Source organism: Podarcis pityusensis, assembly GCF_964106645.2.
Source record: "Podarcis pityusensis genome assembly, chromosome: 8".
In the NCBI taxonomy this organism is placed as follows: Eukaryota; Metazoa; Chordata; class Lepidosauria; order Squamata; family Lacertidae; genus Podarcis; species Podarcis pityusensis.
In genome coordinates this window covers 57961444-58177759 of record NC_138033.1, presented here as the reverse complement: position 1 = coordinate 58177759, position 216316 = coordinate 57961444, and the positions used below count along the sequence as shown (strand labels likewise).

The 216316-nt window shown below is 44.7% G+C and overlaps 4 protein-coding genes and 2 long non-coding RNA genes across 13 annotated transcripts in view; 3 read left to right on the top strand and 3 right to left on the bottom strand.

Moving 5' to 3' along the window:
• Nucleotides 1-36505: 36505 nt before the first annotated feature.
• On the bottom strand, nucleotides 36506-95557 carry LOC308482531 (ATP-binding cassette sub-family C member 12-like). 5 transcript variants are annotated; one of them, XM_081015678.1, is made up of 30 exons: nucleotides 95366-95557; nucleotides 91710-91883; nucleotides 89564-89719; nucleotides 86882-87029; nucleotides 86445-86678; nucleotides 85344-85517; nucleotides 83349-83496; nucleotides 82359-82507; nucleotides 80979-81086; nucleotides 80306-80578; nucleotides 79049-79120; nucleotides 76377-76501; nucleotides 74233-74305; nucleotides 71216-71419; nucleotides 69710-69844; nucleotides 68531-68618; nucleotides 68385-68450; nucleotides 64743-64832; nucleotides 63655-63758; nucleotides 62315-62452; nucleotides 61580-61806; nucleotides 59614-59751; nucleotides 57656-57842; nucleotides 52201-52290; nucleotides 50737-50926; nucleotides 48659-48818; nucleotides 45856-45949; nucleotides 43319-43432; nucleotides 39534-39698; nucleotides 36506-37660 (listed from the first exon to the last, which is right to left on the bottom strand). In XM_081015678.1, the coding sequence occupies exons 1-30, from the start codon at nucleotides 95383-95385 to the stop codon at nucleotides 37568-37570; spliced, it is 4137 nt and encodes a 1378-aa protein (XP_080871804.1). In that variant the 5' UTR covers nucleotides 95386-95557; the 3' UTR covers nucleotides 36506-37567. The 5 variants fall into 5 exon arrangements, with proteins under 5 accessions (XP_080871804.1, XP_080871805.1, XP_080871806.1 ...); XM_081015679.1 differs by having other exon boundaries at nucleotides 45871-45949; XM_081015680.1 differs by lacking the exon at nucleotides 80979-81086.
• Nucleotides 95558-103689: 8132 nt separating this feature from the next.
• Nucleotides 103690-153013, top strand: LONP2 (lon peptidase 2, peroxisomal). Of its 2 annotated transcripts, none has more exons than XM_081015521.1 (15): nucleotides 103690-103721; nucleotides 109849-110083; nucleotides 111770-111901; nucleotides 112994-113116; nucleotides 113601-113764; nucleotides 114274-114368; nucleotides 114539-114797; nucleotides 121697-121838; nucleotides 132025-132175; nucleotides 132421-132547; nucleotides 133277-133410; nucleotides 143315-143457; nucleotides 146966-147173; nucleotides 149294-149484; nucleotides 151822-153013. In XM_081015521.1, the coding sequence occupies exons 1-15, from the start codon at nucleotides 103705-103707 to the stop codon at nucleotides 152041-152043; spliced, it is 2343 nt and encodes a 780-aa protein (XP_080871647.1). In that variant the 5' UTR covers nucleotides 103690-103704; the 3' UTR covers nucleotides 152044-153013. The 2 variants fall into 2 exon arrangements, with proteins under 2 accessions (XP_080871647.1, XP_080871646.1); XM_081015520.1 differs by lacking the exon at nucleotides 103690-103721 and adding an exon at nucleotides 107865-108134.
• On the top strand, nucleotides 121891-125195 carry LOC308482468. Its single transcript, XR_013989291.1, has 3 exons — nucleotides 121891-122141; nucleotides 122386-124540; nucleotides 124671-125195. It is a non-coding gene; the product is annotated as an uncharacterized lncRNA (long non-coding RNA).
• Nucleotides 153014-162250: 9237 nt separating the features above from the next.
• On the bottom strand, nucleotides 162251-184228 carry SIAH1 (siah E3 ubiquitin protein ligase 1). 3 transcript variants are annotated; one of them, XM_081015556.1, is made up of 2 exons: nucleotides 183918-184228; nucleotides 162251-164306 (listed from the first exon to the last, which is right to left on the bottom strand). In XM_081015556.1, exon 2 carries the CDS (start codon nucleotides 164302-164304, stop codon nucleotides 163456-163458), a length of 849 nt encoding a protein of 282 aa, XP_080871682.1. In that variant the 5' UTR covers nucleotides 164305-164306; nucleotides 183918-184228; the 3' UTR covers nucleotides 162251-163455. The 3 variants fall into 3 exon arrangements, with proteins under 3 accessions (XP_080871682.1, XP_080871680.1, XP_080871681.1); XM_081015554.1 differs by lacking the exon at nucleotides 183918-184228 and adding an exon at nucleotides 171101-171677; XM_081015555.1 differs by lacking the exon at nucleotides 183918-184228 and adding an exon at nucleotides 170577-170923.
• Nucleotides 184229-184398: 170 nt separating this feature from the next.
• LOC308482459 lies at nucleotides 184399-210028 on the top strand. Its single transcript, XR_013989278.1, has 4 exons — nucleotides 184399-184551; nucleotides 191597-191673; nucleotides 205719-205812; nucleotides 209747-210028. It is a non-coding gene; the product is annotated as an uncharacterized lncRNA (long non-coding RNA).
• Nucleotides 210029-212083: 2055 nt separating this feature from the next.
• Nucleotides 212084-216316, bottom strand: part of N4BP1 (NEDD4 binding protein 1) — a 27751-nt gene continuing 23518 nt past the window's right edge. The window contains exons 5-7 of the mRNA XM_081015512.1: nucleotides 215071-215178; nucleotides 213712-213819; nucleotides 212084-212652 (exon numbers count right to left, since the gene is read on the bottom strand). Of these exons, the coding sequence (XP_080871638.1) occupies nucleotides 212319-212652; nucleotides 213712-213819; nucleotides 215071-215178 (550 nt within the window). The 3' untranslated portion in view covers nucleotides 212084-212318. The remainder of the gene's footprint in view (nucleotides 212653-213711; nucleotides 213820-215070; nucleotides 215179-216316) is intronic.

Below are 216316 nucleotides of genomic sequence, written 5' to 3'. Positions count from 1 at the left end.
GAACCAACTCCCCTGGATCCGCTGCTGTGGGTGGAGCCTCCGCAAGTGGAGTGGTCTGAGTCTGTTCTGAAACGGCTTGGTTCGGCTCCACGCTGGCAGCTTGCGAGGGAGGTGTAGGTGGGGCCTCGCCATCTGTACGTGTCTCTTCTGGAGCCGCAAGCGCAGTTGGGGGCACCTCGGTAGTGTCCAAGTCCCCAACCCTGCGCCTAAGCTGGTCTATGTGCCGTCGCCACAAGCGTCCGTCTTTGAGTGCCACCTGGTACGAGCGAGGTCCAGTGACTCCCACTACTGTGGCTGGCACCCAAGGGATGTCCCCCACATAGTTCCGGGCAAAGACCTGGTTTCCTGGGACAAATGACCGTGGTGCGTTGGCACAGCCTGGGGGTTCAGCCACGGCAAAGTCTGGGTGTAGCCGGTGGAGCGGTGACCTGAGGCGGCGGCCCATAAGCAGTTCAGCAGGACTCCTCCCTGTGGCCGCATGAGGGGTGATGTGTTGCACGAACAAGTATTCGGCGACCCGCTCATGCCAGTCTCCCCGGTCCAGGCGCGCCAGTGCCTCTTTTGTCAAGCGCACCATTCTTTCCGCTTGCCCGTTGCTGGATGGATGAAAGGGTGCCGTTAGGGCATGGCGGATGCCCAGTCCCAAAAGATACTGCTCAAACGTGCCTGACGTGAACTGCGGTCCGTTGTCAGAGACAAGGACATCAGGACACCCATGCGTTGCAAACAGGCCTCGCAGCACCCGGATGACAGCTTCGGTAGTGGTGGAGGGCATCAGGGCGACCTCCAGCCATTTGGAATAGGCGTCCACCACTACCATAAAGGTCCGGCCGTGAAAGGGGCCAGCCAGATCGATGTGCACCCTCGACCAGGGTGTCTTTGGCGTCTCCCAGGTGTGTCCCTTAGCTGCCGGTGGTGCAGGCCTCGACTCCTGGCACGCTTGACAGGCGGACACCCAGGCAGTGATGGCATCGTCCATATTAGGCCACCAGACGTAACACCGAGCCAACGCCTTCATTTTGACAATTCCCGGGTGGCCAACGTGCAGAGCCTCCAGGACGTGCTGACGGAGTCCCTGGGGAATCACGACGCGGTCTCCCCACAGCAGGCAGCCGTGATGAGCTGAGAGTTCATGTTGTCTGGTTGCGAAGGGCTGGAACTCCGATGCAACAGGCCCTTGTGGCCACCCCCTCCACACCCAGTTGAGCACCCGGCTGATGGTGCGATCCTGGGCAGATGCGGAGGCCACAGTGGCAGCCGATACAGGCGCTGCCGGAAGATCCTCAATCAGAAGGAGCGATGAAGCTGGAGCCGGGTCTTCCACAAATGCTGGAAGAGGGCAACGGCTGAGGGCGTCGGCATGGCCCATCGATTTCCCCGGGCGATGGATGAGCCGGTAGTGGTAGGCAGCCAGGAAAACAGTCCATCGCAGCATGCGTGGTGAGAGGACCGGTGGAGTTGGACGATCACCGGCGAGGAGGCCCAGGAGTGGCTTGTGGTCAGTGATGAGGTCAAAAGTCCTGCCATAGAGGTATTCATGGAACCTCTTCACTCCAGCCACAAGTGCTAATGCCTCCTTGTCGAGCTGGCTGTAATTCCGTTCCGTCGGAGATAGTGTCCTGGAAAAGTAGGCGAGCGGTGCTTCTCTTCCATCTGGAAAATGGTGACTAAGGACAGCACCGATGCCAAAAGGTGAGGCGTCGCAGGCAAGGACCAGCGGCCTGGATTCACTGTACTGTACCAGCACACTGTCTGAAGAAAGGAGAGCCTTGACCGCGTTGAAGGCCGCCGTCTCCCGATGACCCCAGGCCCAAGGCGTCTTAGTGCTAAGGAGTCGGTGAAGAGGCTCAGCCACTGTGGCTTTGTGGGGCAGGAACATGTTATAAAAGTTCAGCAGCCCCAGGAATGCCTGCAACTCCGTTTTGTTCTTTGGGGTGGGGGCCTGCTGGATAGCGCGGATCTTGGATGTGGTTGGATGAAGACCGGAGGCATCGATAAGATAGCCCAGGAACTCTACCTGTGGAACGGCGATCTGGCACTTGTCCCTCTTTACCTTGAGCCCGGCCTCCTGGAACCTGGTCAGCACGGCACGGAGGCGCTCGAACAGCTGCTGGTGTGAGTCTGCAGACACCAAGACGTCATCAAAATATGGTACCACGCCCGGAAGCCCTTGCAGGAGACGCTCCATAAGGCTTTGGAAGATGCCAGGAGCCACACTCACCCCGAACTGCAACCGGCGGCAACGGAAAGCCCCCCGGTGGGTGACGATCGTCTGGGCTTCAGCAGTGGCATCATCGACTGGCAGTTGTTGATAGGCTTGGGCAAGGTCCAGCTTAGCGAAGACCTTACCCTCACCCAGGGAATGCAGCAGGTGTTGGACAACAGGAACCGGGTAAGCGTGCTGCTGAAGTGCCTTGTTGATCGTGCACTTGTAGTCAGCGCAGATTCTCACCGACCCATCTGGCTTGACAGGCGTGACGATGGGGGTTTCCCACTTTGCGTGGTCAACCGGCTCCAAAACTCCTTGGGCGATCAGTTTGTCCAGTTGTTCGTCCACCTTAGCCTTGAGAGCAAAGGGAACCCGGCGTGGCTTTAGCTTGATGGGGGCGACTTGTGGATCAAGGCTAAAGGAGATGGGCGTACCTGTATATTGGCCCAAGGTGCCGTCAAAAACCTCGGCAAAGTCTTTGACCAGACCCTCAGTCTCTGCGTTAGAGATGCAGTTGATGCCGGTGACTTCCAGGCCGAGGGCATCAAACCAGTCTAGCCCTAGGAGGCTTGGCCGCTGACCTTCGACCACCACCAACCGGAGCAGGCCCGAAAAATCCTTGAAGGCGATCCGGAACCGGCCAACGCCTACCACGGGAATGTCGTTTCCCTGGTAGTCTCTCAGGTGTACGCGGTGAGAGTCGAGTTGCCTTTTGGACACTCTGGGTACCAGTCTTTTGATGGTGCTCCATGACACGATGGACAGGGCAGACCCGGTGTCGATCTCCATGTCACATGGAGCTCCTTCAATGAGCACCGTGACGTTCAGCTTGCGTCGCGTAGGCGAGTCGGTTTGGCCAATCGTGGTTCCAGACGGGCAGCGGCAGTTGGTGAGAGCGAAACAACTTTCCTTGGCAGACTGGAGTGAAGACTTGGACTTGCGAGTCGATGAAGGGGGGGTGTCAGACGGAGCCGATCGGCAGACCTTAGCGATGTGGCCCCTTCTGGAACACTTCCTACAGATGGCGTCTCTGAATCGACACTTGGCACGGGAATGGTTGCCTCCGCAGCCAGCACATTCCGGTTGGCCCTTGGACTTCTGTTGGAACTTCCTGCGCTCCCGCTTTGTCTGGTGCACGTCATCGTCTTCACTGGAGGATGCCTCCTCACTGCTGGCCTCTTCATGATGCACCGGAACTGGCTTCCTAGCAAGACGCGGGCTGCTGGACTTGCGGATCTCCTGGGCGGAGCGTTCAGCAGCTTCTGAGGCCACAGCCTCCTCAATGGCTTTCTGTAGCGTGAGGTCTGGCTTGGCTAGGAGGCGCCGTTGCAGATGGATGTCCCGGACCCCGCAGACGATTCGATCCATCAGGGCATCGTCTAAGTCTCGGAACTCACAGTGCATGGCAGCCTGTCGCAGGGCGGTGGTGTAGTTGTTGATTGACTCCCCCTCTGCCTGGTTCCGGTGGTAGAACACATGGCGGGCAGCAATCTTGGACGGCTTTGGTGCGTAGTGGTTGCGGAGCTTCTCTTGGATCGTGTCCCATGGTGTTGCCTGGACTGCTTCAGGCGCAACCAACGCTCGGGCCGTCTCAAACACCTCAGGCCCACAGAGGCTGAGGAATAGGCCCCGCTTCCGCTCCTGTGATACTTCTGTCAGCTCGTTGGCTTGGAGGTAGCAGTCGAACCGAGCGAGGTAGGAGTCCCATGATTCAGAGGCTGGCGCAAAAAGCGGTAGAGGCACAAGTGAAGCCATGATCCCGATGCCGGCGTGAAGGGCGATGGATGGAACACAGTGCTCTAGCCAGAACAGTCAGCTCTGAATTGGTTCTGCCCAGTGATTTCGCTCAGTGATTTCGCTCTGTGATTCAGCTCAGTGATTCAGCTCAGTTCAGAGGCTGGCCGCATCTGGCTGTGCTCTGATGTCCATCCATCCCATCCTCGTCGCCAGTGTTAGGTCGTGGGTTGACATAGCAGCCGGCACAGCGATTTCTTCAAGTAGCTCTTTATTATGGTAAGCTGGAATAGAACTGACTGCGAACAGCTCAGCCGGCCTGTATTTATAGGCAGCCGGCTGTCAACATTGTAACCACAACAGCCCAGAGTTCCCGCCTAAAATAACAGACGCGGACCTGAGTGAAAACTATCTACAGACCTGAGTGAAAACTATATACAGTATCCCCCTGTTGGCCCAGGGTGAAACTACACTACATAACAGTAGGGAAAATGAGGAGGCTGCAACTGGCGTGCCATTTACGTCAGAGTAACTCCATTTTCTAGAATAAAAATTGTTTTAAAAATCCATGATCCGATTAGTAATTCTCTACTTTTCTTCAGCCAGAATTGAATAAACATATTTAGATCAGGACAAATTCTGAGCCCTCCCAACGTTCACTTCACCATACAAATTTCCCTGGTAATCCTTATTGTTCTCCACAACCAGGTATGCTCCTACTATGCCACGGATGCTCTCTGTATTATGATTTTCACGCTTGCCTCAAAATTCTAGCACTGTAAAAATCACTGCTGCCACTTCATGTTTTGTTGAGGCCATTGGACTAAAAGGGAAAAAAGAAAGAAAGCATGATAGATAAAGGGACATTTATTATTGATTTTCACATGCCACTGTCAGGAAAATCCATTTCATTTCCCCCAAAAGATGAATTCATTTGGTGCAGAAGTTCACTCACCATAGCCCTATTGCCATATAGTGATGGAATTCTATTAAACAGGCAGAGGTTAGGAAATAGCTGCTGGATACTGTTAATACTGGCAAAGCTCTTCAAAACATCCTATGGGAGTTAGAGCTTCTTACTTATATAGACTTACAATGAATGGGCCTTTGTTCCAGAGGCTGGGCATGTATCTGAGTTCTCAGGATGGAGGCCAGGCAGTATATCTCTCTTGCCCCATTCTGTGAACCCAAATTTAGACAAAACTAACCAAAGGAACGTATTTTGTCTTTAAGTCTCTCTGAGCCATGTGACCTAGAAAGCAAGCCGGAGTGATGGAAACAATACTAACCCATAGAAGTATGAGGCCAAGGGGGAAAGAACCACTGCGTCTAACCACACTAAAGCGCTGCAACCTTTCCCATTCTCACCTTTTTGCAATTAAATTGTTGGGAATGGTGCCACACAGTGTGAGAGGAAGGGAACAGAATAGATCTGGGAGTTTTTAATAGCATTTCAACATGAGAGGTGAAGGTCTGGGTCAAAGTGAATCTCAGACATGTGGAAGCACAAATGCATCATGGTGGTGCGATTAGGCTACCAGTTTTTGTGTGTGCACAATATTTGATTTCTCCTCTGTTTTTCCTTCCTTTAGGAAGGGTAGAAAGGAAGACGCTGCTTTCTAATCTGTTTTGGTTGTGGTTTTCTCTTCCCCCCTTCTTTTCCATCTAATGAAGCTGGGTGAAAATGAATAATGTGGATAGGGGTTAGGACCTGGGGGCTAAATGCAGCCCATGTGTTCTCTCTGTATGGCTCTGGGGATACTTCTTAGGTGTCGAGCCTAATGAGCACAGCAACTCATCGCTGGCAGGTCTTGCCCCCATGAAGCAGTTGCTCGGACGGAAAATCCCTCACCTACTATAGCTGCCTAAGTCCCCTCTCCACTGTTTCCCTCAAACAATCTGAGACTGTGCCTGCATGAAGCTAACTTCTCCTCTGCCCTCTTTATGCTGCCCCTGGTTCTGGGAGACCAAGGGGACAGCAGTTTGCCACAGCAGGAGGGACACTGATGCCTCTTCACAAGCGGGACTCATCTCTGCTTCTGGGCCTCCCTCCTTCAGCTTCTACCACTGATGCTGGACTGCTCTCTGTCACAGACTCCCTCCGCTCACTAAGCCCTGTTACCTCTTCAGCTTCTGACACCTCCTCTCAGTCTGCTCCCTCTTCTCCCTCCAACCACTCATCGTTGGCCCACCACCAGTCCCCAGGCCCTGAGCCTTCTTCCCTTGAAGGTTCCCCAGCTGGTTCCTCCCACCACACCTCTGCATCCAGAGAACCCATGACATCAGGTCATTCTTCTGCCCCAAGCAGACCCTTCACTGGTTCTACACATCCTTGAGGGCTTTTGCCTGGCTGGAATGTGCTCTTAAACACATGCCTCTTGCTGGCCTGGATGAAGGATAGAAAGATGGGGAGGTGGAGAAAACTCTGGTGTTTGCATGGCTGGAATGTAGCCTACCACCGGGGGCTGGTCCATGAGGGCAAACGGGGCACTGCCCTACCAACTCCACACAGTCCTCAGCCAGCCCCCACCTGCTTGTCTTCTTGTCTTTTAACCAGTCCAGAGGGTGGCCAGGGCTGTCAGCTTTCTCCTGCAGTCTCAGGTTTGTTCCTTGTAAAAATAAGCAGGAAGGAAGATGGAGACAAAATTAGAATTCCCACTGGCTTTAGCTGTTCTTGCACGGCTCATCCTATGTTTGTAAGTTCTCACATTGCCACCCTTGTTCTTTCTGTTGTCCTTCCCACCACTACCCACAGTCCTGAGATGAAGTCAGGAATGTTTGGTTTTCTCTTTGCCCCCTACCCACTTCCTGAAGCCTTTGATGCTCTCTTCCAGGTCAGGATGACACCCCCCCCCCTCCAAGGGCTATATAGCACACCCCTTTGAAACTTGGGAGTCCATACCAATTCAACTGAGACAGTTGACTTGTAAGCATTTATAAATCCAGCCTGTTACGAACTGGCTGAGCATTTGTGCAGTAAGTTAACATGTGTTTCCAAATTCTAAGCTTGCTCAGCTCCTAAGAAGGAAATTGGAAATGTCACTTTGGCGGAATGACTGCTCTTATAGCTGGGCTCGGGGAGGCTCTTTGTTATAACCTCTTTGCTGTTCCGTCTCCTGATGGAAGGCATTTTTTTCCTTAATCTAAGAAGGTTAGCTAATTTAATTTAATGGAATAAAAGGCATATTTATACAGCCTGAGCTTTTCTCTCAGAGCTTAAGAAGAAGAAAGCCACATTTATATTTATTTGCAATGAATATCTGAGTGAAGAATCCTGCATCGTCCAGCAGCACTGCACAAGCAAGATCTCAATTAAATTACTACATGAATTAAGACTGTAATTTAGCTACAAATTTGACAATAATGCCATAATGCTGTACATCGCTCAGTCATATCTAATTTACAATTGTAGTGATAAATCAATAGTAAGGGCAGCTTCGCTGTCTTCTGCAGAGTTCCCCACCACCCTCTGCATTTAGTTATTTTCTTTTTTTTTACTCTGCCAGCCAACTGTTGAAGCTGAAATAGTATCATTCTGTGAGAAAATGAACGGTGCCCCATCCTATGCAATAAGCCACCCCTGAACAAATGCTGTAAGGATTCAGAGCTCCATTGGGTATTTTATCGGGGCGGGTGCCAAAGCAGATTTGGGAGAGTTCAGGACTACTTTATCTCAGCGATCAAAGATGAGCCCATTGCTACATGCACCAGAGTTCCCCAAGCGGCCTAGGACCCACATACCTACGGGACCGCCTCTCCTGGTATGCCCCACGGAGGACCTTAAGGTCCACAAATAACAACACTTTGGAGGTCCCAAGCTTCAAGGAGGTTAGATTGGTTTCAACTAGGGCCAGGGCCTTTTTAGCACTGGCCCCGAAGTGGTGGAATGCTCTGTCACAAGAGACTAGGGCCCTGCGGGACTTGACATCTTTCCACAGGGCCTGCAAGACAGAACTGTTCCACCTGGCCTTTGGTTTGGACTCGGTCTGACCCTTATGTTTCCCTCCCCGCCCCCTTATGGTCTTGATTTATTGGCTACTTTAAAATGAGGCTGCATTTTAAATTGCATTTTAACCTGTATTTTAAATTGGGGTCCCCCCCTTCTCTTTCCCCCCTATTATGTTTTTACTGTGATTTTATTTGTGTTAGCCACCCTGAGCCCGGCTCTGGCATTTCCAATGCCTAATTCATAGCTCATCCCTTCAGCTTCCCTAATAGCTGCTGAACTTGTTGTGGTAGAACTTCCTTTTCTCCCAACACTGAATCCACACAGAAGAGGACTTCTTCAATACAGTCTGCAACACACTGCATTGCCCTTTGCTTGACAGGGGAAGGGCTGTGGCTCAGTTGCAGAGCACCAGCTTTGCATGCAAAAGGTCCCCGGTTCAATCCCTGGCATAGTCAGATAAATATGAGAAAGACCCCAGACCCTGCAGATCTGCTGCAAGTCAGTGTGGACAGTACTGAACTAGATGGAGTGTCTGTCTGGCTTGGAATAAGGCAGTTCCCTTTGTTTGGTGTTCTTGCGACTGTCTCCTTCAATATCCAAGAGTTTGGGGAGGCCCCTCCTGCTGCATCATGGGGATCTGCTTCCGTAGGCATTTCTCTTGATCCCTGCAGTTCTGCCAGAGACTCCAATGTTCTAGCTGATCTGTATTGGCCACCCACGAGGTAGTCAGCACTTTGCAGCTTTTGATCAATTGTCTCCTTAAAGCCCCGTCGTGTCTCATGGACGCTCAATTTATCAGAATTAGTGTGGGCTCTGAAAGGACGTGTTTGTTGCTCTCTTCGTTATATGGATTGGGAACAGGAAGGAAAGCCAAGCTAACAATAGCTGCTGCCATACAGGGTTGTCCCTCAGTTTCATAAAGCCAATTCATGACGGTTGGCTTTCAGCACAGAAGGCAGACCCTTATGCTGAAGGGTGGATAATAAGCAAAGCAAAATAAATAATAAATAATATAATTGGTAGGACTTGTTGGGGGATGGTGCCCTTTCACAGAATCCTGGAGTTGGAAGGGTCCACTAGAATCATCTAGACCAACTCCTTGTAATTCAAGAATCTTTTGCCCAGCATGGGGCTTGAACCCACGACCCTAATATTAAGAGTCTCATTGTGTACCAACTGAGCTACTCCTCTGGCCCTTTATGCCTGGTGTGCCTATTTTGGGTGAATGCTGGACAGCAGGGCCTGGGCACATGTGCTGGGTTCATATTCAAGGCTCACCTAGCAAGGAGGGAGTCATCCCCACTCCCCCATCCGTTGCTAGGGAACCACAATCTGTGGTTGTTAACACATGCCCCGGGATCTGGAGGGATGCTTCCCTACCAGAGTTAGCAAAAGTCCCCATCTGCTCATACTTTCTGGATTGGCATCTTTTGACTCATTTGGTTTGCAGTTTCTCCAAGTAATATAGAACTGTTTCCCCAGTACTTTGGTCTCATAGGTGGGTGGGGGTGCGGGGGCAAAGTGTGCATATAAAAAAGAGTGTATATACAGGGTGAGTCTTTTAAAAGAGGCCCCGTGGAACATGTGTACTCTGTATACACGGGGCCTCTTTTAAAGGACTCGCCCTGTACAAGAGGCAATTACATATAGAAAGGTAAAATTTGATATTTGCGCTGAAATACTGGTTTTCACATTAGTCCCTAGAACAGCAAACACAGGCGGTTCAGTGCTGACAACTTGGGCACACTATTGGTGCACGTTGTCCTCTCATTTTGTGAGATGCTGCTGCTAATGGGACTTGAAAGGAAAAGGAATGAAATGGGTGAGGAGGAGGAGTATATGGGTGCATTTTGGGAAGGGGTGCCATTAAGAGGCTTCCCCAACCCCACCAAAGAGCTTCTCCCCACAACTCCCATCCCAACAACAAATGGAACTCACCAGAGAGTCCTTGTTCCACCCCGTAGCAATCCTTTGGCACCTACAACCAGCGGCCTGCAACCAGGAGTCTCCCATAGCATCATTCTGTATACTCGGCGCCTAATCTTGGCTGAGGAACTCTGAGCAATGGGGAAAGCAGGATGTAACAGCAGGGGAATTGTTCTCTCGGAGGCTTTGAAAACAAGATTTGTCCCCAAATTGTTTCCCAACGAGAATATATGAGTAATTGTCTACTGTCAGCTATAACAAAGGGAAAACTTATTTGTGTCTTGGGGGTGGGCAGCTCCTCTAAAAAAAGAAAAGGGGGGAAAAGGCCTCCCAGTATGTGACTGAATCTGTTGGTCAAAAGGCTAATGTGTTTGAAGCAAATAAAATAATAACCAGTGCAGTAGATTTGGCTGCTGAGGGGAAAAAAACCATGCGTTTTCAGAGTCGAGAAGCTTTAGGGTTCGTGACAGGATTTTGCCGAGTGGAAAAGCAAGTTTGACAGTACGGACTGTAGCTGGAGAAGCTTAGCGTGTTTCAAAAGTCAATCATTTCCAGCTTTAAACTAGAAAGAAGACAAGAAAGAAGGCTATTTCTTTATTCTTTCAAAAACTTCTTTCTTTCTTTTTCAAAACATACACGCCCAATATTTTCTCTACTATATTTCTATAGCAAATGTGCATGAGGATGTCAGTATCTGAAAGACCCCCTGGTGGTTTCGGTAAGATTCCAGCAGGCTGCAGAGCTTGCGTGATGCTAGTTAATGGCCGCCCAAACAGGACTTGCTAGGAAATGTCATTTCAACATGATGCCATAAGAATTCCTGTGGATATCAAATGTGTAATATGCATACTATATTTTTTTTGTTAGCAGTACGATTATTTATTACACATATTCATTGTTTTCTACAAAAAAATCTCTCAAAGCAATTTACAGATATACAAAACACAAAACAGGTTGTCAATAATTTAAAACCAATTTCATGGTGGGGGGTGGGATTTGTTGTTTATCCAACAATAAAAACATAAATCCTACTCCACCCCGCTAAAAGATGAACACCATGAACAAACCATGGGTAGATCCACACACGGGGGGGGGGGGAGCTATTAAAAAGTCAGAAATAACACATTCAAAACACTGTTTCTTGATTAATGTAGCTGAGTCCCATAATTATGCTGCTGTATAATCTAAAAAGTCACATTCACACAATCCATTTAAAATGTTACAATACCATTTTAAAAAGCCATAGTGTCCTGCAAAATGTTCTGGGAACTGTAGGTTGTTAAGGGTGCTGAGAATTAGTCAGAGACACCAATTCCTCCTCCCAGAGCTACAGTTCCCAAAGTTCCCTACAATGAGGGATTGATTGTTAAACCATTCTGGGAACTGTAGCTGTGGAAGGGAAATATGGGACTCCCAACCGTTCGCAGCACCCGTGACATACTGCAACTCCCAGAATTATTTGTAGAGAGTATTGGCTGCTTAAAGTATTATAATGGCTCTTTAAATGTACGGTGTGAATGTGGCCTAACCTGGGCAAACAAGAATGCCTTTCTTTACCTGGCACCTAAAAGCTGATCATGTTGGCACCAGGTATGTTTCCCTGGAGAGAGCATTTCCTGGTGAAAACTGATTCATCAGAGTCTTGGGTCCACTTGAATTTGTGCCATTGGCTTGTTTTTAAACACAAAATCTACAGTAAAAGCTAAATGATTGTGATGATGTCATCAGCACTGCAAACCCAATTATACATTTACAAACTGGAGGATTAAAAAAAAAACTATCAAAGGGAGGAAATATACATCTGCCACACCAGGTCACTTATCAATCATAAGAAACTTTGGAGAATCCATTATTTAAGCTGCACATAATAAAAAATGGTGCCCATTGCTTGTTAACACACTGAATCAATACATCGGAATCCTGTGTGTTGACCTGACCTGCCAAATATTGATTACTTAGCAAGGCATACACAAATGACAATATTTTCCAAACCGACTCAGCCATGCAATCTTTGAGAATGGTAGTCTTGTTACAAATGTGGAGCAATTGGGAAATATTACTGAGACAGAGAAGTTGATTTTGGACTGCAGTTACTGGTATACAGTATTCATAGAGTCAGAGGACTTCAGGGCTGGAAGGGAATTTGGTCTCCAGTCAATGCAGGATCTAAAATGTCAGGGGTAGTCACGGTGGTACCCTCCAGACAGTATTGGACTACAGTACTCATAATACTTGACCTTTGGCCATGTTGGCTGGGGCTGATGGGAGTTGGAGTCCAACAACATCTGGACAGCATCACGTTGGCCACCACAGAACAACAGCATCCCAGTAGGAGATGCTGAGTTAAGTAACAGAGTGATGGAAGTATGAAAGTATGAAAATTGTTTTGAGTGCATTGACAGGTAGTAAAAATATGCAGTGGTACCTCGGGTTAAGAACTTAATTCGTTCTGGAGGTCTGTTCTTAACCTGATACTGTTCTGAACCTGAGGTACCACTTTAGCTAATGGGGCCCCCTGCTGCTGCTGCGCTATTTCTGTTCTCATCCTGAAGCAAAGTTCTTTACCCGAGGTACTATTTCTGGGTTAGTGGAGTCTGTAATTTGAAGCGTCTGTAACCTGAAGCATCTGTAACCTGAGGTACCACTGTACATTGTAATTATTGGGTACCAAATGCACATCATGTTTGTTGCCGGTAAAGCAAACAGTGGGGAAAGTAAGTGCATGCCTATTACACATGTGCTATTCACAGGCTGTGCCTGAAATGTAAAGACAAATGCATGTCCTTAAAAAGAATAATCTGTGGGCTAGGTGAACAAATAATTAGAATTGGTATAATGTAGCTTCCTATCTTTCACCAAGTGCTAGATGGTGGAGCAGTATGAAAACAAAGTGTCTGAGGTGGGATTTATAGCATGTATATGCATTTGATTATGTGTCTTTAGAGATTCATTGACTGGAAGGGCCTGTTAGGAACTGTACTTTATGGTGCTTCCTGCTGTCACTCTTTCCTCTTGACACAGGACCAAAGAGCTGTTCATGTTCAGCTCCCTCCAGAGCATTAATGGAACAACATTAAGTCCAGCGACTGTTCACTTGGATCCATTTCAAGATGTCAGGACTGCGGTGCTCTCTCACTGATCAAGCCTGCAGAGGCTGATTATGAAAGCAAACTTGGATTGAGTGGTGTGATGGGGAACTGGGAAGGAAGAAACACCTAGGGATGCTTCCAAAAGCCTTGTTTAAAAAATCCTTCCTGGGTTCTGGAATTTTGAATTAGCCAGACTTGTTCCTCAAGTGGAGTCATGTGCTAGGAATGCTCCAGTTTTCCATGTTTTGCTTTCAGAATTTTCCAGTGCTTTTTTTCTGGAGGTACGCATACCCCTAAACATTTTGTGAATCTTTGTACTTTTGTCCATTTACTGTATTTATTTTTCCCCATTTGAACTATAAAATGGTGATTTTCTTGAGTCAAAATGAGAGTACCCCTAAACATTTTTTAAAGAAAGAAAGCACTGGAATTTTCTACCGAGAGCTGTCAGATAGCTTCTTTGTTAAGTCCCTAGGATCCTTAGTCCCAGAGACTGCCTGGTGGGAAACTTAATGCAAGAGCTTGGAAATGCCTTTTTCACCACAGGACCCCTTTTTCTATTTTTATTTCCAAGGTGCAAGACTTTCTTATCTACACTTGTGTCTAATTTTCTATAGCATAGTCATTCCCTCACCTGCCCATGCTATTCTGCAATGTTCCCTTATCAGCTTACTACCACTTTCCCTTTTACTCGCCTTTTGCTTTGGCTTTTTTGGGCTTGTTGCTCTTTTATTCTCTGTTCTTATTCTAAGTGGGTGTGGTGTGGTGTGGCATGCCATTTGGTTGTTTCCTCCGGTGAGTGGTGTATTGTCCTTAGGGACTGTCTTCCCTGATCATCAGTGTTTAGCCAATGTTTTACCCCACTCTTTTTGCAGCCTGCCAATTAATTTATTTATTTGCTTCTTTTTCGGTGTTGTTGTGGATTTTCCTGATCTTTCTCTCATAGGCCATTTGGTTTCTACAAAAAAACTTAAAAGTAAAAAAAATAAAAAACCACTGTTGTGTTTTCCATTGCTCTCCTTGAACAGTTGTGCTGCTTCTTGGAGAAAGGGGCGCATTCAGCGGCTGAGTGGCTCTTCCCCCACAGGATCTGTTGCGAACAGATGACCCACTTCAGGGCCCGCTAGCAGTGAAGGCAGGACAGCAAATGCCTTGGGAAGGAAGCAGAGCTCCCAGAATATCTCAGTCTATGGACTCACCAAGCAGAAAGCATGCAGTAAAGCTAAAATGGTTATGAAGCAAGGACAGGAACAAGAAGCAAACACCTTTCTGTTCTGGCTCGAATTGCTGCCTTTCCAGGTTTCCTCTTACTTTCCCTGTTTTGTCCTTTCCTCCTTCTTCCATCCTCTGTTCGCTTCTGCTCATAAATCTCCTGGGCCTTCTCGCCCAACACTCCTCCATCTTACCTTTTATGCAGCCACTTTTCTTTTGAGTGAGCTGGGAGAGGAACATCACAGAAGGCAGCCCAAGCCGGAGAGCCTGACTCTTTTTGTCCTACCTTTTGCAGCAGCTTCCGTTTCTCAGAGACGGAGAAGAATTGTGATGCAATGACATCAAGATTGAGGAGAGGTGGTGTTTTATCAGTGCTCAGGAGTGCATGTATGCAACAGTTAAAACAGCACATCCAACAAATGTATTTTATTTACTTTATTTAGAAAGGTGCATATACCACTTAATTTTTAATAAAAATATCAGCAGTTGACATAAAATTATATAAAATGTCCATTGAAGTCCCAGAACTGAATTGGGCCAGTTTGAAGGGGCATTGCTTGAACCAGGTCGAGATAGCCCCAGATTGTCGCAGGTTGAGTGGCCCAGAGAGATCTGGGGCTGCCAGGGGGTATCAGAGATGAAAGAGAGGCAGGCATCTGGTGGAGAGAACAAGAAACCACACACACGCACACACACACACACACACAGAGAGAGAGAGAGAGAGAGAGAGCGCAACATACCTCAACAGCTGCATCTTCCAGAAAGAAGGGGAAGTGGATGCCTTTGGATGCAGGGTGCCAACTTTCCCACTGAATCTCTCCCTCCAACTTGGCGCCTCCCTCTTTCTGCCTGATGCCGCACCCCCTGAAGCAGCCCTGCATAGGGGGCAAGCAGGGGATTCCAACCTGTTGGGTACAGGTTGTTGCTCCTTCACAGGGAGCTTCCCTGCAGGGAAGTTAGAACACCCAATGGTCAGGAATGGTGGGAGTTGTGGACCACAACTTCTGGAAGGCTTGATGTGGGTTACGCTTTGCTTTGCAATCTGTAATGTCTCAACCATCTTCAGGGACAGCCGCTTGTGGAAGATGCTGACAAGCTTTCGCTCATGCTACCGTTGTTTAGAACCTCTACCTTCAGTTCCATAGCCTCACATTCTCCTCCTTTCATGTTTATGTTGCTGGAGAGGAGACTTGGCAGCTATCATTCGCAGTGCAGCCCCTGCATCCATCTTTCAGGCACGACTCACTTCCTTTGCTTCGATTATTTAAACCGAGATGCGTGCCCTGAGACAGGCACTGTAATTCTTGCTGTGCTTCCTCTTTTCAGCTGTGGGGGAACTGGGCAGGCTGCTCATTTATTTTCAGAGAACCCAATGGACTTGGCAGCTGGAGACGTTACAGTGGTGTTGAGCAGTCAAGCAGCAGGTGGAAAGTGGCAGCTCCAACTGGTGTCTGGAATGAAGGCGGTACAATAGCTCAGTGGGATCGTAACTCCCTTGCATGCCGAAGGTCCAAGGTTCAATCCCTGGCATCACCAGTTAGTAGGAATGCAGGAAACTGCCGATACCATGTCTGACTATTAGTCCATCTAGCTTGGTGCTGTCTGCACAGAATGGCAGCAGTTCTCCAGGGTCTCAGAGAGGGGACATTCCCAACGCTACTTGGTGTTTGAACCTGGGGCCATCTGCACCTACAGCAGATACTCTGCCCTTTCCCAATGAGGAGGTGGCAGATGATGTCAAAGACCCCTGCCTGAAACCCCAGAGAACTCTTGCCAGTCAGAGGAGACACTACTGGGAGCCAGTGTGGTGTAGTGGTTAAGAGCGGTAGTCTCGTAATCTGGTGAACCAGGTTCGCTTCCCCGCTCCTCCACATGCAGCTGCTGGGTAACCTTGGGCTAGTCACACTTCTTTGAAATCTCTCAGCCCCACTCACCTCACAGAGTGTTTGTTGTGGGGGAGGAAGGGAAAGGAGAATGTTAGCCGCTTTGAGACTCCTTTGGGATATCAAATCCAAACTCTTCTTCTTCTTCTTCAGTATGACCTGGCATCAAATAGCTCCCTATGTTCCTTTGTGAGAACAGTATCCATTCATTTCAGATCTCAGTTAGAACAGAAGGTCTTGGCGATTTTATGAATACAGTTATGGAGAAGCTTAAATGATAAACACACTATAACACACTTGGTCTACTGCAGGGATACCCAGTGTGGTGCCCTACAGATATTGTTTCACTGTAGCATCCATCTTCTCTGACCATTGGCCATGCTGGCTGGGGCTGATGGGAAATGGCGCTCAACAAGATCTGGAGAGCCACTGGTTCCCCCTTGCTGCCATTGGGAGAATGTTTCAGTGGAGTCCACAATTTACATGCTCGGCTATTGGATAATTAAGCAATCATCAAGCAATTAAAGTACATGCCCGTGTGAACCAGCCTAGCTTAGGACTTTGGGAACCAAGAACCTTGAAACTGAGCAGCTACTCCCATCAAAAAGTAAGCATTTGGGTTTCTCCCTTTTCTCCTTAACATTTCTGGGTGTTCTTCTGGCGCTCTAACTAGAGCAGCACACATTGCAGATGAAAAAGAACCCCAAGGCTGAAATGGGCCATTGATCTGCATCCTTGTGTGACGGCTTCTGATCATGCATGGAATCATTCCATAGTGTTTACAGCCAGATCAGCATGGATGAGCAAAGAGCCGCCATCATTTGCATACATATATTCTCCTGAAGTACCTTAATTGCAAACGTTTTGATCAGACATTTATAGCCCTTGACTCTTTTTTTATTTATTTAAAGTATCTCTGTAAGTTTCAGGAGAAATGCTAACTGGAGTTTCTCTTAAGCACTTGAAATTCCACTTAGCCACTATAGAAACTGATAGCTCAGCTGATTAGAGTGCGATGCTTATAACACCAAGGTTACAGGGTCGATCCCTGTATGGATCCGCTGCATAAGGAAGTTGGATAAATGATTCTCAGGATCCCTTTCAACTCTACAATTCTATGAAACAAAACAACTGTACTGAATTCCCCTCTTCCCCCATAGAACAGGGGTGGGGGAGCTTTTTTCCAGCCCAGAGGACACTTTCCCTCATGGGAAAGTGTCCAGCAGCCACATGCCAGCAGTGGGCAGGGTCAAGAGCAGGGGTCGGCAACCTAAGGCCCACGGGCTGGAAGAGGCCCACGAAGGCCATTTAACTGGCCCACAAGCCGCCCCTGAACCGAGCCACCCGCTCAGTGAGTCCCCGCGCACTGTGCTAAATCCGCACAGCATGGCACAGGGACTCTCTTCCGTGGCTCCGGAAATTGCTTCTGCTCATGCCCAGACACTGGAAATCATGTTTGCACATGTCCGTGGTGCCAGAAAACGCTTCTGTGCAAGCCCAGACACCGAAAATCACTTCTGCGCAGGCACAATTTTCAGCATCTGGGCATGCACAGAAGAGATTTCTGGCGCCGCAGACACACAAAGATGCGATTTCTGGTATCATGCTACACTGGTCCGGCCCACAGAGGATCTCTGTGGGAGTGATCCGGCCCATGCCCAGTAAGCCTTGCTGACCCCTGGTCAAGAGCAAAAAAAGTGACCAGTACCAGTGAGCACCATACAAAAAGCACAGGATCTGACTCTCCCTTTGTATAGCAGGCTATGCTGTAGATATGCACAAACCAGAGGTTTCTAGACACACAAACCTTTCCATCCAGACAAGCTAGAGGTATCCTATCACATATCTTAACAAAGGGAAAGCACATGACAGGGGTACAGAGCAGGGTCAGTGAAAGGCATGGCCTGGGGAGAGATCCAAGGGCCAGATGAAGAGGACTGGAGGGCCACATTCATCCTTGCTGTGGAATATCAAAATATTAGACCCCTAAAACCCCTTGTGGGTGGGGTGGGAAAAGGTCCAAACACATCTGCAAGCGATCAGTTCAAACCTGTGTCTCTAGAACCTTTTGGGCAGAGGGGTACAGAAAGAGAAGGAGATGACTGTTGATGGCTAATAGTCATCAGGGCTATGCTCTGCCTCCAAAGTTGGTAAGCAGTAATCCTTCTAGATACCAGTCACTGGAAACCACAGGTGGGAAGAGGGCTCTTGTGCTTGGGTCTTGCTTGCTAGTTTCCCACCATAGACATCTGGTTGACCACTGTGAAAACAGGATGCTGGACTAGATGGGCCACTGGCCCAATCCATCAGCCTCTTCTCATCTTCTTATGTTCTTAAGAAGCAAGTCCATTACATTCATGTAATGAGTCTTTTCTTGGGACTAGAGAATGGTGGTGGACCGGAAGGTGGTGGACCCAACCTTCCATCGTTTCTTTATACAACTGGCTAACTTAATCCAGGGGAAATTCATTTGCATAGCATGCCCATTTCTTCTTTCAGGCATTTCAGTTGATTTCCACCCCCTAAGCGACTTGCATCCCTGGCCCTTTGATTCTACTGGATTTCTATATTATCTTTCTGTTCCGTGCAAAGGGGTAACCTCTTATTTAGCATTCCATTTGATGGGAAATTTACATTTTGAGTAGCGGAACTGTAACTCTTGATCTGCACTTAATTGACATGGAGAAACGTTCCCGTTTATTCAAGGCAAGCTAAAGACTGAGATGTATAATTTTGATGGCAATTAGTCTTCTCAAGTGAGGTTAGCTAATGAAAGGCGGTGTTTAACCGTTGAGACAATTTGGTCAAGGAGATCTTGGTGGGGAGTGGGGGAGAGGAAGAGGGTTGTATGTGGCAACCTGCAGAGCTGAAACTCTTAGATCAGCATTAGTGGGGAAAGCAAGAAAATAAAAAAACAGCAGTTACTGTAAGAATTTAGGGGTAAATAAAAACTCTGCAAATCTTGTGTTAATGGCATTGCTCTATAATGCATAGTTCAAAAGTTACAGTCAGGAATGAAAATACCTCTTCTGTATACACAGGATTATAGTTGTAGGAATGAACGTGAGTCAAGGTTATGTCAAACACAAAAAAGAAGGTTGAAATCTAAAATTATTATAATTATTTTATTTTAGAGATTTACACAAACCATATCTACATAAATAAACATCTTTCATGCCTAATATTTCTCAGATTCGTCTCACAATAATTTGCAAAGTATGACCACCTGTCAAACATTTTTTTATTTTATTTTAGGAACTGTCATTTCTCTTATGGACCAAATCTGTCAACTTGTCTGTTTCTGCTAATTAAAAGGCCCTTCAAAAGCCATTTCCCCAAAGACGGACATGAGAGTATTTTCATTTTCTCACCCATACAGCTCTAGCTGTGATTAACAAGATTTTTTTTTTTTTTGGCAAAAGACATCTGTTTATTATTATTATTTGCAAACATTTTTATAACCATTTCACGGTCTCCCAAGCACAGGGACAGTGGTGGCAAAAATCCCAAATGGCATTGTGATAAACATAGAGAAAGGAACAAAAAGCCTGAGCTTTGTCTTCTCCAGGCTAAACATACCCAGCTCCCTCAACCATTCCTCATAAGGCTTGGTTTCCAGACCCTTTAAAATCTTCGTTATCCACCTCCAGCTTCTCAACATTCTTCCAAAACTGCTGTGTCAAGAATTAGACACAGGACTGCAGGTGGGGTCTGGCCAGGGCAGAATTGTTGTTGTTTAGTCGTGTCCAACTCTTTGTGACCCCATGGGCCAGAGCATGCCAGACTCCTGTCTTCCACTGCCTCCCACAATTTGGTCAAACTCATGTTCGTAGCTTCGAGAACACTGTCCAACCATCTCATCCTCTGTTGTCCTCTTCTCCTTGTGCCCTCCATCTTTCCCAACATCAGGGTCTTTTCCAGGGAGTCTTCTCCTCTCATGAGGTGGCCAAAGTGTTGGAGCCTCAGCTTCAGGATCTGTCCTTCCAGTGAGCACTCAGGGCTGATTTCCTTAAGAATGGATAGGTTTGATCTTCTTGCAGTCCATGGGACTCTCAAGAGTCTCCTCCAGCACCATAATTCAAAAGCATCAATTATTTGGCGATCAGCCTTCTTTATGGTCCAGCTCTCACTTCCATACATCACTACTGGGAAAACCATAGCTTTAACTATACGGACCTTTGTTGGCAAGGTGATATCTCTGCTTTTTAAGATGCTGTCTAGGTTTATCATTGCTTTTCTCCCAAAAAGCAGGCGTCTTTTAATTTCGTGACTTCTATTGATGCAGCCTAGGATTGCAGCAGTTGTTGTTTTTTGCTGCTGCATCACACTGTTGACTCACATCAAGCTTGTTACTTTTCACAAGTTTTGCTGCCAAGCCAGGTACCTCCCCCCCCCCCCGCTTCCTGGTTTGTGCACCTTTGGTTATTTGTTTTTTCCTGCCTAACTGTAGAACCTAAAACAAACCCCTGTGTTGCAATAAGAACCAATCACAACAATACAAACACAATTCGTAGGCTAATAATTAGTAGAAAATATATAGTAGAATAATGATAATCATTAAAATTATAGGAGTAAGCCAATCAAAACAGATGTCTAAGGACAGTCTCACAATAGTATTTCAAAAGTTTCAATGGAAGACGTCTCAAAAGCCTCAAAAGGACAGTGTCTCCGGAATGACACTACTGTTTCGTAATAGTCTTCATCAGCTGAAAATAAGATACAATACATACAACTGATGAATGATAACAAAACTGAGCTACCTGCAAGCACATTGTACCACTCTGTTATATTGTACATATGAACTTTGATTGGCTTACTCCTATAATTTGAATGATATCCTTATTCTACTATATATTTTCTACTAACTATTAGCCTACGTGTTGTGTTTTTATTGTTGTAACTGTAGAACCTGACATTTGTCCCTACTGAAATTCATTCTGTTAGTTTGGGTCCAGTTCTCCAACCTGTTAACAGTGGCGGACTTGGGGCTTTCCAATTTCAGTGGCACCCTGTGCAATGCTAAAATTCTCTCTCTCTCTCTCTCACACACACACACACACATTTTGCGCTCTGTTCCACAGCACTGTTGTGATGCCCCCTTCAGTGTGATGCTCAGTGCAGCCATACTGGTTATACTACCTTAAAACTGCCTCTGCTGTTAAGGTCATCTTGAATCCTGATTCTATCTTCTGAGGTATTTGGAGGGTGTATGTGTACCTGTTCAGAAACTATGAAAACATTGGTTTGTTTTATTTATTTATTCCCTGTAGGATGGCAATGGTGTAACCTAGTATATCTTTGGTATCATCAATAGGTTAAAAAAAAAGTCATCTTGAAAAACTGGCTACATTGGAGGAGACAGCAAAATAAAACAAAATGACTGTGAGAAAGTACTCAGAAGGTTTGCCCAAGAAAGATGGAGTGTGTCTGACAGAGAACAAACACCAAATGCATGTAAGAATTGTGACAGTGAATTCAGTTCTCTCATCCATTTCGCTGATGCCCTCCTTCAATTCATTTTCTCCCCCTTCTCACCTTTTCTATTAACATCTCCCCAACACATTTGTGAATTTAAGACCTGCCAAGTCCCCAGCTCCCCAATCCCCTATTTAACATCTCTCTTTTTATATGGCTTATCTCCAACTAAGCTGTATTCAGAGGAGATCCATTGAAATGAATGGATGTCTGTTACTCAAGTCCATTGATCTCATTGGGTCTATTCTGAGCACGTCTTCTTTATTTACTTGTCAACATTTCTATAAAGTCCATATTGACGGGTGAGGAGAATAGCATGTTAGTGAATGGCGAAAGATCAGCAATAAAATTATATTCATCAAACCACATGCAAAATGCCCTGCGAATTGGTGGCTCAGCTTAATACAGCAACATAGCTCAATCAGGGTGGGGGGGAAACAGGGTGAACAGATGAGATTTTAAACAGGTATCATCTCTTTCTTCCCTTGTTTACCTCCTCAAGGTATCATTGCCTTTTCTATCATTCCTCCTGGTAACCTTCTACTGCTGTCCATATTTTCCCTGTAATCTCCTTGCAGCAGAATCCTATCTCCTTTTGGGGTGCATAAGTTAGTTACAGTGGTACCTCAGGTTAAGTACTTAATTCGTTCCAGAGGTCCGTTGTTAACCTGAAACTGTTCTTAACCTGAAGCACCGCTTTAGCTAATGGGGCCTCCTGCTGCTGCCGTGCCGCCGGAGCACGATTTCTGTTCTCATCCTGAAGCAAAGTTCTTAACCTGAAGCACTATTTCTGGGTTAGCGGAGTCTGTAACCTGAAGCGTATGTAACCTGAGGTACCACTGTAGTTGGGTTTTTTTTAATTTCCATGTACAGTAGTGCTGGGGAATAGGCTTGCCAGGTCAGAAACATCCCAGACTCTGCGATTTCAGACCTTAGACCTAGTGGTGGCACCTGATGATGCCATGGGTGAGTGGGCCCCAGTGATGTCATTAAGCATGGCACATTAAGCACGAACCATTAAGCCAAGAGCATGTCATTCAAATAAAACACATTGTCAGGGGTTCAGGAGCAGAGGCAAGGGCAAGGGAGGAAACAGAGAGCGAGGGAGAGGAGGCAGAAGAAAAGATGAGTGATGACGACGACCCGAGATCTCCGAGTCTTTCCAGTGAATCAGAAGATTCACAGAAAGGAGCACCAGTGGCCAGGGCAAGGGGGGAGCCTAGGGGGACACCCCAGGAAGATAGAGCCAGAGGGGACTCAGAGGGGAGCAGTTGGAAATCAGGACCAGCGTCACCGCCAGAGAGCAGGGAAGAGGAAGGGCGCCAGGGATCAAGCGCTGGCAGCTCACAACAGGGGGGAGGGCACGAGTCAGGAGTGGCCACACCTCCATCGGGGAGCGAAGAAACGGTCAGACGGAAGGTGGAAGGTTGGGCGCGCGTGCCAAGTTCAAATGCACAGGAAGGTGGCGCAGTAGGCAGCCCGGAAAGGGAGCCAGGTCCTAAAGCCCGCCGAAAGGAGGGAGAAGAGTCAGGGGGGTCAGCGTCAGCGTCAGAGGAATCCCGGAAGGAAGAGACCCCGGGGGGCAGAGGGACCCAGAGAAGAACAGTCAGGCGGAAAAGGTGGAGCAAGGCTAGGATATTAAGTTGGTGTACAAGGGGCGGAGACTCAGATGGAGCTTCGCCGATCTAACCATTAGACGTAGGGTTGCACGCAGCAGCTTGAGAATGGAAACTGTAACTCAATAAAGACTTTTATTTAATGATCGCTGGCTAGCGTGATCCTCTGTGAGCTAGGATCTGGAAGCAGCTCTGACAGTAAGCTCCATCTCAGATTGTGGGCATCTACGTCCTCGCGGAGAGGAGAGAAAGCGGGTGCCTACTAGCGAGCTCACGAATGGCAGACAACATGACGGCCGAACAGCAGATAGTGGAACTCAGAGAAGCAGTGACACGACTGAATGCCGAGGCTCTTGCATCCAGGAAGAGAGAGGAGGACGCAGCTGCCGCCTACAGGGATCTCCAGGTCAGGTTGGAAGTGCTTACGAAGCAAGGGCAACTGACACCCAAACCGGAGGGGATTGGGTTGGGGAGACGAACAGGCGGTCTGGTCTCTCACTTCGATGGGAATTTGCAACAGTACCCCAACTTTAGAGCAGATGTAATGTGTGCACTGCAACTGCTGAACAAAGACTTTAGAGATGAGCAAGAGAAGGTGGGATTCATCATGTCCCATTTGCATGGAGATGCTAAAGCATGGCTGCGCAATTTGTGGAGAGATAAGGATCCGGCGCTCCAAAATGCGGATGCCTTTATTAAAGCGATGGATGGGTGCTTTTTATCAAGCATTGACGTGGATCTTGCTCGGCAGGAGATACATGGACTGAAGCAAGGGAGGGCCAGCGTAAGGCAGTACCATGCCCGCTTTTTCGCTTTGGTCAGTGCCCTGGAATGGGACAGAGATTCGGCTCCTGTAAGAGACCTGTTTTGGGAGGGATTGCACGGCTCGGTTAAAGATGAAATTGCGAGGGGGGAGAGACCCCGGACCACGCAGGAGATCGTTCAGAGGGCGCTGGCGGTGGGGGTGCGGCTGGAAGGACGTCCGTGGAGCAGGGACGAAGGGCGTGGAGGGCGCGAACCAGCCAGGGGCTCCTCCTTCCTTCCCAGAGAAGCAGCGCGTGCGCAATCCACGCCTCCGCCAGGAGGAGGAGCGGAACCTATGGAGGTTGGAGGTGCAAGGGCTCAGTCAGCAGCCAGAGCCCTAGCACCGGCAGCAGTGAAAGCGAAGCCTCCTAGAGGGAACAGGAAGTGTTACATCTGCGATGATCCACAGCATATGGCGAAACAGTGTCCCCAGAGGCTCCACAAGCACACTGCAGCCTCAGCAATGGTAACTGCAGCAACGCAGCAAGGACAACCACAGCAGGGAAACGAAGGAGTCTGGTTGGAGGAAGAGGCACTGGGGCCCAGCCAGACGTGTCAGTGAAGCAGTCCCCAGAGATTTTACAGCCCATGGACCCCCTCCCGCCCAAACCGGTAGTGAGGCTCACCGCGTCGCTCCAGCTGCCCAATGGAATCACCATGGACGTGCCAATCACCATTGACTCCGGAAGCAATGCGGACTTTATAGGGCAGGACTTTGTCGACCGGCACGCTATACAGTTGCTGCCTGCCACGCTGCCCCTGCAGGTTGTCACGGTGGATGGCAGGGAGCTGCTAGGGGGGCAAGTGGTGAAGCAGACGCCACCAATGGTGATGCGACTTGGGAATCACAGGGAAATCATCAGCTTCAATGTCACTCAACTATCGGACACGCCCATTGTATTGGGCATGAGTTGGCTGGACAAGCACAGCCCGACGCTGGCTTGGTACCAGAGGCAGCTGACCTTCGGCTCTTCCTTTTGCGCTGAACACTGCATCGTGCCCAGGCAGGAAGGAGGGGAAGAGGAGTCACAGCTGCAGCTAGGCACGCTGCAAGCGGTTCCCCACAAGTACGCAGAATTTTTGGAGGTTTTCTGCGAGAAAGAGGCAGACAGGCTACCCCCCCACAGACCATATGACTGCAAAATTGACCTGCTGCCGGGGGCAGGTTTGCCCAAAGGGAAGCTGTATTCCATGTCTGAGGACGAACTGCAGGAACTCAAAGAGTTCATAGATCATAATTTGGAGCGCGGTTTCATCCGAGAGTCCAAGGCAGCGGGGGGCAGTCCGGTATTCTTTGTTAAGAAGCGGGACACGCCCCAAAAAAGACTTGTAGTGGACTTTCGCATCTTGAACAGTGTGACCAAGCCATCGGACTTCCCCATGCCCCGAATCGACGACCTCCTCGCAAAGGTACGGAAGGGCAGAGTGTTCACCAAGTTGGACCTGCGAGGGGCATACAACCTCATTCGCATGCGGGAGGGAGATGAGTGGAAGACAGCCATGTTCACGCCCCTGGGCACCTACGAATATAGAGTTATGCCTTTTGGATTGCAAAATGGCTCCCACGTTTTTCAAGCTTTCATGCATCACGTGTTGGCGGGGCTCCTCTACAAGACGTGCGTCTGTTTCTTGGATGACATCCTGATCTTTTCGGAATCGCAGCAGGAGCATGACAGACACGTCAAGGAAGTGCTGAGCAGGCTACAGCAACATAGGCTTTACGCCAAGCTGGAGAAGTGCCAATTCGACGTGACCGAGGTGGATTTCCTGGGCTACAAGTTGTCTGATAAAGGGCTCGCCATGGACAGCGCCAAGGTCCGAGCAGTGTTGGATTGGAAAAGCCCACGCAACCGGAAGGAGGTCCAACGGTTTGTCGGCTTCGCGAACTTCTATCGCAAGTTTATCAAAGGCTTTGCGATGCAGACAGCGGCCATCACGGACACGCTCAGCTCCAAGAAAAAGAAGTTCATCTGGACAGAGCAGGCGGAGCAGTCCTTTCAGGCACTCAAGCGTCTCTTCGCGTCGGAAGAGCAGCTGCTTCATGTCAACCCCAGCAGGCCGATGAGGGTGGAGACAGACGCTTCGGACAGAGCCGTGGGAGCAGTCCTGCTGCAGAAAGACCCGCAGGGGGTTTGGAGGCCGGGAGCGTTTTACTCAAGGAAGCTCAGCAAGTCCGAACAGAACTACACCATCTGGGACAGGGAGTTGCTGGCCATTCATGCAGCGTTCAAAGCGTGGAGGCACTTCCTGATCGGCGCCAAGCACACGGTGCAGGTCTGCACGGACCACAAGAATCTAGAGCACTGGCGCACGGCACAGTTCCTGAACCAGAGGCAGATACGTTGGGCTGAGTTCTTTGCGAATTTCGACTTCCGAATAGAGTATGTCCCGGGGGACACCAACATCATGGCGGATGCTCTCTCCCGTAAGCCACAGTATCTGGAGGAGGCAACGCCAGCGGCCGCCATGCACATCTTCGCACCGACAGTGTGGGCGTGCGCGGCGGCGACAGTTGACCTGGATGCGGTGCGACGAGCGTTGCAGGATGACTCCTTCGCGCAAGCAAAGATGGCAGAGGTGCACAGGGGCACGGCAGCGACCGACGAGTTCCAGCTGCGAGATGGTTTGCTCATCCGTAAAGGGGCCATCTACGTGCCGGGAGACGAACTTCGCGCCAAGGTACTGCAGCAGCTGCACGACGCGCCCACTGCCGGGCACTTTGGCAAGGAGAAGACGGTGGAATTAGTAGCCAGAGACTTCTGGTGGCCCGGAATGAGAGGGGAAGTCGCGGACTACGTGGCAAGGTGTGACACCTGCCAGAGGTCCAAACCAGTGCACAGACCGCCGGCCGGACTGCTGGAACCGCTGCAAACTCCGTTCGAGCCATGGGAGAGAGTGGCCCTGGACTTTGTCACGGATCTGCCCAGCTCGAGGGGCAAGACGGCTGTGCTGGTGGTGGTGGATTTGTTCTCCAAGATGGCACATTTCATTCCGTGTGCGAAGGTGGCCACGGCGGAACAAACCGCCAAACTGTTCATAGACCACGTGTTCAAGGTTCACGGTCTGCCGCGGTCTATTCTGTCCGACCGAGGGCGACAGTTCATCTCAAACTTCTGGCAGAGGCTGATGGGCTTCCTGAACGTCAAGATCAACCTGGCTTCAGCTAGACACCCGCAGACCAACGGGCAAGCGGAGCGGGTCAATGCCATCATGCAGCAGTACCTGAGATGTTATGCGAATCAACAGCCTGCGACGTGGGTGGATTACCTGCCTCTCGCCGAGTTCGCCTACAACAACACGAAGCACGTGTCCACGGGGGTCACGCCGTTCTTCGCCAACAACGGGAGGCACCCTAGAACCTTCCCGGGACTGGAAAGAATGGGGGAAGGGGAGCCGCAGACAGCAGATGCGTTCGCGTCGGAGTTGCAGGAGGTCCACGATCAGCTGCGGCGGCACCTGGAGCTGGCTAAACACGCATACAAGGTACAAGCGGACAAACACAGAAGGGTTGGCGAAGAGATCCATGTGGGAGACTGGGTCTGGTTAGCAGCCCACGCAGTGCCGGCCAGGTCGTTGGCGAAGAAGAAACTAGGGCATAAACAACTGGGGCCCTACCAAGTCGACGAACAGGTCAACCCGGTGGCTTTCAGGCTGGCTCTTCCGGAGGGTTCCAGAATGCATCCGGTGTTCCACAGATCGGTGCTCACTCCCTACAAGGCACCTCACAGGTTTCAGGAACCAGGAACGGCACCGGGTCCGCTCCGAGAGAGAACCGGGCAAGGGGGAGTGGCACAGGAGGAGCGCATCAACGAAGTCACGGAGATTTTGGACTCCAGATGGGGGGAAGAGGGGGTAGAATACCTTCTCGCCAAGGAGGGCACCCCGGCCAGTGCCAACAGCTGGGTGCCGGGCTACGCTTTAGACGAACCTCTGCTCAAAGAAGAGTTTCATGCCCTCTTCCCACATAGGCCAATGCCAGCAGACTTTTTCGACGACTGGCTTTTCACGCCCACGCTTTCAGCCAGCACGTTCCGGGGGTTCGACTCGGACGAGGAACCGACACGAGACGCCCGTTCCCCAGAGGGGTCACCCTCGGGATCTGCTTCAGAACCCTCGTATTGGTGGGATGATCGACCAGAGGAGCAGTTCCGCAGAAGGTGGCTGGAGGGTCCAGGACGAGCAACGTCTCCAGAAGGCAACGAGGGAGAGACGGACATGGACGTTTTCGGGGACGACCCGGGTTTCGAGCACGGCGGCACAGAGATGGAAGCGGAGGTGACCGTCGTCAACGAGAGCAGGGAGGAAGAACCGGAAGACTTCGGATGGCGGCCCGCCACGGGAAGCGAACTGTATCCGACATTCGTCCCCCTGACACGGCAGCACCCAGATCCCGCACCGGAAGGAGGGGAGGGGGGAAGAGGGGGCTTCGAGGGGGGGATGGATGTCAGGGGTTCAGGAGCAGAGGCAAGGGCAAGGGAGGAAACAGAGAGCGAGGGAGAGGAGGCAGAAGAAAAGATGAGTGATGGCGACGACCCGAGATCTCCGAGTCTTTCCAGTGAATCAGAAGATTCACAGAAAGGAGCACCAGTGGCCAGGGCAAGGGGGGAGCCTAGGGGGACACCCCAGGAAGATAGAGCCAGAGGGGACTCAGAGGGGAGCAGTTGGAAATCAGGACCAGCGTCACCGCCAGAGAGCAGGGAAGAGGAAGGGCGCCAGGGATCAAGCGCTGGCAGCTCACAACAGGGGGGAGGGCACGAGTCAGGAGTGGCCACACCTCCATCGGGGAGCGAAGAAACGGTCAGACGGAAGGTGGAAGGTTGGGCGCGCGTGCCAAGTTCAAATGCACAGGAAGGTGGCGCAGTAGGCAGCCCGGAAAGGGAGCCAGGTCCTAAAGCCCGCCGAAAGGAGGGAGAAGAGTCAGGGGGGTCAGCGTCAGCGTCAGAGGAATCCCGGAAGGAAGAGACCCCGGGGGGCAGAGGGACCCAGAGAAGAACAGTCAGGCGGAAAAGGTGGAGCAAGGCTAGGATATTAAGTTGGTGTACAAGGGGCGGAGACTCAGATGGAGCTTCGCCGATCTAACCATTAGACGTAGGGTTGCACGCAGCAGCTTGAGAATGGAAACTGTAACTCAATAAAGACTTTTATTTAATGATCGCTGGCTAGCGTGATCCTCTGTGAGCTAGGATCTGGAAGCAGCTCTGACACACATGAAATCTAATGAATGAGCAAATATGTCACTGGTTGGGCATTAAGATAGAAACCTCAGACAAAGAGGTTGTTCCCTGGATAGGGAAGGTACTCTTGCCCACCTAGAGATTCAAGTCCTCCCCATGCCACCTGCCGAGAGGCAGGCAAACCTGGAGACTTCAGGTCAGCCCGGTGGGGTCTGGCAGCTCTATGGTTCATGTATGACACTCTGAGCTCACTGAACCAAGGCTGGGGAACCTGGGGGAACCCAGCTGTTGAGGGATTCCAACCAGAGCCGGCTCACAGGATGAAGCACCTGCCTCAGGAAGTGGAAGTACAAGAGGCGGTGCTCTGCCCAGAGCCGTCTTTCCCATAGGACTTAGTGGTGCGTCTCGCCAGGGCACCGGCCTCTCAGGGGCGCCCCAGCAAGTGGGGGACCTGCACAGCTTTGCCGGCGGCCTCCCCTTTCCCTGCACGCCAGCCAGCTGCACCCCATCAACCATATGGCTGGTGGGGCGTGCAGCTTCCTTCCCAAGTCTCTTCCATAGCAGCATGGGGGAGAGTTGCACCCCCTGATGGCTGGCAATGGGCAGCTCCCCCCCACATCAGTGGTAATTTGGGGGCGCTGGGCGGATATTTGCACCCCAGTGCCGCATCTGCTAAAGATGGCCCTGGCTCTGCCCAGCTGCCCCACCGCTTCCACCACCAAGACGGAGGCATTCCTGCATGCGGCATTGCTGCTCGTCGAGGGTGGAGAAGCCAAGCAAGCGGCAACACCTTGAGGAGCACCCTGGTTCCCACCGAGTTTGGCAGATGCCAGGGTGTTTCTCTGCTCCATTTGCTATTCAGCTCCACCACCACTCCATGGGGAAAGCTGCTTGGCAACACTTCAAGGAACATCCCAGGTCCTGCCGAATTTGGCGAGAATCAGTGGCATGCGGTGCAATTTTTCATGGAGGACGGAGGCAGCAGCTTGTGAGGGTGATGCTGGGGGACGTTGCACACATGAAGCACCACACCCTAAGCTGGGTAGAAGCCTCCCAGGCTTTGGGAATGAGGTGCCAGGTCTCTGATGGGATACTGGATCCCTTCTGCCTCCTTCCGAAAGCTAGGTGGGCTTGGGGAAGGTGGCAGGAGGGCTCTTGGACCCATCGGAGCACCACGGCTCCCTCCCTAAGCCAGGCAGAAGCCTCCCGGGCTTTGGGAAGGAGGCAGCAGGGGGACATTTAGGGGACTAGCCTAGTTCCCCTAGTCTAGTGACTGCACGCCACTGGCTAAAGCTGGGGAGCAGAGGCACCAGAAGTGGGCTGTGGCAGGCCAGGAGGTGGCAATTCTTTCACCTCAGGTGGTGAAATGGGACAGGCTGCAACTGATTCCAGCTCCCATCAGCTCCAGCCAACACGGTCTGTGATCAGGGATGATGGGAGTTGTAGTTCAGCAGCATCAGGGCAGGAGGCGCAGTTCTCCTAGCCTTCATGTAGAGTGATGGTGTGGTGCTAAGATGAACTCTGCTTCCCTGTGTCAGAGCTGTCACTCTGTCTGCCAAACCAGTATGCATTTGCACCCTCACCCAGAAACGCCTCTCACCCCACCCCCATTGCAAATGTGGCACCCATCAGCTGTATGCTGGAGGGGTGGGGGAAGCAGGGATGCTAAATTCACGGCGGCTTGAAATGCCAGGCTTCTTGATGGGCCTTACGGGGAATTTGCTCTCTGCTATACTGCAATTATGGTTGCTGTCACATCAATCTGCCACCTCCCCCACCCCCACCTCCTCCTCCTCCTCCTCTTTGCTGGAGCTGCTAAAACGACCCTGTTTTTCATTCTGATCAAGGACCAGAATTTCTACAGCATCAGGCATCTGCTCCAGGGAAACATCACTGCCTTGCACCCACGCAGTTTAAGAGAAAGTGAAAAAAGAGAATCAGCTGGCAATCCCTGTTTGCACTCACTTTCCTGTTTTCCTTCTCACATATTTTATTTCCTCGTCTATTATCCTTTATCTTCACTTCATATTGCCAGGACTTGGAAATCGCTGCTATACATCACTGTCATCCGATAGCACAGCTCCCCTTGTGTCAATGTCAACCAGGCATCAAGCAACTAACCTGCTGTTATGGGTCCTCATCATCGGCTTTCCCCTTCTCACTGTTGCTTCACCGGTTCGACCCTTGCTTCCTGAGTTTGTAGCATGGGTGATTTCTGGGTTTGGCACCCATTCGCCCTCAGGTAGGGCTTCCTCTTGCCAGTGGCAGGTTGTCTCGCCTACTGATCATCTCACCTTCAAACGCTGAAACAAGGAATTAGTCTGTGGCAATACCAGAAGTCAATGCCTACCTGGAGAATATTTCATTGAGGTACCAATTGAACTGTTTACTTAGTACTGAATAAGGTTGCCAGGTCTGGAACAACCCAGATCCTGAGATTTTAGGGCTCAGACCTGAGTCCTAGGGGCAGTCCTTGGAGATGTCATGGGCAGTGGCGGAGCTTCATGCTCCAGCACCAGGGGCGGACAGCAGGTGGAGGCGGGGCTGGCATGCATCCTGGGGGCATGGTGTGACACCCAGCACAGGGGGCAGCCACGATGGCACCCCACCGGGATTGCACTGTCAGGGGCGGTGCGCTCTCCCCCTCTTCCTCCGCCAGTGGTCATGGGGATGGGTCCTGGAGAGGGAAGTTAATTGGAAAAGGGGAGCAGAGGACAGCCCCCCCCCCAGTGTCTACTCTATAATTTACAGCTGTCTCCTGCCCTATTAGTGAACCTTTGTTTGCTGAGGCTGCATGCACAGCACACATTTAAAGCACATTTAAATCCATGCTGAATCCTAAGCTCTTATCATTACAAGCCCATGTTCGAAGTCTGTCCCAGGCCCAGATGGCTCCGACTGTGTATGCACCATGTCTTCAAAGCGCATTTAAAGCACATGTCCCTCACCCACAAAGAATCCTGAGAACTGAAGTTTGCTAAGGGTGCTGTGAATTGCAGATCTGTAAGCTGTAAACCACAGTTCCAAGATTTATTGATTTATTGTGATGAAGCTAAATGTTGAAAGATTCAGGACAGATGAAAGTAAAGACTTCTTCCCATAGCATGTACATAAACCATGGAACTCGTTCCCATAGGAGGTAGTGATGGCCCCCAACTTGGATGGCTTTAAAAAAGGATTAGAGAAATTCATGGAGGAAACTGATATTGATGGCAACTAGCCGTCAAGGCTATGTTCTGCCTCCACGATCAGAGGCAGCAATGCTTCTGAATGCCAGTTGCTGGAAGCCACAAGAGGTGAGAGGGTTCCTGTGCTTGGACCTCATTTCTTCATAGGCATCCTCCCTGGGGCTGCTTTCCAGTGTTGGGGGTGACTTTTACCTTTGCGCCGAAGGCTATCTGTGCAAAATCCAGAGGTTTCTACATAAGAGGGGCAGGTGTGTGCTGCCTCTTTCTTTGAAACTAGATTGGTCTCACTTGGATAGTAACTAGCTAAATTTCATATTTGGGTAGAAACTGTAATTATCTGCAAGATGTAATTGCTACCATGCTTATATCTCCAGCTTTTACAGATATATATGTTGTGGAAAATCCACGTTGAGAGTTTTTGTTTCTTGAGGTTACAGGTGCAATATTTTGAGCCTCTTCTGCTCAAAATATTGGGAGCCCCAAGCAGTGCTGGAGAACAGCACATGGAGATGGCTCAAAGGTTACAGTCAACAAGAAAGATTGTGTGTATATGCAAAACATGCATATATTTCAAGTGGGCAAGTTTCCACAAACTAGTGCTGACACCAGGTTCTGGGAAGGGCAAGACACTTTCAGTGCCCCCCACTCTCCTTCTCCTGGAACTGTTTGGAAGTGTGTTGCACCAAGTTCCACAGAACTTGTTAGTACGTGTTCCTAGGACTGCATAAATTTATGAAGACATTAAAGGGCTCAGGAATACGTTGTGATCTTGGAGGTGACTGAGACGATCCCAGGCTGGCTTGATGGAGTTCATTTTGCAGCAGCGCAGATTATGTGTGTTTGTCGGGGGGGTTTGCTGGCATTTCAAGGCATGATGAGAGATTAGTCAATGTATTGACAGCCATTGTTCAAGCTGGCAGACGGTTGCCAATAAATGCATTCAGGGGAATCTCTGTTGGTACACTGCACCGAACTGCCGAACAGGAGCTGCGGCAGGAGGTATGAGATGCATGTGGGGGATGGAAGGGAGCGGTGATTGCTTATTATTTCATCTCTGTCGCTGCCAAAGCCTGTTGCTCTGTTTCTCAGGGAAAACTTAGCTGTTAGCTATGCTAGTTAAACTATGGCGCTTGCTCCCACAGGATTAGATTTTTAAAAAGCATTAGATAAATTAATGGAGGAGGGAAACCCAGCCAGATTGGCGGGGTATAAATAAAATATTATTATTATTATTATTATTATTATTATTAGGAAGGAAACCCAGACAGATGGGTGGGGTAATAATAATAATAATAATAATAATAATAATAATGGCTACTAGCCATGATGGCTATGCTCTGCCTCGAGTCATAAGCAGCAGTTCTTCTGAATACCTGTTGCTAGAAATCACAGGAGGGGAGAGAGCTCTTATGCTCACCTCCTGCTTGCTGGTTTCCCACAACATCTGGTTGGCCACTGTGAGAATATGCTGGACTAAATGGGCCACTGGCCTGATGCACCAGACTCTTCTTGTGTTCTTACATTTTTACATGTTTTGCACTTACTTCCATATTATTTAATTCCAGGAAAAAAATCAGTTTGTAGCCCCTTTAACCTGGAAAATTGAGGGAGTTAGAGAGGCAAATTTTGGGGTGGTCAATTGGCATGCAGTTCTTTCTTCAGTGGTTGGGTTCACCTCCTTTTATTCTGACTGACTGCAATCAAGAGAAAGGGTGAGAAGACGTTTTCTCAATGCCGAAAAGTCTTTCATGCCGATTTGGCAGCTCTGGGAAACTGGAGACAGGAGCTCTGCTGCAGAAATAGCAACAGTCCTTTGACCTCTTATGACACCCTTGCTGCTGTTGTATACTAATACCAATTTCACTCTCCAAATGTAGCCAAAACAGCACCATCTGCACTCGAGGGAGGTATGAGTGGGCTTGGAGAAACCCAAGTCCTTTTGCAGAAAAGGGCTGGGGTGGAATGGAGTATCCTGGGAAGAGAGACATGCCTGACTGGCTGGGCACCTGAATTGGTAAACTCCACTCTGTCACGTTTCTGTTGCACATCAGAACTGTCCCCTTCAAAACACTCGGGGTATATCTCCAGCTCTCAGGAGGCCACCCCCTGCCATTTTCTCCCACTGATGGTCCATCTGATGGGCTATTATCCTAACAAACAAATTGTCAGCCAGCATCCCTGGCTGCCTCCTCTGATAAAGCATCATTTTCCCTGGCTGGTGGGCTGCTCTCCTTTGGGAAATTCCATCCCTGTGGATGAGTCATGCAGCCAGTATCAATTTAGCAGAGGAGGGTTTGGTTTCCTCCCTTCAGCTCTTGATGTCGCTGCAGCTTCTGAAGGCATCCAGATGAGACTCTTGTCATTGTAGCAATTGTGCACTATCCCTTAGGCATGCAATGTAGAGCTTCAGTATCCATTAGGAGCATTTTAGATTCACACCCGGAGCGCCGCTTATGGCTGCTCGGAAACAGCTTTTGCTCTTTTTTTCTGTTCTCCTTAGTGCTAGCGAGAAACAAAAGAACGACTTTGTGAAATGATTGGGGGGGAAAGAGAGAGAGAAAAGATACCTGGGGTAACTCAAAGCCAGGAATTAATGTAGAACTTGAGCCAATTTGTGTAATAGAGATACACACAGAGCTGGCAACCTGGGAGCTTTCAAACCATGGAAACAGACAAATATTAACTAAATTAATACACTCAGACTTCCCAACAAGACTGTTTATCCCATGTGAACAGCCATAAGATATGTCAATTTAACTGAGGGTGGGTACGCATTGCAGTGTTGCAGGTCTTTAATAACTCAAGAGCCACTGAGGTTGTCTTTACTGGTGTGGGAATTCACTTACCCCCTAGAGGTAACACTATTAAACAAAATGGAAATTATAAACGTTTAAATTTGTATAAATTTACAAAGCCCTGAGCAATTTAGGCTTAGGGTAAGGTAAAGGTAAAGGGACCCCTGACCATTAGGTCCAGTCGTGACCGACTCTGGGGTTGCGGCGCTCATCTCGCTTTATTGGCCAAGGGAGCCGGCGTACAGCTTCTGGGTCATGTGGCCAGCATGGCTAAGCCCCTTCTGGAGAACCAGAGCAGCACACGGAAACGCCGTTTACCTTCCTGCCGGAGCAGTACCTATTTATCTACTTGCACTTTGACGTGCTTTCGAACTGCCAGGATGGCAGGAGCAGGGACTGAGCAACGGGAGCTCACCCCGCCGCGGGGATTCGAACCGCTGACCTTCTGATCGGCAAGCCTAGGCTTTATGGTTTAACCCACGGCGCCACCCCTGTCCATCTCCCTGAACTCTTATATCCCAGCTCAGTCACTGAGATCATCTGCAGGAGTGGCACTGGTCCCTCCCTAAGTTAGCGAGGCTCATTTGACAACAATGAGAAGTCTTTAGCGCCGTCGTCCTGTGGCTGCCCTGCAGACAGAGTCTCAGCAGCAACCTTCTGTATTAATTTGTAAAAACACCTGCTGAAAACTTTTCTAATCCTTGGGTAGCTGCCCTCAGCCCCAGGACCCTGGCAGCAGCCACCCCGACACCAGCAGTTAAGTCATGCATCAGGATGCGGAACATCTTTCGGCCAGAGGGCCACATTCCCTTCTGGGCAACTTTTTGGAGGCCACATGGCAGTGAGCACCTTCTCTCAGTCCCACCAACATAGGAAGCACAGCTGGTGGCAAGAGAGAGACTTTTCTTCTCCCATATTGTTAGGCTTGCCATATTTCAAGAAGTAAAAATCCCGACACAGTTCAGCTTTTTTTGGCCAACTCCCTCCCAGAATAGGTCCCTCTTTGCTGTCCTTCCACTGGCAGGCTAAGACCTCCCTGTTAAGATGGATCCTTGAAAACTGAGGTGCAGGTGTTGCCTATCGCTGGGCTGCTGTCAGGGGAAACTGTATTAATTGCTGGTTCTAAATGTGTTGGGTTATGAGGTATTTTAACTATTGATTTTTATTAGTTTGTATTATATAATGTTTTTAAATGTCTTAAGCTGCCTTGAATCCCAGCTTGGGAGAAAGGCAGTACAAATTAATATAATATAATATAATATAATATAATATAATATAATATAATATAATGCAATATTAATGCTTTTGCTTGTAGTACTGTGCAGAGAACAAAAGCATATGTTTGCAACAGCGGGCATGTGCCAACATGAAATATGTCTTTGTAAATAAGAAATCGGTAGGTGATAATTCCAAAACCTATAACTGCAAGAAAAATGAATTAACAAGTGACGTTACAGTGGACGGTATTCTTTACTGCATACTTCAATGACAAACTACAAGCGTGCTTCCTCCACTGGAGCCTATGTATCTTTTTCTCTTCTCTTCTTGGAAAACAGATCACATGGTATGCAGAGAAGTGCTGGGCACAATGCAGCCAAAGGTAAGTGTCTGGTGTTCTGTTTTGTTTTTTGACGACTGATTCCAATTGGCGAGATAAGCATATACTTACGTTGTTCCGGTTGAAGTCTATTGGACCATTCAGGTGCTCAACAAGCTGGTTTGCATGGGCTCCTTTTACCCAAAGACGGCAGTGCATTTTCTTTGCAAGCACCAGGTACAAGCTAAAGGCAGAAGCTGTACCCAGCTAGGCTGCTTAAATCCCACTGTAGTCAATGGAATTGAAGAAGCCCATCTGCTTACAGTATGACAGCCAAATAGATGAATTGTTCCTTTAAAAACCAGCCAGAATTTTTCAGCTGCCTAAATGATACGTGGTGGCTCCGATCCAACAGAGACTGGTTGCCACAAGTTCCACTGAAATTCCTGGGACTTGAGTTAGTTGTAACTAACTCATTGCACTGATTTTGGTGGGGCTCAGTCACATCCTACCTTGGCTGAGTTGCAGCCATTGTCACTATGCAGTGATCAGATCTACATCATTTGCCTGTAAAGGTTGTATGGAACGTACAATGTTTAACTGTTGTGGGATGCAAGGGTGAATCCCCTCTGGTAAGTCTGCCGATCATGTTAGCACCCTCTGAAAATGTGCTGATCCAACACATCATGTTAACAGGTTTCCCTGCAGGTGGGCTATATTTTTGAATGAATTCCAAAATCAGCAGTCCAATGCCATGTGTTTTTGCAAAGTCCTTCTTGCTCCCCTTATTTAGTTCTTAGCTTCAGCTGCCCCTGGTTCTATCAAGCTTCAGAGTTTGCCCTTAAATGTGGCCTTCAGTGAAGGTTATCATATTTCTTTGTCGGCAAGACGTTAGATATCAATTCTGTTCTTCCTGTCCATATTAAGCCTTCTTTTCTGAAGTCCACAGAGAAAGCACCATTCAGTATTTTCATGTCTAGGATCCGACGTTGCTTGTAGCGGCTAGGAGTGATGCAAATGCGGAATTGGGTTTTTGAAGGAGCTCATCTGGTTTGCCAAACTCCACTATCTGAAAGTCATTGGGAAAGAAATTGAACAAATGTCAGATGCGTTAGCAAATGTCAAGTATGAAGCAAGAATACAGTGCAGTTGGGGTCGTTTTTTTATGAGTATCCTATCATGTGAAAATTGCCTTGGGGAAGGAGAATAGCAATGGGGGGGATACATAGTAACAGGGAAGAAAGGATTTCCTCAGTTCCGTTCCTTTATTGTGGGTTTGCTTTGCCCTGGTTTCCAGTTCTCTGTAGGAGGATTTCTAAAATTAATTGTGGAGTGTGCCTACAGCTTTCAGTTCCTTTAGATCCTTTAGTTTAATGTCCCCCAGCCTACATTACTGATGAATACGTGTTTGTGTGTGTGTTTTTATACTTTTAAAAAAATATGTTCAGCCTTTTGGTAGCATCACTTACCCCAAAGTAAGCACAAAGACTTGCCATTCCTGAAAATTATCACATTGCCTTAGAAGGCTATTTCTTTGATGTGCTAAACTTGTGTGTTTTCCTGCCATTAGACAAGATGAAGCAACAGGCAGCAAGGTGTTAGAGCACAGAGCTATGCCACCATGTCAGCCTCTGCCCTCAAGTTTGCTGGAGAAAAATATCCTATTGCCAGTACTGAAAGGGGATGGGAGTGAAATTCCATTCAGCCTCTGCACATGGAATGCTGTGGGTGGGGTGGGCACCATCTTACCCTTTGCCTCACGAAGAAAAATGTATTGGGCCATCCCAGCTCCCTCTGTGAGGTTTCAGGTGTCATGCTGATTTCCAAAGCTGGGCTAAAACTATATTTGCTGCCACCAGGAGATTAACAATCTTCCTTGCCTCATCTGCAATTGGTGCCTCCCATTTAAAATAACCCATTATATCAGTCCATGCTGCTTATGTGAAAGATTGTCTCTATTATATCCCACTAATAACATCAATTTTTTATATTAAAAAAATGTCCTTGCCCTCTTTGGACACTCAGGTTTTGCATAATCTGGGCCTGGTGCTTAGTAATAGACTTCCAGGGCAGGGTGGCTGCTCCCCTATGGCCACTGCAGACCTGGAGAGGCAACAAAAGCAATGAAAGGGCAAGGGAGAGGACATGTTATGGGGCAGGGGTGCCTAATCTGTGCCCCCACCCCACCCGATATTGCTGGACTACAATTCCAGTCATCATCCCTGAACATTAGGAGGCCAGCAGTTAGCCACACCTCCCCTGGAGCACCCAACAGCCTTCTCCACCAAGAGATGCAAGAGCAAAGGTCCGCTGATATCGTCTGCCTTAGAAGAGCTATGAGACTCAAAGGAACTGAAATTCTTGCAAAAGCTTTAGAAACTATGTTTAGAAGATAGCTCAATTCCAGGCCAATTTTATTGGTCCTCAGTAGGAGCTATGAAGCTTATTATCATTATCATTCTTATCAGGTGTTGGTGTGGTTGCTCAAGAGCAAACAGGCAAGACTCCAACCTGTCTTTTCCGGGCTTTATTATTAGTACAAACTATTTACAGTGCAGAGCATCATAAGTCCATGTCTGCTCAGTCGCTAGCAGAATCTGGGAGTGGGCGGTCCTTATACCTTCCCCAGCATAACAGTCGTGTGACCCCCCATGCTTCTCCTCCCCTCTCTGCGCCCAAACCTACTGTGCAGAGTGGGCGCAGGCAAAGGGGCCTCCCCTCTGCTTTGCTCAGGCTCAGTGTTGAGGCTCTCCCTAGCATCTTCTGGTCCCTGCACCCCCTCCCCACTGGAGGGGGGCTTCCCTCCTCGCCAGAGGAGGAACTGCTTTGCAAGATCTTCTGAGGCTCCCTGTAACACAACTGCCCTTCCACCTCTCACCTCTGAGCTGATGGCAGTTCCCTGACAATTATCATCATTATTATTTACTTCTATGGCTAAGTACCTTCCCCTTATCCATCACCAACACACGGTCACACTCTTGGATGGTGTTCATACGATGAGCAATGGTCAAGACGGTGCAGTCGGCAAAAGCTTCCCGGATGGTCTGCTGAATCTGCACATCCGTCTCGGAATCGATGGATGCAGTTGCCTCGTCGAGAAGTATTATCTGCAGGAGTAATGATGTTTGCATTAACAATTTTAGAATATAGCCACACATACACCCCAGCAAGCATTGCAGAATGCTGGTAAGTGGGAACCATCACATTTTCGCAGATGAAATGTCACAGGGCTAAATTTGCCATCACTCTTCCCACACCATGGGGCACACCTAGCCATGTGTAAATATTAGTCCGTGAGCCAGATTTTGTCAAATCCCATTCAGATGTTCCAGAGGTCAGCCAGGGCTTTGAAAATCCCCCGATACATTTCATAGCAACAAAGAAAGAGTGACCATTGGGGGCGTGTTTCTAAGACAAATTTACGTAAAACACCTTATAGAAAACCTGCAGTTGATAATAGTCATTCCAGGTTAGCGTTTCCCAAAGTGTGTTGTGCATTCTCCTGGGGGTACACGAAAGGGTTTCAAAGGGCATAAGGCAGAATTTTTATTTTATTTTACTTGACCACAGTTGTTTTTAGCTACACAAAGCAATTAAAAATAGTATTATTAGAAGCACCCCCAAATTACTTTTGCTTGAAAAGGGGCACGGCAGTAAAACTGAACTCTCAAAAAGGGGATATGAAGGGGTTATTGTAAGTTTGGGAAACGCTGCCCTAGGGCAGATAATCAGAAGTTGTTTCATATATGAGAAGAAATGGCAATATATGAAACAGAGGAACATATATTAGATAAAATGTGTGAAGGAATGGAGAAATGTGTATTAGGTGAAAAGTATGGTATTATGCCCTATATAAAAGGGATAGGTATAAAAACAACATGGAAGGGAATGTGGGAAGTCAAATTATAAGAGAAATGTATAACAAATTTGAAGTTGAATAAAATAAAAGGAGTTGTTTCATATACAATAAACATCCAAACACATTTCAGCCCGAAACAGCCTCTCTCAGTGGGTCTGCTAAGGTCTTCGTTCTCATATACCATTAAAAAGAAAATAAAAATTTGATGCCTTTCAGTTCAATTTTCCAGACATAACGTAATGACAGAAAGCCAGTGGTGTCTCTGCTTGGGAAACCAGATACTGCCCTTTAACAATGGTGGGAGTAACAAGCGATACACATCAACATTCCCAAATGGCAGAGAGACACTGCCGTGGACACAGACTTCGCAAGGACTCACAGACACCCGTTGGAAACTGGCAACCAATTACAGCTTCCCAGCACAGAACCACCTGGTGAAATTGATGTGGGTGTGGGTGAATTTCACACACCTTAAGGTGTGCGTCGCTGAAATCTCAACAGGTGCACCTCTCCTCTCCTCTGCATGACACACTTCACCTGCCATTCTCCCTTCTGCATGTTTATTGTGTTATTATAGTTATTTAGGACTCAGCAGGCATAAAAGAGTCCTGACTCTCACGCTCCCTTTGCAGTGTGTGTAAACAGGAACTCTGTGCCAATGGCAGTTACGGCCTTCATTGAGAAGGCAGAGTCAGCTTTCATTTGGTTCTTCCCCTTACAGAAGTGACTCTGCTGGCATCCCATTCTACCTCGTTGCACCAGAGGGACAGATGAGACAGGAAGGCCCTCACATTGGCCAGAATGGAACCATGTGGCTCTCCCCCTCCCAGAATTTCTTCCCTGAACTCAGCCTAGCTACAGCAAAGGAAGAAGCCAGCTGCCATTTGGCTCTGCCCTGAACTGCCTCCACCAACAGCCATCTTGCTCGGTCATTCTGCAACTTCATTTTGTAACAGAATGAAATATGTGCCACCTGTGCTTGGGAAAGAGCCACGCCTTGGTGGTAGAGCATTTGCCCTGCATGCAGAAGGTCCCAGGTTCAATCCCTGGCATCTCCAGGTAGATATGAAACCCTGGAGAGATGCTGCAGTCAGTGTGGACAACACTGGACCAACGTGGTATACAGAAACTTCTGTATTGTTGTTCTGAACTGTGTTAGAGACATCAGGACTGGCACCCAGAAACAAGCCAAGAGGCAGTGCAGCTGGTGAACACCCAGTGCCAGTTAATAATTTGGTTTACAGGTTTCAAACAAATCATGGCTTCCCACTGTTTGAAGGAGGGACGTGGTGAAGTTTTTCAGCATTCAGGAGGATCTGGTACCATAAACTGTGATTGCCATGGAAGAGCCCAAATTCATTATCCCTTAAGGTCCACTTAAACCAATACTGTCCATGGGGTCATGAAGAGTCGGACACGACTAAACGACTAAACAACAACAAACCAATATTGGGATTCATTATTAGCTAGGGCAGACAAAGCCAACATTTTTTCAAGAAGGGGGAAAGGACAAGCGGGTGTGCTGGTCATCTAAAGCAATAGCACCACCTTGCTTTTAGGGTAAGGATGGCTGCTCAGGTAGCAGCACCAATAGAGAAGGAAGCAGGACCCACCCACACCAGACCCTCTGAAACATTTGCAAATATTTGCAGTTGCTTTGACAAGTTCCGTGATAGTGGTGTGTCATCATGATGAACGTGAAATGTGCCCCAAATTTATTATTATAGCTCTTGAACTGTGCTATAATTTCAGCAGTTTGTCATATTAATGAGGCAACATAAATCAGCGCAGCAGCACAAATAAAGCGGGGTGGAAGTATCAACACAGCAGGGGAGGAATGAATTGGAAGAACATTTGAATAAGGTCCAATAACAGAAAGTTATTGAAATCAGCTCAGGGGGCTCTGGTAAGCTCAGGAACGGAATGTGAAAAAGAACACTGGCTGGATCAGGTCTAAGGTTCATCCTGTTTCTTGCAGATGTTTCTGGGAAGGCCACCAGCAGGATTTCAAAAGGAGCAGGTCTCTCTCACTCATCCCTGCAAGCAGCTCTGCTGTCAGAGGCAGTAAATGTCCCTGGGTACCATTTGTTGGTGGGATGAGGGTGGCGCTGTGGGTTCAACCACAGAGCCTAGGACTTGCCGATCAGAAGGTCAGCGGTTCGAATCCCCGCAACGGGGTGAGCTCCCGTTGCTCAGTCTCTGCTCCTGCCAATCTAGCAGTTCGAAAGCACCTCAAAGTGCAAGTAGATAAATAGGTACCGCTCCAGCGGGAAGGTAAATGGCGGTTCAGTTCGTTGCTCTGGTTTGCCAGAAGCAGCTTAGTCCTGCTGGCCACATGACCCAGAAGCTGTATGCCAGCTCCCTTGGCCAATAAAGTGAGATGAGTGCCGCAACCCCAGAGTCAGCCACGACTGGACCTAATGGTCAGGGGTCCCTTTACCTTTACCTTTACCATTTGTTGGGAATCACAAGAGTGCTGTTGTTCTCAGGTCCTGCTAGCAGGCTTCCCACTGAAAGCAAGAGCTCAAGAAGGGCCCTGCTGGATCAGTCCAATGGACCATCTAGTCTAGCATCCTCTTCTCATGGTGGTCAGTGTTCCTGCATTGCAGTATTGTTTACACTGACTTGGCAGGGGCTCTGCAGGGTTTCAGATGGGGAGTCTCTCCCAGCCCTAACTGGAGATGCAATTGGGGATTGAACCTGTGACCTTCTGCATGCCAGGCAGATGCGCTACCATGGAGCTACAGCCCTTCCCTTTAGAAATGAATGCAAAGAAGGAGAAAGGCAGGAAGAAGTGTGCTTTTAGGACCAAAGGTGCCTTATGCATTCTGGAGCAGTTGAGAAACAGCGACTGCTCCGGGAACTCACTTTTGAATTTCGGAGGAGCGCCCTCGCCATACAGAGCAGCTGCCGTTGCCCCACGGAGAAGTTCTCTCCATTTTCAGCCACCCCTGCTTCTAACTTTTCTGGCAGTTTTGAAACCTAGGATACAAGAGAAACGCTGCCATGATTACACAATTTATTATTTGTTGCACACACAACAGCAACAGGGCAGGAAACCATCTTTGACACAACATCACTGATCCCTGTCAAGTATAAGGAGAAGGATGTGCAAGAGGGAAGAGGCAAAAGCCGCTTGAACATTTGATGGCGGCAGGCAAGGGTGAGAGAGCGGGGAAGCAACTGAAGGGCAGGCGGAATGACGAAGGAGTGATGTGAATAAAAGATCTGGCATGGAGACGTTTTGGGATGGCAACCAGATTCTGTCTTGAGCAAACAATCACCGCACAATGGTGATTCCAGCCAGGTTCAAGGTTCTTGTGTTATTTTACAAGGCCCTTAACAAACAAATGTGGTATACAAACTGTTGAAATAAATAAAGGAATTAATGAAAAAATGAGAAATCGTATTTCTTTCGCACACGTGCGCATGTGTGTGTGTAAAACTAACTACCAGCCAATAGATTGACTCTCTCTCTCTCTCTCTCTCTCTCTCTCTCTCTCCCCTGCCCTAACCTCTCTTTCTGGTTTCAACATGATTTGCTTCCCAAAGGATGGAGAACACCTGTGGTTCTCCAGATGCAGTTGAAGTACAACTTGGGGTGAATCTCTCTCTCTCTCTCTGTTTTGCACATTTATACATGAGTTTGCATTTTTTTAAAAAAGTGAAAGTCCTCATGGAAATCCATCAGCATTTAAGTGTGAATTTCTTCTAATATAGACAGTTTGTTTGCAATTTTGTCTAACACACAAATTTTTGTGAAGCACTTTCCTTTAATATAATGCATCTTTGTATGTTATTTCCATGAATATATGTGCATTTATATACAACCTTTACCCCAGTATTTTCATTTTTGTAAAATTTGCCTGGCTAGAAAATGGCATTGCAAAATTCGGAGAAGTGTAGATTTTGAAGGACGGCTGTGTTCTGGTTCTTGTATTGTTTCAGAAAGTGCAAATTAAACCAGTTCATTTCTAAATGTAAACCGAATTGAACTCCTCCTCCATTCCTAACTACACCTCCCATAATTGGTCAAAATTGGCCCTGCTGGCTGGGGCTGATGGGAATTGGAGTCCAACCACATCAGAAGGTTTCCCCATCCCTGACCTGGACCCAGAAGATTATTGGCTGCTGAGTCAATATCCCAGCTTAATCTGTTTGGATTTCCCTCCTCTCACATGGAACACTGGTGGCAAAGCAGAACAACAAATTGAAATCCTGCGGCACCTGGGCAAATGCTCAGAGCAGCTTGTGTAAACATTTATAGTTTTACAATTAAAATGAAGGTGGGGTGGCGGGGGAGCCGATATTATTAGAGCTGCTCTAAGGCTTTGACAGGTGCTACTGCCTCCAAGCAATTCTCTGCTCATCCCATGCTTCTGGTTGGAGGAGAAATTGCAGGTAAGTGCCCATAGTCCTGCTGACCCAGGAACTGATTGACTCTCCTGCCAACCTAGCAGTTCGAAAGCATGTCAAAGTGCAAGTAGATAAATAGGTACCACTCTGGCGGGAAGGTAAACGGGGTTTCCGTGTGCTGCTCTGGTTTGCCAGAAGTGGCTTAGTCATGCTGGCCACATGACCCGGAAGCTGTACGCCGGCTCCCTCGGCCAATAAAGCGAGATGAGTGCCGCAACCTCAGAGTCGGCCACGACTGGACCTAATGGTCAGGGGCCCCTTTACTTTTGCCTTTAGAGGACCTGTTCTATTCCAGTTCTTTCTAAAGCTTCTAAATCTGCTAAATTCCCAATTTTTCTCCCTTTTCTGCTAAGATTCTGTCGGTCTTCTGCCTACTCATTACCTGTCCCGAGCTACCAGATCCCTGGCTTTTGAGCCTGACAGCCTTATGAACACTATGAGGTATACATCTCTTACTATGTACAAGGGAAAAAGTTGTTTTGCTGTAGTTTGTGTGGTCACCAATAGGTGTAAATGGTGGGGGTGGGGCAGCAAGGGAGTTGGGAATAGGCAGAGTTGTCTCTTTGCAACATGGGGGCTGCATTTGTAGAACTGAAGGCACAACACACACACACACACACACACACACACACACACACACACACACACTTATTTGTGCTTTCTGAAACAATACAAGAACCAAAATACAGCCATGCTTCAAAATCTACACTTCTCCGAATTTTGCAATGCCATTCTCCAGCCATCAATTATTTCTGCCTTTAAAAAAAATAAAAAGAGGAAAGGACAATTAAGAATGTAATTAGTGAACATTAATTGTTCAAATCTTAAATGGGACTGAATATTAGCCACATTATTCTCACTACTGTTTTGGTACTGTATCTTGTGATTAATGATGCATGGTTAACAGGGAATCAAAATTTTCCATATGCTGTCATTTTACATCTGGCAATAATAGATTAGATTGGGAAAACAAAGAAATACACACACACATATATATAACATACTGTGTTTTTCATAAACGTTCTGCTCAGAGCTTGCCAAATTTGATCGTCTGTGTGGTCTTTAAATGGATCTAAGTTGTACCTGTAAGGTAGGAATGAGAATGAAAGAAACACATTGCCCCTGCGAAAGAAAACATTGCCTGCTGCTGCAGTTCTTGTGGACTAGACCCTTGGATTCATTATTATTGCACAGGTGAGACTGAGGACAAGAAAGATGGAGGGACATTGTTGCCATGTCCTGTTTGTCAGCTTCTGGAAATATCTGATTGTTTGGAACAGAATGCTGGACTAAATGGGCTTTGGTTTGTTTGAGAAAGGCAGCATCTATGCTCTTAAGAAGTTATCTGTGGGATATATCAGCCTCATATAAACAGCATGCATAGCTTTAGTTAAGGCATGAAGGGATTAAGATCATAAACTGTCCTGCCAGGCTTAGCTAGGTCACACACCCTCACCTTGGGAGGAAGGGTTACCTACCAAAACCTTTGTTCTCTCTCTGTTCCACCATGAAAACAACCAGAAAGGATGTCTGGGCTAGTCGCTCCAAGCCAGACCGTGTGGGTTTAGCAAGCCATCTTTGTGTTTTTATACAAATAATTTAGAAACATTTACCAGTTTTGAAGCTAAGTTAAACTGCCTGTCTTTTGTTGCTGCTGCTTTATGGAAAAGCACATGAATCTGACCTTTGAAGAGTTTGTAAGTAAACCATTTTTAACAGCCTATATTTCCACACTTTACTTTGCTGCATGTTTTGTGATTTTAAATCTTTGCTGGGGCTTTCTCACCCACAAGTACTTGCCCCAAACCAGCATCTGGGCATCCAGGGAATTCTCATTCTACTATTTCAAACCAATTTATTAACCAAAATACAAATATTATTGGTGTTAGCAAGGTCATTTAAATAACACCAATGGAGTCCAGAGAGAAAAGAAATCCTGATAACATTGTACTGCATGACCATTGTATAAGATCTCCTTATTTACCTGGAACACAGACTCTATTTCTCTCATCTTCCTCCATGTGTTTAACCTTTGACCGGCTCAATGAGACATTATACTTTTTACATGCAAATGCATAGAGTTCTGAAACTGAAAAGGGGGCTTCCATTGCCTTACACTACAATCCTATGCATATTGACTCAGAAGTAAGTCCCACCATGTCCAATGGCACTGCAATCTGAAAGCCATTTACTTGGGAATAAGATGTGTGGAGCTCTGTGTGACTTACTTCTGAATAAATGTACTTGGACTTGAACCCCTTTACATACAAACCGTGGCACTGACTATTTTAAGAATGACTGGCTTATGTGTCCTTATGTCTGAGGGGTTGGGTTTTGGGGGGACTGGGTGCTTCTTAGGATATTTGTTTGACGTACAACATTTTGTGTGCATGCATTTTTCTTTCTGGTATACTATAACTTAAAGGAAAGGAAATACAGTGATACCTTGGTTCTCAAATGCCTTGGTACTCAAACGCCTTGGTTCCCAAACACCGAAAACCCGGAAGTAAGTGTTCTGTTTTTCTAGCGTTTTTGGGAAGCCGAACATCTGGTGCGGCTGTCGGCTATCGTTTCCGGGGTGCCTGCACCAATCAGAAGCTGCGCCTTGGTTTTCGAACATTTCAGAAGTCAAACGGACTTCCGGAACAGATTAGGTTTGGCGCTTTTGTTTTTGCTATTTATTTTGTGTTTTCGTTTTTGAGGCTTTTCGGTTAATTTGTTTTTGTGACTGTGTGGAACCCAGTTCAGCTACTGATTAATCATGTGACTGCAGAAATGGATAACCCCCGCAATCAAAACAATGACTATCATCAGTGCAGGTAAGAATTATTATTTTTTAATCATTTACAATACTGTCCTATTTATTTTATAGTACAGTACATTGATTATTGCTTTCATTTTATGGATCAATGGTCTTGTTAGATAGTAAAACTCATGTTTTAGGGGTTGTTTTTAAAAGTCTGGAACGGATTAATCCATTTTGCATTACAGTCTATGAGAAAGTGTGCCTTGGTTTTGGAACGCTTTGGTTTTGGAACGGACTTCCGAAACGGATTACGTTTGCAAACCAAGATACCACTGTAAATAAAACATATATATATCTGCATGTTTTCTGGGAAGCAGAGCTCACCCCATCAGGTCTCCTCTCCCTCAACAGACACCTGGAATCAGCCATTCCATCAGGCTGCCTCACTGGGAGAGATCAGAAGCAGGAGGCTCACTCCATGAGCTCCATCAGGAACCTTCTTCCCTTGAACTGTGCCAGCTGATCATTATACAAATTCAGCCTGAGTTTTTATTTTCCTCTTCCCTCCCTGTACATTTTCCTTTGTGCGTCTTTTCTTAAAAGACTGTAAGCCTGCAGGCAGGGACTGTCTTTTTTAAATTGCCACTCCAGGAGCCTTTTTGGCTAAAAAGTGTGCTACAAATGCTCTAAATAAATAAAATAAATAAAATAATTTCATAAATTGGTTTTCCGTCCTAACTTCCTAACATATACCATAGAGATGCCACGACAGCCACTTGGTGTTCACAGGGTCTGCCTTTCAATTGTTTACCAGAAGTTCAGGTTCTGCATCACTGCACATTCCCCCCCTTTCTCTATGACCCGAGCCAAGAACTTACTGGGTTACTTTATGCAAACTACTCTCTCTCAACCTCCGGTCTGCAGCAGAGGGCAAATCATGTTGATGTTCTTCCCCTTCCCTTACAGAGCGATTTTGAAACCAGCACTAGTTGGTTAGCTTTCACTTTTGCGGCAAAGGTTAATTTGATAATCGTCACAACAGCTACCTTACTGTACCTACAAACAGAACGGGATCTTGAGGAATGACCGACAACTTGGTCCTTAGAGACTCCAAACTAATAGTGAGGATATCAACATTGTCAATGAGGATGGTGCCAGCAGTTGGTTCCACTAGTCTGAACAAGGCGACCCCTAAGGATGATTTTCCTGAAAGAAGAATGCAGCATTTAAAAAACGAAATACGTGGGTTTTCATCCTACTGAAAAAGTTCTAGATCAAGTGTGCAGGATGGTGATTTCTGAGGTTAAACCAGCATTTCCCTCCAGAACCTGAAGATAAGCAAGGGGCTTGGTTGGAGGACCATCGGATGAAGATTGCATTCCATCAGGTAATGAACTGAAATCGCAATGGGATCCAAATGGAGTCTGGTTGTCTTAGATTAAGCCAAGCTATTTCCTGATTCTGGGTGGGAGGGAAATGATTTAATCCAAGGCAATCCAATAGGAGCCCAGCAGGGCTTGCCCAGTGGTGGAGGTAGCCACTCAGGCACCTGGAGCAGCACACATGCTGTGCACCCGGGGAACGGGGCAAGCCACCCAGGGGGGCGATTGGTGCCCATTGGGGGCAACTGGTGCAGCAATTGGTGCACAGGGGGGCAATCAGCGCTGCGATCAGTGCCCATTGTGATTGGCACACAGGGAGGTGATCGGCGCCCATTGGGGGCAATAGGCGTGCCCATTGGCGCCCATTGGGGGCGATTGGTGTGGCGATCAGCGCCTGGGGGGCGTGGCAATCCACCCAGGGGGGATTTTGTCACCCCCCCTCAGGGATGACACACGGGGCGGGCTGTCCCCACCGCCCCCCTTCCTACGCCCTTGGGTTTGCCCATCCTATCAATATTCCACAAATTCACACACACATCATATGATACTTTCAATGCTTTTTCCATTTCTTAAGCCCATTTGTAAGGAGTTATAGGATGATAAGCAGAATATTTATTGATCCAGTCCAATTATTTGTCACTTTTCAGAACTAAGCCCCTACAAAGCAACATAAAAGAGAGAAATTTGGAAAAGTGCAAAGTTCAAAAGGAGAGCTGTGTTTCTGTTTGCATATTGGTCTAGGGGAATGCAAATTGAGTAGGTTCACATTAAAATGTGAACCAAATTAATCCCCCCCCCCCAGTCCATAACAGCACACATAACCATCATATAGGAAATAGCTGTTTGGGTGGTTGATAGATTCCGTTTCATGCCACATCATATATAATGAGCAGTTTCAAAGAGTCTGCCTCTTACTCAAACTCTTAAAAGCCGAATATTCCACCACAGTACAACATCAGACCAAGAAATGGAACATGGGACTGAATTATGTAGATGAAGGGATGGGACAATGCAGATAGGGACAATGACTTGGCTGGATGGTTGGTGGAGTTTCATGTTACATAATATATATTAAGCAGTTTCAAACAGTTTGTCTCTTGTTTAGGGTGTTACCTAATGAGAGTCCAACTCAAAGTAGACTCACTGAAGTCAGTGAACATGGCTCACCGAACTTTATTAATTTCAGTGGGTCTAATCTGAGTAAGACCGTTAGAATCTTAAGAAGCAAATATTCCATCACACTTGTGTCTCCAAGATTCCATCATGGAACACAGCATTGCACCAAGAAACAGAACTCAGCTATGCAGATGAAGGGGTGGGACTATGCAAATAGGGACATGCTTCCTTCTCAGTGACTCCCATTGGATTTGATGGGATGGGATCAAGGGACTGCAGTCTGGCACATGGCTAAAAAGGACGGGAAAACCCCCCTCAACACAGATACTTTATCTGGTAGGGGATGGAAGCAAACAGGGCAGGCTGAGCTCCATCTCAGATGGTGACTCTTAACATACCCATTTACTTGCATAATAAGCACTTTGGGAAAACATTGCTACAGGGGCAATACTTTTGCCCTGTGCTGCTGATATGGTGGGTGGCCTGGCCTAGGTCCGTCAGGACCCAGTGGTCTATCTTGAGCATTTATGCAGAGTCAGGGAAATACAGAAGCCCTCCTTCCACCCACCCTCCCCAGCCACAAAATAAGCAAATAAATCAGCAGGACTGAACTAAAAGTAACACACCAGAGCCCGTCCGGCCAACAATCCCGATTTTTTCCTTGCCGTGAATGTTCATGTTTAGGTCATGAAGCACCAAGGGGCTGTCTTCTCTGTATTTCATCTGGTAGTTCTTGAAGGTAATTTCACCCTGAGAAGGCCAGTTTGGGGGAGGGACAGCAACTGCCTTGCCCTCTGCTGCTTCAGGAACACATTTCTGGAAGAAAGCAGGGCAGGGGGCTGGTGGGATTCATCCGCTATCACGACAACTTGGGTCACGGACTGGGCTTTTTTTAAAGAGGTGCAAACATTTTCCGCAACTGGCTATCAAGGCAAATGCAGTCCCGGTTACTGATGGGGGCCCACAGTGTGTGTGTGTTTGTGTTTGTGTGTGTGTGTGTGTGTGTGTGTGTGTGTGTAGCCCTCTCCAGCTCCCAGAACTCCATTCCACACTGGCCACACACCCCTCTCCTCAAACCACATCCCTTACCAACTGCACTGTACCAGAAGTTCTCTTGCCAGGCAGGAATGAGTCACTGAGCTATGATAAGCTCAGTGAGCCAGTGTGGTGTAGTGGTTAAGAGCGGTAGTCTCGTAATCTGGGGAACCGGGTTTGAGTCTCCGCTCCTCCACATGCAGCTGCCGGGTGACCTTGGGCCAGTCACACTTCTTTGAAGTCTCTCAGCCCCACTCACCTCACAGAGTGTTTGTTGTGGGGGAGGAAGGGAAAGGAGAATGTTAGCCGCTTTGAGACTCCTTAAAGGGAGTGAAAGGCGGGATATCAAATCCAAACTCTTCTTCTAATGAGGGGGGTGCGTTTGGAGGTGCGTTTGTGTTTGCGTGGAAGTCAATACACACTGGAAATAATGGACCAACACCTCAAGGGCTGTGGTGATTGTTGAGAATGTCACTTCTGATCTGATTTCCCTCTCAGCATCCCTCATAACGCTGCACTGCACTGGTAGGTCAAACTAACTTGGGTCTATCTACAATTTGCACTATACACTTAAAGCAGCACCATGCCGCCTTAATAATAATAATAATAATAATAATAATAATAATAATAATTTATTTATTATTTATACCCCACCCAATCTGGCTGGGTTTCCCCAGCCACTCTGGGCAGCTTCCAACAAAAGATTAAAAATACATTAAAACATCAGTCATTAAAAATTTTAAACAGTAGTGGCTCACCCCCATAATGATCCTGGGACCTAGAGCGCTGGCACCTCATTTTCCTCACAGAGTTACAATTCTGGGTAGTTTAACAGCCAAACTTCTTCCCATGATACTCTGGGAACTGTAACTCTGGGAGGGGAATACCTGTTACTGTACCTTTACCTAGGGGCCTCCTAACAACTCCCAGCCCCCTTAACAAACTACACTACCCAGGATTCTTTGGGGGCTGTTCCATGTGGTATCAAACTGCTTTAGTACAGATAGGGCCTAGCTAGAATTGCTTTAAATACTCTCGCCAGGGGCCCTTCTTACCGTGATATATTCCATAATTTGCTCGACATGTGTAAATCGAGCTTCTGTCTCCGATCCTGTTCTCACACACACTTGCAGAAGTCCACTCAACTATGAAGGAGGGGAAGAGAGGAAGGGGAAAGATCAGGAAGCTGTGCTGGGGGATGTTTAGCTACCTGTGCGCCAAACAGAAAAGCAGAAAGAATTCAGTTCTATTCATTGCAGTCGCTGCAGGATATACCAGAGTGTTATTCTCCCACACGGGAACCTGGGAAGCTGCCGGAGTCAGTGCCAGTTTTGAAAGGTCAGGTGAGCTCCACCGCCCCACCACACTGTTGCTGCTGCTTCCCGGGAAGTACTGGGTGTGAGGTTGGCGTGGTGAAAATGCACTTGTGGAGCCAATTTGGTGCTCCCACTGGTGTGTCTGCACCTCACCGCCTTTTCTGTACCGGCAGTAGCATGACCAACCAGCGGTCAGATGAGTGCCACCACCACACTGCCTGCTATTGCCTCCATGGAAAGAGTTATCCCTGCCTCTTGACCTCCCTCGTCCCGTTTTCCTACTTCAGCTTCTACCTCTGATGCCACAGACTCCCCCCCCCCACTCACTAAGCCCTGTTACCTCTTCAGCTTCCGACAACTCCTCCTTGTCTTCTCCTTCCCCTCCCTCTGACCACTCATCGTTGTCCCACCACCAATTCCCAGGCTCTGGGCCTTCTTCCCTTGTGGAGGTTCCCCAGCTGGCTCCTCCCACCATTCTTCTGTGTCCAACCGGTCCATGACATATGGGATCAGTTTCCGTACACCCATGTACAGCCCACGTCTTCAGCGCCTGCATGGGCTGGGTGTCGGGAGCACCTTCTCTGACCTTCCAATCACAGGAACGTAGGAACAGCAACACAGCATTCCCGAGGAATAGGTCCTGGTGCAGTGGACTCACATTTGCTCATGTGAGCACCTCAAAACAGCAGAGTAACGGAAGCAAAGCTGTGGAGGTTTTGTTGCATACCTAATTTATTTCTTCTAATTAAACAAATAAAAGAACATAACTGTTATGTACTGAGTTGAATAGGATCCAAAATGCAGCAGTCTGATTGGTCCTAGAACAATAGGATCCAGAATGCAGCAGTCTGATTGGTCCTAGAACAATAGGATCCAGAATGCAGCAGACTGATTGGTCCACAGGAGCCACCCAATCCAGCTCAAGGTAGAAGTGAATCCGCAACCTAATTGGCCTACAGGAGAATCCCGGAATTAGCCAATCACGTGGGGCCCATTGTGTAAATAATGTATATAAAGCAGACATTTCGAGGGAACATCCATTCCTCCTTACCACTATGAGCTGAATAAAGAGCATGAAATCCACTCTCAACTCCGAGTATATTTTAATAACAAACATGTATGAGAGGAGCAGCTCTCTCATACTGCCATCTTGTCTCTAGACAGATCAAAGAAAAAGCCACACTGTACTAGGGATGAAAGTCTGGAAGAGTAGTTTCTGCCGCCTCCTTTCTCTCAGACAGAAAGTAAAACAAACATGATCTGGTGATCCTTGCAATGGGAGGGATGAAAATACTGACAATCAGCTCATGTCGGTTCATTCCCAAATAGGTGTGTTTACTCATCATCTCACAACCTGTTGCTTATCCAAATTTGGCTCTACAGCCAGCAGTGGAGCTAACCGCCCGGGCACCCAGAGTGGCACACATACCATGCACCCAGGGGGCAGGGCAAGCTGCTGAGGGGGGCAAAGGGCACAGCAATCGGCACTTGGGGGGGTGATCAGCACCCATTGGGGGTGGTCGGCGCAGCAGTTGGCATCCAGGAGAACGATCGGTGCCCAGGGGGGCAGCACGGCAATCCGCCCAGGGGGGATTTTGTCACCCCCCCAGGGATGACACTCGGGGTGGGTCACCCCCACTCCCCCCCTTCCTACGTCCCTGTCTACAGCTTCTGGGATGCCCCTCTTCATCTGCTTTCATGGATGGCTACTGGGTGAAGCAAAGTGCAGGAAATATTCAAAGCGAAAAGGAGGCTAAGGAAAAGAGAGTGAGTCACAGGCCCGGCAGCAACACTCTCGAACAATGAACCCCCGAGGCCGTTTCAGAACTAGTTAACAACTGCCCGTGGAGAATGACTAACTACAGGCCTAGATATGTATATATATATCGTTCACAATTTGACTTGAGGGGCCTATGCTTTGCTGGCAGCTCTGCTGACTCCCAGGAAAGAGCTGTCCTCTCGGAAAGTGAGTTGAATAAAGGGACTTGCAATTTACCATGACCAAAATAAAAATAAAAATGCCTCACACTTTAGGGAAAACAGCACCACTTTAAGCTAAATCTGCCTTTCCCCCCTATGCGCTAACGTGCATAAAGCATAGATGTGAGCGACACATCATTAATCCTGCGATAATAACAGATGGCTGCTTGCATTCACTGTATAGAAGCTTAAATGTCAGGAACAGAGTTTCTGAGTCAGGACGAGGAAAGGTTAAGCCAACAAATACAGGCAACCATTTGTTGCCTCTGAGAGATCCATTACAACTGGAAATGTATTTCCATCACTAGTCTGAGAGTGTAAAGGTTAAGGATGGAGAAAAGGGGTGGGGGAGCATATGATGAGTGTTTCGTGATAAGGATGCTTAAGATGACTTAAGAAAATAACATATCGATCGCCATGTAAGATGAAAATCACAGCAGAAATATCCTACTGCATTTCTTTGCCCCAAGGAAAGGTTTTGTAGAACCTGGGGGGGGGGGGTGTGGCTTTTTTAAAAAAAGAAAATAAATGGAAGGTCACTGACTTCAGGCATTCCAAGAAGCCCCCATCCTCAGCCCTCCATTCCTGAGGGTCGGTTCACACAAATTTCTGGAGGGTTGTGGAAGATGGACTCCCCACCTTGGCTGTTTTCCAGGCTACTCGGATAATTCCATAATAATCAATCATTTGGGTCGGCTGATCACTTCTGACACTGATCTCACTTGCTCCAGGAATAACCACATCAGTCACTCAACTGTTGCGACTGCTTCTATGGATGCCACAAACTTTGGACCACTGACATCATGTGAGGAAGGGCTGAGGTTCGGTGACTGAGCACATGCTTTGCACTTAGAAAGTCCCAGGTTCAGATCCTGGCATCTCCGGTTCAGAGAGGATCAGGTGGCAAAGGACCTCTGTTTGAGTCTCTGAAGAACTGCTGCCAGTCAGAGTAAAGCAACACTGGACTAGATGAACCAATGGTGTGCCTTAGTAAGAAGGCTTTTTATCTATAGATAGCGGTGGCTGATTCCTCTTGGGACTGGTGGGGGGAGTGGAAGGGAGACCAACAGTAGGTGGAGCCAGAGAAGCCTATGACAGGCAAAGCCAACTATAGGCAACAACCAATTTACATGCGTCCACTTGTGTGGTGTAGTGGTTAAGAGCAGTTGACTCGTAATGGTGAACCAGGTTCGATTCCCTGCTCCTCCACATGCAGCTGCTGGGTGACCTTGGGCTAGTCACACTTCTCCGAAGTCTCTCAGCCTCACTCACCTCACATAGTGTTTGTTGTGGGGGAGGAAGGGAAAGGAGAATGTTAGCCGCTTTGAGACTCCTTAGGGTTGTGATAAAGCGGGATATCAAATCCAAACTTTTCTTCTCTTCTTCTTATCATGCTGAATCTGGAAGCTTTTCAAATGGCAGAAATGGCCTTAAAAGAGCTAGACAGGGCAAAAAAAGGAGCGGAAACAGCCCCTAACAATCCCACAAGCCTTTGCAAGTGCAATTCCAGGAGCTCTTGTACTGACTGTTGAGGATTGTGGAGAGTTTGGTAAAGGAAATTTGGAAGGAGCCATTGTGATGGAATTTGGCAGAGTTTGACGACTGGTAAATGCTGCTGGTTTTCCCAAGGGTTTTCCCAAGGGTTTCCAGAGGTTTAGAGGGTGTCTGCAAGCTTTTCTAATGGTGTTTCAAATGTAAGAGATCTCATGTAAATGTGCGGTGCCTCAGAACATAACCCCTGTGTAAATTGGGAGTTGCCTGTAATTCAAGTTTCATCCATGTCCTCCTCCAAGTTCTACAAAGCCAACGCTGAGACTGAGGGGAAGGAAGCTGCGGCCCTGGTGTGGCTGGAAGAAGGTGGCAGGCATGAGGGGGCTAGCCAAGAGGAGAGTGGTGGGGCAGTGTCCTATTTTCCCCAATGGGCCAATCTCCGCCATCTTCAGATTTGTATCTTCCAATGCATGGACTCAGGTCCACTTCACCATTTTATGTGGCAGGGTGGACACCATAGAGAGTGAAACGGCAACACATTTCAAAGCACTGGAGGGCAAACGGTAAGCAGGCATGTGGCAGGATCCCCAGTTGTCCGCAGCTCCTTCAGCATGGATCTCCTGTGTGTTTTTGCTAACACATGCCTCCTTTTCACACTTTTAACAGCTGCCGAAAACTCCAGAAAATGCACAGAGGCCCAAATTGCCCCATGTAGTACCATGACAAAAGAATACCACAAATCTGTACATTTTGGAAGAGCAACAAACTAGCTCCCCCAAAACAATGTGTTTAGCATTTCAATCCATGCTTGACTTTAGCAAAAAGGGGTTAGATTGCAAAGCTAACTCAACCAGATGTATTTGAAGGATGCACTTTGCATATCGGGGTCCCAACAGCTGGGCTTACAAATACAGCAAGAAAATATGTTCTGTGCCTATTAAAGCGTTACAGTTGGAGGGCAGGTTCTTTCATGGTGGCCTACCACGTGGGCCTCTGTTTGCATTTATTTAAAGGCAAAGCTTTCTAATGCACACTTTTCAAAACAATGCATAAACCAAAACACAACTATCCCTTCTCCAAAAAATTTAGCGCAGTTGTCCAGCCAAGGAACATGTAGGGAAATGTATACACTAGGGCAAAGTGTGCAAAAAGAATCATAAATGCAGACACTATCTGCACTTTTGGGAAACAATTGGTGACACTTTGTTCCAAAAGGCTTTCCCAGCTAGATAAATGGGTCTTTGCCACGAGTGTCTACTTGTTAGGGTTTCAGTCTTGTTTTAAATTTATTTGATGTTTTAAGATGTTTTTTAAATAATCTTGTGGGCAAATTGGCTCAAGACAGTTGTTTAGAAGGCAATTAAATCAATGATAATAAAATAAACAAACAAATAAATTAGAGGAAAAATATATAAAACACGCTATGGTAGGGGAAAATTGGATTGGAAAACTGTGTACATTAGTCGAAAAACACATACAGAAATGTTTATGTTAAGAGGAGAAATTTGCATTAAAATGTTGATGAATATTCACGAGGACTTTTTTAAAAAAAATTAATTGCAAACTAATGGGGAAACATGGAGAACTGAACTCAAGGCTGGAAAAAGTAGAAACTGAAACAGACAGATCCTTCCCGCCCACCCCCAATGGTGCATTGGGCCACTTCAGGTCTGATTTGGAGTGTGTCGGAATGAAGCTTGAGTTATCCGGGTGATTCACTTACCTGGATAGTGTAAGACAAAGCCAAGCCTTTTTCTGCAGTGCTGATGGAAGAAGGACTGAGGACGACAAAGAGGGCGACGATCAAAGTCATGACGGTCATGAGCATGTCCGTCCTCAACGCAAACCACCGCAGCGCATAGTTGAACAGCATGAAGTGGCTGGAGCTCTCGTCGTTCAGCTTTCTAAAACTGGAACCAAAACCAAGGATAGTACTTAGAAAGCTGCCCCGAGTTTGGATCTGTTTTTAGTCTACTGCTGTTTTGGCTTTTCGGAAGCCTGAAATTGTTGTCATCAGTTCTTCTTTTTGGTAATTTTGTTGTTTTAGCTTTTTTGTAAAACGCTTTGAGGTTCTTAACATAATAATAATCAAGCAGCATGTGAATTTTATGAAATAAAAGCTTTCTCTAGTCAGTTCACGCAGAACATGAGCACAATAGCATGCAACCACTGGGATTAGTAGCACTTGAGGGTCTTATTCTCTATTATTTTTTCTTATCATTTCCGAGAGAGAGAGAGAGAGAGAGAGAGAGAGAGAGAGAGAACAAAGGGCAAACTGTGTTTTGCAAACCAACTTCAACCCCTGCCTTAAACATAGGAGAAGCCTTGCCGGACAGGCCAAATACCCATCTAGTCCAACATCCTGCTCTCACAAAAGCCAGCCAGATGCCTATGTGAAGCCCTTAATCAGGACGTGACCACAACACTACTCTTCCACTCATGATCCCAGCAACAGGTGCACATTGCCTCTGATACTGGGGGAAGTGTACAAGTATTGTGAATAGCAGCCACTGAAAACTTTATCCTCCATGAATTTGTCTTATTCCCCCTCTGAATCTGTCCACGTTTGTGGCCACAACATCTTGCGGACAGGAACAGACATAAGGACATAATAGGAGTCCTGCGGATCAGCCCCCAAAAGCCCTTCCCGTCTCATTTCATTTCACTTTGAATTTGTATGCCGCCTTTTCTATATCACCGTACAAAGTGTGGTTTACAAGCGGAAGAAAAATCAAGATTGCACACCTTCATTTGATCCAATACAAAAATGTCATAATTAAAAACATAACTTTAAAAGAAACAACTTATATCAAATAAAGTAATATTCATTAATCTATTAGAACATAATAGCACACAATAAAATTAAATATCAGCAAATAATAATTAAACAGAAATTTACTCTTAAGTATTGCAGTAAATAATCTGGTGCAGCATCCTGTATCACAGTGGCCAAACGAATGCCTATGGAAAGCCTGCAGGCAGGGCCTGGGCTCAACAGCACTCTCCCTATTTGTTATTCCCAGAAACAGATATGCAGAGGCAAACCGCCTCCATCACAGGAGGTAGAACATAGCCATCATGGATGGTAGCCATTGATAGCCATTGACTGAGAGCCCTCCAAACCCATGCACTCCAGCTTCTGGGTGTAAGGATTTTGCAAGCCCACTTGAACAGGTAATCACCAAACCTTCTCTTCTCTTTGGGCCCATTTTGTAAATTCCACCAGCTCAGGGAAGAAAGGTTTTGGAAACTGGGATGGTTAGGTGCCCTCCTTCTGCTGGTAGACTCCAGGTTACAAGGGAACTGGAAGAAGACTCATGGACGGGTTGAATAATTGCGATTTAAAAACCAGGTCTTGACAATAGCTTCATGCTTTGCGTGGGTGGGTGGGGGGTTATAAAGGGTGCCAATGAGGTTATCACTTGGCCGCACATGTAACAATTTTCTTCGAGACAATGCTAAGAATTTGTGACGTAATCTGGAAAGCTTCCCCACAGCTTGTCATTTCCCGCAAATGAAAAGCCACAGGATGCCAGTTCTTATGGAGCAGCTTCATCTATGGCCCGGCAGGTGGGAAAGATGCAGGATTGGTGGTCAAGAGAAGAAGAGCGACACAGCTTGATCCGCCCCATCCGAGGGACCGAGACAGAAAGAATGTGACTTTGGGGCCAGGCAACTTACCGAATGCTGTAGTTCTCCTTCTTATTGTATGCGTGGATTGTGCTAAGGCCTGGGACAGTGGACATGATCATGGAAAGCCATGGAGACTTGCTCATGTTTTCGAATCGCTTGAGCTCTCGGATGGTGCTCTGGAAAACCCTGCAGCAAAATGCAGGTATGATTGCACAGAGTTAGATCCTGGCTTTGGAAGGGGACTTGGAATCCCTTCCTAATGAATATTCCTAATGAGTATTCTGGATTTGCAAACTTGAAGCAGTTGGCCACCACCTCCAAGAGAAGTCTTACAGTGCAACCTCAGACCGGTCTCAAAAGTATGTCCCACAGAGGGCTCATCCACACTTGGGCTTCACCCCCTGTTTTGAACATATTGTGTACCATTTGATTCCTCTGGGTTTGAGAGCTTTTCTTCTTGCGGAAATCCAATCTTATCTGCTAAATCAGATCCTATCAGATATGCAGAAAGAGAGATTCTGCTTAACTGAGATTCAGTTCACTGGAATTTTTGCAAGGCATCGCTGCGGAACAACGAGAGAAGTTCTTGGAACCAGGGGAATTGAATTAGTATACAATAGAATCAAAATACAGGTTAAGCTAAAGTGTGGATCAGCCATGGGTTCCATGGGGATTTCTCCAGGAGAGTGGGTGTAGGATTGTAGACTTAGGCCAGATCTATTTGAATTATCTGTAAGATAATTATCTGTAGGATAATGAATTTATCCTGTACATAAGGTCTCTGGGCGGGTTAGAATAGCATTGTGCATTTGTGAAAACAAGGGAAACGATTCCAAAGGGAAGCAGCACGCAATGGGTTACAGAAAGCAGACCAAGGTGGGTCTTTGAAGCATACCTGAACTGCAAGAAGCTAAGCAAGTAAAGTGGAAGCTACAGAATGGAGATGCTAGAGGCACCTTTGTGGGGAGCGACTGCTACAATTCAGAGGATGCCTCTCTCAGGCTGTTATTCCTCACTGTGGGTGGCAGGAATGCCAAGAGAGCTGACTCTGCTGACCTCAGCACCAAAGAAGTTCAATTACAGTGGTATCTTGGTTCTCAAACTTAATCCGTTACAGAAGTCCGTTCCAAAACCAAAGCGTTCCAAAACCAAAGCGTTCCAAAACAAGGCGCGCTTTTCATAGAAAGTAATGCAAAATGAATTAATCCATTCCAGACTTTTAAAAACAACCCCTAAAACAGCAATTTAACATCAATTTTGCTATCTAACGAGACCATTGATCCATAAAATGAAAGCAATAATCAATGTACTGTGCTATAAAATAAATAAGACAGTATTTTAGATGTTAATTTTTTAAAAAAAAAATTCTTATCTGCACTAATGATAGCCATTATTTGGTTGGGGGGGGGGCTTTTATCCATTTCCACAGTCACACAATCAACCAATCAGTAGCTGAACTGGGTTCCACAAAAATCACAAAAACAAATTAACTGAAAAAGCCTCAAAAACAAAAACGCAAAATAAATAGCAAAAACAAAAGCTCCAGACTTAATCCTTTCCAGAAGTCCATTTGACTTCTGAAATGTTTGAAAACCAAGGCACAGCTTCTGATTGGTGCAGGTGCCCCAGAAACAATAGCCTACAGCTGCATCAGACTTCCGAAGAAAAGTTCGCAAACCTGAACACTTACTTCCAGGTTTTTGGTATTCAGGAAGCCAAGGTGTTTGAGAACCAAGGTACCATTGTAGTTGGGATAAAGGGGATATTTGGGGAATTAGAGGAGCCCAAAATGGAATCTGTCCCTTAGAGACTGTGTTCTGGAAAGGAAGGGGGGACTACAAACTGACAGGAGGGGAGGGTGGAATTAGAGACCAGTGGGTCCCCTTAACTTGCAAGGGGCAGAATGAGCACACAGATCAAATACACACTGCAGGGTTGTTGTTATTTTCAAAAGAAATTCTGGGGTAGGAAAAACAACCACATACCGGCGGGGGGGGGGGTACATCCAACTTACTGGAAGAGTAGGATGAAAAGAATCATTAGGACAGCGATTCCAATTAGGAGGTAAGGAAACACAATGGCAACGATGACAATGATGGAGAGGACCATGAAAAGCTGCTGCAGAAACATTTCGGCATGAAACGGAAGCCGCACGTCCAGTTCGTCCATATCTTTAGAGAAGCGGTTCATTACTCTGCCAGTGGGAGTCGTATCAAAGAAACTCATTGGGCTCCATAAGATCTGCGGATAAAAGGGGAGGGTGCGGTAAAATGACAGCAACAAAGTGAGATGGTAGACATGTCTTTTGTGGCACTCGGTGTTTGGGGTCACAGATCTGTGCCAGCTTAATGTGAGCTGTGGTGTGAATACAGCGCTGGGCTGCTGTTTTTGTTTGGCGGCTGGGGTGGTGGTAGTGGTGGGGTCTTCTTTGTACTCCAGGGGTGGTGGTAGTGGTGGGGTCTACATGTACTCCAGTTCAAGACCCCAAGCTCTGTGAAAAATTGCAGTTTCAGGCTGACCCTCAATACTGCCAAAATCCAGGCTTGCCATTTGCCACCTATTTGTCGGTTTTTCTCCGCTTTTGGGTTGCATGCTAAAATGTGGTGCTGTTCTGAAAGCACACCTTTCATAATTTCTAGGTAAAAAGAGTGACCCGTGACTTTCTGACAGCACATAATTGGACAATAAAAATCAAGCCAGCTTGTTAAATATGCAACAACCCTGTTTGCCAGCTGGAGATTTGCAATACCTTGTGAAACATGGTGTCGTGTAGTCTCGATGACGCCCGCAATGTTGTCTTAGTGAAAACAAAGCCTTTGATGAAGCTCAGGATAATCATGGAAACGATGCTCATTCCATAGATGAGTTGGTAGAAGCTGTAGTTTGCCTTTAAGGAATGGAGTTTCAAAGAAAACTGCAATTGAGAGCAGATTACTTTTCTCTCTCTAAAATAATGACAAATTGAGACACAGGAACAAGGGGCAATTATCTGGTCTATATAATGAGATAAGACTCCATTGGGAAAGTTAGTGATATCGCCAAACAAAACAAAACCCAACAGTTTTGCAGTATACATTTAAAATATATGGCAGAGTAGGAACTCTGCTTACCGATATAACCCTCTTTGTATTCTTTGTGTAAACTTGGGCGGCACTTCCATTAAAATATACATTCCTATTTCTATGCGTAGTTTGAGATCGGACCAGTTCAGACATAATGTCTATATAATAGTTTAGCACAACAAGAACAAACTTGGGCTCACCCACTTCCTCTGCAGCATAGCCAAAGGAAGGACTTTGAAAACTTCCATTTTCATTTTAGACTAACCACAGGTTGTCCGAACCCAACAGGCCATGATGAATCATAGCTGTGGTTTGCTTAAACAAAGCAACTCCAAGCCACAGTTTAAGAAGCTGGCTTGTTTCAAGAAACTGTAGTTAAGATGAACCGCAGTTTATGGTTTGTGTGTAACACTAAACTGTAGATAATTTAAAGTGGAAGACAAAGGTTCAAATCCCTGCAGGCCATGAAGCCGACTGGATGACTTGGGATCTATCACCACCTCTTAGCCTAACCAACCTCACAGAGTTGTTGTGAGGACAAAACAGGGAGGAGAACTGTTTTTGCCACCTTGTGCTCTTTGAAGGAAAGGTGGGCTTTATATGTAATAAATAGGAAAAGAGTAAAGGGACTCCTGACCATTAGGTACAGTCGTGACTGACTCTGGGGTTGCGGCGCTCATCTCGCTTTATTGGCCAAGGGAGCCGGCGTACAGCTTCCGGGTCATGTGGTTAGCATGACTAAGCCGCTTCTGGCAAACCAGAGCAGCACACGGAAACACCATTTACCTTCCCGCCAGAGTGGTACCTACTTATCTACTTGCACTTTGATGTGCTTTTGAACTGCTAGGTTGGCAGGAGCAGGGACTGAGCAACGGGAGCTCACCCCGTCGTGGGGACTTGAGCCGCTGACCTTCTGATCGGCAAGCCCTAGGCTCTTTGGTTTAGCCCACAGCGCTACCTGCGTTCCTTATGTAATAGATAAATGTATACAAATAAAACACAGTATAATGCTGAAAGGTGTGCTTACCCGTAAGCCCTGCCTTAACCAGTAACTCAACCACCAGTTGCTGAAGGCTGAACAACTGATCATCAGAACAAAGAGAAGCACAATGAAGAACCACAGGATGAATCCTAAGAAGGGACCATCGGGCCAGGTTAGTAAACAGGGAATGGGTGAACACAATGCACTGATGAGTGCCCATTTAGGGCTGAAATCAGATAGGCATTTTCCTGAGGTGCAAAGTCCCACGAACGTCAGTGAAACTTGAAAAATGCATGGGAATTTGCTGCACATTCCTTAAAAAAGGGACAGGAGGAGCTGGTGCCCATTGAGACTGGTGGAGGGGAAGGCAGGGCGACCCAGGGTTAAGTGGAGCCAGGGCCCACGACAGGCAGAACTAGTTTCATGCTAGCTCTGTTCCCCAGATGTGTAAAACCATTTAAAGCATCCATGTCTACTTAAAGGCCAGCGCGCGCACACACACAAAAACACAACATAAACTCAGATATTCTAAAACCAGACAACAGCACCACTTCTGAAGCTCGGTTTATAACTAGTCGCTGAAAGCCACAGCAAAAAAAGAACAATGGATCTTTAAAACTCATTTGCTGATACTGGGGGGACAGGGCTTTCTGATTTTGCACCGAATTTCACAACTGTGCAGCAACCATCAAGAGGGGTTTATTCCATGTGTCTGCCAACCTAATTGTCTTCACATGGTAATTCTGTCTTCCAGGGAACCTTGGGAACTGTAGTTCTCTAGGAGAGGAAGGGGGGGCTATGGATCATTAACAGACCATGTATTGCATTCTTATCAACTATAGTTCCCAGGATTCTTGGGGAGGGGGACATAGAAGTCTGTACCAATTTGTACAGGAGATATTCTCAGTAGCCTCTGAGCATGTGCTGAGTACATTGCCCTCAGTGCTTAGTAGTTAGGGAGCCAGTCCCAACATATACATAAAATCAAGAGTGAATTTTCTGGGCAGGGTTGATTCCTGAGTAGTTCGCCATTTACATATTTACATACTATAAAAGGTTCCATTTTAGCAGAAATCTACAATAACAAAATAAGGGTTCTCTTTGGGGGGAAAGAAGCTTGTTGCAGGATATACCTCCAGATGCCTTAATGTAAGCGTGGTAGGTTTTCCATCTAACAGAGCCTTCTTGCTTCTCCTCTTTCTGAACGAGTTGATTTGCAGGAGCTGGAGCGGAAACCATCGAGCATTTATTCACGCTGTAATGTTATCCAGCACTGACAAATCTCATGCATTTTAAGTAAAATTGGACGTCACTTGAGTCTATCAACTAAAATAAACATTTGAGGCTTCACAGGAGCCTCAGCGAAATGCTCTCTCACTGCCAGGTTCCCCCAGATGAAACCTTATGGTAAATGCTACCTCTGTTTTCCTAATGGCTGTCGAATGAATTGGAATCCGTGACTGGAATTAAAAAGCAAAAGGGCATTGATTTGACGGGAAAGTGATCAATATTCCCCAGCCTTTGAATGCAAAACCTTATTGATGTGCTTGTTCTCCTTTCTGATCAAATATAAAGCTTTTTTTTTTCAAAAAAGAAAAAGAAAAATGAAAAATGAAAACATTCAGCAAAGGGACTAGTTTCTCTTTCTCTTTTTCTTTTTTGCAAATCACCTTTATTGGTTTCTTTTAATTTACATTCGTAGAATCACGTTATAACATCTCAGTTCTCCTATGGCTAATCGTGTATTTCTAAATAATAATAACAAAAACAAAAAATTGCGCTTACCGGTAATTGCTTGATTCATTCATATTCCTTTTATATTTGACTTCCCTCCCCTTCTTACTTGGGTCCTCTGTTTCATTTATTTGAATGCCTCTCTTAACATGTCTATGAGTTTGTTTTCCTGTTTTTCCACTATATTTTAGTATTTTTTTTCTTACAGAAGTAATTCTAAACCAGTCAAAATTTCAATTGCCCCATAATAGTCTTTCAAATATTATTTGAATATGTTCCAATCTTTTTAAAATTTTCGTTTTGTTTGATCTCTTATCTGCGCAGTCAACATGTCCATCTCCGCATACTCCATTAATTTGGTCAACCAATCTTTTTTGGTCAGTAAACATTCCCTTTTCCAGTTCTGTGCAATCATAACCCTTGCTGCGGTGGTGGCGTACATGAATACTTTCTTTAAATCTTTTGGAATCTCATTTCCCACAATCCCTAATAGAAATGCTTCTGGTTTGGATGTGTGTGAGAGAGATTTTAAACATCGTTTTTAATTTGTTAAAGGCAAGTCTGCTTGGTGTTAGATACCATCTACAGTGGTACCTCGCAAGACGAATGCCTCGCAAGACAAAAAACTCGCTAGACGAAAGGGTTTTTTGTTTTTTGAGCTGCTTCGCAAGACGATTTTCCCTATGGGCTTGCTTCGCAAGACGGAAACGTCTTGCAAGTTTGTTTCCTTTTTCTTAACACCGTTAATACAGTTGTGACTTGACTTCGAGGAGCAACTCATAGAACGCGGTGTGGTAGCCTTTTTTGAGGTTTTTAAAGACTTTGGTGATTTTTGAAGCTTTTCCAAAACTTTCCCGACACCGTGCTTCGCAAGACGAAAAAAATCGCAAGACGACAAAACTCGCGGAACGAATTAATTTCGTCTTGCGAGGCACCACTGTATAGAAAACCTTCATAGTTTTCCTTAATTGTATAACAGACTGTGAACTTAAGGTATTCCTTTCATAATTTTGCCCATTCTGACAGGTGTATATTGCATCCTAGGTCCACTGCCAACTCCACCATAACTGCCTTCACCTCCTCATCCTTTACCGACCACTCTAATAAAATTTTATACATTTTAGATAGGGTTTTCTGGTTGATATATAATAGATCTTGCTGAAATCTTGAATGCTCTTTCCCAAAACCCCTCTTTTTGTCTTGTTTAAATAACTCATATACTTGGTGGTATTCTAGCCAGCTTGACACCTTATTTTTTACCTTGTCAAAGTTCTTAAGTTTCAGTTGGTTATCTTCCTCACACAGGATTTCCTTTTATGTTGCCCAATCGTTTCCCATGTTAACCTTTTTTACACTCATGGCCTCCATGGGTGACAACTACCATGGTGTTTTTTGCTCCAAGATACCCTTATTTTTACCCAGCTTTTTTTCCCCCCCAAAAAAAGGAGAAAGGGAAACATTCAGCAAAGGGATCAGTTTCTCTTTTTCACTCCAGCATGGTTTTGTTACGAAGCTGTTCATGTGAAACAGGGACATCGCTGTCAATTATTTTTTTTCATTCTGAAGTTTTTACAGTGTTCCCATAACTTTTGTTCAGCTCAAAAAACATCTTCAGCACACTTTTTGTCTGAGAATGTTTTAGGGGAAGAAATACATTGAGTATAAGAGATGAGCCATATTTTCCAGTCTCTCCAAGCAGTAAAAGTTGGAGGATGGAGAATCAAGGACGCAGGCTGAACATTCAACAGAAGGACTTGCCTTACACCAAGCCAGATCATTTGCCTGTGTAGCCCAAGGTTTGCTGTAGGCTTACAGCGTATAGTTAATATATATATATAAAATAAAAACAATTGTCCAGTAGACTCTTGGAGAACAACTAAGTTTGTTCTTGGTATAAGCTTTCGTGTGCATGCACACAAAAGCTTATCCAAGAACAAACTTAGTTGGTCTCTAAGGTGCTACTGGACAATTTTCTTATTTATATATATATTTCGACTGCGTCAGACCAACACGGCTACCTACCCAAATCTAGAAGCTTGTAGTTAAGGAAGAGAAGCCATCACCACAACCCTTAGTTCAGGCAACACGCTAGGCCAAAACTTTGCTTAACTCCCATCCCTAAATGATTAAGGTCTCAAACATCAGATAGACCGCCCCATTCTCTGCATACCCTCTTGGGGGTTAAGATCAGCAGAGGGAGCTCTCTCCACTGCCCTCAGACGTTTGAGGGCAGGCAACCTGGGAAAGGGCATTCTCTGTGGCAAGTCCTAGGTTGTGAAATTCTGTGTCTACAGAGGTGCACGTGGAACCTTCATTATACAGTTGCAGTTATATGCTAAAGGCACACCTCTTCACCCCGGCCTTTGACACCAGTAGCATATTTATATATATTAAGACCCACCCTATTCCTGAGACTGCAATTGGTTTTAAACTGTTTTCAGCGCTGAATTTCAAATGGCTGCTGCTTGCTCTGGAACGTAATGGCGAAGGGCAGGAAACAAATCAAATTAACCTGGGATAGCTCAGTTGGTAGAGCATGAGACTCTTAATCTCAAGGTTATGGGTTCAAGTCCCACGCTGGGCAAAAAGATTCCTGCATTTGGGGGGGGGGGGGTTGGACTAGATGACCCTTGTGGTTATTTCCAACTCTGTGATTCTGTAATGAGGAGGAGCAGGAAGAAAAGGATCCTGCACTGAACTTAAAAGTCCAGGGCAAAGCACTGAACTTAAAAGTCCAGGGCAAAGCAAAGCAGGTACATGCTCCTTTCTGAAATCCGTGGCATGGAAAAAAGGTCAGTATAATGCAGCTTCCTACATGCCATGCACAGGACTAGACTCTGTAGTGATGTGGCCTTCGCATGTACAGCACGCATGTAGCCATCCATGTAAACCGAATCCTGACAGTTCCAGACCCCTTGAAAGCTTTTGGGTGCATAGGAACCACCACCCCCAGCTCAAGCCCCCCCCCCCAAGCATTACAGCGTTACCCATTTAAATTTCTAATCGATTTAAACCAATTAGCAAGAGATTGCACAAAGTACCTGTGTCTCTTCTCATTTTGTGGTCGCTCCTGGATTCCTGGTTCATCTCATCAGAAATGTGAAAAGCTGGGGGGGATGCGAGAGAACTGTCAGGCGAGCAGTCAAAGCCATTTTGAAAAGAAGATTACGATACTAAATGATCTCACCGGGATTTTCGGTTCCTATGTAAGAGATTTCAGGGACGTCCTCCTGATCCTCTTCCACACATACATCCACCACCGTGTCTGAATGAAGCTGAACGTTGGAAGATTCAAGACAGGCAAAGGGAAGCACACAGAGTTAAACTATGGAACTCGCTCCCACAGTAGGCAGTGATGGTCAACAGTGTGGGTGACTTTTAAAGGAGATTAGACAAGTCCATGCAGGAGAAGGCTATCAATGGCTACGGGACATGGTTGTTAACTCCCTCCCCAGGGAAATCAGACAGTCCACACACATGCCAATATTATTATTATTTTTAAATTGTCTAGACTTTTGGACAATAGTCTCCTGGAGTTCTTATGCGACTCATTTTGTTGTCTGCAGGGCATTATAGTGCATTAAACTGTTTTTGTGTTGTTGTTTTATTATGATGAGCTGCCCTCTCCTGAAGAAGGTCCAATTAGGCATTTGAAATAACAAATGATGGCTCTATCAGGGATGGGGATGCATCTCAAATCTATATCATAGTTCCTGGCTAGAAATGTGTTCTTGAACTATAATCGTGCCTCTTGCTTCCCTGCATGGAATATGGAGAGGGCCGTGTGTGTGTGTGTGTGTGTGTGTGTGTGTGTAAGAAAGAGGGAGACCATTGAAATGTAGCTATACAAAAAGCAAGAGTCACATCCATTGCTCTGTGTTTTCCCCCCACCGGACCTTGTCCACCACTAGCATTGGCCCTTGGAAGATTCCCCCATGGGAATGTGGCCCCCAGGCTGAACAAAGGCCCCCCACTCTTATTCTAGCTGTTAAGTATATAAGGAAGAAGAGTCATAACAACATACAAAGAGCCAGCTGGATCAGGCGAAAGCCCAGTGTTCTGTTCTCACAGCAGGCATTCGCATGCCCCAATGGGAAGCCTATGAGCAGGACCCCAGCTTTCTGCGGTTTCCGGCAACAGATATTCAGAAGGCCTGCTGTCTCTGACCACAGAAGCAGAGTGTAGCCATCATGGTTAGTTTCTCTGGGCAGCCCTGTCCTCCCTCCCTGAGTCCTTTAAAGGCCCAGCAAACCCAGCCTCTGGTTACTGACAGACATCAGCAAGATGGCCCCTGTAAAAAGCTGGCACACAACCGCTTGCTCTTGTTGTTTGCCCTGGTATGTCAGCGTTGAGGACTGGAACCCACCGGCGTTTCCTCCAAGTGCAGGTTTTCAATGAGATGAGCGTAACGCCCCTTCGCAGCCATCAGCGCTGCGTGGGTACCACTCTCGCATATTCCTCCACCTTCGAGCAATATGATTTCATCACAAAATTCCAAGTACTGGAGTGTGTGTGTGTTTAAAGGCAATGGGGAGTGGGGGGGGGAGAGAGAAAGAAAATTGGTTAAGCGGGAAATGAGCTGAAGGGAAAACGCACTGCAAAATGCATTTTCAGAATAAAGACAAGTTTCAGTTTGTAGTTCGGAAAACATCAAATGTTCTGCCGTCGTGCACCCTTGTTGAGGATAATAATTATAGTTTATAGAAAAAATGCTACATTCTGCGCACCAGGCAAAGCAAGGAAGAGAGCGCGTCCCGATTCTCCCTCCCTCCCAAAGTTGTTAGAGACGTGTAAAGACTGCAATGCTTCAGGAACAATAAAGGTAGAAAAGTACTTGGAGTTTGGTGCAAACTGCAAGGAGACAGCAGGCTGTTGCTGGGTTCTGCCTAGGGATGAATGAACCTGTCAGTTTTGGTTTCCCTCCATTTCTCGTTTTTCCAGTATTAAATTCGGTCCTCCACATTCCTGCACCCGTTTGCACTATTCAAATCATGAAAATTCAGCAGCCATTATTCTTTAAAATGCTATGATACTGCTTTAAATGTACAGTGCAGATGGGGGCCTTACTATCAACAATGCAGATGATGAGGCAATATTGTCTACTTGCACCTGAGGCTAGTTTAGGGCAACACTCCTCAATTTTGAGGCCCCAGAAGCTGTTGGGCTACAACTCCCATCATCCCCAGTATGCTCAGCCAATGATCTGGAATAAATGCAAGTTGTGGTCCAACCAGAGACTGGACACATGTAGCACACAACACTGTCCCTTCAGCACTTTCACTCCTCAGCATGTGCCACCTGTGGTGTCTGCCTGACTCTTCCTAATGTTAGGGCCGGCCCTGTTCCCACACCTGTCTGAAGCAGATGAACTAAATATTACTGAAGGGGGGAAGTCTAAGGGTGTGTTTAGCTTGAACTGCACACATATTTTGTGCGTAGAATGGCTCCATCTATGTCAAGCAACAGCAAATTTCCAGCATCACTGAGAAGAAATGCCTTTCCTTCTCTTCTGAATTTTATTTTTTTAAAAGCTGAGCCCCTTAAGCTTTGAGCTGTGGCTCTTGTGCCCCCTGCTGGTGTATTGCTGTTATTTCATTTTTATCAAGCTGGCGGCAGGAGAGTAACAATGAAACGACGAAACAGAGCATCTGCCTTGCATGCAGAAGGTCCCAGGTTTAATCCCTGGCGTCTCCAGGTAGGGCTGGGAGACAACCTTGCCTGAAACCCCAGAGAGATGTGGGCAGTGAGCTAGATGGACCAATGGCCTACCTCTTATAAGGCAGCTTCCAGCCGCTGGGTCTGTCCTATGTAAGACTTAAAAACAAATTCATATGCTAAGCTATTGAAACCCATTCCCTTCCATTTCCATTACCTGCAGCTGGTGAGTAACGAGGAGGATAGTCTTCCCTCGGAGCGCTTCTTTGATGCATGCTTCAAAAATATACTTGCCAACATGTGCATCAACCGCTGACAAGGGATCATCCAATAAGTAAATGTCCCTGTTGGCGTACACAGCACGAGCTAAGCTGATTCGCTGCTTCTGGCCTCCAGAAAGGTTCAGCCCCCTTTCCCCTATCTTTAAAAGGGAAGAATTGCCGTATTCAATATATATACAATGTGTTGTATGCAATCAGGGGTGCCAACTTGAATAAAATATGGAGGGGCAGGTAAGGCCCCCCCCCAGGCATAATCAATCACAAGATGTGACACATAAAAACACCATTTGATGGCAATGCCCATTATCTGGAGGGGGGGCTGGCTCCCTCAAATATTTTATTGAGAGGGGGCTGAAGGGACCTCAGCCCCTAGGAGTTGGCTCCTATGTATCCAACGTAGTGCTAAGTTAAAGTCCCCTAGCAGCATCCTTATTCCGCTAGGAACTGTTTTGCAGCCACGGAACTCTGTTGCACAAGGGAATGCATAAGCTAGCTGGTTACTTTGTTGCACAATGGAATACACAGGGTGTTGTGCAACGTGCTTCCATGAGAGCAACTGCTGCAATGGATTCCTCTGTTGCGCAACATTAAAACCATTCTGCCCGCTAACGCAAGAGCAAGCTTGCCAAACCAGTCCATTTTGCCTACGTAGTGGCTTTGGCCGACTAGTTAAGCACCGCAATCAGCATAACCAAATAAGTTGCTCTGTGCTATAGAACAAATGGATGTGCCTCCCTCTCTCCCCGTCCCTTGCAGCTGCTGGGTAGGAGAACAGCAGCTAGAGTGGTCTGTGTGAGCTGAGCTGGACGCAGGCTGGAAGCTGGAGACACAGAGACATGTTTGCTCTGTGCTGGAAGAAAGCTGCGACTAATGGAGAAGCAAGGTCTGGTGGGGTATTATTGCTGTGAGCCCCTTCATCCTATGCAGAGGTTGCATAGATGTGTGTCCTAACACCACCCAGTCTCAACTGACCTTCATTCCAAGGAAACTGAACCCTGGAGAAGCACAGGAACCCCTGGAGACTTTCATGGCTTGGAGAATGGGGTGGTGTGCAACTATATAAATACACATTCTTATACCTCTACATTTCTGCAGCGAATAGCAGCTCAGATGGAAGAGGAGATCTATTTATAGGGGGATGTCTATAAAGGGAATTTGCATGTGTGCTTCTCCAGATTATTCTTCTGGGGATATGTCCCATGTGAGACACTTGGACAGATCTGCAGACACACACTCCAATGAGGCACCTGGTGTCTTTTTCAAATATCTGCCACGGCAGTACAGAAATAGCTCAAATGCGATTGAGTTCCGAGCTAGATTACACATAATAATAATCCCAGGTAGAGAGCGCCCTTAATATAAATTTACACTGACAAGGTGGCCTGTGGGGGACACAGTGCCAAAATCCATTATTGTAGTGTTTCTATCCTCCCAACCCCCTACCCCCTTCCCTAAATATGGACCTGCTTTCATTGTAATCAGTCACAGGGAAATACAGAGCAACCCAGATGGAAATGAAACAGGAAGACCCTGGGATTTTCATTTGCTGCTTTTGTGGCTCTTTTGAAAATTAGGTGAGGTGCTTAAAAAATAAAACAGATCCAGACAGAGCTTCCCTATTCTGCTCCTGTTAAATTGTCCAAGACAAAACATGCAAAGGGTGTCTTGGCCCTGAGACAAATTAGAGTCTCATCTTCAATCATAAGGCTGCCTTGAAAGGTGGAAAGAAAGGGACCCACCCACACCGTGGGTTGCTAGCTAACAAATCTTAGGACAGGTTGTAGTATTGGGTTTGTTTTTTTTAGTTTGCAGATAAGGTAAGTGGAGTCATGAATTTTTAAAATAAAATTAAGTATGGCATGGAGAAAGTGAGTAGAGAAGTGGTTGGTTCCCCTCCCCCATAACACTAGAAGGGCCTAAGGAAAGAAAATGAATGCTGGAAGATTCAAGACAAATAAAAGGAAGTTTTCCTTCATGCAACACATAGTTAAACTGAAGTGTGCATGCACGCGAAAGCTTATACCCAGAACAAACTTAGCTGGTCTCTAAGGTGCTACTGGACATTGTTTTTGTTTTTGTTTAATTTTGACTTCGTCAGACCAACACGGCTACCTACCTGAAAATAGTTAAACTATGGAACTTGCTCACACAGGAGGCAGAGATCAGTACCAAATTGGATGACTCTAAAAAGAGGACTAAACTAATTCATGGAGAACAAGGCTATCAATGGCTATGCTCTGCTTCCACAACTGGATGCAGTAATGCTTCTGCATACTAGTTGCTGGAAACCACAGGAGGGGAAAGTGCTTTTGCGCTCAGCTCCTGCTTGCGGGTTTCCCACATGCATCCGGCTGGCCACTGTGAAAACAGGATGCTGGACTAGACAGGCCATTGGCCTGATCCAGTAGGGAATCTTCTTATATTCTTATGTCCTGATGGTCATGTCACACAGGCTGAGTAACACGTCACAAGTGGTCACTAAGCATTTTGGGCCTACGGGCCAATTTGCAAACCAGAGAAACTGTTGTGGGAAAACACACAGAGAGCAACCTATTCTACTGGCTACAACAAAATGCTTCATTCAACAGCAGAAGTGGACTAGAGAAGGCCTCTGCAGGCAGATGTGTGCCACGGTTGCCACCCTGGCACTCCCCGTAAGGGACGTCTAATCCACATAGCAATTTATTGTACATGTCAGGAAGTGTACACTGAGGCTAGATTGGTTGTTGCCCTTGTGTGCTTTCATGCAGCTCCCCAGCCCCCAGCCCCAGCCCGTGAAATCAAAAGGGACTTGGCAAGATTAATTTGACAATGCCTTGATGGATAGGGTAAGAATAGGAAAGCTGTTTCACTATGAATTAAAGCCCTTACAGGAGGGCATTTGTCAGAAAATGGCGCTCGCTAGCATGCGCTGAATGGCCAAGTTAAATGCAGCTTGTATTGAGACACTTACTTCAGTCATATCTCCGTATGGAAGAAGGTCCATATCTGACTTCAGGCTGCAGACTTCAATGGCATAATTGTACCTTTTAAAAAAATGGAGCATTCAGACTCTTGCAAATCACTATTTCTTTCCAAGCAAGAGACCCTGTGCTAGTTTTGTAGATATAAACTAAGTATATACTAATACATAGAAATCACTAATAGCACGCTGGCTTTCAGTTCGCTCCCAGGCAAAATTCAAAGTGGAACTAACATAATGTTGGAAGCCACCTTAGGTCAATTTAGCTCCATCGTGTCTATATGGAATGGTAGGGGCTCTCCAGGATTTCAGACAGGAGATATTCTCAAGCTTACCTGGAGATGCCAGGGCTTGAACTTGGGACCTTCTGTATGCAAGGCAGATGCCTTACCACTGAGCTATGGCTCTTCCTCTGGTTTTTACCTGCACTGCTCTAAGTAGTATGGGATCAGGATAGTTGAAGGACCACCACCTCCCATTTGCTCTGCTCACCCATTTCCCACAGCATCAGAAGTCCTGCCAAGCACCCTGCCCCTTGCAGAGGCCCAAATGGTCAGGGTGGCACCCCAATTGTGGAACCAGACATTGACCCATCTCTTCAACTTTAGATGAACTGTAAATTGGCTAGCTTTTAGCTTAGTTTGAAGTCTGTCTCCCTCATTGCTATTCTGCTCTGGGTTTTATTGTATAAAATAGATTAAGGCTATCCTAACCATGTCTACTCAGAAGTATGCTGGATTCAATGGGACATGCTCTGAGGTCAGTGGGGTTAGAATTGCAGCAGTAAGCAACACTTGCTGCTTTATGGTCCAGCCAGCCTATATAAGGCTTCAGTTGGAGCTGGGCACTTGCTGAGACAACAACTTGCAAAGCTAGCTTAGCAGAAACCTAGGAGCTCTCCAAGGTGCTGAAGGTGCTCTGGGTGCCTGGAACTCCTGATAAGACAATGCTGGGTGAAATGTGGCCATCGATAGTGGGGTGAGGAAGAAAAGTTGCCTCCCCCTGGGCTAGATGGATGGGTGTCATTCGCCACAAGGCAGTTTGCTCCGTTTATAAAGCTGGCTTTAATTAATCTCCCCAAATTAAAAAGCAATATGCATAGACTGAAATGACACTAATTAGCAATGCCATGTCTCATTAGCTGCTGTTTTTGATTTTTGAGGGATGCCTCTGTTGGTGAGCCAGTGGCAGACTTAACACATTCAGAGTTACGAATCGTTATTATTATTATTTCCCTCTTATTCTACACTTTCAAAGCACAACCCATGGCAGTTGGAATCTGACACACGCCACACGACAATACAAATGGGGGGGTGAAAATTGAAACATGAGGACCGCTATGTTGGATCGCTGGAATGAGAAGCACCCAGCTGAGAAGACAAACCAGACTAAGAACTACAGAAGCAGTCTTTCTCTGGTATGAACACACAAACCCCACACTTCCCCAAAATCCACTGATGTGTGAGGTGGAATTCTCCCCCTGAGTTTAAAAGCCTGTGAGGGAATGGGCCTTCCAGGGTGCTTCTGAAGTCAATCCCTGGCCACCAGTCACAAAATGTCCACAGAGGCCTCCTTCAGGCCTGCTGCCTGTTCTGAACAAAGGAAAGGTGCAAAGACTTTCTCTCCATGGATGATGGCAACAGTGGCTGAGGTAGGTGCCTTTACCACATTTTGATGGCTGGTGTATCCACCCCATTCTGTGGCTCTGCCTCTCCTTTTAGACGGGAAAGCCATTTTATGCCATGCCACACATGGGGCAGCCACTTCCTCAAAATTCCAAGTGAGCCCATGGGCTGCAAAAAAAATTGTGACCCCCTGGCTGACAAATTCAGGTTGACCTTTCTAAGGGTGGGTGCCTCTCCCTGCTCCTTGGGAGAAGATCCCAAAATAAACATGTGGCCGCCTAGAATGAGCTGCGACGCACCATAAGATCGCAGCCTTATAGTTATTTAACTTGTATTGCTCCTTAGTAATATGTTGGGTAGAAACCTGCCTGCACACTTCACATAAAATGACCAGAGAAAGTTAATGTTTAGGAAGGAACCTGCAATGTTTCTGAGGCAGGTGCACACACACACACACACACACACACACGGTGACAACCTCATTATCCTCTTGTCTAATTTAATATTTACTTCTGCTCATCGTATGCTTCTCCAAAAAGAACGTTGTCTCTGACACTCCCGTGAAATATCCATGCCTGCTGAGACACGTATGCCAAAGTCCCACCCACTGCGACAGTCCCCTCATGGAGGTACATCTGAAAAAAGCAGAGTGCATAATTATTTTATCAGCTAAAAACGTTCTGTCTTGCTTAACCCCCCCCCCTTTTTTAAGCAGAACCAGCTCAAAATGGATTACACGAAGTTAAAATTACGTATCATTGAAGAATAGATGGTTACAATAGAATCAGCGCAAATGTCATTAAAATAAAAAATCCCAGCTCAGGCTACAAAAATAAGTTTCAGACTTTAAACCAAGGGTTGAGAACTTCAGGTCTGGGTGCGGCCCTCCCTGGCCTTTCTCTCTGACCCTTGAGACTCTTCCTAGCCACACCTATTCTCCCCAGGTCACCCCCCTCTTTGGCCCTGCTTCCCACCCTCCTTGATAGTTTTTGCAGGGCTAAAATGTGTCCTTGAACTCTGATAACGCCCCTTGATTGCCTGGCTGGAGGACAGACAGGTGCATGTGTGGCTGCATCTAACCTGCTGTGCAAAAATAAAATTCATATTTATTGTTCCACCCACTTTGGCTTCTGGTCCTGCCCACCACTGGAATGTGGCCCTCAGAAGGTTTCATGGGAGAGCCCTTGGGCTGAAAAAAGGGGGGTCCCTACCTTGGCAATAAACCTAGGAGCAGGATCAAACAATTCAGGATAAGAAGAGGGTGATCTTCTGCATCCTATGCACGCTTACTCGGAAGCGCCAGCTGAGCTGAGTGGCATTTACCTGCAAGTAAGTGCCCGTACGACTGCAAACTTGAGAGAATGCCTTGCAAAAACCACCTGATGTCTACAGCACATGCTACCCACCCTGAAAAGCACAGCTTCAGAGGACACTGTTGCACTGCTGGTGTTTAGTCTGGATCCTCCTAATCACTCCATTACAGAAAATCAAATGCATAGAGAGGTGCCCTGATTACACCTAATTGAAATTGAGTGCTAAGTGAGTGACACAGATTTTGTAATAGTGGCGGAGAGCAGCTTCAAGAGCAGATTAGCTGCCTGCTTCCTTTTCTTCCTCTTGCTCCTAATTCAGTGGCATGCATTTCTGAATTTCCATATTTTATAGGCAATCCTTCCTGCCCAGGGCAGAAGTGGGGGGCGTGTGGCCCTCCAGGTGCCAAAGGACCACAATCCCCCCCCCCCATGAGCAAAGCTAGCTGGGGCTCACGGGAGTTGGAATCCAACAACATTTGGAGGACAGCACATTCTCCACCGCCAGTCTAGAGAAACTTAAGCAGTGTATACTAAATAAAGAAGAAGGTGCAAACATTTGTAATAAGGGAAATGGGCCTCAGAAAGCAAGCACGATTTTCAGTTGTTATATAAAGCATCACCATGTGCTCTGCGTTCACCTGGAGAGTTCAGTGCAGTCTGGGGCTGCATTTGGGGACAGGCTAAAATGTCAAGTGAAACAGAAGTGGATTGTTAGTTTTGGTGGGCAAGGCAGGCAGGAGGAAGGGGGGAGCTTGTTTGCTAGCCACAGCTATTAATAAATATGTCGGCCATTCTTCCAGAATGGACCAGGAGAGCTTGACCACAGCTGTTCAGGCACTGGTGGCTCCAAGATTGGATTACTGCAATGCATTGTATTGTAGGGCTTCCGTTTGTGCTTGACCTGGAAGCTGCAGTTAGTGCAGAATGCGGAAGCTAGACTGGTGACTGGGAGCGGCCGCCGAGACCATATAACACTGGTCCTGAAAGACCTACATTGGCTCCCAGTACGTTTCCGAGCACAATTCAAAGTGTTGGTGCTGACCTTTCAAGCCCTAAACGGCCCAGTATACCTGAAGGAGTGTCTCCACCCCCATCGTTCAGCCCGGACACTGAGGTCCAGTGCCGAGGGCCTTCTGGCGGTTCTCTCACTGCGAGAAGTGAGTTTACAGGGAGCCAGGCAGAAGGCCTTTTTGGTAGTGGTGCCCACCCTGTGGAATGCCCTCCCACCAGATGTCAAAGAAATAAAACAACTATCTGACTTTTAGAAGACATCTGAAGGCAGCTCTGTTTAGGGAAGTTTTTAATGTTTGATGTTTAATTGTGATTTTAATATTCTGTTGGAGCCACCCAGGGTGGCTGGGGAAACCCAGCCAGATGGGCAGAGTATTAATAATAATAATAATAATAATAATAATAATAATACAATGTTGTAGCATGGTTGCTGACATGTAACACTTCTCTCAGAGATCTGCACTGGTTGTTACCAACATGTTACCTTTCCCTTACCCCATATGTGCCCATTCGGCCACTCCAATCTGCGAAACTTGCACTGTTACAGGTACCATGGGATACTTGTTCTTCACTTGTAACAAATCAATATTTTAGTGTGGCAACACCTACACTTTGCAACTCCCTGCCTATTGACAGAAGTTGAGTGGAGTTTTGAACCCTGATCTCCCAGGTCCTAGGCTGACACTTTAGACACTGCACAACACATGCTTGATGCCTGTACTTTGCAAGTGCTGAGGTTGATATTCTTATTCGACCATTACAACCATAGAATAATTTAATACAGAAAAATGTACAACATTACAAGTAACTCCACTAGATAGTGTGCGTTTTCTGCAAAATGTTTAAAAGGTAGCATACCTGCCCCAATATCGCTGACATGATCGAGCTCTTTCCACTTCCAACGTGTCCGCAAATCCCTAAAACTTTGCCCTACAAAGAAAATTTATTTTGAAACAGATATATTCATAGCAATTGTGCATTTTTCCCAACATGAACATGCATAGAGTGATTGCTTAACTCTTAACCGTAACACATCGAAGTCAGAAAGAAATGTTAGAAAAGATTTATTAGAAATAGAATGAATTACCCCAGTTAAGTGCATATCTATCACCAGTGCTTTTTTCTAAAAAAAATGTTTAGGGGTACTCTCATTTTGACTCAAGAAAATCACCATTTTATAGTTAAAATCGGGGAAATAAACACAGTAAATGGACAAAAGTACAAAGATTCACAAAATGTTTAAGGGTTTGTGTACCCCTGCGTCCTCTCAGAAAAAAAGCATTTGCTATCACTGTCTACTTTACTTCATCTAAGCCAGGCATCCCCAAACTCGGCCCTCCAGATGTTTTGGGACTACAACTCCCATCATCCCTAGCTAACAGGACCAGTGGTCAGGGATGATGGGAACTGTAGTTCCAAAACATCTAGAGGGCTGAGTTTGGGGATGCCTGATCTAGGCCCCATCTGCACTATATATTTAAAGCAGTATTATACCACTTTAAATAGTCATGGCTTTTCCCAAAGGATTCTAGGACATACTATTTTCTGCATCATGGATAACATTGGCCCATTAAGTTCTGACATCCATCAAAACTAGACTTTCAGAGAAAGGCCCATCAATGACATTGCCGTGTCTAAAACTTTACGCACAAATTGTGTGTAAGAGCTGAGAAATCTGTGCTTTGTTTACTTCCTGTGAGAAACAATTCTTTTGGTTCTTGTTTTCTGTTTTCCTTGGGAGAAGTATGCAATAGATACACAGTGCAGATGAAACTTTAATCTCCCTCTGATCTCAATTTTTACCGTTCCCTCACCCAGCCATGGGCCATAGCCAACATAAGTTTTAATCAGAGTAGACCCACTGAAATTAATCTACCTAAGTTAGTCATGCCCATCAATTTCAATGGGTCTGCTTTGAGTAAAGATAGCACTGGATATAACCTGTGTTCTGTGCATGTATCTGCAACTCAGGGTAACATTTCATACATCTGACGGACACCAGCCCACAAAAGCTTATGCCATAGAAACGTGTCAGTCTTCAAGGTGCCACACGGCTCTTCCTTGCTGGACTTAACACAGCTACTCTTCTGCAAATTATCTTTCAGGTATACCTACTTTCTTCACCATAAAACTGATGTTGGACAGGACATTGCTACTACTGCACTCCTTCCCAGAACTTGATATCTGAGAGTGAGACGTGGCGACTCCAGTCGTGGATTGGGGCTTGCGTGCACTTTTCACTTTCAGGACATTCTCCTTATTACTTCTAGTGCTGCTTTCACTAGGCAAATTCACCCAGGACAAAGTGGCGTTTTTCAGGACAACAGCATTCCGGGGGTCCTCCAGTGCCATCACATAGGCAGGAGGAGTTTTGGTGAGCAGAATTTTCTAAAGGAAAAAAAGGAGAGAGGCAGGGTCAAGGTTGGCACCCAATAAAGTAATGCACAGAATTAACTCCTTATGTGATTGTGGCAGAGGTATGCTTGGAGTAAAACGGGATGTCCAGAAGCTGCGTGTCTAAGTCACTGGATTAATAAACTCTGGGAACTAGCCTGAATGTCAGAACTAACATAATAATAATATAAAAAAGAGCAAGAGCAAGGAGTTATGAACAGAGTAAGATTACTTGTACAGTTTCCTGTAATTTCCCCAGCAAGCAGCCTCCGGTGTAATAATAGATTAAAGTGCATATTGCTACAGCAAAAGTGTACAGGAACCTCAGCCTAGGCCATTGTTTCTCATGCTCCCACTGAACAAACCTAAAACATTTGTGTTGTTGTTGTTTTACCTCCATTCTTTTAATAGCGACATTTGCTTCCGCAAAGGCTTTCACAGAAAACGGCAGAATGGCAAGTGAAAACCTCATGACGTTAAACATAGCAATCATGCTGAAGGCCTGAAAAGGGAAAGGAGTTAAAAGGCAGCTGGTATCATGGCAGACTGGGACTTTAAACATCACTCCCTGCAGTCCTAGCCCAACATTCCAACCGCTACACCACCTCGACAATGGCAACATGGACTAAAGCTGCCAGGTTGCAATATGAATTTTGATGCTGCACTGAATTTCTCTGATGGAGGCTTGGGAGACACAGTTTCCCCTGTTCCCAGTCCTTCTCCAGCTCTTTTGCCATATAGAACATAAGGAACTGCATTATACTTATCGTCAAAGCGCTCGTCCGTCTAGCTTAGTATTGTTTACAGTGACTAGTAGCAGCTCTCATAGGAACATAGGAAGTTGCCTACTGAGTCAGACCGTTTGGTCCATCTAGCTTTGTCTACACTGAGCAGCAGTGGCTTGCCAGTATTTCAGACAGAGGAAGTTCCCAGCACAACCTGGAGATGCCAGGGATTGGATCTGAGACATTCTGTATATGCTGTAAGCTGCCCAGAATGGCTGCAGAAATCCAGCCAGATGGGCATGGTATTCTTAATAATAATAATAATAATAATTCTGCATACAAACCAGGTGCTTACCACTGATCTATGGCCCTTCTCAATTTGCTGTGGAAGGAGGTAAACCAGGAATCCAGCTCATCAGCACAGGTATGCAGACAAAAGGACCAACTCCAAATACTGATTTTGACCTATAAAGCCTTGCATAACACAGGACCCCAATACCCCAAGGTTTTCAAGGGCTGCCTTTCCAGGTATGAACTTACCCAGACCCTACAATCAGCATCCGAGGTCCTTCTCTGTGTGCCCCCCTCTAAGAGGTTTCCAGCTAACCTCTTAGAATGTTGGGGGGGTATTTTTTTAAAAAAGGCATTTGATCATGTGGACTAGTGGAGGAGGGATGGGGTGATCTTTCTCATCTCTACCCCCCATGCTTGTTTTGTGTGCAGGTTGTGGATGAAGAGACTTTCCTTCTTCCACAGCTAGCATGGAAACAAAGCAGGCTGGTAGACAAGGGATGGAGTGGTCTATTCTTCCTCCACTGGCCTTCTTACTCTCACCTCCAAGGAATGCAATGCACTCCCATCACAGAATGCCTGGTCATCCATGGTGAACTACATGGTGAACAGGTGAGTAACCACATACAAAGCTGGAATAATGTTAGTTTGACCCTAAGTTTTAGGGTGCCAGAAAAGTAATTCCAACAACATCAGGATCAAAATATGAAACTGACAAAGTGATCATTGACAAAATGTAAATTGGGGCTAAGCCTTACAACAGAGGCTGTTAGCTCTTGCTTCAGAAGAATGTGGAAGGTGAATGTCAAGACAATCGCCGTGGTGGACACAATTGGAGTTAGGGCAGAATTCACGCTCTGTACATATCCGGCTTTTTCCAGGATTATCCTTTCCTTTTTTCTGGTGCCTGGGGAGGGCAAAATACATATATCAAGCTGTTATGATTTTAGCAAAGTGATAAACCACAGAACCTTCTAGGCTAGGAATGCCAATACCCTAGATGAGCTACTGCACTGCAAGCAAATGACAAGACCCCACTGATTTTGGAGGTAGTGGTAACCCTTCCGCTAACAGAGCTGGGTTGAATGGGGAGGTTTAAACCCTTTCCCAAGCCTAGGTGCCCTCATGGGGAAGCAGATCACTCCTTCCCCAGTCACCAGACTGAAAATCATATTTTGAAAAGTATTTATCTGTATTTATTTTATCAAAAACATATAATTTGATAACATAAGAAATACAGTAGAGAGCACAACTGAACAAAAAGCAAACCTACGGAAAAGGTACAAATTCAGGTTGCCGCATTCACAATCCCTGGGAAGAATAATTATTGGGATTGGAGGCTTGTGACCTGTCCTTTTTAAAGCTTTGTTCTGTCTTTAGGTATCAGGATGTTCTCCTTGGGGATCCTATATTCTCCCTTGAAGCTGAAGAGCTACTAAGAATTCCAAATAGTGGGCTATTTCACTGTGGGGCATCTGAACATTGGCTGTCGTCATTTGTATATAATGCCCCTCCCATGCGGACCTGCATGGATCAGATGAGGAGGGCTGTGTGCTTGTACATGCCACATGTCAGGTGTGCAGAGGCGACACCCACTTTTGGCCACACCACCTATTCTAGACAATGGAATGCAATTTTGCAAATTATAATCTCGGATGACCACTGAAACAAAGACAATTGCAGGTAACAATCCACTTAAGGAACTCAGCGGAAATGCAAAAGAACTCTTCCCCCGCCGTGCCCCATACCTTTGATGGTATTCGCAAAAGATTTCTCCCAAGCATACATTTTAATCAGCTTGATGCATGTTAAAATCTCAGACATTACTCGCACACGCTTATCCGTCTTCAGAATGGCGGCTCTTCGGAATACAGATGTTATCTTGGCTATGAACATCTACAGCAAATAGGCAAAATGCGAAGAGAGCAAACAATATAAGAGACAAATACTAACGGGCCTGTTTTTGTTTTTTTAAAAAAGCCCTTTCAGTGTTGGGGAAGGTCCAAGTAGCTCAGTGGTAGAGCACATGCTTTGCTCTGAGAAAGTGCCTCTCCCCCTACTCATGGAAGTAGCCTGGTTGCACCCTTAAAGGGCAGTGGGATTACGTGGGCAGGGACTAAGAGGCAGGAGGGTGGCAGGGGGCGCTGGGGGTTTAAATTACTGTCAGACTTTGGAAAGCTAGTATACCTGGATCAAGTTCATCAATTTTGTTGAATTGATTAAACTACATACAGTGGTACCTCGGGTTATGGATGCTTTAGGTTATGCATTTTCGGATTGCGCACTGCGCCGAACCCAAAAGTACCAGAACAGGTTACTTCTGGGTTTCGGCAATCACCCTTTGCGCATGCGCAGAAGCACCAAATTGTGACCCGCACGTGCACAGATGCGGCACTCTGGGCTGTGAATGCTGCGGGTTGCGAACGTGCCTCCCTCACAGATCATGTTCACAACCCGAGGCTCCACTGTGGTTTTAACTGGATTTTGAAAAAATGTGCAATTGATTGTTACTCTTATGAACTTTATGGTGCCATGATCTTTCTTAGTGTGCCATGCAAACCACTATTCTGAATAATGCTTTTCGTAGGGCTGAGTAGGGCGCACAGAGGAATGGGTTTATGAAACCAAGGGGACTGTGGCCTGAAAAAAAAAATTCAGGAACCTCTGGCTTAGAGGACACACCAGTCAGAAAGTTCTTGTTCAACTTCCTGACCCTCAACAAGAACATGACAGAGGCAGGAAATGCCTAACTTCACCCGGGTACATATAAGTCCCGTGTCATCCAGTGAATAGACTATGGGCCCTTCCCGACAAGATGCGTTCAGGATTATTTGGGCTCATGATGGTATGGGGACCATTACACACGATCTTGCTTTCAGCCCTTTTTGCACCTGAAAAAGTTTTGAGAAGGACATACCGCTTCATATCCACTCCTGTAGCTTCCTGCTGAAATCCTGTGAAGATTCACACTACTAATGTTCCAGGTTGTGCTGTACGAATGTTGTACTATAGCACAAGGGTGACGCCCCAGGCGGCAGTAACGCAATAATATTGGGGAAGCATCGCAGAACAACTAATAAAGGGGAGTGGTGTGCGGATGCCCAGGGATAAATCTACCACTATTATTGCATCAGGGGCCGTATTGACATGCTAGGCATTTAAAGCACCACTTTAAATGGCTGTGGCTTCTCCTAAAGGATTCTGGGAGCTGTCATTTGTTAAGGGTGCTGAGAGTTGTTAGGAGACCCCTCTACTCCCCTCCCAGAGCTGCTGTTCCCAGAGTGGTTTAACTATGCATCCTCTTCTCAGGGAACTCTGGGAAATGGTAGCTCTGAGAGGGGAAGAGAGGGGTTCTCCTAAAAACTCTCAGCACCTGTAACAAACTTCAGCTCCCAGGATTCTTTGGAGGAAGTCATGACTGTTTAAAGCAGGACCAGAGTGCTTTAAAAATGTATGGTGTGAATGAGGCCAATGACAAGTTGCAGAATATACCCACCAAAAATGCCCACCCATCTAGAGGTTCTCTAGGGACCTTTTTTCTAAAACAGTTATTGACATAAACTTACTTCGCCAAACCTTTATTAGGCATTGCAAATGTAGGCCATCATAAAGCACTCATATATAAAATTTTCAGATATATACAGATAAAGAGCCATGTAAAAAAATATGTAATAATGAGAATTTTCACTGGAGTTTCTTCCCACTAAATAGTGCCATGATTATGTAGGAAATGACTGTGTTACCTGTACAGGTATGAATATAATATAAAGAACCAGCCCTAGGAGTGCCGTGGGACCAAGGATGATGCAGGAATAGATTGTGCCGATGGTCATCAGCAGAGGTACAGCAAGCGGCAGGGGACAAACTAAAGCAGCATCAAATATTCGATAGCCGTCATTGCTTAGCAAATTGATCATCTGAAAGATACAAAGGAACCAAGAGTGATGCTGTGACCAACTAGTCAGAAGGAAGAATGAGGGAGAAATTCAGTTTGGTTCACATTTAAAGACGAACCTACTAAATTTGTACTTTCTTAAACAATGTGTGAGCCATCCTTGAAGTTTCCACTTTTCTGAATTTTGCAATGCAGTTCTCCTGTACATGTAATGTGTAACAAAATGCATATACTAGAGTGATGTGCACAGACATCTCACATTAATAAAAATAAAAATATACAAAAAATACATTATCTTGAGGAAATGGCTTGCAAAAATGTGTGCTGTTAGTTTAAACTGCTTACATCTGTTAAGATAAATTTGTCAAATTTTCATGAGGGCGTTAAAAAAATTAGAAGAGTGTTGTGGAAATGCAGACTGGAAAAATGAGAAACTCAGAGAATCAAAGTCGACAGGTTTGTCTGTCTCTAGTCAGAAGTGATCTTGTAATCAAAGGTTTTCAATTCATTGTCAAGGCATGTATAACACACGAATCGGCTGATGTGTAACCACCTGGTTTATAATGCCAGCCTCCTGTTCTGGATCTTCCTGAAGGCCTACCTAGTCCAGCATTCTGCTGCCCAGCAGAACTAAACAGAAGTCTGCAAGTAGCACAGGAGGGCAATGGCCCTCTCCTACTGTTTTCCCCCATCAATTGCTGACTCTAGACCTGGAGGAAGCATCTGGCCATCATGACTTGCAGTCATTCATAGGCTTATCCAGTGACAGGGGCGCCAACTTGGGCCCCAGGTTATACTGTATTGGCCCGAATATAAGCTGCATCCCTCATTGTAACCTACCTCGTGGGGTTGTTGTGAGGATTTAAAAAATGGGAGGAAGATAACCATGTGCACCACCTTCAGCTCCTTGGAGGAAAGGTGAGCTACAGAAAAAATAAAGCCAACTTACTTCGCTGACAGAGATGCGTGCCAAAGTCTTAAATGACAGCAGCTTCTCAAATGTCAGGGTCGACACGGCAACTTTTAATCGGATAGCAGTGCGGTAGTTGATGGCCCAGGCCATTGACCAGAAGAAGACTTTGGAAAACTCTGTGATGAAAAGGGCTATGCAGAGGCCAATCCCATGGATGACGTCCCAGGAGTCGTCTTCACTGTGCGCCAGGATGTTGTGGATGATCACTGTCTGCAAAAGAGTTTCTCGGTTACTTTTCAGGGTGGGGAGATAATCTGCCAAATGGAAGGTATGCTGGCCGAGGATGATGGGAGAAGCAGTTCAAAGACATCTGGAGAGAGCCAGGTTGGCGAATGCCACCCGACAATCCCCCCACCCACCTTCGAAAGACACATTTCAAGCGTGTTTATAAATTGTATTTCCATGCTACTCACCGGGCCCAAAGCACCAATAATAACTGAAATGATGTTAGCCGATATGTCTACCAGAATCCGGGTCCTTTGAAATTTAAACACCACTCTGCGTAAGGAAGCTTTATTGGGACCGACTTTGGCCAGCTCTTCTTCCCAAAGGTGTTGCAGTCTGTCAAAGGCAAACAGCAGCACTGCACATTTCCTCCACTCACAAGCTGGTTGGAAGAGACCCACTTCTTATGGCTAGCTACAAAGTCAGTGCTGAACAGATGACCTTTGCAATTCTATGGGAGTAATTCCTTGCAACGAGCCACTCCTAGTCTTCAGTTGGCAACCAACACCACTGGGCAGCTGCTGGGGCCCCAGGGGGCCAGACCCATCAGATCCAGACACCCTACCCTGGGTGCCTGGCTGGCTCTCAGACCTCACCCTGGTCACCTCTGGGCAGTGGCGTAGCAAGATCAGGTGGTACCCGGCACAGAATTTTTTTTGTCACCCCCCCATTGAAATTCCCCCTCCCTCCCTCCACCCCTCATCAAAGAAAGCTTTCTCCCCCTTCCTCCCTTGGGTGGTGTCACCAGTTACCTTAATTTAGATAAGCATCTCTCTAACAGCCATAGATAGACCTTAATGAAATTTATCTTAATCCTTATTGAAAGCTCTAACTGTGCTAGTTGTCATCATTACATACTGTGGTCAAATAGTTCCACAAGTTAAAATGACTTATAGATGGTACTTTACAACAAGTAAACCAGCAAAGATGTATAGCCAGAATCAGGTACATGTTGGAAATGTAAAGAAACAAAAGGTACATTTTATCATATGCAGTGGACTTGTAGAATAGCTAAGGGATTTGGGGAGATGATACATAATGAGATGAAAAAATGTATATTTAAGAGCGGGGGGGTGATCGCGGCATCCTGGCAGGGGGGGTGATCGCGGCATGGCAGCGTGATCCTCCCGGTGGGGAGCCAATTGTGGTGGCACGATCCTTCCAGCGGAGGGCCTATCGCAGTGCGGCGGCGCGATCCGCCCAGGGGGGATTTTGTCACCCCCTTCTGGGATGACACCCGGGGTGCGCCACCCCCACCACCCCCTGCTTCCTACGCCCCTGTCTCTGGGGTCATAGGAGCAAAGGGGACAGTGAGCCAGGGAGGAAGTTCAGGCTTGAGTGATGCTACTTGGGAGGAGGAGGGAGGCATATGTAGGCACCTGCCTAGATCAGGGCCTCGCTGGTAGTTCAGACGGGATGGCACCTCCAGCTCAAATATAAGCTCTCATTTTGACTTGTATCAACGCTGAAGCAAATACTCCACTAAGAATTCTATCTAATATCCAGTGTCAAGACAAAAGATGCCATGCTGATGGCCAACGTGGATGGAGGACAGAGCTATCAATACTATGGTATGTATTCATTCATTAATATTGGATTAATATACCACCCATCTTCAAAAGATCTCACAGTGGTTCACAAGATAAATAGGGATGGAAGAACACAAGGCTATGGCTACTTTCCTTGTTGGCACATGATGCTCTTCCTTCCAATGATATGTGAAGCAGCAGGAAGACCGTACCTCTGAGTAGATGCAGTGGCCTTTCAGCTTGGCTACTAGCTAAGAGGTCTTCCCTTCAGAGGCGTCATGCCCTCTAGATGCCACTTTGCTGGGAATCGCAAGTGGGAAGAGCACCATGGTGCTCAGGTTCCTACTTCCAGGCTTCCCACAGGCAGCTGGCTGGCCACTGTGAGAACAGGATGCTGGAGCAGCTGGGTCTTTTTGGCCTGATGCAGCAGCTGGACCCTTCTGGTGTTCCTGTGTTAAGCTTTCCTGAACTAAAGAATGAGTAACAGGCCTTACTGGGGTGCCTGGGTTTGGGTGCTCACGGATGCCAGGTCATGGCGCCAACCCTGCTCATAAGGTGACTCTGCATGAAAAAATTGCAGGGAGACTGGATGAAATCAGGATCATAACATTGCATGCATGCACGCACAACAAAAAATCGGGGGAGGAGGGAGGGAAAGACAATGGCCTTCCATCCTGTTCCCCTGAACTTTACATGAGTGGAGCAGCAAGATTAGTGTTATTTCCTAGCTAAGAACTGCCTATTATACTCAAGTTCTCGAGAGAAGATGGGCGTGAGGACATGTAAATGATTGTTCCCTGCATGCAGGAAAAGCTCTTACATATACAGTGGTACCTCGGGTTACATACACTTCAGGTTACAGACGCTTTAGGTTACAGACTCCGCTAACCCAGAAATAGTGCTTCAGGTTAAGAACTTTACTTCAGGATGAGAACAGAAATCGTGCTCCGGCAGCACAGCGGCAGCAGGAGGCCCCATTAGCTAAAGTGGTGCTTCAGGTTAAGAACAGTTTCAGGTTAAGAACGGACCTCCAGAACAAATTAAGTACTTAACCTGAGGTAGTACCTCTGGTTGCGAACAGGATCCGTTCCAGAGGCCCGTTCTCAACATGAAAAGAGCGCAACCTGCAGTGGTGCGTCTGTGCATGCGTGGGTTGCGATTCGGCGCTTCTGCACATGCGGTGGCGTCATTTTGCATTTCTGCACATGCGTGAGCGGTGAAACCCGGAAGTAACCCTTTCCAGTACTTCCGGGTCGCCGCGGGATGTAACCTGAAAGAACGTAACATGGAAGCAAATGTAACGTGAGTTATGACTGTACTGGTGTGTCAAAACCCTGCTACCTTTTGGTGTTTGGTTCTGAGCTGTCAAGGGGAGAGAGAGGAGGCAAGGAGTCCATGCTGAGTTTGTGCTTGAATCCTCGGAGCATGAGGTACGAGAGCCAAGAAAATGTTGCAAATGAGATCAGTCCCGCGTTGTCTATTGGATTCACAGCTGACCTGCCCGGGGGAGGGGAGAGAGTAAAATAAAACAAAAAGCTATTGCATTGCTAGCAGGCTGCCTTCTGCTGCATCAGGCAGTTTGTCCATCCAAACTCAAAAACTCCTGTGGGTTTTCTCCTAACATCTAACTGAGTGGTTCGCAAATTTCCTAGGGCCACAGCCCCTTGGTTCCATAAACCTATCCCCAGTGCCCCCTACCCTATGAAAAGCATCATTCAGAACAGTAACAATTAATTGCACATTTATTCAAAATCCATTTAAAACTATTCAGTTTAATTAATTTGACAAAGTTGATGAAGTTGATCTAGTGATACCAGAAACTGCATTATATATATATATACACACACACACACACACACACACACACACACACACACATTCTTAACTATTGAAAACATAAAGGTAAAGGAAATTTGAAGCACAAACTATTTATATATAGCTACATACCAAATATGTACAAACCTTCACCTGACACAGATGTGCCATAACTAATTCATAAGGAAATCAATAGCTATTACCAATAATTGGTTAAATACAAATAAATGTGGCCAAAAGGAAGTAGCTCTGAAAGCGATAAGATTAGTTAAAGTTTCTGCTTTTTAATGCGGGAAGTCACACCCCAACTGAAGGCCCCCAAAAGAATTGGGTGTAATAGTCTGCACTTCTTATTTGCTATCCTTTTGTTGCTTACGTAGATCATTCCACTGTTCGTATGTACATATGCTCTTTCTCCCCTATATTTCTATTTGCAAATATGCTTGTTAGCGCAAACCCAGATCATGAAAAACCAAGGGTGGAGAATGTGTGGCCCTCCAGATGTTGTTGGACTACAATTCCCATCATCCTTGACCATTGGCTGAGGCTGATGGGAGTTGGAGTGCAAGAAACATATTGGGGGTCACCATCTCTGCTGCAAATGGCTTTTTTATGCATAAGGTAAAGGGATCCCTGACCATTAGGTCCAGTCGTGGCCGACTCTGGGGTTGCGGCGCTCATCTCACTTTATTGGCCGAGGGAGCCGGCGTACAGCTTCTGGGTCATGTGGCCAGCATGACTAAGCCGCTTCTGGCGAACCAGAGCAGCGCCGGAAACGCCGTTTACCTTCCCACCGGAGCGGTACCTATTTATCTACTTGCACTTTGACATGCTTTCGAACTGCTAGGTGGGCAGGAGCTGGGACTGAACAACAGGAGCTCACCCCGTCGCAGGGATTCGAACCGCTGACCTTCTGATCGGCAAGTCGTAGGCACTGTGGTTTAACCCACAGTGCCACCTGCATCCCTTTTTTTAATGCATACCCGTGTGTTATTTATAATTCATTTATTTCTTGACTTTTGCAGAACTCGGAATGGTATATCTAGAGCGCCAAGCGCTGACCAGATCTGGACCTGCTGGCTTCAGGAAGCTTCTGGTTTTATCATAGAAAGGAGGGGTATAAACATCAATGGAATAAAATAGGACTTCTTTTGTTCAATATCATGGTAACATTGTATTAAACAGAGAGAGTCATAAACAGAATCCTTTCAAAAGGTCTGTCTCTCAATCAGTGTTAAGGAGACGCCTTAACATTTCAACGGATGGAGTATTTTTATAGCCCAGCAATTCACAAAAGAAATTCACCTTTCAAAACAAACAAACAAATAAATAAATAAATAAGGTGCACAGTTTTATGCCGACCCACAAGTTTGAGGTTTATTTATTTATTTATTTTTGCTGGCCTTTTTCCAGCAAAGAACGAGAGGGTGCAAATGCTATTCAAAGCAATCTTTGTTAAGCTGTTTGCATTCCAATTATAGGAAATGTAGCTCAGTGGTAGTGCATCTGCCTCACTTGCAGAAGACCCTCCCCTGCCCCAGTTCAATCCCCAGCATCTCCAGGTAAGGCCTGAAATCCTGGAAAGCTGCTGCCGGTCTGTGTTGACAGTACTGAGCTTGATGGACTCAATGGTCTGACTCGTTAGGCAGCTTCCTAATGCCACACAACTTGCCTTGCTTTCAGGTGGATGGGGATCATGGTTTCCAAACTTGGAGAATATTTCTCGTGGAAGGACTTTTTGGCAGTGACTGTGTTGAACCCGGGACTCAAGCAAGACTCCGACACGTACACCTTGCCCGCTTGCAGATCCCATGGCTCATCGCTTACAGTCAGATTTCTCTTCGAAGTAAAAAGAGAGGAAGAGAGAGAGAGAGGCTATTACTTTAACGACGAGAAAGAAAAAAGTTGTTCAACAGTGGAACAGGCTGCTTCTGAAGTAGTGGACCATCCATCATTAGGAGGTGACTAAGGTCAATGGCTATAAAGAAGGTTGATTGCTGAAGAATTGATGCTTTTGAATTACGGTGCTGGAGGAGACTCTTGAGAGTCCCATGGACTGCAAGAAGATCAAACCTATCCATTCTGAAGGAAATCAGCCCTGAGTGCTCACTGGAAGGACAGATCGTGAAGCTGAGGCTTCAATCCTTTTGGCCACCTCATGAGAAGAGAAGACTCCCTGGAAAAGACCCTGATGTTGGGAAAGATGGAGGGCACAAGAAGAAGGGGACGACAGAGGACAAGATGGTTGGACGGTGTTCTCAAAGCTACAAACATGAGTCTGACCAAACTGCGGGAGGCAGTGGAAGACAGGAGTGCCTAGCGTGCTCTGGTCCATGGGGTCACGAAGAGTCAGACACGACTAAACAACAACCACAAGGTCGATGGCCACCTATCAGGGATGGTGTATGTAACACTGGGTTTCCTGTGCCTTCAGGGATCATACCACATGGCCTTCCAACTTTAGCTTTTATTTTTTGAAAACTTAGTTGACTTTCCTATCATTGGAGCAAGAGGGGTCTCTGGTTGCCCTGGCTGTGGGGAAAGATACCCACAACTATCAATGCCGAGAGCCCATCTGCAAGAAACCATTTTCATTTGGGTGGCAGAAAGAGTTGGTTAGCTCTTGAGCAAGTAAGGATCCCAAACTGACAAGGCACCATTTACTGGCTCTGTTCGGCTACAATCCTTTCTTCCCGAAGAGTGTGGAAGTCAGATGGGGGACTGCCCAGGCGTTGACAGACTAGCTGGGGCCACAAGGCTCTCACTGTTGCTTACCTGCAAAGGGAGTGACAAAGGGAGTAACAAAGGGAGTGAGAAAACTGTGGGAGGTCAACATAGCATAAACATAGTAGTGACCAGGAGCACCAGATTGGCTCAGCTCCTGCCTTTGCACTGCACCATCCTCTCCATCACCTTGCCTTGCCCCCTACCAGGAAGAAACAATTACCCACCTGTTGGGAAGCTAGCATAGCAGCTCCATCCTAACCAGCTTATTGCTTCTGCTCCTTGGGATAGTATAATAGAATCATAGCATCATAGAGTTGGAAGGGACCCAAAGCGTCATCTAATCCAGGCTTCCTCAACCTCGGCCCTCCAGATGTTTTTGGCCTACAACTCCCATGAACCCTAACTAGGATCAGTGGTCAGGAATGATGGGAATTCAAGTCTCAAAACATCTGGAGGGCCAAGGTTGACGAAGCCTGGGGGGCCACTAGGGGCGCATTGGAAGATGGCCGACAATACCATCTATCCGGACCACACGGGGTAATTAAGAGGCTGTTATGGGAGTAGGCAGCCTCCCTTGTTGCCCCAAGGGGATGGGGAATACTGCCCTTGCCTTCTGTGCCCATAAATCACCCCCAAATTCGAAAGAAGGGGGTGAGGGCACTAGGCAGAATGCCCCCGTGTGGACTTCGGCTCTCCTGGACGCTGTCTCTGATAGCGCACTAGCTGCAGCAATTTGGAATAATTAATTACAAAAGAAGCAAATGCACATATTTCAAGTGAAGAAGGGGAGTGAAGACTGCTAATTGAAGGGACCTCTGCGAAAGAAGAAGATGGGTTGGAGCAACAGGAATATTTTACGATGAAGATACATCAAAGGCTGGGTATGTTGACAACGGGACTGAATGGGGGGGAAAACCTTTTTTACTTTTCTTCTATGTGATTAACCAAGAACCCCTTCTCATTAGAACCGTTGGTTTAACTGACCCAAGCAGGATGATTAAGGTCTGTGTGGAAATAAAAACTTTAACCAAAAGTATGCTTTATGGAGATCGAGAAGGAATAAGAGCTTTTGGAATGGCGCAGCAATTAATTCAGAGTCGCCATCTTGCCAAAGGATTTATAGCCAGGAGGAGGAACGGATTTGTTTTCAGACTGCATTCCTGGTGAATCTCCTCAGAGGTTTGAGAAAGGAGGCAGATTTGTGAAGATTAATGACGCTAAGACTGTTTTGATTTATGGAATCAATGTTATATGGAAAACGTCTGGATATGGCTACTGGATAAAAAAAAAAAATCCACGCAGGATTACAAACTGTTTTAACCAGCTTGTGGAAACTATCAGAGGTCACAAAGAGAAAGGAAAAGTATATGAAAATAACAACAAGAGATGTGGAAAAACAATAAGAAAGGACTGGATAGTACTGTGAACATCATATGGTCAGACTTGTGGACATTAAAACAGCAGCAAGAAGCAAGAAGTTGATTGGATCCCCTTCAGAACTTGAAAAATGGGTACCCCCAACAAAAATTTAAAATTCGGCTGTGTAATTTGGAATTTATGTAATTTGGTTTGATTTGATGTGATTGGTCGGTTAATAAAAATTATTCTTAAAAAAAAAAAAAAGGTTGACGAAGCCTGATCTAATCCAACTCCCAGAAATGCAGGAATCGCACCCAAAGAAGCCCCTGACAGGTGGCCACCCAGTCCCTATTTACAACCTTTCAAGGAGAGAGAGTCCACCACCTTCTGAGGGAATCCATTCCACGGGTGACAGCTCTTACCACCAGAAAGTTCTTCCGAATGTTTAGCTGGAATCTCCTTTCTTGTCATTTGAATCTGTTAGCTCGGGTCCCCCCGCAATGGAGCAGCAGAAAACAAGCTTGCTCCATCTTTCATGTGACAGCCATTTCAGATAGTTGAATCCCGGGCTGAAGGACCATCCATGGCCCCCTGTGTGGTGGCCCTTCGGATGTCATTCTCACAAAGGGGGTGGAGCTCAGGAGAGGTGGACTGGAGGTAGTGCGTAGCTGAAGTATGGAACTCGCTCTGACAGCAGGCAGTGACCTATTCATGGAGGAGAGGGCTATCCATGGCTACCAGCCATGATGGCCATTGCTCTGCCTCCATGTTTGGAGGCAGTATCCTTCTGAATACCAGTTGCTGAAAACCACAGGAGGGGAGAGGGCTCTTGTGCTCAGGTCCTGCTTGTGGGTTCCCCACAGCCACCTGGTTGGCCACTGTGAGAACAGGATGCTGGACTAGATGGGTCATTGGCCTGATCCAGCAGGCTTTTCTTAGGTTCCCAGCAGTCAAACCTCCCCAGTCAATTCTCCCCTGCAAATACCTCCCATCCCTGAACTGATTTTTCCTCCTGGTGGGCTCCGAAATAAAAGTGTGTCCATTCAGGAGAAACTGTATAAAGGTAATACAATGACTTGGAGAAACTTGAAACAGAAAACTATTGGGCAGGCTACTCTCTGCTTAAGCCACCTTCCTGCAAATGCTTCAAGCTGCTGCATTAAGGTCACAAAGCGGGGAACCCTATTTTCCACCCTTGTGATCTCTAGCTTTGCCCTTGGCTATGGTGGGTTCAGCACTTATCTCTTTTCTTGCTCTGCCATCTTCTCTTCAAGGTGACTTTTCTTGGTGCTCTGACTAATATGGCTTCCCCTCGGTCCCTCTTCTCACTTGCTTGCCTTGTTAGTTCGCTTCCATCTGGAAGGAAGCTTTTGTCTCGGTCATTCTGCTCAGACCAGCTTCTCCCTTTCCAACTGCCCTGCTCAACGGTCACTCTGAACCTGCACGGAACATTCCGACATCTATGCAAAGTTCCTTCCGCAGTGCTGATTCCTGTTAAAGAAATACCAACCCAAACATTCTGTCCGGGGGGTGGGGTGGATGAAAAGCCAGAAATGTCTACTGAGATGCTCTGTGTTAGTCTAACATAAGAACCACCGGCTGGATCAGGCCAAGGACCCATCTAGTCTAGCATCCTGTTGTCACAGTGGCCAACCAAGTGCCTGGGGAAACCCACAAGCAAGACCTGAGCCCTCTGCCCTCCTGTGGTTTTCAGTAACGGATATTCAAACGCATTGTTGCCTCTCACCAGGAAGTCAGAGCATCGTCATCATAGCTAGCAGCCATCTATAACCCTCCCCTCTGTGAATTTGACTAACCCTCTTTTAGCCTTTTCAACACTGGCTCTGGCCTGGTGGAACACTCTGTCTCATGAGACCAGGGCCCTGCAGGATCTGATTTATTTCCTGTAAGACAGAGTTGTTCAGCCTGGCTTTTGGCTTGGAATTAACTTGACCCCCTCCCCCTCTTTCTTTTTTCCTTTTTCCTTCTGTGATGGAACTCCTACTTGGGGACTTCCCTGGCTTTTTTTCTGGCCCACGTAGGACCAGTCTGGATAGTTAGCCTTGGTGAAGACTTGACGTTTTCATCCCCAAAAAAGTTTTTGAGTTTCTGCTGAAATGAGGCTGCATTTTAATGTTGTATTTTAATCTTGTTTTTTAAGTTGTATTTCAATCAATTGTTTTATATCTGGTGTTAGCCGCCCTGAGCCCGGTCTTGGCTGGGGAAGGCGGGGTATAAATAAAATGTATTATTATTATTATTATTATTATTATTATTATTATTTTTAAAGCCATCCCGGTTTGTGGCCATCACTGACTCCTGTGGGAGGGAGTTCTGCCTCCAATGTTTGCAAGATTTTAAAGTGAGTTGTCCTCGTTCTGTTTCCAGTTAGAACCCTTGTTTCTACAGGAGAAACGAAAGGCATTTATTCTGGGACACGGCTGGCATGAGAGGCAAAAGCTGCTTCCTGAAACCCCTGAGATATATATATATATATATATATATATATGATATTTATTAAAATTTCAAAAACAAAAAATTACATAGTTAAAGAGAAAAGAAACAAGGAAAAATATATAAAAAAAGAAAAGAAAAAAAATACAAGATACAAAATACAGAAAAAAAATAATAATAAAAAAGAAACACTTAAAAACAAATTAATCCTTCCGTATCTTACATTTCATTTCCTTGCTTCTCTGACCTCCTCTCACCTCCCTTTTTTGTATTCCAGTTCAATTGGTTAATTCAGCAATTCCTTTCCCTCTTTGTTTATATCTTAGTCCTTTAACTTAATATTTTATAACTTTAGAATCTCACCTATTAACCCCAATTTTACATACACCTTTATGACATTGCTACTAGAACCACTTAATTTCATTCTAGCATCATCTAACATTCATTAATTTTACAATATTTCTGTATATAGTCTTTAAATTTCTTCCAATCTTCTTCCACCGACTCTTCTCCCTGGTCTCGGATCCTGCCAGTCATTTCCGCCAATTCCATGTAGTCCATCACCTTCATCTGCCATTCTTCCAGAGTGGGTAGATCTTGTGTCTTCCAATACTTTGCAATAAGTATTCTTGCTGCTGTTGTGGCATACATAAAGAAAGTTCTGTCCTTCTTTGGCACCAATTGGCCGACTATGCCCAGGAGAAAGGCATCTGGTTTCTTCAAGAAGGTATATTTAAATACCTTTTTCAATTCATTATAGATCATCTCCCAGAAAGCCTTAATCCTTGGGCACGTCCACCAAAGGTGAAAGAATGTACCTTCAGTTTCTTTACATTTCCAACATTTATTATCGGCCACAAACACAGCTACAGGTGACCTGGAATTAAGGAGCCCCTTGGATGTCAACATCAGCAATGGCCCCAAGCAGCTTCCTAGAGACTTAAGGGGTCTTTCTAACATTTGCTTATTTACAAATATGCAGGCAGAACATGAGATGAGGCAAAAGGGTGATTATCCAAAGCAAGACATCCTCCCCAGGGAGCAGGTTGTGGAGCCCTGGAGGCTGCACCTTCAGTTCTGGCTAACTCCAACCGGAAACATTCAGCTTTTTCTCTCTCTGACTTTTTGGGCAGCTGTGTTTGGGCTCCTCCAGCTGAGCTGTTTATGGAGCATCCATCCTGATTTGCTTGAACAAAGCAAATGCAGAGTTTAGACAATGCCCAGCCTTTATTGAGCATTTTTTTCTGTTTGGTTTATGGAGGAGAGGTTATACAACAGTGCAGGTTTTTGTTTTGTTTTTCATCTTCCTATTAATCATTTGTTCAACTCACGCTTTTTGGAGCATTTGCTCAGCACTCCGCTAACCTCAGAAAGTCAGGTTTCCTCCCAAGTGGATTTATTGTACTAGTGATGCTTTAATCCACTTTAATTGCGTAAATTTCTGGCATGAATCTCTTTAACAATATAGTGAGAGTCTGGGGCACCCAGCCTGGGGGCACACATTTGCTTACTTCTTTCAGGTGAAAGGGTGTCATATTATCTGAGATCAGCTGATCATCTCATGAGAAAGAGAGGGAGGGAGGGAGGGAGAGATTCCTAGCTATTAGGAGTCATTCTGTGACCCATAAATTCCCTTTAATAGAACATTAACAGACCATTCCAGACTTAACAAATAATCTGACTAGCAAAGCAATAGCTGCCCTAACAATAATTTTACTCACATAGGTCAAACCAGTGACCCCGTTCTTATCTTCATCAGCCTTGTTATTGCTGGATTCTGAAACACATGTACAAATTTTCCTGGACATTGTCTTATGAAATCAGAGCTCTGGGTTCTGCAGAGGGAGAAAATTAAATATAAACATTATTTGCAAACACTTTACAAAAGATCAGAAATGCATATTCATCTGTATCAATTGATGGAACTGCCCAGGGAAAATGGTGAGGTTTGCACTCAAACAGCAAATTCCAGGGAGAATAAAATCAATGGAGTTGATTCCCTGCCATGGAATGGTTTCCATCTGTTTAATCTTTGCATCTAAAATAAAAACTTCAGGTTAGCGCAATTAATAACACCCCTCAGTCAGACAGTTTTGCTGATGCTTCAACACAACCAAGAATCCACAATTCAGAAAAGAAATTATCATCAATGGACACTCTCTCCCTGTCGATCTCTCAATTCTCCTGGTAGAGAAAACATCACTGTCTAGATTTCTATTTTGTCTTTTTTTTTTTGTCAGGGTTCATAAACCGATATTCCTAGCATGTACCTATTGTGGAATGATCATCCTTCAGCCAACAAATATGCAGGCATGATAAGGAGGAAATCTATAAAGCTTTGGAGACTGATTTTGAAAGGTAGAGCTGGGGGGGCGATGTCTTTCTGTTGCATGGTGTTAGCTGCAAAGAGCATTTTGAGGTTTTATTCTTGCCAGTTGATGAGTATCCGCAGCTGCCAGCAGGTCTTGGCACAAATTCCATGCCCAGAGCTTAAACAACCAACTGGCACTAATTCCCAATCCATCTGAAGAGGAATGAACAGAGATTCTTTCAAGCCAGGGCACAAAAACTGATTAAGGAATCACGGATGGCTCAACTACACAATATAGGTAATGGTTGCTGCTGCTCTTGTTACTGAAAAGGAGCTGAATTGGTTTAGAGTAACCACTGAACTGGGCAGATCGAGAAAGAGAAGCTGGTATGAGTAGGCTGCCTGCTCCTAGCCCATTTGTAGCAAAAAAAGGTGTAGTTTTGCTCAGTCCATAATCATTCTCACTCATCTTTAATGTGCTGCTTTTCATTCTAGATTGATTCTGAATCTTGCCATTCACAAGAGTGGGTGTGGTTGCTTGATATGCATTTGAAACTCCTCCCTTCTATTAGGTTATTCATACATTTTCCTCCTTGCACATGCTCCAGCTGATTGAAGAAGCTTGACTGACCGAACCCAAAGAGCGCTCGCCAATGGTTCCTTGTCATCCTGGGGGAAAGTGGGTACTGCAGGGTTCTGTCCCGGGCCTGATGGTGTTTTTGAACATTTTTATAAATGACTTGGGTGTAGGAATTAGGGGGGGGGGGGCTCACCAAATGTGCAGATGACACCACACTGGGAAGCGCTGCTAATACTTCAGAAGATAGAATAAGAATTCAAGATGACCTTAACAGACTGGAGAACTGGGCCAAAGCTAACAAAATGAATTTTATTAGGGACAAATTAGGCAGGAATAATCAGATGCAGAAATATGGGATGGAGGGCAGAAGTACATATGCAACGATCTAGGTGTTTTAGTAGACCCCTAGCTTAACAGAAGGTAACTGTGTGATGCAGCAGCAGAGCAAAAGACAAAACAAAACAAAAATTAATGCTATCCTAGGCTGCATCAACAGAAGTATGGTGTCCAGATCAGAGGAAGTAATAGCACCACTCTATTCTACCTTGGCCAGACTTCCCCATGAGTCCTGTGTCTAGTTCTGGGCACTACAGTTTAAGAAGAATATTGACAAGTTGGAATGTATGCAAAAAGGGTGACCAAGATGATAAAGGGTTTGGAAACCAAGCATAGCTGTCAACTTTTCCCTTTTCTTGCGAGGAATCCTATTCGGAATAAGGGAATTTCCCTTAAAAAAAAAGGAAAATGTTGACAGCTATGAAACCAAGCCTTATGAGGAACGGTTAAGGGCAAACTAGATATGTTTAGCCTGGAGAAGAGGAGACTGAGAAGAGGTATGATAGCCATCTTCAAATATCTAAAGTGCTGCCATATGGAAGATGGAACAAGTTTGTTTTCTTCTGCTCCAGAGGGTAGGACCCGAGTGAAATGAGAAATGAGATTTCAACTAAGTATCAGGAAGAACTTTATTTCTGGTGAGAGCTGTTTGACAGTAGAATGGACTTCCTCAGAAGGTGTTGGACTCACCTTCACTGGAGATTTTTAAACAGAGGTTAGATGGCCATGTCAGGGATCCTTCAGTTGTGATTGGATTAGATGACCCTTAGGGGTCCCTTTCAACTCTACAATTCTATGATTCTGTTTAGAAGATTTACAGCCCACCATTCAACATTTGTACCAAGTGGGGTGTACAATGTAAAATAAATTACAAAGCCAAATTCATACATAACCATCAACAAGACGCTAGAATGAGCTTGTCGAAAATAGATAGGAATAAACACAGATGGAGGCTGCTAAAATCAGTAGGGGTAGGCTAAACAGTCAGCCACTTAAGAACACCTAAAACGCCTGCGCAAAACAGATAAGCTGTAACTTGGCGCTGAGATGATGACAGCATCAGTGCTTTTCATACTTGTAAGGGAAAGGCATTCTACCAGATAGAACAGTTGCCTGATCTCTGGTTGTTGCATCTAGGATCAGAGAAAGCAGCCTTATTCTGAGTCAGGCCACTGGCCCGTCTGACCTCCATACTGTCAACACCCAGGCCACATGATCTGCACTATACATTTAAAGTGGCTTCTCCCAAAGAATCTGGGTAAATGGAGAATGTTTAGGGTGCTGACAGTGGTTGGGAAGCTCCTGTTCCCTGCACAGAGCTACCATTCTCACAGTGGTTTAACAATCAACCCTTCTTCCTAAGGAACTCATCCAAATGCTAAGAAGAGAAGCTCAGGCAATGATCCTTTAAGACAAGAGAGATGATTCAAGCGTGAGCCCATTTTCTGAACCCTTCTATCCCAGCTTGATCACTAAGATCATTTGCAGGAGCATCACTGGTCATTCCCCGAGTTCGCGAGGCTCACTTGATGACAAAATAAGCCAAATCCTTAGCATCATTGGACCAGTTCGGTGGAACACTCTGCCAATAAAGATTCAGCAGGTGCCTTCTGTTTCTGTTTTGAAATGCCTGCTGAAAACTTTTCTATTCTGCCAGGCCTTTGCAGACAATTAAGAATACATCCTCCCAGAATGGTAAATTGATGTCTGTTTTTAACTTTTTAAACATTCTTTTTTACTGCATATACAGTATTTATGTTTGTGACAGCTTCTTATGTTCCTATGCAAACTCTTCTTATGTTCCTATGTAAACAGATTTCTTCTGCTTATTTGCAGATTCCTTCATAGGATCTCTTAATTAACTATAAGAGTGAAGGTTCTGAAAGCGGGTTCTGCACGGGGTTCTAACATCCTTGCAAAGAGCATCTCTGAACCTCCGTGCTTCATTCTGACATCCTCACTTCTTGACAAATCTTTCTAAATCGACTGAAACTCCCACATTTTGGAAGTGGAACAACAAATTATGCAAAGGGGATGCAAATTTGGCTAAATTGCACACTTTATTCTGACTGACAAGAAGCAAATCTTTTTGGCACAGGGTGCAGAGCGTGCCGATTAGCAAATGAGTGTGAAATTAGTGTTATTAGTCATTCTTCGCTTTCTTCATATTGATTTGGGAAATTACATACTTTGTCTTTTTCACTTTGGTCATTAACATGGAGGATATTTATTTAAAATGTCTGCAAGACAATTAGCAAAAAAAAAAAAAAAGGATAAAGAAAGCAAAAATAAACCCCACACTGCTGTGAATCAAAAAAAAAAAAAAAGGTGTCGGTTTTGTGGACGTGTTTTGCAGCAAAAACTGCCTGATAGAGAGAAGCAGCAAAACCTCAGAGCAAAAGGGCATTGTTAACTGAGTGTTAGAACAGGACAAGCGTAATTGAACAAAAATGTTCACATGAAGTTAGCAGCTGTTCCCAGGGACTGGCTGTTGTAAACAATGGGCAAGATCCACCTTGCATGGAAAGTGTCATTAAACAGGACTCCTCCAGATGGGTAGGATTTTATATATTAGAGAGCCAGTGTGATACAGTGGTTAAAGTGTTGGACCATGGCCTGGGAGACCAGGGTTCAAATCCCCAATTGGCCATGAAGCTCACTGAGTGACCTGGGAATAGTAACTGCTTCTCAGAGAGGCACTCATTCACTATGACTTAGTAATAATTTGTTGTTGTTGTTGTTGTTGTTGTTTATTACTTTTATCCCGCCCATCTGGCTGGGTTTCCCCAGCCACTCTGGGCGGCTCCCAACAGATTAAACAGAATAAAACTTCGAACATTAAAAACTTCCCTAAACAGGGCTGCCTTCAGATGTCTTCTAAAAGTCAGGTAGTTGTTTATTTCCTTGACATCTGATGGGAGGGTGTTCCACAGGGCGGGAGCCACCACTGAGAAGGCCCTCTGCCTGGTTCCCTGTAGCTTTGCTTCTCACAGTGAGGAAACTGCCAGAAGGCCCTCAGCGCTGGATCTCAGTGTCCAGGCTGAACGATGGGGGTGGAGACGCTCCTTCAGGCATACTGGGCCGAGGCCGTTTAGGGCTTTAAAGGTCAGCACCAACATTTTGAATTGTGCTCGGAAATGTACTGGGAGCCAATGTAGGTCTTTCAGGACTGGTGTTATATGGTCTTAGGAAAAGTGGAGCAGAAAAACAGCCCCACCTGGAACATTTGCGGTATAAGAAGTTACAGGATTTCAACACTGCTTGGAAGTGGATCACAGGGTTGTCAGACCTTGCAGGAGAAACCTGAAGAGGGCTTGTATCTTCAGGTGAGCAAGAATGCCTTCCCTACCCAGGCTCACTAAGCAGGTGAGAACGAATCATCTCCTCACTTCAGCTGGACCTGAGAACATTTCTTTTAGCTACACATCTGGAGGGCTGCAATTCCTCCTCCCTTAGTCTATATAAGGGGATGTCAGTAGCTCTTCAGGCCTTCAGACAACAGTCTTTCATTGCCCTACTTGGAAATGTCAGGGGTTGAGCCTGGGACCCTGTAGAAGCAAAGCATTTCCTCTGCCACTAAGCAATGGCCCTTTGTAAGCATTCATAAACAAATGTTTTCAATACAAGCAGCGTAATGAGAGGTGCTGAGGAATAATTTGAAAGTGTGTGTTTCTTTGAAGCATACTCAGTACTCAGATTTACTACAATATTAGACGAGTTTAGAATTACAGAGAAGAGCACATTATTTCCTAACTTACTTTCCTATAGCGCTTTCAGATAATTATTATTTCTAGAGAAAGTAATTCAAAGGACTAAGACAGAACTAATGAGGCACTCCAGATTTGAACAACTGAAAACAAGAATCTACTTGTGTTGGCTACACATCAAAGGTATTCCCAAATGAAAACACTCATTTGGTAAGTATTTCCAGAATCAATAATTCACTCTTGCAGGTTTTGGGCTCCAAAATAACAAGAATTTTTTGATGATATGGGTGTGGGTGAGTCCTAGAATTAAGTGGTTACCCAACTTGCTAAAATAAAATAGAAGACTAACCTCTTACCTACCGTGTCATGTGAGATCCAGCTAACTTCCTTCTCCCGTTCAGTCAAAGAATGAAGTTCTTTTAACAAACAACTATTCCGTGTCCAAAAGTTTTAATAGTTGCCAGTGTAATTAGTCCAAAGGTTCGTTTTGATTGCAGATGCACGATTCTCAGTCGTGCATGAGGGCTCTCCAGATCAAGACCTTGAGATCCCTTCACCCCCTTAAGAATTGCATGGCAAGGCTGTTGCCCCAGGTGACATAGCACAGCTAGGAATAATTAATTTCCCCAAGATTTCTCAGACTTCTGATAGCTGAGATGGTTGGTTCATGTCTGCATTTATTTGTTTCTGGATTAAAATGGGAGCTCTGGTTGAAGGAAATGGGTAACCTTGGAGAAGGCAAAGGGGTTGAAAATGTTACCCCTTAAGAAGAGCCCTGGTGGATCAGATCAAAAGCCTACGTAGTCCGGCATCCATTTCCCATGGTAATCAATCAGATGTAGCAAACAGAAATAAAGAAAAAAATAGAAAGGGGAATCCTAAATTGGGACACCCTACCCTTTAGTAAGATTGAGCATGCTCAGCGAGCACAGAATGCTGTTGGGCAGGGAACAGAAATCCAGGCAAGGTGTGTGTTATGGAATGGAGTATCCTGGGAAAGGGCAGAGCTGTAGCTACGGGGGGACTAGCCCAGGGTTTTTGCCCCGGGTGAAGCCTCAAGGGGGCACCATTGAGTTTCCCAGCTTGTGTGCATGGAAATGCACATGGGGGGGTGTGCCAAACTGGGTCTTTGACCTGTGTGAAATAAAGCCAAGTTTCTCCCATGGAAAGGGCTATCTGGAGTCCTGAATACTCAATGGGACCTCATTCTATCAAATACAGTAGCAAAGCAACAACTGACTTTTTGAGATTTGTTGGATCAGAACTAGAGTAATCCATTGACTGCTGCTTTTCCTCATAAGTCAGATTGGGGGAAACCGCGGGTTCTCTGATTCCAGAGCTTTTTTAAAAAGTGCAGCTGTGAGAGAACACTGTGGAACCAGTATAGTTGTAACTAGGAGTTGATTCACATTTCCTAGATCTCAGGGGATCCTTAAATTACACTCTAGTTAGACTGGCAATTCAGTGGTTTGATTCCTGACACCTTCAGAGCTGAGATTGTCTTCTTGAATCCCTGGAGAGCTGCTGTCGGTCGGTGTTGTCTATACTGAGCTAGATGGACCGATAATCTGATTTTGGCCCCATCAGCACTGTACATTTAAAGCACTATCATACCACTTTAAAGAGCCATAGCTTCCCCCCAAAGAATCCTGGGAGCTGTAGTTTCCTAAGGATGCTGAGATTTGCTAGGATGCCCCTATTCTTCTCACAGAACTACAATTCCCAATGTTCACTGAGAAGAGGGATTGAATCACTGAGAACTGCAGCTCTGTGAGAATACTGATGTATAGTATGGATGGGGCACTGGTATCAGGATGCTTCCTATGTATTCCTTTACCTGCAAATCACCTGTAACTCGTGTTTACTGCAGTCCACATACATCAGAATTGGGGAAACTTTTTTCAGCCCGAGGGCCACATTTCCTTCAGGGCAGCCTTTCAGGGGCCACATGTTAATATTTGGTGGAGCCAGAAGCAAAAGTGGGCAAGGCAATGGGTGCAAATGGTACCTTTGTACAGTGGTACCTCGGGTTAAGTACTTAATTCGTTCCGGAGGTCTATGCTTAACCTGAAACTGTTCTTAACCTGAAGCACCACTTTAGCTAATGGGGCCTCCTGCTGCTGCCACGCCGCCGGAGCATGATTTCTGTTCTCATCCTGAAGCAAAGTTCTTAACCTGAAGCACTATTTCTGGGTTAGCGGAGTCTGTAACCTGAAGCGTCTGTAACCTGAAATGTATGCAACCCAAGGTACCACTGTATAGTATGCTAATTTCAAAACACGCCCCTCCTCTATTCAGCATCCAGACAAGCAAAAGGCACCATCAAGATTCAAGGGCACATTCTAGACAATAAAAAATAAAAAAATCCCTTTGGGTGTGAAAAACAGCTGAGGTATATAGTCTGGGGACAGTTCCAAGGACTAGTTGGAAAGATCTGTCCCCCAGACCTGAGGTTCCCCATCCCAGGAATAACAAATATGTTAGTCTTTAAGGTGCCACAAAACTCTTCATTTTTAAAATTGTTTTTTATTTAAAGATTTTTTTCATAGGTAACAAAAGTACATTCAGCATCTGTTTTCAAGTCATAGGGTCCTTAATATTGGTCAGTTACAGTGATTTTGAGACATTCTTGTCATAGGCAATGTGGGGTTGAGGGGGGAGAGAAGTTTTTGCTGCAATTGAGAAACAAGGTTACCCCTCCAGACTATAAACTGATGCAACTTTCAAGTGCTGAATGGCATTAGTTGATTGCATCACTTCACACCACAAGCACAGCAACAAGCAAAGCTGTGATAAAATCTCCCAAAGCTTGCAACATTTCATAATTACTGTCCTTATTCAAAAAAGTGAGCAGAGGAGGCTGAGAGGCTTTTCACAACAAGTGATGCTACAAAGCTTTTTTGATTCACAAGCACCTATTAATCTGGGATGTGCCACTTTGCTATCATTAATGCAAGAGAGATAAACTGACTAAATGACTTGCCAAACATAATTTCACACATTTCAGAATGTAGATGATCGGGGGGGGGGGGGGGGGTGTGTGGCAAATTTCCAGTGACATAGCAGCTTCAAAGCAGCCCTTAAGACTCAAGGATTTCAGCTAGCTCTAAATGCACCTGTGCACAATTTATTTTGTTTTCAATCAGTGCTTTATTTTCTATATATATTTTAAATATCTGACGGGGTATTAAGCAAAGGAAATGTTTTATACATTAAATATATATATATAAAGGCTGCTGTAAAAGATGTAGTCACAAAATATAGTTTATTTACAACAATTTCCAGAAACTGAATTTTGTGAGCTGTCCTGACATCTTGTGGATATAGTAGACACAGCAACAGGGTGGATGACAACCAAAGTATTCAAAGCAGAACAAATATTTCTAGAGTTTTCAGCTGCAGAATAAGCTGCCTGAAATAAGTCCCTTCCAACATATAAATGGAGAAAACAAGACAAATTCCCCAGGCAGAAATAATGTCCAGGTAGGAAATACTATAACTGAGTCTATGTGATGAATATTTCTATGTTGTTCTGGACTGGCTCAATACATTTTAGTGCTAGTAAATTAAAATATCTTTCCCTAGGGTTGCCAACTTTTTAATTGGCTCTTGCTCCTTTAACAGCAATCTGATCAGCACACATTAGCTAGTGATTACCTTTCTCTCCATGTTGTGACAAAACTAATTTTTCCACATCAAGCCACTCTTTTAAAGGTGGAAGATCAGGCCAGGTCATCCCAACCACCCCGATTAGTTGGTAAGAATGTCCTCTTAATCAATAAGGGGCACAATCCACGAGTAAGTTTTTCTATACAGGCCTCGTGACAGCTGCCCTGTGATAAAGGGAAGGAATATTTGTCTTCATTGATCTAGCCTTCTTCTGGCAGATTCCTAGAAAATCAATGTTAGCGGCAAAGTTTCTAGTTAATACACACGGAGGTTTGAATTTTTACTATTACTTAAATGCAACCACACTGGTGAGATTAAGCATTCTCTTAACAGTACCATCCTATGCAAGTTTACTCAGATGCGAGTCTCAAATGTTAAGTGTGTTCAGGATTGCAAGACAAAATAATTAATAGAAAGTGCTTAAAAAAAACATTGTAGACCAAAGTTTGTTTTTTTTAGGAAACTTTCAAATTATGTATCCAGTGCCAGGTGGTTCTATTAAGCTGAATATTTTTCTCCCCACTTAATCGTTTTTATTCGCTTCCTTTGATGAACTAGTTCTCAGAGCGCGGGGGACAAACGGCGCAGCGCTCCCTGCAGCCTGCAGGGGGCAGCGGCGTGCGCGCTTGGCCCTCGCCGGCCGCCGTAGCGCGGCCTGCAAAACGCTTGACGCAGCCTTTGCCCCCGCCGAGCCGAGCGCTTCGCCATGGCGTCGTCCCAGTCGTCGGGCGGCAGCGCCATCCAGATCCCGAGCCGGCTGCCGCTGCTGCTGACTCCGGAGGCCGTGCTGCTGCCGGGCTCCACCATGCGCGCCAGCGTGGACTCGCCGCGGAACATGCAGCTGGTGCGGAGCCGGCTGCTGAAGGGCACGTCGCTCAAGAGCACCATCATCGGCGTCATCCCCGACACCAGCGACCCGCCCAGCGACCTCGACGCGCTGCCCCCGCTACACAGGTCGGAGCCCCGCCCACCCTTCCCGTCGCCACGGCAACCGCCGGGAGCCTCATACCCCCCCCACCCTCTGTCGCCATGGCTACCTTCCCCTCCTATCGCGGTGCGCCCCCTGTTGTCATGGTAGCTGCCCACCCTCCCAGAGACACGCCCCCTGTCGCCATGGGAACTGTTTCTCACTGCCTGTTAGGGGCCTGGTCTTCGTCGCCATGGCAACCGCGCCCTCTTTCTTCCGACGGCCCTCCCCTTCTTTGCCACAGCTTTTTCTCCCTCATGTGGCTGGGGAAACCCAGCCATATGGGCGGGGTATAAGTAATAAATAATAATAACAATAACAACAACAACAACAACAACAACAATAATAATTATTATTATTAATAGTTGTTGTTATTGTTGATTCGTCTGTCCCTGCACTTGCCTTGTTTGCTGCCCACCCTGAGCCACCATAGGAGCATAGGAAGCTGCCTTGGAGAGAGTCAGGCCTATCTGTCCCCATCTAACTCTGTATTGCCTACATTGACTGGCAGCAGTTCTCCAGGGTTTCAGCAGGGGGTATTTCATAGCCCATCCTGGAGATGCCCAGGATTGAAACTGGGACCTTCTGTGTGCAAAGCTGGTTCAAAGAGGAAGCTGCCTTGTACTGAACCAAACCATGGGCCATCTAGGTCAGTGTTGCCTACACTGACTGGCAGTGGCTCTCCAGGGCTTCAAACACAGGGAGTTTCCCAACCCTACTGGGAGACTCCAGGGATTGAACATGAATCTTTTGCGGGCAAATCATGTGCTCTACTGTGCTCTTTCACCAGCTCTAATTACTCCCTGGCCAATCACTGGGCTGACTTTGCAACATGATGGTAGTAATTTTACAATCAAAGACACCACCCTAATAGGTAAAGGTAAAGGGACCCCTGACCATTAGGTCCAGTCGTGGCCAACTCTGGGGGTGCGGCGCTCATCTCGCTTTACTGGCCGAGGGAGCCGGCATACAGCTTCCGGGTCATGGGGCCAGCATGACTAAGCCGCTTCTGGCAAACCAGAGCAGCGCACGGAAACGCTGTTTACCTTCCCACCGGAGCGGTACCTATTTATCTACTTGCACTTTGAGGTGCTTTCGAACTGCTAGGTTGGCAGGAGCAGGGACCGAGCAACAGGAGCTCACCCTGTCACGGGGATTCAAACCGCCGACCTTCTGATCGGCAAGCCCTAACCACAGATCCGACTTTGCAGCATGACGGTAGTAATTTTACAATAAAAGACACCACCCTAATACATGCGGATAATTCTGCTGCATTTTGTTACATGTAGAACAATGATATATTACAGTCATTGTCTACACGGACTGGCAGCAGCTCTTCAGGATTTTAGGCACGAGGGTCAGGACATTCCCATGACACAAGAAAAGTGACAATGATGGAAGAGAAGGTGGTAGGTAGTGTCTAATAACTCAATAACTCCTTGGTCTAATAACTCAATTTTTAAAAAATGAATCTTAGCTGCACCTATAGTCAATAAAACTGCTTTCTTTCTTTATTAAATGTCTTCTGTCTGTCTTGCCAAAGGATCCTAGTGTGGCAAACAACGAAGTGGCTAAAACAATAGTTTTTTAAAACAATGGCAATATAACAACAAAATTGTGAGATGGAGCTATATTGCTCCAATCAAAGCACACTCTTCCTGTTGTGTCACAGCAAGTAACTCATCCTCTTAATGCTTCCAGGATCGGCACGGCAGCACTGGCAGTCCAGGTGGTTGGCAGCAACTGGCCAAAGCCACATTACACTTTGCTGATAACGGGCCTCTGCAGGTTCCAGATTTTGCAACTGGTAAAGGAGAAGCCCTACCCTGTTGCTGACGTGGAACAGCTGGATCGGCTGGAACAGTTCACCAACAAGTCTACATCCGAGGAGGAACTGGGAGAGCTCTCAGAGCAGTTCTATAAATATGCATTGCAGGTTAGGTGGCTGGAAGTAGGAAATGCTGATCTATGGTGGCTGTTGAGCAAACTGCCCTGGGTGTTGAATGTTGATAGCTGAAAGATTGTCTCACCCCCTTATATACCCAATCAATTACTCTACTCTGCAGGAGAGAACCTCTTGCAGATACCATGTTATCAAAAGGTCTGTCTTTTCACAATCTGCGCCTGCCCTTTGGAATTCCCTCCTGTTAAATATTAGACCGATGCTGTCTCTGATGTTTTTTGGCTCCTGCTGAAGACCTTACTCTTCCAATTCGCCTTTTAGGTAGAGACGCTTCCCAGTCTTCATCTGTACCGGAATTGCTTTTAGATGTTTCAGTTGTTTTGTAATTTGTATGTTTGTCGCCCTGGGTTCCTTAGGGAGGAAGGGCAAGATAAAAACTTTGTACGTATTATGTTCTCATTTCATGTTTTTATGTTGTGAACCACCCTGTGATACTTGGCTGAAGGATAGTATAGAAATTTAATAAACAGCAGCAACAATTTTATTATTTGTATCCCGTCCGTCTGATTATAGAGGAAGGACTTGTAGTTCACTGGTGGACCACATGCATTGGGGGCCTGGTATCTCTAGTTAACAGCATTTCAGTCTTAGGTAGCAAGAACAGAACTAAGCAGGAGATCCATGAAAGCTGCTGCCAGCCAGAATGAATAGTATTTGTCTAGTATGTGTCTACTCTCCAACTATAGTTGGATTTCTTCCTATACACATAAAAATGTAAGGTGTCATCATGTTTATGAGGCTGCCGGTAGGTGACCACACCAACTGTGGCAAGGGGGGAGAGACTTTGGGGGGGGGGTGAGTGAGGTATAGAAGGAGGGTGCTTGGTCAGCTGTTGGGGATGGGCAAAGGGTGTAGGCTGAATTGGTGAGTAGAATAAGTAGGGGCAGTAACTTCTTGTTAATTATGCTTTTGATGATATTCAAAACCACCACTTCAGAAATCTCTAGTGGGCCCAACAAGCACCATTTTTGCTTTTGCAAAGTTCTCTACAAAAAAAAGGCCTTAACAGGAAGAGGGACTCATGTGGTGGCTGTTTAAGAAGTGATAGGAAAATTCATTCCAACTGATTCCTTGTGTGGTATGTGGCGACTTACCTCATCCCCCATGCTGTTAAGGTTCTCGTTAGTCCTTTGCTGGGAATCCTTTTGGACACCTAAGGGCTTGCCTACCTGATAATCAGAAACAGAGGTTTGTGTCTCTTTGTTTTGCTGATCCTTTTGGACTCAGCAAAGGAGCACATAAGCTAAGTGCTTCCATACATGGTTTTAAGATGTGATTCATGCTGGCAGGGCTATAGGGCTTGCTGCAAGCTACTGCTTGCCCTGAGTAATAGATGTGCATGTTATGCAAAGCGAATGAACTCCTGAGGATAATTGCATCAGAAAGACAGTCAAATTGTACAGCAAAAAAGCCCCTCAAGCTCTTCTTGAGTCAGCAGTGCTGACAGACTTCTTGATGCCAATCATCCTTCTTTGTTCAGGTAGATCCATGAAGGAGATTTGCCTGAAGACAAATGGTTTTTTAAACTGCTGCAATTGAGAAAGTTTCAGACAGATTCCTTTCTGAGCTGTGTAATGGTACAGGTTTGTGCAGCTTATCCAAAATGATATCTGTTCTGAAAATTCACTATACATTTTTTTCTTTCTTTCTATGACGAAGCTGGTTGAGATGCTGGATATGTCAATCCCTGCAGTGGCTAAACTGAGACGCCTGTTAGACAACCTGCCTAGGGAAGCTTTACCAGATATATTAACCTCCATCATCCGCACCAGCAACCAGGAGAAGCTTCAGGTAGGGTGTGCTGCCTTTGCACAGACTGAACAAAGAAAAAGAGTGTCTCCTGTTCTAGCCAACTCTGCTCAGTTTCCAAGTGTTCCATCTATCAAAAGGGTGAAGCAAGAGTATGCTGGCACAGAAATAAATGCCTCGAGCCCTTTGCCTTAAATAAAAAAAATGTATAAACCATCACAATGTGTAGCTTTGGTGATAAAGTGGTATACGCCTACATCTTGAAAACCACACTGTTCTCATACATTTTGACATGGAACATCCGTTCTAAACTTATGTCTTTGGCAAACACTCCCTCTCCCTAGTATTGTGGGCCCAATTCTATGGAAATCCCAGCTGAGGCCAGACAGGCTCTCTCCCTACTGAACTTCCAGTGCCTATTGAATGTTTTTTCTTATTCCCGCAGGCATTTTAAATTGTAGTGTGATCTTACAGTTTTAACTGATTTATATTTTTGTGTTGTAAACCATTTAGAGACGATTGGAGTTAAGCAATGCATTGTTTATAAAGAAATAAAAGTGGATTTGTTCTGTACATTAAGTATAGCACATTCCTTTTGGGGTCATGGGTTATAGGTTTTTCTGCTTCTTTAGGGGAAGTCTGGCTACCCTACTGCTAGGAATGGCAAATATGTAAAGTGCACGCGGAATGCCCCAGGTTCAATCTCCAGGTAAAGCAGGGGAACATGTGGGCCTCCAGGTGTCTCTGGACTAGTAATGCCCATCAGCCCCAGCCAGTATAGCCAATAGGAAGGGATTATGGGAGCAGTCCAGCAACCTCTGGAGAGCCACAGGTCCCCAGCCCTGCACTAGGCAGACACACAGTGGCTAAACTCAGAGATACATATGAGATTAAAAACAGAATCAGCAGACAGGACAGGTTTTCATTTCAGCATCTCCATATTACAACGTAGCTTCCTTGCTCCTTTATCCCCTTGCAAGCATTCCGATACGTTCCTTGAAGCTAACCACCTGTTGATTTTTCCATACAGCGGCACTGACACATTTCAGATAGAGCAAATGTATTTTGTGGGAGAGAGTCTGGAAACTGTAGTAGGTGAGGAAAAACACCTAATATGTTGTGCCTTTCTGTTAGATTTTAGATGCTGTTGGGCTGGAGGAACGGTTCAAGATGACCATACCATTGCTTGTTAGGCAGATTGAAGGCTTGAAACTACTTCAGAAAACTAGAAAATCCAAACAGGATGATGACAAAAGGGTAATCTCTCAATTATTATAATTAAATAATGTGTTTTAAGGCCTTTGTATGGAGGCTGACATAATGTTAGAGTAGGTGATAAAGACAAAAGCATTATTAAATGTATTTTATGAAATATTTATTTATTTTCCATCGGCATTTATCAGCTGGTCCCAGGGTGGCTTACGTACACCTGAATATAAAGCCATGTAATTTTTATCAGATCACTAAGCCAGCAGTTAAAACATCCTTAAATAGCAACAATTTTAGCAGTTAAATTTTAGCAGGTCATTATTATGGTTTTTACTGATTTTCCCAATGATGATTTTTGTTTTATTTTATTATTGTGTGGACCGTTTTAATATTTATTTTTGTGAATGAAAAATGGTATAGAAATCTTTTAATAAAGTTAATGAATGAATTGGGTAAGTCGTTGCTTAGTGCAGTAGCCACAAGCTCACACAGAGAAAGTTCCTGCTATTGTTGAGCCTTTCAAACTTTGTAGGTTGTAGCGATACGTCCCATTCGAAGGATCACCCACTTTCCAGGCACTGCTGAAGACGAGGAGGAGGATGAAGACCACAACGATATTGTTATCCTTGAAAAGAAAATTCGAACCTCCAGTATGCCTGAGCAGGCTCTAAAAGTGTGTGTAAAAGAGGTTAAGAGGTAGGTAGTTTATTTAGATTCTGAAGCTCTCAGTTTGTAACGTTTTAAAATCTGATTTTAAAATCTGTTTTACAATCTTTGAAGCTATTACTTGACTTCTCATGTTTTCTGTATTCTTGAATACCACACTTTTAATACGTCGTAATCCAGCCTTCCGAAGCCAGTGCCCTCCAGCTGTTTCAGACACCAGTTTCCATCCACCCCAGCCAGTGTGGCCCAGGTTCATGGTTTACAGATGTTGTAGTCCAAATCATCTGGAGGGAACCACACATATGGCTGATAAATTATACTTGAGAGAAGAGGCAAAATCATGGGAACACAAAGTGAATCAGGGGATGAATCCAGTAACTGTGGCTTTAAAAACAGTTAAACATGTGCAGCACAGTTGCAAGTGAAGCTTAGCATGTTCAGATTACTTGCTAGGATTTTAAAATACAGAACTGATGAGCACACATCTTTAGGAACAAATATGCTTAAATTACACATTTCAGTTTTATCTGTTCTTCTAGATTAAAGAAAATGCCTCAGTCAATGCCAGAATATGCCTTAACTAGAAATTACTTGGAACTGATGGTGGAACTGCCATGGAGCAAAAGTACAAAAGGTAAAGGGAGTCTTCTATGCTTCTGTAGACTATGGCTACTACAAATTGTTTGAAAAATGCAAAGGCAAAGAATATTGGTGGTGTTACCAGGGTTATACGTTATTGTGGCTATTTGACCAGCAGAGACGCTTAAGCTTGGCGTTTAAACACAATTAACATTTGGTCAACAGATCGCCTGGATATCCGTGCAGCCAGGATTCTTCTGGACAATGACCATTACGCTATGGAGAAGTTGAAGAAGAGGGTGTTGGAGTATTTGGCAGTCAGACAGCTTAAGAACAACTTGAAGGGCCCGATCCTTTGCTTTGTGGGACCTCCTGGGGTTGGAAAAACTAGTGTGGGAAGATCCGTGGCAAAGACTTTGGGCCGAGAGTTCCACCGAATCGCCCTCGGCGGAGTGTGTGACCAGTCTGATATCCGAGGACACAGGTATCTTTAGTGCTCCGTTTGCGAAGTGGTGATTTACAAACCGTAGATGAGTTTTCAGCTTGTTCCCAGCTCTGCCACCCCCCCCCCTTTTTTATTACCTTGACATCATTGTTGTCTTCCCAGTGGAGAAAGACACACTGCAACTCATGCATTACAAACAGCCCCTTCTCCAACCTGGTACCTTCAAGGTGTTTTGGACTATAACTTGCATTAGCCCCAGCCAGCACCACTCTGCTAGCTGGGGCTGATGGGAGTTGTAGTCCAAAGCATCTGGCTCAGGTTATGGAAGTCTGCTTTGCTACATACATCTCCCCCCCCCCCCCCGGGAGCAGTCTCTGCAGCAGGGGAAAAATTAATGGTCAGCATCCTTAAATTCTGCTACAAATGGTCTTAATTTATAGTGCAGTCCTATGCAAGTTTCGAAAGCAGTTCGAAAGCACTCTTAAGTGCAAGTAGATAAATAGGTACCGCTTTATAGCGGGAAGGTAAACGGCGTTTCCGTGTGCTGCGCTGGTGTAGGCTCGCCAGAGCAGCTTCGTCACCCTGGCCACGTGACCCGGAAGGGTCTCCGGACAGCGCTGGCCCCCGGCCTCTTAAGCGAGATGGGCTCGCAACCTCAGAGTCGGTCACGACTGGCCCGTACGGGCAGGGGTACCTTTACCTTTATGCAAGTTTACTCACAGAAGCAAGCCACACTGTTTTCAGTCAGAGTTTTCCTCTAGTGGGTGTGTTTAAGACTGCAGCCTTAGGTAAGTTTTGTTGAACTCAACTGGATTTACTTCCGAGTAGATACACATAGGATTGTGCTGTTAATTTCCTTTTGTAGAAATGGGGAACAATTTTAATTGGGAGGCTGAAAATGAATCTTAAATGTCTCAGGAGGGTTGGGTGTTTCTTTACATGTAAATATAGATGCAGATAATGTTATTTATTTATAGTGGGGTACACAAAGGCAGTATTCAAAAACAGCATGTGTTCATCCTATTGGAAGTTGCGCCTCATTTGATATATTGTATCCCACCCTCACTGGGAGACTTTGGTATGCACTTGTCCGGAGTCAGTGTTCGGAAGTGACTGGCGATTGTGACGAAACTGAATTCAGGAGTGTATGGAAAGGTGGGCGAGATACTTGGAAGTGAGTCCTGCCACTGAAACAAACAAATGATAGCCAACTAGTCAGATGGGTTTTGACAGATTCATTCAATTTAAATATGCATGTGACTAAAAAAACAGTTCTGAAAAGGAAATGGGCATAACTTTGTGTTTAAAACTCCTTTGTGCATGCATATGTTGCAGGAGGCCCTTCTCCGAAGAGGCATCCCCTTTTGTGGGTGACATTGAAGGGGGGGTGCCTCTTCTAAGATGGTTCCCTTCCACCTGCAGTTTATAGAACATGGCTGGGCAAACTAAGGCCCGGGGGCTGGATCCGGCCCAATCGCCTTCTAAATCCACCCCATGGACGGCCCGGGAATCAGCATGTTTTTACATGAGTAGAATATGTCCTTTTATTTAAAATGCATCTTTGGGTTATTTGTGGGGCCTGCCTGGTGTTTTTACATGAGTAGAATGTGTGCTTTTATTTAAAATGCATCTCTGGGTTATTTGTGGAGCATACGAATTCGTTCATTCCCCCCCCCCCCAAAAAAAATATAGTCTGGCCCCCCGCAAGGTCTGAGGGACAGTGGACCTGCCCCCTGCTGAAAAAGTTTGCTGATCCCTGTTATAGAACTCCCTTTCTTAAAAAAAACAGTGTTGATGGCAATGATGATGATTTATATATTGCCTTTCATTTCAAAAATAAATACCAATGTGGTTCCAGGATTATGGAGAGCCCTGAAGAAGGCTAGGCAGGAACCAGCTTTAGGACCAAGTTGTAGTGGCTAGTAGTAGAGGAATATACCCTCAGGGTGTTTGGTAATGGGCCATTAAGAAACCATCAAGCAAAAAAGAGTAGCGGAAACATATTTGCTACAGGAGATTTGAAGGTGGTGATTGACTGTCTGCAACAAGTTGTGACAACTGCCATTCTGTACTTTGTTGGAATGGGACACTTCAAATGAACAAATAAAATTTAGGGCTTTGCCAAAGTTGCCTAGCAAATTGAGATTTATGTTCAAGAAAATGATTTGGGAAAGCATACATCAAAATGTGTTCTTCCTGTTTAGTCATATATCTGGGGCCTGTTAGAATACAAATTCCTGAATTTACTGTGGGTAGTTTCTTGGGAAATGGTGTGTTTATGCAACATGAAAAGGCAAATTTTACCAAGCAATGGAAGGTCCTTAGTCCTTCCCCACATAGACTTTCAAAATGGCACTGTAGGCAGTCCTGCATACATTTTTGTGCAGTTTTCATGACCTGGCCCACCTGCTTTTTCCATGCATCTAAATCAAGACACCAAGACAGAACATCCTCCAGGTGATTGCAAATCACTCCGCTTCAAGTTAGCTTTGTTAGGCTCTTTTCACAGCTTCCACCACCTGTTATAATTGGATTAATACAATAAGCCCAGACAACACAATTAGTCATTGCAGCCTCCTGTGTGTGTTTGAGGAGGCCTCCTGCACAATCTGGGCATTGTGGAATATACTTTGACGTTTCTAGACGTCCAAATACAGCATATTCCTTAGCATGCTAAACATGGGAGTGGCCAAGCGTCCCCCCCTTAAGGGACTGACTTGCTGTTGTTACATATATCAAGCACTAAATCTAGGTGATATGATGTTCTCATCCCATGTTGGCTATTGATGTGGGGCTGAAGCAGGCAAACCTTACAATTTATCTCTCTCTGCTGTTGACAGTGCTCTACCAAAGTGGTAACAGCATGCTGCTGTTCACATGGAAACCACTAGAGGTTGTCCAATGTTTAGGAAGTGTGTGAAGGGAACATATTTTTATGAAGAGAGTGGCAGCTTGGACTTCCAGCTGAAGCCTGCTAGTTTCAGAACACATGCTAGCAAAGTTTTAAAAGAGCACAGTGCAATAAATAGCTCTCCACCTTTGTGTCCCCACAAAGGACTTGTGGCTCTTTCTGGGAGTTCTCTTTCCCCACATCCACATGTATCCTTTTGGGTTTCGTTAAGCCCCCTTAAAAAAATGTTCAGCTTTAAGAGCAGCAAACAATTTTGAGTCTGCTGTTGGGGGATGGCAGGAGAAGACTTTGTCGCTTCGCTGTGCACCATTGATCTCTTCACAGCAGTCTCTGGCTTGTGACCCAGTGCTCTGACAGCACCAGAATTCCTCTTTAGAACCAAGTTTGATAAGCAGCAAGACCAGCTGATACCCTTCGACCTGTTTTTGTTATGTGTGTTATGTGTTCCTAGAGGCAAAGCTAGCCTCTAGGAAAACCCAGCTGATTCTGCCAAAAGTGAAAGAAGAGTTGCCAGAGGCATGCCAGTGTGTTGTATTTGCGGAAGGACTTGTAGCTCAGTGTTAGAGGAGATGCTTTGCATGCAGATGATCCAGGTTCACTCCGCGGCATCTGTTTGGAACCCTGGAGAGAAGTTTACATGTTTAGGAGCTGAGCTAGGTGCACCAGTGATCTGACACCAGCATAAGCCAGATTGCTGGAAGTGTTGGGATAGTTCTCAAGCAAAGCTGGGTTGAAATCTGTACTCAGCTGTGAAGTTCACTATGTGGCCTTGGGAAAATTACTCTCAGCTTCAATTATTTCTCAGGATTATTATGGGGATAAAATGGAGGGGCTGGGAAGAAATCATGCACATTGCCCTAAATTTCTTGGAGAAAAGGTGGGATATAAACAACATAAATAAAGTAAAAACAAAGTGTTTATTCCCTCATCCGCTAATGAAGACATGATATCTGCTTGCTTTCTCCTTGCTCTCCCTCTTTTGTGTAAAAGATAGGTTGGATCTTCACTGAGTTAGCATTTTTGATGAGGGCTATTCCTAAATCTGCATTGTGAACGACAGTATCAACAAGGAAATGAGAGCTCTTTATAGCATTGTGTTGCACAGAAGTTGTGTGTGTGTGTGTTTTTAAGTACCATCTCATGTGATATTCAGATATGGGAAGAAGGGAACACCCAGAACTTGCCATGTAAGGGCAGCTCACGTGCTTAGAGTTTGCCGTGCATGTGAATCTGCCTTCCATTTGGGCTCCGAGGATTCACTACTGTTTTCCATTCTGCAAACAAAGTTAGTCTCGTAATAGAGAACCCAAACTGACACTTTCCAGCTGTCCTTTGCTTTCGCTGGGCAGCTGTTCCGTGCTTGTGTGTGAAAAGTTTGCCCCATCATGTTAGAGACCAAGCTTATTTGGGAAAATAGAACTGGCGACAGCTTCAGAATTTCTGCTTCATTCTTAGCATATATCTTCCTTCTTTAAAAAGAAATACTCTGGGGGCAGATTCAGAGGCTTTGGAAGAAAGCCACACAGTCAGGCATCTCCTTATTTGGCTGGGTAAAAGTGAAATCAGCATAGGTTAATTAAGATACGGATCAAGTCCACTGTGCCAATATATTAAGACTCCTTATTTAATTTCTGATTCAACAAATCAGCTTTGTATAAAGGTAGAAGATACATTTTTATCCCACCCTGCCTCTAAGGAGACCTCTTACAAAATTGTTATTTCTCCTTCCTAAATGGTTATCATCGTAACAATCCTGCGAAGTAATTTACACCGAGAGACAGAGAGCCTATGTGTCTGGCCCAAGGTAACCCATGGTTTAGCAAGGACTTTAACCCAGATCTCCCTGGTCAAGGTCCAACCCTGTGTCCACTGCATCCTGCTGACTTTCCAGGAACACAGTTCTATTGATGTTAAGCACTTTGAAGTCCCATTGATTTTTTATTTTTTGTGGAACTGACTTAAGGGAGCAAATTCCTTTGAACTTGTGTGTGCTAAAGTTGTTCTGTGAATGACTGCCAATGGGCCCACTGTTCATCTGTCTTCCGCCCACCCCCTGTACACCCCCTTTAGGCCTACCCAACCGTCTCGCTTTTCATGGTGCAGATATTTCCAAGGCATTTGTTATTTTTAAAAGCTGCAATAGGCAGCAGCAATACGTGAATAGTGATCAGGATCCTTCCCACTGGGTGGTTGATGGTAGACTTGTCCTGTGATGGGGAGGGGAGCTGTCCAGCTGGAGCAGACTCTCAGGCTGGCTTCGTTTGTCTCACCCCCCAACCCTTTTTACTTGTAGTTCACCGTGATGTCCAAATCAAGCAAGCTACAGAGAGTTTCTCTACAAACCAGAAACTGAAAACAGTAATTTGAAGTGGGTTTTCAGATTTGGTTTGGTGGTAAATAATAGCTGTATCCATACTTTTCCCAGTTTGGATGCCCTGGCAAATGGTGTTTACCACTAACCAGGAAACGGAGCAGGGAATTGGTATGGAGACAAATGGAGAGAATGAACCCCCAGCACATTCCTACAAACCAAACCCTGGTTTAGTCATAACATCTGATTCAGGCCAATGTAGTGCTTTAATATGGCTAGAGTAGTACCAGTCCTCAAGATTAGGATAATTACAGGCATAGAGAGAGAGAGAGCTGATGCCATCCATTTATGGAGATCTCTTGCAAATAAGAGTGTCATTACAGGCTACTGAGTCTAATTCTGATTACTATTGTTTTCCAGATCAAAGAATTCCCACCTCCATGCAGAAGCAGAAACTAAATGATTCTGCTTTGAGCTTAGAAACTTGCTCACAGTTTGTTCCTTTAAATTGTCTAAATGTATTAAATACTTTTATTTATTTTGGAGAGACAGTGGAAATATTAGAGTTTGGATGCAGTGTGGGTGAACAGTTTATTTTTTCACTGGGAATAGTACCAACGTAAAGATTCCAAGCAAAGGTTTTTGGTGTGTGTGTGGTTGTAAACAGCCAGGCCAGTGCAGAAAGAAACCTATTTCCTTATTGCTTGACATTTTCCAGGACTCACCATGGCAAGGGAGGTGGTGGGAGGAGGGAGGAGGCAGAGCACTGAGAATCCAGGGCCCGAGGGAAGGGTGAGTGAAGAAGTCATGGGGATCATGCCTCTGCCCCCTTGGTTTCAACGCTGGAGGCTGAAGCTTCTCTCCAGCTACTTGATATTCAGGCGAAATGTTTTGCTGATTAAGGGCCTTTCCCTAACCATGCTCCACGAATGCCATTTAAAAACTTTTGATTCATAGATGCCTTGAGCAGTATCTGGGCAGTAGGAGGAGGAGAATCATCAAAGGCACCGCGGTATCATGTAAAACTCCTTGAGGGTTGTGTGACACTGGCTAATTTAGCAGCGATGAATTTGAAATAGAAGGACTAGGTGCAGAGCTTGCCATGTGCCTGCTCACCTGGGGCTAGTAGCAGGGGCGTCCCTCCTTTCAACTCTGCCCCTCCCTTGTTTTGGATTTCTACACCCCCTGTTGGCTCCTCCCTGCAGGCACAGCTTCCACTTTTTCTGTTGGCGCACATCCAAACCAGGAAATATGGTTCATGGCTTCTAAAAGATCCCAAATGGGAAACCATAGTTTGAAGTTGGCTTCCAGGTTTCATTGGAAGCCATTAAACACCCTTCTCAAGCCAGACATAACAGGGCAGCTCACTGTGACTTCCTGCCATTTGTTTCCCTATTTGTTCAAAAGGTGTAGGGAGCCATATGCATGTGTGTGTCTGAAGCTTCTTTGTATTTTGGCTTTGGTTGATTTTAAACATCAGAACACAGCCAGTATCTAAATCAGCCTTCTGCAACCTAGAGCCCTCCAGACGGACTGCAGCTCCCATCAACTCCAACCAGTATGGCTAATGGTTGGGGACGAAGGAGAGCAACAGGTTGCAGAAGGCTGATGATTAGCTGATTGGGGTTTTTTGGGTGACTTTGGAAAGAGAACATAAAACAATTTGCTTCCAATTTGCTGTTCCGTATTTCAACCTCATCCCTTGCTCCCCACAAGGCGCACCTACGTTGGCAGCATGCCTGGGAGGATCATCAATGGCTTGAAGACTGTTGGGGTTAACAATCCAGTGTTCCTGCTCGATGAGGTTGACAAGCTTGGAAAGAGCCTGCAGGGGGATCCTGCGGCTGCTTTGCTTGAGGTAAGAAGTGAAACGAGCTCCTTCTCTCACCTTTTTCTTCAGATCAGCTTGTAGCTCACCTTTTTCTTCAGATCAGCTGTCTAATTCTGAGCTTGACAAATGGAGATATCATTTTTCCTGATCACAGTGTAGGGCTTTTGGAGATGGAAATAACACTGGACAAAAAAATAAGAAAGCCAATTCCATTTGTGTATGTGGAGCCATCAGTTGCTTAATAACTGGTATTTGATGATTAAGAGCATAAGAAGAGCCCTCCTGGATCAGACCAAAGTCTGTCTAGCTCAGCATCTTGTTTTCCCCTCAGTTACCAACTACAATGGTACCCCGGGTTAAGTACTTAATTCTTTCGGGAGGTCTGTTCTTCACCTGAAACTATTCTTAACCTGAAGCACCACTTTAGCTAATGGGGCCTTCTGCTGCTGCCGCGCCGCCGGAACACAATTTCTGTTCTCATCCTGAAGTAAAGTTCTTAACCTGAGGTACTATTTCTGGGTTAATGGAGTCTGTAACCTGAAGCGTATGGAACCTGAAGCATATGTAACCCGAGGTACCACTGTAGATGCATTAGCAGGGAGTGAACAAGAACCATCTCATGTTGTTTTGTCCCCAGGTTCTGGTAGTCATAAAACTGTTGTATTAACAACTGGGGATTTGTGTACTTCTGCATCAAAAACTAAAGTAGTGACTTGCTTTTTGACAGCATATTAATCTGAATGTTTGATATGGGCTTCAGATCCAGGGTAAAGGGAAACTCCGGTTAGCCCCATTGCTGTAAACATCAGGAGTCAATGGCTTAACTACCATTAAGGGGGTGGGGGTGGAGATTTGCTCCAGGTAAAGGGGGGTGCTGTAGGGACAGGGGCATATAGTCAGGTCACATCTTAATGTGCATAAACTTACTGAGACATCTGGGTATGGGGTGGTATATAAATTCAATTTTTAAAAAAATAATAATACACAATTTCAACTGTATGCCCTTGGCTGCATCTCCATTCCAGGATCTATTCCAGCCATTTTGATCTGCCATGCTTTCTCTCTCTGCCCTTCTCCGTCCTCCTCCCTTGCAGGTGGAGGAGTGAGGAGAGGCAGTGGGTACACCAGGAAAGGGTGTCCCAGTGGAGCTTGCCAGACAGTAACCAGCCATGAAAAGGTCATTTTGGCAATACACAATTTTCACATAGGCGTGCTACCCTTGGAACATAACCCCATCATATGAGGCGACTCGACTGTGTTCTTGAGGCTGGTTTCCAGTCCTTTAACCAAGTTTAACATGAAGCCAGTGTTGCATCCATATGTTGGGCCCTGTGTGTTTGAAGAGCTATTGAAAGTAAATTGGCTGCTTTGTTTCGATATATTTGTGTGTGTGTGTGTGTGTGTGTGTGTTTGTGTGTTATGATGATATCAGAGATACTTTCTGGCATGTTGAGATTGGTAGCTATTTTGGAGCACTGAGATAAGAAAACAACAACACAAGGGAGAGTCCTTGGGCAGCTGCTGGATCCTTCATCTGATTGCCGTGGGACTAGCTGACATTCTTACAAAAAGGCATTTTTATTTATAACATGCAACAGCAGGAAGGAAGTCAGGCAGAACGATCCGGCTCCATTTGCAGAATGGCAAATGCTTTGTCGTGGCAGAGGCTGTGCAAAGGAATTTGTCTTCATATAGTATGGAGGATCCCCAAGTGCTGTGCCTGCATTGTACTAGTACTGTGGCAAAACTCTTGTTTTTTAGTGTGACTGAAGACAAGAGAAGGCCGGCTTTGTGTAACCTGGGGTTGCTACCTAGCTTTGGATGATTGCAGTTAGTTTGATTGTGAATGAAACGATTCTATGACTACAATCTCAAGGCATCCCTGAGTTTCTTTTATCCTTAAAGCTTCCCAGGGCAGGTTAACATGGGCTGCGCCTGGCGTTGGGGAAACTTGTGACCCTCCAGATCTTGCTGGACTGCAACTCCCATCAACGTTCTTACTGGTGCTGTTGGGAGATGGAGTCCACCATCAGCTCAAAGTTCCCTGCCTCAGGCTGGGCCATTCCTTAAATTGTGCTGAAATATTTCTCACTGAGGAACAAATTCGTATTCTAGGGCTGAAGAAATACTTCGTTTTGTAGACACCAGCATTGAACAAGATCCCCCAGATATGTTGGCACCAGCATTGCCTGGGGCTCCTTTTTTTTCAACCCTCTGTGATAAAACTGAAAGGACTTATGGTCCTTCCCAAATATTCCCTGCCCTATACACTGGAGGGAGAAAGACCCAGTTTGTCCATTGCTGGGTAATGTTCGTAGTTCAGATGGTGGGACTGAGGTGCCGTGTTGCTTGAGCAAAGCAGAACGTCTTCCTATTTCCAGTTACTGTCCATCAACAAGAGAACATTTGTTCTATATTTGGATGACCCCACTGAAGGTTGGAGTAGACAGAAAAGGTTCCAAGTGTGTCTCGATGGAAAACCTTGGTAGGCAGATACGAAGCAAAAAGCAAGTGGGCAGGCCACTAAGTGTTCTTGGGGTTTTTATGTATGTTGTGGAAATGAAGGAGCTTAATTAAAATAGTAATAATAATTTATTTAAAAACTTTAGAAACCACTCTTCCATAAAAGTGCAAAGGTCAGTATACAAAGAAATTTAAAGTTACAAAAACATTATAACACAAACCAATGGTACAGTGAAATCAAAACCATTCAACCAGCTAAAGATAAGGTAAAGGTAAAGGTACCCCTGCCCGTACGGGCCAGTCTTGACAGACTCTAGGGTTGTGCGCTCATCTCACTCTAGAGGCTGGGAGCCAGCGCTGTCCGCAGACACTTCCGGGTCACTTGGGAAAGATAAGGTAATACAAAATGCCTAAGCAAATATAAACATTTAACCTGGTGCTGAAAAGAATACAGGGTCAATGCCAGGCATATCTTCCTCTGGAAAGCATTCCGCAATCAGGCGATCCCCAGAGAAAATATCTTTTTCCTTTGCACATAATGTACTTCCCCTAACAATGTAATACAGAAGAGGTTTTTAATACATAAAAACTCTCCCTTTCACCCTTACTATGTATGCTCTTAAGGGACGCGGGTGGCGCTGTGGGTTAAACCACAGAGCCTAGGGCTTGCCGATCAGAAGGTCGGCGGTTCGAATCCCCACGACGGGGTGAGCTCCCGTTGCTCGGTCCCTGCTCCTGCCAACCTAGCAGTTCGAAAGCACATCAAAGTGCAAGTAGATAAATAGGTACCACTCCGGCGGGAAGGTAAACGGCGTTTCCATGCGCTGCTCTGGTTTGCCAGAAGCAGCTTAGTCATGCTGGCCACATGACCCGGAAGCTGTAAGCCGGCTCCCTCGGCCAGTAAAGCGAGATGAGCGCCGCAACCCCAGAGTTGGCCACAACTGGGCCTAATGGTCAGGGGTCTCATTACCATTACCATGTATTCTCTTCTTTTTTGGTGCTTTTGATCATTTTACATTTTAATCTTCACCAGATATGGTAAGTTTCGTTTATTGACCAAACTGTTGACCGAAACCCCAAGGCAACTCACAGCAATGTACAGAACCCTAGAGTTGCAGGGGTGGAAGGAACCCCAAGGTAATCTAGTCCAACCTCCTCCAGTGCATCTGTTGCAGTGCAAACAATATCTAGGCTGCCACAAACACTCTACCCTTGGCCAAATGACATAAGATAAAAAATGCCACCAAAGGCCTGACGGAATAATGTTTGATGTTTTATCACCAAAGAAGGGTCATCCAGGCATCTTGCAGCAGTTAATACCAGAGCCTGGGGCCATATTGGTGGAGGCCCTTGCATCAGGACTGGGATGTAGAGCAGGGCTTCCATCCACCAAGGACTGAAGTGTGCAAGCTTTGGTTTCAAATGAGGACATGAAGAGGTTAAGCAATGCCAACAGATGTCTGTCGGAGCTGCCTATTGCTTTCATACAACAGATGGGCTACCTGCTTTAAATGATGAGCCTTCCCAGTCTTACCTGTTGAAATCCAAGCACCATTTTCATAATTAATCCCCCACCCTCTCCTCCACCAGTCATCAGTGAATGTAACAAGCCTTTTCTGTTAAGCAGGCTGTAGACATTCCTTATAGCTTTATCTCTGATTTCAAAATGGGTCAGCGGCAGCACAAGAAAGAAGAAACTCCCTTAGTAGAAGCTTCCACACTATTTTAGATTCACGTGGGGTTAAAGGTCCCCCCCCCACTCACTCTCTCACTCATATTTACCTCATTCTTCAATATATATATTTTAAGTTTCAGCAATGAAAGCTAAGTGAGATGGCTTTCTATTCTTGACAAATGTTCAAACTCTCTGTGTGTACGTGTGATATATAATTTTAATTAGCAGCACTCTTCTGTGTCCATAAGTCAAGTCGCTAAAGCAAAAGGGATGTATTCATTCCATAATGGAAAAGATAAATTATCTTGACAGCAGCATGCAATTGCTTGGGCATCACAGAGGTCCTGTCATGTGTTATGTGAGAACTTTTCATGTCAAAGCCACATTGATAATTTATCAAGCGCCAAGCAAGAGCTCTAGAGTTCAAGGGAAGGGTGGTGGAAGAAAGGTGCTAGCTGAGTGTGATGTTGCCGACAGGTGTGGATCACAGAATTCTATGAAGAGGAGTGAAGGTGACTAAGGAAGGGGAGTTGTGTTGCCTTTCGATACCTAGGAAACCACAAATATCAAGGTTTATATTAACAAGAGCTTCATTGTATGATCCTCTGTCTGCCCTTAATTTTAGATAGCGTGTATGTTAAGGGGAATGCAAGTTGAGTAGTTAATGTGCACAACAACCAGTCGCTGTGCCCATTCACCAGCCCTCATGGAGAATATGCACATAATCCTTCCATGAAGAGGGAAACATGCACATTTCCCCATCTGTATACATAATCTCCAGCAGGCCTTGGGAAATGTGTATCTATCAATTGAATTCTGTACATTTTCCAGCTATGGAATAGCCTCGAGGAATGTGCATATCTCAGCTGAATTTTGTACATTCTCTGGGTAACATGCAAATATTCTCCAGTCAATATGCATAGTCTCCACAAAACATGTTTCCCCACTCTGCATTTCTTGTTCAGAAATTGTGCAGCATACACCCCCTGGGCTGCTTCTGGCCACTGCTTAATCTTACATGGCCAACAACCTCCCCTGTCATTGATCAGCCAAGCAGCAGGAAGGGGCAGGAAGGGAGGCCTCCAGATAAATATTAACTTTGTTTTGCTCTTCCGTACTGTTATTAATCTTCAGAAAATTGCCAGCCTGTGCCAGAAATGGCAGTGGGTGGGATCAGAGGTACTTCACACTCCTTCTTCCCCAGCCCTCTTCCCTGCTGAGTAACTCTTCCTCAACATCACATTGTCCTTTCTGCACTGGTCTTTCATCAGTTATAGGAGAGTACTGTAGAACTGCCTTCCATTCAAATGCACTATCATATAGTAAAACTAGACTATGCAAGTATCTCACTCACTGAATTAGGTTTGCACACGCAAGCGACTTTCCTTATTTTTTAGGGCAAGAAACTAAAATCAGTTTTCCTTTGAAGCCTTATCTTAATATACAGCCCAGTGTATACGGCATGGACCAACTCAAGGGTTGTCCAACCCGCTCCGAGGCATACAGAAATTAGTGAGTCTTTGTTTTGGTGAAATGGAGGGTGCTCGACTTCAGACATGCTGGAACTCTGCTTCAGCCACACCCACAAATTAAATCCCCCTCCCTCATTACATTAATTACAGGATTTTCTTTTCTATGCACTGCATGTTCACTTTGAGTGCCAGCCCTACTCCTTCAAGTTAGAATGTTGTTTTGGAATGTAATGGATACTGCAGGCTGCTTTCTGGAAAGCTGTGTTGCTTTTTAGGAAACGGATCTCATTTTAAAGATGACTGGTGCCATGCACCTCCATAAAGACAGTTTGTTTCCTTCATTCAGCATCATTCTGCTGTTTCCTCTGTACTACATTAGTTGGGCTTTTGCCTTCTGCTTTAACTGATGCTTCTGGCAGCAACTCAGGAAAGCAAAAGAAAGCTTGGAAATGATTAAGAAGTTCCTTTTTGCAAACACTGTGAAGAGCAGCAGTGCCTTATGAATAGATTTAACATTTTATTTCAAGTTTTTGTCATCCACCTGCCCTTAGGTGGGCATAAGCAGTTGCAGAAGCATGTACGGTAGTGTTTTATCTTGGTGCCCCAAAGGCTGGGATTCTTAGGGCAGTTCTGCACAATACCTGACATGAGGTGGTAAAATGACGCGGTAGTATTCTGAGTGGTATCCACTCTGATTACAGGTATATTTTGTGTGTGTGTGGATTGCTCATAATTTTGGATGCTCCTTTACAGAGAAAAACTCCTTATAGTCAACTTGCATCATAAGAGAATATAAGAAGAGCTATGCTGGATCTGGCCCAAGGCCTATCTAGTCCAGCCTTCTGTTCCCATAGTGGCCAGCCAGAAGTCTCTGGTAAACTCATAAGCAAAACATGAGCACAGTGTCACACTCTCTCCCATGTTTCCCAGCAATTGGTATTTAGATCCATGGCACCTCTTAATACTGAATACAGTCCTCATGGTTAGTAGTAATTAACCAGAGAGAGAATTATGCAGGGAATCTCTGGCCCTTCTGGTGTGCTTGCTGGAGTTGATGGAAGTTGTAGCCTAGCATCATCCGAAGGGCCAAAGTTTCCCCACACCTATGCTAAAGCTTCTTCTCTGGTGTGTGAGTTTACCAAGTGCAGGTAATGTTTAATGTGGGAGAGCCTTTGAAAATGTAAACTTGTTGAGGCGTGTACTGAGTGCCCATTCAACACGCCAGTGGAGTGTGCCAATGGAACAGAAAAAAGCACCAGACAGTTTGGGTAGGGTCGGTTCCGTTACTGACAGTATAATGCACTTCCACAGCTTAGCAGTTACGTACTGGTGTAGTATACAGTCTTTACAGCAGTCTTTCCAGTCTCCTTGCAGTTTTCCAACACAGACTAGGCTCTGGCCAAAGGCAAAGGCCAAGAGCAAGCTTGCTTCAAACACAAGTATATTTATACTTTAGATTATGCTGAGTCACTCTCACATGCTTGCTGACTCACTCTCACACGCATAACTGGTTTAGGCTTGCCATATTTCGAAAGGTGGAAATCCGGACACAAAAGTTGTTGAGCAAAATCTCAAAAAAAGAGGAATTTTTTGAGCTGTTTTAACAGAAAGCTGCCAAAATCTACACACCAACATGGGTTGCCATATGTCCGGATTTTCCCGGACATTTAAGCGATTCCCACCCAGGCAGTTTCCCACGGCCGAATCCCGGCTGTGTCTGGGAAATTCTGGGTGCATGGCAACCCTAAACTAGTTGCAGGTGCAGGACAAACACACCCTAAATTAACCAGCAAACCTAACTTTTACTTGTCCTTTTTCTCTGCATAAATAAGCCCTTATACATTAACAAAACTCTGCTCTCATCAGGAATGGTACAGAATTCCACTATCCCATTCTTCTAAAAAAAATTAACGTACTTAAATTGTATATCAGTGTTTTTAAACAAAAGGATCTACTTTTTTAAAAAAATTCCCTATCCTTGCCCTCTCACCAGCATATGCTCATTTACCTACCCAGCCTGAAGCTTATCCCTCCCTGCAGAAAGGATACGAGAGAGGGAAAAGAGAGAGAAGGAAAGGTGGAGGGGAGAAAATAAGAGAGAAAAGCCTTGACTAACATGCATGTTGAAAACAGAGCCCAAATCACTGGGTTGCAGCAACGTTGAGACTGATCCAAACATTATAGTGCAAAGACTTCCAGAAAAGCAGGCTCACGTAACTTGCAATTTCTCAGATGCTGCTTTTCTTTAAAGTGCCTCAACACTTTTTCATGTTTGGGCTGCCGCAGACAACCACAACTACCCTTCTGGAAGTGGCGCTTCTCTTCAAAGCAATCTGCTAATTATTTGCAAGGTGCAGCATATCTTCCACGCAGGAGTCTTAGACTCCCAACATTGCCTGTGATGTGAAGGTCAGCTCTGAGAACGTGCCTAGAATTAAACGGGCAAGTCCTTGTGTCATCGGCCACCTAATGGCCCCACAGTCCTAAATAATTCACCAAGTGACCGCTTGAAACAAGTGTGATATTGTGAGCGCTTGTAAGCTCCAGTGTTCACCTTGAAACGCAGCAGGAACCAGAGTGGAGTGCCCATTTTAATTTATCCTTAATTAACATCCCGTTACTCAAGTGACAGTGGCAATTTTGCTTGGTGGCTGTTTGACAGAGAAATAAGCAAAGGGAGGTGCTTGGAGCGTCAGTGTTTGTATCAGTGACACTGGCTCATCCTTTAATGGATGGTAAATTACCCTGCTGTGTCCTTCTTGATAGCCTCAGCAGAGATCCATGCTTGCAAGCACTCAACCAGAATAAGAGCTAGTGACTTAACTGCGTCCCTCCTAGCTGTGTACAGTCAAAGTAGCTTCTCGGATCTGATGCGCTCTAATTTCCCTTTTCACCCTAAATTTTCACATGTACCCATTTAAAAGTCATTTTTAAAAACAGCAATTGATTATTGACACTTGGATTTTGGAGCGTTGCTCACCCTTTACTCCGCTCATTTGGCTTCTGCCCATTCCACTTCCTTCAGTTGAGCACACTCAGAAAATAGGGCAGGGTTAGACTTTATATGGGCAGCTCTACTGTCCAATCACAAGTGCAATTTAGTTTCACTCCTACCTTCTCACTGGCTGTTGATTCTCCTGCTCTCAACCAGGAGAGGATGATAATAATAATAATAATAATAATAATAATAATAATAATAATGGGAGGTAACCAGCTCAGAGTAGACCCACTGAAATTAATGGCCTATGTCCATTCATCTGAATGGGTTTACTCGGAGTGGAGCTAACATTGGCTACAACCCAGGGAATAATAGAATCAGAGATTAAGATAATACTTTGCACTTATATGGCATATTGCAATTGTTCAAAGCACCATGCATGTCTATTCTTTTAAATGGAGATGCTAGACATCAAGCTGGAAGACCTTCTGTAGGAAAAGCATGTGTTCCATTACTAATCTACCACTGATCTATTGTCTCTCCCTGAGCCTCTCTTCTGCCTTGAGAGCTCTGGGAATTGAAGTTCAGGTGGTGGCACTTAGGGAGCTCTAGCAGAGAATTCTTCCCATCCTTATAAAACTGAAATTCTGAGGAATGTGTCATGAGGGAATAACAGCAGTGAAAGAAATGGAGAACCTGTATACATTTGGTGCGCCTTCCTCTGTTCTGTGGAATAGCATTCCTGTCAAGATACAACAGGCACCGTCTGTCTACACTTTCTGAAAACAATTGGAAGGACATTTTTGTTCTGACAGGCTCTCCCAGCTGGAGAAATGGGTCTTTGCCATGAGCATCTATTTTGTGTTGTTTCAGTTTTGTTTTAACTGTATTGGCTGTTCTTTGTGTTTTAAATGGGTTTTTTTGTTGTTGCTGTTTTTATTGTATATCACTGTCAGATTGTTGTGTAGATGGCTGTTAATAAATAATATTAATAAAATAAAAGCGGGAAGTGTACTTATGCCTTCTTTTTCTCCTTCTCCTCTTCCCACACCCTGGTCTCTTTTGGACAGAAATAAAAAAGAGGAAGCTTGTGGTGCCACTAGTGTGACCCTCTTGTGGGTCCACTCCTTGATGGCCAAAGTTTTTTTTTTTAAGTGTAGCTATGGGACGCGGGTGGCGCTGTGGGTTACACCACAGAGCCTAGGACTTGCCGATCAGAAGGTCGGCGGTTCGAATCCCCGTGACGGGGTGAGCTCCCATTGCTCGGTCCCTGCTCCTGCCCACCTAGCAGTTTGAAATCACGAAGTGCAAGTAGATAAATAGGTACCGCTCTGGTGGGAAGGTAAATGGCGTTTCCGTGCGCTGCTCTGGTTCACCAGAAGCGGCTTAGTCATGCTGGCCACATGATCCGGAAGCTGTCTGCGGACAAACGCTGGCTCCCTCGGCCAATAAAGCGAGATGAGTGCTGCAACCCCAGAGTCGGTCACGACTGGACCTAATGGTCAGGGGTCCTTTTCCTCTTTTTTTAAAAAAAAAAATCCCGCCAACTGTCTTCTAAAATATAACTAAATATAACTGAGAATGTAACAGCATATGTAGCTGTAACTACAGTCATACTTTCTGAGAGGAATTAAATTTGCAAATCTTTTTCATTTGCTTTTTAAGGTCTTGGATCCTGAGCAAAACCACAGCTTCACAGACCATTACTTAAACGTAGCCTTTGACTTGTCCCAAGTACTTTTCATCGCCACAGCCAACACGACTGCCACCATCCCACCTGCTTTGCTGGATAGAATGGAGATCATCCAAGTTCCAGGTGATGTAGAACTGACCAGGGTGTGGGTGCTGTTAAGGCAGGATGTATCAATGATTCCTGCTGCTTGTTGGCGCTGCCTGCCATATTTGTATATCATAGATGGCCACTGCTGGTATCTTCTCCCATCTCGCTCTCTTTCCAGCTGAGGCTAAAACTTCATTTCCTTTAAAAATCTGGCTTTGTATGTGACTTCTGATCTGAGTTCAATATCCTAGTTCTTCTAAAGGATGTGTCTTGTTTCAAAGGATACACGCAAGAAGAGAAGATAGAAATCGCACATCGCCACTTGATTCCAAAGCAGCTTGAGCAACATGGACTGACTCCTCAGCAGATTCAGATTCCTCAAGATGCAACCCTGGCAATCATCACCCGGTAATTTTAAAAAGGTATTTACAGTCGTACCTTGGAAGCCAAACGGAATCTGTTCCAGAAGTCCGTTCCACTTCCAAAACGTTCGGAAACCAAAGTGCGGCTTCCGATTGGCTGCAGGAAGCTCCTGCAGCCAATCAGAAGCTGCAGAAGCCCCGTCGGACATTTGGGTTCCAAAGAACGTTCACAAACCGGAACACTCACTTCTGGGTTTGCGGGTGTTCAGGAGCCAAAACATCCGGGTACCAAGGCGTTCAGGTTCTAAGGTACGACTGTATGTGTTTATTTTGCTGTTTGGTACATTTAGTTGCTCTGCTCCGTTCTTGCAGCTGCCTAGGAAAATCGATAAGTTTAGGTTTACATTGAAAATGTTGTTCCATGGCACCTGGATTCATTCCTGCCAGGATGGGGACTGTGTGGCCCTCCAGATGTTGTTGGACTCCAACTCCCATCATCTCTAGCCATTCTGCAAGCTGGCTGGGGCTGATGGGAGTTGGAGTCCAACAACACAAGGAGAGCCACAGATTCCTCATCCCTTCATTAGGACGCAATAATGTCCAACGAAGCCTTTCCCCCATATCTTTTTGCACATTAAAACCATTCATAGAAATATGTTCCCCAAACTAAGAGATAACTTTCCTTGTTGTGGAACAGGGCCCTTAGACAGATCCAGGATTGTGTCAATTTAGACGGGCACTGAAAAGGACAATCTTGGCTGCTTCTTTGTACTAGATACACCCGGGAGGCAGGAGTCCGCTCTTTGGATCGCAAATTTGGAGCCATTTGCCGAGCAGTTGCCGTGAAAGTGGCAGAAGGCCAGCACAAGGAGGCAAAGCCAGATCGCTCTGAAGTGACAGAAGGAGGAGGTTTGTGTGCCTTTTATATCCTTCTGCCAGTCGCAAGCCTTTGCCAGCTCTCTGGCTTGGAAGGTTGCCCAAGGAAGGGGGCCGTCAACATTTCCGAGTTTGTAGATTTGCATATGTTTTGTCCTCGACTGAAATAAATATGCAGTGTTTTTCATTTCGATCGCTCATGATGAGCGATAGAATTATTTGCAGTGCATCTCTGGGGAGAAAGGAAAACTCAAGCCAAGTTTGTGGCTGAGAAATGGGCGCACAGTGAGGACTGACTGCTCAGACCATGTTTTGAACCGTGAAGCCGTTAATGATTTGGGGATAGCTTCCTTGAGAAGCTGTTCCTGTCCTGTATCCTGTTATGTTCCCCCGTAGCAAGTGCTATCCAAAAAGGCAGGGAGGAAAAGAGGAGTTTTCAGAGAGCTGTCCGCAGTTATTGAGTACCTGGATACACTATAGAGCCTGAGCAGTCACCCTTTGCTGCTTGGGTGATGTTGGGAGTTTGGAGATAACATGGGAAGGAACAGTTAAGGATACAGATAAACCAGCATCGCCAGGCCCCTCTGGTGTGATGAATAAGGTTCCAGCAATAACAGAAGCATCAGCTATGCTGTGATGCGGTCATGTGAAAAAGAGGCCCTGAGTCCTCTTGCCAGAGCAATGTGGCCAGATCGTTTCCTGTAACAGTAGCACCAAAAGGAGCAGGGGTGGGGCACCTTATTCAGCCCAAGGGCCAGATTTGTTTCTGGGCAACCTTTCAGGAGCCACATGCCAGTGGTGGGTGGGTGCAGAGGCAAAAGTGGGCGGAGCAACGAATGTGAATTTTACCTTGGTATAATGGGATGGTTTCCTACACACAGTCACAAACCCCTCTCTGTCCTCGATGTAGACAAGCAAGAGGCATGATTAGAATTGAAGGATGCGTTCCATCCAGGCCAAAACACTTGAGGGTGCGAAGCAGGGCTTGGGAGAGTCCTGAGGGCTAGGTAAGAGGCCTGGCAGGCTCCAACTGAGCCCCAGACCTGAAGCTCCTCATCCCTGACATAGAGTAATAAAAGCAACAAGAAGTGATCAGCAACAGTAGATATTTACCTTTGACTCCAGTGAATATTTACTCGTGGGTTATGATTCTGCTATTCAGAAATCCTTTAAAAGCTTGCATGAAATCACCGACGTGCTGTTGTCAAGGAGGAGGCCATTAGTACTACAATTGGGCATACCTGCTATAAACCGCCTACACAACAAACATAATCAGGGGCTGCAGTCTTGCTGATGAGTCAGATGCTTCTGTGTTGGTTGGCAGACTTAAATATGATCATCTAGCACTCGCTTCTTGTCTGAGTGATAGCAAAAAGACATTATGGAGAACTCTTCACCATTCTACCTACCACATGGCAGTTTAAAGGCATGTTTTTCGAGGCATCTGTGCAGTGTAGAATAGCCTTGCGCCCTTGAACTTTTACCTCATTTCCAGGTTTCTTTACCTGCTTGTGGCGGGGGCTTCGTTGGCAGCTGAGATGTTGATACAGTGATTGCCAGCTAAGGGCTTTATGCCAATTTCTTTTTTTCAGATCTGAGAACAGGGGAGACCCAGATGTCTGTACAAGCTTTTCATACTCTCCCCCCCCCAAAAAAAGCAGCCCTCTGTTTAATGTTTTGTTATTAATCATCAGAAATAAAAGTGAACAGCTAATACACCTTTTAAAAAGATAATGTACCACTGATATCTTACATGGCATGGGCACTCAGATGCTGACACCCTGCACTATTGTAATTTAAAAAAGGGTGTAGCTGACATCCAGGGGCTGCCTGTATGTGCCTGGAGACAAGTTATGTAAAACAAGAAGTATTTTGGCAATGATAGTCACCCTCAAATATCTGAAGGGCTGTCACATGGAGGATGGAGCAAGCTGGTTTTCTGCTGCTCCAGAGGGTAGGACCCAAAACAGTGTTTTCAAATTTCAAGGAAGGAGATTTTGACTAAACTTTAGAAAGAACTTTCTGACAGTAAGAGCTGTGGAGCGGACTCCCTCAAAAGGTGCTGGACTCTCCTTCACTGGAGGTTTTTAAATCAAGGTTGAATGGCCATCTGTCAGAGTTCTTTAGCTGTGATCCCTACATTGCAGGGGGTTGGACTAAATGACCCTTTGGGTCCCTTCCAGCTCTTCAGTTCTATGAATACTTCGACCAGGAGTCAAAGAACAATGCAACTAATTCCAGAAGGTCCCAAACCATTTGGACTTCTATCTGTCACCACCGCATGGCAAACCTCTGTTTAGAATCAATGGGTGTTTCAAAAAAACAGTTCGTAGTGGGAGCTGGTAGGGAAAAAATAGAAAATTCCCCATGTGGGAACAAGTCCGTGGATGTGCTTAATATATATATATATATTTGTTTTGAATACAGGCCATACATCCATAGCAGCAGGATGACCTATGTAAGGCATACAGTAAAAACCTTTTGGTATTTGGTAGCCCGTGTTGCTATTCTGGGCTGCTTCAAGAGAGTGATGCTGATTTTCAAAATTTTGTCCTGTACGCTGGAGCTCCTGTATCAGGAGTTTGCTACGCACACTGTTCTCTTCTCTTTAGTGTTCCCAAAATTGAAGTGAAGCGCAGGCTCATCTGAAGTTCTCTGTGTGCATTGGAGCCTCGGAGAACATTAAGTCACAGCTCATGACAGTGCTTGGTTTTTCCCAGGTACCAAAGTGCCTGCTAGAGCAGACTGGGAATCTGATAGCTGGGCCTTGTAGTCCAGAACTGCACATACAGACCTAGCTCTGGTAAGCGGCATTCACCATCACATTTCTCCCCTTGCAGCCTGGACTCTGGAAGGGATCACGGCTCAATGGCAGAACACGTGCTTTGCATGACAAAAGTCCCAAGTTCAGTCTACAGGCATGGCCAAACTTGGCCCTCCAGATGTTTTGGGACTACAATTCCCATCATCCCTGACCACTGGTCCTGTTAGCTAGGGATGATGGGAGTTGTAGTCCCAAAACATCTGGAGGGCCAAGTTTGGCCATGCCTGGAGATCTGGCAGCAAGTAGTGGAACAGGCCTCCCACCTGAGATTCCCTAACTGTCAGAATAGATGATACTGGAGGCTAGGTAAATGCACAAATAGTCTCAACTGATACAACTATACTACCTATACAGAACGCTTATTGTCAAACCTTTTTAGTGCATCCTTGCTCGAGTCAAAAGTTGTTTGTGTGGCTTTTTTGGCTCCATCATCCCTGCTTAAAAAGGCCAGTTTTTTCCCTTGAAAGGTCATGTTTGCTGAGGCTGATAGGAGTTGTAGTCCAAACAATTTGGTTGGTATTAAGTTGCAGAAAGCTGTCATTGGAGGATCCCCGTGTATGTGTACTCTTTAGCACTCCCAAGAGAGAGGCAGGAAAACCTCAAATATGTTTAATCTTTGCAGTCATCTCAGATTTCATTGAATGCCCACATGCTTTCCAATAATGCAAGGCAAGGGCTACATCTTGTCTAAAGAAATCCTAGTCAATAAAAAGTATGTGTTAATCAAATATTAAATTAAATCTACATATAACAAAAAAAAAGTTTTGAAGGTGGGGAAACATGCTTGCTTTGATGTGTAAGTCACAGATGGGTGTCATCTTAGAAAAAGGCATCTTCTCCTAGGTGAGAATGAGAGAGTGACTCTTCTATGATGAAGCATGCATATTAAAGCACATTAACCATTTTTAAAACCGTTGCTTTTTAAGTATGTTGCTTGTTTGGGGATTCTTTAGTCCATTTAAAAATAATGTAAATGGAGTAATTGATTGGTTTTATTGGTGATAGAGTTTTGTTCTGTTTCTAACTGCTTTCAGAAGATTTTACTGAATGCCATTATTTGTACTTTTTTGGTTTTATGTAGCCTATGTACTGATTTTTGTTATAGTGGGTTTTTTTAATATAAGTAATTAATCTACCCAGTTAATTAGTTTAAAATGTGGAGCCCCGGAGAAGATAAAGAAACTAAGATATTTCATAAAGAAAAAAAACTCACATGTAGTGCTGGTAATCAGTTTAAGAGCCCTGAAGTCTTTGTGACTTGAGGAAAGATAACATTTTAGTTATCTAGTTTTACTAGAGAGAGGGCCAAAGCTCAGTGGTAGAGTATCTTTTTTGTTTGCAGAAGGTGCCCCAGGTTCAGTTCCCAGCATCTCCAGGTAGGGCTTGGAGACACTCCCTGACTGCAACTCCAGAGAGCCACTCCCAGACAGTGTGTAGACAACAGCACTGAGCAACGTGGATCAATGGTCGGAAGCATTATGAGGCAGGCAGCTTCCTGTGTTTCTAGCAGAGCAGTTTGGAAGCTCTTCCCTTCACATGATACAGTGACTTGTTTACTATTAAACGCAGAACAAAAGGGAGGCTGTCTTCAGCATTCCAGCTAATCCAGCGAAGGAGTTATTTACAGTGTTAAAATTAGAGCTGGCAATCGCTGCCAGCTAGGAAAGTCATAGCAAGCTGAGTGCTTCCAAATGGTGTAAAACTCCAGTTTGTTAAGGGTTGTCTTTTTTCTTTTTTGGCTGTTTGGAGAGAACCCAGAAATCCTAATCTGTGAACAGTTGTCTTTGTGTGGCCTGAAATTGACAGCAGGCAAAACAATGCAAAATAAAAGAGAGCCTGACAAATGGGGAAAGGGCTTGATGTTTGGCTGCGCTGGAATTAGAATGGCACTGCTTTAGCCCCAGAAGGAGGTGGGTTGTTTTGTAAAAAAAAGAGAGACAGAGGAGGAGGGCAAATGCTTTGCAGCACGCAAGCCCTGCAATTGTAAGGAGCTGTAATGAATCAAGCCGTCTTGGAAAACGTTGCTCAGGCCGGCCCAGCTTCAAAACACCTAGCCCAATGCAAGCCACCCGCCATGTATTGTGACTTGTTGGGTCCTTGGCGACATTTCAGTTTCTTCAGTCTTCGTTGACCTAGCAGCCAAAAGCCAGGAGATTTATCAAGCCCACCCACCCAACAGTATGTACTAGGTAGTTGGTAGGAAGCCTTCAGCTCAGGCCCCCAGTTGCAGGGGCCAAACCTTGCAGTTTCTGTAAGAGACTCTCAAAATATCATCATACAGTATTCAAGCTCAAATAGAGGTTGCCTGACTTCTCATACAGTGCCTGTCCTTCTTCTAAAAGGAAATGATAGAGAGGTCAGGAAACTGGACAAATGGCACACTTTAAATTGTGTAGCGCAGAATTCAGAGCATCACCCAGAGACAGCTGTAGGCAGAATTCCTGCATTGTGCAGGGGTTCCTTTCAAACTATATAATTCTATTATTCTACTTGGACAGTGTTCTCAAAGCTACAAGCATGAGTTTGACCAAACTGCGGGTGGAAGACAGGAGTGCCTGGCATGCTCTGGTCCATGGGGTCACAAAGAGTCAGACACGACTAAACGACTAAACAACAACAACAACGTTTTCTTTCTTTTCTTTTGAAAATATCATTTTTTTTTTACTATTTAAGCTACATTATTGAAATGTAAGGTGTGGAATTTATCATCATTACTTTCATTTAACCCTGATAAATCCAAGGATGAAGTGGGTTCAGCTACCTAAAATCAGATGGTGTGAAGCAGGCCCTGGGGTGGGCTAGCTAATCTATAGTCTTCCAACTCCCGCCAGCTCCAGCCACCATGGCCAGTGGTTAGGGGTGATGGGGGAGGGGGCTGTAGTCCAGCAATATCTGGAGGACCAACCCCTAACCCAGATGAATGAGAGTGTTAGGATTTCCAAGCCAACCAAATGCCAGATCCCTCATATCACAAACTACCCTTAGCATTGCATGACTAAAACAAAAAGTTAACGAAATGAGATTTGTTTGGTGTGCCAGAGAAATATAACAAAGTAGTTACTATCTAGATGTGAATTATTTGTTGCAATCGTGTTTTTGACCCGACTAATTTGAAAGGAAATCTGAAAAGCATGAATTCCAGGCAAAAATCCTCTAGCGAGTTAGGCACCATTCTTAATAACCCACACTGCCTCATATTTAGGATTTTAAAGTGCTGTCAGTCTCAGGTCTGTTTCGGCTAAAATGTGGAATTTTATGAGAAGGGTATAAAATCCCGGGGTCTCATTTTTTTATTATTAAATTCATTTGTTTGCATAGCAAGCATGTGGCTTTAAAACACCTGGGCTTTTAACAAAAAGTAGCCAGTCTCTCTTATTTGCCTTGGGGCTTTCTCCCCCCTTTCCCTTCTAAAGAGCACAGGGTTCAACTTCAGCCAATCTTGCTGCAGAAACATTAACGAAAATCTGATGAGAGCAAATCCCAAGGTGATACGGCTGCAGGCAGCTGTGAGCTTTGAATAAAGCTGCACTGTGGTTAACACACTTAAAGGAATGTCAGCAAAAATGTAGCACTTGGATGGGGCCCCCAGTCTCTGGCACCTTCTCTTTTCTCTCCAAGCCCCCCCCCCCCCCCGCTTATAAAGCAGGGGAAGGGAACTTGTGGCCCTCCAGATGTTGTTGAACTCAAAGACCCGTCAGCCCTGCCAGCGTGGGCAGCAATCAGAGATGATGGGAGCCTGACAGTATCTGGAAGGCAAAAGAATCCTCACTCTGCCCTGTTGCAAAAGTCGAAGTCTACTGGCACAATCTGCCCAGAAAATTATCTGGTGCTGGGCCCACTAAAATGGCAAGGAGTTGGGTAAGAGTAGAGCTTGTGTCCCAAACACTCTGTGTAAAGGAGTAATATCAACAGCAGGGGCAGGCAACCTGGTGCCTTCCAGATGTTCATGGAATGCAACTCCTGGAATGATGAATGGGACTGGAGGAAGGGAACCCAGTCAACCCCCCCAAACTATACATACACCCTGTCTTAAGTTTGCTCCCCAAGCCTGTGCTTGCATGTTTGGCAGTCAGTCCCACAGAGCTCAGTGGGGCTTCCTCCAAGAAGCTGGGTCACAGTATTTGCCCCTCTTTCCTAGCAACACAGACTGTGGAAGTACCATATCCAAGTGCAGGTCCCCACAGCTAATTGGGACCCTCAGAGACAAGACTCTCTGAGCCCAAATCTGCTGAGAAATTCTCTAGGCTCCCTTCAGACCAAAAGCCCCACACAGTTTAGGATGGGGAACCTGAGACCCTCCAGTTGTCTTGGGACTCCAGCTCCCATCAGGCCCCCCAGCATGGCCAATGGTCAGAGGTGATGGGAGTTCAAGTCCATCAACATGTGGAAGGGGCCACAGGTTCCCCATCCCTCTGAAAGATGTCCTATCCAAGCCTTCCTCGTGGACAGATCCATTCAGGACCAAATTTAGTTCAATGGACAATTTAGGATCGTCTCCTCCTGCCCTCACTGGACTCTTGTGAAATCTTAACATCATACTTTTTAATCTAGTTGTTATCTTTCTAATTTAAAAGAAGCCAACCTGTTTTGTAGGTGATATTTTTTTTATTACTATTCTTCAGCCTGCTTGGTTCTGTAGCCTCTTGTGAGGTTTGTATGTTTATGTAACAAACGCCAATCTGATTATTTGATGCTTCAGTCCGGCCTGTGTTCTATTGTAATCAGAATGAGCTAAGAGAGCTTATTATTTGAAGCAGAAACCACAAGGCTAGCTGTAATTGCACAACTTGGTATGCAAAGTTGCAAATTTTGTGTTGCATCAGATTTGGGGCAGTAGGGGAGGGGGGTCAGAGAGTGGAATAAATTTCTGCCAAAAGACGGGACACTGTTGTTTGTCACTGCGACGTATTATGAAACAGGCCTTCCTAATTGGGTTATCTGAGTATAAAGCAAAAAAAAGAAAGAAAGAAACGTGTTTTTCTCAATAGGACAGATGCCCCTCACAAATTCAGGAGAGAATCATTTACAAGTCTCCCATGTTGCCAACTGCTGTCTGCAGAGTGAGCAGTTTGAAATAAAACTGGACTAAGTCCCAGTTAAAATATGAATAGTTTCCTGTATGCTTTTAGTTTCTTATTTATTTATTTTTATTTCTTAAAATTTATACACTGCTTGATTGTAAAAAAAACGAAAACCCTCAAAGCAGTTTACAAAGAGAGTTAAAGAATGAGAATATCAGTAGAAACAACTCTTGGTGTAAAACCAGCAATAAACTAAAAACAGATTAAGACTTATGTCAACATTCTACATGTCTGGGTAGGCTTGCCTAACAAAAATTATTTTAGTGGGCGCCAAAAAGAATACAGTGAAATGCTTGTGTGACGTCAATAGACCAGGAGTTCCAGAGTGTAGGTGCTGCCACACTAAAAGATTGATTTCTTATAAATGCGGAATGGGTATTATGTAACACCTGCAACAGTGCTAATTCCTCCTATCTTAATGGTTGAGTAGGCATGTATGGGTTTTCCAAATAAACTAGCTTCTTAAGTCTTCCGGCAAAATGCTGGAGAGTATTCCTATGTTGTTATGTATGCGTTGGTGTCTTTCGTTGTGCACTTTTCCTTCCCATGCCTTCCACCATTGTACTGATGAGGGACACTGCGGGACACAGTAGTAACATACATTCTGTCATTCTAAGGATCCCTGTGCAAAGTTTGCCTCCTGCTGCCAGGAGTTTGCCTCCTGCTATGCTGCAGTGGTGGAGGACCTGTGGCTCTCAAGATGTGGTCAGACTCCTGCTCCATTGGTCATGACCATTGGCCATGCTGGAGATGACTAATGGGAGTTGGAATCCAACAACATTTGGAAGGCCACAGGTTTCCCATCTTGGCTCTATTGGTCTAAGAACACAGGAAACTTTGTTCTACAGATCCTTAGTGCATCTATCTCATTATTGTCTAGGCAGGGAGAAGCGAATGTGGGGTCCTGCAGATGTTGTTAGAATAGAACTTCCATGCTGGTTGGGGCTGATGAGCATTGGAGTACAACAACGCACATTGTCTATCCTGGTCTACACGTACTGGCAGCAGCTCTTCATCTACCCAACTCTACCTGGAGATGTCAGGGCTGAATCTGGGGGCTTTTGCAAGCATAGTCATGTGCCCAACCACTTAGCTGCTTCTTTCTCCCATAGGGTCTTCCTCATGGACTTATATTCTCTCCTTTGCTGATTTAAAAACAAAGAACGTGTTTGTTCTTTTGGTTAAAAATATCGACCTAGAACATGGGGGGGGGGGGGCTTGTGACACACACAGAAATGTTGTTGGATTCCCAATTCCCATCAGCCCAACCAATGGGGGCAAGGAGCAGGGAAGTTGGTCCAGCAACAGGGGCAAAGGTTCTCCGCTTCTTTTCTCGAAGAACTTAAAATCTCCTACAATGTGTTATCCATTGTTCAAAGCATACATCAGGGAGAGACTATTGCTGTGTGGCAGAACACATACTTTGCATGCCAAAGGTCCCATGCTCAATAACAGTTAAAGGAGGATCAGGTAGCAAGCGTTGTGAAAGACTCCTGCCTTATGTACCCTGAAGAGCTGCTGCTCATCAAAGTGGATGGTAATAGACTCAATGAGAACAGTGGTCTTGACTTGGTGTAAAACAGCTTTGTGTTCACTTGCACCTCACCAGCTGCTGTGGGAGAAGTGGCAGGCTGTGCACTCTGCACAGTCTTCATGCGCACACATTTGGACGCATATGTGTTTGAGAGAAAATGCATCTTCCCTACAATGGTTGGGGGTGTGTGTGTAGCTGTGTTAAGTGATGTGACTGAATCATTGATCCTTAGGAGTAGCTCCATCAAGTGGTTGCCCATCCATTTAGTGGAGCCAGTCAAGATTCTCTCTAGAACAGGCATAGGCAAACTCGGCCTTCCAGATGTTTTGGGACTACAACTCCCATCATCCCTAGCTAACAGGAACAGTGGTCAGGAATGATGGGAATTGTAGTCCCAAAACAGCTGGGGGGCCGAGTTTGCCTATGCCTGCTCTAGAAGTTGCCGGCAAATGTTTCTTTTGATCATATCTGTGAAGTGACCTTTTTTCTAACCTTAAGAGTGTAGAGAGCATGTTGCGGAAGATGCGAAACCTGATTCGCTCAGCGACACTGCCGATCTGGCTCTACCACCTGAAATGCCCATTCTAATTGACTTAGATGCCTTGAAGGACATTCTTGGGCCACCAATGTACGAACTGGAGGTAATTATTGACGATTTTCTATCTTTGCTCTTTTTTGTAGCTTGTATAAATTAGTTGGTGGTGGTGGTTTGTTTGCTTTCCCACCTTCAGAACAGCCAGGTTGGGAAGGGACTTCTGGGGAGAGTCCCATGGGCCAGATAGAAAGGCTGGGGTGGGGCCTGAATTTGGGTCCCAGGCCTGCTGATCTCCACCTTATGCTAGTGGTACAAAATCTAAGCTCTTCCAGAAGCTACTTGGTTACATCCAGACTACATCTGAAGCCTCTGAGCTCTGTTCAGGTGCAAGGGTAAAACCCCTCTTATTACATGCAGTAGCAGGTAGCTCCCACTGAGCTGTAGGTCTTATAAGGCCAGTGAAAAAATTAGGACCTAGGGATGGAATGTCAAACCTCCAGTAGCTCTGTGTGCAACTTTGAACCATTGGGGTGTTTTTCCTTGCGATTTTGTCACCAGGATCTGGCCACATCCAGGGGCCAAGATTACCAGATGGCAGCTTCATAAAAGAAGTGAGGCTTTGGCATGCTTGAAGGGGTTTCTTTCTTCTTAAGCTGCTGTTGCCCTTCTCTCTGCAGCGAGGAGCGCTGAACTTCCGTCTCTGTGAAAAACATTCCAGATTGGTTCCGTTTGTTTTTCTTTGCTGCAGTCTGCAGTGGGGCCTCTCTCCCTCCCCACCCCACCCCTGGCTCAGAAAGCCTAACCTCTAACCTTCGCTCTGCCATCAATAACTAGCTGGAAATCAAGACCCTGCAAAGGCCAGTCACATGTCAGCGCTCAGCTCGAGGAGGCCCGGCAGAGAGAAATTGAAAACCTCCCGTAATTGAATTGACTGGCCCTTCCGGAAGGGGAAGGCCCTTTTCAAATGAATATATATTAGAGAGAAGTTAGGCCTATAATCTCATAAGCGAGGGTGCTTTGGAAAGAATCAATTCAATCAGCTGTTCCAAAGTCACAGATCGCTTTTAGAGTCAAAACCTCTTTTGGTGGAATCAGAATATGGCACACCCCAGACGGATACATGTCACTCGCTGGAATTTCGAAATCCGATCCTGGCAGAGTCTGAGTGTGTATATCTAAAGCACCCTTTTGCCTCTCTCAAGAGAGATGGCTCAGTGCTGGCTGAGGATGATTAACTCATGATGGTTTCCTGAAATGCGAAACCCCTTTGTGTGCCCAGGAACACCCTGTGGCCTGCCTCTTCTCACATCTGTCTCTGCTGCTCCATAGGGCTGCTGCTGCCCTGGTCCCAACTGCGATGTTTTCTTTACAATACTATTGATGCATCCTGGGCTGCTTAATGGCCACTGGAAATAGCAGGTGTATAGGACTGTTGACAACCTGGAAGCTGTAGGTTAGGGCAGGAGTTGGAAACCTGTGGTCCTCCAGATGTTGCTGGAGCCCAACCCCCATTCTTCCTAACCATCAGCCATGCTGGTTAGGGCTGATGGGGGTCCCAACAGCAGCTGGGAAGCCACAGGCTTTACTCCTGACTTAGGGGGGTAAGGCTGACTCACCTAGCACTTTGTTTGAAAAATGCTGCCTTAGGTTTACAACAATGGACTCCTCTGAGCATTCAGAGGCAGCTCATCCCATCATTTGGAAGCTAAACTTCTCATATGTGTGGCAAAAAACGGGTTAAAAATCAGGGCGGGGTGTTTGTCTGCAGCATTAACACTAAACTTTTAAGAGAGAATTATCTGGGTGGATAAGAAAGTCTTCACTTGGTGCTACAAGGACACAAGACTTGGCAATAGGTGTGCCCTTCTGGGGAGAGAATTTCACAGATAAGTCCACAGTTGAGGTACCACCACTGAAAAGGCCCTTTGTCTCAGAAGTGTGTAGCGGGGAGCCTCTAAATATGGCTTCAATATTTGGGAGTAGGTTGCCCTTCGTATATCTACATCCTAAACCATATGGGACTTAAATGGTTTTAAGCCAGCACTTCAGATTGTACTCGGAGACAAACTATTAGGCAGTGATGCTCTGTAAGTGACATGTGTTCTACTCAGCCAGCCTCAGTCAACAGCCTGGCAGTTGTACAACAGCTGCCTGGGCCAGTTGAAGTTCTGTGGGTGCAGACACTACCTGCCAGAGTTGGAACACTTCTGAATCCCATTGAGTTCTGTAGAACTCTCCCATTAATTCAGGGAGACGGAAAGGCACTTAGCTTTGGCTAGATCATGGCCCATGTGAAGGTTTGATAGAGCACTTTTTAAAAAGCATCTTCCTTTATAGCAGTTAAAGTTGAAGGTATAAGAGCTGACCTTTCCTTACTTGGAGAAACTGAAGAACAGGGTAGATCTCTGGGTTGCTGCATAAATGAAAAGTTCCATCTGCCAACTTCAAAAAACTTTAACTCATTTTTGCTGTTACAAAAAAACACAAAAAAACAGTACTCTATTCTCTGCTCTATGACGCACCCATTTTAAGCCCCCACCCACATGCACCCTAGCCTTAGGAAACTTTCCTCAGAGTATATGTTTGCAGCTCCACCCTTTCAGAAAGCTGTTGTCAGTGGTGTTTCAGTCCTTAGCTTCCTTGGTCTGATGCAGGGAAGAAAAAATATGTGTAGCCGGAAAATATTAATGTGTGTAGTGAAAGGGTAACATTTCACTTGAAGTTTTGCTTGCTTTGTTTGTTAAAAGCTAGGATTCTGGAAATGATCCATGCTGCAAAAGTGTTGACATCTTTCCGCAGGGCCTGCAAGATGGAGCTGTTCTGCCTGGCCTTTGGTTTGGACTCAGTCTAACCCTTATATTTCCCTCCCCTTATGGTTTTGATTTATGGGCTACTACTAAAATGAGGCTGCATTTTAAATTGCATTTTAACCCATATTTTAATTAACTGTTCCCCCCCCCCTTCCTATTACATTTTATTGTAATTTTATTGGTGTTAGCCACCCTGAGCCGGGTTTTGGCTGGGGAGGGTGGGGTATAAATAAATTATTATTATTATTATTATTATTATTATTTTATTTTGCACCCAGTAGAAGTCAATAAGCAGAAGTCATTTCTGAGATTCCCTCCTGTAATCCTCTCTTAGGAATGTTCCTAGAAGCTTGTCCAGAATGCCTGTGAACTAGGACCATTTCTAATAATTATCAAGGATGCTCTAATAGCATGGGTATACTGTCTCTGCTGGCTCCCTCTTTGTTTCTGGGCTCAGTTCAAGACGCTATTCAACTCTATGGCCCCATCAACGCAGAGTTACTCATGGCTCAATTTTATCCCTTATGCTCATGGGCGTAGCCAGGATTTTTGTCAGGGGGGCTGACCTTTTGTTAGGGGGAGCAGAACCTCAGTTTGCTATGTATTTTTATTGATTGGGGAGGGCAGCTACACCCATGATTATGCTATTTAACATCTACATGAAACCACTTATTAGGGTCATTCGGAGAGACCCATCTTGGCCTTTCTGCAGTACTGAAATCAGAAGACCTATTTTAAGCGGGAGCCTTATTTTCGGCACCTAGCTGTCCTTTTCCATAGAAATACTGTTCTTCTTTCTTTCAGGTGTCCGAGCGGCTGAATCAACCCGGTGTGGCAATAGGTTTGGCTTGGACTCCTTTAGGAGGGGAGATCATGTTTGTAGAAGCCAGCCGCATGGATGGGGAAGGCCAGCTGACTCTGACTGGGCAGCTGGGCGATGTCATGAAGGAGTCGGCACATCTTGCCATCAGCTGGCTGCGCAGCAACGCAAAGAAATACCTACTGACAAATGGTATGTGAGAAGGCATGAATGGAAAGATCTGGCGCATGCTTCATGCATGCATAGAATAGGTTTTGAACATGTCTGGCTTTTGCTGCCTGCCTCGGACTATAGAAGTGGAGGCCATCAAGCCTCTGGAAGACACCATACATTTTTGGTGGAAGGCATTTTTAGCTTGGGGCAAGTTGCAAAAGGAGACTGTTGCATAGTGGAGGAGCAAGTGCTTTGCATGGAAAAGGTCCCAGGTTTGGGCCTCAGCACAGCCTATGTAAATTAGCTGCCAAACAATACTAGCCTGCTCAGTTTTTTACTAGCCTACTTTTTACCCATAAGAAGAACTGGCAGAGAACAAACAGAGCAGTCTGTCCCAACTTTACCAACCCTTTACCAGTTAAAATCAGGCTTATGATTAGCAGGCTAGAAACGCAGTAGGTTGGCTAAGAAAGGTGCTGACATGTCTCCATTTTATTATATTAAATATCTTTATGCCACCACTTTGGTTAACCCAAAGAGCCTTATAGCAACCCAATGTAAAACAGAAGCTTTTCTTTTTAAATTTCTCTTTTGGGCAAGGGTTTGATCTTTAAGAGTGCTTGGAATTGAATTAGTACTGTATATTTTGACACTGCTGTCTGGTTAAATTAGTCTGGAAATTCTTTCTTCTTGCTGCAGTAAATGCTTTGATTGTATTTTTTTAACTCCCGTTCTCAGGACATACATAAACTGAAAAGCAGATAGAAATGTTTCCAAATAAACAAAGAATTTGTAAATGGCCTCAGCTGGAAATTCCATATTTAAGAACAGCGCAGCTATTAAAAACAACAGAGTATTGGCTTTGAGGGACTTGCCTCCGTGTGAATGATCTGCACCTTGGTTTCTTAAGGTTGCTTTTACAAAAGGCTAAGAATGCTGTTTTCCCTCTAGCTGCTTTTTAAAGATGTGCTTTAAGTCTCAGCCCCTCATCTGTAATATGGAGATAATACTAGGCACATGAAAACATTGAAAGCTGCCTTATAGTGAGTCAGACCTTTTGGTCCACCTTGCTCAGTCCTGCCTACTCTGACTGGCGTCTCTCCAGGGATTCAGGCAAGGGGCAGTCCCAGTCCTGCTTGGAGATGCCAGAGATTGAATGCATGCGAAACCACATGCTCTACTCGTGAGTTACAGTCCAGATCCACTTTACAGATCCCAAAGGGGTGTGTGTTTTCAAAGTATTGCTTTGAAAACTCAGGACACTTCCTAGCTTCCAATGGTGACTTTGTCTTAGGCTTAGCAGAAAGCATCTCCACCTGGGCAGCTGATTTTCATCACTGGGGCCCTGCCTAGTGCAGCTTTCTGTGCCATAGCTCATACTATTTCAGTGTCCCCCAACCTCAGCAACAAGGAATTTTGAGGGGAGGGGTGTCTAGGCAGGTAGGTATGATTGGCAAAAATTGGGTGTCCCACCTTATGCAAGCCCCAGTAGATAACAGTCCTAACTAATTTTCTCATTCACTTGAAGATTTATCCAAGTGAATTTACTATTGACTGACTACTTCGAACAGCATACATTTTTGCCTGATCAAAACCAGCAATTCTGAAAGAAACCAGTGCTTTTATTGCCTGCACCCCGTATCATCACCTAAGAAGCATTTCACCTCTCACATGTGCAGAAGGGAATGCCTCTGCTGAGATGGCCCTTATTCAGTTACAGTTCTTATAAACACTTAAAAAAAATTAAAAGTAACTTTTTTAAAAAAATAATCTGCTGCCCAGTTAAGTGGGGGGCACCATTTTTAATCCAATCAATTCATTTTAGTACCACGGAAAGTGTTCGTACTGCTGTTAAACCGGTTTATCTGGGAAAGTGTTTCCAGATTCAAAGTGTAGCAGAGTATATTGACACAGGTGTTTTCTTCCTTAATCCTTCTGTCTCCCCCTCCTCCTTCCCCTCCTCCACTACCCGGCACAGATCTCCTTTCAAATGCTCTGCTGCCAAGTGGAACAAGCGTCTGGAATGCAAGTCCTCCAGTGATGTGGTTTGTTTATTTGTTTGTTTGCTTGCTTTTCCCCAAAGAACAAAAGACCAGAAGCACCGCAGGTTTGAATTTTCCACACTGAACATCCCCCCTCCCCAATTCTCTTTCTTAAAGCTTCTGGAAGTTTTGATCTCCTTGACAACACAGACATCCATCTGCACTTCCCAGCTGGAGCTGTCACAAAAGATGGACCATCTGCTGGTGTTACCATAGTAACCTGCCTTGCCTCCTTGTTCAGTGGGCGGCTTGTGCGTTCAGATGTAGCCATGACTGGAGAAATTACACTAAGAGGCCTTGTTCTTCCAGTAAGTATTCTTTGCAGATAACGATATTGTTGAGGCTTTCTATCTCTCTGTCTCATCCCCTGCCCCACCCCCTGCAACACCGCACATTCCAATACTAGTTCTAATTCTTTAATCTAGTCACGCTACTGAAGGTTGTCTGGCAAAGTTAGCACAGTTCTACAAAACAAACAGTTAGCACATACTTTATTTTTCAAATCTGCTCTACATTAGTGATCTGCCACAGGCGACATTTGCAAGACAACAGAGAAGATAATAGTAATTTATTCCAGTGGGTGGGGCTAATATTGTCAGATATTGCCTAATTGAAAACTGTGGCCGCATCATCACTTTGTTCTCTGGGGAGCTGTTGAAGAAGGAATTCTTTTACCAGATTCAGCCAGTTTTACTTTCTTCCCACTTCTGTCTTCATGACAGCTAGGAATACCCCTAGATCAGACATGTTCAACCCGTCGACCATGATCTACAGGTAGATCCTGGTAGATCGTGGTTGATCGCGGGACCCTTATCGATCTCAGGATTAAAATAATGTTTCCAACCCCCTCCCCCCTCTGTCACGTAAAGTGTTTGCGCGTTTGGCGTTTGTTGCTGTCGATCGTGGATACGATTATTGTCTTAATCAGTGCGTGCATTTGTTTTCTTACGGGTTTTTTTGGTGAGCGATGTATGGCATTTCCCCCCAAAAAGCTCAACAACTCTGGTTCCTCCTCCTTCTAATGTCAATGGGTAGATCACTGCCAGTTTTTTTATAATAGGAGTAGATCGCAGTCCCTTGGGAGTTGGATGTGCCTGCCCTAGATGTTTGGCTAAACACCACTTCCAAGAATTGGAAGTGTTGCTCACTGGGGCAATATGGTTTGAGCATATGATGCCAATCCTGGCCTGACTGCAGTGGCTGACGGTTAGTCCAATTCAAAGTGCTGGTTTTGACCTATTAAGCCTTAAATGGCTCAGGACCACAATACCTCAAGGACTGCCTTTCCTCATATGAACTGACCTTCAGCCCCTCTTCATGTGCTTCCTCCACGAGGTGCCGGGGGTAGGAATATGAGAGAAGGCATTTTCTGTGGTGGCTCCCCACTTGTGGAATGCTCTCCCCAGGGAGACTCACCTGGCACCTTTGTTACATATACTTAGGTGCCAGGCAAGATTAAACAATCTATGTAACTGTAAACCACTCTGTGATCCTCAGATGGAAGGGTGGTATAGAAATTTTAATCATCATCTTCCTTTTAAAAAGGCACTACTTGTGCGGGGATTTCATTATACTTGCCCAAAATCATCTATCATAGGTTTGCTACAAAAATAAAAATACAAAACTGACTCATGCCTCAGCTAGCCCAGGCCATTGTGATCTGAAGTGCTTTCTGGAATGTGCATAGTGTTGGTTGACGTCACCAACAGCAAGCAAGAAAACACTCCCTCTTCCATATGACATCGCAAGGCACCATTCAGCCTGCAAAGAGCAAGTTTGCACTGGACCAGAAACTGACTAATCTCCGGAATTAGTCCTTTGCCAGTTTCAACCCTTATTCCAATCGAGACCTTTTCAGGATTGGTCATTGGGCTAAAACTGATGATGGGGCTTTTCTGCTCCTTTCCCTCCCTTGAGGCTGGTTTCAGGTCTTGTGCAAATCCAGTATTTGTAGTCTTAAGTGTTCTCATTTCTCAGGCTGGGGCCAGAATGGGTCGCTGAACCAATATGGCTAACTTGCTCTCATCCCCAATACACACAAGAAACAAAAACCAGAATCTGCATAGCTGTTACACTTGCTTTGTTCTGTGTAGATCGGCAAACAAGTGATTCAGGTTAAAGGCAGTCCTGTTGGTTAATGATCCCAGGGAATGACCTGAAGGCTCACACACATCACAAAGCAAGCCTTCTGCAGCAAAATAGCTTCAGCTCTGTTCAGTTCCTAGGTGAGAGACCATCTAGGAAACTCATGTATGTTGTCTTTAATGATGGAAAAAGGTGGAATATAAATTTGATTAAATAACACATAGTTCAGGGTTACATGTGTTTGTGTGAGTCCCACCCCTCTTTCAAATCTGCACGTGGCAAACCCAAATTATGTATATGTTTAATAAATTTTATGTTTGACAAGCATTCACATAATTTGGATTCTTTAAGGAAGGAATGAAGGGAACAAATGGACATGGAGACAAGAGAGGAGTTGGCAAGAAAACACTGGAGTATGATGCAGTGGTCTGTGAAAACATTAACAAGTTGAGAAAATTATTTGCACATAGCATAGTAATAACACAATGCCTTATTTCTGCCAGTAGCATCCTCCTTAAACTCTCTTTGCTCTCCCCATTTCATTCTGTTTATTTAAACAGGTTGGAGGAATTAAGGACAAAGTTCTAGCAGCACACCGAGCTGGACTAAAGCGAATTATCATTCCTCAAAGAAATGAAAAGGATCTTGAGGAGATTGCTGCCAACGTACGGCAGGATCTGAATTTTGTGATGACAAGCTGCCTGGATGAAGTTCTTAATGCCGCTTTTGATGGAGGATTTTCAGCCAAGACAAAACTTGATCACTTCAACAGTAAACTCTAAGCAGATTGACTTGGGCTCACTCAAGGAACAAAATGCAAAGCTGATGTTCATCTGGCAGGATGCAAAAAAAAATATGTGAGAGTGCTTAAAAGTGGCCAACACTGGAATGAGATTAGGATGTGTGAAAGGGCTCTTCTTCATTTGGCGGTACAAACTTGCTGCCCATTCTTACTGGTCTTTATGTGCATTAGTGGACAGGAGTCCAGAGAGATAGATTTGAATGCTAAGCTCTTAATTGTTAATCCCCTGTGCAATTAAGGGGTAGACTGATACAGCAGCAGAATATCCAATCACATGAGCCTTCATGAAATCTGCCTGTTAATTTATTGAAGCCTGCTTTCTTCCACCCCCACCCGCCAAGAGCTTGATGCAAATGTTGAGATTTTACCTTGCTTTAATATCAAAGCTGTAGTTAAACTGTCACTGATGCCAAGCTACAGTATTGTTCACTTTGGGTTTTTAAGCTGAATGGGTATGCAAATGAATTAGTTCTGGTCTTGCACATGGGATTGTCCTGAGGTCTCATTCTTACAATAGACTAGGGACTTGCAGCTTTGAATCATAGGAGAGTCTCTGAAACTAGAAGAGTCTAATTTAGAACAGTCTAGGAAGTGTTGCAACAGAGGTGGCGAATTGTGTCTTCACCATTGGCCTTGCTGGCTGGGAGAAGTCCTACAACATTTGGGGTCCAAAGGCTCCCCCACTCCTGCTTTAGAGAGTAACTGCATCGAATTTAGTCTGCTGCCCCGCTGCTCCTTTGACTGCTTTAAATTAATGAAGTGATTCATTTGAAATGGTAGAGGAAGAAGCAAAGCATTTCTAGACAATATATGGCCTGGCTGATTTGTTAATAGTGCTGTTAAAATAGTGTTTAATATCAGAAACTTAACTTTGATTATTATAAAAGACTTTATTGCCTTGAAAAGTTGTAATGAGATTAGACACAAAATAAAGAGCTGATGGTACACAAGAGCCAACTTTCCTTTCAGGCTGAAGGTTCTCCTAGCACTGATAACACTTTCTACATGGAATGAGAAAGAGCCACATCTGCAGTGGTTATGGTTAGGGAAACAAGTATATGAAAGAGAGAGGAGATCATTCTGGTAAAAAAAGGGGAAAATAATTATCTATTGATTGCCTGAAGTATCTCAAGATGCCAGCTTGGCTCACAGGGGCATTTCTGAACAGAGGCTTGTTAGTGACATAACAGCTGTGAGAGATGCGACATACAGAAGAGAATGAGGTCTCCCAGACTGAGCAGTAGCAACTGTTCCCCCTGAGCAGCCCTCCAGCTGTTGGACTCTAACTCCCATCAGCCAGCCCCAGCCATCATGCCCAATGGCTAAGGATACTGGGAGCTGTTGTCCCAAAATATATTGTGGATGGTCATCATAGGGTGTTTTCAGAGCACATTCATTCATTTCCACAAAGGAGTCCATTTGCGTTCGATACAAAATGGGTTGTTTACACAACCCAGTTACCTAAATAATGCTCATTGGTTATTGCAGGGATGAGGAACTTGTGGCCTTCTGGACGCTACTGTACTCTTAACTCCCATTATCCCTGACCTTGCTGGCTGGAGTTAATGGGAGGTGGAGTCCTACACCATCCACAGGAACACACGTTCCCCACCCCCTGGGTTATTTGAAGCTCTTGCTTGTCTAAAAAACCTTGTTTCACAGAGGCCACACACAATGACTTCCGTTTAAATTACATTTTAAATAACTTTTTAAAGGTTATATAGCCTTACGTTTCGCACAGACACGTTTTCAGCATTCTGTTTCACATAAAAGAAGTTCTAGTAAACGTCCATCCATGTAGCATGGCATGAATAAAGCACAGTGCTTAAATGTCATATGATACTATGCAAGGCAGCACTACCCCTGGCCTTGTTCCATGGAATGTAGCTTGGGCATGTGAGCGAGAGATGCATCCTTCACAGGGCTTAATATATGGCTGCAATTTTGGCTTTTAAGAACTCCATGTGCAACACATTACTTGACTAGTGTACAAAATCATACCATAGGGACGGAAGGGGGTCTTTCTTACCACACCCAGTGCTCAAAGGACATGGGGTTCTGCAACCCACCGCAGGCTACAGGCACTTTGATTTGATTGATAGATGTGAACACACAAGCAGCACTACTTTATTGTACAAATTTGTGGGTACAATTAGTATTTATGGGAATTTTGTTTTACAAACATACAAGGCTACAGGCAGGCACTTCAGATACGCACTATGGTGTTGGATCACTTTCCACTGCATTTTATTTATTGCTCTTTCAGCTGTTCCTGCCCCTCCCCCATCTTCTCCCACATCAAGCAGGGCAAATCTATTCTGGTCATGAATAGCTCAGGGCTTCTGAAGTCACAACCTCATCACACCCAGAGGTATTTGATCAATGCAAGATTGCAAGCGATACTGGTAGGGTCAGCTTGCTTAAACCATTTTTGACACACCCACTATTTTGACACTCTTGGAAATATGCTCCCTGCCGCAAACTGTATATGTTTAAATGGGCCAGCTGCAATTCCTTTTGTTCACTCTCAAAATAAGCTTTCATCATAATTGCCCCACACAAGCCCAGCTTTTGGTTCATATATTCAGTACTGCTCTTTAAAAACGTTTTCAAAGCCATTGGGAAATTTTTATTAACTTATGGCTGCACAGTGCTGTGCACTTACTTAGAAGCAAGTCTCACAGAATGCAATGAGGCTTGCTTCTGCAGGCAAACATAGGATTGCAGGTTTATCATGACATCAACTGAAAACAATCTAGTCAAGTACAGCAACCCTCACCCTAGAACAACTGAGTCCTGCAAAAGAACAATAGATGTTTTAGAACTCCTAGTAAATATTTTACTTTTGAGTGTCAACCAACATATAGAGGTGATCCAGTCAACACTGTGTACATAGGGTTGTATCCAGTTCAAGAGTGGACCCAATAAAATAAATGGGCGTAAGTTAGGTATATCCATTACTTTCAATGGATCTGCTCTAAGTAGGAAAAACACTGGAAACAACTCTTACTTTGAAAAAACCCTTCACCAAAAATACTTGAGTAAGCTTCGTAGTTATGGGATAAGAGGACCTCCTAATGGAGAGTGAGATAGTGGAGTCCCCTTTGTTTCAGTATTGCAACCTGTGCTTTTCAACATGTTCATTTATAGATGTGTTTGATAAAAGTATTTATAAACCACCAACTAAAAAAAATATATATTGTGGTGTATAATAATAATAACAACAACAAACAACAACAACAATTTGTTAATTTGTTAATTTATTATTTGTACCGCATCTATCTGACTGGGCTGCCCCAACCACTCTGGGCGGCTGATTAAAATCATTTAAAAAATCATAAAACACAAAACAAACGGCCAACCCTGAATCAAAGTAATTCTCTACAAAACACTTGGCAACAAAACATTGTAATTGCCGGTTTAATTTCCATGGGAACAGTTATCCAAAGTACTAGTGCCATGATGCTAAAAGCTTTAGTTCTCATACACACTAAACAAAAATGAGGATGGCATTTGATTATTGTAGTGATAAGAGACAAGGCAAGCCGTGATATTCTACCTCCTCTGTCAGCAGCAATCAGAAAACCAGTTTCTGAAAATCGCAAGAGGAGAGAGTGCTGTTGCACTCAGGCCCTGCTTGCAGGCGTCCCACAGCCATCTGGTGATCATTGTAAGAACAGGATGCTGGACTAGATGGGCCTTTTGGACCAAGTCATTGGGGCTCTTCTTATGCAGTGTATCCTCACCTTCTAACAGATTCTTAAAAACCTAGAAAGTCATGTGAGGATACTGTAAGCTGTTCTTGCCCTATTTTTCTTTCCCAGCTGACACTCCACATACTGACTGCTGACCATGCTCCATTATCATCAGACTAAATTTGTATTGGGCCACTGCAGAAAAGGCCCTCACTAGAACATTTTAGACAAGTCTTATTTAAAAGGGAGAAAGCAGGGCATCCAATTAGGGCAGCAGGCATCAAATGCATATAGATGAAGGCCCTCCTCTTCCTAAATATATTTTCTCCAGACAGAGAACTGAAACCCTAAGGGGAGGACACACACACACACGTCATTCCTGGAGTTTCCTTTCTCTTGGCTCCCGTTAACCAGCTTATTTTTATCGTTCTTGAACCCTGCTCAATTTGTATTTGTCAGTGGGAGATTCTTCCTTGGCTCAGAAGCGGAGAGATTCCTCAGCTAATCTTTTCCCTCCTCTGCTCCTGTAGAGCAAGCTTTGTGGGAAATTTTGCCCTCCGACCCTCACTGCTAAGGAATGCAACCCTTTGTCTTCCTGCTAGCCAGTCTGGAGACACTTGATGAGAAAATCCTGCAGGCATCCCTTGCCTCTCCTGGAATGGGAAGTTACCCCGCCTGAAGTTATAGGAAGCCACTGGCCAAGGCAGGAAATGTTAATGGAGAACTGGGAGGGAGAACTGATTGAACTTCCCTTTTGAAAAAGCTCTGTAAGTTCCCCTTCCAACACATCACTGAGTCATGATTCAAAGCAAGCTGCTGGGGATTGCTATGAAACCACCATTTCCATCTACTCCAAATCCAGGGCATGAAAAAATTATCTTGAACCAGAAGGGAAGTATTCCTTAGTGCAGCAACTCTAACTCCCAAACTATGGTCCATGAGCCACATTCAGGTGGTCCATGGTATAGCCCCATTAGATATCGTGTTTAATTATACTTTTGTTGCTTCTTTTATTGTAATCCTAAATGCACTTTATTGTATTATAATCTGAATTCTACGATTCAAACTGTAATACAGTGGTACCTTGGTTTACAACCATAATCCATTCTGGAGGTCCATTTGTAAACCAAAACAGGTTGTCCAAGGCACGCTTTCGCCAATGGGGCCTCAAAAAAGGGAAAAAAAGGTTGTAATCCAAAAAAAGGTTTCAAACCGGGACATGCACTTCCGGGTTTGACGTCTGTAATCCAAAACTTATGCAAACCAAGGTACCACTGTACAGTATAATACAATGTAAGAAATAAAAGCAGCAATAAAAATAGATGAAGAATGGTACAGCATCTAGCACAGCACATTCCAAATGCAGCTGAAATATCAGAGCTATAGTTAAATTGTCACTGATGTCAAGCTACAGTCTTATACTTGAGTAAGCTTCATAGAAAGCAAAATGGAATTTCAGTAAAGGAAGGTTACAGCAGGGATCAACACATCACCACCCCACCCCACCCCACCCCCCCAAAAAATTCGAACCAAAAGTTCATAGGGAGACATCTCCAACCAGAGAGGCAGCTTCAATATACTTCTCCAAAATGGAAGAATGAATACACATCTCCTGTCCCATTGGTTATTGAATATGTGGTCATAATTCTGTTTCAGCAGGATTTGATGCCATAATACTGTTTCCACCCTATTCTTCCAAAGGCATGTGCAGACAGCCACTGTAGGGGGCTCAGGAATGAAAAGCAACCAAGTAAACACTTCCTTTTTAATACAGCCAGGCTGCATCATTGTCTGTCTTGAAACTGGTATTTCACAAAGGGGTAAACATGCATAATGCTTTCCCTCCAATTATTGCATGTATACATAAACTGAAAGCAGCCAAGGATGGGGCCTAGGGACTGCCCTCAACACTGTGACACAGAATAAAATTGATGCTCTGGAAAAACCCACTTTTTTCATTCTCTCATTACATGTCATAGCAACATAGACTCCTACAAAGCCCCACACCCATATGCTAATATTTCATTTCCATAGTCCATTTCTGAATTTAACCCAGCAAGTATAACAGGAGTCTCCAGTAACATGAGAGATTCAAACCGGTCTAACTTGCACATCAAAAGCCAGGATGTTAAGTGTATTGTATGAACAAAGGATCTGAGATTTGTTTACCTCTTTTGTTCTCTCACATCTCTGACTTTCTAAGCACGAAGGTTTCAGCCCTAAACACACCATTACTAGGAAGTAGTTCTTACTGAAAACAGTTGGTTTTACTTACAGGTGAAGATGTGTAGAAGAGGGCTGCACACATTTTTTAAACTGTTACATAGGCAGTCTGTTTTCTCCGTTAAAAAGGGCACACGAGGACAACCTGGATCTGACTGCAGTGCATTCAGCTTTTTTTTTTTTAAGGCAGTAACAACACTGCCTCCTCAAAACCATTTTTATAAACCTGGAAAAGTAGTCTGCCTCTGATGCTACAGCAATGGCTCTCACTTCAAGCTGCATGAGAATGAGAAGCCACAGGGCAACAAGAACAAATCAGCAGCTACTTTCTGTTTCATTAAACAAACGTGTGGCATTCATCTTGGACCATTTAAAAAGATTTTAAAAAATAAAAAATGTCTGTGCATGTCAACTAGAATTACTCCCCAATTGATCTGGATTTTCTATTTTTTTCAGAAAAGAAAAATCCACCGGAGAGCTGCTGGTGATCAGGGTATACACTAGCAGCTTAGACAGACTCTGGGCAGCTTCATTATGACTTGGCACATAGTTTGAAGGCACACAGTGCAACTGATTTGCTGATGCTAAGCAAGTTTAGATCTGGGCAGGGTCTGAAAAGCTTCCATGTTCATTGCTTTGAGTTCCATCCCAGAGGACAGGGGAGATATACATATTAAAAATACATGTCACCTTTTTTATACTGCCAAGTGGGTCTGCAAACATTCCCAGAACACCAGATAATTCAGGTAACTGAAAGAAAACACCTTTGCAGTTAGTAGTGCAGCAGTTCAACACCTAAATCCTATATGGCTTGGATCCATGTTACCTGAAAGATTATTATCTCTCTATTTGAACCTGCCCTGGTGCTAAGATCTGTGGGTAAGCATCTTCTCTTGATCCCATCAAAGTTGGTGGTGACAGGAGAGCCAAGCTATGTTGTGGGATTCCCTCCCAAAAGGGGTTAGACCAGATCTCTGTTAGTAGGTTAAGAACTTCCTATTTAGACAGAGCTTTAAAAACCAGGTGCAGTTTATGTTCACTACTGGGCTGCTTGTTATCAGGGCAATCAGTATGTTAATACTGGCTCTAAGTGTGTTTTATCGTATTTTAACTATTGTTTTTAACTAGATTGTTTTTATTACTCCACATTTTTAAATGTTTTTAAAACTGTTGTAAGCCGCCTTGAATCCCAACTTGGGAGAAAGGTGGAATAGAAATACTTTAAATAAACAAACAAATCCGGCATAATTGGCTGCAGTATGCACAATGCTCCAAGGTGCTCTCCAAGTTTATTTGCAATGTCACAGAACAGCAGGGCACAGATTCTCAGACAACATACAGCTGCCAAGATACATGCCATCCAAATTGCATGCCATTTCACTCATGCCCTGAAATGCATCACTGTCCAAAAGCAAGGTTATCTTAAAATACCTGCATAATTCTTACTCAGTTTCAATGCCCTTCCTTAAATATAAGGGGGAAAGAGAGGCAAACATTCAGAACTAAGCTTCAGAGTTAAATGACCCTCCCCAAACAAAAAAAAATCAGAAAAAAGTATTTATGCAAATACATTGATTGCTTATGTGTACATTACACCTTAAAGTGAGCAGAGCCCTGCTGGATCAAGACAATGCCCCAACTAGTCCAGTACTTTGTTCTCACGGCAGCCAACCAGATGCCTGTGGAAAGCCCACAAGCAGGACCAAAATGCAACAGTGCTTTACCCATTTGAAATTCCCAGCAACTAGAATTCAGAGACATACTGCCTCCACCATCAGAGACAGAACCAAGCAATAGTGACTAGTATTTTTAACAAAACAAATTCCTTCCATCCAGTAGCACCTTGGAGACCAACTAAGTTTGTTATTGGTATGAGCTTATGTGTGCATGCACACTTCAGATACACCAAACCCCGATATATAGTGAGATGGTGGGGAGGGGCATTACTCAGAAGGATGGTGGGAATGGGTGATTGGCTGATAGGTGTGGTAAACCTGTTGACAACTGTTGACGACTGCAATTGGTCTTACAGGAAAAAGCAAGGGGTGAGATGGCTAAAAATAGCTTTATCGTGTATAATGAGATAAGAATCCAATGTCTCTATTCAGACCAGGTCTCTCCATGGTTTTAAGCTTGGTAATAAGTTGCAATTCAGCAACTTCTCTTTCCAGTCTATTTCTGAAATTCTTTTGTAATAAGACAGCTACTTTGAGATCTTGTGTAGAATGTCCTGGGAGACTGAAGTGTTCTCTTACTGGTTTCAGTCTGGCTCTGTTGATCTGTTGTTTAACTTCATCAGGCGGGTATTTTAGTTCTAAAAAGGTTTGCCGTAGATCTCTTAGGTGAATGTCTCTGTCTGTAGAGTTGGAACAGATGCGGCTGTAACGTAGGGCCTGGCTATATACAATGGATTGTTTGGTATGGTAGCTAGAAGCATGTAGATATGTTTGTCGGTCAGTTGGTTTACGGTATAAGGTGGTGTCTATACGCCCATCCTGTATTTTTATAGTAGTGTCCAAAAATGTATTTCTTGCATAGATTGGTTCATTGTTAGGTTGATGGTGGGGTGAAAGTCATTGAATGTCTGGTGGAAGGTGTCCAGGGTCTGTTGACCATGTGTCCAGATAATAAAAATCGTCAACGTATCGCAGGTACAAGAGAGGTTTGAGTGGGTAGGAGTTTAGGAAACGTTGTTCTAAATCTGCCATGAAGATGTTGGCATACTGTGGGGCCATGTGGGTGCCCATTGCTGTGCTGTGCTGCTGATCTGGAGGAACAGGTCATCACCAAATTTGAAGTTGTTGTGGGTAAGGACAAATGGCAGAGTTTGGTAGCAAAGTCTGCTGTGATTTTATTTGAAATGGTGTTCCTTATAGCTTGTAAACCATCGCTGTGTGGGATGTTGGTATACAGAGATTCCACATCCATAGTGGCTAGTATAGTATTGTTAGGAAGATTATTCAAAGATTGTATTTTCCTCAGAAAATCTGTGGTGCCACATACGTAGCTGGGAGCACTGATGGCATATGGTTTCAAAACAGAGTCCATATAACCGGTAACACCCACAGTAATAGTGCCAATACCTGAGATGATGGGGCATCCTGGAGTTCCTGGTTTGAGTATTTTAGGTAGAAGACAGTATTTTTAAGCAAGCTTAATAAGCAACAGGCTGAATGGCACTTACCTTAATGCAGCTGCTCATTTCATACCTGCTTTGAAGTCAAAACTAATTAGTAGCACAGTCAATATCCTGTTAAAGCAAACTGCAATCTATTGAATTCTAGATTACAACTAAATATTTACATATAACATAGCAGTTGGGGGGGGAATGGGCAGGATCAGCCATATTTAAGTACTTTGATAACCAAGGAATTGCATGTGGGAGAGTGACTGGGCTGATTACCAGGACAGAGCGCTTCATTCTTCCTCTACACAAAGTATAGAAATCACTGGGCTGCCAGAGAAAGGAAATCCCAGTGCCACCTCACCTAGCACAGAAAGCTCTACAGCCGTCCTCTGCTAGCCTGTGACAGACTAGTAACTCTCCTGAGCTTAGTTACAAGACTGATTCAGCCACAGCAGACCTGGAGAAGTACCCCTCATACAGTGTATTCAAACCCTCTCTCCTCCCAGTTCCCTAGCTGCATTGTGCTGAAGCATGCCTTGTGGGTCTTGGTGAAATGAGGTTCTTTTTGTGCCTCACATCTGCATTCAGCAGCCTTCTGCTTCCTAGACCCCCTTCCCACCACAGTGCTATTCCAGCTGTTGAAAAGATAGAATATTTCCCATTCTTGCATTGATTCCTGCCTGCTCCTTCTATTAAAGGAATCCTTATAGATTACTTTTAATCTTTCACAAGCACTTCCCTCAGGGTAACTTTTAAGACATGCAGAGTGTTCATCTGTGTAATCCGTACAAAAATTAAGAGAGCCTTGGCACAGATCCCATTGGCAAAACAAAAGTAGACACAAAAGAAATATCACATTGGTTGACATTTCTGGAAAGTAGATGCAGCACTAAGCCCTGCATGTTGAATCCCAGAAATCCCAACCATTAATGTTTCAGAAAAAAGGTCAGGTCAAAGAATGGCTGCTACTACCACCACCACCACTACCACTGGGAACTCCTCTAGGAGCTAGGAACACTATCAGTGTTCCCCTTGTGCAAGAACAGGCAGCATATCCTTGGACAAAGGAACAAGGAATTCTGAGCAATGTTGCATTCAAGTGAGCTTCTATTCCGTTAAGGCAAAAAATTCACTTAAAAGAGTTTTCAGTTTGCCAGGAATTCTTTTAATGACAGAATTTAAAAAAGACCAAAAACAGCTTATTTCAACTGCCTCATTTAAACAAATGGTCTGTAATTTATAGTTACAAATACTGTATAGACAATGCCTTCTTGTACTGCACAACCAATAAATACAAGAATGACTTCAAAATGTCTAAAGGTCTCTAAAGTCATTTGAAAATGTGCCTGACCTTCCACTTTTTTAAATTAGAACATTCTCAAACAAATCTGCAGTTATGCTTGAACTCAAAATACAATGGCATCTACAATTTAAAAGAAGCCGTTTTAGGAATCAGTTCAATGTTGCCCCTTTTTAGACACTGTTATGTTCACAAAAATAGCTGAATGAACAACAGTATCATTGAATGAACTACTGGAAAGAGACTAAGGACTTCAATCCTTTGCAGAGTTACTCAGGTTTAAGTTCCATATAGGTCCACAGGACTTATCTGTACTATATAACCAGTGGCAGGATTGCACCCCCCTAAAAATGATACCAAACATACAGAAGTATACACTTTACCATAAGTAATTATAAGTATCAGAAAATGGACACCTGTAATTAATCTCAAAGGGTCAAAAAAGGAAAAAGGAAAAACCTGAATTACATAAAAGAAAAAAATCATTTATTTAATGAAAAACTAGAAGTTAATAAAAATTAGCAAATACACAGAAAATTTACACAAGAACAGCAGCAATACTATGTAGTGACTTACGCAGTGGGAGGGGAGGAAGAATAGGGGGAAGCAGCGGCCAGAGACTGGACCGCCTTGCATGGCTTGTCAGTCAAAGGAAAAGAATACAAATTAAACACAAAACAGTATCTGTTCCAAACGTACAATCAATCTACAAACAAGTTTAGAATTATTTTACAACACATTTCATTCAATCAGTTCTTAATACAAAAAGATGCCCATTTTGGGTAGAATATATATATATATACACATACACGCATATATATATATTTTCAGTGGTTTACTGCTGACTTATTTTAAATATATTAGTGTTATTACATGCAACTGTTTCCTGTACTTTAACAGCCTTCCTATTAATTTACCTTCATATATGCTAACCTCTCCCTACCAAATTGTTCACATCTGGCAGTCAAAGATGTTTACCTTTGTTCTATGAAACTGAATGCTGTGGGTTGTTTTTAGACACTGGCCTGAAAACGTCAGATCGCGGTTTCAACACATCGAAATCGTCACATTAATGCCTAAATTGCCGTTCTCTGCAAAAAGCTGTGCAATGCTGGTGTCAAAGACTAGACAGTCACTGTTCATGATGGCAGTTGCAATCCCTTCGTGAATTGATCGAGGAGTTGCTTCCCAAGTCAATCGTCGCCTATGACCATTTAGCTCAAGTCGATAAGCAAAATTTTCAGCTTGTTTCCGTGTTCCTATCAGCTGTACAATTGCAAAGAACTGCTGGTGACCATCGTATTTCTCCTGTTTCTCCAATACAAGCATGAAGTGAAAGCCAAAACAAGACTGCATCATAACCCAGTCAACGGCACCAGGAAGATTAATGTCTGTAGCAAGGAAAACTATATCTTCTCCCTGTAGCGTCGTTATTGACTTATGCTGGTGCATGAGATGAGGCATGACAGCATCTAGAGAGCCTTGCCACTTACAAGAAGCACCAGGACATGGGCACGAATAAGGCCTGAATTCACAAAGCTCTTCGTGGTCTGCTTTTTCAGTGTGGGGCAAAGTGATTTCGCAGCCAGAGGAGGCATATTTACAAGGAAACAGTACAGAGTTGGCAACCTTTTCCATAGCCAAGTTACGAATTGAACCCAGTGGGCCTCGGCAGGTCGGACAGCATGTGAGCTTGGGACGACAGTTGCTACAAACAAGATGGCCACTTTGGCACTGCAGAATAGGTGGCAGTACATAGTCAAAACAGACAGGACACTCAAAGAGACTAGCCAAGTCATTGTTGGAAGCGGTGGTGCCAGTCAATGCAGGCACCCTCTGTGATGGTGTGCACTTGGAAGTACCCGTGGGAAGCGCTGTAGCAGTTTGACGACTCATTTCTGTAAGAAAGCAAAACAAAATGAGCACATTTGTAAAGCCCCCTCTTTCAAAAGAAAACAATCAAGCCTATTTTTTTGGGGGGGGGGAGAATCTGACACATTTACTAAATGTAAAAATGGTCTAATCCAGGGTTTCCCAAACTTAGGTCTCCAGCGGTTTCTGGACTACAGGCCATCATCCCTGACTACTGGTCCTGCTAGCTAGGGATGATGGAAGTTGTAGTCCAACAGCTGCTGGAGATCCAAGTTTAGGAAAGCTTGGTCTAATCCAACAGGGCTTGTAGGTCCATCCAGTCCAGCATTTATTTCTCACAGCTTCCAGAAGGGTAACAAGCACAGCATGAAGACAGCAACCCATCCTATATGCCAACTTCCCCAGAAACTTGGTATTTACAGCGATACTGCCTCTGATTATAGAAGCTCCACTTAGCTAGACCAATTCTCCATTAAATTTTCCAATCCTTTTTCAAAGCCATCTAAGAGAATGGATGTTGGGGAGGTTTTGCTAAGACTTCCAGGTATAGGGCAGTATATAAATTCAATTAATAATAATAATAATAATAATACCAACACATGTTACTTGAATTGCAATCAATATATAATATATTGGAATATGTATTTTAACATTTATTGATAATTTGTAACTAAAGAAATGGATGAGATAGTTGTAAAGGAATACTGCTTAATTAGAGCACCTAATAAGGTGGTTTAGGGTAAATGAGTTTTAATCTATTTTTTAACAGCCATCTAAGCCATGGTCAACACCACATCTTGTGGTTGGGAATGCCATACATTAATTTGTTGTGTGAAAAGTGTTTTCTTTTGTCTCCCCTGAAATTAATTTCACCAGGGGACCCAATAAATGCTAAATACTACCACATTTCACAATGTCTGAAAACAGAACCTGATGTGATCTGCATTAAAACATAAAAGCTACCATCAAGTTCATGCTCATGTCTGCGTCTAGGTCTCAGTGGAAGCAGTGGAAGTTAAGTGTGTTTAACTGTGTCTGGGCTACAGCCAAAGTACCAATGAAGTTTAAACAGGGTATTAAAAAGTCTTATATAGCAACTAGTCATATGGCGTTAATAAGTAGTACAGACATTCAGGTGCTGGTTTTGTATGGAGTAACACAGTCTGTTTGAGTAAGTAGTATATCAGAGTTAAAATGCTCCTGAAACTCAAATGCCAAGAGAGCTTCTCTACATGTAGGATACATCAAACCTGTGTTTGTAGCCACACCCTGAACAATGTATAAAAACACAGGACTGCAGTCACAATCCTTCTGTCGTAACAACTGCAAGCAAAACCTGTAAGTGACCAGTAAGCTGGTTTGTTTTACTGCATATATTTACCCCACAAAGAAAAATCCCTGAGGCATGCAACAGTGGGCAACTGCTAATTATCTCAGAGATGAGGTGATTCTTTCCACCATCTCAAAAATCAGACTAATTAGTGTCTACTTAAAAACATAACAGCTTCTCTAGTTAAGTTTTGTGCTATTCAGGAAACCTTATCCTTGATACATTCAAAGTTCTTACTCAATATACTCTGGGCAGCAATTAGCAATTTTGCTTAGCCATTTGCAGCACAGAAATCTCTACCTCACTTAAAGACAAGCAGTAACGTTACAAGGAAAAAGAATGACAAAATTCCTGGTGTATGTATCGACACATACTTTGCATATAGTGTTGTTTTAAAGATAGGAGAGCAACATCTTTTTTAAAAAAAATAAGCAGACTAAAATAGAAACGTTTTGTACTATTCACACTTCAAGCATGGTAATAGCTTACAATTGGTTTTTCACATTAGTCAAAATATTTTCACAAAGTCTCTAACCATCTGGCTACATTTTTTGTGTGTGGTTGCAATGCTATTACATACCTTAGAGACTATAGCTAACCTTAATAGCCTGCTAAAAGGTTCACTGGGAACTGAGCAGCTTATGGTGCATTTTTAGTGAACATAGAACTGCAAGTATTTAAATCAATTAATGGTATGGATCAAGCAATTAAAATATTTTGAATAAAAATATGCCACCAATTAATTGATAGGCAGATTCTTTCAAGAATCTAATCACACTTTGTAGGGAGTAATTCCCATTAACACAGTGGGCCTTACTTCTGTGTACACATGCATATAGGCACACTGAGCTAATTATTTTTGCTTACAAAAACATCATATTGGAACAGACATTTCTTCTATCTCAGACAGTAAGGAATGTCTCTTTCCATATGCTGCCCCCTGTGACACATGTACGCATCTAAAAACAAAATACCATTTCCTTCAGAATAATTTATTTATACACAGGTGTAACCAACAGATTACAATTTATGACCAAACCATTTTAAACCTTTAAATCACCTGACAGCCCACACATGTAGATAATCCAATGTGGGAAGAGTCAAATGTTCATTTCGGCATCCCCATCTTCCCATCTTGTAAGCCTTGCAAGGTAATTACCACTACACATATGCTTAGAAGCTGGGCACCAGAACAGGCAAGCTCAGCTATCTCACACATTTCAATACACCACTGAACAATTCACATTCAACTCTGAATGAACATTTAAACATAAGCACATTGCTTCAGTTTTTACCAAATTAATCTGCAATGCAATAAATATATCCACTGACAAATACCAGGTTGTCCCAACTATCTTACAGGCCCAATCAGAGCCTTCAGTTATCTATGGAACTCATTCCTGGAAAACCGGAGAAATCAACTAGTTTTCCTATGGGCCAACTCTCACAACATTTTAATATGAGTAAAATTACAATATCCAACAAGGACCCAGATACCCTGCTAATACTGACAGACTGTTCCCAGATTGCATGGGTAGGGCTTGGCCTGATCTGGGTAGGGATACACTCTCAGTGAAGGAGGCATGTAGCTCATGGGTATTTCTGGCTCCAGTAACGTAGCTTGAGGCACAAGTGGCCTCAGTGGTGCAAACTATCTACGCCCCTCTCTGGCCAGATAGACTAACTTGTTTTGCATACACTTTGGTAACTTCTAGGTTAAATTAGTGCATGAGTCAGCAAAACTAAGGCCTGGAGGCCGGATCCGGCCCAACTGTCTTCTGGATCTGGCCCATGGACGGTCCTGGAATCGCTGCGTGGATCGGCATGGGGATTCTGATCGTTCGGGCTGCGCCATTCCCTCCCCTCACACACACCATGGAGGCACCTCCTCCCTCCCTCCTCCTGGCTTCTCCCCCCCTCCCTAGAGGAGGAAGGGGGCTGGGCTTTGTTGAGCCGTGGTTGGCTGAACATCATTTTACGCAGCCCCTCTCCGGAGCCAGCCCTTTCGCGGCACTCATCGTCCTGCCACCAGCCCCTGCCGCTTGCAAGGCATAGGTAAGCAGCCACTGGGGCTCATCCAGTGCTGTAGAGAAGGGAGGGGAGAGTCAGTGGGGAGGAGCTTCCCAAAATATAGTCCGGCCCCCCACAAGGTCTGAGGGACAGTGGACCGACTCCCTGCAGAAAAAAATTGCTGACCCCTGGATTAGTGTAATGTGTTGTGTGGTTGAGTTCCCTCGAAAATGATTTGGAAACCACAGCTAGGCAAAATTCAGCTGCCAAATTGCAGGACAGTTTGAGCATAACATCAATTTTGGCACAACTGCACTGGTGGCCAAGTTTAACTCTGGTTTTGACCTATAAAGCCTTAGGCAGTGCAGTACCCCAATACCTCAATGACCACCTCTATACACACGAACTCACCTGGACCCCGCATTCCATCACCGTTCACTATGTGTCCCTCTAAAGGAGATGCAGAGTGAAGATACAAAGAATGGGCCTTTTCAGTGGAGACTCTGCACTTGTAAAATGCTCTCCCCAGGGGGTTATGCCTGGAACTATCACATTGTTTTTATTTGCCCAGGCTTCTGACTCTTAAATTGGAAGGTGGTTGTTGTTTTTAGCCTACTTTTGTGCTCATCCTTTTAGTGGGGTAGGTTGGATATGTCCTTTTTATATATTTTTATGAATGAACATTTTAGGTTCTTGTTTTAGTCATTCTTCTGTTTGGTTTTAATGTTTGTTCTTGTACTGCAAGCTGCGTTGCAAAAAGTGACAAGTATAATCATAATATATATAATCATATATAATTATATAAATATATCATCATAATACTATTTTATGTACAGTTGACTTTTTCTTTTTTTCCATGGTTGATTGTTTTATGTATTCATTGTTGCAACGTATCCTGGGATTTAGGACAAAATGTATGATATTTTGCTTGAAATTATTTGATACATAAAATCAATCAATAAGACAGGAGCCTATAAGATTAACATGGACAACTCATTTTTAAATTTTTTAAAACCCACAACCTCAAAAAATAATCAAAATTTACCCTATGCCAGTTCAGAATGTTGCATCTGGGTGGTCCCTCACAAGAGAACACCAAAAACACCTGTAGTTTATACTGAATATATTAGTACAAAAGGTTTACGAGTTTTTGCTTACAGTTACTCAGAATGTCTCCTCTCTCCTTTTTGGCAGGGTTTGCTAGAAGAGAAGCGGCCTTGTTCTGTGAACACTGAAGTCAACACCATAATGCTCTGACTACTAGGCAAGATCTAACTGAAACTGCTGGTTTTACCAAGTGTACTGTGCAAACTTTACCTCCAATTTAAGTTAATATGAGAATTTGTTTTGACTTGTTATATGTTTCATAAGACATCTGTAAACCCCAAACAAAACTCCAATCGTATGAATTTTGTCACAAAAAAAATTAAAAGCCTGAAAGATTCAAATTATCTCTTTGAGTAGCACCAAATGTACTGCAATTCAATCAATAGAGCCTGTCTCCTTTGTTCTCGAAGAACCAAAGAACTAACAGTTCGGTCATAAAGTATTAGACCTTGATGCACCTTTCTCAATTTCTACTGGGTATACTGTACCTACGTCTGAGTTGTCACTTGTTAAGATCTAAAAGCTTGATTTAAAAAAACACACCCACCCCTTAATGACCCATTTTTTAAACTACAGCTGTGCTCACAAGAATACCTTATCACTGTTTGACAGCCAGAGTTAGCCCATCACAGTGTCCACACTTTACTACAGATAATTTGGTGTTAAATCTGAATTAGTTGTAAGCATCCCTGTGAGACCAGAATTAAAGTGTTGAAGCTACTGACCATCAGTCATGTATTTTCTAAGTACATATGCCTCCTTTGCATTACAAGGGCTTGCATAGTAAACACCACATTTTTGCAGGGTGAAGTAGTGAGCAACCAGAAGAAAATGGAGTAGAGGAGGGAGGGAAAGAACAACATAAACAAAACTGCAACAGAACTGTGTGTACAGATGCTTCTGCAGTGAAATAGTTAATCCTGAAGTCACCAAGGGAACACAACCAGATGTTGGAGGTTGCTGTACTTTTTGATAGCCATCTGAGAGTTTTATTCACCTCTGCTACTCTACTACAATGCACAAGGCTGCTGTTTAAAAAAGTAAAAGAAAAAGTAGTAGTGATAGCTATTTTCATCAGCACCAGCTTGGAACGATAGCCCTCGCTCTTGACAAAGTTCTGGCTGCAGGCTTGGACACTATATTGTGATTCAAGGAAGTAAATAAAACCTATTTTACTTTGTCACCATCTCCTTTATTAACACAGGGCAAATAGTACAAGAGGAAAAAGACATTCAAATTGACTCTCATTATGTCTATTTTTTAAAGCCATGTTAATTGTTCTGCTACAGTAATTCCATAGAATAAAAATTAAAGTGAGCAGTGTTCACACCAACTAATTACAGCTGAAGTTACAACCAAGGTCTTTTTCACCCACATAAACCTTTACACAAATCTTCAGGAACACCACAGATAAATATGAAGTGGACATATATGCAACAGCCTGGGGTGCTTGGGGTAGAAAGTGGATCTCTACACAACAAAGGAAATCCAGGGTAGCCTGTGAGTCACTAAGTATGTTTTGCACACCCCACACACACACACGTGTGGCTAAGTGCTGAATCCTGTCCCACCATCATGGAGCCTGCCAGATCCCGCCCAATTCTGCAACAATCTCTAACATCCATAAATTTTATGTGGCTCTTTGATTGCACCAAAGTTTCATATTGTGTCTTGATACCCGCAATACAAAAATCCATGTCAGAATCAGATTATCACATGAGGAGCCCAACTTCTCACTAGTACACCCCCAAATTCCACTGTGCAAAGTATTTCTACAATGTCTGCTCCAGCTGAAAGGAAAAACTCTATAAAAAGTTCAGGTGCAGGCAAACAAACTAAAATTCCGTACCTTGTTTCCCCAAAATATTTTGATCATGCTGAGTAAACAGACGCATTTGAATGTTGGATCAAAACTTGGTAGGGGTTCAAGAAGGAAAATGCATTCAAATCCAGCCTCCAAATCTGATTTCCTTAACAGGTGCCTTGGTAATGAAAAGAGGGCAAACACCTGCATGAATTATATGATGAGCATTTTTACAGTATGTTTCCCCCCAGTAGTAGTTGGATTTTGAGGGGGAAGGGGAGCTACATTCCAAACGTGTAGTGAATGTAAAGAAAAATAAAACATGGGCAACAAATCTATTTCTGATAACTCTTTAAAAAGATTACAGGATCAACTAGTGTACTCATCAAGTGAAAAGCTAAAGATGTTTAGTATATGCGCTTCGGCAGCACATATACTAAAATTAAAGATGTTTATGATACAGTGCCAAACAAGGAAAATTGACCATTTGCGATATCCCAAGCAACTCCTGGCTTTCACAAATCTCACTGAGGTCCAGCGCCTAACAATGCCAGTGTAAGAAATGCTACCTTTTCTTTTGCTGGTTTTATTTCCTGGCAGGCATGTATCAAGGACTCCTTTCCATGCGTATAAAAAACTGAAGGCGGATTTCCCCGTCATGAGGAGTAGAACAGCTCATTGCGTTTCTCCATAGAAACAAAAACAATCCACAACAGAGGCCCCTCCTGGAAACGCCAAGGCTTAGAGACAGCCGGCGCGAAAACAATACCCAGAAGGGGGCACAAATCCATGCGAGGCAGGCAGCTCCCTGAACAAGGGAAGGGCGTTCCTTTAATGAAAGTTTCCGAAGTAATCCAAAGTGAAAGACGTGCTAGTGTGAAGAAGCTGCAGAAAGTCTCACCAATTAGATCCACTTTGGTTAGGAAGCCTCCTAAGATGGAGACCCGAATTTCGACCCCCACCCAACTCCTTTTCTTGCGCGATCTCCGGAGCCCCCGCGAATCTGAACTGGAAACAACTGCGCCCAAACCCAAGAGGGAGGCGCACGGTCACATCCAAAAGCAGAAGCAGCAACTCCCGAGTTCAGTCCGAAGCCTCGTGTGGCAAAGCTATTGGTCGCCGAAGAAAGCCTGAGCTCACTCTCCGCCAGCTCCTCCTAAAGCCAGTGAGAACGAGGAGGCGGTATCCTGCTTGGGCCCAGGGAGGGAAGGAGGCTGGGCGGGCAGATCTGCCTCACATGATCAGCCGGACTCCGTTTGCAGCCAGCTATCGCAAGCATCCGCCAAGGGAGACTGCTTAGCGCAGCAAAGGTCGCGCCGGGAAAAGAAGGCTTGGTCCTTCCTTCGCTACGAAGGGACGATCCTGGTCACTGCTCGCCCGGAAGACGCTCTCGAGGCCGGAGGCAAACGAGCGCCGGCCCATCCACCCCAGCCCCTCCCTCTCCAGCGATTAAGCTGTCTCCAAAAGCAGCTGACAGAGTTCAATTACTGTCCTTCCTGCACAGCAGGATTAATATGGAGCAAAATTCGAGTGAATGAGTCAAACTTGACAGGCTGGTAGGCAGAGTCAAAACAATGGACTTGAACCATCTAGTAAAACAGTTTACTACGTATCTGATTTGGATCTGCCCCTTTAACTCTTAAGAATGTTGGTAATTTGCACAGCTGATGTTTTGAAACAAAGGAATCTTGACGTCTACCAAATCATACTAGTAGTCTACCTAACTCAATATTGTCTACACACTGCTTGGCAGAACTCTCCAGTTTGATGCAGGAATCTTTCCCAGCCCTACTAAGATGCCAGGAAGTGAACCCTAGGCATTTTGCATGCAAAGCATGTGCTCTATCACTGAACTATGCACCTTCCCATAAAAGGTCTTTATCTACACCCTGAGTATTTTTAAAAAACTGGGATAGCATGAGCAGGAAACTCCACGGAGATTTTACAGATGCCAATAGAGGAATGAGCCTAAACTAAACTGAGAAACTTCTGCTGACAAAATTCCAGTGTCTAGCCTTAACCCAAATTCTGTACCAAGGAAAGGGAGGATAGTGCCTGCAGCCTGGAGACACAGACCATGCAGTCAACAGAGGACAATTACTATGCACAAAATGCCAGGGATAGTACTGACCACAATGCTGCACAGCAATGACACATGGAAGAAACCACTCCAAGCTCAACAGGTTCATCTATATGCCTATACTCCTGCCTAGTTAAACACTTTAAGGAATGTATATGATCAACTAATTAAGTCATAAGAAAATTGGCAAACAGCTAACAAATGTGTTAATTGTCTTGCAAGCTCAAGTGCAGCATGGTGAGGATTTGAGGGGCTAGAAGCACATTTCTGGCTAGCAGGCCACTTCAGGCCTTGTTACAAATTGCTAGAGAGCTCTTTACATAGTTTAAAAAGGGGCTGAGGGCTCCCAGCAACCAGCTAATGATCAGGATAGCCACACTCCCTCTCCTTTTAAGGCAATAAAGCTTTAAGTGCCATTTCCTCCTTGATGCCTCCATACTGCTCACTGTGTCTGCCTAGCTCCCAAATTGTGCTGCCATTTACCGTTCTGATCACCTATTTCGAGAAGCTGGGCAAGATAATGAAGGACTTCTGCGTGTGAAAAATGGCAACTAAAATGATCAGGGGACTGGAGCAACTCATTTACAGTACAAGGAAATTTTATGTTTTGAGATACTGAGCTTCAGGAAAAAAAGTGGGGTGTATGTTAGAGATGTATAAAACGATGCACGGTGTAGATAAAGTGGGCAGAGATGCTTTTCTTCTTTGCTTCTAATGATTAGGACTAGAGGATATATGGTTTTCAAAATTGTGATATATCACTAGCTAAAAATTGTGATATACCAATATATTGTGATGTTGAAATAAGGATGGAACTATGCAAAGGCGAACAGGGTAACGTCCTGGCAACTGCTACTACTTGTTGCAGAGGTGGCCTGCAGGGCCTCAGGAAGCCAGTGGCAGAGGTGGCAGCAGCCTGTGAGGCCATATCATGGCAGTGGGAGGTGGCGACAGAAGTTGTGGTGGCATGCAAGGCCTTGCCGTGGCAACGGGAAGTGGTGGTAGAAGCAGTGGCAGCCTGGCAGCAGTGGTACAATAATCAGGAACTTGCGAGGCCTCATGGCAGTGGGAGGCAGCAGCAGCAATGGAGGCGACTTGCGAGGCCATGTTGTGGCAGCATGATGTGGCAGAAGTTGGGGTTGGCCTGCAAGGCCTCATGGTGCTGATGGGATGTGATGGCAGAAGCAGTCTGTGAGGCCATGTCACTGAGGTGGGAGGTGGCAGCAGAAGCGGCCTGCCTTGGTGAGGCCTTTAAGGCCACTGCTGTTTCTCACCACTGAGAAGCTTTGCAAACCGCCACTTTTGTGCCCCTGACACAAGGCCTCATAAGCTGCCACCGCTACTACTGAATTGCCATGGCAGTGTTGATTCTGTCACCGCCTGACCACCGCCGTCACCTCCCGTTGCTACCACAAGGTCTTGCAGGCTGATGCTTCTGCTGCCACTTCTTGCCGCTGCTTCTGCTGCCACAGCAACATGACCTCACAGGCCTCCTCCTCCTCCTGCTGGGCAAGGCCTCACAGGCTGCTGGTTATTGTGCCACTAGTGCCAGGCTGGCACCACTTCTTCCGCAACAACATGACCTTGCAGGCCGCTGCTGCATCTGCCTCCCGCTGCGACATGGCCTTGCAAGCTGCCACCACATGGCCTTACAGGCTGCTTGTGTTCAAGCAAATGTGAGCAAAAGTCTCCTGCAGGCTTTCCCCACACAAGACAAGGTTTGTTTTTGTTCTTTATTTTGTGTTTTTTATCTCGTATTTTTATGTTGTGAATTGCCTTGAGATCTATGGATGAAGGGCAGTAATACAAATTTTACTACTACTACTACTACTACTACTACTACTAATAATAATAATAATAATAAATGTAAGTCCTTCTGAATTTAATGCAGCTTACTCCCAGATAAGTGGCATTGGGATTGCAGACACAATGTATAATTATATAAATAATTCAATTTAATCTTCTACATCAAAGAGCTCAATAGTTGTCATAATGTTTCTATATTAGGAGTTTTGATTGTCTTGTTCTTTTGGGATAATTTAAAATTGTGACTGTTTGTATATTTTTTCACCTCTTAGGTATTTAAAAAGTGAACCAAGTATGAGGGACAATAAACTGGGCTTTAATCTTGACAAATTGGAAACATGGTTCCTGTGTCCAAGAAATTTGTCAACTGCTTGTTCTAGGCAGAATTGCACACCCCCTGATGGAGGGTTTGGAGGGCTTCTTAATCCAGCTTTGTCACTGGAAGTCTGGGTTGCCTCAAAGGCTAGAAGTGCCTTTAACTAGCTACACCTGGTATTACAGCTATGATCATTCCTGGGCTGGGAGAGCTTGGCCATAGTAGTTCAGGCACTGGTGACTTCAAGATTGGATTACTGCAATGCATTCTTTATGTAGGGCTTCTTATAATTGAAAAAAACAATAGTTACTTTAAAGCACTTAGAGGTTTCATAATATTCAAGTGGTAGATACATTTTGTTAAATAAATAAAATAAAAACAACTACATGTAACTACCTTAACTCTGTATCAAAACACAACCAAGGAAGTTCAAAAAGATGGAACTAGGAAATGCAAGTATCCACTCACTAATACACACTGGCACATTCTCTCATGTGCAGGCTTAAAAAAATTTTTTTTTATTTAACAAAATGAAAATAACACCATGGGTGCAGCCAGGATTTGGGGGGTCAGGACTTTGTTGGGGGGCAGAACTAACATGACTAGACTATTAGTTAAGTATTTCTATTGTTTTACTTGATGGGGGGGCTGCCCCCAGGCTACATCCATGTATACCTACCATTAAATAAAAACAATCTTAAGTGCTTCCCCCCACTCTTAAATGGAAGTTAAGCCAATATTTTAAACCTAGTCCAAATGTATTTGACTTATATATCAACACATTGTAAGTGAAATGGAGAAAATAAGTAAGAAATATTTGCCAAAATAGCAATGATTTCTTTTTAATCCGCCTACTATCCAGAAGTCTGTATAATAATAGATCAAGACAGATCTGACTACAATGGGTATGGATTGTTGCAACTCTTAAATTTTAATGCATGTCTTATTTAAGACTATATATCCTACCAATTTTCCTTTCAAAACACTAACCCAGTAATGAAATGTGTTAATGAACCACTGTAGTTTAGTTATTTTTGTATTACACAAACACAAAAGCCTCAGGAGAGATAATTATGGGTTTTCTTGAACTCCTATCAGTCAGGAAACTTCGCATCAAGTTCCAGTTTTCAGTACATGCATTAGATCAAAAAGGAAAGTTATACATAGGGCAATACTTAGCAGATGGGTTTCAAACCCTTGGTGAGTTAGGTACTTCCCCTGCATGTGAGGACAAGCTCTGGGTGGAGGAGACGAGACGGGGTGGGAAAACAGAGCAATGTAGACACCATTATCCTACCCCAGGGGAAATGACACAACAGTGCCAGGGCAGGACATGCTATTCCTTCTGTGACTTATGTCACAGTAGTGTTGCTGCATTTTCTCTGGATGCAGCAATGCTCTGCCTGCATAGGCTTGGGCAAAGGCAACATTTTCAAGCCCTGCCTATACAAAGTACAAAATAAGCTTGATGCTGTTAGTGAGTTACACCTGCATGGTGGCTATAGCAGTGCTTGCAGGACTACAGCCATTGCAAAGAACCTTCAAACTCCAACAGACTGCTAGCAATTTATAGCACCGAAGTGTCCAACCTTTTCGGAAAGCTTGCTATAAATCATGTTCAGAGTACAAGACAGACTTTTTCTAGTGTACACTGCAATGCCTATTTAGATCCCAAAAGCACTGTTTGATTGGTTATACCACTAGCCTATTGAGCCAAAGGTACATGTAGCTGTACAGATGCAGGCAGAAGTTTGGGCCTAGATACGGTATACAGTCAGGACTGGGGAGGTGGGTGGGGACTCTTTCCTTGCCTATCAGTGGCACACACCTTACAGTGGTACCTCGGGTTACAGACGCCTCAGGTTACAGACTCTGCTAACCCAGAAATAGTACCTCGGGTTAAGAACTTTGCCTCAGGATGAGAACAGAAATCGTGCGGTGGCGGGGCGATGGCAGCGGGAGGCCCCATTAGCTAAAGTGGTGTCTCAGGTTAAGAACAGTTTCAGGTTAAGAACAGACCTCCGGAATGAATTAAGTTCTTAACCCGAGGTACCACTGTATTTGCATCCATCTTGGATAGTATCTAATGGTGGCCATGTGTCCTCTTTTTCCAGGACACGTCCTCTTTTTCATTTTAGTGATCCATAGTTAAAAGTAGAAGTCAGCAAATATGTCCTCTTTTTTGCTCTTCAAAATATTGCAACCCTAGACCTGGGAAACACATCTTCAAAGTGGAGCACCCAATTTTCACCAATCCGTCCTACCCACTTAAGCCCACCCACACCTAGAAAAACTACTGCACCTTTGGAAAAGTATGGAATACGACACAGATGACACCTATCGAAAAAACCATGACTGGATATAACATATCTTTACAATATCAAGCATGATGCAGATTTGACACCAATCATGCTAATCTGCGGTCTCTCACCAACTTCTCCACTGAAGACTGTGGTTGGGTTATTAAAAAATTCTCAAAGGCACCTTAATTAAAAATGTAAAATAGTTATTTCAGTTCTTCATTTAAAGGTATGATGCCTTTTCAGGAATCCCAAGATGAATCTTAAAAGTCTATTCTAGTTCACTTCAAAACTTAAGATGCAATAAGGGCCCCATATTGTTATACAAGTGCATTGGTATTCTAAGTGAACAAAAAAGAAGAAGATTAAACTAGATTTATGAATAAGAGAACCCATTTAAATATTGCATGTATTTTCTGGAATGCTCCTTTCCTAAAATAAATACATTTTCTGTGAAAAGTTCTTGAAATGCAACATGAAATTCTCAGTACTTGGGCCAAGAGTGTTTACATTAATGCTATTAGTCTAATCTAGTGGCTTACATGATGCAAGAAGTATTTACTTCGCCTTGCATCACAGCTAGAATGATAAACAAACTGACTTAACAGATAATAGAGAGCACAGGGACCCAATTCAAAGAGCTAGTTAGGACTTCTGAAGTCCTAAACAGCTTGGGCCCAGCATGAACCACAACCTCTTAAGGTCAACAAGAAACTCTGAATTATGCCATCTATGTATCAAAACCATAAGAGCTAGCAGAAAAGCATTCTCCAAGAGCTTAGAATTCTCCCCACACCTTTCTTTCTTTCTTTCTTTCTTTCTTTCTTTCTTTCTTTCTTTCTTTCTTTCTTTCTATACCACCCTCTCATAAGGTATCAGGACTGTGAATAGTAAAATAAAAGCAATTAAAAGCAGTAAGGTAAAGGGACCCCTGACCATTAGGTCCAGTCATGACCGACTCTGGGTTGCGGCGCTCATCTCGCTTTATTGGCCGAGGGAGCCAATACAGCTTCTGGGTCGTGTGGCCAGCATGACTAAGCCGCTTCTGGCGAACCAGAGCAGCGCACGGAAATGCCGTTTACCTTCCCGCCGGAGCAGTACCTATTTATCTACTTGCACTTTGACGTGCTTTCGAACTGCTAGGTTGGCAGGAGCAGGGACCGAGCAACGGGAGCTCACCCCGTCGCGGGGATTCGAACCGACCTTCTGATCGGCAAGTCCTAGGCTCTGTGGTTTAACCCACAGCGCCACCCGCATCCCTTATATTAAAAGCAGTACAGATCATTAAAATGACTAGCTACTAATAATAATTTTAAAAAATGGATAGATTTCAAGAGACAAGTGAGCCCAAGTGGTTTCTGGTGTTAGACAGATTATGTTCAGTTAAATGCACAGGATTCACAGATTCAACAACTGTAACTTCATTTTTACAGCAGCAAGAAATCATGAAAAACAGTGCTACAATGGTCTGGCAGGCAGCTTTGCTGTTTTTAAAACTTCATTTAAAGGCCACCTTTTCTTCTCCAAGGAGCTCAAGGTGATTATGTTGTTGTCCCCCTCTTCATACAAACCCCACAACAACCCTGTGAGGTACATTAGTCTGAGAGGCATTAAGTGGCCTAAGGTCAGTGAGCCTCATGACTGAGTGGGGATTTGAACCCTGCTCTTCCAGCTCCTGGTCAGATACTCTATCCACTTCACTACAATGACTACAACCTACAATTCCCAGGGCTCTTAAATAATTTGGAGGTGGGGTTGTTGGGTTTTGTTTTTGTGCTTAGAATGCCATTTTATAAGTGCTCACTTCAACAAAAGTTTTCATCCCAACTGTACTTCTTTCAAAGCAAGTTCCATTACTGTGTGCAACTTCCTTCCAGTTATGTTTGTTTAGCACTGTGGAATAAAAGCAGGCAATACACATTCTCATATTAGACCCCCAAGAGCACCAGATTACTTGCTTTTAAAGTTGTGCATACATTTTAACATGGGAAAGCAAATATTTTCAACGACATTTTCAAGCGCTGAAAATTGTGCTCAAATTCAGTCACACAACTATCCCAATATGGCTTATGTATTTGAACTTCTGCGACCACTGTCTATTACATGAATCTATTATTGAAACTATCCGTCGTCAGGTATGATTGTTAACATAAGAAATGAACTTAAGTCAGGACTAAAATCGCTGTATTCTGAGTGCCTGGTTCCTCAGGTACCTAAAAATCAGAAACATTTTTTTTTACCCCTCTGCAAGTAATGCCATGAAACCAAATGCTGCTCATGAAAAAATTGGCAGAGGGACTGGGAAATATTTAATCCCCACTACTGCCTGCATGGTCCCTTGTCCATCTAACATAGTTTGATTGCTCCATTAGGATTTTTCAGGCTTTTCTCATTTTAAGCTACGTGAGCAGAAAATGCGACATACACCAAACAAACAGAAAAAAACAATTAGGAGAAAATATGTAACTTCATGCCATAATCTCCCCAAGAAAAAGCAGGGCTAGTGAGGCAAAATGAATCAAAAGAACTAAAAGGGACTTGCATAAAATAAATATACTTTAAAGTATTTTAAAAGGTAACTATAAGCCTTGAATTGAAAAAGAGCTACTTTAGTAGGGAACCTCTGGCCCATGGGCCAAATCTTTGTCTGTCAGGGATGCAATTTGGCCAGCAAGGCCACTTGCCTCAAACCACATCTACCTATTATCAGATGAGCAGGGTTCAATCCTGTTGGGTGCTACTTCACCAGTGTCTTTCCTGGGTGGCAAAGCAGACCCTTCCCCTCCCAGCAGTGTTAGAAACTCAGATATGTAAGCTAAAAGTCAAATGGCGCCTTAACCGTAGGTTATGGTCACCACAATGGAGTTTCTAGACGCCCTTTTGCAATTAAATAAATATTGCTAAATCAGTGTTTTATAAATGTATAAACACTTAAATAAGCTATTTACAACCTATCTGACAGCACTTTGTTAAGAGCTGAAAGTATATTGGGGTGCAGGGGTGCTTCTCACTGGGGACTAATGGGATAGTGCATTTTCTGCTTGTTGGAAGCATTTATGCCATCTGCACTCACCTATTCTGTTTGCAGTCTCTGAACAATAAATCAAATTATTACAGAAAACACCAGAAATATCCAGTGATCCCAGATAAGTCCTGCCACAGAGTTTTTTTTATCATCACTAGGGGATGTGGGAAACATGTACCACATATTTACTTCTCTCACCTAATATAGCAGTAATCATAGCATCTCTGCATATTGCTCTGAACTACATGAAAGTGTTGATTTGAGTGAAGGCTGTTCGTCACTTTGATGTCAGTTAAATAAAGTTTTGTAACTAACCCTGTAATAGGACCCACATTAAATACAATTTTTTTAGGTTACACTATCCTAACCACCTTATGCTAGGCTAGTTCAATTCTTGATTAGTACAAACAACTAATTTATTGGACTACCAAAAGTTCAGTTTCTCTATAATTTTAGTACAAGAAAAACAGAGGACAGGACTGCAGTTATCTTGCCCTAGGCTTCTGAACTATTTTGTAATCAATGAAAATATTTTATAGCAAATGTGCCAATACTACCACAGGTAACTGCAGTATGGCATTTGGAAGACTTTTTTTTGTTTCTGGCACATTTAATATTTTTACTCACAGCGCCGTTTCACACATGATGACAAATTCCTATTTTCTTAGATAATGATTATTTCAACACAGGAAAGGAACAATATGTCAGTCTTCTTTAAACCCAATTAAGAGATGGGGAAAAATTCAGACACAGAAAAAGAAGCAATTAAAATTGTTGTAATGTATGCAGAGTCCTTATTTGCTTAGTGATCATCCAAACTTATCTATCTTTCTCTAGAACCTTTTTTTATACTAAATTTAAGAAATCCTCAACCCTTTCATCACAATGACCCTCACAAATCCAAGCTGTAATTACAGAGGACTAGTTTAGTTCAGTAACTAAGAGTCAGAGACCCAGGTTCAAATCTGACCTCTGCCATGGAATTAAAAAGTGGCCCTGGGCAAACCACTATCTCATAGCTTCAGACCCATATGGAGATAATAATATTGGGACTATACTATCCTGCAATGTTATATTAAGGATTATCAAATAATGTGCCAGGTGTTTTGAACAGGTGAATTACACTACATGAATGTTTAATATTATTTAGCTATTTCACAAGAAGTCTGCTTATACATAGGTGGTCCAATGCTTTCTGCTTTTCCAACTGTTATTTAACTTCATGAAGCAAGTGATCATGCAAGGTTGATGTCACAATACCAAATCAACTATTCCGTACTCGAAAAAGCAGTGATTTAAAAGTAAGCATACAGGGAGAACATGAAGAACTAGGTCATGGCTCAAACATGTAAAAAACAAACCCACAAACAGCATAGAACCTTGCATTTTTAAAGAGTGTTATTACACAATTGTCCACTTCTGTCATATATGATTAAAGCAAATAATGATTTTATTCTTTATTCTGGAAAATACCATATTTATCTGTATACATCAGGGGTCAGCAAGCTTACCGAACGATGGGCCGGTCCACACTCTGTCTGTCAGATGGGCCGGAGTGTGTGTGCACGCACGCGTGCTCTTCCGGGTCGGAGGAGACCCTGTGCGCACACACTATTTCCAGCGCTCCTCTGACCCGGATGTGCGCCGGAAATAGCGTGTGCACACAGGCACCATCAACCCGGAAGTCGGTCCCCATGCCGCGCCAGTAAGAGCAGGCAGCACCATGGGCCGGATAGACGAGCCCCGTGGGCCGCTACCAGCCCATGGGCCTTAGGTTGCCAACCCCTAGTATACAGCTAGGAAGCCTACACAGGCAATTTTAATGATACATGTATTAAAGATTTTAAAAAAACAACAACATGAAATTGAAAGTGGCAAGATGTGTTATATATTTCCATACTCCTATCTTTACCACTTGCACACAGTTTCTCTAAGGTCACATTGCGCCTAATTTATCAAGTTTCCACAGTTCAAAACCAGTCTTGAACTTCCCCACACTACACAAGAACAGGAACCACTTCTGCAGTAAAAAATGTACACTAAACAGAAACCAGCCTTTCGTATTTTATGTAATGCCTTCACTCTACACAGGTAAAGTAATAACATATCATTATGTACATAAAACAATGCATGGTGATGCATTGTAGAACAAAAAAAGGCGGAGACAAACAAGCAGAAACATATCACAAACTAGGAATTTAAACAGGGAAAATAAGTGTGCAATAAACAGATCAACTGAGATGTAGATACAAGATGAGGAATGTCCCTACCTCTTAAGATCTCTGGTGTAATAAATTGGTAAGGAGAGGTAGGGAGATCAGAAAGTTCAGCAGCAATTACAACTAGGGCTACAATCCTATGCATGCTTAGCTGGGACTAAGTCCTACTGAAAACAATGGGAGTTACTTTGAACACAGTGGATTATGATATTGGGCTGCATCCTAATCACACTTACTGGAGAGTAAGGCATACAGGATATAATGGCAGTTTTAAGTAAACACTTGTACAGCAGATCTTGCATTTTTGTTAGAAAGGAAAGGGGATCAGCATCCCTGCCAATTTTATTTGATGTCAGGAATTGTCCATATAAGGGATGTCAAACATCTGGGGATCAGGGAAGTGGGGGTGGAGAGATGTGATCAGCTCCCAATAAGTTTTGAAAACTAGAAAGAAAGGTAAGAGAGAAAGTGCAGCTTAACCGTCCAGTGTCACACTCATCATTTAATGTTCCAATCCACAATTAACCTGTTTCTCTTTCTTCTTGCTTTCTCCCCACACACCAAAGAACCAGTGTGCTCTACAGACACAACCCAGTAAGTGAAATGTGTATTTCCAAACACCCAAAAATGGGGAACCACCTTCATTGCTTCTTTTGTCCCAAGTACCCCCCCCCCCCGTGCATGCTGCCATCTTGTACGGTGGCAAGTGTGGCTAATATCATTACATCTATCTAGCCACCACGTGCATTCCACCTTAAAGACCGTTACAAATTGCACACAAGTTTTGGGCAGCAAACATCACTGGGCTCACCCTTCCCCCTTTCTCACCCACTACCACTTGTTTCCTTTTGACATCTTGACTGAGGAAGAGTTCTGGGGAACCTGAAAACTTTGCACGTGGCTTTGCACGACCTTTCGGCGTCAGTCCGACTTAGTTATTAGTCCTTATTAGCAACATTAGCAGCAGCAGCAGCAGCAACAGACTGTGGCTGCCTGCCTTCCTCGGGAGCAAGCGCTACATCTGAAGGCAGCGGGGCTTGCTCCCTAACTAGCAACACGACTACACCATGGCTGTCAGACTTCCTCAAGAGTAAGCGCCGGTTCGTGAAAGCTGCAGGGCTTTGCTCCCGAGGAAGCCACGCCGCACGGGCCGCTCCCCCCCCCTCGCACTTCCTCCTCCCCGCCACTGAAGCGGTGACCGTGGAAGACGAGACTGAGGGCTGCGAGGAGGCCGCCGCCGAAGCCACGCTGTTGTTTCTGGTGCCGCCGAGGCCTGCCTCCCCTCCGAATCCAGCACAAAAGGACACCCGAGGCCAAGCAGGCGACGCCGGCCGGCCGGCCGCCCAACCAGCCCCTCTCTTCCACCACAAAGGGAAGAAGGCCGAGGGAGGCGGAGCGGGGCCTGCGCGCGGCGGGGCCTGGGAATCCGACCAAGCCAGTCAGCCCACCCACCCTCCTTCCGAGGAGGCGAGCCGCGGGCCTCCCCTCCTCCGGACTCCCCCCACCCCCTCGCACTCAGGCCAGCCGCCGCCGCCACTTCTCCTCAGACTCCCGTTAGGCCGCGGCGAGGCCTGCTCGGGCCCGGCATGAGGCGGCGGCGGCGGACACCACACATTCCCTCTCACTCTTTGCCTCCTCACCTGTGGGCGCTGGGCTGGGCGGCGAGCCGCGGCCTGGCTCCCACCCCCGGACGGGCCGCGAGAGGACCGTGTGAGGAGGGCGCTATGAGCTGGCGAAGCGAGCACCGGGGGGAGGGGGATGGAGGGAATTAAAAAAAAAAGGGGGTTAAAAGAAGGAGTAAAAGAGGCGGGCGGGCTTATCTCGACGATGGCCGCCAAAACGACACTCACTCACACACGAAAATAAAACGGAGGAAGAACCAGCCTTGGGAGAAAGCGGGGTGGGGGTGGGGGGAGTTAAATAGTCGGCCGGCCGAGTGACCCCCGCGCTCGCTCGCTCGTTCGTTCCCTCTACCGCCACCACCAGCGCTAGGCCGGGAGGGGAGCGCGCTCGGCTCTCTTTCTCCAGCGGTTGCGCGCGCACGCGCGCTCGCACACACACACACACACCCTACCCTGCCCTCTCCCTCGCGCGTGCGCGCGCACCCCGGCTAAGGGCTGCATCTCAGAAAGAGAGAGTTGGCTCGCTCTCCTTGCGCACGCGCACGAGACCTCGCCTGACGGGAGAATGAGCGGCGTTAGGTGGAGGGAGGCTAGAATTAGATGGATTTGTGGCGCCTCCTCAGCTTTTGGATGTACCTCATCATTGACTGAGGTGAGACAAGATTTATTCCTCTCACCTAGTTAATCTTGAAATATATGGTTGTTAACTTGGGATCTCCTTTAATAATAATAATAAAGATAATGTCCTGTGATATTTAAATTAACAGGAAATAATAGTAAAGTTTGACCATTTAAGGCAGAAATGTTTACGAAATTAACTTCCAAGCTAATTTTAATAAACTTTCAAAATTATTTATTTATTTATTTATTATTCTCATTATTATTATTATTTGCTTCCCATGAGGCCTCTGGAAGCGATTTGCAATGTACAGTAATGACGTATGTAGAAGTTATGTATATAGAAACCGCATCTTCATATAAAAACAATTTTAGGGACAACAGCAGCAAATCTAGAAACAGTTTAAAAGAACGCATACTAACTGAGAAATATTTTTAAAGGCTTTTTGAAAGAGGACTGAAATTATTATTATTATGTTGGATTATATTCCATTTTTGCTTGACTCAGAGTAGACCTATTGAAATCAATAAACATGGGTAACATTAAGTCCATTAAATTCAGTGAACCTACTCTGAGTAGTCCTGAGTAGGATTAACATTGGATATGATCTATAATTTTTTTTGTGTGTGTGTACATACAGTACTTTTTTGATTAAAAATAAAATGTGCTGCTACAGCACAAAATGGTTGACATGGGCAGTGGAAAAAGAGGTGGTTGCACCAGTGAATACATCCACACACACTGTTATTATATCAGGCTACAGGACACATCGTATACATTTATCATATTTTTGTTTGGCTCACCTCTTGATCTGGGTGCCTAACACTGAACAACAGACCACGATTTGGCATAATGTGTTGGGTGCTTCCTATTATCTTCTTGAGTTAGAATTCCACACCACCTTATTTCTCTTTCTTTCTTTCTTTCTTTCTCTCTCACCCACCCACCCACCCACCCACCAATCAGGCAATAACAAAGAACCCACCCACATTATATGCCAGGGATAGAGAACCCTCCACTCATAATCACTGAGGGACTACTACAACTCCCATAATCCATGACTGTTGGTCATACTGGTTGGAATTATAGTCAAACCCCATTGCTGTAATAACTGTGTTTTAAGGGCATGTGTTCGTGTGTGCTGGTCTGGCCTTGCCCAATGGAATATGCCTTCCCAGTGTGCTTCTTAGCCTAAAAATTTCCCCATTCCTGATTTAAATTATCATTTAACCAGAATGAAAGTACTGTAATGGAAACATTCAAGTGAACTATCTGTTTTAAGTATTAGATTATCTATTAATTGTTGTAATAAATGACATTTGTTTTGAATTATGGAAATGTTTGATAAATTCTGCTCATAAGTTTAGTAATACTAAATAATGTAAATCAACTCTGATGATTTATAATTTCCTGAGATTGGAGGACAATTACTTTTGCATTCCAGTACATTAGGTGCAGTAAAGTAGATACAGTCATTAATTACCTTGGGTGCCAATTACCTTGGGTGCCAATTCATTAGATAAGGAACTGTTTGCTTATCTGCTAAATCAGTATTCGTGATAATGAATTTATTGTTATTAAATTCTATGATTTCCCATGTACTTAAATATGCTCTTACCTATTGACAGCATTTCTGGAGGTGAGCAATAGCCCCAAGGCTTCATTTTGCTTCTCTGCCGCCACTTAACAGACTGCGTTGTTAGATCACTTTCCCAATAGCAGGGATGGGGACATGTGGCCCTCCAAATGTTGTTGGCCTGCAACTCCCATCAGACCCAGCCAGCATGGCCAACGGCCAGAGATGTTGAGAGGTATAGTCCAACAACTTATGGAGGCACACATTCCCTACCCCTGACAAGTAACTCATGATCTGCTGTCATCTTGTCCAGGAGAGGCTAGTCCAATACATGCATTACATGCCTGCAGGAATGCATTCACACAACAATTTATTCCATTTTCCCGAAAAGGCCTGTTCTCATGTTGCCACCCTCCAGAGAGGGTCAGGACTAGCCTCTCCTGGACAAGATGACATGTATTGGGCTAGCCTCTCCTGGACAAGATGACAGCAGATCATGGGTTACTTGTCAGGGGTAGGGGATGTGTGCCTCCATATGTTGTTGGATTCAAATTTGAATTCAAATTGTAACACAATAAAAACTCAATGTAAGAAGCAATAAAAATATGAATTAAAAGTCAGTAGGAATATTTAATGTGATAAATGTGCCATCTTCAACCATAAATCCACAGATGCTCTGCGGACCACCTGAATGAAACTCACAGACCATTGAAGGTCTGCGAACCAGTTTGGGGACTCCCCTTTTAGACGGCAAAGTGAGATATAAATGATTGGCAATAAACAATAGCTATAACTGACAATAATCACAACTCTTGTCCTTCCTTCCCTTCTTTTTCCACCCTCTTTCTTCTTCCAATCCAACCCATCATTCTTTCATCCCACCAGTTTATCCGAACTACTGTGTTAGAAATCTGGGTTTTATGCACAAAACCTTGCTCTCCTGTTGGCTATAATACAAATAGCCTGTTCATTTAGCCTATCTGATTTGCATATTCATAATTGGACTAAACTCTATGACTCCTCCAAAACCTCCTGCGATGCTGTTGTCTTCTCCTTCCGCTATAGCTCACTAGTCACCCTAGTGTAATATGGCTTTGGGCAACAAGTGTAAAACGAGGGAAAATATTTACAAAATTAGGCAATGTTTTAAATGCCCCTGCTTGAGACCAATTGCAAAACCTTTTATCATGAGAGTACAACACTTCAGAAATTGGCAAGAAACTGAGGCCAAATGAATGAGCCTCTTTCCAACTGTGACTGAGATTTGGCAGACATGACTGGAGGTTCCTCACTCTTTCTGAGGTTGAGAATTGTTGGGAAACTAGACAGCAGCGCTCCCAATATTTGATGAAATGCAGCCTGCACTATGGAAAGTAATACCTTACCTTGGACTGCACAGCCATTAATACTCTTAATGCTCCCTGCCATTCATGCTAAGCATCTTTACAATGCTGTTGAATCACTGTGTCTGGGATTCCCAATCATTTCTTTTCCCTGAGCTGCATATTCTGAAAGACCGCATTCCCAGGACTGGAAGTGTTTTTAAGGTAGGGTGGGGTGGCAACTCAAGGCAGTCCACCTGCTTCATTATGGAACTTTTTTATTGATGTATCACCATGTCCCCCTAAATTCCATTCACACCCTTGACTATGGTGTGACACAGCAGCCAGCGTCATTGGGCATGTTGCCGCTGTGTATGCAGATGTGCACTTCTGTTTTCCCTACGGTTCCCCCATGAAAACGACAGGAAAGAACTGTATGCCAGAATACAACCCCAAATTTCGTCCCAGTGTGTGATCCATGAAAACCTCAGGGATCTTGCATCTTACAAACCTCCCACGATTTTGCAGGTTAATGGGGCTGCAAACAGATATTGTTCTGGAAGCAATTACAGTGGTGCCTCGCAAGACGAAATTAATCCGTTCCGCGAGAGTCTTCGTCTAGCGGTTTTTTCGTCTTGCGAAGCAACCCTATTAGCGGCTTAACGGATTAGCGCTATTAGCGGTTTAGCGGCTATTAAAGGCTTAAAGGCTTAGCGGATTAGCTGCTAAAAGGCTATTAAAGGCTTAGCATCTTAGATAAAGGGGGGGGGAGTGAAAAAAAAATCTCAAGACTCGCAAGACATTTTCGTCTTGCGAAGCAAGCCCATAGGGGAATTCGTCCTGCGAAGCAACTCCAAAACGGAAAACCCTTTCGTCTAGCGGTTTTTCCGTCTTGCGAGGCATTCGTCTTGCGGGGCACCACTGTAGCACAGAAATTAAGGCTAAACTTCTACCACATTCCTGTAGATTTCTAGAAGTAGTGTTTAAGTCACGCGAAAGATCACATAAAACATGTAAACTATCAGATAAGGAAACATCAGGAAAATGGAATAAGGTGCTGTCTGAATGCAGGCTGTGTCATGTTGCACATCTGAGTGCCAAAGAAGCATAATGTTCATTGAGATGAATGCCTACAGTGACAATAGTTCATTCAAGGAAGGTAATCTCGTTTTAGAAGCCTGCCACCTTACAGTGTCACTTCTGCTTTTAGGCTAGGGAACCTTTTTCAATATGAGGGTTGCATTTCCTTGTTGGCAACCTCCCAAGGGTCCCACACTAGTGGTGGGTGGTGCCAGAGGCAAAAGTGAACTGAGCAAAATATATGATCTTGTACAGTAAGCTATGCTTCAACCATGCAAAAATCAGCTTTCCATGCATGCATGCACTCACTTGTCCCTATATATACACACATTTCTTCATCCAGGCAAACAAGAAGCATTATCACAGTTCAAAGACATATTCCAGCAAGGCAAAGTACTCAAGGGGGGGCGTGTCCTGGGAAAAGTCTCAGGAGCCTCATAAACTTGGAGAACTACATTCCATTCCTGGGCCTATGGTTAGTCATGAGGGCCAGATAACAAAGGCTTGAACACTGCATTCTAGCCCTGGGCTTGAGATTCCCTCCTCCTATTCTACTGTTACGTAACAAACCTTGGGGCCTACAAGCTTCTTTTTCATTGGTGAAGTCACTATAATCATATTATTCTGAGTCTCATGAGATGCATTTGGAAAGGGTTGTCTCCTCTGCGGCAGGATCATTCAAAGAAAGTTAATACAGTGGGATTATGTTAGCTATCCAATTTGGTATGGTAATATTGAGCATTGCCAGCAGTGTCTCCTTAATTCTATTTATTAAAACCACTGCATTCACGATAGGCTGTGGTGTTCTATTACTTTGTCCTCAGAGAGTTGGTTCTGTGACCAGTGTCCTCCTTAGAAAATAGGAAATATGCTCTCTTGATTTTGAGCCAAAGCGCTCTAGATTTCATCCGTGCAAGGTTAAATATATGCCCCAAAGTAAACACAAAATTAAATACAAAAATCCCTTAAGCTCTTCTGTTTGAAATACAGTAAATCTCAAGCCTCCTGCCCCCCCACCTTATTCTTAAAAAACAAAAAAAAGTATTATGGAAGATGATACATTCAGAGCTCTGCCTGGAAGAAAATTTATCACTCATCAGCTCATAAAGATACCCTCTTCCAAAGTATTTTGATCTGTATGTCTGCGTGTATACACATGAGGAAATGACATGACCACAGTGTGCAGTGAGGCAGTCAACTGAAATCCTTTTGTAAGCTCTGTCAGTGCTTTTGGTGGATACTGCTGAAAAGTGAATTTTCTCTATAAACGAGCTAAAGCTGGCGTATTGTCCGGACATCTGCACAGAGTAAAATAAACATCCATTTCAATAATGTATGGAATAAATCCTGCTCGAGCTGGCCTGGAGGGGATAAACAGAAGCATTACACAGCACATCCTCAAGCAAAGGGTGGGGCATGCACTTTTCCTGCCAGCCAGATCTGGACACCACCGATTGCATCATGGAGAGAGAACATGCTTTAAATTTATGCTGTGCAGCCCGAGGCACTGTCTCCTGTACGAATGCGCCTTGCTGTGTCTGTGAACCAAAAGTCCCAGCTACATCTCAGATAGCCTGCTTTTTCCTATGCCAGTGAGGCTCATTTTGTACTCTTAATAGCCGACTGTAGGACAGTTGGATACAGTGCTGGCTCAAAGGTGTGCAGGGACTTAGGGTAACCATTTACGCGTTATCTTCCCCCTACCCACCCAATGGAAACGTACCATAGAGAAAAGAGGGCATGCATTTGCATAAAATCAGCATATGCTAAGGTCTATGTGCAAATTTAGAAATAATGACTGCAATTCAAATAGAAATACAGCCCGTCTCACAACAGTGAGGAAGACTTTGACCAGGTAGCACACGTGCCTGCTCAGTCTGCTGTCCAGCTACTCACTGTTCCTGATTGACAATAAGACTCCTGATCTCCCTTCTTAGGGGTCATTTTATCTTTAAACTGGACATGAACTGGGCAGCCCTTCAGATCAAGGACATCTTCAAATAGAGAACTGCCCTCCTATGCTTCTTCAAACATTAGATTGTCCTCTATAAAGTAGGACATGAGACTACTCTAGAAAATGCTCAGTGGGGCCTCTATCACTTACAAGTCACGGCTGTCATCACTGCACACTGAGTTCTCCATTCCATCTGGGCATGATCTGCACCATTGCCCAGCAGAAGGCAAGACTATGAGGCTCCAGTGGTTTAGGTTTAGTATGTTCCCAGTTATGCCAGCCCCTGGTGCTAGGGATGCATCGTTTCCCATTCTACCCCGTAGCTGCCACATACAGAACAGTTTCTGTTCTGTTGCAGTTCATCTTTCGCCAAAAACTCTCCACACTGGCAAAATGTAACTTATGATATTCCACCCTATTATTTTCAGTGCTAAGGAAATGCAATGCAAATGGGTGTGTGGAATCAATTACTAACATTTGTGGACTGAAAGCAACAACAGCAGCAAATACCAATCTTATTCACTGGATTCATTTCTGTTCTGGGCATGGGATGAATAAGTGAACATCAGCAACATTTTCATTCCTGTTTCCATTTTTGTCTGAATTCTCCAACATCCCTACCTGACGCTGGACCTGATTATGTTTTTCTAGTATATCTCTGACCTATCAGTGCAGGCTAGTAACAGAGAGTAGAGCCTTCGGCAATATATCATGAGGCAGCCAGGGCAGTAACGCTTCCAGTGAGATCAAGGATTTTACCAGTATGTCCCTAGTTTCCTCTGTGAGTCATTGGGAGGTTTTGCACTTCCAAGATAGGAAGTCAATCCGTTTTAATGCCTGTCTGCTCAAATGTAATTCCTCAGCTGTCATATTGACAAGCAGATCCTTCAGCTTGAGTCTGTAAATAACTGATGTCCACCCACCATTCCTTTTATCACCTTTCTGATTATTACAGAAGCTCATTTTGGAAACCCCTCAGAAGAGTAAAGCCTGGAGATGATGGATGTCGAAATCTCCAGATTTCTCCCTTGAGCTCCTTGAACCTAGTAGACAAATTTAATTAGTACCCAACTTTGAATCTCCCAACAAGAAAGAAAGAAAGAAAGATTCTTAACTAGAATCGAATGTCTTCAATTTTATATGCAGGATCCCAAATTCTCTCTGGAATAGCTGTAGGACAACAAAGGGAATAAAGCCCAATGCTGAAGTGGCTGTAAATTACAGTAAGTCTCGCTGATACTGCATGATTTGTCTTTTCTTTACTTCTAGCCCTCCTGTTAATGAGATGCTCCACAGGGGTAAAAGAAGTAGGGAAGGGAAGGGAAAAGGAAGCAGAGAGCACTTTTGATGAATTAGTAGGGGCGAGGAATAAATGGATCTGGGAAATGAAAATGTCATCAGGGGGACACATGTAGTAAACTACTGAATAAAGTAACTTGCTCACCAGGGCCCAGAAGGGCTCTCTTGGAGCCTTCATTACATATCTTAAGGTACCAGGTGAAAATGTTACTTTATAACCAGGCTTTCGGCTGTTAACAATAACAATAATAATAATTTATTTATATGCTACCCCTCTAACTGGGTTCCCTATGTTAAGGTTACCAGACGTCCCCGTTTCCCAGGGACAGTCCCTGGATTTACAAATCAGTCCCCATACAAAATCCATTGAAATTGAAAAGTGTCTCTGGATTCATTGAAAAAAATATGGTAACCTTACCTATGGCCTTTTAAATGTGTTTGTGGGAAGGGTTTTATTGGTTTGCTATTTTTAAAATGTGTTCCTATTTTATATTTTTATTTTGTGAACTGCCCTGTGATCTTTGGATTAAGGGCAGTACAGTGGTACCTCGGGTTACATACGCTTCAGGTTACAGACTCCGCTAACCCAGAAATAGTACCTCGGGTAAAGAACTTTGCTTCAGGATGAGAACAGAAATCCTGCTCCTGCGGCGCGGCAGCAGCGGGAGGCCCCATTAGCTAAAGTGGTGCTTCAGGTTAAGATCAGTTTCAGGTTAAGAACGGACCTCCGGAACGAATTAAGTACTTAACCCGAGATACCACTGTATACAAATTTAATAAATAATAATAATAAATTCTTCAAACACGTTCCCTCCAGATGTCTTGAACTACAATTCCTATCACCCCCATACTTCAGACTCTACAATTATATGGTTCTATGAGTTGTAGTCCAACAACGCCTGGAGGCCACACATTGTCAATATATATGAGCGTATATGAGTGTATATATATATGAGTGTATATATATGTATATATGAGAGTGTATATGTGTGAGTGTCGTGGACCAGGAGTCAGCTTCACTTGCTGAACAGTAACCTGAAGGCGGAGTGACTCCATCTGCAGCTGATCAGCCTTCAAGGACACAAAGGAGAAGGTGCTGATGAGAACTAGGTGGCTTCAGCCTTCTTAAGCAGAGCTTCCAGCAGCAGTCAGATGCTGGTTACAACACTTGTGGTTCCTCGTTTTATCTTGCTGCTTCCTGCTCATTTTGACTCTTGACCCCAAGATCATCGGATCCCCTGACCCCTGGATCTACTGCCACATGGATTACTGTTTGCCCGATCCTAGGGCTGGACCTGACTTTGGATGTAGATTCTGCCTCCAGGCAAGTTCACCTCAGAGTCTCTTCTGGTTGGCTGGCCTCCCACTCCACTGAGCCCTGCACATTGCTCAGCAACAAGACTATGAGTGTGTGTGTGTGTGTGTGTGTGTGTGTGTAAAAATCAGCCCCCCACCTTTTGGGGACCAGAGGCACATCTGGAAATCTTAAGAAACTGTCATGGACACCACAAAATACCCACTTCCAAAAAGATGCTCAAAAAACCCACCCCCAAAAAGGAGGGGAACCAAAATTACACAAGGCAAGACATATGTGCCAAAACAAAATACAGGCAAAAACAGCCCCCTCTACCCCAAAAACAATAGGCAACCCTCCCCAACCAAACCAAGACACAATTCTTAAAATGTGAGAGGAGCAGGGGGTCTTGGCAGCCACAAATAAAGGCAATGTGGTGCCAAATTAGAGACCACTACTGTAGAGTAAAAGTTGTAATGCAGCAGTACATTTTAGAAGCAATTTTGAGGGTTTTTTGTAGGGGCAAATGAGTACAAATGATCTTCCTGCAAAATTCTAGAGTGTAGGAAAGTATGCTTATTTTGCCATCTCTAGTGTTCCAGAAAGAGAGATTACACACTGTAGATTAAGTGTTAGAACTAAGACAGTTGCTGCACAAAACTTTGCTATTATTTGCTACAGTGAAAAACTTACCTAAACTACCAAGATAGCTGATTGCAGTGGAGGGTGGAGAGAGAGAGAGTGGCAAAAATCCACTATATCTTTATACTCCCAAATTTAAGAGACAAGCACCTGCTACATCTGAGATTGACTTACAAATGCCTGAAGCAAGACAGATGATAAACAATTGTATGTGTTTTTTTTGCTTGTTTTTTATTGACAGCATAAAATTCTAAATTTAAACTGCCAGATAGGAAGATGTTGCATGGATTTTAAATGATGCTATATCTCACATTTATGAGCAGTCTTTTAATAGAAAAAGAGCCCGTCTGGTGTCTGTGGCTGATAGCAAGCAAGTTAATGCAGCACTTTGGGAGTGCAGAGAATAATGTGGACAAAATGACTCTGTACTTGAAGGCAGATGAGAAGTAATTGTCAGCGATGACTTTGGAAGATAGGAAGCTGCCTTTAAGTGAGTCAGACGGTTGGTCCATTTAGCTCAGTAATGTCTTGAGCAGTACTGGATTTAGGGTGGGGTGGGCACAGAGGACACTGAGCCAAGGGGGCACAAAAGAATAATAATTTTTTTAAAAGGAATTATTGTGAAAATGAGAAGTATTTTGGGGAAGGGTTCCAAATTTTGTCCTCTCTCAGGGCGCCATATTACCAAAGTCTGCTACTATCTTGAGACGCTGGCAATAATGTTCCTGGGCTTCCTAAAGAGTCTTTCCAATTCATACCTGGAGATGTCATTTGGGATTGAACCTTGGATTTTCTCTCTACAAAGCATTTGCTCTACTAATGAGGCATGGCTCTTCCTAGGGAAGCTGCCTTATACTGAGGCAGGCCATTCATCCATCTAAACCAGGGGTCAGCAACCTTTTTCAGCCATGGGCCGGTCCACCGTCCCTCAGACCATGTTGTGGGCCGGACTATAATTTTTTTGTGGTGGTGGTGGGGGAATGAACAAACTCCTGTGGCCCACAAATAACCCAGAGATGCATTTTAAATAAAAGGACACATTCTACTCATGTAAAAACACACTCATTCCTGGACCGTCCGTGGGCCGGACTGAGACGGCGATCCAGCCCACGGGCCTTGGGTTGCCTACCCCTGATCTAAACTGAGGAGAAACACATCATCTAGACCAGTGTGGGGGTGCAGCCTGGAGAGAAAGGGTGTGGCCTGAGGAATGGGCATTGCCTGATGAGATACCTGAGGGTCAGACGAAGGGACCTGGAGTTCCATATTTGGACCTAGGCTCACAACCTCTAGTGTACATATTTTAAAGGAAGGAAGGAAAATGAAATAAAGGAACAAGTAAGTCCTATGTTGTCAGCTGTCTGGCATCATCTCCTATTTTGAGCTTGGCCACACCTGATAACAAAAATATTACTTGACAAATGGATTAATAGAGAAATTGACTGACAGAAGTTACCGTACATGGTAAGCAGGTGGAGAATCCATGACAGACCTGCCTCCGCTTCCCATGCCCTGCTGGGTCCCACTGCCTAGGGAAGGAGGTTGGGAGCAGCCTTTTCTCCTAAGCCTGATGAGTCATAACTCAATAGTAGAGCACAGACATGGCATGTATAAGGTCCCAGATTCAATCTCCACAATTTCTGGGTAGGACTGGGAACATCCTTTGCCTGGAGAGTCACTACCAGTCAGTATGGACAATGCTGAGCTGGGTGGACAAATGGTCTGACTCAGTGCAGTTTCTTGTGTCAATATTTAATTACATCCTTTATTCAGAACTGCAAGGACTAGAATAATTTTGAAGGAAGGGCCATCTGCCTTGCATGCAGAGGGTCCCAGTTTTAATCTTTGTCATCTCTAGGTAAGGTTGGTAAGGAATCCTATCTGAACCCCCTAGAAAGCTGCTTCTAGTAGGTGGACCAGTGGTTTTACTCATTAGAACACAGCTTCCTTTGCTCCTAAAGCAGAGGGGGGCGGGGAGTGGAGTCTGGAAGCCTGGACATCCAATGCAAACCTGGTGCAGACCCCGTGTACTCATAGATACTAGGGCAGCAGCTACCATCCTTGAAATGTATGAAGTGGGTGTTGGATAAAGAGAGTTTGGCAGATTAGTTGGCTGGCTTGTATAACCCTTTTACTCATTCTTGGAATCCCATCCTAGAATAAAGGAAATAGCTACACTCTACTGACTTTCAGATAAGCACAATTGGGACTAATTGGCCTGCCCCAGACTCATTGAGCCCAGACTCTTGGCAGTCTCCATGAAAGGAAGATGAAGGAGGCTGTTGGAAAGCAACTCAACAGCTTTGGCTTTGAGTCCCTTGGCTGGGCCTCAGATATAATCTGTAGCCTAAATTTACTTGCTTTTTGTGAGCCTTCGTTCTTCCTTGTCCTGCTCTGAGCCTGCTAATTATCCAGAGTTCCTTCCCAATATCATAGAAACATTAATCCATCTAGCTCAGGATCATCTGCTCTGACTGGTAGTGGCACTCCATGAATTCAGATAGGGGACACCCCCAGCCTTACCTGGATATGTTTCTGGGGCTTGAATTTGGGACCTTCTGCATGCAAAGCAGATACTCTACCACTGAGTTATAAGCATTCCCCATCCTCTTTGTTGGGTCATACTGGAAGTAGAACATTGACAGCCCTACCCATGAACTTGCTAATCCTCTTCTAAAACCATCCAGGTTGGTGGCCATCACTGCATCTTGGGGAAGAAGATTCCATAGTTTAACTATGTCCTATGTGAAGAAGTACTATATTTTGTCTGTCCTAAACCTTCAGATTCATTGGATGGCCTCAGATTCTAGTATTATGAGAAACTTCTCTCTGTCAACTTTCTTCACACTGTGCATCTATCATGTCCCCACTTACTCACCTTTTTCTAAACTTAATAGCCCCAAATGTTGTAACCATTTCTTATAGACAATTTGGTTGTATCCCATGAGTTTCAGAAGGGTACTCACTATGTGAGCATAACTTACAGTGGGTCTCCATTAATACCTGGAAACAGCAGGAGTCACAAGAGCTTCAGTAGCTGTATTTATGAATCAATAAAAGGTCAACATCTGCATAGATCAGCTAGCGCTTGGTACATGGGTAAGACTAAGAGCTTGTCCACACTTCTGCTTGTCCAATGCTTTCTAGGTGTTAGTTTGAGCAGTTTCTCATTTGTCCCACCATTCTCCTCAGGAAAACCCACTGTTTACCACAGAAATGGGGGGAAAGTAAATCTGCAGAAAAACTGATTGACATTTGTTCCGATTTAGCGATAAACAGTGGGTTTCCCCAGCGGAAAGTGGCAGGACAAATGGAAGTGTGGTCAAGCCCTATGATTCCAGCTAGTTCCCACTGAGCTACGGAGGGATGTGCAAAATTTCTCAATTTCAATTTCTTTTAGTTTCTCATTTCCTCATTCCTAAGTTCATTTTTCCTGCATTTCCATATCAGTTTGCTTAAAAAAAAATTGTCATGAAAATTCATTAGCATTTTAGTTCAAATTTCTCAAGGCGGTTTAACAACCAATCTCTTTCCCCAAGGAACTCTTGAGAATTGCGGTTCTGCAAGAGGGACAGGTGTCTCCAAGCAATTCCCAGCACCTATAATAGACTACTACGACTCCCAGAATTCTTTGGCAGAAGCCACAGCTACTTAAAGTGATACCATACAGCTTTAAATGCATGGTGTGAATGTGTCCTGTATATGGAAGGGGACATTCCCACTGAAACAAAACAAAGGGCCTTCTCTGAATTTAGAAAATAGTGTTAGGTAGTGAGTATAGCCTGACTTTCTCTCTGACACCCTCGTTTGCTCTATCAACAAAGCCAGCCTACTCCCTCAGCAAATAAATCATTATTATTCTATGTATAACCTGACTAATGCCTTAATTTTCCCATAGCAGAATCCTAAAAGGGTTTCATTTCTTCATTTTCCCTATGATGCATAGCATAGAGCATAGACAAGTGGAGACAGGGGCGTGTCTTAAATAAATCTCAGCAAAGCTAACTGATAGTAATTTTATCTCCAAAGAATAATGCAAATGGAGCAATCTCATAGTCAGGCACCTACAAGATTTTCCTGGCAAGACGCCAGCTTTGACTCACAAATGTTCCTTGGCTAAATTGGATCCAGATGTTTACATGACATAAAATATTAACAAACATCTCCCAGGGGCAGGCACTAGTTATTGAGCTAGTAAATTAATAAACGAATCCAAAAAAAGAAAGAAAAGAAAAATCATTAGGGTGGCACCCAAGTCTTTAGCCAAACATCAGCTTTAGTTTATTTATTTTAATAAAAGAAGGATGTGTTATTCTAATTTAATTAATTACAGCTATTTAAAAGTAATGTTTGCCTAGGTTATTACTGAAAGGTTATGCAGGATAACATTTAGGAAAGCAACCCTTATCCTGTTTATGTAAGTGATTAAAATTGTACTGCTTGTTCTTTTCTCAAATGTTTCCATGCCCCCGGCCCCACCTCTCATGAAGAAACAGGGTTGAATTAACAATTATATTGAGTATGCGGCAGAGATGAGCCCAACTCATGTGGAATGTCACTGTTGCAGAGATTGTCTAGAGGCTCATGGAGAAGAATAGCGATGGCTACTGGCCATGATGACTATGCTCTGCCTCAAGGCTCAAAGGCAGTAATACTTCTGAGTACTAGTTGCTAGAAACCATAGGAGGGGAGAGTGCTCTTGTGCTCAAGTCCTGCTTGTTGGTTTCCCACCGGCATCAATTGGCCATAGAATGCTGGTCTAGATGGGTCATTGACCTGACCCAGCAGAGTCTTCTTATGACCTTATGGTCGTCTTGTTCCTATCCTATTCTCCGAAGCAAAGCTGAGAATATAGTGGCAGCCAAGTTGGAGAGGGCTGTGGGGAAAGTTATATTCTAAGCAGTTTGGCTGGAGGCTATATACAGTTCTGTTTATAAGGAGCAAAATCACATCTTTCTTTAAGTGCTCATGAGTACAGTCGTACCTTGGAAGTTGAACAGAATCCGTTTCGGAAGTCTGTTCGACTTCCAAAACATTTGAAAACCAAAGCACGGCTTCTGATTGGCTGCAGGAAGCTCCTGCAGCCAGTCGTAAGCTGCAGAAGCCCGGTCGGATGTTCAGCTTCCAAACAACGTTCGCAAACCGAAACAGTCACTTCCGAGTTTGCGATGTTCAGGAGCCAAAACATTCGGGAACTAAGCTGTTTGACTTCCAAGGTATGACTCTTACGTCAAGCCAGGACTGTTGTTGGGCAGGGTCAGCCTTGGGCTGCTTGCACACATTTTATTCTAGAATCGATGGAGCCTGAGTCCTTGCTTTTCGTACATAGTCCACACACAATCTAGATCTATTTCATTTCTTCTTGTTGTTATTGTTGGCATCCGTTTATCTCGAGAGACAACCGAGCGTGCCTCCTGGGGTGAATCTCTGCAGAGCACAAGCCTGGGCAGTGTATATGGAGGTCCTAGGCTGCCCAGTTGTCAAGGCCCCACCTTGGCCTCACTGATGAGGCCTTAGGGACTCTACTCCAGAATTCTTGCTCTATAGGACTCACTTTTTCCCTCCTAAAAAGTAAGGGGAAATGTGTGTGTGTCTTATGGAGCGAATGCAGGCTCCGCAGCTATCCCAGAAGCCAGGATAGGAAGAGGGATCACTGCTTTCACTGCGCAGCAATCCCTCTTGCTGTTCTGGCTTCTGAGATTCAGAATATTTTTTTTCTTGTTTTCCTCCTTATGGTCTGGTGCGTCTTATAGGGCGAGAAATACGTATGTAGGGTTTACTCCTTATCCTTTCCTTCTCCCAAAGATGTACCACAAGGGAGAGGGTACAGATTTTCCCTCAAGGTTTACCCCCAAAGCCTTTCTCACAAACGAGTATAGCTGCATGATGGGAAATGTAGTTCAACAACATCTGGAGGGCCCAAGGTTCCCTATTCCTGGGATAGAGACACTGTAATCCTTTGCTGCCCAATGCTGCTGTGGTTGGTTCTCCTCCTGGGTAAAAACCTTGATCTTTTCCCTCTGTAATTAGCCTCAAACTGGTACATCCAGTTTAGGCAGGTGTTCCATTTGGTTGCCACTTTTGCAATAACCACAGCAGTCAGTTTGGGATTCAGCATGACTTTGCATCTTAAAAATGCAAGATACAGTTGGCACTATGAGAGTGAGATGTTATTGGGAACTGAGCTTCACTTTTTGTTTCGTTTTTGCTTTTGTTTCAGAAAGTGTGTGTCAGCATTAAGTCACACATCAGTGATGGGAGGAAGAAGGCAATAAATCTAAAGTTCATTGGATCATTTGCCGTAATTTCATAAGACAGGAATACAGGAATATGAAGGTGACTGCTTCAGTGTTGCTAATTTGCGACCTGGGTGTTATCTTTAAAAGCCAGTGCAGGCCTGATTTATATATTAATTTTTTTAAACCACCACATTTTAAGCAACACTAGGGGCTCAGCTATACAGCTGCAAATAAAAAGTTTTAAGTGTGTTGCAAAGTGCAACATACAAATGTGACACTAGGTGGCAGCAGTGAACTATGGACAATTCAATGTATTTTTCAAAACTTTTTAAAAACACCATTCTCACAGCATTTTTTTATGTGTGTAGATTCCACCTAGGATAAATAAGAATATTAAACTTTTCCATATATGGTTTTCCTTGATCTTTCTTTGTTTTGGCACTTTTAATTCTTGTTCCCAGCTTTGAGAATCACTGTGCCAAAAGGTGCCAAAAACATCCCCCCACTAGACAAAAAAAACTCCAAACACCACAAACCAAGCTAACATGAAGCATGCTATAACTATATCTTCACACATTCAGAAATTTCTCCAAAATACCTATGACATAAATGCTTTTCAATTTCAAGCAGAAAGTGGGAGATTAATTTAAGCATTCCCTTATTAAAACTGAAATGTAAATAAAAACAATCATATTTGCCATTGTATTAACCAATTACAGTCATTATAGAGAAAAGTAATTAGGTTCCCCTTAATAGAGGAAATATTAAATTGGCTTTTAATGATGCCCCAATTAACGGTTGTTATTGCTGCAATCAAATCAGGATTTTGTGTACTTATTAGTGTACCAGACCTAAGTCTAACAGACCTAAGAAAAGCAATCTCAGTCGTATCCAGATACTGTCCAGGACAAATCAAGTCTTGGACAGTGTCTGGATAAGACTGTGATTGCTTTTCTTAGGTCTCCTAGAGTCACCAACAGTGTTGCCTGAAAGCCATTTCTTCATCATCATCATCATCACCATCATCATCATTATCACCATCAGTAGTAGTATACCACCCTTCATCTGATGATCACAGGGCAGTTCACAACATAAAAATATAAAATGAGAACACAAACTACACAATAAAACAAAAACAAGCCCCCCCAAACCCCCCTCCCACAAACACATTTTTAAGGCCATAGAATGTTAATCAACCAAAAGCCTGGTTATAGAGAAACCTTTCCACCTGGTGCCTAAATATATATAGTGGTACCTTGGGTTAAGAACTTAATTCGTTCTGGAGATCCATTCTTAACCTGACACTGTTCTAAATCTGAGGTACCACTTTAGTTAATGGGGCCTCCTGCTGCCGCTGCACGATTTCTGTTCTCATCCGGAAGCAAAGTTCTTAAGCCGAGGAATTATTTCTGGGTTAGCGAAGTCTGTAACCTTAAGCGTATGTAACCTGAAGCGTATGTAACCCGAGGTACCACTGTATAATGAAGGTGCCAGGCAAGCCCCCAACCCCATGGAGAGCATTCCCCACCCTATGTAAGCTTTGCTGAGTTCTATGGCCTATTGCAGGTGTGGTGAACCTTTAGCATTCCAGATGTTGCTGAACTACAACTCCCACCATCAGCCCCAACAACACGGCCAATGGCTGGGGATGATGGGAGTTGTAGTTCAGCAACATCTGGAGGGACAGGACAGATGTTCCAAACTCTTAGCTTCCAGCATTAGCAGAGATTCTCAAACTCTGGTCTGTGGACATTGGTGGTCAGCGAGCTCCATACAGGTGACTCACAGAACTGTCAAGGCACTTGCTAATTGTTTGTTGCTATCTCTGCAGCTAACCTATCAATTCATGCAATCACTTTTAAGGCATCTCTATCAGTGTCCTCTGTTAGCCTGGGAACTTAATGTGGTTGCAAAATAAATTGGCGGGGAGATAAAAAAAATTGATTGACTGCCAATGCAAAATCACATTCTCTCTATCCAGCATTCTGCAAGTTCCTTTACAAAATACTTGGGGGTGGGGGGAGGCTCTGTCTGTTGATCTCTTTTCTTGTTGTTTTTTTAACCCATCCTATAAAGGCAATATTCAGATCCTAACCATTTGGGGGATGGGACAAAAAAAAAAACATTCCTAATTAACTGGGTTATCTATGCACTCTTTGTGATCTTGACATTTCCCATGATTGCATGGCATGCGGCAAAGCATATCCCAGAAATAGAAATTTCCATTTACTTTCTTCTGTGCTACGCAGGAATATCTTGGCATCAGTTCATAATACATTAGCTTCTCAGTAATGCAATAGCAGAGCTGGCTATCTGGCCTCAGCTAAGGCTATTTCTGAAGCTTATTTGATTTTCTTTTTAGCAATATTATAAATAAAGAAACCATCCAGCTTAACCACTGATAAGCAGATAATCTGCTTGGGCAAGCAACTTGGAATCTTGTTGAAATTGCCTTGTAGCTGAACCTCAGGATCTCAGACTCTTGCTTCACTCCCCACTCAATCCTGGGGAGGGTTGATGCGGTTTGGGGGCAGTGATCCAGATGCTAAGGAGGGGCCGAGGGATCTGGCAGGGGAAAATCTTGCCTTGGTCATGTTGGACATTCTGAGAGTGGAGGAGGAATCGGGTGGTGCAGCTGCACCTCTGCCTCCCATCATCAGAGCATTTTGCACCATCAGGGAGGCACCCGAGGATGGATAGGCCAGTGAGCTGATCAACGCACCTCCACTTCCAGGTATACAATGCTGGCTGCACCGACTTAAGCAGACCCAACCTACTCACAGGAGGGATTGTTTGCTTGCTTGCCAGAGGCTCCGGACACCAACCATGTAAATGACTGCACCCACCCTACTCTTCAAAAGATGAGCTCAGGGTGTGTGTCAAGTGTTGGGGACAATATGTTAGATTACGCCTAGCCACATGCCATAGTGCTCTGACTTGTGTACCTTGTAACCTGATTTATGTTTGAGCTGTGTAGTGAATTCTAGAAAGCAAAGCCTTTGACAATAATTCAGCTGAGAGTACTGCACCTACAAGCGCCTCAGCCTAGCTTGAGGAGCACAGGCCAGGCCACGCTGGACATTTCACCTCTGCCCATTCCCCACCCCTCTGCATGTGCAGCCTGCGGCAGCTGCCTAACTCTTCCTAATGGTAGGGCCAGCCCTCTCACTGCCGCTGAACTCAGCAAAAGGGCTTTAATTAAACTACTTAAATGAAAACAAGAGCACCATGTTCCAATAAGCACAGTTCCAAGGCACGAGAGTATTTATTTGCTTACCCTAAGGTTACCAGACGTCCCCGTTTCCTGGGCACAGTCCCCATATAAAATCCATTGAAGTTGAAAAGTGTCCCCGGATTCATTGAAAAAAATCTGGTAACCTTATCTTACCCTCTTTCGAGTATCATTCTTGGGATAATCTGGGGGGCGGGGGGTTGTGTGTGTAACATCTAGAAGCCGGGGGTGGGTTTTGTCCCGGGAAAGATCCTGGTGAGCTTGCATAGGAAAGGCTCCATGCCACGTTATGTAAGGGAGATATTCCCAAAGCAGCAGCCCAGGGCCCCATCCCGTAGATTGCATAACAAGTTCAGGGAACGAGCCAAATGTTCTCTCTGATGCAGGAGTGGAATGTTGGTTGGGCGTTTTGACAGCCACCGCTGGCGTTTCTCTTTGGTCTTTTTGGAGTAAACAAGGCTTTCAAGTGCCCTCTGTTAGTTTACACGTGCCAGATGATTGCGGCTGGATGCTTTCCCTCTTCCAATTTCACAGGCTAAATAGAAAAATTAGGAAAACACACGCTTATCCAAAAAAAGTGGTGGGGATAGAGAATGTAAAGTGGTTGGGGCGTATTGGGCACAGTCTTTAGCACTTAAGACAGGGGTGGAGAACTTCTGATTTTGGGGCCAAATGTGGCCCTCCAGACCTCACTGTCTGTCCCCCTCAGGACTCCTCCTAGGCCACACCTCTCACCAGCTCTGCTTTCCATCCTCCTTAAGGGTGAAAACCACCAAACAGTAAAAAAAAACAACACAATTAATCATTAGTATGATCTCTCTCTCTCTCTCTCTCTCTCTCTCTCTCTCTCTTTTATCTATCCATCCATCATTACAATAAAAACATCAAAGTACCAGCCCTTTCCTTAAAAACAATCAGTCCCCTCTATCACATCTCTTCTTTATTTTCACCAACTCCATTCCCTGCATCCAGTAGTGTTTGAAAATGGGGGAGCAATTTAAGATAAAACAAAATATAGAAGGTTTTGTTTATCAATAACTTGCATGGGTGGCACCAGGGAAGGCAAGTACCTGCCAAACAATGAGCTCGCCCCTCACTGTTGGACTTCTGTCATTAAAATATACTGTTATTTTTATTTCACAGATCTTAACATGCCCATCTAGAAATAGACTTTGCCTCATCATGTGTGTTCCCCCAGAACTTTTCAGGTGTCATCACTGATAACTGATAAATTGACATTTAAGTGAGTTAGGATTGTGCAGCTGCATTTCATGTTCACTCAATGTTTTAATATAAGGATGATTTTAATACAAACAGGAGGCCAAGCACCCAGCACACAGAGGTATTTGTTGGGGGCTATGCACCCCACTGTGGGTTAAACTACAGAGCCTAGGGCTTGCCGATCAGAAGTTCAGCAGTTTGAATCCCCACAAAAGGGTGAGCTCCCGTTGTTCAGTCACTGCTCCTGCCAACCTAGCAGTTCGATAGCATGAAGTGCAATTAGATAAATAGGTACCACTCTGGTGGGAAGGTAAACGGCATTTCCGTACGCTGCTCTGGTTTGCCAGAAGCAGCTTAGTCATGCTGGCCACATGACCCGGAAGCTGTACGCTGGCTCCCTCGGCCAGTAAAGTGAGATGAGTGTCGCAACCCCAGAGTCGGCCACGACTGGACCTAACGGTCAAGGGTCCCTTTACCTTTATGCACCCCAGCAGGGCCCACCAGGGCCCTCCCAAGCACCTGCTGCTGCTGCTTGACTCCCAGAGGCTGCACTGCTGCAGCTTCCAACCTCCTCTTAATGCTTGTGTGAGAACCTAAGAAGAGTCTGTTAGATCAGGCCAATGGCTCATCCATTCCAGCATCCTGTTTTCACAGCAGCCAATTGGGTGCCTGTGTGGAACCCACAAGCAGGATCCGAGCACAAAAGCACTCTCCCTATTTGTAATTCCCAGCAATTGGCATTCAGAGGCATGTAACCTCCAACAGTGGAAGTAGAACATAGCCGTTGTGGCTATTAGCCATTGATAGCCTTTTCTTAATGTTTGCCTGTGCCATCACCAGGGCACCAAAGTGGCAACAGGCAGGCTGGCCAGGCTACCCCCTTCTGAAATATCTGTAACCAGGCCTGACAATCTGGCGCCTAATGCTTAGCTTAAACTAAAAAGAAACCAGCATTGTCGAGGGTTTATCTCCACCTACTGGTGGAAGGTTACACCTGTTTTTCCAAACCCATTTGCGGTAGGATTTCCAAAGCACGCCTTGTTTCTTGACTGGCTGAGGCACCCTGCAAGTTCACAGCATCTATCTTGATAAAACATATTTCACACAGGCATGGAGAGGGTGAGGTCTGTCAAACTGGCCCTTGGAGCTGTCCTCAGGGCGTCTACCCTCCCCAGCCTTGCTTCACACCTTCAGTTTCCCTAAAGAGAGCTAAAGAGTGTGGAGTCCAGAACCAAGATGCTATGGAATGGATTGTATGGGAAGAATTAGGTCATGGGTTGGCATTGTGCAAGGAAATGACTGTTATTTGCTTGCTTGCTGCTTTTTTATCTTTCTTTATAGACAGAATAAGTTTACATAAAAAGAGGAGAGGAAGAGACAGAGAGACCAGCCTTACAAACAGGCTTACAAACAGGAAGAGAAGTAGAGGGAAAAGGTAAAGGCAGCTGTGGCTCAGTATTTCACAGCTGGAACAAAGCGCTGAGATATAAGCATTTAAAGCTGAGCTTCCCTTAGGTAAAGGTAAAGGTACCCCTGACTGTTAGGTCCAGTCGTGACTGACTCTGGGGTTGCGGCGCTCATCTCTCTTTATTGGCCGAGGGAGCCGGCGTACAGCTTCCAGATCATGTGGCCAGCATGACTAAGCCGCTTCTGGCGAACCAGGGCAGCGCACAGAAATGCCTTTTACTTTCCTGCCTATTTATCTACTTGCACTTTGATGTGCTTTCAAACTGCTAGGTGGGCAGGAGCTGGGACCGAACAACGGGAGCTCACCCCGTCACGGGGATTCGAACTGCCGACCTTCTGATCGGCAAGCCCTAGGCTCTGTGGCTTAGACCACAGCGCCACCCGCTTCCCGAGCTTCTCTTAGGAACACAGAAAACAGCCTTACACCATCAGATAATTGATCACTCTAGCTCAGCCTTGTCAACACTTTGAAGATGCTCAAATTCAGGATGAAAGGGAGAAACGTGCTAAGAGGAAGGCACATTTGGCAAACGCTCACCGTGATCAACTCCTGCCTGGAAACCTATGTCCTTACTGTGGAAGGATGTGTGGATCCATAATTTGGCCTCCACTCACTTATGGACTCACTGTTAAGACTGTTTCATGCAAGACGATCTTTTTTTTTAAAATAATATTTTTATTCATTTTCCACAAAAGATAAAAAAACAAAAAACCATTTTTTATACAATCAATTCACATTTTATCACACATTCATCTCTTTTTTGGACTTCCCTCAGCTCCTCTGCTGATCATTCGTTTGCATCAATATTATTAACGCATTTCTTAACTTAGTATTGCCTTTAGATATCTCCTTCCCTCCTCTTATTTTCTTTTTAACAATATTCCTCTGTTTTTCACAGAGTCTCTTGAAAACCAACAAACATTATCTGTTCATCACATATGCCTTTCAGATAATCTGTAAATCTTCCCCAGTCCTCGATGAACTTTTGGTCTCGTTGATACCGAATCTTCCCTGTTAGTTTGTCCAATTCTGCATAATCAGTCAATTTCAGTCTCCATTCTTCCACCGTCGGTAATTCTTCCTGTTTCCATTTTTGGGCCAGAAGTATTCTCGCTGCTGTAACTGCGTATTGAAAAAGTTTACAGTCTTTCTTACTTATTTCCTACCAATCCCAATAAGAAGGCCTCCGGTTTCTTAATAAACATATATTTCAACATCTTTTTCAATTCATTATATATCATTTCCCAGAAGCCTCTCACCTTTTTACACTCCCACCACATATGATAGAATGTCCCTTCTTTTTCTTTACATTTCCAACACTTATTACATGTTTTGTACATTTTAGCTAGTTTTACTGGCGTTATATACCATCTATATACCATTTTCATCACATTTTCCTTTAACGCAGTACATGCCGTAAATTTTAGTCTTTCATTCCATAATTTTGACCATTCATCATATTGTATATTATAACCAAAATCTCTGGCCCAATGTATCATTACCGATTTAACCTCTTCATCTTTTGTATACCACTCCAGCAACATTTTATACATTTTAGACAAATTTTTATACTCATTATTCAATATCTCTAGTTGAAATTTTGATTCTTTTTTTCCATATCCATACATTTTACAGTCTTTTTTAAACATTTCACAGACCTGATAGTAATGCAACCAATCATACACAAATTCTTTTACTTCTTCATAGGGTTTCATTTTCCATTTCCCCCCTTCTTTAACTGTCAATTCTCCATATGTTATCCACCTCCCCCTCATATTGATCTTTTTTACGCTCATCACTTCTAAGGGTGAAATCCAGTGGGGGAGTTTAAATTCCAACAAATTTTTATACCTGTCCCATACATTTATTAACGACCTTCGGAAGATGTGGTTTTCAAACCTTTTATGAATTTTCTTCTTTTCATACCATATATAGGCGTGCCAACCAAATCTATTATCAAACCCTTCCAGATCCAACAATTCTCCATTTTCTAATTTAATCCACTCCTTTAACCAGCATAAGCAAGATGCTTCATAATATAGTTTCAAATCTGGCAGGGCGAAGCCACCTCTTTCCTTCGCATCTGTTAGTAACTTAAACTGAATCCTTGGCTTCTTACCCTGCCAGATATACCTTGATATTATCTTTTGCCATTCTTTAAATATTGATGTCCCCTTCATGCAAGACAATCTTACTCCGCTACAAGTGATCGCCAAAGAAGTATCAGCAGCCGCAGTTTTCCAGGGTTTGAGGTGTGAGTCCTTCCTAACCGTCATGCATTGAACCTAGGGCCTTCTGCATGTACCTACCACTGAGTATGGCCCTTCCATCCAGTCCTACCTTTGGTACTTGCATTTTAAATAGCCACCTCTGGCTGCTCTGCCCTCCCTGTTCTGCAGTATATCCTTGTTGGGGGACACACTGCTTTGCTCTATTATTGGACAGAGGCTTCACTAAGCAGAGCTTTTAGTTATGTTTGTTTGGGGTTGTACAGATGTCTTTCTTTCATCACTCCATCCTAGAACTGAATTACATGCTAAAATGACTCTGGGATAAGGGAATCAGTGGAAATTGTTGCTTCAGATTGATGGTCCACCACTGACAGAACACTCATGATGCAATATAAGCAGCATACAAGCAGTATCACTTGGAACACCATGCCAAGATTCTTCATATCTCGGAGTCCAATGAGCAAGATGCCACATAAACACAACTAGATTCAAATGACATCATTACCAGGCTACAGTATTATTTTTGCAGGCCTGGTTTCCAGCAGCTTGATCTGCTAACCAATTAAGCCAGAGTGCTTGGAACAAAGCCAGCTGAGTCAATTAGCTTAACCAAAGACCTGGACTTAAGCTGCTCTGTAAATCATCTTGTTCAAGTTTCACAAAATAATGCAGCCCCTTTGTGGTCGCAAGATTGTGGTCCCAAGCTTTCAATAGATGAGGTTCATTACCAAAGCACAACAGTACAGGAATGTGAAATGCATGTATGAAGAAAGAGGAAACTCGTAGCAGAACCTGCGTTCTCCTTGAGCTGACCTGCCTGAATTCACTGCACTACTTGCTTGGGCCTTAAAGCTCTTCCCTTTCCCTTGCGTATCTTTGAGATGAACTCACAGCACCTCCCAGAATTGTGCTTTCCAACTGTCACCATCTTCTTCCTCTTCTTGTTATGTTTTTGCAGCAATCTTGGTTGAAACTGTTTCATAAGATATTTCCTGTTGATTTGTTTGCTCGAGTATTTTGACCATTTTCATTCAGAGGATCTAGAGCGGATGAAGTCCTGGAATGTCAAAACCAGTATTGTTGCCCTCGACAAAAGTTGAGGCGAGGGTGGGGGAAGGCAGGCCTCTAAATTCCTTCCTAGTAGCAATGACAAGATGCCCATTGCCATGCCCCATCTCACCGGCTGCTCAGGGGTGCATGAATAGGGTTGCCAGACCTCCAGGGCTGACATGAAGTCTCTAGGCTTGCCAGGTCCCCTCAAGGCAGCAGAGGGAGGACTTGTGCCTTGCAAGCATCATCCTGGCAGGAGCTGGTTGCAAATTATTTCATTGACTCTCTCATGAGTCTTCCTACCTCCTCTCTCCCAATTAACCTGTCTCCAGGGCTCAGTGGTGGGAGTGCAGAGGAAGGATCACGAGGTACCACTCCCCATGACACCCACAAGGGACATCCCAAAATCTCAGGGTTGGGCACTGAAATCTCAGGGTCTGGGGTGCTCCTGACCTGGAAGCCCCAACAAGAAGAGGTGTGTACAGAGTTCTGTAAGCACAGCACAGTTGGAAATGAAAAATAACAATCTCATTGGTAGGATGGATACAGTTCTTGTTTAGCAGTTTGTGTTATGAGCCAAATAGGAAATAAAACTGGCCTTTTCTCACTTGTATTTTCAGACCAACTACAAGAAAGGGGGGAAATATGGGTTCTTTCCCCCTCTGCTATGTTGCGGCCACCAGCTCTGGGGAAGTTGTACTGAAATGTCCACTGCAGGATAGCAGCAAACCATTGTGAGAAATGGAAGTAACCTTCCTCGATCGAAGCAGCACTCCCAGGGTCCGAGAAGCATTTCCCCCACAAGAAGGCCACTACAGCACCCTTATGTTGAGGGCTGACCCCTCAAGCCTGGTGCAGGCCTTTCATGGTGTAAGGAATAAAGCCCCATTACTGAGAAATCATGCAGATTGTCATTTGTTTGATCTTTTGCTAAATTCACCATGCTTGCAGCAAACGTTTCAAAGGGCTATTTTGCTGGTGTTATTTGTGGGTTAGAGAGATGGGCATAGGGTGCACCAGAGCTCACCAGCACACTTCCAGTGAACTTGGTTACCACTAACACTTTTTAGGGTTCTGGCAAAGTATGGTGGATTTGGGGACCTTGGCCTTACGCAATAAACACAGGGTCTTAAGCAAAAGCGTACAGTATCACTTAACACAGATTTGTTATTCCTTAGGCAAGGGTAGCAAATGTGGAAGGTATGTTGGACTACAACTCCCATCATGCCTAATCATGGGGTCTGAAGGCACAGCAGCCACCACCTTGCTGGGGCCCAGTCAATGTCTGGATGGGTGACTGCCTGAGAACCACATGTATACCCTGTTGGGTCCCATGATGGAAATAAGGTAGGATATGAATGTAATAAAGAAAAACCTGAAGGGTATCAGGCTGCCCATCCCTGCCTTAAGGTATGCTGAATATACAGTCTATTTGTAAATTTAAAGCATCAGTGGCAGTTCTAGTAAACAGTCAGCCCATTCCTGCTGTGAATAGCCTCTGTTGACAGCTCACCCCTTAATGACTTTATTTCACGGACCATTAAAGATCAGCTCTTGTATTTCACCATTAGCTGGAGCTTCTTAATTAAATGACTCAATAGCTGTCACGCACTCCACAGAATCTCCATGCAGAAGCTTTTGCATTCAGCCCTCAGAAAATTCCAACAAACATTTGTGCTATCTTAACATATTCAGCATGGCTGTTTCTGCAAATTCTTCTTGCTCAGTGGAGGGAAGGTGGGTAAATAAACAGAAGCAGCTGGTAGACATGACTGTGGTTAAACAGACCGGTTTATCATTCTTTCAAGCGGAGGGGAATTCCTGCAAAGCCAAGAACACTTGTCAAGAGGCTTGTTTGACAACTGTTGGTGTGCTAAAATGGGGTGGGGGAGCAAGGGAACTGTTCCCTTGACAATTACTCGTGCCATCTTCCTTCCTCTCCCTTAAGTTGAATTGTTAAGAGGTGGTGCTCTTTAACAGTGCAAGGCAAAGTTGGTGCCACTCCAAGTTTACTTTGCTCCTTGCATTCCTAAACATGCTTCTACTACTGGAAGCATGTGTGCACAACTACCCATTCTATGAAAGATGCTGAGATATATTTTAAAGGCAGGTTCTCCAACCCTGCTGTAGATGCCCTGCTTTTTCAGTGAGGGCCCATTCTAAGGTGGTTGTACACATGACTTTCTTTCCCCGCTTTTCCAGCCGTGAGGTCACAGATATATTCTCTCAGATCAAGCCAAAGATGTGGTTGCATATTGTACCCCAAACACACTAAATCAGTGTTCAAATGGTACTATGTGAACCCAAGCGTTGAAGCACCTTGTAGCTTCTCACAAAAGAAGGAGGAGCACTCGGCTTGAGCAGAGCCACCTTCAAAAGCTTCCTACCAGTACAAAGGCTCTACAACAACTTCATTGATATCAAGTGGTAATGCCATAAAACAATTTGTTTTTATTGCCCACTGTAAGAAGTTGGGAAGAAATGTTTCCTTCCAATGTTTTTTTTCCAAACTGAGAAACAACACATATTGTAATAAAAGCTAGCAAACTAAATTGGACTACAATGGTTTTCAGGAAGTGACAAAATTCTAACATGTTCTTCCTGAGCATTTTCCAAAAGCTTCATTGGCACAGCTACCTCCATTAGCCTGTATTTGGACTGTGTGATATTGTAAAAATTCAGCCAATAGCAAGCCAAGGGCTTGCATGCAGTAGTCAGGAAAGTATTTTGCCTTAAGATGGAGACCTCCAGCACTTGGATGACCAGGATATATGAAATGGCCATAATTTGCTCACTGAAAATTCACCTCTGTCTATTAAATCAGGCAATGAGAGAAGAAATAATGCCCATTAAGAAACCTGCAAATATGAATTCAATTTTAAGCAGAACTTAGATCTGCTGTCAGATCTACTTATTTCCCAAATAACTTGAAGTTTTGTAAACAATTTTCAAGCCAGTCAGAAATAAAGACTTGTTTTCTTTTTTTAAAAAAAATGCATCAATACAATTTTGTAAAAGCAACATAACTTAGATGAATAAAAAAGGGGGATCAGTGAATCATCCAAATATTAACAATTTTTTTATACAAAAGGATTAAGTTTTGACTATTCACAGATGGCCTAACACCAGCTCGTATGCATCTTTACATTAACAATCCAAACTGCAGAATCCAAAGCTTTGCGGTTGTGTGCATCAGCCCAAATCAAGCACCATTGCAGACAGGGCATTCATGTCCCTCATGTGGGGATGCTGGGCAAGTATCTCTTCTATCTTCTCCCTCTGCTCGGACGTAGGGAAGATTTTTCTCAAGGCTTCTCTTAAGTGGATTGTTTCTGCAGTAGATCTTGGATGCGGGGGGAGGGCTGGGTTAGCATGAGGTGCTGGTGGAAACATAGTCAAGGCAGGTACGGCACCAGGTAACGGGCTCTTTGGCAACTGTCCACTACCATCAGTTGGCATCAGGAAATGCGATGTCCCAAAAGGAGGTGGGCCGCCACTTCCATGGCCATGTTGGGGTGGAACACCTCTGGAGAACAAAAACAACATTTCAAACTAGGAAGGCAAGAGAACAACCATCTCCCATGTTTCCATGGGGTCTAAAAAGAAAGATGCTCTAAAACAGGCATAGGCAAACTCGGCCCTCCAGATGTTTTGGGACTACAACTCCCATCATCCCTAGCTAACAGGACCAGTGATCAGGGATGATGAGAATTGTAGTCTCAAAACATCTGGAGGGCCGAGGTTGAGGAAGCCTGATTTAAGGTTTAAATTTGTTAAAGAACTCTGGATGACAGAGTAATTTATTTTGCTTTCAGTAGAAAGTAACACTGATTTGACATTTCAAGTTGTCTCTTTCCACATTTGTCATTTAAAATAATCATCATCATCATCATCATCATCATCATCTTGATATGGCTGGTGATAAGGGAAGATGCACACATTTAATCATAATAAAATATTCCTTTGCATTTGATGGGACTTTTACAAGTCACCAATACAATTACAGAACTTTCTAACCTTGAAGTGCCATAGCATAGAAACAGCAGTTCAGATTAGACCTTGCTTTGCTTATGTATTCAACATTTTATGCAAGTCATTTTTACCTGACCTTTAAACACAGTAAAGCACAATAAAGCTTTACATGATAAAGGACAAAGAACTGAGCCCCTCCCAGATGCAGACCGGACACGGGTAACAAAGCATGTGCCCATCGCAACCAAGCAGCAGATCTTCTAACAGCTGATGCAGCAGACCAGCTATTCATGAAAGTGCATCACAGCTCCATCTGCAGTGTGTCCAATGTCGTCATGTGACACACCACAATCTAACATCAAAGGATGTTACCAGAACACTTGCCTTCCTTTTCTTGATGTTACAATCCAATGTTATACAAATGTACTTGGCATCACCACACAGAGATAGCTGTGGTAACTGACGACAAGCAATTCCTCCTGCAAAACCACTGCTTCTTCCTATCTAAGGTCTTATGTGGTGTGATTTACATCTCATGACCTTCTCAGTCACACGAAGGGCTTTGATTCAATGGTGGCATCTGTTTTCCCTTAAGCCCCACAGGGTACTCTACCTGAAACGGGTTTCCTCCTGAAGGAAACGTTCTATTCCTGGTCCATTTCGTCCCAGAGGATCATCAGGAACCATGAAGAAGTCTCCAACGAAAGTGTACGGCAGCAGCCTGCAACACCAAAACAGGCAGTGAGGAAAAGTAGCAGGAAGGAAAGCAACATTCAGATTTATAGACAGAAGTAATCTCAACATTCACACACTATACAAACATACAGCTGGTGTTCTTTGCGGGGAGGGCTCTCTAGCAGGACACTATCAAATCATGAAACAGTCCTAAACCTGATGAGACCATAGGTTTAACTAGTCCTCCATTCTTTACCCTTCCCTAATCTGATGCTCTCCAGACAACCGGAATCCAGGCACATAAGCCCTAGCCACTATGGCTAATAAGGATGATGGGAGTTGTAGCCTAACAACATCTGGAGGGCACCAAGTTGAGGAAGGCTGCTATACTCTAACTGGCAGCACTTCTCCAGGATCCTGAGCATAGGTCTTCCCCAGCTATAGTATCAAAGATCCTTTTAACTGTAGAGACACACAGGGGATTGAGCCTGGGACGTTCTTCATACAACATGTGCACTTTACTACTGAACTTCTATGCTTGTGGGCAGCACAAATTCAGCGGGCGGAATCCAGCCTCACAGAAATCCACTGCAGTTCCAATCCTAGGAGAGCTTTAGTTCAAACACTGCTTTGTTGAATTGGGTCTTTTCCCAATCACCTGTTCCACATTGTATTGCAAAGATATATGCCATTCACAGTCTCAGAATCTAAAAATCCACAAGAAGTCTCAACAGAGTGATTTCAGGAGTTTGCCTGTGAGACACTGGGGACACATGATGGCCAAGCTTCCCTCTGCTCTATCCAGAAGTGGCTCACTAAGTATGAGCTCTCTCAGGTTATAAAGCTGGTGAATGTGTGCTGATGGGGTTTTGCCACCAGGGAATTCATGTTCCAGCCATGGCAGAGAGCTGATTGGCAATTCAATTGCCCTGTGCCCCAAATCCAAAAACAAACCTGAGAAAGAAAGATGCAGAATCGGATAGGGAACACCAATCACCTCAACATAAAACGGGAGCAGGGAACCTGCAGTTCTCAGGGTTGTGGCCACACTACAACTCCCATCACCCCTGACCACTGACCGTGCTTGCTGAGGATAATGGGTGTTAGAAGTCTGGAGCCCAAGAACAACTATAGGGCTACAAGTTTCCCCATCTCTGGCAAAATCAATAAGACTATCTAAATTAAGTGATTAAGCCAAACAACTTTTATCAGTCCCCCCCCCACTAAATATTGTAACCGATCACTTGTCTACCTGCCCACTGCACATGTTTGTAACTGAACAAAATTAACACATTACCTCTTTTGAATAATCTCCCTCCAGGATGTGGACTCATCCACAAATTCTCTGAGATTATCATTGGTGACAATAACTCCTCCAGTCTTTTCAGCGAGATGTAGCAAAAACCTACAACAACATTTGTTGGGAGAATCAGCATCCTTGAACTGAATAAGTTTCTGGGCAACAAAGCAGCCATGTGTTACTGTGGATCGAGTAATCCTGGTTTTGTGACCCGCTGGAAGTTGCACAGGAAAGCAGCTGCTGTGCTTCCTAGGTGGCTGATGATTTGGCTACCTTACTAAAGCTAAACAGGTCTGGGTTTAGTCAGGGCCTGGATGGGAAATGAGGATGATGATATTATTACTACTGCTATTATTATTATAGTGCTGCAGACCATATATTGTTCTGGGGATGCCTAAATCTGAGCTGGCCAGCATACAAAAAAACCACACATCTGTTGTTTCACAGAAGGCTTGGGACTAAACGATATGCAAAGTAGGTCTTTGGATCCTGTTCCAGGCATTACATCCATTAGGAAACTTGGGCTATAGGTTTATAATTAAATTGGTTATTAATTCTTAAATTAAGGCAAGATAACAATGAATGTGTTCCAGAAAAGGTTTCTAAATAATGCAAATGCATCATTAAAAAAATAAAATAAAGAGGGTGATCAGCAACATTTTGTACCAACTTAGAACTGGACACACACAGGGACAGTGCTTAGTCTGCAGAACAAGAAGAAGAAGAAGAAGAGTTTGGATTTGATATCCCGCCTTTCACTCCCTTTAAGGAGTCTCAAAGCGGCTAACATTCTCCTTTCCCTTCCTCCCCCACAACAAACACTCTGTGAGGTGAGTGGGGCTGAGAGACTTCAAGGAAGTGTGACTGGCCCAAGGTCACCCAGCAGCTGCATGTGGAGGAGCGGAGACGCGAACCCGGTTCCCCAGATTAGGAGACTACCGCTCTTAACCACTACACCACACTGGGCAAGTCTACACTTTTCCCTTGACGATGAGCTGAATCATATGTGCATGAATGACGTGTGGCTGTTCAACACTTCAGCTTGGTCTGCATATGCAGGAAAAAGAGGTAACAAAACTGTGAGATGGTCAAGTGGATTGAAGAAGGGACCACAGCTCAGTGGCAGAGCCCACTCTTAGTATGAAGAAGTCCCTAGAATAGCTTCTTCATACATTCACATTCAGAACCTGGAGACTTATATTAAGTGGAACACATCTCACAAAGGTATGCAATCTTAAAAGCA

What these genes read in the sequence shown, in the direction of transcription:
- LOC308482531 (XM_081015678.1), bottom strand. Translation starts at nt 95,385, where the DNA reads ATGGCAGAGCAAGAAAAGAG. An exon ending in GGTTAAGGCAGGGCTTACGG is followed by an intron (nt 62,453 to 63,654) that starts GTAAGCACACCT and finishes CATTCCTTAAAG; the next exon opens with GCAAACTACAGCTTCTACCA. An exon ending in AAATTATGGAATATATCACG is followed by an intron (nt 50,927 to 52,200) that starts GTAAGAAGGGCC and finishes GCTTTCTTCCAG; the next exon opens with AAATGTGTTCCTGAAGCAGC.
- SIAH1 (XM_081015554.1), bottom strand. Translation starts at nt 171,191, where the DNA reads ATGACGGGGAAATCCGCCTTCAGTTTTTTATACGCATGGAAAGGAGTC. An exon ending in TAAAACCAGCAAAAGAAAAG is followed by an intron (nt 164,307 to 171,100) that starts GTAGCATTTCTT and finishes GCTTTCTTACAG; the next exon opens with AAATGAGTCGTCAAACTGCT.
- LONP2 (XM_081015520.1), top strand. Translation starts at nt 107,887, where the DNA reads ATGGCGTCGTCCCAGTCGTCGGGCGGCAGCGCCATCCAGATCCCGAGC. An exon ending in AACAGGATGATGACAAAAGG is followed by an intron (nt 113,117 to 113,600) that starts GTAATCTCTCAA and finishes CAAACTTTGTAG; the next exon opens with GTTGTAGCGATACGTCCCAT. An exon ending in ACCCTGGCAATCATCACCCG is followed by an intron (nt 132,548 to 133,276) that starts GTAATTTTAAAA and finishes TCTTTGTACTAG; the next exon opens with ATACACCCGGGAGGCAGGAG.